Source organism: Microchirus variegatus (genome assembly GCF_963457635.1).
Source record: "Microchirus variegatus genome assembly, chromosome: 12".
Taxonomy (NCBI): Eukaryota; Metazoa; Chordata; class Actinopteri; order Pleuronectiformes; family Soleidae; genus Microchirus; species Microchirus variegatus.
This window is the reverse complement of record NC_139813.1, coordinates 8,150,799-8,439,156: the sequence shown is the minus strand read 5'-3', so window position 1 is coordinate 8,439,156 and position 288,358 is coordinate 8,150,799.

Below are 288,358 nucleotides of genomic sequence, written 5' to 3'. Positions count from 1 at the left end.
AGATATGCAAATATATTCAACGGATTCTTGTTCAGGGCATGCTTGACTATGACTGTGTACAATTTCAAGACATTCCAAGATACTTTTGGGGTCTTTTTTGACGAAAAAGTTAAGTCACTGCCTTAGTGCATGGATCGCTTTCCTGATTTTCAAAAATTCATTAAAAATATTCCTTAAGCGATATGCAAATATTTTCAACGGATTCTTGTTCAGGGCGTCGTTGACTATGACCGAGTACAATTTCAAGACATTCCAACATACTTTGAATGTCCAAGTACATGGATCGCTTTCCTGATTTTCAAAAGTTCATTAAAAATATTCTTCAAGAGATATGCAAATATATTCAACGGATTCTTGTTCAGGGCATGCTTGACTATGACTGTGTACAATTTCAAGACATTCCAAGATACTTTTGGGGTCTTTTTTGACAAAAAAGTTAAGTCACTGCCTAAGTGCATGGATTGCTTTCCTGATTTTCAAAAATTCATTAAAAATATTCCTTAAGAGATATGCGAATATTTTCAATTGATTCTTGTTCAGGGCGTCGTTGACTATGACTGAGTACAATTTCAAAACATTCCAACATACTTGGAATGTCCAAGTGCATGGATCGCTTTTCGGATTTTCAAAAATTAATTAAAAATATTCTTCAAGAGATATGCAAATATATTCAACGGTTTCTTGTTCAGGGCATGCTTGACTATGACTGTGTACAATTTCAAGACATTCCAAGATACTTTTGGGGTCTTTTTTGACAAAAAAGTTAAGTCACTGCCTAAGTGCATGGATTGCTTTCCTGATTTTCAAAAATTCATTAAAAATATTTCTTAAGCGATATGCAAATATTTTCAACGGATTCTTGTTCAGGGCGTCGTTGACTATGACTGAGTACAATTTCAAGACATTCCAACATACTTGGAATGTCCAAGTGCATGGATCGCTTTCCGGATTTTCAAAAATTCATTAAAAATATTCTTCAAGAGATATGCAAATATATTCAACGGATTCTTGTTCAGGGCATGCTTGACTATGACTGTGTACAATTTCAAGACATTCCAAGATACTTTTGGGGTCTTTTTTGACGAAAAAGTTAAGTCACTGCCTAAGTGCATGGATCGCTTTCCTGATTTTCAAAAATTCATTAAAAATATTCCTTAAGCGATATGCAAATATTTTCAACCGATTCTCGTTCAGGGCGTCGTTGACTATGACTGAGTACAATTTCAAGACATTCCAACATACTTGGAATGTCCAAGTGCATGGATCGCTTTCCGGATTTTCAAAAATTCATTAAAAATATTTTTCAAGAGATATGCAAATATATTCAACGGATTCTTGTTCAGGGCATGCTTGACTATGACTGTGTACAATTTCAAGACATTCCAAGATACTTTTGGGGTCTTTTTTGAATAAAAAGTTAAGTCACTGCCTAAGTGCACAGACTTTCCTCATTTCCAAAAATTCATTAAAAATATTCCTTAAGAGATATGCAAATATTTTCAATGGATTCTTGTTCAGGGCTTCGTTGACTATGACTGAGTACAATTTCAACACATTCCAACATACTTGGAATGTCCAAGTGCATGGATCGCTTTTCGGATTTTCAAAAATTAATTAAAAATATTCTTCAAGAGATATGCAAATATATTCAACGGTTTCTTGTTCAGGGCATGCTTGACTATGACTGTGTACAATTTCAAGACATTCCAAGATACTTTTGGGGTCTTTTTTGACGAAAAAGTTAAGTCACTGCCTAAGTGCATGGATCGCTTTCCTGATTTTCAAAAATTCATTAAAAATATTCCTTAAGCGATATGCAAATATTTTCAACGGATTCTTGTTCAGGGCGTCGTTGACTATGACTGAGTACAATTTCAAGACATTCCAACATACTTGGAATGTCCAAGTGCATGGATCGCTTTCCGGATTTTCAAAAATTCATTAAAAATATTCTTCAAGAGATATGCAAATATATTCAACGGATTCTTGTTCAGGGCATGCTTGACTATGACTGTGTACAATTTCAAGACATTCCAATTTACTTTTGGGGTTTTTTTTGAAAAAAAAGTCAAGTCACTAAGTGCATCAGGGCAAATGGATCGTTTCCTTCGTCTCACCTGATATCCTGCTGTGTGATCCACGGTGTCCAAACGTTTGTTTCCAGCGACTGGACGACATGGATGAACTCCTGCAGCTTTAATTCTTTAAAAACAACCCAAAAACATCAAAAGTTAAGTCACTGCCTAAGTGCATGGATCGCTTTCCTGATTTTCAAAAATTCATTAAAAATATTCCTCAAGAGATATGCAAATATATTCAACGGATTCTTGTTCAGGGCATGCTTGACTATGACTGTGTACAATTTCAAGACATTCCAAGATACTTTTGGGGTCTTTTTTGAAAAAAAAGTCAAGTCACTAAGTGCATCAGGGCAAATGGATCGTTTCCTCCGTCTCACCTTATTTCCTGCTGTGTGATCCATGGTGTCCAAACGTTTGTTTCCAGCGACTGGGCGACATGGATGAACTCCTGCAGCTTTAATGCTTTAAAAACAAACCAAAAACATCAAAAGTTAAGTCACTGCCTAAGTGCATGGATCGCTTTCCTAATTTTCAAAAATTCATTTAAAATATTCCTTAAGCGATATGCAAATATTTTCAACGGATTCTTGTTCAGGGCGTCGTTGACTATGACTGAGTACAATTTCAAGACATTCCAACATACTTGGAATGTCCAAGTGCATGGATCGCTTTTCGGATTTTCAAAAATTCATTAAAAATATTCTTCAAGAGATATGCAAATATATTCAACGGATTCTTGTTCAGGGCATGCTTGACTATGACTGTGTACAATTTCAAGACATTCCAATTTACTTTTGGGGTTTTTTTTGAAAAAAAAGTCAAGTCACTAAGTGCATCAGGGCAAATGGATCGTTTCCTTCGTCTCACCTGATATCCTGCTGTGTGATCCACGGTGTCCAAACGTTTGTTTCCAGCGACTGGACGACATGGATGAACTCCTGCAGCTTTAATTCTTTAAAAACAACCCAAAAACATCAAAAGTTAAGTCACTGCCTAAGTGCATGGATCGCTTTCCTGATTTTCAAAAATTCATTAAAAATATTCCTTAAGCGATATGCAAATATTTTCAACGGATTCTTGTTCAGGGCGTCGTTGACTATGACTGAGTACAATTTCAAGACATTCCAACATACTTGGAATGTCCAAGTGCATGGATCGCTTTCCGGATTTTCAAAAATTCATTAAAAATATTCTTCAAGAGATATGCAAATATATTCAACGGATTCTTGTTCAGGGCATGCTTGACTATGACTGTGTACAATTTCAAGACATTCCAATTTACTTTTGGGGTTTTTTTTGAAAAAAAAGTCAAGTCACTAAGTGCATCAGGGCAAATGGATCGTTTCCTTCGTCTCACCTGATATCCTGCTGTGTGATCCACGGTGTCCAAACGTTTGTTTCCAGCGACTGGACGACATGGATGAACTCCTGCAGCTTTAATTCTTTAAAAACAACCCAAAAACATCAAAAGTTAAGTCACTGCCTAAGTGCATGGATCGCTTTCCTGATTTTCAAAAATTCATTAAAAATATTCCTCAAGAGATATGCAAATATATTCAACGGATTCTTGTTCAGGGCATGCTTGACTATGACTGTGTACAATTTCAAGACATTCCAAGATACTTTTGGGGTCTTTTTTGAAAAAAAAGTCAAGTCACTAAGTGCATCAGGGCAAATGGATCGTTTCCTCCGTCTCACCTTATTTCCTGCTGTGTGATCCATGGTGTCCAAACGTTTGTTTCCAGCGACTGGGCGACATGGATGAACTCCTGCAGCTTTAATGCTTTAAAAACAAACCAAAAACATCAAAAGTTAGGTCACTGCCTAAGTGCATGGATCGCTTTCCTAATTTTCAAAAATTCATTAAAAATATTCCTTAAGAGATATGCAAATATTTTCAATTGATTCTTGTTCAGGGCGTCGTTGACTATGACTGAGTACAATTTCAAGACATTCCAACATACTTGGAATGTCCAAGTGCATGGATCGCTTTTCGGATTTTCAAAAATTCATTAAAAATATTCTTCAAGAGATATGCAAATATATTCAACGGATTCTTGTTCAGGGCATGCTTGACTATGACTGTGTACAATTTCAAGACATTCCAAGATACTTTTGGGGTCTTTTTTGAATAAAAAGTTAAGTCACTGCCTAAGTGCATGGATCGCTTTCCTGATTTTCAAAAATTCATTAAAAATATTCCTTAAGCGATATGCAAATATTTTCAACGGATTCTTGTTCAGGGCGTCGTTGACTATGACTGAGTACAATTTCAAAACATTCCAACATACTTGGAATGTCCAAGTGCATGGATCGCTTTCCTGATTTTCAAAAGTTCATTAAAAATATTCTTCAAGAGATATGCAAATATATTCAACGGATTCTTGTTCAGGGCATGCTTGACTATGACTGTGTACAATTTCAAGACATTCCAAGATACCTTTGGGGTCTTTTTTGGATAAAAAGTTAAGTCACTGCCTAAGTGCACAGACTTTCATCATTTTCAAAAATTCATTAAAAATATTCCTTAAGAGATATGCAAATATTTTCAATGGATTCTTGTTCAGGGCGTCGTTGACTATGACCGAGTACAATTTCAAGACATTCCAACATACTTGGAATGTCCAAGTGCATGGATCGCTTTCCGGATTTTCAAAAATTCATTAAAAATATTCTTCAAGAGATATGCAAATATATTCAACGGATTCTTGTTCAGGGCATGCTTGACTATGACTGTGTACAATTTCAAGACATTCCAAGATACTTTTGGGGTCTTTTTTGAATAAAAAGTTAAGTCACTGCCTAAGTGCACAGACTTTCCTCATTTTCAAAAATTCATTAAAAATATTCCTTAAGAGATATGCAAATATTTTCAATTGATTCTTGTTCAGGGCGTCGTTGACTATGACTGAGTACAATTTCAAGACATTCCAACATACTTGGAATGTCCAAGTGCATGGATCGCTTTCCGGATTTTCAAAAATTCATTCAAAATATTCTTCAAGAGAAATGCAAATATATTCAACGGATTCTTGTTCAGGGCATGCTTGACTATGACTGTGTACAATTTCAAGACATTCCAAGATACTTTTGGGGTCTTTTTTGACGAAAAAGTTAAGTCACTGCCTAAGTGCATGGATCGCTTTCCTGATTTTCAGAAATTCTTTAAAAATATTCCTTAAACGATATGCAAATATTTTCAACGGATTCTTGTTCAGGGCGTCGTTGACTATGACTGAGTACAATTTCAAGACATTCCAACATACTTGGAATGTCCAAGTGCATGGATCGCTTTTCGGATTTTCAAAAATTCATTAAAAATATTCTTCAAGAGATATGCAAATATATTCAACGGATTCTTGTTCAGGGCATGCTTGACTATAACTGTGTACAATTTCAAGACATTCCAAGATACTTTTGGGGTCTTTTTTGACGAAAAAGTTAAGTCACTGCCTAAGTGCATGGATCGCTTTCCTGATTTTCAAAAATTCATTAGAAATATTCCTTAAGCGATATGCAAATATTTTCAACGGATTCTTGTTCAGGGCGTCGTTGACTATGACTGAGTACAATTTCAAGACATTCCAACATACTTGGAATGTCCAAGTGCATGGATCGCTTTCCTGATTTTCAAAAGTTCATTAAAAATATTCTTCAAGAGATATGCAAATATATTCAACGGATTCTTGTTCAGGGCATGCTTGACTATTACTGTGTACAATTTCAAGACATTCCAAGATACCTTTGGGGTCTTTTTTGAATAAAAAGTTAAGTCACTGCCTAAGTGCACAGACTTTCATCATTTTCAAAAATTCATTAAAAATATTCCTTAAGAGATATGCAAATATTTTCAATGGATTCTTGTTCAGGGCGTCGTTGACTATGACCGAGTACAATTTCAAGACATTCCAACATACTTGGAATGTCCAAGTGCATGGATCGCTTTACGGATTTTCAAAAATTCATTAAAAATATTCTACAAGAGATATGCAAATATATTCAACGGATTCTTGTTCAGGGCATTCTTGACTATGACTGTGTACAATTTCAAGACATTCCAAGATACTTTTGGGGTCTTTTTTGACGAAAAAGTTAAGTCACTGCCTAAGTGCATGGATCGCTTTCCTGATTTTCAGAAATTCTTTAAAAATATTCCTTAAACGATATGCAAATATTTTCAACGGATTCTTGTTCAGGGCGTCGTTAACTATGACTGAGTACAATTTCAAGACATTCCAACATACTTGGAATGTCCAAGTGCATGGATCGCTTTCCTGATTTTCAAAAGTTCATTAAAAATATTCTTCAAGAGATATGCAAATATATTCAACGGATTCTTGTTCAGGGCATGCTTGACTATGACTGTGTACAATTTCAAGACATTCCAAGATACCTTTGGGGTCTTTTTTGAATAAAAAGTTAAGTCACTGCCTAAGTGCACAGACTTTCATCATTTTCAAAAATTCATTAAAAATATTCCTTAAGAGATATGCAAATATTTTCAATGGATTCTTGTTCAGGGCATCGTTGACTATGACCGAGTACAATTTCAAGACATTCCAACATACTTGGAATGTCCAAGTGCATGGATCGCTTTCCTGATTTTCAAAAGTTCATTAAAAATATTCTTCAAGAGATATGCAAATATATTCAACGGATTCTTGTTCAGGGCATGCTTGACTATGACTGTGTACAATTTCAAGACATTCCAAGATACCTTTGGGGTCTTTTTTGAATAAAAAGTTAAGTCACTGCCTAAGTGCACAGACTTTCATCATTTTCAAAAATTCATTAAAAATATTCCTTAAGAGATATGCAAATATTTCTAATGGATTCTTGTTCAGGGCGTCGTTGACTATGACCGAGAACAATTTCAAGACATTCCAACATACTTGGAATGTCCAAGTGCATGGATCGCTTTCCGGATTTTCAAAAATTCATTAAAAATATTCTTCAAGAGATATGCAAATATATTCAACGGATTCTTGTTCAGGGCATTCTTGACTATGACTGTGTACAATTTCAAGACATTCCAAGATACTTTTGGGGTCTTTTTTGACGAAAAAGTTAAGTCACTGCCTAAGTGCATGGATCGCTTTCCTGATTTTCAGAAATTCTTTAAAAATATTCCTTAAACGATATGCAAATATTTTCAACGGATTCTTGTTCAGGGCGTCGTTGACTATGACTGAGTACAATTTCAAGACATTCCAACATACTTGGAATGTCCAAGTGCATGGATCGCTTTCCTGATTTTCAAAAGTTCATTAAAAATATTCTTCAAGAGATATGCAAATATATTCAACGGATTCTTGTTCAGGGCATGCTTGACTATGACTGTGTACAATTTCAAGACATTCCAAGATACTTTTGGGGTCTTTTTTGAATAAAAAGTTAAGTCACTGCCGAAGTGCACAGACTTTCCTCATTTTCAAAAATTCATTAAAAATATTCCTTAAGAGATATGCAAATATTTTCAATTGATTCTTGTTCAGGGCGTCGTTGACTATGACTGAGTACAATTTCAAGACATTCCAACATACTTGGAATGTCCAAGTGCATGGATCGCTTTTCGGATTTTCAAAAATTCATTTAAAATATTCTTCAAGAGATATGCAAATATATTCAACATATTCTTGTTCAGGGCATGCTTGACTATGACTGTGTACAATTTCAAGACATTCCAAGATACTTTTGGGGTCTTTTTTGACAAAAAAGTTTAGTCACTGCCTAAGTGCATGGATCGCTTTCCTGATTTTCAGAAATTCTTTAAAAATATTCCTTAAACGATATGCAAATATTTTCAACGGATTCTTGTTCAAGGCGTCGTTGACTATGACTGAGTACAATTTCAAGACATTCCAACATACTTGGAATGTCCAAGTGCATGGATCGCTTTCCTGATTTTCAAAAGTTCATTAAAAATATTCTTCAAGAGATATGCAAATATATTCAACGGATTCTTGTTCAGGGCATGCTTGACTATGACTGTGTACAATTTCAAGACATTCCAAGATACCTTTGGGGTCTTTTTTGAATAAAAAGTTAAGTCACTGCCTAAGTGCACAGACTTTCATCATTTTCAAAAATTCATTAAAAATATTCCTTAAGAGATGTGCAAATATTTTCAATGGATTCTTGTTCAGGGCGTCGTTGACTATGACCGAGTACAATTTCAAGACATTCCAACATACTTGGAATGTCCAAGTGCATGGATCGCTTTCCGGATTTTCAAAAATTCATTAAAAATATTCTTCAAGAGATATGCAAATATATTCAACGGATTCTTGTTCAGGGCATGCTTGACTATGACTGTGTACAATTTCAAGACATTCCAAGATACTTTTGGGGTCTTTTTTGACGAAAAAGTTAAGTCACTGCCTAAGTGCATGGATCGCTTTCCTGATTTTCAAAAATTCATTAAAAATATTCTTTAAGAGATATGCAAATATTTTCAACGGATTCTTGTTCAGGGCGTCGTTGACTATGACCGAGTACAATTTCAAGACATTCCAACATACTTTGAATGTCCAAGTACATGGATCGCTTTCCTGATTTTCAAAAGTTCATTAAAAATATTCTTCAAGAGATATGCAAATATATTCAACGGATTCTTGTTCAGGGCATGCTTGGCTATGACTGTGTACAATTTCAAGACATTCCAAGATACTTTTGGGGTCTTTTTTGAATAAAAAGTTAAGTCACTGCCTAAGTGCACAGAAATTCCTCATTTTCAAAAATTCATTAAAAATATTCCTTAAGAGATATGCAAATATTTTCAATAGATTCTTGTTCAGGGCGTCGTTGACTATGACTGAGTACAATTTCAAGACATTCCAACTTACTTGGAATGTCCAAGTGCATGGATAGCTTTCCGGATTTTCAAAAATTCATTAAAAATATTCTTCAAGAGATATGCAAATATATTCAACGGATTCTTGTTCAGGGCATGCTTGACTATGACTGTGTACAATTTCAAGACATTCCAAGATACTTTTGGGGTCTTTTTTGACGAAAAAGTTAAGTCACTGCCTAAGTGCATGGATCGCTTTCCTGATTTTCAAAAATTCATTAAAAATATTCCTTTAGCGATATGCAAATATTTTCAACAGATTCTTGTTCAGGGCGTCGTTGACTATGACTGAGTACAATTTCAAGACATTCCAACATACTTTGAATGTCCAAGTGCATGGATCGCTTTCCTGATTTTCAAAAGTTCATTAAAAATATTCTTCAAGAGATATGCAAATATATTCAACGGATTCTTGTTCAGGGCATGCTTGACTATGACTGTGTACAATTTCAAGACATTCCAAGATACTTTTGGGGTCTTTTTTGAATAAAAAGTTAAGTCACTGCCTAAGTGCACAGACTTTCCTCATTTTCAAAAATTCATTAAAAATATTCCTTAAGAGATATGCAAATATTCTCAATTGATTCTTGTTCAGGGCGTCGTTGACTATGACTGAGTACAATTTCAAGACATTCCAACATACTTGGAATGTCCAAGTGCATGGATCGCTTTTCGGATTTTCAAAAATTCATTAAAAATATTCTTCAAGAGATATGCAAATATATTCAACGGTTTCTTGTTCAGGGCATGCTTGACTATGACTGTGTACAATTTCAAGACATTCCAAGATACTTTTGGGGTCTTTTTTGACGAAAAAGTTAAGTCACTGCCTCAGTGCATGGATCGCTTTCCTGATTTTCAAAAATTCATTAAAAATATTCCTTAAGCGATATGCAAATATTTTTAACGGATTCTCGTTCAGGGCGTCGTTGACTATGACTGAGTACAATTTCAAGACATTCCAACATACTTGGAATGTCCAAGTGCATGGATCGCTTTCCGGATTTTCAAAAATTCATTAAAAATATTCTTCAAGAGATATGCAAATATATTCAACGGATTCTTGTTCAGGGCATGCTTGACTATGACTGTGTACAATTTCAAGACATTCCAAGATACTTTTGGGGTCTTTTTTGAATAAAAAGTTAAGTCACTGCCTAAGTGCACAGACTTTCCTCATTTCCAAAAATTTATTAAAAATATTCCTTAAGAGATATGCAAATATTTTCAATGGATTCTTGTTCAGGGCGTTGTTGACTATGACTGAGTACAATTTCAAGACATTCCAACATACTTGGAATGTCCAAGTGCATGGATCGCTTTCCGGATTTTCAAAAATTCATTAAAAATATTCTTCAAGAGATATGCAAATATATTCAACGGATTCTTGTTCAGGGCATTCTTGACTATGACTGTGTACAATTTCAAGACATTCCAAGATACTTTTGGGGTCTTTTTTGACAAAAAAGTTAAGTCACTGCCTAAGTGCATGGATCGCTTTCCTGATTTTCAGAAATTCTTTAAAAATATTCCTTAAACGATATGCAAATATTTTCAACGGATTCTTGTTCAGGGCGTCGTTGACTATGACTGAGTACAATTTCAAGACATTCCAACATACTTGGAATGTCCAAGTGCATGGATCGCTTTCCTGATTTTAAAAAGTTCATTAAAAATATTCTTCAAGAGATATGCAAATATATTCAACGGATTCTTGTTCAGGGCATGCTTGACTATGACTGTGTACAATTTCAAGACATTCCAAGATACCTTTGGGGTCTTTTTTGAATAAAAAGTTAAGTCACTGCCTCAGTGCACAGACTTTCATCATTTTCAAAAATTCATTAAAAATATTCCTTAAGAGATATGCAAATATTTTCAATGGATTCTTGTTCAGGGCGTCGTTGACTTTGACCGAGTACAATTTCAAGACATTCCAACATACTTGGAATGTCCAAGTGCATGGATCGCTTTCCTGATTTTCAAAAGTTCATTAAAAATATTCTTCAAGAGATATGCAAATATATTCAACGGATTCTTGTTCAGGGCATGCTTGACTATGACTGTGTACAATTTCAAGACATTCCAAGATACCTTTGGGGTCTTTTTTGAATAAAAAGTTAAGTCACTGCCTAAGTGCACAGACTTTCATCATTTTCAAAAATTCATTAAAAATATTCCTTAAACGATATGCAAATATTTTCAATGCATTCTTGTTCAGGGCGTCGTTGACTATGACCGAGTCCAATTTCAAGACATTCCAACATACTTGGAATGTCCAAGTGCATGGATCGCTTTTCGGATTTTCAAAAATTAATTAAAAATATTCTTCAAGAGATATGCAAATATATTCAACGGATTCTTGTTCAGGGCATGCTTGACTATGACTGTGTACAATTTCAAGACATTCCAAGATACTTTTGGGGTCTTTTTTGACAAAAAAGTTAAGTCACTGCCTAAGTGCATGGATCGCTTTCCTGATTTTCAAAAATTCATTAAAAATATTCCTTAAGCGATATGCAAATATTTTCAACGGATTCTTGTTCAGGGCGTCGTTGACTATGACTGAGTACAATTTCAAGACATTCCAACATACTTGGAATGTCCAAGTGCATGGATCGCTTTCCTGATTTTCAAAAATTCATTAAAAATATTCCTTAAGCGATATGCAAATATTTTCAACGGATTCTTGTTCAGGGCGTCGTTGACTATGACTGTGTACAATTTCAAGACATTCCAACATACTTGGAATGTCCAAGTGCATGGATCGCTTTTCGGATTTTCAAAAATTCATTAAAAATATTCTTCAAGAGATATGCAAATATATTCAACGGATTCTTGTTCAGGGCATGCTTGACTATGACTGTGTACAATTTCAAGACATTCCAAGATACCTTTGGGGTCTTTTTTGGATAAAAAGTTAAGTCACTGCCTAAGTGCACAGACTTTCATCATTTTCAAAAATTCATTAAAAATATTCCTTAAGAGATATGCAAATATTTTCAATGGATTCTTGTTCAGGGCGTCGTTGACTATGACCGAGTACAATTTCAAGACATTCCAACATACTTGGAATGTCCAAGTGCATGGATCGCTTTCCGGATTTTCAAAAATTCATTAAAAATATTCTTCAAGAGATATGCAAATATATTCAACGGATTCTTGTTCAGGGCATGCTTGACTATGACTGTGTACAATTTCAAGACATTCCAAGATACTTTTGGGGTCTTTTTTGAATAAAAAGTTAAGTCACTGCCTAAGTGCACAGACTTTCCTCATTTTCAAAAATTCATTAAAAATATTCCTTAAGAGATATGCAAATATTTTCAATTGATTCTTGTTCAGGGCGTCGTTGACTATGACTGAGTACAATTTCAAGACATTCCAACATACTTGGAATGTCCAAGTGCATGGATCGCTTTCCGGATTTTCAAAAATTCATTCAAAATATTCTTCAAGAGAAATGCAAATATATTCAACGGATTCTTGTTCAGGGCATGCTTGACTATGACTGTGTACAATTTCAAGACATTCCAAGATACTTTTGGGGTCTTTTTTGACGAAAAAGTTAAGTCACTGCCTAAGTGCATGGATCGCTTTCCTGATTTTCAGAAATTCTTTAAAAATATTCCTTAAACGATATGCAAATATTTTCAACGGATTCTTGTTCAGGGCGTCGTTGACTATGACTGAGTACAATTTCAAGACATTCCAACATACTTGGAATGTCCAAGTGCATGGATCGCTTTTCGGATTTTCAAAAATTCATTAAAAATATTCTTCAAGAGATATGCAAATATATTCAACGGATTCTTGTTCAGGGCATGCTTGACTATAACTGTGTACAATTTCAAGACATTCCAAGATACTTTTGGGGTCTTTTTTGACGAAAAAGTTAAGTCACTGCCTAAGTGCATGGATCGCTTTCCTGATTTTCAAAAATTCATTAGAAATATTCCTTAAGCGATATGCAAATATTTTCAACGGATTCTTGTTCAGGGCGTCGTTGACTATGACTGAGTACAATTTCAAGACATTCCAACATACTTGGAATGTCCAAGTGCATGGATCGCTTTCCTGATTTTCAAAAGTTCATTAAAAATATTCTTCAAGAGATATGCAAATATATTCAACGGATTCTTGTTCAGGGCATGCTTGACTATTACTGTGTACAATTTCAAGACATTCCAAGATACCTTTGGGGTCTTTTTTGAATAAAAAGTTAAGTCACTGCCTAAGTGCACAGACTTTCATCATTTTCAAAAATTCATTAAAAATATTCCTTAAGAGATATGCAAATATTTTCAATGGATTCTTGTTCAGGGCGTCGTTGACTATGACCGAGTACAATTTCAAGACATTCCAACATACTTGGAATGTCCAAGTGCATGGATCGCTTTACGGATTTTCAAAAATTCATTAAAAATATTCTACAAGAGATATGCAAATATATTCAACGGATTCTTGTTCAGGGCATTCTTGACTATGACTGTGTACAATTTCAAGACATTCCAAGATACTTTTGGGGTCTTTTTTGACGAAAAAGTTAAGTCACTGCCTAAGTGCATGGATCGCTTTCCTGATTTTCAGAAATTCTTTAAAAATATTCCTTAAACGATATGCAAATATTTTCAACGGATTCTTGTTCAGGGCGTCGTTAACTATGACTGAGTACAATTTCAAGACATTCCAACATACTTGGAATGTCCAAGTGCATGGATCGCTTTCCTGATTTTCAAAAGTTCATTAAAAATATTCTTCAAGAGATATGCAAATATATTCAACGGATTCTTGTTCAGGGCATGCTTGACTATGACTGTGTACAATTTCAAGACATTCCAAGATACCTTTGGGGTCTTTTTTGAATAAAAAGTTAAGTCACTGCCTAAGTGCACAGACTTTCATCATTTTCAAAAATTCATTAAAAATATTCCTTAAGAGATATGCAAATATTTTCAATGGATTCTTGTTCAGGGCATCGTTGACTATGACCGAGTACAATTTCAAGACATTCCAACATACTTGGAATGTCCAAGTGCATGGATCGCTTTCCTGATTTTCAAAAGTTCATTAAAAATATTCTTCAAGAGATATGCAAATATATTCAACGGATTCTTGTTCAGGGCATGCTTGACTATGACTGTGTACAATTTCAAGACATTCCAAGATACCTTTGGGGTCTTTTTTGAATAAAAAGTTAAGTCACTGCCTAAGTGCACAGACTTTCATCATTTTCAAAAATTCATTAAAAATATTCCTTAAGAGATATGCAAATATTTCTAATGGATTCTTGTTCAGGGCGTCGTTGACTATGACCGAGAACAATTTCAAGACATTCCAACATACTTGGAATGTCCAAGTGCATGGATCGCTTTCCGGATTTTCAAAAATTCATTAAAAATATTCTTCAAGAGATATGCAAATATATTCAACGGATTCTTGTTCAGGGCATTCTTGACTATGACTGTGTACAATTTCAAGACATTCCAACATACTTGGAATGTCCAAGTGCATGGATCGCTTTTCGGATTTTCAAAAATTCATTTAAAATATTCTTCAAGAGATATGCAAATATATTCAACATATTCTTGTTCAGGGCATGCTTGACTATGACTGTGTACAATTTCAAGACATTCCAAGATACTTTTGGGGTCTTTTTTGACAAAAAAGTTTAGTCACTGCCTAAGTGCATGGATCGCTTTCCTGAAAAATATTCCTTAAACGATATGCAAATATTTTCAACGGATTCTTGTTCAAGGCGTCGTTGACTATGACTGAGTACAATTTCAAGACATTCCAACATACTTGGAATGTCCAAGTGCATGGATCGCTTTCCTGATTTTCAAAAGTTCATTAAAAATATTCTTCAAGAGATATGCAAATATATTCAACGGATTCTTGTTCAGGGCATGCTTGACTATGACTGTGTACAATTTCAAGATACTTTTGGGGTCTTTTTTGACGAAAAAGTTAAGTCACTGCCTAAGTGCATGGATCGCTTTCCTGATTTTCAAAAATTCATTAAAAATATTCTTTAAGCGATATGCAAATATTTTCAACGGATTCTTGTTCAGGGCGTCGTTGACTATGACCGAGTACAATTTCAAGACATTCCAACATACTTTGAATGTCCAAGTACATGGATCGCTTTCCTGATTTTCAAAAGTTCATTAAAAATATTCTTCAAGAGATATGCAAATATATTCAACGGATTCTTGTTCAGGGCATGCTTGGCTATGACTGTGTACAATTTCAAGACATTCCAAGATACTTTTGGGGTCTTTTTTGAATAAAAAGTTAAGTCACTGCCTAAGTGCACAGAAATTCCTCATTTTCAAAAATTCATTAAAAATATTCCTTAAGAGATATGCAAATATTTTCAATAGATTCTTGTTCAGGGCGTCGTTGACTATGACTGAGTACAATTTCAAGACATTCCAACTTACTTGGAATGTCCAAGTGCATGGATAGCTTTCCGGATTTTCAAAAATTCATTAAAAATATTCTTCAAGAGATATGCAAATATATTCAACGGATTCTTGTTCAGGGCATGCTTGACTATGACTGTGTACAATTTCAAGACATTCCAAGATACTTTTGGGGTCTTTTTTGACGAAAAAGTTAAGTCACTGCCTAAGTGCATGGATCGCTTTCCTGATTTTCAAAAATTCATTAAAAATATTCCTTTAGCGATATGCAAATATTTTCAACAGATTCTTGTTCAGGGCGTCGTTGACTATGACTGAGTACAATTTCAAGACATTCCAACATACTTTGAATGTCCAAGTGCATGGATCGCTTTCCTGATTTTCAAAAGTTCATTAAAAATATTCTTCAAGAGATATGCAAATATATTCAACGGATTCTTGTTCAGGGCATGCTTGACTATGACTGTGTACAATTTCAAGACATTCCAAGATACTTTTGGGGTCTTTTTTGAATAAAAAGTTAAGTCACTGCCTAAGTGCACAGACTTTCCTCATTTTCAAAAATTCATTAAAAATATTCCTTAAGAGATATGCAAATATTCTCAATTGATTCTTGTTCAGGGCGTCGTTGACTATGACTGAGTACAATTTCAAGACATTCCAACATACTTGGAATGTCCAAGTGCATGGATCGCTTTTCGGATTTTCAAAAATTCATTAAAAATATTCTTCAAGAGATATGCAAATATATTCAACGGTTTCTTGTTCAGGGCATGCTTGACTATGACTGTGTACAATTTCAAGACATTCCAAGATACTTTTGGGGTCTTTTTTGACGAAAAAGTTAAGTCACTGCCTCAGTGCATGGATCGCTTTCCTGATTTTCAAAAATTCATTAAAAATATTCCTTAAGCGATATGCAAATATTTTTAACGGATTCTCGTTCAGGGCGTCGTTGACTATGACTGAGTACAATTTCAAGACATTCCAACATACTTGGAATGTCCAAGTGCATGGATCGCTTTCCGGATTTTCAAAAATTCATTAAAAATATTCTTCAAGAGATATGCAAATATATTCAACGGATTCTTGTTCAGGGCATGCTTGACTATGACTGTGTACAATTTCAAGACATTCCAAGATACTTTTGGGGTCTTTTTTGAATAAAAAGTTAAGTCACTGCCTAAGTGCACAGACTTTCCTCATTTCCAAAAATTTATTAAAAATATTCCTTAAGAGATATGCAAATATTTTCAATGGATTCTTGTTCAGGGCGTTGTTGACTATGACTGAGTACAATTTCAAGACATTCCAACATACTTGGAATGTCCAAGTGCATGGATCGCTTTCCGGATTTTCAAAAATTCATTAAAAATATTCTTCAAGAGATATGCAAATATATTCAACGGATTCTTGTTCAGGGCATTCTTGACTATGACTGTGTACAATTTCAAGACATTCCAAGATACTTTTGGGGTCTTTTTTGACAAAAAAGTTAAGTCACTGCCTAAGTGCATGGATCGCTTTCCTGATTTTCAGAAATTCTTTAAAAATATTCCTTAAACGATATGCAAATATTTTCAACGGATTCTTGTTCAGGGCGTCGTTGACTATGACTGAGTACAATTTCAAGACATTCCAACATACTTGGAATGTCCAAGTGCATGGATCGCTTTCCTGATTTTAAAAAGTTCATTAAAAATATTCTTCAAGAGATATGCAAATATATTCAACGGATTCTTGTTCAGGGCATGCTTGACTATGACTGTGTACAATTTCAAGACATTCCAAGATACCTTTGGGGTCTTTTTTGAATAAAAAGTTAAGTCACTGCCTCAGTGCACAGACTTTCATCATTTTCAAAAATTCATTAAAAATATTCCTTAAGAGATATGCAAATATTTTCAATGGATTCTTGTTCAGGGCGTCGTTGACTTTGACCGAGTACAATTTCAAGACATTCCAACATACTTGGAATGTCCAAGTGCATGGATCGCTTTCCTGATTTTCAAAAGTTCATTAAAAATATTCTTCAAGAGATATGCAAATATATTCAACGGATTCTTGTTCAGGGCATGCTTGACTATGACTGTGTACAATTTCAAGACATTCCAAGATACCTTTGGGGTCTTTTTTGAATAAAAAGTTAAGTCACTGCCTAAGTGCACAGACTTTCATCATTTTCAAAAATTCATTAAAAATATTCCTTAAACGATATGCAAATATTTTCAATGCATTCTTGTTCAGGGCGTCGTTGACTATGACCGAGTACAATTTCAAGACATTCCAACATACTTGGAATGTCCAAGTGCATGGATCGCTTTTCGGATTTTCAAAAATTAATTAAAAATATTCTTCAAGAGATATGCAAATATATTCAACGGATTCTTGTTCAGGGCATGCTTGACTATGACTGTGTACAATTTCAAGACATTCCAAGATACTTTTGGGGTCTTTTTTGACAAAAAAGTTAAGTCACTGCCTAAGTGCATGGATCGCTTTCCTGATTTTCAAAAATTCATTAAAAATATTCCTTAAGCGATATGCAAATATTTTCAACGGATTCTTGTTCAGGGCGTCGTTGACTATGACTGAGTACAATTTCAAGACATTCCAACATACTTGGAATGTCCAAGTGCATGGATCGCTTTCCTGATTTTCAAAAATTCATTAAAAATATTCCTTAAGCGATATGCAAATATTTTCAACTGATTCTTGTTCAGGGCGTCGTTGACTATGACTGTGTACAATTTCAAGACATTCCAACATACTTGGAATGTCCAAGTGCATGGATCTCTTTCCGGATTTTCAAAAATTCATTAAAAATATTCTTCAAGAGATATGCAAATATATTCAACGGATTCTTGTTCAGGGCATGCTTGACTATGACTGTGTACAATTTCAAGACATTCCAAGATACTTTTGGGGTCTTTTTTGACGAAAAAGTTAAGTCACTGCCGAAGTGCATGGATCGCTTTCCTGATTTTCAAAAATTCATTAAAAATATTCCTTAAGCGATATGCAAATATTTTCAACGGATTCTTGTTCAGGGCGTCGTTGACTATGACTGAGTACAATTTCAAGACATTCCAACATACTTGGAATGTCCAAGTGCATGGATCGCTTTCCTGATTTTCAAAAGTTCATTAAAAATATTCTTCAAGAGATATGCAAATATATTCAACGGATTCTTGTTCAGGGCATGCTTGACTATGACTGTTTACAATTTCAAGACATTCCAAGATACTTTTGGGGTCTTTTTTGAATAAAAAGTTAAGTCACTGCCAAAGTGCACAGACTTTCCTGATTTTCAAAAATTCATTAAAAATATTCCTTAAGAGATATGCAAATATTTTCAATTGATTCTTGTTCAGGGCGTCGTTGACTATGACTGAGTACAATTTCAAGACATTCCAACATACTTGGAATGTCCAAGTACATGGATCGCTTTTCGGATTTTCAAAAATTCATTAAAAATATTCTTCAAGAGATATGCAAATATATTCAACGGATTCTTGTTCAGGGCATGCTTGACTATGACTGTGTACAATTTCAAGACATTCCAAGATACTTTTGGGGTCTTTTTTGAATAAAAAGTTAAGTCACTGCCTAAGTGCATGGATCGCTTTCCTGATTTTCAAAAATTCATTAAAAATATTCCTTAAGCGATATGCAAATATTTTCAACGGATTCTTGTTCAGGGCGTCGTTGACTATGACTGAGTACAATTTCAAAACATTCCAACATACTTGGAATGTCCAAGTGCATGGATCGCTTTCCTGATTTTCAAAAGTTCATTAAAAATATTCTTCAAGAGATATGCAAATATATTCAACGGATTCTTGTTCAGGGCATGCTTGACTATGACTGTGTACAATTTCAAGACATTCCAAGATACTTTTGGGGTCTTTTTTGAATAAAAAGTTAAGTCACTGCCTAAGTGCACAGACTTTCCTCATTTTCAAAAATTCATTAAAAATATTCCTTAAACGACATGCAAATATTTTCAATGGATCCTTGTTCAGGGCGTTGTTGACTATGACTGAGTACAATTTCAAGACATTCCAACATACTTGGAATGTCCAAGTGCATGGATCGCTTTCCGGATTTTCAAAAATTCATTAAAAATATTCTTCAAGAGATATGCAAATATATTCAACGGATTCTTGTTCAGGGCATGCTTGACTATGACTGTGTACAATTTCAAGACATTCCAAGATACTTTTGGGGTCTTTTTTGACGAAAAAGTTAAGTCACTGCCTAAGTGCATGGATCGCTTTCCTGATTTTCAGAAATTCTTTAAAAATATTCCTTAAACGATATGCAAATATTTTCAACGGATTCTTGTTCAGGGCGTCGTTGACTATGACTGAGTACAATTTCAAGACATTCCAACATACTTGGAATGTCCAAGTGCATGGATCGCTTTCCTGATTTTCAAAAGTTCATTAAAAATATTCTTCAAGAGATATGCAAATATATTCAACGGATTCTTGTTCAGGGCATGCTTGACTATGACTGTGTACAATTTCAAGACATTCCAAGATACTTTTGGGGTCTTTTTTGAATAAAAAGTTAAGTCACTGCCTAAGTGCACAGACTTTCCTCATTTTCAAAAATTCATTAAAAATATTCCTTAAGAGATATGCAAATATTTTCAATTGATTCTTGTTCAGGGCGTCGTTGACTATGACTGAGTACAATTTCAAGACATTCCAACATACTTGGAATGTCCAAGTGCATGGATCGCTTTTCGGATTTTCAAAAATTCATTAAAAATATTCTTCAAGAGATATGCAAATATATTCAACGGATTCTTGTTCAGGGCATGCTTGACTATGACTGTGTACAATTTCAAGACATTCCAAGATACTTTTGGGGTCTTTTTTGACAAAAAAGTTAAGTCACTGCCTAAGTGCATGGATTGCTTTCCTGATTTTCAAAAATTCATTAAAAATATTCCTTAAGCGATATGCAAATATTTTCAACGGATTCTTGTTCAGGGCGTCGTTGACTATGACTGAGTACAATTTCAAGACATTCCAACATACTTGGAATGTCCAAGTGCATGGATCGCTTTCCTGATTTTCAAAAGTTCATTAAAAATATTCTTCAAGAGATATGCAAATATATTCAACGGATTCTTGTTCAGGGCATGCTTGACTATGACTGTGTACAATTTCAAGACATTCCAAGATACCTTTGGGGTCTTTTTTGAATAAAAAGTTAAGTCACTGCCTAAGTGCACAGACTTTCATCATTTTCAAAAATTCATTAAAAATATTCCTTAAGAGATATGCAAATATTTTCAATGGATTCTTGTTCAGGGCGTCATTGACTATGACCGAGTACAATCTCAAGACATTCCAACATACTTGGAATGTCCAAGTGCATGGATCGCTTTCCGGATTTTCAAAAATTCATTAAAAATATTCTTCAAGAGATATGCAAATATATTCAACGGATTCTTGTTCAGGGCATGCTTGACTATGACTGTGTACAATTTCAAGACATTCCAAGATACTTTTGGGGTCTTTTTTGACGAAAAAGTTAAGTCACTGCCTAAGTGCACAGACTTTCCTCATTTTCAAAAATTCATTAAAAATATTCCTTAAGAGATATGCAAATATTTTCAATTGATTCTTGTTCAGGGCGTCGTTGACTATGACTGAGTACAATTTCAAGACATTCCAACATACTTGGAATGTCCAAGTGCATGGATCGCTTTTCGGATTTTCAAAAATTCATTAAAAATATTCTTCAAGAGATATGCAAATATATTCAACGGATTCTTGTTCAGGGCATGCTTGACTATGACTGTGTACAATTTCAAGACATTCCAAGATACCTTTGGGGTCTTTTTTGAATAAAAAGTTAAGTCACTGCCTAAGTGCACAGACTTTCATCATTTTCAAAAATTCATTAAAAATATTCCTTAAGAGATATGCAAATATTTTCAATGGATTCTTGTTCAGGGCGTCGTTGACTATGACCGAGTACAATTTCAAGACATTCCAACATACTTGGAATGTCCAAGTGCATGGATCGCTTTCCGGATTTTCAAAAATTCATTAAAAATATTCTTCAAGAGATATGCAAATATATTCAACGGATTCTTGTTCAGGGCATGCTTGACTATGACTGTGTACAATTTCAAGACATTCCAAGATACTTTTGGGGTCTTTTTTGACGAAAAAGTTAAGTCACTGCCTAAGTGCATGGATCGCTTTCCTGATTTTCAGAAATTCTTTAAAAATATTCCTTAAACGATATGCAAATATTTTCAACGGATTCTTGTTCAGGGCGTCGTTGACTATGACTGAGTACAATTTCAAGACATTCCAACATACTTGGAATGTCCAAGTGCATGGATCGCTTTCCTGATTTTCAAAAGTTCATTAAAAATATTCTTCAAGAGATATGCAAATATATTCAACGGATTCTTGTTCAGGGCATGCTTGACTATGACTGTGTACAATTTCAAGACATTCCAAGATACTTTTGGGGTCTTTTTTGAATAAAAAGTTAAGTCACTGCCTAAGTGCACAGACTTTCCTCATTTTCAAAAATTCATTAAAAATATTCCTTAAGAGATATGCAAATATTTTCAATTGATTCTTGTTCAGGGCGTCGTTGACTATGACTGAGTACAATTTCAAGACATTCCAACATACTTGGAATGTCCAAGTGCATGGATCGCTTTTCGGATTTTCAAAAATTCATTAAAAATATTCTTCAAGAGATATGCAAATATATTCAACGGATTCTTGTTCAGGGCATGCTTGACAATGACTGTGTACAATTTCAAGACATTCCAAGATACTTTTGGGGTCTTTTTTGACAAAAAAGTTAAGTCACTGCCTAAGTGCATGGATCGCTTTCCTGATTTTCAGAAATTCTTTAAAAATATTCCTTAAACGATATGCAAATATTTTCAACGGATTCTTGTTCAGGGCGTCGTTGACTATGACTGAGTACAATTTCAAGACATTCCAACATACTTGGAATGTCCAAGTGCATGGATCGCTTTTCGGATTTTCAAAAATTCATTAAAAATATTCTTCAAGAGATATGCAAATATATTCAACGGATTCTTGTTCAGGGCATGCTTGACTATGACTGTGTACAATTTCAAGACATTCCAAGATACTTTTGGGGTCTTTTTTGACGAAAAAGTTAAGTCACTGCCTAAGTGCATGGATCGCTTTCCTGATTTTCAAAAATTCATTAAAAATATTCCTTAAGCGATATGCAAATATTTTCAACGGATTCTTGTTCAGGGCGTCGTTGACTATGACTGAGTACAATTTCAAGACATTCCAACATACTTGGAATGTCCAAGTGCATGGATCGCTTTCCTGATTTTCAAAAGTTCATTAAAAATATTCTTCAAGAGATATGCAAATATATTCAACGGATTCTTGTTCAGGGCATGCTTGACTATGACTGTTTACAATTTCAAGACATTCCAAGATACTTTTGGGGTCTTTTTTGAATAAAAAGTTAAGTCACTGCCGAAGTGCACAGACTTTCCTGATTTTCAAAAATTCATTAAAAATATTCCTTAAGAGATATGCAAATATTTTCAATTGATTCTTGTTCAGGGCGTCGTTGACTATGACTGAGTACAATTTCAAGACATTCCAACATACTTGGAATGTCCAAGTGCATGGATCGCTTTTCGGATTTTCAAAAATTCATTAAAAATATTCTTCAAGAGATATGCAAATATATTCAACGGATTCTTGTTCAGGGCATGCTTGACTATGACTGTTTACAATTTCAAGACATTCCAAGATACTTTTGGGGTCTTTTTTGAATAAAAAGTTAAGTCACTGCCGAAGTGCACAGACTTTCCTGATTTTCAAAAATTCATTAAAAATATTCCTTAAGAGATATGCAAATATTTTCAATTGATTCTTGTTCAGGGCGTCGTTGACTATGACTGAGTATAATTTCAAGACATTCCAACATACTTGGAATGTCCAAGTGCATGGATCGCTTTTCGGATTTTCAAAAATTCATTAAAAATATTCTTCAAGAGATATGCAAATATATTCAACGGATTCTTGTTCAGGGCATGCTTGACTATGACTGTGTACAATTTCAAGACATTCCAAGATACTTTTGGGGTCTTTTTTGAATAAAAAGTTAAGTCACTGCCTAAGTGCATGGATCGCTTTCCTGATTTTCAAAAATTCATTAAAAATATTCCTTAAGCGATATGCAAATATTTTCAACGGATTCTTGTTCAGGGCGTCGTTGACTATGACTGAGTACAATTTCAAAACATTCCAACATACTTGGAATGTCCAAGTGCATGGATCGCTTTCCTGATTTTCAAAAGTTCATTAAAAATATTCTTCAAGAGATATGCAAATATATTCAACGGATTCTTGTTCAGGGCATGCTTGACTATGACTGTGTACAATTTCAAGACATTCCAAGATACTTTTGGGGTCTTTTTTGACGAAAAAGTTAAGTCACTGCCTAAGTGCATGGATCGCTTTCCTGATTTTCAAAAATTCATTAAAAATATTCCTTAAGCGATATGCAAATATTTTCAACGGATTCTTGTTCAGGGCGTCGTTGACTATGACTGAGTACAATTTCAAGACATTCCAACATACTTGGAATGTCCAAGTGCATGGATCGCTTTCCTGATTTTCAAAAGTTCATTAAAAATATTCTTCAAGAGATATGCAAATATATTCAACGGATTCTTGTTCAGGGCATGCTTGACTATGACTGTTTACAATTTCAAGACATTCCAAGATACTTTTGGGGTCTTTTTTGAATAAAAAGTTAAGTCACTGCCGAAGTGCACAGACTTTCCTGATTTTCAAAAATTCATTAAAAATATTCCTTAAGAGATATGCAAATATTTTCAATTGATTCTTGTTCAGGGCGTCGTTGACTATGACTGAGTACAATTTCAAGACATTCCAACATACTTGGAATGTCCAAGTGCATGGATCGCTTTTCGGATTTTCAAAAATTCATTAAAAATATTCTTCAAGAGATATGCAAATATATTCAACGGATTCTTGTTCAGGGCATGCTTGACTATGACTGTTTACAATTTCAAGACATTCCAAGATACTTTTGGGGTCTTTTTTGAATAAAAAGTTAAGTCACTGCCGAAGTGCACAGACTTTCCTGATTTTCAAAAATTCATTAAAAATATTCCTTAAGAGATATGCAAATATTTTCAATTGATTCTTGTTCAGGGCGTCGTTGACTATGACTGAGTACAATTTCAAGACATTCCAAGATACTTTTGGGGTCTTTTTTGACGAAAAAGTTAAGTCACTGCCTAAGTGCATGGATCGCTTTCCTGATTTTCAGAAATTCTTTAAAAATATTCCTTAAACGATATGCAAATATTTTCAACGGATTCTTGTTCAGGGCGTCGTTGACTATGACTGAGTACAATTTCAAGACATTCCAACATACTTGGAATGTCCAAGTGCATGGATCGCTTTCCTGATTTTCAAAAGTTCATTAAAAATATTCTTCAAGAGATATGCAAATATATTCAACGGATTCTTGTTCAGGGCATGCTTGACTATGACTGTGTACAATTTCAAGTCATTCCAAGATACTTTTGGGGTCTTTTTTGAATAAAAAGTTAAGTCACTGCCTAAGTGCACAGACTTTCCTCATTTTCAAAAATTCATTAAAAATATTCCTTAAGAGATATGCAAATATTTTCAATTGATTCTTGTTCAGGGCGTCGTTGACTATGACTGAGTACAATTTCAAGACATTCCAACATACTTGGAATGTCCAAGTGCATGGATCGCTTTTCGGATTTTCAAAAATTCATTAAAAATATTCTTCAAGAGATATGCAAATATATTCAACGGATTCTTGTTCAGGGCATGCTTGACTATGACTGTGTACAATTTCAAGACATTCCAAGATACTTTTGGGGTCTTTTTTGACAAAAAAGTTAAGTCACTGCCTAAGTGCATGGATTGCTTTCCTGATTTTCAAAAATTCATTAAAAATATTCCTTAAGCGATATGCAAATATTTTCAACGGATTCTTGTTCAGGGCGTCGTTGACTATGACTGAGTACAATTTCAAGACATTCCAACATACTTGGAATGTCCAAGTGCATGGATCGCTTTCCTGATTTTCAAAAGTTCATTAAAAATATTCTTCAAGAGATATGCAAATATATTCAACGGATTCTTGTTCAGGGCATGCTTGACTATGACTGTGTACAATTTCAAGACATTCCAAGATACCTTTGGGGTCTTTTTTGAATAAAAAGTTAAGTCACTGCCTAAGTGCACAGACTTTCATCATTTTCAAAAATTCATTAAAAATATTCCTTAAGAGATATGCAAATATTTTCAATGGATTCTTGTTCAGGGCGTCATTGACTATGACCGAGTACAATTTCAAGACATTCCAACATACTTGGAATGTCCAAGTGCATGGATCGCTTTCCGGATTTTCAAAAATTCATTAAAAATATTCTTCAAGAGATATGCAAATATATTCAACGGATTCTTGTTCAGGGCATGCTTGACTATGACTGTGTACAATTTCAAGACATTCCAAGATACTTTTGGGGTCTTTTTTGACGAAAAAGTTAAGTCACTGCCTAAGTGCACAGACTTTCCTCATTTTCAAAAATTCATTAAAAATATTCCTTAAGAGATATGCAAATATTTTCAATTGATTCTTGTTCAGGGCGTCGTTGACTATGACTGAGTACAATTTCAAGACATTCCAACATACTTGGAATGTCCAAGTGCATGGATCGCTTTTCAGATTTTCAAAAATTCATTAAAAATATTCTTCAAGAGATATGCAAATATATTCAACGGATTCTTGTTCAGGGCATGCTTGACTATGACTGTGTACAATTTCAAGACATTCCAAGATACCTTTGGGGTCTTTTTTGAATAAAAAGTTAAGTCACTGCCTAAGTGCACAGACTTTCATCATTTTCAAAAATTCATTAAAAATATTCCTTAAGAGATATGCAAATATTTTCAATGGATTCTTGTTCAGGGCGTCGTTGACTATGACCGAGTACAATTTCAAGACATTCCAACATACTTGGAATGTCCAAGTGCATGGATCGCTTTCCGGATTTTCAAAAATTCATTAAAAATATTCTTCAAGAGATATGCAAATATATTCAACGGATTCTTGTTCAGGGCATGCTTGACTATGACTGTGTACAATTTCAAGACATTCCAAGATACTTTTGGGGTCTTTTTTGACGAAAAAGTTAAGTCACTGCCTAAGTGCATGGATCGCTTTCCTGATTTTCAGAAATTCTTTAAAAATATTCCTTAAACGATATGCAAATATTTTCAACGGATTCTTGTTCAGGGCGTCGTTGACTATGACTGAGTACAATTTCAAGACATTCCAACATACTTGGAATGTCCAAGTGCATGGATCGCTTTCCTGATTTTCAAAAGTTCATTAAAAATATTCTTCAAGAGATATGCAAATATATTCAACGGATTCTTGTTCAGGGCATGCTTGACTATGACTGTGTACAATTTCAAGACATTCCAAGATACTTTTGGGGTCTTTTTTGAATAAAAAGTTAAGTCACTGCCTAAGTGCACAGACTTTCCTCATTTTCAAAAATTCATTAAAAATATTCCTTAAGAGATATGCAAATATTTTCAATTGATTCTTGTTCAGGGCGTCGTTGACTATGACTGAGTACAATTTCAAGACATTCCAACATACTTGGAATGTCCAAGTGCATGGATCGCTTTTCGGATTTTCAAAAATTCATTAAAAATATTCTTCAAGAGATATGCAAATATATTCAACGGATTCTTGTTCAGGGCATGCTTGACAATGACTGTGTACAATTTCAAGACATTCCAAGATACTTTTGGGGTCTTTTTTGACAAAAAAGTTAAGTCACTGCCTAAGTGCATGGATCGCTTTCCTGATTTTCAGAAATTCTTTAAAAATATTCCTTAAACGATATGCAAATATTTTCAACGGATTCTTGTTCAGGGCGTCGTTGACTATGACTGAGTACAATTTCAAGACATTCCAACATACTTGGAATGTCCAAGTGCATGGATCGCTTTCCTGATTTTCAAAAGTTCATTAAAAATATTCTTCAAGAGATATGCAAATATATTCAACGGATTCTTGTTCAGGGCATGCTTGACTATGACTGTGTACAATTTCAAGACATTCCAAGATACTTTTGGGGTCTTTTTTGAATAAAAAGTTAAGTCACTGCCTAAGTGCACAGACTTTCCTCATTTTCAAAAATTCATTAAAAATATTCCTTAAGAGATATGCAAATATTTTCAATTGATTCTTGTTCAGGGCATCGTTGACTATGACCGAGTACAATTTCAAGACATTCCAACATACTTGGAATGTCCAAGTGCATGGATCGCTTTCCGGATTTTCAAAAATTCATTAAAAATATTCTTCAAGAGATATGCAAATATATTCAACGGATTCTTGTTCAGGGCATTCTTGACTATGACTGTGTACAATTTCAAGACATTCCAAGATACTTTTGGGGTCTTTTTTGACGAAAAGGTTAAGTCACTGCCTAAGTGCATGGATCGCTTTCCTGATTTTCAGAAATTCTTTAAAAATATTCCTTAAACGATATGCAAATATTTTCAACGGATTCTTGTTCAGGGCGTCGTTGACTATGACTGAGTACAATTTCAAGACATTCCAACATACTTGGAATGTCCAAGTGCATGGATCGCTTTCCGGATTTTCAAAAATTCATTAAAAATATTCTTCAAGAGATATGCAAATATATTCAACGGATTCTTGTTCAGGGCATGCTTGACTATGACTGTGTACAATTTCAAGACATTCCAAGATACTTTTGGGGTCTTTTTTGAATAAAAAGTTAAGTCACTGCCTAAGTGCACAGACTTTCCTCATTTTCAAAAATTCATTAAAAATATTCCTTAAGCGATATGCAAATATTTTCAACGGATTCTTGTTCAGGGCGTCGTTGACTATGACTGAGTACAATTTCAAGACATTCCAACATACTTGGAATGTCCAAGTGCATGGATCGCTTTCCTGATTTTCAAAAGTTCATTAAAAATATTCTTCAAGAGATATGCAAATATATTCAACGGATTCTTGTTCAGGGCATGCTTGACTATGACTGTGTACAATTTCAAGACATTCCAAGATACCTTTGGGGTCTTTTTTGAATAAAAAGTTAAGTCACTGCCTAAGTGCACAGACTTTCATCATTTTCAAAAATTCATTAAAAATATTCCTTAAGAGATATGCAAATATTTTCAATGGATTCTTGTTCAGGGCGTCGTTGACTATGACCAAGTACAATTTCAAGACATTCCAACATACTTGGAATGTCCAAGTGCATGGATCGCTTTCCGGATTTTCAAAAATTCATTAAAAATATTCTTCAAGAGATATGCAAATATATTCAACGGATTCTTGTTCAGGGCATTCTTGACTATGACTGTGTACAATTTCAAGACATTCCAAGATACTTTTGGGGTCTTTTTTGACGAAAAAGTTAAGTCACTGCCTAAGTGCATGGATCGCTTTCCTGATTTTCAAAAATTCATTAAAAATATTCTTCAAGAGATATGCAAATATATTCAACGGATTCTTGTTCAGGGCATGCTTGACTATGACTGTGTACAATTTCAAGACATTCCAAGATACTTTTGGGGTCTTTTTTGAATAAAAAGTTAAGTCACTGCCTAAGTGCACAGACTTTCCTCATTTTCAAAAATTCATTAAAAATATTCCTTAAGAGATATGCAAATATTTTCAACGGATTCTTGTTCAGGGCGTCGTTGACTATGACTGAGTACAATTTCAAGACATTCCAACATACTTGGAATGTCCAAGTGCATGGATCGCTTTCCTGATTTTCAAAAGTTCATTAAAAATATTCTTCAAGAGATATGCAAATATATTCAACGGATTCTTGTTCAGGGCATGCTTGACTATGACTGTGTACAATTTCAAGACATTCCAAGATACTTTTGGGGTCTTTTTTGAATAAAAAGTTAAGTCACTGCCTCAGTGCACAGACTTTCCTCATTTTCAAAAATTCATTAAAAATATTCCTTAAGAGATATGCAAATATTTTCAATTGATTCTTGTTCAGGGCGTCGTTGACTATGACCGAGTACAATTTCAAGACATTCCAACATACTTGGAATGTCCAAGTGCATGGATCGCTTTCCGGATTTTCAAAAATTCATTAAAAATATTCTTCAAGAGATATGCAAATATATTCAACGGATTCTTGTTCAGGGCATTCTTGACTATGACTGTGTACAATTTCAAGACATTCCAAGATACTTTTGGGGTCTTTTTTGACGAAAAGGTTAAGTCACTGCCTAAGTGCATGGATCGCTTTCCTGATTTTCAGAAATTCTTTAAAAATATTCCTTAAACGATATGCAAATATTTTCAACGGATTCTTGTTCAGGGCGTCGTTGACTATGACTGAGTACAATTTCAAGACATTCCAACATACTTGGAATGTCTAAGTGCATGGATCGCTTTCCGGATTTTCAAAAATTCATTAAAAATATTCTTCAAGAGATATGCAAATATATTCAACGGATTCTTGTTCAGGGCATGCTTGACTATGACTGTGTACAATTTCAAGACATTCCAAGATACTTTTGGGGTCTTTTTTGAATAAAAAGTTAAGTCACTGCCTAAGTGCACAGACTTTCCTCATTTTCAAAAATTCATTAAAAATATTCCTTAAGCGATATGCAAATATTTTCAACGGATTCTTGTTCAGGGCGTCGTTGACTATGACTGAGTACAATTTCAAGACATTCCAACATACTTGGAATGTCCAAGTGCATGGATCGCTTTCCTGATTTTCAAAAGTTCATTAAAAATATTCTTCAAGAGATATGCAAATATATTCAACGGATTCTTGTTCAGGGCATGCTTGACTATGACTGTGTACAATTTCAAGACATTCCAAGATACCTTTGGGGTCTTTTTTGAATAAAAAGTTAAGTCACTGCCTAAGTGCACAGACTTTCATCATTTTCAAAAATTCATTAAAAATATTCCTTAAGAGATATGCAAATATTTTCAATGGATTCTTGTTCAGGGCGTCATTGACTATGACCGAGTACAATTTCAAGACATTCCAACATACTTGGAATGTCCAAGTGCATGGATCGCTTTCCGGATTTTCAAAAATTCATTAAAAATATTCTTCAAGAGATATGCAAATATATTCAACGGATTCTTGTTCAGGGCATGCTTGACTATGACTGTGTACAATTTCAAGACATTCCAAGATACTTTTGGGGTCTTTTTTGACGAAAAAGTTAAGTCACTGCCTAAGTGCACAGACTTTCCTCATTTTCAAAAATTCATTAAAAATATTCCTTAAGAGATATGCAAATATTTTCAATTGATTCTTGTTCAGGGCGTCGTTGACTATGACTGAGTACAATTTCAAGACATTCCAACATACTTGGAATGTCCAAGTGCATGGATCGCTTTTCGGATTTTCAAAAATTCATTAAAAATATTCTTCAAGAGATATGCAAATATATTCAACGGATTCTTGTTCAGGGCATGCTTGACTATGACTGTGTACAATTTCAAGACATTCCAAGATACCTTTGGGGTCTTTTTTGAATAAAAAGTTAAGTCACTGCCTAAGTGCACAGACTTTCATCATTTTCAAAAATTCATTAAAAATATTCCTTAAGAGATATGCAAATATTTTCAATGGATTCTTGTTCAGGGCGTCGTTGACTATGACCGAGTACAATTTCAAGACATTCCAACATACTTGGAATGTCCAAGTGCATGGATCGCTTTCCGGATTTTCAAAAATTCATTAAAAATATTCTTCAAGAGATATGCAAATATATTCAACGGATTCTTGTTCAGGGCATGCTTGACTATGACTGTGTACAATTTCAAGACATTCCAAGATACTTTTGGGGTCTTTTTTGACGAAAAAGTTAAGTCACTGCCTAAGTGCATGGATCGCTTTCCTGATTTTCAGAAATTCTTTAAAAATATTCCTTAAACGATATGCAAATATTTTCAACGGATTCTTGTTCAGGGCGTCGTTGACTATGACTGAGTACAATTTCAAGACATTCCAACATACTTGGAATGTCCAAGTGCATGGATCGCTTTCCTGATTTTCAAAAGTTCATTAAAAATATTCTTCAAGAGATATGCAAATATATTCAACGGATTCTTGTTCAGGGCATGCTTGACTATGACTGTGTACAATTTCAAGACATTCCAAGATACTTTTGGGGTCTTTTTTGAATAAAAAGTTAAGTCACTGCCTAAGTGCACAGACTTTCCTCATTTTCAAAAATTCATTAAAAATATTCCTTAAGAGATATGCAAATATTTTCAATTGATTCTTGTTCAGGGCGTCGTTGACTATGACTGAGTACAATTTCAAGACATTCCAACATACTTGGAATGTCCAAGTGCATGGATCGCTTTTCGGATTTTCAAAAATTCATTAAAAATATTCTTCAAGAGATATGCAAATATATTCAACGGATTCTTGTTCAGGGCATGCTTGACAATGACTGTGTACAATTTCAAGACATTCCAAGATACTTTTGGGGTCTTTTTTGACAAAAAAGTTAAGTCACTGCCTAAGTGCATGGATCGCTTTCCTGATTTTCAGAAATTCTTTAAAAATATTCCTTAAACGATATGCAAATATTTTCAACGGATTCTTGTTCAGGGCGTCGTTGACTATGACTGAGTACAATTTCAAGACATTCCAACATACTTGGAATGTCCAAGTGCATGGATCGCTTTTCGGATTTTCAAAAATTCATTAAAAATATTCTTCAAGAGATATGCAAATATATTCAACGGATTCTTGTTCAGGGCATGCTTGACTATGACTGTGTACAATTTCAAGACATTCCAAGATACTTTTGGGGTCTTTTTTGACGAAAAAGTTAAGTCACTGCCTAAGTGCATGGATCGCTTTCCTGATTTTCAAAAATTCATTAAAAATATTCCTTAAGCGATATGCAAATATTTTCAACGGATTCTTGTTCAGGGCGTCGTTGACTATGACTGAGTACAATTTCAAGACATTCCAACATACTTGGAATGTCCAAGTGCATGGATCGCTTTCCTGATTTTCAAAAGTTCATTAAAAATATTCTTCAAGAGATATGCAAATATATTCAACGGATTCTTGTTCAGGGCATGCTTGACTATGACTGTTTACAATTTCAAGACATTCCAAGATACTTTTGGGGTCTTTTTTGAATAAAAAGTTAAGTCACTGCCGAAGTGCACAGACTTTCCTGATTTTCAAAAATTCATTAAAAATATTCCTTAAGAGATATGCAAATATTTTCAATTGATTCTTGTTCAGGGCGTCGTTGACTATGACTGAGTACAATTTCAAGACATTCCAACATACTTGGAATGTCCAAGTGCATGGATCGCTTTTCGGATTTTCAAAAATTCATTAAAAATATTCTTCAAGAGATATGCAAATATATTCAACGGATTCTTGTTCAGGGCATGCTTGACTATGACTGTGTACAATTTCAAGACATTCCAAGATACTTTTGGGGTCTTTTTTGAATAAAAAGTTAAGTCACTGCCTAAGTGCATGGATCGCTTTCCTGATTTTCAAAAATTCATTAAAAATATTCCTTAAGCGATATGCAAATATTTTCAACCGATTCTTGTTCAGGGCGTCGTTGACTATGACTGAGTACAATTTCAAAACATTCCAACATACTTGGAATGTCCAAGTGCATGGATCGCTTTCCTGATTTTCAAAAGTTCATTAAAAATATTCTTCAAGAGATATGCAAATATATTCAACGGATTCTTGTTCAGGGCATGCTTGACTATGACTGTGTACAATTTCAAGACATTCCAAGATACTTTTGGGGTCTTTTTTGAATAAAAAGTTAAGTCACTGCCTAAGTGCACAGACTTTCCTCATTTTCAAAAATTCATTAAAAATATTCCTTAAACGACATGCAAATATTTTCAATGGATCCTTGTTCAGGGCGTTGTTGACTATGACTGAGTACAATTTCAAGACATTCCAACATACTTGGAATGTCCAAGTGCATGGATCGCTTTCCGGATTTTCAAAAATTCATTAAAAATATTCTTCAAGAGATATGCAAATATATTCAACGGATTCTTGTTCAGGGCATGCTTGACTATGACTGTGTACAATTTCAAGACATTCCAAGATACTTTTGGGGTCTTTTTTGACGAAAAAGTTAAGTCACTGCCTAAGTGCATGGATCGCTTTCCTGATTTTCAGAAATTCTTTAAAAATATTCCTTAAACGATATGCAAATATTTTCAACGGATTCTTGTTCAGGGCGTCGTTGACTATGACTGAGTACAATTTCAAGACATTCCAACATACTTGGAATGTCCAAGTGCATGGATCGCTTTCCTGATTTTCAAAAGTTCATTAAAAATATTCTTCAAGAGATATGCAAATATATTCAACGGATTCTTGTTCAGGGCATGCTTGACTATGACTGTGTACAATTTCAAGACATTCCAAGATACTTTTGGGGTCTTTTTTGAATAAAAAGTTAAGTCACTGCCTAAGTGCACAGACTTTCCTCATTTTCAAAAATTCATTAAAAATATTCCTTAAGAGATATGCAAATATTTTCAATTGATTCTTGTTCAGGGCGTCGTTGACTATGACTGAGTACAATTTCAAGACATTCCAACATACTTGGAATGTCCAAGTGCATGGATCGCTTTTCGGATTTTCAAAAATTCATTAAAAATATTCTTCAAGAGATATGCAAATATATTCAACGGATTCTTGTTCAGGGCATGCTTGACTATGACTGTGTACAATTTCAAGACATTCCAAGATACTTTTGGGGTCTTTTTTGACAAAAAAGTTAAGTCACTGCCTAAGTGCATGGATTGCTTTCCTGATTTTCAAAAATTCATTAAAAATATTCCTTAAGCGATATGCAAATATTTTCAACGGATTCTTGTTCAGGGCGTCGTTGACTATGACTGAGTACAATTTCAAGACATTCCAACATACTTGGAATGTCCAAGTGCATGGATCGCTTTCCTGATTTTCAAAAGTTCATTAAAAATATTCTTCAAGAGATATGCAAATATATTCAACGGATTCTTGTTCAGGGCATGCTTGACTATGACTGTGTACAATTTCAAGACATTCCAAGATACCTTTGGGGTCTTTTTTGAATAAAAAGTTAAGTCACTGCCTAAGTGCACAGACTTTCATCATTTTCAAAAATTCATTAAAAATATTCCTTAAGAGATATGCAAATATTTTCAATGGATTCTTGTTCAGGGCGTCATTGACTATGACCGAGTACAATTTCAAGACATTCCAACATACTTGGAATGTCCAAGTGCATGGATCGCTTTCCGGATTTTCAAAAATTCATTAAAAATATTCTTCAAGAGATATGCAAATATATTCAACGGATTCTTGTTCAGGGCATGCTTGACTATGACTGTGTACAATTTCAAGACATTCCAAGATACTTTTGGGGTCTTTTTTGACGAAAAAGTTAAGTCACTGCCTAAGTGCACAGACTTTCCTCATTTTCAAAAATTCATTAAAAATATTCCTTAAGAGATATGCAAATATTTTCAATTGATTCTTGTTCAGGGCGTCGTTGACTATGACTGAGTACAATTTCAAGACATTCCAACATACTTGGAATGTCCAAGTGCATGGATCGCTTTTCGGATTTTCAAAAATTCATTAAAAATATTCTTCAAGAGATATGCAAATATATTCAACGGATTCTTGTTCAGGGCATGCTTGACTATGACTGTGTACAATTTCAAGACATTCCAAGATACCTTTGGGGTCTTTTTTGAATAAAAAGTTAAGTCACTGCCTAAGTGCACAGACTTTCATCATTTTCAGAAATTCATTAAAAATATTCCTTAAGAGATATGCAAATATTTTCAATGGATTCTTGTTCAGGGCGTCGTTGACTATGACCGAGTACAATTTCAAGACATTCCAACATACTTGGAATGTCCAAGTGCATGGATCGCTTTCCGGATTTTCAAAAATTCATTAAAAATATTCTTCAAGAGATATGCAAATATATTCAACGGATTCTTGTTCAGGGCATGCTTGACTATGACTGTGTACAATTTCAAGACATTCCAAGATACTTTTGGGGTCTTTTTTGACGAAAAAGTTAAGTCACTGCCTAAGTGCATGGATCGCTTTCCTGATTTTCAGAAATTCTTTAAAAATATTCCTTAAACGATATGCAAATATTTTCAACGGATTCTTGTTCAGGGCGTCGTTGACTATGACTGAGTACAATTTCAAGACATTCCAACATACTTGGAATGTCCAAGTGCATGGATCGCTTTCCTGATTTTCAAAAGTTCATTAAAAATATTCTTCAAGAGATATGCAAATATATTCAACGGATTCTTGTTCAGGGCATGCTTGACTATGACTGTGTACAATTTCAAGACATTCCAAGATACTTTTGGGGTCTTTTTTGAATAAAAAGTTAAGTCACTGCCTAAGTGCACAGACTTTCCTCATTTTCAAAAATTCATTAAAAATATTCCTTAAGAGATATGCAAATATTTTCAATTGATTCTTGTTCAGGGCGTCGTTGACTATGACTGAGTACAATTTCAAGACATTCCAACATACTTGGAATGTCCAAGTGCATGGATCGCTTTTCGGATTTTCAAAAATTCATTAAAAATATTCTTCAAGAGATATGCAAATATATTCAACGGATTCTTGTTCAGGGCATGCTTGACAATGACTGTGTACAATTTCAAGACATTCCAAGATACTTTTGGGGTCTTTTTTGACAAAAAAGTTAAGTCACTGCCTAAGTGCATGGATCGCTTTCCTGATTTTCAGAAATTCTTTAAAAATATTCCTTAAACGATATGCAAATATTTTCAACGGATTCTTGTTCAGGGCGTCGTTGACTATGACTGAGTACAATTTCAAGACATTCCAACATACTTGGAATGTCCAAGTGCATGGATCGCTTTCCTGATTTTCAAAAGTTCATTAAAAATATTCTTCAAGAGATATGCAAATATATTCAACGGATTCTTGTTCAGGGCATGCTTGACTATGACTGTGTACAATTTCAAGACATTCCAAGATACTTTTGGGGTCTTTTTTGAATAAAAAGTTAAGTCACTGCCTAAGTGCACAGACTTTCCTCATATTCAAAAATTCATTAAAAATATTCCTTAAGAGATATGCAAATATTTTCAATTGATTCTTGTTCAGGGCGTCGTTGACTATGACCGAGTACAATTTCAAGACATTCCAACATACTTGGAATGTCCAAGTGCATGGATCGCTTTCCGGATTTTCAAAAATTCATTAAAAATATTCTTCAAGAGATATGCAAATATATTCAACGGATTCTTGTTCAGGGCATTCTTGACTATGACTGTGTACAATTTCAAGACATTCCAAGATACTTTTGGGGTCTTTTTTGACGAAAAGGTTAAGTCACTGCCTAAGTGCATGGATCGCTTTCCTGATTTTCAGAAATTCTTTAAAAATATTCCTTAAACGATATGCAAATATTTTCAACGGATTCTTGTTCAGGGCGTCGTTGACTATGACTGAGTACAATTTCAAGACATTCCAACATACTTGGAATGTCCAAGTGCATGGATCGCTTTCCGGATTTTCAAAAATTCATTAAAAATATTCTTCAAGAGATATGCAAATATATTCAACGGATTCTTGTTCAGGGCATGCTTGACTATGACTGTGTACAATTTCAAGACATTCCAAGATACTTTTGGGGTCTTTTTTGAATAAAAAGTTAAGTCACTGCCTAAGTGCACAGACTTTCCTCATTTTCAAAAATTCATTAAAAATATTCCTTAAGCGATATGCAAATATTTTCAACGGATTCTTGTTCAGGGCGTCGTTGACTATGACTGAGTACAATTTCAAGACATTCCAACATACTTGGAATGTCCAAGTGCATGGATCGCTTCCCTGATTTTCAAAAGTTCATTAAAAATATTCTTCAAGAGATATGCAAATATATTCAACGGATTCTTGTTCAGGGCATGCTTGACTATGACTGTGTACAATTTCAAGACATTCCAAGATACCTTTGGGGTCTTTTTTGAATAAAAAGTTAAGTCACTGCCTAAGTGCACAGACTTTCATCATTTTCAAAAATTCATTAAAAATATTCCTTAAGAGATATGCAAATATTTTCAATGGATTCTTGTTCAGGGCGTCGTTGACTATGACCAAGTACAATTTCAAGACATTCCAACATACTTGGAATGTCCAAGTGCATGGATCGCTTTCCGGATTTTCAAAAATTCATTAAAAATATTCTTCAAGAGATATGCAAATATATTCAACGGATTCTTGTTCAGGGCATTCTTGACTATGACTGTGTACAATTTCAAGACATTCCAAGATACTTTTGGGGTCTTTTTTGACGAAAAAGTTAAGTCACTGCCTAAGTGCATGGATCGCTTTCCTGATTTTCAAAAATTCATTAAAAATATTCTTCAAGAGATATGCAAATATATTCAACGGATTCTTGTTCAGGGCATGCTTGACTATGACTGTGTACAATTTCAAGACATTCCAAGATACTTTTGGGGTCTTTTTTGAATAAAAAGTTAAGTCACTGCCTAAGTGCACAGACTTTCCTCATTTTCAAAAATTCATTAAAAATATTCCTTAAGAGATATGCAAATATTTTCAACGGATTCTTGTTCAGGGCGTCGTTGACTATGACTGAGTACAATTTCAAGACATTCCAACATACTTGGAATGTCCAAGTGCATGGATCGCTTTCCTGATTTTCAAAAGTTCATTAAAAATATTCTTCAAGAGATATGCAAATATATTCAACGGATTCTTGTTCAGGGCATGCTTGACTATGACTGTGTACAATTTCAAGACATTCCAAGATACTTTTGGGGTCTTTTTTGAATAAAAAGTTAAGTCACTGCCTAAGTGCACAGACTTTCCTCATTTTCAAAAATTCATTAAAAATATTCCTTAAGCGATATGCAAATATTTTCAACGGATTCTTGTTCAGGGCGTCGTTGACTATGTCTGAGTACAATTTCAAGACATTCCAACATACTTGGAATGTCCAAGTGCATGGATCGCTTTCCGGATTTTCAAAAATTCATTAAAAATATTCTTCAAGAGATATGCAAATATATTCAACGGATTCTTGTTCAGGGCATTCTTGACTATGACTGTGTACAATTTCAAGACATTCCAAGATACTTTTGGGGTCTTTTTTGACGAAAAAGTTAAGTCACTGCCTAAGTGCATGGATCGCTTTCCTGATTTTCAAAAATTCATTAAAAATATTCCTTAAGAGATATGCAAATATTTTCAACGGATTCTTGTTCAGGGCGTCCTTGACTATGACTGAGTACAATTTCAAGACATTCCAACATACTTGGAATGTCCAAGTGCATGGATCGCTTTCCTGATTTTCAAAAGTTCATTAAAAATATTCTTCAAGAGATATGCAAATATATTCAACGGATTCTTGTTCAGGGCATGCTTGACTATGACTGTGTACAATTTCAAGACATTCCAAGATACTTTTGGGGTCTTTTTTGAATAAAAAGTTAAGTCACTGCCTAAGTGCACAGACTTTCCTCATTTTCAAAAATTCATTAAAAATATTCCTTAAGAGATATGCAAATATTTTCAATTGATTCTTGTTCAGGGCGTCGTTGACTATGACCGAGTACAATTTCAAGACATTCCAACATACTTGGAATGTCCAAGTGCATGGATCGCTTTCCGGATTTTCAAAAATTCATTAAAAATATTCTTCAAGAGATATGCAAATATATTCAACGGATTCTTGTTCAGGGCATTCTTGACTATGACTGTGTACAATTTCAAGACATTCCAAGATACTTTTGGGGTCTTTTTTGACGAAAAAGTTAAGTCACTGCCTAAGTGCATGGATCGCTTTCCTGATTTTCGGAAATTCTTTAAAAATATTCCTTAAACGATATGCAAATATTTTCAACGGATTCTTGTTCAGGGCGTCGTTGACTATGACTGAGTACAATTTCAAGACATTCCAACATACTTGGAATGTCCAAGTGCATGGATCGCTTTCCTGATTTTCAAAAGTTCATTAAAAATATTCTTCAAGAGATATGCAAATATATTCAACGGATTCTTGTTCAGGGCATGCTTGACTATGACTGTGTACAATTTCAAGACATTCCAAGATACCTTTGGGGTCTTTTTTGAATAAAAAGTTAAGTCACTGCCTAAGTGCACAGACTTTCATCATTTTCAAAAATTCATTAAAAATATTCCTTAAGAGATATGCAAATATTTTCAATGGATTCTTGTTCAGGGCGTCGTTGACTATGACCAAGTACAATTTCAAGACATTCCAACATACTTGGAATGTCCAAGTGCATGGATCGCTTTCCGGATTTTCAAAAATTCATTAAAAATATTCTTCAAGAGATATGCAAATATATTCAACGGATTCTTGTTCAGGGCATTCTTGACTATGACTGTGTACAATTTCAAGACATTCCAAGATACTTTTGGGGTCTTTTTTGACGAAAAAGTTAAGTCACTGCCTAAGTGCATGGATCGCTTTCCTGATTTTCAGAAATTCTTTAAAAATATTCCTTAAACGATATGCAAATATTTTCAACGGATTCTTGTTCAGGGCGTCGTTGACTATGACTGAGTACAATTTCAAGACATTCCAACATACTTGGAATGTCCAAGTGCATGGATCACTTTCCTGATTTTCAAAAGTTCATTAAAAATATTCTTCAAGAGATATGCAAATATATTCAACGGATTCTTGTTCAGGGCATTCTTGACTATGACTGTGTACAATTTCAAGACATTCCAAGATACTTTTGGGGTCTTTTTTGAATAAAAAGTTAAGTCACTGCCTAAGTGCACAGACTTTCCTCATTTTCAAAAATTCATTCAAAATATTCCTTAAGAGATATGCAAATATTTTCAATTGATTCTTGTTCAGGGCGTCGTTGACTATGACTGAGTACAATTTCAAGACATTCCAACATACTTGGAATGTCCAAGTGCATGGATCGCTTTTCGGATTTTCAAAAATTCATTAAAAATATTCTTCAAGAGATATGCAAATATATTCAACATATTCTTGTTCAGGGCATGCTTGACTATGACTGTGTACAATTTCAAGACATTCCAAGATACTTTTGGGGTCTTTTTTGACAAAAAAGTTTAGTCACTGCCTAAGTGCATGGATCGCTTTCCTGATTTTCAAAAATTCATTAAAAATATTCCTTAAGAGATATGCAAATATTTTCAACGGATTCTTGTTCAGGGCGTCCTTGACTATGACTGAGTACAATTTCAAGACATTCCAACATACTTGGAATGTCCAAGTGCATGGATCGCTTTCCTGATTTTCAAAAGTTCATTAAAAATATTCTTCAAGAGATATGCAAATATATTCAACGGATTCTTGTTCAGGGCATGCTTGACTATGACTGTGTACAATTTCAAGACATTCCAAGATACTTTTGGGGTCTTTTTTGAATAAAAAGTTAAGTCACTGCCTAAGTGCACAGACTTTCCTCATTTTCAAAAATTCATTAAAAATATTCCTTAAGAGATATGCAAATATTTTCAATTGATTCTTGTTCAGGGCGTCGTTGACTATGACCGAGTACAATTTCAAGACATTCCAACATACTTGGAATGTCCAAGTGCATGGATCGCTTTCCGGATTTTCAAAAATTCATTAAAAATATTCTTCAAGAGATATGCAAATATATTCAACGGATTCTTGTTCAGGGCATTCTTGACTATGACTGTGTACAATTTCAAGACATTCCAAGATACTTTTGGGGTCTTTTTTGACGAAAAAGTTAAGTCACTGCCTAAGTGCATGGATCGCTTTCCTGATTTTCAGAAATTCTTTAAAAATATTCCTTAAACGATATGCAAATATTTTCAACGGATTCTTGTTCAGGGCGTCGTTGACTATGACTGAGTACAATTTCAAGACATTCCAACATACTTGGAATGTCCAAGTGCATGGATCGCTTTCCTGATTTTCAAAAGTTCATTAAAAATATTCTTCAAGAGATATGCAAATATATTCAACGGATTCTTGTTCAGGGCATGCTTGACTATGACTGTGTACAATTTCAAGACATTCCAAGATACCTTTGGGGTCTTTTTTGAATAAAAAGTTAAGTCACTGCCTAAGTGCACAGACTTTCATCATTTTCAAAAATTCATTAAAAATATTCCTTAAGAGATATGCAAATATTTTCAATGGATTCTTGTTCAGGGCGTCGTTGACTATGACCAAGTACAATTTCAAGACATTCCAACATACTTGGAATGTCCAAGTGCATGGATCGCTTTCCGGATTTTCAAAAATTCATTAAAAATATTCTTCAAGAGATATGCAAATATATTCAACGGATTCTTGTTCAGGGCATTCTTGACTATGACTGTGTACAATTTCAAGACATTCCAAGATACTTTTGGGGTCTTTTTTGACGAAAAAGTTAAGTCACTGCCTAAGTGCATGGATCGCTTTCCTGATTTTCAGAAATTCTTTAAAAATATTCCTTAAACGATATGCAAATATTTTCAACGGATTCTTGTTCAGGGCGTCGTTGACTATGACTGAGTACAATTTCAAGACATTCCAACATACTTGGAATGTCCAAGTGCATGGATCACTTTCCTGATTTTCAAAAGTTCATTAAAAATATTCTTCAAGAGATATGCAAATATATTCAACGGATTCTTGTTCAGGGCATGCTTGACTATGACTGTGTACAATTTCAAGACATTCCAAGATACTTTTGGGGTCTTTTTTGAATAAAAAGTTAAGTCACTGCCTAAGTGCACAGACTTTCCTCATTTTCAAAAATTCATTAAAAATATTCCTTAAGAGATATGCAAATATTTTCAATTGATTCTTGTTCAGGGCGTCGTTGACTATGACTGAGTACAATTTCAAGACATTCCAACATACTTGGAATGTCCAAGTGCATGGATCGCTTTTCGGATTTTCAAAAATTCATTAAAAATATTCTTCAAGAGATATGCAAATATATTCAACATATTCTTGTTCAGGGCATGCTTGACTATGACTGTGTACAATTTCAAGACATTCCAAGATACTTTTGGGGTCTTTTTTGACAAAAAAGTTTAGTCACTGCCTAAGTGCATGGATCGCTTTCCTGATTTTCAGAAATTCTTTAAAAATATTCCTTAAACGATATGCAAATATTTTCAACGGATTCTTGTTCAGGGCGTCGTTGACTATGACTGAGTACAATTTCAAGACATTCCAACATACTTGGAATGTCCAAGTGCATGGATCGCTTTCCTGATTTTCAAAAGTTCATTAAAAATATTCTTCAAGAGATATGCAAATATATTCAACGGATTCTTGTTCAGGGCATGCTTGACTATGACTGTGTACAATTTCAAGACATTCCAAGATACCTTTGGGGTCTTTTTTGAATAAAAAGTAAAGTCACTGCCTAAGTGCACAGACTTTCATCATTTTCAAAAATTCATTAAAAATATTCTTCAAGAGATATGCAAATATATTCAACATATTCTTGTTCAGGGCATGCTTGACTATGACTGTGTACAATTTCAAGACATTCCAAGATACTTTTGGGGTCTTTTTTGACAAAAAAGTTTAGTCACTGCCTAAGTGCATGGATCGCTTTCCTGATTTTCAGAAATTCTTTAAAAATATTCCTTAAACGATATGCAAATATTTTCAACGGATTCTTGTTCAGGGCGTCGTTGACTATGACTGAGTACAATTTCAAGACATTCCAACATACTTGGAATGTCCAAGTGCATGGATCGCTTTCCTGATTTTCAAAAGTTCATTAAAAATATTCTTCAAGAGATATGCAAATATATTCAACGGATTCTTGTTCAGGGCATGCTTGACTATGACTGTGTACAATTTCAAGACATTCCAAGATACCTTTGGGGTCTTTTTTGAATAAAAAGTTAAGTCACTGCCTAAGTGCACAGACTTTCATCATTTTCAAAAATTCATTAAAAATATTCCTTAAGAGATATGCAAATATTTTCAATGGATTCTTGTTCAGGGCGTCGTTGACTATGACTGAGTACAATTTCAAGACATTCCAATATACTTGGAATGTCCAAGTGCAAGGATCGCTTTCCGGATTTTCAAAAATTCATTAAAAATATTCTTCAAGAGATATGCAAATATATTCAACGGATTCTTGTTCAGGGCATGCTTGACTATGACTGTGTACAATTTCAAGACATTCCAAGATACTTTTGGGGTCTTTTTTGACGAAAAAGTTAAGTCACTGCCTAAGTACATGGATCGCTTTCCTGATTTTCAAAAATTCATTAAAAATATTCCTTAAGCGATATGCAAATATTTTCAACGGATTCTTGTTCAGGGCGTCGTTGACTATGACCGAGTACAATTTCAAGACATTCCAACATACTTTGAATGTCCAAGTACATGGATCGCTTTCCTGATTTTCAAAAGTTCATTAAAAATATTCTTCAAGAGATATGCAAATATATTCAACGGATTCTTGTTCAGGGCATGCTTGACTATGACTGTGTACAATTTCAAGACATTCCAAGATACTTTTGGGGTCTTTTTTGACGAAAAAGTTAAGTCACTGCCTAAGTGCATGGATTGCTTTCCTGATTTTCAAAAATTCATTAAAAATATTCCTTAAGCGATATGCAAATATTTTCAACGGATTCTTGTTCAGGGCGTCGTTGACTATGACTGAGTACAATTTCAAGACATTCCAACATACTTGGAATGTCCAAGTGCATGGATCGCTTTCCGGATTTTCAAAAATTCATTAAAAATATTCTTCAAGAGATATGCAAATATATTCAACGGATTCTTGTTCAGGGCATGCTTGACTATGACTGTGTACAATTTCAAGACATTCCAAGATACTTTTGGGGTCTTTTTTGACGAAAAAGTTAAGTCACTGCCTAAGTGCATGGATCGCTTTCCTGATTTTCAAAAATTAATTAAAAATATTCCTTAAGCGATATGCAAATATTTTCAACGGATTCTCGTTCAGGGCGTCGTTGACTATGACTGAGTACAATTTCAAGACATTCCAACATACTTGGAATGTCCAAGTGCATGGATCGCTTTCCGGATTTTCAAAAATTCATTTAAAATATTCTTCAAGAGATATGCAAATATATTCAACGGATTCTTGTTCAGGGCATGCTTGACTATGACTGTGTACAATTTCAAGACATTCCAAGATACTTTTGGGGTCTTTTTTGACGAAAAAGTTAAGTCACTGCCTAAGTGCATGGATCGCTTTCCTGATTTTCAAAAATTCATTAAAAATATTCCTTAAGCGATATGCAAATATTTTCAACGGATTCTTGTTCAGGGCGTCGTTGACTATGACCGAGTACAATTTCAAGACATTCCAACATACTTTGAATGTCCAAGTACATGGATCGCTTTCCTGATTTTCAAAAGTTCATTAAAAATATTCTTCAAGAGATATGCAAATATATTCAACGGATTCTTGTTCAGGGCATGCTTGACTATGACTGTGTACAATTTCAAGACATTCCAAGATACTTTTGGGGTCTTTTTTGACAAAAAAGTTAAGTCACTGCCTAAGTGCATGGATTGCTTTCCTGATTTTCAAAAATTCATTAAAAATATTCCTTAAGAGATATGCGAATATTTTCAATTGATTCTTGTTCAGGGCGTCGTTGACTATGACTGAGTACAATTTCAAAACATTCCAACATACTTGGAATGTCCAAGTGCATGGATCGCTTTTCGGATTTTCAAAAATTAATTAAAAATATTCTTCAAGAGATATGCAAATATATTCAACGGTTTCTTGTTCAGGGCATGCTTGACTATGACTGTGTACAATTTCAAGACATTCCAAGATACTTTTGGGGTCTTTTTTGACAAAAAAGTTAAGTCACTGCCTAAGTGCATGGATTGCTTTCCTGATTTTCAAAAATTCATTAAAAATATTTCTTAAGCGATATGCAAATATTTTCAACGGATTCTTGTTCAGGGCGTCGTTGACTATGACTGAGTACAATTTCAAGACATTCCAACATACTTGGAATGTCCAAGTGCATGGATCGCTTTCCGGATTTTCAAAAATTCATTAAAAATATTCTTCAAGAGATATGCAAATATATTCAACGGATTCTTGTTCAGGGCATGCTTGACTATGACTGTGTACAATTTCAAGACATTCCAAGATACTTTTGGGGTCTTTTTTGACGAAAAAGTTAAGTCACTGCCTAAGTGCATGGATCGCTTTCCTGATTTTCAAAAATTCATTAAAAATATTCCTTAAGCGATATGCAAATATTTTCAACCGATTCTCGTTCAGGGCGTCGTTGACTATGACTGAGTACAATTTCAAGACATTCCAACATACTTGGAATGTCCAAGTGCATGGATCGCTTTCCGGATTTTCAAAAATTCATTAAAAATATTCTTTAAGAGATATGCAAATATATTCAACGGATTCTTGTTCAGGGCATGCTTGACTATGACTGTGTACAATTTCAAGACATTCCAAGATACTTTTGGGGTCTTTTTTGAATAAAAAGTTAAGTCACTGCCTAAGTGCACAGACTTTCCTCATTTCCAAAAATTCATTAAAAATATTCCTTAAGAGATATGCAAATATTTTCAATGGATTCTTGTTCAGGGCTTCGTTGACTATGACTGAGTACAATTTCAACACATTCCAACATACTTGGAATGTCCAAGTGCATGGATCGCTTTTCCGATTTTCAAAAATTAATTAAAAATATTCTTCAAGAGATATGCAAATATATTCAACGGTTTCTTGTTCAGGGCATGCTTGACTATGACTGTGTACAATTTCAAGACATTCCAAGATACTTTTGGGGTCTTTTTTGACAAAAAAGTTAAGTCACTGCCTAAGTGCATGGATTGCTTTCCTGATTTTCAAAAATTCATTAAAAATATTCCTCAAGAGATATGCAAATATTTTCAACGGATTCTTGTTCAGGGCGTCGTTGACTATGACTGAGTACAATTTCAAGACATTCCAACATACTTGGAATGTCCAAGTGCATGGATCGCTTTCCGGATTTTCAAAAATTCATTAAAAATATTCTTCAAGAGATATGCAAATATATTCAACGGATCCTTGTTCAGGGCATGCTTGACTATGACTGTGTACAATTTCAAGACATTCCAAGATACTTTTGGGGTCTTTTTTGACGAAAAAGTTAAGTCACTGCCTAAGTGCATGGATCGCTTTCCTGATTTTCAAAAATTCATTAAAAATATTCCTTAAGCGATATGCAAATATTTTCAACCGATTCTCGTTCAGGGCGTCGTTGACTATGACTGAGTACAATTTCAAGACATTCCAACATACTTGGAATGTCCAAGTGCATGGATCGCTTTCCGGATTTTCAAAAATTCATTAAAAATATTCTTTAAGAGATATGCAAATATATTCAACGGATTCTTGTTCAGGGCATGCTTGACTATGACTGTGTACAATTTCAAGACATTTCAAGATACTTTTGGGGTCTTTTTTGAATAAAAAGTTAAGTCACTGCCTAAGTGCACAGACTTTCCTCATTTCCAAAAATTCATTAAAAATATTCCTTAAGAGATATGCAAATATTTTCAATGGATTCTTGTTCAGGGCTTCGTTGACTATGACTGAGTACAATTTCAACACATTCCAACATACTTGGAATGTCCAAGTGCATGGATCGCTTTTCCGATTTTCAAAAATTAATTAAAAATATTCTTCAAGAGATATGCAAATATATTCAACGGTTTCTTGTTCAGGGCATGCTTGACTATGACTGTGTACAATTTCAAGACATTCCAAGATACTTTTGGGGTCTTTTTTGACAAAAAAGTTAAGTCACTGCCTAAGTGCATGGATCGCTTTCCTGATTTTCAAAAATTCATTAAAAATATTCCTCAAGAGATATGCAAATATATTCAACGGATTCTTGTTCACGGCATGCTTGACTATGACTGTGTACAATTTCAAGACATTCCAAGATACTTTTGGGGTCTTTTTTGAAAAAAAAGTCAAGTCACTAAGTGCATCAGGGCAAATGGATCGTTTCCTCCGTCTCACCTTATTTCCTGCTGTGTGATCCATGGTGTCCAAACGTTTGTTTCCAGCGACTGGGCGACATGGATGAACTCCTGCAGCTTTAATGCTTTAAAAACAAACCAAAAACATCAAAAGTTAAGTCACTGCCTAAGTGCATGGATCGCTTTCCTAATTTTCAAAAATTCATTTAAAATATTCCTTAAGCGATATGCAAATATTTTCAACGGATTCTTGTTCAGGGCGTCGTTGACTATGACTGAGTACAATTTCAAGACATTCCAACATACTTGGAATGTCCAAGTGCATGGATCGCTTTTCGGATTTTCAAAAATTCATTAAAAATATTCTTCAAGAGATATGCAAATATATTCAACGGATTCTTGTTCAGGGCATGCTTGACTATGACTGTGTACAATTTCAAGACATTCCAAGATACTTTTGGGGTCTTTTTTGAATAAAAAGTTAAGTCACTGCCTAAGTGCACAGACTTTCCTCATTTTCAAAAATTCATTAAAAATATTCCTTAAGAGATATGCAAATATTTTCAATTGATTCTTGTTCAGGGCGTCGTTGACTATGACCGAGTACAATTTCAAGACATTCCAACATACTTGGAATGTCCAAGTGCATGGATCGCTTTCCGGATTTTCAAAAATTCATTAAAAATATTCTTCAAGAGATATGCAAATATATTCAACGGATTCTTGTTCAGGGCATTCTTGACTATGACTGTGTACAATTTCAAGACATTCCAAGATACTTTTGGGGTCTTTTTTGACGAAAAAGTTAAGTCACTGCCTAAGTGCATGGATCGCTTTCCTGATTTTCAGAAATTCTTTAAAAATATTCCTTAAACGATATGCAAATATTTTCAACGGATTCTTGTTCAGGGCGTCGTTGACTATGACTGAGTACAATTTCAAGACATTCCAACATACTTGGAATGTCCAAGTGCATGGATCGCTTTCCTGATTTTCAAAAGTTCATTAAAAATATTCCTTAAGAGATATGCAAATATTTTCAATGGATTCTTGTTCAGGGCGTCGTTGACTATGACCGAGTACAATTTCAAGACATTCCAACATACTTGGAATGTCCAAGTGCATGGATCGCTTTCCTGATTTTCAAAAGTTCATTAAAAATATTCTTCAAGAGATATGCAAATATATTCAACGGATTCTTGTTCAGGGCATGCTTGACTATGACTGTGTACAATTTCAAGACATTCCAAGATACCTTTGGGGTCTTTTTTGAATAAAAAGTTAAGTCACTGCCTAAGTGCACAGACTTTCATCATTTTCAAAAATTCATTAAAAATATTCCTTAAGAGATATGCAAATATTTTCAATGGATTCTTGTTCAGGGCGTCGTTGACTATGACCGAGAACAATTTCAAGACATTCCAACATATTCGAATGTCCAAGTGCATGGATCGCTTTCCGGATTTTCAAAAATTCATTAAAAATATTCTTCAAGAGATATGCAAATATATTCAACGGATTCTTGTTCAGGGCATTCTTGACTATGACTGTGTACAATTTCAAGACATTCCAAGATACTTTTGAAGTCTTTTTTGACGAAAAAGTTAAGTCACTGCCTAAGTGCATGGATCGCTTTCCTGATTTTCAGAAATTCTTTAAAAATATTCCTTAAACGATATGCAAATATTTTCAACGGATTCTTGTTCAGGGCGTCGTTGACTATGACTGAGTACAATTTCAAGACATTCCAACATACTTGGAATGTCCAAGTGCATGGATCGCTTTCCTGATTTTCAAAAGTTCATTAAAAATATTCTTCAAGAGATATGCAAATATATTCAACGGATTCTTGTTCAGGGCATGCTTGACTATGACTGTGTACAATTTCAAGACATTCCAAGATACTTTTGGGGTCTTTTTTGAATAAAAAGTTAAGTCACTGCCTAAGTGCACAGACTTTCCTCATTTTCAAAAATTCATTAAAAATATTCCTTAAGAGATATGCAAATATTTTCAATTGATTCTTGTTCAGGGCGTCGTTGACTATGACTGAGTACAATTTCAAGACATTCCAACATACTTGGAATGTCCAAGTGCATGGATCGCTTTTCGGATTTTCAAAAATTCATTAAAAATATTCTTCAAGAGATATGCAAATATATTCAACATATTCTTGTTCAGGGCATGCTTGACTATGACTGTGTACAATTTCAAGACATTCCAAGATACTTTTGGGGTCTTTTTTGACAAAAAAGTTTAGTCACTGCCTAAGTGCATGGATCGCTTTCCTGATTTTCAGAAATTCTTTAAAAATATTCCTTAAACGATATGCAAATATTTTCAACGGATTCTTGTTCAGGGCGTCGTTGACTATGACTGAGTACAATTTCAAGACATTCCAACATACTTGGAATGTCCAAGTGCATGGATCGCTTTCCTGATTTTCAAAAGTTCATTAAAAATATTCTTCAAGAGATATGCAAATATATTCAACGGATTCTTGTTCAGGGCATGCTTGACTATGACTGTGTACAATTTCAAGACATTCCAAGATACCTTTGGGGTCTTTTTTGAATAAAAAGTTAAGTCACTGCCTAAGTGCACAGACTTTCATCATTTTCAAAAATTCATTAAAAATATTCCTTAAGAGATATGCAAATATTTTCAATGGATTCTTGTTCAGGGCGTCGTTGACTATGACTGAGTACAATTTCAAGACATTCCAACATACTTGGAATGTCCAAGTGCATGGATCGCTTTCCGGATTTTCAAAAATTCATTAAAAATATTCTTCAAGAGATATGCAAATATATTCAAGTGATTCTTGTTCAGGGCATGCTTGACTATGACTGTGTACAATTTCAAGACATTCCAAGATACTTTTGGGGTCTTTTTTGAATAAAAAGTTAAGTCACTGCCTAAGTGCACAGACTTTCCTCATTTTCAAAAATTCATTAAAAATATTCCTTAAGCGATATGCAAATATTTTCAACGGATTCTTGTTCAGGGCGTCGTTGACTATGACTGAGTACAATTTCAAGACATTCCAACATACTTGGAATGTCCAAGTGCATGGATCGCTTTCCGGATTTTCAAAAATTCATTAAAAATATTCTTCAAGAGATATGCAAATATATTCAACTGATTCTTGTTCAGGGCATGCTTGACTATGACTGTGTACAATTTCAAGACATTCCAAGATACTTTTGGGGTCTTTTTTGACGAAAAAGTTAAGTCACTGCCTAAGTGCATGGATCGCTTTCCTGATTTTCAAAAATTCATTAAAAATATTCCTTAAGCGATATGCAAATATTTTCAACGGATTCTCGTTCAGGGCGTCGTTGACTATGACTGAGTACAATTTCAAGACATTCCAACATACTTGGAATGTCCAAGTGCATGGATCGCTTTCCAAATTTTCAAAAATTCATTAAAAATATTCTTCAAGAGATATGCAAATATATTCAACGGATTCTTGTTCAGGGCATGCTTGACTATGACTGTGTACAATTTCAAGACATTCCAAGATACTTTTGGGGTCTTTTTTGAATAAAAAGTTAAGTCACTGCCTAAGTGCACAGACTTTCCTCATTTCCAAAAATTCATTAAAAATATTCCTTAAGAGATATGCAAATATTTTCAATGGATTCTTGTTCAGGGCGTCGTTGACTATGACCGAGTACAATTTCAAGACATTCCAACATACTTGGAATGTCCAAGTGCATGGATCGCTTTCCGGATTTTCAAAAATTCATTAAAAATATTCTTCAAGAGATATGCAAATATATTCAACGGATTCTTGTTCAGGGCATGCTTGACTATGACTGTGTACAATTTCAAGACATTCCAAGATACTTTTGGGGTCTTTTTTGACGAAAAAGTTAAGTCACTGCCTGAGTGCATGGATCGCTTTCCTGATTTTCAAAAATTCATTAAAAATATTCCTTAAGCGATATGCAAATATTTTCAACGGATTCTTGTTCAGGGCGTCGTTGACTATGACCGAGTACAATTTCAAGACATTCCAACATACTTTGAATGTCCAAGTACATGGATCGCTTTCCTGATTTTCAAAAGTTCATTAAAAATATTCTTCAAGAGATATGCAAATATATTCAACGGATTCTTGTTCAGGGCATGCTTGACTATGACTGTGTACAATTTCAAGACATTCCAAGATACTTTTGGGGTCTTTTTTGACAAAAAAGTTAAGTCACTGCCTAAGTGCATGGATTGCTTTCCTGATTTTCAAAAATTCATTAAAAATATTCCTTAAGAGATATGCGAATATTTTCAATTGATTCTTGTTCAGGGCGTCGTTGACTATGACTGAGTACAATTTCAAAACATTCCAACATACTTGGAATGTCCAAGTGCATGGATCGCTTTTCGGATTTTCAAAAATTAATTAAAAATATTCTTCAAGAGATATGCAAATATATTCAACGGTTTCTTGTTCAGGGCATGCTTGACTATGACTGTGTACAATTTCAAGACATTCCAAGATACTTTTGGGGTCTTTTTTGACAAAAAAGTTAAGTCACTGCCTAAGTGCATGGATTGCTTTCCTGATTTTCAAAAATTCATTAAAAATATTTCTTAAGCGATATGCAAATATTTTCAACGGATTCTTGTTCAGGGCGTCGTTGACTATGACTGAGTACAATTTCAAGACATTCCAACATACTTGGAATGTCCAAGTGCATGGATCGCTTTCCGGATTTTCAAAAATTCATTAAAAATATTCTTCAAGAGATATGCAAATATATTCAACGGATTCTTGTTCAGGGCATGCTTGACGATGACTGTGTACAATTTCAAGACATTCCAAGATACTTTTGGTGTCTTTTTTGACGAAAAAGTTAAGTCACTGCCTAAGTGCATGGATCGCTTTCCTGATTTTCAAAAATTCATTAAAAATATTCCTTAAGCGATATGCAAATATTTTCAACCGATTCTCGTTCAGGGCGTCGTTGACTATGACTGAGTACAATTTCAAGACATTCCAACATACTTGGAATGTCCAAGTGCATGGATCGCTTTCCGGATTTTCAAAAATTCATTAAAAATATTCTTCAAGAGATATGCAAATATATTCAACGGATTCTTGTTCAGGGCATGCTTGACTATGACTGTGTACAATTTCAAGACATTCCAAGATACTTTTGGGGTCTTTTTTGAATAAAAAGTTAAGTCACTGCCTAAGTGCACAGACTTTCCTCATTTCCAAAAATTCATTAAAAATATTCCTTAAGAGATATGCAAATATTTTCAATGGATTCTTGTTCAGGGCTTCGTTGACTATGACTGAGTACAATTTCAACACATTCCAACATACTTGGAATGTCCAAGTGCATGGATCGCTTTTCGGATTTTCAAAAATTAATTAAAAATATTCTTCAAGAGATATGCAAATATATTCAACGGTTTCTTGTTCAGGGCATGCTTGACTATGACTGTGTACAATTTCAAGACATTCCAAGATACTTTTGGGGTCTTTTTTGACAAAAAAGTTAAGTCACTGCCTAAGTGCATGGATCGCTTTCCTGATTTTCAAAAATTCATTAAAAATATTCCTTAAGCGATATGCAAATATTTTCAACGGATTCTTGTTCAGGGCGTCGTTGACTATGACTGAGTACAATTTCAAGACATTCCAACATACTTGGAATGTCCAAGTGCATGGATCGCTTTCCGGATTTTCAAAAATTCATTAAAAATATTCTTCAAGAGATATGCAAATATATTCAACGGATTCTTGTTCAGGGCATGCTTGACTATGACTGTGTACAATTTCAAGACATTCCAATTTACTTTTGGGGTTTTTTTTGAAAAAAAAGTCAAGTCACTAAGTGCATCAGGGCAAATGGATCGTTTCCTTCGTCTCACCTGATATCCTGCTGTGTGATCCACGGTGTCCAAACGTTTGTTTCCAGCGACTGGACGACATGGATGAACTCCTGCAGCTTTAATTCTTTAAAAACAACCCAAAAACATCAAAAGTTAAGTCACTGCCTAAGTGCATGGATCGCTTTCCTGATTTTCAAAAATTCATTAAAAATATTCCTCAAGAGATATGCAAATATATTCAACGGATTCTTGTTCAGGGCATGCTTGACTATGACTGTGTACAATTTCAAGACATTCCAAGATACTTTTGGGGTCTTTTTTGAAAAAAAAGTCAAGTCACTAAGTGCATCAGGGCAAATGGATCGTTTCCTCCGTCTCACCTTATTTCCTGCTGTGTGATCCATGGTGTCCAAACGTTTGTTTCCAGCGACTGGGCGACATGGATGAACTCCTGCAGCTTTAATGCTTTAAAAACAAACCAAAAACATCAAAAGTTAAGTCACTGCCTAAGTGCATGGATCGCTTTCCTAATTTTCAAAAATTCATTAAAAATATTCCTTAAGAGATATGCAAATATTTTCAATTGATTCTTGTTCAGGGCGTCGTTGACTATGACTGAGTACAATTTCAAGACATTCCAACATACTTGGAATGTCCAAGTGCATGGATCGCTTTTCGGATTTTCAAAAATTCATTAAAAATATTCTTCAAGAGATATGCAAATATATTCAACGGATTCTTGTTCAGGGCATGCTTGACTATTACTGTGTACAATTTCAAGACATTCCAAGATACTTTTGGGGTCTTTTTTGAATAAAAAGTTAAGTCACTGCCTAAGTGCACAGACTTTCATCATTTTCAAAAATTCATTAAAAATATTCCTTAAGAGATATGCAAATATTTTCAATGGATTCTTGTTCAGGGCGTCGTTGACTATGACCGAGTACAATTTCAAGACATTCCAACATACTTGGAATGTCCAAGTGCATGGATCGCTTTCCTGATTTTCAAAAGTTCATTAAAAATATTCTTCAAGAGATATGCAAATGTATTCAACGGATTCTTGTTCAGGGCATGCTTGACTATGACTGTGTACAATTTCAAGACATTCCAAGATACTTTTGGGGTCTTTTTTGAATAAAAAGTTAAGTCACTGCCTAAGTGCACAGACTTTCCTCATTTTCAAAAATTCATAAAAAATATTCCTTAAGAGATATGCAAATATTTTCAATTGATTCTTGTTCAGGGCGTCGTTGACTATGACTGAGTACAATTTCAAGACATTCCAACATACTTGGAATGTCCAAGTGCATGGATCGCTTTTCGGATTTTCAAAAATTCATTAAAAATATTCTTCAAGAGATATGCAAATATATTCAACGGTTTCTTGTTCAGGGCATGCTTGACTATGACTGTGTACAATTTCAAGACATTCCAAGATACTTTTGGGGTCTTTTTTGACAAAAAAGTTAAGTCACTGCCTAAGTGCATGGATTGCTTTCCTGATTTTCAAAAATTCATTAAAAATATTCCTTAAGCGATATGCAAATATTTTCAACGGATTCTTGTTCAGGGCGTCGTTGACTATGACTGAGTACAATTTCAAGACATTCCAACATACTTGGAATGTCCAAGTGCATGGATCGCTTTCCGGATTTTCAAAAATTCATTAAAAATATTCTTCAAGAGATATGCAAATATATTCAACGGATTCTTGTTCAGGGCATGCTTGACTATGACTGTGTACAATTTCAAGACATTCCAAGATACTTTTGGGGTCTTTTTTGACGAAAAAGTTAAGTCACTGCCTCAGTGCATGGATCGCTTTCCTGATTTTCAAAAATTCATTAAAAATATTCCTTAAGCGATATGCAAATATTTTCAACGGATTCTCGTTCAGGGCGTCGTTGACTATGACTGAGTACAATTTCAAGACATTCCAACATACTTGGAATGTCCAAGTGCATGGATCGCTTTCCGGATTTTCAAAAATTCATTAAAAATATTCTTCAAGAGATATGCAAATATATTCAACGGATTCTTGTTCAGGGCATGCTTGACTATGACTGTGTACAATTTCAAGACATTCCAAGATACTTTTGGGGTCTTTTTTGAATAAAAAGTTAAGTCACTGCCTAAGTGCACAGACTTTCCTCATTTCCAAAAATTCATTAAAAATATTCCTTAAGAGATATGCAAATATTTTCAATGGATTCTTGTTCAGGGCGTCGTTGACTATGACCGAGTACAATTTCAAGACATTCCAACATACTTGGAATGTCCAAGTGCATGGATCGCTTTCCGGATTTTCAAAAATTCATTAAAAATATTCTTCAAGAGATATGCAAATATATTCAACGGATTCTTGTTCAGGGCATGCTTGACTATGACTGTGTACAATTTCAAGACATTCCAAGATACTTTTGGGGTCTTTTTTGACGAAAAAGTTAAGTCACTGCCTAAGTGCATGGATCGCTTTCCTGATTTTCAAAAATTCATTAAAAATATTCCTTAAGCGATATGCAAATATTTTCAATGGATTCTTGTTCAGGGCGTCGTTGACTATGACCGAGTACAATTTCAAGACATTCCAACATACTTTGAATGTCCAAGTACATGGATTGCTTTCCTGATTTTCAAAAGTTCATTAAAAATATTCTTCAAGAGATATGCAAATATATTCAACGGATTCTTGTTCAGGGCATGCTTGACTATGACTGTGTACAATTTCAAGACATTCCAAGATACTTTTGGGGTTTTTTTTGAAAAAAAAGTCAAGTCACTAAGTGCATCAGGGCAAATGGATCGTTTCCTCCGTCTCACCTTATTTCCTGCTGTGTGATCCATGGTGTCCAAACGTTTGTTTCCAGCGACTGGGCGACATGGATGAACTCCTGCAGCTTTAATGCTTTAAAAACAAACCAAAAACATCAAAAGTTAAGTCACTGCCTAAGTGCATGGATCGCTTTCCTAATTTTCAAAAATTCATTAAAAATATTCCTTAAGAGATATGCAAATATTTTCAATTGATTCTTGTTCAGGGCGTCGTTGACTATGACTGAGTACAATTTCAAGACATTCCAACATACTTGGAATGTCCAAGTGCATGGATCGCTTTTCGGATTTTCAAAAATTCATTAAAAATATTCTTCAAGAGATATGCAAATATATTCAACGGATTCTTGTTCAGGGCATGCTTGACTATGACTGTGTACAATTTCAAGACATTCCAAGATACTTTTGGGGTCTTTTTTGAATAAAAAGTTAAGTCACTGCCTCAGTGCATGGATCGCTTTCCTGATTTTCAAAAATTCATTAAAAATATTCCTTAAGCGATATGCAAATATTTTCAACGGATTCTCGTTCAGGGCGTCGTTGACTATGACTGAGTACAATTTCAAGACATTCCAACATACTTGGAATGTCCAAGTGCATGGATCGCTTTCCGGATTTTCAAAAATTCATTAAAAATATTCTTCAAGAGATATGCAAATATATTCAACGGATTCTTGTTCAGGGCATGCTTGACTATGACTGTGTACAATTTCAAGACATTCCAAGATACTTTTGGGGTCTTTTTTGAATAAAAAGTTAAGTCACTGCCTAAGTGCACAGACTTTCCTCATTTCCAAAAATTCATTAAAAATATTCCTTAAGAGATATGCAAATATTTTCAATGGATTCTTGTTCAGGGCGTCGTTGACTATGACCGAGTACAATTTCAAGACATTCCAACATACTTGGAATGTCCAAGTGCATGGATCGCTTTCCGGATTTTCAAAAATTCATTAAAAATATTCTTCAAGAGATATGCAAATATATTCAACGGATTCTTGTTCAGGGCATGCTTGACTATGACTGTGTACAATTTCAAGACATTCCAAGATACTTTTGGGGTCTTTTTTGACGAAAAAGTTAAGTCACTGCCTAAGTGCATGGATCGCTTTCCTGATTTTGAAAAATTCATTAAAAATAATCCTTAAGCGATATGCAAATATTTTCAACGGATTCTTGTTCAGGGCGTCGTTGACTATGACCGAGTACAATTTCAAGACATTCCAACATACTTTGAATGTCCAAGTACATGGATCGCTTTCCTGATTTTCAAAAGTTCATTAAAAATATTCTTCAAGAGATATGCAAATATATTCAACGGATTCTTGTTCAGGGCATGCTTGACTATGACTGTGTACAATTTCAAGACATTCCAAGATACTTTTGGGGTCTTTTTTGACGAAAAAGTTAAGTCACTGCCTAAGTGCATGGATCGCTTTCCTGATTTTCAGAAATTCTTTAAAAATATTCCTTAAGCGATATGCAAATATTTTCAACGGATTCTTGTTCAGGGCGTCGTTGACTATGACTGGGTACAATTTCAAGACATTCCAACATACTTGGAATGTCCAAGTGCATGGATCGCTTTCCGGATTTTCAAAAGTTCATTAAAAATATTCTTCAAGAGATATGCAAATATATTCAACGGATTCTTGTTCAGGGCATGCTTGACTATGACTGTGTACAATTTCAAGACATTCCAAGATACCTTTGGGGTCTTTTTTGAATAAAAAGTTAAGTCACTGCCTAAGTGCACAGACTTTCATCATTTTCAAAAATTCATTAAAAATATTCCTTAAGAGATATGCAAATATTTTCAATGGATTCTTGTTCAGGGCGTCGTTGACTATGACTGAGTACAATTTCAAGACATTCCAACATACTTGGAATGTCCAAGTGCATGGATCGCTTTCCGGATTTTCAAAAATTCATTAAAAATATTCTTCAAGAGATATGCAAATATATTCAACGGATTCTTGTTCAGGGCATGCTTGACTATGACTGTGTACAATTTCAAGACATTCCAAGATACTTTTGGGGTCTTTTTTGACAAAAAAGTTAAGTCACTGCCTAAGTGCATGGATCGCTTTCCTGATTTTCAAAAATTCATTAAAAATATTCCTTAAGCGATATGCAAATATTTTCAACGGATTCTTGTTCAGGGCGTCGTTGACTATGACTGAGTACAATTTCAAGACATTCCAACATACTTGGAATGTCCAAGTGCATGGATCGCTTTCCTGATTTTCAAAAGTTCATTAAAAATATTCTTCAAGAGATATGCAAATATATTCAACGGATTCTTGTTCAGGGCATGCTTGACTATGACTGTGTACAATTTCAAGACATTCCAAGATACCTTTGGGGTCTTTTTTGAATAAAAAGTTAAGTCACTGCCTAAGTGCACAGACTTTCATCATTTTCAAAAATTCATTAAAAATATTCCTTAAGAGATATGCAAATATTTTCAATGGATTCTTGTTCAGGGCGTCGTTGACTATGACCGAGTACAATTTCAAGACATTCCAACATACTTGGAATGTCCAAGTGCATGGATCGCTTTCCGGATTTTCAAAAATTCATTAAAAATATTCTTCAAGAGATATGCAAATATATTCAACGGATTCTTGTTCAGGGCATTCTTGACTATGACTGTGTACAATTTCAAGACATTCCAAGATACTTTTGGGGTCTTTTTTGACGAAAAAGTTAAGTCACTGCCTAAGTGCATGGATCGCTTTCCTGATTTTCAGAAATTCTTTAAAAATATTCCTTAAACGATATGCAAATATTTTCAACGGATTCTTGTTCAGGGCGTCGTTGACTATGACTGAGTACAATTTCAAGACATTCCAACATACTTGGAATGTCCAAGTGCATGGATCGCTTTCCTGATTTTCAAAAGTTCATTAAAAATATTCTTCAAGAGATATGCAAATATATTCAACGGATTCTTGTTCAGGGCATGCTTGACTATGACTGTGTACAATTTCAAGACATTCCAAGATACTTTTGGGGTCTTTTTTGAATAAAAAGTTAAGTCACTGCCTAAGTGCACAGACTTTCCTCATTTTCAAAAATTCATTAAAAATATTCCTTAAGAGATATGCAAATATTTTCAATTGATTCTTGTTCAGGGCGTCGTTGACTATGACTGAGTACAATTTCAAGACATTCCAACATACTTGGAATGTCCAAGTGCATGGATCGCTTTTCGGATTTTCAAAAATTCATTAAAAATATTCTTCAAGAGATATGCAAATATATTCAACGGATTCTTGTTCAGGGCATGCTTGACTATGACTGTGTACAATTTCAAGACATTCCAAGATACTTTTGGGGTCTTTTTTGACAAAAAAGTTAAGTCACTGCCTAAGTGCATGGATCGCTTTCCTGATTTTCAAAAATTCATTAAAAATATTCCTTAAGCGATATGCAAATATTTTCAACGGATTCTTGTTCAGGGCGTCGTTGACTATGACTGAGTACAATTTCAAGACATTCCAACATACTTGGAATGTCCAAGTGCATGGATCGCTTTCCTGATTTTCAAAAGTTCATTAAAAATATTCTTCAAGAGATATGCAAATATATTCAACGGATTCTTGTTCAGGGCATGCTTGACTATGACTGTGTACAATTTCAAGACATTCCATGATACCTTTGGGGTCTTTTTTGAATAAAAAGTTAAGTCACTGCCTAAGTGCACAGACTTTCATCATTTTCAAAAATTCATTAAAAATATTCCTTAAGAGATATGCAAATATTTTCAATGGATTCTTGTTCAGGGCGTCGTTGACTATGACCGAGTACAATTTCAAGACATTCCAACATACTTGGAATGTCCAAGTGCATGGATCGCTTTCCGGATTTTCAAAAACTCATTAAAAATATTCTTCAAGAGATATGCAAATATATTCAACGGATTCTTGTTCAGGGCATTCTTGACTATGACTGTGTACAATTTCAAGACATTCCAAGATACTTTTGGGGTCTTTTTTGACGAAAAAGTTAAGTCACTGCCTAAGTGCATGGATCGCTTTCCTGATTTTCAAAAATTCATTAAAAATATTCCTTAAGCGATATGCAAATATTTTCAACGGATTCTTGTTCAGGGCGTCGTTGAATATGACTGAGTACAATTTCAAGACATTCCAACATACTTGGAATGTCCAAGTGCATGGATCGCTTTCCTGATTTTCAAAAGTTCATTAAAAATATTCTTCAAGAGATATGCAAATATATTCAACGGATTCTTGTTCAGGGCATGCTTGACTATGACTGTGTACAATTTCAAGACATTCCAAGATACCTTTGGGGTCTTTTTTGAATAAAAAGTTAAGTCACTGCCTAAGTGCACAGACTTTCATCATTTTCAAAAATTCATTTAAAATATTCCTTAAGAGATATGCAAATATTTTCAATGGATTCTTGTTCAGGGCGTCGTTGACTATGACCGAGTACAATTTCAAGACATTCCAACATACTTGGAATGTCCAAGTGCATGGATCGCTTTCCGGATTTTCAAAAATTCATTAAAAATATTCTTCAAGAGATATGCAAATATATTCAACGGATTCTTGTTCAGGGCATTCTTGACTATGACTGTGTACAATTTCAAGACATTCCAAGATACTTTTGGGGTCTTTTTTGACGAAAAAGTTAAGTCACTGCCTAAGTGCATGGATCGCTTTCCTGATTTTCAGAAATACTTTAAAAATATTCCTTAAACGATATGCAAATATTTTCAACGGATTCTTGTTCAGGGCGTCGTTGACTATGACTGAGTACAATTTCAAGACATTCCAACATACTTGGAATGTCCAAGTGCATGGATCGCTTTCCTGATTTTCAAAAGTTCATTAAAAATATTCTTCAAGAGATATGCAAATATATTCAACGGATTCTTGTTCAGGGCATGCTTGACTATGACTGTGTACAATTTCAAGACATTCCAAGATACTTTTGTGGTCTTTTTTGAATAAAAAGTTAAGTCACTGCCTAAGTGCACAGACTTTCCTCATTTTCAAAAATTCATTAAAAATATTCCTTAAGAGATATGCAAATATTTTCAATTGATTCTTGTTCAGGGCGTCGTTGACTATGACTGAGTACAATTTCAAGACATTCCAACATACTTGGAATGTCCAAGTGCATGGATCGCTTTTCGGATTTTCAAAAATTCATTAAAAATATTCTTCAAGAGATATGCAAATATATTCAACGGATTCTTGTTCAGGGCATGCTTGACTATGACTGTGTACAATTTCAAGACATTCCAAGATACTTTTGGGGTCTTTTTTGACAAAAAAGTTAAGTCACTGCCTAAGTGCATGGATCGCTTTCCTGATTTTCAAAAATTCATTAAAAATATTCCTTAAGCGATATGCAAATATTTTCAACGGATTCTTGTTCAGGGCGTCGTTGACTATGACTGAGTACAATTTCAAGACATTCCAACATACTTGGAATGTCCAAGTGCATGGATCGCTTTCCTGATTTTCAAAAGTTCATTAAAAATATTCTTCAAGAGATATGCAAATATATTCAACGGATTCTTGTTCAGGGCATGCTTGACTATGACTGTGTACAATTTCAAGACATTCCATGATACCTTTGGGGTCTTTTTTGAATAAAAAGTTAAGTCACTGCCTAAGTGCACAGACTTTCATCATTTTCAAAAATTCATTAAAAATATTCCTTAAGAGATATGCAAATATTTTCAATGGATTCTTGTTCAGGGCGTCGTTGACTATGACCGAGTACAATTTCAAGACATTCCAACATACTTGGAATGTCCAAGTGCATGGATCGCTTTCCGGATTTTCAAAAACTCATTAAAAATATTCTTCAAGAGATATGCAAATATATTCAACGGATTCTTGTTCAGGGCATTCTTGACTATGACTGTGTACAATTTCAAGACATTCCAAGATACTTTTGGGGTCTTTTTTGACGAAAAAGTTAAGTCACTGCCTAAGTGCATGGATCGCTTTCCTGATTTTCAAAAATTCATTAAAAATATTCCTTAAGAGATATGCAAATATTTTCAACGGATTCTTGTTCAGGGCGTCGTTGAATATGACTGAGTACAATTTCAAGACATTCCAACATACTTGGAATGTCCAAGTGCATGGATCGCTTTCCTGATTTTCAAAAGTTCATTAAAAATATTCTTCAAGAGATATGCAAATATATTCAACGGATTCTTGTTCAGGGCATGCTTGACTATGACTGTGTACAATTTCAAGACATTCCAAGATACCTTTGGGGTCTTTTTTGAATAAAAAGTTAAGTCACTGCCTAAGTGCACAGACTTTCATCATTTTCAAAAATTCATTTAAAATATTCCTTAAGAGATATGCAAATATTTTCAATGGATTCTTGTTCAGGGCGTCGTTGACTATGACCGAGTACAATTTCAAGACATTCCAACATACTTGGAATGTCCAAGTGCATGGATCGCTTTCCGGATTTTCAAAAATTCATTAAAAATATTCTTCAAGAGATATGCAAATATATTCAACGGATTCTTGTTCAGGGCATTCTTGACTATGACTGTGTACAATTTCAAGACATTCCAAGATACTTTTGGGGTCTTTTTTGACGAAAAAGTTAAGTCACTGCCTAAGTGCATGGATCGCTTTCCTGATTTTCAGAAATTCTTTAAAAATATTCCTTAAACGATATGCAAATATTTTCAACGGATTCTTGTTCAGGGCGTCGTTGACTATGACTGAGTACAATTTCAAGACATTCCAACATACTTGGAATGTCCAAGTGCATGGATCGCTTTCCTGATTTTCAAAAGTTCATTAAAAATATTCTTCAAGAGATATGCAAATATATTCAACGGATTCTTGTTCAGGGCATGCTTGACTATGACTGTGTACAATTTCAAGACATTCCAAGATACTTTTGTGGTCTTTTTTGAATAAAAAGTTAAGTCACTGCCTAAGTGCACAGACTTTCCTCATTTTCAAAAATTCATTAAAAATATTCCTTAAGAGATATGCAAATATTTTCAATTGATTCTTGTTCAGGGCGTCGTTGACTATGACTGAGTACAATTTCAAGACATTCCAACATACTTGGAATGTCCAAGTGCATGGATCGCTTTTCGGATTTTCAAAAATTCATTAAAAATATTCTTCAAGAGATATGCAAATATATTCAACGGATTCTTGTTCAGGGCATGCTTGACTATGACTGTGTACAATTTCAAGACATTCCAAGATACTTTTGGGGTCTTTTTTGACAAAAAAGTTAAGTCACTGCCTAAGTGCATGGATCGCTTTCCTGATTTTCAAAAATTCATTAAAAATATTCCTTAAGCGATATGCAAATATTTTCAACGGATTCTTGTTCAGGGCGTCGTTGACTATGACTGAGTACAATTTCAAGACATTCCAACATACTTGGAATGTCCAAGTGCATGGATCGCTTTCCTGATTTTCAAAAGTTCATTAAAAATATTCTTCAAGAGATATGCAAATATATTCAACGGATTCTTGTTCAGGGCATGCTTGACTATGACTGTGTACAATTTCAAGACATTCCATGATACCTTTGGGGTCTTTTTTGAATAAAAAGTTAAGTCACTGCCTAAGTGCACAGACTTTCATCATTTTCAAAAATTCATTAAAAATATTCCTTAAGAGATATGCAAATATTTTCAATGGATTCTTGTTCAGGGCGTCGTTGACTATGACCGAGTACAATTTCAAGACATTCCAACATACTTGGAATGTCCAAGTGCATGGATCGCTTTCCTGATTTTCAAAAGTTCATTAAAAATATTCTTCAAGAGATATGCAAATATATTCAACGGATTCTTGTTCAGGGCATGCTTGACTATGACTGTGTACAATTTCAAGACATTCCAAGATACCTTTGGGGTCTTTTTTGAATAAAAAGTTAAGTCACTGCCTAAGTGCACAGACTTTCATCATTTTCAAAAATTCATTTAAAATATTCCTTAAGAGATATGCAAATATTTTCAATGGATTCTTGTTCAGGGCGTCGTTGACTATGACCGAGTACAATTTCAAGACATTCCAACATACTTGGAATGTCCAAGTGCATGGATCGCTTTCCGGATTTTCAAAAATTCATTAAAAATATTCTTCAAGAGATATGCAAATATATTCAACGGATTCTTGTTCAGGGCATTCTTGACTATGACTGTGTACAATTTCAAGACATTCCAAGATACTTTTGGGGTCTTTTTTGACGAAAAAGTTAAGTCACTGCCTAAGTGCATGGATCGCTTTCCTGATTTTCAAAAATTCATTAAAAATATTCCTTAAGCGATATGCAAATATTTTCAACGGATTCTTGTTCAGGGCGTCGTTGACTATGACTGAGTACAATTTCAAGACATTCCAACATACTTGGAATGTCCAAGTGCATGGATCGCTTTCCTGATTTTCAAAAGTTCATTAAAAATATTCTTCAAGAGATATGCAAATATATTCAACGGATTCTTGTTCAGGGCATGCTTGACTATGACTGTGTACAATTTCAAGACATTCCAAGATACCTTTGGGGTCTTTTTTGAATAAAAAGTTAAGTCACTGCCTAAGTGCACAGACTTTCATCATTTTCAAAAATTCATTTAAAATATTCCTTAAGAGATATGCAAATATTTTCAATGGATTCTTGTTCAGGGCGTCGTTGACTATGACCGATTTCAATTTCAAGACATTCCAACATACTTGGAATGTCCAAGTGCATGGATCGCTTTCCGGATTTTCAAAAATTCATTAAAAATATTCTTCAAGAGATATGCAAATATATTCAACGGATTCTTGTTCAGGGCATTCTTGACTATGACTGTGTACAATTTCAAGACATTCCAAGATACTTTTGGGGTCTTTTTTGACGAAAAAGTTAAGTCACTGCCTAAGTGCATGGATCGCTTTCCTGATTTTCAGAAATTCTTTAAAAATATTCCTTAAACGATATGCAAATATTTTCAACGGATTCTTGTTCAGGGCGTCGTTGACTATGACTGAGTACAATTTCAAGACATTCCAACATACTTGGAATGTCCAAGTGCATGGATCGCTTTCCTGATTTTCAAAAGTTCATTAAAAATATTCTTCAAGAGATATGCAAATATATTCAACGGATTCTTGTTCAGGGCATGCTTGACTATGACTGTGTACAATTTCAAGACATTCCAAGATACTTTTGGGGTCTTTTTTGAATAAAAAGTTAAGTCACTGCCTAAGTGCACAGACTTTCCTCATTTTCAAAAATTCATTAAAAATATTCCTTAAGAGATATGCAAATATTTTCAATTGATTCTTGTTCAGGGCGTCGTTGACTATGACTGAGTACAATTTCAAGACATTCCAACATACTTGGAATGTCCAAGTGCATGGATCGCTTTTCGGATTTTCAAAAATTCATTAAAAATATTCTTCAAGAGATATGCAAATATATTCAACGGATTCTTGTTCAGGGCATGCTTGACTATGACTGTGTACAATTTCAAGACATTCCAAGATACTTTTGGGGTCTTTTTTGACGAAAAAGTTAAGTCACTGCCTAAGTGCATGGATCGCTTTCCTGATTTTCAAAAATTCATTAAAAATATTCCTTAAGCGATATGCAAATATTTTCAACGGATTCTTGTTCAGGGCGTCGTTGAATATGACTGAGTACAATTTCAAGACATTCCAACATACTTGGAATGTCCAAGTGCATGGATCGCTTTCCTGATTTTCAAAAGTTCATTAAAAATATTCTTCAAGAGATATGCAAATATATTCAACGGATTCTTGTTCAGGGCATGCTTGACTATGACTGTGTACAATTTCAAGACATTCCAAGATACCTTTGGGGTCTTTTTTGAATAAAAAGTTAAGTCACTGCCTAAGTGCACAGACTTTCATCATTTTCAAAAATTCATTTAAAATATTCCTTAAGAGATATGCAAATATTTTCAATGGATTCTTGTTCAGGGCGTCGTTGACTATGACCGAGTACAATTTCAAGACATTCCAACATACTTGGAATGTCCAAGTGCATGGATCGCTTTCCGGATTTTCAAAAATTCATTAAAAATATTCTTCAAGAGATATGCAAATATATTCAACGGATTCTTGTTCAGGGCATTCTTGACTATGACTGTGTACAATTTCAAGACATTCCAAGATACTTTTGGGGTCTTTTTTGACGAAAAAGTTAAGTCACTGCCTAAGTGCATGGATCGCTTTCCTGATTTTCAGAAATTCTTTAAAAATATTCCTTAAACGATATGCAAATATTTTCAACGGATTCTTGTTCAGGGCGTCGTTGACTATGACTGAGTACAATTTCAAGACATTCCAACATACTTGGAATGTCCAAGTGCATGGATCGCTTTCCTGATTTTCAAAAGTTCATTAAAAATATTCTTCAAGAGATATGCAAATATATTCAACGGATTCTTGTTCAGGGCATGCTTGACTATGACTGTGTACAATTTCAAGACATTCCAAGATACTTTTGGGGTCTTTTTTGAATAAAAAGTTAAGTCACTGCCTAAGTGCACAGACTTTCCTCATTTTCAAAAATTCATTAAAAATATTCCTTAAGAGATATGCAAATATTTTCAATTGATTCTTGTTCAGGGCGTCGTTGACTATGACTGAGTACAATTTCAAGACATTCCAACATACTTGGAATGTCCAAGTGCATGGATCGCTTTTCGGATTTTCAAAAATTCATTAAAAATATTCTTCAAGAGATATGCAAATATATTCAACGGATTCTTGTTCAGGGCATGCTTGACTATGACTGTGTACAATTTCAAGACATTCCAAGATACTTTTGGGGTCTTTTTTGACAAAAAAGTTAAGTCACTGCCTAAGTGCATGGATCGCTTTCCTGATTTTCAAAAATTCATTAAAAATATTCCTTAAGCGATATGCAAATATTTTCAACGGATTCTTGTTCAGGGCGTCGTTGACTATGACTGAGTACAATTTCAAGACATTCCAACATACTTGGAATGTCCAAGTGCATGGATCGCTTTCCTGATTTTCAAAAGTTCATTAAAAATATTCTTCAAGAGATATGCAAATATATTCAACGGATTCTTGTTCAGGGCATGCTTGACTATGACTGTGTACAATTTCAAGACATTCCATGATACCTTTGGGGTCTTTTTTGAATAAAAAGTTAAGTCACTGCCTAAGTGCACAGACTTTCATCATTTTCAAAAATTCATTGAAAATATTCCTTAAGAGATATGCAAATATTTTCAATGGATTCTTGTTCAGGGCGTCGTTGACTATGACCGAGTACAATTTCAAGACATTCCAACATACTTGGAATGTCCAAGTGCATGGATCGCTTTCCTGATTTTCAAAAGTTCATTAAAAATATTCTTCAAGAGATATGCAAATATATTCAACGGATTCTTGTTCAGGGCATGCTTGACTATGACTGTGTACAATTTCAAGACATTCCAAGATACCTTTGGGGTCTTTTTTGAATAAAAAGTTAAGTCACTGCCTAAGTGCACAGACTTTCATCATTTTCAAAAATTCATTTAAAATATTCCTTAAGAGATATGCAAATATTTTCAATGGATTCTTGTTCAGGGCGTCGTTGATTATGATCGAGTACAATTTCAAGACATTCCAACATACTTGGAATGTCCAAGTGCATGGATCGCTTTCCGGATTTTCAAAAATTCATTAAAAATATTCTTCAAGAGATATGCAAATATATTCAACGGATTCTTGTTCAGGGCATTCTTGACTATGACTGTGTACAATTTCAAGACATTCCAAGATACTTTTGGGGTCTTTTTTGACGAAAAAGTTAAGTCACTGCCTAAGTGCATGGATCGCTTTCCTGATTTTCAGAAATTCTTTAAAAATATTCCTTAAACGATATGCAAATATTTTCAACGGATTCTTGTTCAGGGCGTCGTTGACTATGACTGAGTACAATTTCAAGACATTCCAACATACTTGGAATGTCCAAGTGCATGGATCGCTTTCCTGATTTTCAAAAGTTCATTAAAAATATTCTTCAAGAGATATGCAAATATATTCAACGGATTCTTGTTCAGGGCATGCTTGACTATGACTGTGTACAATTTCAAGACATTCCAAGGTACTTTTGGGGTCTTTTTTGAATAAAAAGTTAAGTCACTGCCTAAGTGCACAGACTTTCCTCATTTTCAAAAATTCATTAAAAATATTCCTTAAGAGATATGCAAATATTTTCAATTGATTCTTGTTCAGGGCGTCGTCGACTATGACTGAGTACAATTTCAAGACATTCCAACATACTTGGAATGTCCAAGTGCATGGATCGCTTTTCGGATTTTCAAAAATTCATTAAAAATATTCTTCAAGAGATATGCAAATATATTCAACGGATTCTTGTTCAGGGCATGCTTGACTATGACTGTGTACAATTTCAAGACATTCCAAGATACTTTTGGGGTCTTTTTTGACAAAAAAGTTAAGTCACTGCCTAAGTGCATGGATCGCTTTCCTGATTTTCAAAAATTCATTAAAAATATTCCTTAAGCGATATGCAAATATTTTCAACGGATTCTTGTTCAGGGCGTCGTTGACTATGACTGAGTACAATTTCAAGACATTCCAACATACTTGGAATGTCCAAGTGCATGGATCGCTTTCCTGATTTTCAAAAGTTCATTAAAAATATTCTTCAAGAGATATGCAAATATATTCAACGGATTCTTGTTCAGGGCATGCTTGACTATGACTGTGTACAATTTCAAGACATTCCATGATACCTTTGGGGTCTTTTTTTGAATAAAAAGTTAAGTCACTGCCTAAGTGCACAGACTTTCATCATTTTCAAAAATTCATTTAAAATATTCCTTAAGAGATATGCAAATATTTTCAATGGATTCTTGTTCAGGGCGTCGTTGACTATGACCGAGTACAATTTCAAGACATTCCAACATACTTGGAATGTCCAAGTGCATGGATCGCTTTCCTGATTTTCAAAAATTCATTAAAAATATTCTTCAAGAGATATGCAAATATATTCAACGGATTCTTGTTCAGGGCATTCTTGACTATGACTGTGTACAATTTCAAGACATTCCAAGATACTTTTGGGGTCTTTTTTGACGAAAAAGTTAAGTCACTGCCTAAGTGCATGGATCGCTTTCCTGATTTTCAGAAATTCTTTAAAAATATTCCTTAAACGATATGCAAATATTTTCAACGGATTCTTGTTCAGGGCGTCGTTGACTATGACTGAGTACAATTTCAAGACATTCCAACATACTTGGAATGTCCAAGTGCATGGATCGCTTTCCTGATTTTCAAAAGTTCATTAAAAATATTCTTCAAGAGATATGCAAATATATTCAACGGATTCTTGTTCAGGGCATGCTTGACTATGACTGTGTACAATTTCAAGACATTCCAAGATACTTTTGGGGTCTTTTTTGAATAAAAAGTTAAGTCACTGCCTAAGTGCACAGACTTTCCTCATTTTCAAAAATTCATTAAAAATATTCCTTAAGAGATATGCAAATATTTTCAATTGATTCTTGTTCAGGGCGTCGTTGACTATGACTGAGTACAATTTCAAGACATTCCAACATACTTGGAATGTCCAAGTGCATGGATCGCTTTTCGGATTTTCAAAAATTCATTAAAAATATTCTTCAAGAGATATGCAAATATATTCAACGGATTCTTGTTCAGGGCATGCTTGACTATGACTGTGTACAATTTCAAGACATTCCAAGATACTTTTGGGGTCTTTTTTGACAAAAAAGTTAAGTCACTGCCTAAGTGCATGGATCGCTTTCCTGATTTTCAAAAATTCATTAAAAATATTCCTTAAGCGATATGCAAATATTTTCAACGGATTCTTGTTCAGGGCGTCGTTGACTATGACTGAGTACAATTTCAAGACATTCCAACATACTTGGAATGTCCAAGTGCATGGATCGCTTTCCTGATTTTCAAAAGTTCATTAAAAATATTCTTCAAGAGATATGCAAATATATTCAACGGATTCTTGTTCAGGGCATGCTTGACTATGACTGTGTACAATTTCAAGACATTCCATGATACCTTTGGGGTCTTTTTTGAATAAAAAGTTAAGTCACTGCCTAAGTGCACAGACTTTCATCATTTTCAAAAATTCATTAAAAATATTCCTTAAGAGATATGCAAATATTTTCAATGGATTCTTGTTCAGGGCGTCGTTGACTATGACCGAGTACAATTTCAAGACATTCCAACATACTTGGAATGTCCAAGTGCATGGATCGCTTTCCGGATTTTCAAAAATTCATTAAAAATATTCTTCAAGAGATATGCAAATATATTCAACAGATTCTTGTTCAGGGCATTCTTGACTATGACTGTGTACAATTTCAAGACATTCCAAGATACTTTTGGGGTCTTTTTTGACGAAAAAGTTTAGTTACTGCCTAAGTGCATGGATCGCTTTCCTGATTTTCAAAAATTCATTAAAAATATTCCTTAAGCGATATGCAAATATTTTCAACGGATTCTTGTTCAGGGCGTCGTTGACTATGACTGAGTACAATTTCAAGACATTCCAACATACTTGGAATGTCCAAGTGCATGGATCGCTTTCCTGATTTTCAAAAGTTCATTAAAAATATTCTTCAAGAGATATGCAAATATATTCAACGGATTCTTGTTCAGGGCATGCTTGACTATGACTGTGTACAATTTCAAGACATTCCAAGATACCTTTGGGGTCTTTTTTGAATAAAAAGTTAAGTCACTGCCGAAGTGCACAGACTTTCATCATTTTCAAAAATTCATTAAAAATATTCCTTAAGAGATATGCAAATATTTTCAATGGATTCTTGTTCAGGGCGTCGTTGACTATGACCGAGTACAATTTCAAGACATTCCAACATACTTGGAATGTCCAAGTGCATGGATCGCTTTCCTGATTTTCAAAAGTTCATTAAAAATATTCTTCAAGAGATATGCAAATATATTCAACGGATTCTTGTTCAGGGCATTCTTGACTATGACTGTGTACAATTTCAAGACATTCCAAGATACTTTTGGGGTCTTTTTTGACGAAAAAGTTAAGTCACTGCCTAAGTGCATGGATCGCTTTCCGGATTTTCAAAAATTCATTAAAAATATTATTCAAGAGATATGCAAATATATTCAACAGGTTCTTGTTCAGGGCATGCTTGACTATGACTGTGTACAATTTCAATACATTCCAAGATACTTTTGGGGTCTTTTTTGACGAAAAAGTTAAGTCACTGCCTAAGTGCACAGAAATTCCTCATTTTCAAAAATTCATTAAAAATATTCCTTAAGAGATATGCAAATATTTTCAATAGATTCTTGTTCAGGGCGTCGTTGACTATGACTGAGTACAATTTCAAGACATTCCAACTTACTTGGAATGTCCAAGTGCATGGATAGCTTTCTGGAATTTTAAAAATTCATTAAAAATATTCTTCAAGAGATATGCAAATATATTCAACGGATTCTTGTTCAGGGCATGCTTGACTATGACTGTGTACAATTTCAAGACATTCCAAGATACTTTTGGGGTCTTTTTTGACGAAAAAGTTAAGTCACTGCCTAAGTGCATGGATCGCTTTCCTGATTTTCAAAAATTCATTAAAAATATTCTTCAAGAGATATGCAAATATATTCAACGGATTCTTGTTCAGGGCATGCTTGACTATGACTGTGTACAATTTCAAGACATTCCAAGATACTTTTGGGGTCTTTTTTGACAAAAAAGTTAAGTCACTGCCTAAGTGCATGGATCGCTTTCCTGATTTTCAAAAATTCATTTAAAATATTCCTGAAGCGATATGCAAATATTTTCAACGGATTCTTGTTCAGGGCGTCGTTGACTATGACTGAGTACAATTTCAAGACATTCCAACATACTTGGAATGTCCAAGTGCATGGATCGCTTTCCTGATTTTCAAAAATTCATTAAAAATATTCCTTAAGCGATATGCAAATATATTCAACGGATTCTTGTTCAGGGCATGCTTGACTATGACTGTGTACAATTTCAAGACATTCCAAGATACTTTTGGGGTCTTTTTTGAATAAAAAGTTAAGTCACTGCCTAAGTGCACAGAAATTCCTCATTTTCAAAAATTCATTAAAAATATTCCTTAAGAGATATGCATTTATTTTCAACGGATTCTTCTTCAGGGCGTCGTTGACTATGACTGAGTACAATTTCAAGACATTCCAACATACTTGGAATGTCCAAGTGCATGGATCGCTTTCCTGATTTTCAAAAGTTCATTAAAAATATTCTTCAAGAGATATGCAAATATATTCAACGGATTCTTGTTCAGGGCATGCTTGACTATGACTGTGTACAATTTCAAGACATTCCAAGATACCTTTGGGGTCTTTTTTGAATAAAAAGTTAAGTCACTGCCTAAGTGCACAGACTTTCATCATTTTCAAAAATTCATTAAAAATATTCCTTAAGAGATATGCAAATATTTTCAATGGATTCTTGTTCAGGGCGTCGTTGACTATGACCGAGTACAATTTCAAGACATTCCAACATACTTGGAATGTCCAAGTGCATGGATCGCTTTCCTGATTTTCAAAAGTTCATTAAAAATATTCTTCAAGAGATATGCAAATATATTCAACGGATTCTTGTTCAGGGCATGCTTGACTATGACTGTGTACAATTTCAAGACATTCCAAGATACTTTTGGGGTCTTTTTTGACAAAAAAGTTAAGTCACTGCCTAAGTGCATGGATCGCTTTCCTGATTTTCAAAAATTCATTTAAAATATTCCTGAAGCGATATGCAAATATTTTCAACGGATTCTTGTTCAGGGCGTCGTTGACTATGACTGAGTACAATTTCAAGACATTCCAACATACTTGGAATGTCCAAGTGCATGGATCGCTTTCCTGATTTTCAAAAATTCATTAAAAATATTCCTTAAGCGATATGCAAATATATTCAACGGATTCTTGTTCAGGGCATGCTTGACTATGACTGTGTACAATTTCAAGACATTCCAAGATACTTTTGGGGTCTTTTTTGAATAAAAAGTTAAGTCACTGCCTAAGTGCACAGAAATTCCTCATTTTCAAAAATTCATTAAAAATATTCCTTAAGAGATATGCAAATATTTTCAACTGATTCTTGTTCAGGGCGTCGTTGACTATGACTGAGTACAATTTCAAGACATTCCAACATACTTGGAATGTCCAAGTGCATGGATCGCTTTCCTGATTTTCAAAAGTTCATTAAAAATATTCTTCAAGAGATATGCAAATATATTCAACGGATTCTTGTTCAGGGCATGCTTGACTATGACTGTGTACAATTTCAAGACATTCCAAGATACCTTTGGGGTCTTTTTTGAATAAAAAGTTAAGTCACTGCCTAAGTGCACAGACTTTCATCATTTTCAAAAATTCATTAAAAATATTCCTTAAGAGATATGCAAATATTTTCAATGGATTCTTGTTCAGGGCGTCGTTGACTATGACCGAGTACAATTTCAAGACATTCCAACATACTTGGAATGTCCAAGTGCATGGATCGCTTTCCTGATTTTCAAAAGTTCATTAAAAATATTCTTCAAGAGATATGCAAATATATTCAACGGATTCTTGTTCAGGGCATGCTTGACTATGACTGTGTACAATTTCAAGACATTCCAAGATACTTTTGGGGTCTTTTTTGAATAAAAAGTTAAGTCACTGCCTAAGTGCACAGACTTTCATCATTTTCAAAAATTCATTAAAAATATTCCTTAAGAGATATGCAAATATTTTGAATTGATTCTTGTTCAGGGCGTCGTTGACTATGACTGAGTACAATTTCAAGACATTCCAACATACTTGGAATGTCCAAGTGCATGGATCGCTTTTCGGATTTTCAAAAATTCATTAAAAATATTCTTCAAGAGATATGCAAATATATTCAACGGATTCTTGTTCAGGGCATTCTTGACTATGACTGTGTACAATTTCAAGACATTCCAAGATACTTTTGGGGTCTTTTTTGACGAAAAAGTTAAGTCACTGCCTAAGTGCATGGATCGCTTTCCTGATTTTCAAAAATTCATTAAAAATATTCCTTAAGCGATATGCAAATATTTTCAACGGATTCTTGTTCAGGGCGTCGTTGACTATGACTGAGTACAATTTCAAGACATTCCAACATACTTGGAATGTCCAAGTGCATGGATCGCTTTCCTGATTTTCAAAAGTTAATTAAAAATATTCTTCAAGAGATATGCAAATATATTCAACGGATTCTTGTTCAGGGCATGCTTGACTATGACTGTGTACAATTTCAAGACATTCCAAGATACCTTTGGGGTCTTTTTTGAATAAAAAGTTAAGTCACTGCCTAAGTGCACAGACTTTCATCATTTTCAAAAATTCATTAAAAATATTCCTTAAGAGATATGCAAATATTTTCAATGGATTCTTGTTCAGGGCGTCGTTGACTATGACCGAGTACAATTTCAAGACATAACAACATACTTGGAATGTCCAAGTGCATGGATCGCTTTCCTGATTTTCAAAAGTTCATTAAAAATATTCTTCAAGAGATATGCAAATATATTCAACGGATTCTTGTTCAGGGCATGCTTGACTATGACTGTGTACAATTTCAAGACATTCCAAGATACCTTTGGGGTCTTTTTTGAATAAAAAGTTAAGTCACTGCCTAAGTGCACAGACTTTCATCATTTTCAAAAATTCATTTAAAATATTCCTTAAGAGATATGCAAATATTTTCAATGGATTCTTGTTCAGGGCGTCGTTGACTATGACCGAGTACAATTTCAAGACATTCCAACATACTTGGAATGTCCAAGTGCATGGATCGCTTTCCGGATTTTCAAAAATTCATTAAAAATATTCTTCAAGAGATATGCAAATATATTCAACGGATTCTTGTTCAGGGCATTCTTGACTATGACTGTGTACAATTTCAAGACATTCCAAGATACTTTTTGGGTCTTTTTTGACGAAAAAGTTAAGTCACTGCCTAAGTGCATGGATCGCTTTCCTGATTTTCAGAAATTCTTTAAAAATATTCCTTAAACGATATGCAAATATTTTCAACGGATTCTTGTTCAGGGCGTCGTTGACTATGACTGAGTACAATTTCAAGACATTCCAACATACTTGGAATGTCCAAGTGCATGGATCGCTTTCCTGATTTTCAAAAGTTCATTAAAAATATTCTTCAAGAGATATGCAAATATATTCAACGGATTCTTGTTCAGGGCATGCTTGACTATGACTGTGTACAATTTCAAGACATTCCAAGATACTTTTGGGGTCTTTTTTGAATAAAAAGTTAAGTCACTGCCTAAGTGCACAGACTTTCATCATTTTCAAAAATTCATTAAAAATATTCCTTAAGAGATATGCAAATATTTTCAATGGATTCTTGTTCAGGGCGTCGTTGACTATGACCGAGTACAATTTCAAGACATTCCAACATACTTGGAATGTCCAAGTGGATGGATCGCTTTCCGGATTTTCAAAAATTCATTAAAAATATTCTTCAAGAGATATGCAAATATATTCAACGGATACTTGTTCAGGGCATGCTTGACTATGACTGTGTACAATTTCAAGACATTCCAAGATACTTTTGGGGTCTTTTTTGACGAAAAAGTTAAGTCACTGCCTAAGTGCATGGATCGCTTTCCTGATTTTCAAAAATTCATTAAAAATATTCCTTAAGCGATATGCAAATATTTTCAACGGATTCTTGTTCAGGGCGTCGTTGACTATGACCGAGTACAATTTCAAGACATTCCAACATACTTTGAATGTCCAAGTACATGGATCGCTTTCCTGATTTTCAAAAGTTCATTAAAAATATTCTTCAAGAGATATGCAAATATATTCAACGGATTCTTGTTCAGGGCATGCTTGACTATGACTGTGTACAATTTCAAGACATTCCAAGATACTTTTGGGGTCTTTTTTGACAAAAAAGTTAAGTCACTGCCTAAGTGCATGGATTGCTTTCCTGATTTTCAAAAATTCATTAAAAATATTCCTTAAGAGATATGCAAATATTTTCAATTGATTCTTGTTCAGGGCGTCGTTGACTATGACTGAGTACAATTTCAAGACATTCCAACATACTTGGAATGTCCAAGTGCATGGATCGCTTTCCGGATTTTCAAAAATTCATTAAAAATATTCTTCAAGAGATATGCAAATATATTCAACGGATTCTTGTTCAGGGCATGCTTGACTATGACTGTGTACAATTTCAAGACATTCCAAGATACTTTTGGGGTCTTTTTTGAATAAAAAGTTAAGTCACTGCCTAAGTGCACAGACTTTCCTCATTTCCAAAAATTCATTAAAAATATTCCTTAAGAGATATGCAAATATTTTCAACGGATTCTTGTTCAGGGCGTCGTTGACTATGACCGAGTACAATTTCAAGACATTCCAAGATACTTTTGGGGTCTTTTTTGACGAAAAAGTTAAGTCACTGCCTAAGTGCATGGATCGCTTTCCTGATTTTCAAAAATTCATTAAAAATATTCCTTAAGCGATATGCAAATATTTTCAACGGATTCTTGTTCAGGGCGTCGTTGACTATGACCGAGTACAATTTCAAGACATTCCAACATACTTTAAATGTCCAAGTACATGGATCGCTTTCCTGATTTTCAAAAGTTCATTAAAAATATTCCTTAAACGATATGCAAATATTTTCAACGGATTCTTGTTCAGGGCGTCGTTGACTATGACTGAGTACAATTTCAAGACATTCCAACATACTTGGAATGTCCAAGTGCATGGATCGCTTTCCTGATTTTCAAAAGTTCATTAAAAATATTCTTCAAGAGATATGCAAATATATTCAACAGATTCTTGTTCAGGGCATGCTTGACTATGACTGTGTACAATTTCAAGACATTCCAAGATACTTTTGGGGTCTTTTTTGACAAAAAAGTTAAGTCACTGCCTAAGTGCATGGATTGCTTTCCTGATTTTCAAAAATTCATAAAAAATATTCCTTAAGAGATATGCAAATATTTTCAATTGATTCTTGTTCAGGGCGTCGTTGACTATGACTGAGTACAATTTCAAAACATTCCAACATACTTGGAATGTCCAAGTGCATGGATCGCTTTTCGGATTTTCAAAAATTAATTAAAAATATTCTTCAAGAGATATGCAAATATATTCAACGGTTTCTTGTTCAGGGCATGCTTGACTATGACTGTGTACAATTTCAAGACATTCCAAGATACTTTTGGGGTCTTTTTTGACAAAAAAGTTAAGTCACTGCCTAAGTGCATGGATTGCTTTCCTGATTTTCAAAAATTCATTAAAAATATTCCTTAAGCGATATGCAAATATTTTCAACGGATTCTTGTTCAGGGCGTCGTTGACTATGACTGAGTACAATTTCAAGACATTCCAACATACTTGGAATGTCCAAGTGCATGGATCGCTTTCCGGATTTTCAAAAATTCATTAAAAATATTCTTCAAGAGATATGCAAATATATTCAACGGATTCTTGTTCAGGGCATGCTTGACTATGACTGTGTACAATTTCAAGACATTCCAAGATACTTTTGGGGTCTTTTTTGACGAAAAAGTTAAGTCACTGCCTAAGTGCATGGATCGCTTTCCTGATTTTCAAAAATTCATTAAAAATATTCCTTAAGCGATATGCAAATATTTTCAACGGATTCTCGTTCAGGGCGTCGTTGACTATGACTGAGTACAATTTCAAGACATTCCAACATACTTGGAATGTCCAAGTGCATGGATCGCTTTCCGGATTTTCAAAAATTCATTAAAAATATTCTTCAAGAGATATGCAAATATATTCAACGGATTCTTGTTCAGGGCATGCTTGACTATGACTGTGTACAATTTCAAGACATTCCAAGATACTTTTGGGGTCTTTTTTGAATAAAAAGTTAAGTCACTGCCTAAGTGCACAGACTTTCCTCATTTCCAAAAATTCATTAAAAATATTCCTTAAGAGATATGCAAATATTTTCAACGGATTCTTGTTCAGGGCTTCGTTGACTATGACTGAGTACAATTTCAACACATTCCAACATACTTGGAATGTCCAAGTGCATGGATCGCTTTTCGGATTTTCAAAAATTAATTAAAAATATTCTTCAAGAGATATGCAAATATATTCAACGGTTTCTTGTTCAGGGCATGCTTGACTATGACTGTGTACAATTTCAAGACATTCCAAGATACTTTTGGGGTCTTTTTTGACGAAAAAGTTAAGTCACTGCCTAAGTGCATGGATCGCTTTCCTGATTTTCAAAAATTCATTAAAAATATTCCTTAAGCGATATGCAAATATATTCAATGGATTCTTGTTCAGGGCATGCTTGACTATGACTGTGTACAATTTCAAGACATTCCAAGATACTTTTGGGGTCTTTTTTGACAAAAAAGTTAAGTCACTTACCTAAGTGCATGGATCGCTTTCCTGATTTTCAAAAATTCATTAAAAATATTCCTTAAGAGATATGCAAATATTTTCAAAGGATTCTTCTTCAGGGCGTCGTTGACTATGACTGAGTACAATTTCAGGACATTCCAACATACTTGGAATGTCCAAGTGCATGGATCGCTTTCCTGATTTTCAAAAGTTCATTAAAAATATTCTTCAAGAGATATGCAAATATATTCAACAGATTCTTGTTCAGGGCATGCTTGACTATGACTGTGTACAATTTCAAGACATTCCAATTTACTTTTGGGGTTTTTTTTGAAAAAAAAGTCAAGTCACTAAGTGCATCAGGGCAAATGGATCGTTTCCTACGTCTCACCTGATATCCTGCTGTGTGATCCACGGTGTCCAAACGTTTGTTTCCAGCGACTGGACGACATGGATGAACTCCTGCAGCTTTAATTCTTTAAAAACAACCCAAAAACATCAAAAGTTAAGTCACTGCCTCAGTGCATGTATCGCTTTCCTGATTTTCAAAAATTCATTAAAAATATTCCTCAAGAGATATGCAAATATATTCAACGGATTCTTGTTCATGGCATGCTTGACTATGACTGTGTACAATTTCAAGACATTCCAAGATACTTTTGGGGTCTTTTTTGAAAAAAAAGTCAAGTCACTAAGTGCATCAGGGCAAATGGATCGTTTCCTCCCTCTCACCTTATTTCCTGCTGTGTGATCCATGGTGTCCAAACGTTTGTTTCCAGCGACTGGGCGACATGGATGAACTCCTGCAGCTTTAATGCTTTAAAAACAAACCAAAAACATCAAAAGTTAAGTCACTGCCTAAGTGCATGGATCGCTTTCCTAATTTTCAAAAATTCATTAAAAATATTCCTTAAGAGACATGCAAATATTTTCAACGGATTCTTGTTCAGGGTGTCGTTGACTATGACTGTGTACAATTTCAAGACATTCCAAGATACTTTTGGTTTTTTTCTGTTAAATCAATCAATCAATCAATCATTTTTTGTATAGCCCACAGTTTACAAAACATAGTTTGTCTCAGGGACTTCACAGGGTTGGTAACATCCTCTGTCCTTAGACCTTCGACCAGGGTAAGGAAAAACTACCAGCGAAAAAACTCTTCTAACAGGGAAAAGGGTAGAAACCTTAAGGAGAACCACAGTTGAGGGATCCACTCCCTGGACGGACAGACGTGCAGTAGATGTTACCAAAAACATACAATACACAATGACAAAGAATAAAAAGTGAAAAGTCTTTAAATGCCAGGATCATCTGTCACAGCCTGTCGTGAAGGCTGTTGTGGTCAGAGACTTGAAGATGACGGAGTCCTCTTTCCTGTCCTGACCTCATGTCGTTCACTGGTGTCAGCAGAACTGTAAGAGATTAAACCTAAACGGTTGAGAAATTGAGGACGGGGTAGAGAAAGTGCGGCTCGTGCAAAGTCTGTGTGCTCATTCTAAGTGCATGATGGGAAATTCCTCCAGCAGTCTAAGCCTATGGCAGCATAAGATAGACTATTCTAATCAGGACATACCTGATCTAGCTTCGACTATAGTCTATGTTAAAAAGGTAGGTTTTCAGTCTCACCTTAAAGGCAGAGACAGAGTCAGACTGTCTGACTGAAAGCAGAAGTTGGTTCCACAGGAGAGGAGCCTGGTAGATAAATGTTCTACCACCGATTCTACTTCTAGTTATTTTAGGAATAACCAGTAGACCTGAGTTCAGGGTCTATTGGGTTGATATAAAGTGATTAAGTCACAAATATAAGAAGGTGCCTGATTATTCAGGGCCTTGTATGTGAGTAGAAGTATTTTAAAATCTATTCTACTTTTCACTGGGAGCCAGTGAAGAGAAGCCAAGACAGGAGTTGTATAATCACGTCGTCTGGTTCCAGTCAGTATCCGTGCTGCTGCGTTCTGGACAAGTTGAAGGCTTCTCAAGGACTTACTAGGACATCCAGACAGTAAGGAGTTACAGTAATCCAGCCTAGAGGTTATAAAGGCGTGGATAAGTTTCTCAGAGTCTTGTCGTGATATAATATTTCTAATTGTCTTAATGTTGCGAAGGTGGAAGAAGGCTGTTCTACATATATGCTTAATATGTTCATCCAGTGATAAATCCTGGTCAAACAGGACTCCTAGGTTCCTTACTGTAGTGCAAGGGACTGAAGTGTTACTGCCTCGGTTTAGAGCTCCACTTAAAAGTGCTGCTCTTATATCTTTTGGCCCAAGGACCATGACCTCAGTTTTTTCTGTGTTAAGCATCAGAAAGTTCAGAGTCATCCACGTCTGTATGTCTATGAGACAATCCTGGAGTTTTATAGATGGGTTTGGGTCATCCGGTCGTACAGATACATATAGCTGGGTGTCGTCTGCATAACAATGGAAATCTATGTTGTGTTTCCTGATAATGTTGCCTAATGGCAGCATGTACAGGGTAAAAAGAATAGGTCCGAGCACGGAACCCTGAGGAACTCCGTAGTTGACCTTAGTGAATATGGAGTAGTCCTCGTTAACACTAACAAACTGAAATCTGTCCCATAAATAGGACTTGAACCAGACAAGTGCAGATCCTCTAATCACAACATCTTGTTCTAGTCTATGTAGCAGGATCTCATGATCTATCGTATCAAATGCTGCACTGAGATCCAGCAGGACCGATCTGGCGTTGTCTGGTAAACCAGCAGATGGCAGCAACTTTCAAGAGACCAGCTTCTCCATCTCTGAGCCCAGTAATGTTCAGGTAAGGCATTGGATATTTGAGATATTATTCAATAGAATCTTCCTCTTACTTCTAATCTTACTCTACGTATGTAGAAGATGTTTCTCCTGCTTTGATCTATTCTCTCTCATGCTCTGCTTCATCAATGAAGAACGAATTCATCGGCAACATCCTTTCAGCTAATGTTCTACCTTAAAAACATCCCTACAGTTTCTTCCTTTCATCACAGTGACTCAATAATGATGGATTGTCATGAGTGAAAGTGGCTTCAGCTGCTTTTCCTTGTGTTTCAGGTCCGTGGAGATTTGAGGCCGAGGAGAAGCGAGCCTGGTGATGAGTCCAGAATCCCTCAAGGCTCCATCACACTTCCCTCCTCTATCACAAAAGTCACTTTACATGTAGAGGGAAAAAAAAGAAAACAAAGTCACACACTCATCCAACAAAGCAGCCTTTCAGCACCACGGACAGCGCCCGAAGCTCCACAGTTACCGTAGCGACCCGCCCTCACCTATTCCATTCTTACTCACACACACAGGGATTGGATTGGAACAGAATGGCTACTTGAACTTTTTAAATGTTAAACTTCAAAAAAACATATATCTATATTATATATTTTATAAAATCTAAAATAAAATGCTTGAGGGGCTTAACTGGGGCTACACAGATGTTTGACGGTGTAGCGTGTTCGGTGTGAGTGAATGGGGCGATGGAGGAGGTCTGAAGGTAAGAAGGATTTGTAGGTGGTGAAGAGGATCTTGAAATGTGTTTACATGTTGAAACTGCCCTCTGGTGGACACGTTTGACATTACATGTAAGGTCACATGAGATTTAGAGCTGCTAAACTGGTGAAATAAATAGTAACTTTTGTGAGGGAAACAGTTTTTTTATGTTTAAGACCCTGCCAGGCCATAAATAATTCATCATAAAACAGAACTGCAAAAACCTGACCTCCAGTGGACAAAGGTGACATTACGTGTAGATGAAAAATGTATTCAAAGCTGCTGAATTTAAGTCACTGCCAGCCCATAAATAACTTGAGAAAACATTCAGGGTTCAGGCCATACAGAGTTTCACCGAGGGCCAGACTGTGGCACACATTTGTTCAGCCAGTTCAGCAGAGTGAGTGTGAGTGAAAGAGCGAGAGACTTCAAATAAGTGACTTATTTATTTATTTAACACAAAAGATTCAAGATGGAAAAAACATCAACACAAAGCAGAAAAGAAACAAAACGGCATCAAAGAAACATATAGAGGTTAAGTAGAAATTAAAGTCAAACAATCACAGGCTCTTTTCTTCAACGCAATAAAACAATACAGAGAAGAAAATACAGTTAGCTTTAAATAACAATAAAAACAAGAACTTATTCTTCATAAACCCTGTTGGCTTTAAACCCCACTTACACTGTGAATTAGAAATGGAAAAGAAAAAAGACTCAGCTTCACCCACTGAGGCTGAAGTGGCTGTGACGCCCCCTGCTGGTTGGACTAAAACCTCATTTAATCAGAAAAAGGAAGGAAGCAATAAAGTCCATTAGAGAAGGAGAGAACACAGGGATGGAGGAAATGGCAAAAAGAAAGGGCTGAAAGACATGAAAAAGAATGGAAGGAAAGAGAAAAGGAAAGCAATAAAAGGACAGCAAGGAAATAAATGAGTTTGTCGACTCACAGGGAAACCACATCAAGTCCAGTCGGTGAAATCCAGTCCATGTTTTGCTGCCGTTTCTGGACACATGAAAACACATGAAGTGAAAATTAACTTGACTATCGTCACAACAATGACAAACATTCAAACACATTCTACACATTAACATTTACTCAAAAAGATCAACTTTTCAAATAAGTCACAAATGTCCGGGTAAACTTATCGTTTGCCGCCGTCGTTAGCGTTACCCAGAGTGCACCACGTGGAGGTGACAGTCGGACTTGCACTCCTTTTTTTTTTTTTTTTTTTTAAATCATTCATAATATTAGAGAGAAGAGAAACCCAACAATTCACACAATGAGCAAGCAATCGTGGCAACAGTGGAGAGAAAAAACTCCCTTTTAACAGGAAGAAATCTCTGGCAGAACCAGACTCAAAGTGTGCGGCCGTCTGCCTCGACCGGTTGGGGAGAATGGGAGGGGAACAGAAAGGACAAGAGGTGGTAACTTTTGTTAGTCAGTGGTTTTGGTTGGACGACCACAAGGAGGCCATTTTGTGCAGTTCATGTTGGGTTTTTTTCAGATTCTTGTGTTCCGTTCCTCCAGGTTTTGAATCCACTGATCCCATTTCCTCAAAGATCATCATGCAGATCCATCCATTTTCCAAGAGTAGATTCACTGAGGTGAATGAATTCCTCCATTTGCTGCATCATCGTGTTGACAAAGTTGTCCAGAAAGTTACTTTTGCATTTCCAAGCCATGATTCCAGTTTGTCCATCCTTGTGAGCAGATTTTTGTTTTGCTGTCACGTATGGAGAGTTCCGTCCAATCAGAGTTATCAATCCTCCGACACCTGCACCCGTTTACTGTCAACTAAGTTTTGCTAAGTGTACACATTTGTGTAACAACGACAACACAGGAAGATGAAACGACAGACCAAAGTAGAAGTGCATATTGACACAAACAAAAAAACACTCATCTTGTTTTGACAGCCGGTGTTCAGAGTTCGTCTAAGTTGTCCAGGACGTAAGAAGTCCACCAAGTGTTAGGGTCTCAATTCTGGAACAGATTAGGAAAAACAAAACTGAAAAGCAGTAGCAAAGTGTCATTGATGTCAAAAGGAGTCTAATATACTCACCACTGTAGGTTCTTGTGTAGTGGAAGTGGTTAACGAGCTCTGCAGAACTCTGATAACCTGTGCACCTGAACCAGGTGTTTTGGGGATAACTAACTAAGGTTAGCTAACCCTAACCCCCTCATTTGTTCCTTGTTGCAGAAAACGGCCCCTTGCCAAAAACTGCTGTAAAAATATCTTAATATTTATTTCCACTTTAAATGAGTCAGTCTTTTGAAGCTACTTCATCCTGAAATATGCATATCAAATATTAATATTTTTAAAAGGTGAACCTTTTAAAAATATTATTTTTAAAAGGTTCACCTTTTAAAGGCCATATTGTTTACGCAACTACACTGTTTTTATTGGGAAAAAAAAACTACAATAACTTTTGATTCTGATGCATTCTTATTTTTTGCAATGTCAGATTTTTCTAAAAACAGTCTCCTACAAAAATATTGTTCATATTTTTTTCAACTTTAAATTGTCACTCTTTTAACGCTACTTCAGACTGAGATATACTCATCAAATTATATTTTTAAAAATTCTAACCCTTTAAAGGCTATAATGTTTATGCAACTCTTTAAATCAACAAAAAAACTACAATCCTTTCCAATCAATCATAAAATACCTTTCAAGGACTATTTATTATTATCAGGCCCTGAGATGGTCAGTGATTGGAAGAAACATTGATTTTGATGCATTGTTAGTTTCTGTAGTGGCAGATGCAATTTAATAATCTTGTGATATGATGGATTTTGAACCGTCTCCTTCTATAAGCAAACTTTTTTCCAACTAAATAATTATTACCCTGTTTTGTTTAAAGATAAATAAACAAGAATAGGTTCAACCTGAACAAATATTTATTTTGCAAAGACGACCCTGAATGATGAAGACTGAAATATAAACATTGAATATGAAACATGGGGCAGTTGGGTGTGTTGTTGGAGATGGGGAGAAAGGAAAAGAGCGATGGTGAGTGAGTGCATCATGTGTGACTGAGTGAGGGAGTGAGGGAGTGAGGGAGCGAGTGAGCGAGCGAGCGAGCGAGAGTGAGTGAGTGACTGTGAGTGAGTGAGCGAGCGAGAGTGAGCGAGCGAGCGTGACTGCGAGTGAACGAGCGAGATTTGGAGTCTCTGCTCCACCTGAGCTGAACTCTCACATTCACACATGATGAACTCACTCACCATCTCCATCTTTTCCCTTCTCCCCATCGCCAACAACACACCAAACTGCCCCATGTTTCATATTCAATGTTCATATTTAAGTGTTCATCATTCAGTGTCCTTTGCAAAATAAATGTTTTTCAGGTTCAAACTATTATTGTATGTTTATTCATCTTAAAACAAAACCAGGCTATAATTGGGTTAGTAGGAAAAAAATGTTTTACTTGTAGTCGGAGACCGATTCAAAATCCATCATATATCACAAAATAAGATTACATTGGATCTGCTACTACAAACAACTAATGCATCAAAATCAATGTTTCTCCTAGTCACTGACCCATCTCAGGGTCTAATAACAACCAAATATTCCTTAAACCACACCAAACATTTCATTTCAAAAATGAAATAAACTTGAACCCTGAGTCTGTTTATATATCAAATAACAACCTGTGTTTGAATCGTATTCAGTGCTTTGTGACTAAAGGGATTTTTGTACACTTCAAAAATAATGGAAAAACTAAATAATGAAAAGGGACGAGAGCAGCAGCAAACAAGTAACAATACTCATCTTCTTCTGACAGTTGGTGTTCAGATGTTCAAAGTTGTGCTGGACGTCAGAAATCCACCAAGCCTTGGGTCTCCATCCTGGAACAGATTAGGAAAAACGAAACTAAAAAGCAGCATCAAACAGTCACTGATGTCCAAAGGAATCTGATATACTCACCACTGCAGATTCTTCTTGTGCAGTAGGAGTCACCGATGAGATCAGGGAAGACGCGACTGTAGGGTAGAACGTCAACCAAGCACCACCTCGAGGTCGATCATGTTGGGTCTCCCTTCTGGAACAGATTAGGAAAAACAAACAGATAAAAGTGACAAAAGCAGCAGCAAAAACAACAATTAACAATACTCATCCTCTTCCGACAGCTGGGGTTCAGAGTTCTTCAAAGTTGTCCAGGACATAGGAAGTCCACCAAGCGTAGGGTCTCCATTCTGAAACAGATTAGGAAAAACAAAACTGAAAAGCAGTATCAAACTGTCACTGATGTCCAAAGGAATCTGATATACTCACCACTGCAGATTCTTCTTGTGCAGTAGGAGTCACCGATGAGATCAGGGAAGACGCGACTGTAGGGTAGAACGTCCACCAAGCACCACCTCGAGGTCGACCATGTTGGGTCACCCTTCTGGAACAGATTAGGAAAAACAAACAAATTAACAGAGACAAAAGCAGCAGCAAACAATTAACAATACTCATCCTCTTCCGACCGCTGGGGTTCAGAGTTCTTCAAAGTTGTCCAGAACGTAGGAAGTCCACCAAGCGTAGGGTCTCCATTCTGAAACAGATTAGGAAAAACGAAACTAAAAAGCAGCATCAAACAGTCACTGATGTCCAAAGGAATCTGATATACTCACCACTGCAGGTTCTTCTTGTGCAGTGGGAGTCACCGACCAGATCAGGGAAGAGGCGACTGTAGTGTAGAACGTCCACCAAGCACCACCTCGAGGTCGATCATGTTGGGTCTCCCTTCTGGAACAGATTAGGAAAAACAAACAGATAAAAGTGACAAAAGCAGCAGCAAAAACAACAATTAACAATACTCATCCTCTTCCGACAGCTGGGGTTCAGAGTTCTTCAAAGTTGTCCAGGACATAGGAAGTCCACCAAGCGTAGGGTCTCCATTCTGAAACAGATTAGGAAAAACAAAACTGAAAAGCAGTATCAAACTGTCACTGATGTCCAAAGGAATCTGATATACTCACCACTGCAGATTCTTCTTGTGCAGTAGGAGTCACCGATGAGATCAGGGAAGACGCGACTGTAGGGTAGAACGTCCACCAAGCACCACCTCGAGGTCGACCATGTTGGGTCACCCTTCTGGAACAGATTAGGAAAAACAAACAAATTAACAGAGACAAAAGCAGCAGCAAACAATTAACAATACTCATCCTCTTCCGACCGCTGGGGTTCAGAGTTCTTCAAAGTTGTCCAGAACGTAGGAAGTCCACCAAGCGTAGGGTCTCCATTCTGAAACAGATTAGGAAAAACAAAACTGAAAAGCAGTATCAAACTGTCACTGATGCCCAAAGGAATCTGATATACTCACAACTGGAGGTTCTTGTGTTGTAGGAGTCACCGATGAGATCAGGGAAGAGGCGACTGTAGACGAAAGTAGAGGTCAACAACGATGAAGCAAACACAAATAAGAAATATCACCATACTCCTCCTCTTCCGACAGTCTGTGTTCAGTCAATATGCATATCAAATATTAATATTTTTTAAAATGTTAACCTTTTAAAGGCCATATTGTTTATGCAACTACAATAACTTTTGATTCTGATGCATTCTTATTTTTTGCAATGTCAGATTTTTCTAAAAACAGTCTCCTACAAAAATATTGTTCATATTTTTTTCAACTTTAAATTGTCACTCTTTTAACGCTACTTCAGACTGAGATATACTCATCAAATTATATTTTTAAAAATTCTAACCCTTTGAAGGCTATAATGTTTATGCAACTCTTTAAATCAACAAAAAAACTACAATCCTTTCCAATCAATCATAAAATACCTTTCAAGGACTATTTATTATTATCAGGCCCTGAGATGGTCAGTGATTGGAAGAAACATTGATTTTGATGCATTGTTAGTTTCTGTAGTGGCAGATGCAATTTAATAATCTTGTGATATGATGGATTTTGAATCGTCTCCTTATATAAGCAAACTTTTTTTCCTACTAAATAATTATTACCCTGTTTTGTTTTAAGATAAATAAACAAGAATAGGTTCAACCTGAACAAATATTTATTTTGCAAAGACGACCCTGAATGATGAAGACTGAAATATAAACATTGAATATGAAACATGGGGCAGTTGGGTGTGTTGTTGGAGATGGGGAGAAAGGAAAAGAGCGATGGTGAGTGAGTGCATCATGTGTGACTGAGTGAGGGAGTGAGGGAGCGAGTGAGCGAGTGAGCGAGCGAGCGAGAGTGAGTGAGTGACTGTGAGTGAGTGAGTGAGCGAGCGAGAGTGAGCGAGCGTGACTGCGAGTGAACGAGCGAGATTTGGAGTCTCTGCTCCACCTGAGCTGAACTCTCACATTCACACATGATGAACTCACTCACCATCTCCATCTTTTCCCTTCTCCCCATCGCCAACAACACACCAAACTGCCCCATGTTTCATATTCAATGTTCATATTGGGTTAGGGTGTCCTTTGCAAAATAAATGTTTTTTTAGGTTCAAACTATTATTGTATGTTTATTTATCTTAAAACAAAACCAGGTTATAATTGGGTTAGTAGGGAAAAAATGTTTTACTTGTAGTCGGAGACCGATTCAAAATCCATCATATATCACAAAATAAGATTACATTGGATCTGCTACTACAAAAAAGTAATAATGCATCAAAATCAATGTTTTTCCTAGTCACTGACCCATCTCAGGGTCTAATAACAACCAAATATTCCTTAAACCACACCAAACATTTCATTTCAAAAATGAAACAAACTTGAACCCTGAGTCTGTTTATATATCAAAAAACAACCTGTGTTTGAATCGTATTCAGTGCTTTGTGACTATAGTGATTTTTGTACACTTAAAAAATAATGGAAAAAACTAAATAATGAAAAGGGACGAGAGCAGCAGAAAACAACAATACTCATCTTCTTCTGACAGTTGGTGTTCAGATGTTCAAAGTTGTCCTGGACGTCAGAAATCCACCAAGCCTTGGGTCTCCATTCTGAAACAGATTAGGAAAAACGAAACTGAAAAGCAGCATCAAACTTTCATTGATGTTCAAAGGAATCTGATATACTCACCACTGTAGGTTCTTCTTGTGCAGTGGGAGTCACCGATGAGATCAGGGAAGAGGCGACTGTAGACAAAAGTAGAGGTCAGTTTTCCGGCCAGTTTTCTGCTGCCTTTAACCAGCTCTGTGTCCCCTCTGAATTATTACCAAACACGGAGGTGCTCAGTTCTTCGTTTCACTCCTCCTGCCGAACCATATTGGACTCTGTGGCTCCATTTAAAACCGTGCAGCCCAAAGCTAAACCTGAGCCCTGGTTCAATGCGAGAACTCGCGCAGCCAGACAGGATTGCCGCAAAGCTGAACGCAGGTGGAAAAAGGACAAGCTGCAGGTTTCTCGCCAAATCCTAAAAGACAGCTGGCGCTGCTACCAGAGCACTGTCAAAGAGTCCAGAAGAGAGCACCTGTCAAATATTATTGAATCAAACTCTCACAACCCACGTGTGTTATTTAAAACCATAGAGTCTGTTCTTGGCTCACCTCAGCCTGTGTGCACAGAGGAATCCCCTGAAATGTGCAATAGCTTCCTGCAGTTCTTCATTGATAAGGTTGCTACCACAAGGGCTCTAATCACCACACCTGTGTCTGACCCCTCTGACAGTGTGCTTTTCTCAGCTGTGCTTGATTCGTTTGAGCCCGTGTCTCTGATTGCCTTAGAAAAAGTGGTTGCCCAGATGAAGCCATCAGGCTCTCCCTGTGACACTGTCCCGCCTCACTTTTTTAAAGAGGTATTTCCTTGTATAGGGCAGTCAGTCCTGGCCATTATTAACAGCAGTCTGTCTTCTGGTGTTGTCCCCCAATGTTTTAAACATGCTGTTGTACAACCCCTGCTTAAGAAACCTGGCCTTGATCGTGTTATGCTAGCCAATTATAGACCTATCTCCAAGCTGCCTTTTATTTCAAAGATCCTGGAAAAAGTTGTCCACGCCCAGTTGCAGTCGTTCCTGGACGAGCATGATATTCTGGAGATTTTCCAGTCTGGCTTTAAAACAAGGCATAGTACAGAGTCAGCTTTATTAAGAGTGTTCAATGACATCCTCCTGACGGTTGATTCTGGAGACTCTGTGATCCTTGTCCTGCTGGACCTAACTGCAGCGTTTGACACTGTGGACCACAATATTTTAGTGGCACGCTTGCAGCACCTAGTGGGCATTAGTGGTAGCGCCCTTAATTGGTTTAGATCGTATCTTGAGGGAAAATCTATGTGTGTACGCCTCGGTGGCTCTGAGTCCCGCTCTGCTCCACTGTCATATGGGGTTCCACAGGGCTCAATTTTAGGGCCCCTGCTCTTCTCCCTGTATCTGCTTCCCCTGGGCTCCATCTTGAGAAAACATGGCATCTCATTTCATTTTTATGCAGACGACAGTCAGATTTATGTCCCACTGAGTAAGAAAAATGCCTGTCTGCAACCACTTCTATTATGTCTTGATGACATAAAAGCATGGATGTCACTGAACTTTTTAAAATTTAATGAAAAGAAGACGGAAGTCATAATGTTTGGTCCTAGCGGCTCTAGTGAACCCCCCCCTGCTGATTTGGGCCCTTTGGCATCGTATGTGAAGCCTTTAGTGACAAACTTAGGTTTTATTATGGACAGTGATTTTAAATTGGACCGGCAAATTGGGGCAACAGTAAAGTCCAGCTTTTTTCACCTCAGGCAGCTGGCAAAGGTGAGGCCCTTTCTCTCACAAAAGCACTTTGAAACAGTAATCCATGCCTTTGTTACATCTCGGCTGGATTACTGTAACGCTCTTTATCTTGGAGTCAGCCAGTCCTCCCTCTCACGTCTCCAGTTGGTCCAGAACGCTGCTGCTCGCCTCTTAACTGGAGCACGTAAGAGGGAGCACATTACTCCCATTTTGGCCTCCCTTCACTGGCTGCCTGTGCATTTTAGAGTCCATTTTAAGATTCTTTTATTTGTTTTTAAATCTTTAAATGGTCTTGCCCCGCCTTACCTCTCTGAGCTTCTCCATCCTTACACTCCTGCTCGGTGCCTCAGGTCAGCTGACCAGCTGCTCCTGGAGGTACCGAGGTCTAAACGGAAGCTCAGAGGGGAAAGAGCTTTCTCCATTGCCGGTCCCAAACTTTGGAACGCCCTCCCGCTTCATATTAGACAGGCCCACTCACTGTCCATTTTTAAAACTCATCTTAAAACACATTTTTATTCTTCTGCGTTCAACTCAGCATGAGACTCTGCTCTTGTTTAAGTGTTTTATTGTTTAAACATTTTTATAGTTTTATTGTTTTTTTTATTATTTAAACATTGTTACTGTTTTATAGTTTTATTGTTTTTATTTTGTCTCCTATGTTTTATGTGCCATGTTTTATTTATTGTACTGTTAAGCACTTTGTACCAGCTTTAGCTGCCTAAAGCGCTCTATAAATAAAGTTGAGTTGAGTTGAGTTGAGTCAACAACAATGACGCAAAGAAAAATAAATATCACCATTCTCCTCCTCTTCCGACAATCTGTGTTCAGAGTTCGTCGAAGTTGTCCAGAACGTCCACCAAGCACCGCCTCGAGGTCGACCATGTTGGGTCTCCATTCTGGAACAGATTAGGAAAAACAAAACTGAAAAGCAGTATCAAACTGTCATTGATGTCCAAAGGAATCTGATATACTCACCACTGCAGGTTCTTCTTGTGCAGTAGGAGTCACCGATGAGATCAGGGAAGATGCGACTGTAGGGTAGAACGTCCAACAAGCACCACCTTGAGGTCGACCATGTTGGGTCACCCTTCTGGAACAGATTAGGAAAAACAAACAAATTAACAGAGACAAAAGCAGCAGCAAACACAACTACTAACAATACTCATCCTCTTCCGACAGCTAGTGTTTAGAGTTTGAAGTTGTCAAGGACCTAGGAAGTCCACCAAGCCTTGGGTCTCCATTCTGAAACAGATTAGGAAAAACAAAACTGAAAAGCAGTATCAAACTGTCATTGATGTCATAAGGAATCTGATATACTCACCACTGTAGGTTCTTCTTGTGCAGTGGGAGTCACCGACCAGATCAGGGAAGAGGCGACTGTAGACGAAAGTAGAGGTCAACAATAACTCAAACAAAAATATCACCATACTCATCCTCTTCCAACAGTCTGTGTTCAGAGTTCGTCGAAGTTGTCCAGAACGTCCACCAAGCCCCGGCTCGAGGTCGACCATGTTGGGTCTCCATTCTGGAACAGATTAGGAACAACAAACAAATTAACAGAGACAAACGCAGCAAACACAACAACTTACAATACTCATCCTCTTCTGACAGCTGGTGTTCAGAGTTCGTCAATGTTGTCCTGGACATACACCAGGCGTGACCGTTCCATCACAAGGTCCATGTCGGGTCTCGATTCTGGAACAGAAAATTTGTGTCCAGCCATGGCAAAAGGGTTCACATGTCTACTTCGGGACATTTGGAGTTATTTACAGATTCCGAAAGTGTGATATCTAAGCTTTCCAACAATGTCAAACCCATGTCCATCTGATAATTTTTGAAGAAGATGTGGTCATTTGAATGTAGACACTCCTCAAACTGCTTTAGGGAGAAATTCAGCCTGAAAGATTTCGACCCTCTTGAGGAGCCAGGCCAATAGCTGCTCATTTGCATGACATTAACATGGTCACAACCCCCCACCCAGTCTAGCTGTCAGTGACATCTGATGTCTGTTAGCCCACAGGACAGTAACAGTGTAGCAGTTTGGAAAAAAAAAGGAATGAATGTAGTTCATGTCAATGTAAGGCAAGGCAAGGCAAGTTTATTTGTATAGCACATTTCAACAACAAGGTAATTCAAAGTGCTTTACATAAAGCATTAAAAAGCATAGAAAAGAGACATTTATAAAATCAGATATAACATCAAAATAAAAACAAGCAGGTAAAATTTAAAGATTAAGATTAAAAAATAAAATAGATACAAATAAAATAAAAAGATAACAAATAAAATCAAGAGTATATATAAGGAATAAAGGTTACAGTGCAGTATTGGAAATGACTGAAATGCAGCGGCAAACAGAAAAGTCTTCACTCTTGATTTAAAAGAGGTGAGAGTTTCAGCAGACCTACAGTTTTCTGGGAGTTTGTTCCAGATATATGGTGCATAGAACTAAAATAAAGAAATAAAATATATCTAAGTGTGTGAAGGAATATTTTCCAGACCATGGACTATATTATCATCTTCAATACCAGTTCCTCCCCCACAATGTGGCTGTACCCACTCTGTCCATCACAGTTCATATGCGGACTAAATGATGACATCACAAACGCACCCTCTTCTGTGCTGTAACCTTTGGTGCTGGGCATGTGAAGAATTTTGCCTCATCAGAACAGAAAGGCCGGATTTTTTCAAAAAGATACGTCTGCCTGTCCATGGTCAGTCCAGGTGGGGCCAGGACGGGGAGACTGTCAACAGGGGGCAGAACTCCTGGGTTGCGCAGTAGCTGAAACTCGATAGGCTCTGCATCACTGTGAGTTTGAGCAAGCACCACACCTGGTCTGTTGGCATCAAAGCTGTGACAGAATAGAAGCACACAACAGGATATTTAAAACATGGCTCACTGTTCACATGGAACACTATTATGTTCATTCGTGATTTTTTTATTCATAAAATGCAGAATTTTGAATATAAATACCTAAAGTTCTGATAACTCTTGATCTGTGGGAGCTTTTGAAAGTAGGGACTCAGATGTGTTTGCCAGTCGATGGTCTTTACTATCACTCTGCCATCTGCCGTTCCAACAAGCTGCGGAATATTGAGGCGACTTTCAGCAGAGCTGTGTTCCACTACCTGTTGACAGCAAGAACCACAATGAAAATAATTATTTTATTTTTCCAAAAAAATCACATTTTACACATTACATATTGCAGTCTATATAAGCATTTGGCTATTGTATAGAAATCAATTTATACACATACCAAGAGCCTTAGCCGACCTCATGTATTGACGCCACACTGAGGCCTTGGACATATGGGTTGGCAGCAACTTCACATGCCAATCCTTATGCCCAGGATTCTGAAAAAAAAATAAAAAATACTTATTTCAGATCATGGTTCATGTTAAAAGGCATTTAATCACTGAATCAGTATAGATTGATCAGTAGTATTGCTTGAATTATGTGTGAATGCCACACCTTTATGTGCATGAATTGCACGTGTAATTAACACGTTCATCACACATTGTGTTAATCATGTGTGATTCATGCATGCAAAGGTGTGGCATTCACACATCATTCAATGCAATGTTAGGTTTCGAACACGGGAGTTTCGTCTCAAAGCATTTGAATTATCAAACTGAACCTGCGGGTGTACAAAATCTCAAAGAGGGCCGTGACATGCTCCTCTTACGGCTTATAATACGCTCATCTGACCGAACAAAAGTTTCGATGTGCGCATCATTCTCATTGTAATAATACAGTACCGAGCTAGCGAGCTAAGCTAGCGAGCTAAGCAAGCATGGCTAATAACAATGTAGCCAAACGGCGTTATGAAACGCACAGTGGATTATTAAAAGACAGCTTCCCTATGTGCGTCTGTATGTGACTTTGAATGAACACTAACATAACATCGATTAACAACGTTAAGGAAAACTCACCCCATAAGAACATGAGTTCCTCTGATCATGAGGTCCGGGCTTGCTTCCTTTTCGTTGCAGTTTTACGTCTGTTCGCCTCCAAAAGTCCAATTCGATAGGAGATAGAGCGGTGCTGGCGTCATGTCATCATCTCAGACAACTACCGTGTGTGTCCTGCTCTCTTTCAGCCGCGGAATAATCCTCTGTTTGTTGTTTTTGTGACGATGAAGTCTGCTAACACGTTAGCATAAAGATCGCTAGCTTAAAATGCTAACAGTCCACACACAGCAGTCTCTGTACGTTCGCTGTCCTTGTCCGTGAAGAAGCTGCTCAGCCACAGACTTATTGTCCTTTTCTCTTTGTCTTCCTTTGTCAAACAAAGCTTTGATGATGACTGCTTTGATGATATTCACGCTTTAATTTCGCACTGCACACACACACACTGCACACATACGCTGGACATTCGACACACTCTCTCTCCCTCTCCCTGTCTCTCTCTCTCTCCGTATAATTAGCCATGTGTATTCTCTGTGATCGTCAGCTGATTGGCTGAAAAAGCCGATTGGCTGACACTGTTTTCTTCACTTTTAAGTTTTCACAAAGCATTATGGGTAATGGATTGGTTCACATGGTGTAACAGCTTCCTGGTGAACCAATGTGTTTTTACAAGGAGGGTCACATTTGATTTATGGCTGCTGAATTATTCAGACTGCTCTCTGGTGGACAAAGTTGTTATTACATGTAAGGTCAAATCTGATTTATGGCTGCTGGGTTCTTCAAATTGCCCTCTAGTGGATAAAGGTGTCATTACATGTAAGCTCAAATTTGATGTATGGATACTTAATTATTTCAACTGCCCTCTATTGGACAAGTTTGACATTACAAGTAAGGTCAAATCTGATTCATGGCTGCTGGGTTCTTCAAACAGGCCTCAAGTGGACAAACATGTCATTACATGTAAGCTCAAATTTGATGTATGGATACTTAATTATTTCAACTGCCCTCTAGTGGACAAGTTTGACATTACAAGTAAGGTCAAATCTGATTCATGGCTGCTGGGTTCTTCAAACTGCCCTCTAGTGGACAAACATGTCGTTACATGTAAGCTCAAATTTGATGTATGGATACTTAATTATTTCAACTGCCCTCTAGTGGACAAGTTTGACATTACAAGTAAGTTCAAATCTGATTTATGGGTGCTGGATTGGTCAGACTGCCCTCTGGTGGACAAATGTGTTATTACATGTAAGGTCAAATCTGATTTATGGCTGCTAAATTCTTCAGACTGCCCTCTAGTGGAAAAAGATGTCATTACATGTAAGGTCAAATTTGACTTTTGGCTGCTGGATTCTTCAGACTGCCCTCTGGTGGATAAACATGTCATTACATGCACGCTCAAATTTGATTTATAGCTGATAAATTATTTCAACTGCCCTCTAGTGGACAAGTTTGACATTACAAGTAAGGTCAAATCTGATTTATGGCTGCTGGATTGGTCAGACTGCCCTCTGGTGGACAAATGTGTCATTACATGTAAGCTCAAATCTGATTTATGGCTGTTAAATTCTTCAGACTGCCCTCTAGTGGATAAAGGTGTCATTACATGTAAGGTCAAATTTGACTTTTGGCTGCTGGATTCTTCAGACTGCCCTCTGGTGGATAAACATGTCATTACATGCACGCTCAAATTTGATTTATAGCTGCTTAATTATTTCAACTGCCCTCTAGTGGACAAGTTTGACATCACAAGTAAGGTCAAATCTGATTTATGGCTGCTGGATTGGTCAGACTGCCCTCTGGTGGACAAATGTGTCATTACATGTAAGCTCAAATCTGATTTATGGCATGCTAAATTCTTCGGACTGCCCTCTAGTGGATAAAGGTGTCATTACATGTAAGCTCAAATTTGATGTATGGATACCTAATTATTTCAACTTCCCTCTAGTGGACAAGTTTGACATTACAAGTAAGGTCAAATCTGATTTATGGCTGCTGGATTGGTCAGACTGCCCTCTGGTGGACAAAGGTGTTATTACATGTAAGGTCAAATCTGATTTATGGCTGCTAAATTCTTCAGACTGCCCTCTAGTGGAAAAAGATGTCATTACATGTAAGGTCAAATTTGACTTTTGGCTGCTGGATTCTTCAGACTGCCCTCTGGTGGATAAACATGTCATTACATGCACGCTCAAATTTGATTTATAGCTGATAAATTATTTCAACTGCCCTCTAGTGGACAAGTTTGACATTACAAGTAAGGTCAAATCTGATTTATGGCTGCTGGATTGGTCAGACTGCCCTCTGGTGGACAAATGTGTCATTACATGTAAGCTCAAATCTGATTTATGGCTGTTAAATTCTTCAGACTGCCCTCTAGTGGATAAAGGTGTCATTACATGTAAGGTCAAATTTGACTTTTGGCTGCTGGATTCTTCAGACTGCCCTCTGGTGGATAAACATGTCATTACATGCACGCTCAAATTTGATTTATGGATACTAAATTATTTCAACTGCCCTCTGGTGGACAAACATGTCATTATATGTTATGTCAAATCTGATTTATAGCTGCTTAATTATTTCAACTGCCATCTAGTGGACAAGTTTGACATTACAAATAAGGTCAAATCTGATTTATGGCTGCTGGATTGGTCAGACTGCCCTCTGGTGGACAAATGTGTCACTACATGTAAGCTCAAATCTGATTTATGGCATGCTAAATTCTTCAGACTGCTCTCTAGTGGATAAAGGTGTCATTACATGTAAGCTCAAATCTGATTTATGGCATGCTAAATTCTTCAGACTGCTCTCTAGTGGATAAAGGTGTCATTACATGTAAGCTCAAATTTGATGTATGGATACCTAATTATTTCAACTGCCCTCTAGTGGACAAGTTTGACATTGCAAGTAAGGTCAAATCTGATTTATGGCTGCTGGATTGGTCAGACTGCCCTCTGGTGGGCAAATGTGTCATTACATGTAAGCTCAAATCTGATTTATGGCATGCTAAATTCTTGGAACTGCCCTTTAGTGGATAAAGGTGTCATTACATGTAAGCTCAAATTTAATGTATGGATACTTAATTATTTCAACTGCCCTCTAGTGGACAAGTTTGACATTACAAGTAAGGTCAAATCTGATTCATGGCTGCTTGGTTCTTCAAACTGCCCTCTAGTGGACAAACATGTCATGTTTGTCATGACATGGGTTAACCCATGCCAAACTATGTCATGTTCAAAAGTTCATTAAAAATATTCTTTAAGAGATATGCAAATATATTCAACGGATTCTTGTTCAGGGCATGCTTGACTATGACTGTGTACAATTTCAAGACATTCCAAGATACTTTTGGGGTCTTTTTTGACAAAAAAGTTAAGTCACTGCGTAAGTGCATGGTTCGCTTTCCTGATTTTCAAAAATTCATTTAAAATATTTGTTAGGCGATATGCAAATATTTTCAACGGATTCTTGTTCAGGGTGTCGTTGACTATGACTGAGTACAATTTCAAGACATTCCAACATACTTGGAATGTCCAAGTGCATGGATCGCTTTCCGGATTTTCAAAAATTCATTAAAAATATTCCTTAAGGCAGAACAGGTCTTTGAAAATAGCATCATTTAATATAAATGGAGTACTCAACCCAGTTAAGAGGGGGAAAATCCTATCAAAATTGAAGAAAGATAAAATCCAAGTAGCTTTCTTACAGGAGACACACCTCAATGACTCTGAACATGCTAAATTGAATAAATCAGGTTTCAAACATGTTTTCTTTAGTTCCCATGGATCGGGGAAGCGGAGAGGAGTGGCGACTTTGATATCCAGTGCTGTAAATTACGAACACATATCAGAACATAAGGATAACGAAGGCAGATTTGTCATGGTTACAGGTAAAATAGAAGGGATTGTGATAACTTTCCTTAACGTGTATGTGCCTCCGGGAAGCGGCTGGTCCTTCTACAAACATATAGTTGATCTAATGACAACAAAAAGTCAAGGGATGTTAATATGTGGCGGAGATTTCAACATACGTTTAAATCCGAAAGTTGACTCATCGAACGGGAGATCTGACGCAAAAGCCAATACTAGAAGATTAAACACTTGGATGCGTGAAGTGGGGATTGTGGATGTGTGGAGAGAGATGAACCCGACGAGTCGAGACTATTCACATTACTCGCACGCCCACAATGTCTACTCACGCATCGATTACTTTTTTATGCTTAAAGGAGATCTTTCTCGAGTTGATAATTGTGAAATAAGACCCATTACTATTTCGGACCATGGTCCCATTTACATGTCAGTTCATCTGATTAACAGAAAGAATAAGTCCACTCTCTGGAGACTGAATTCAAACATTCTCAATAACCCAATTATCAAAGATAAATTGAAAGGTGAAATTCAGTTGTATTTGGAAAATAACGATAATGAAGAAGTAACTCCACCTATTCTCTGGGATGCATTAAAAGCGGTGATTAGAGGTAAAATAATAGCCATCTCCTCATATGAAAAGAAAATGAAGGAACAAAAACTCAAACAATTAGAAGAGGACTTGAAGGGACTACAGAAAGAACACGCAAAATCTCCCAAAATTGACAATAGAAGTAAGATTAAAAAACTAAAAAAGGAAATAGATGAAATAAATACTCAGGAAATTCAAAAAAAGCTCCTTTTTACAAAGCAACAATACTATGAGGTCGGCGGAAAATCCCTAAAACTTCTATCATATAGGTTAAGAAAACAGCAAGCAGATAGAACTATTCATAAAATAAAAAATTCCACAACAAATGAAATAGAAACTAATCTGGAGAAAATCAAGCAGTGCTTTAGAGAATACTACAAAACATTATATTCCCAACCACAGACAAGCAACGATGATCAGATTGATACTTTCCTAGCTCAGATAAATCTCCCAAAAATCAATGATGATCAAAATGAAAAATTAATATCTAAATTAACAAAGGAAGAAATTCAATCGGCAATCGGGAGAATGAAAGGGGGGAAGTCTCCAGGGACAGATGGCTTTACCACAGAATGGTACAAAACAATGCAAGATCAACTAATTCCAACATTATTAAAAACGTTCAATTGGGTTTTGGAAAACAAAATCATCCCCCCTTCTTGGAAAGAAGCAATGATCTCAGTCATACCTAAGGAGGGTAAAGATAAATTAGAATGTGGGAGCTACCGTCCTGTGAGTCTTCTTAATAATGATTATAAACTATTCACATCCATATTAGCCAAAAGAATTGAACTGATATTACCTGTATTAATACATAAGGACCAGACTGGCTTTGTCAGACAAAGACAGACCCAAGATAACATCAGAAGAACACTACACGTTATGAGACAAGTCACACAACAAAAACTGGAGACATTGATATTGAGCTTAGATGCAGAGAAAGCATTCGATTCAGTGAGGTGGTCATTCTTATATAAAGTACTTTCAAAATTTGGCTTCCATACAACTATAATTGACACATTTGCAGCATTATACAACAAACCAACAGCTAGAATTAAAATCAATGGAGATCTAACCACTTCATTCACTCTGGAAAGAGGAACAAGACAAGGGTGTTGTGCGTCGCCACTCCTCTTTGCTCTGTTTATAGAACCCATGAGTCAACTGATTAGGCAGAGATCAGATTTTAAGGGAGTAACATTGGATTCAGGGGAACAAAAACTGGCCTTATTTGCTGACGATTTAATGATTAGTATAACACAACCTACACAGACACTCCCGAAACTGATGAAATTGTTAGAGGAATTCGGTTTCATTTCTGGTTATAAAATTAATATTAACAAAACTCAAGTATTAACGTTTAATTATGATCCTCCATCTTCAATTAAGACCATTTATAATTGGAAATGGGATGCTGAGTCCATCAAATATTTGGGGGTTTCACTACCAAGAGACTTCTCGAGATTGTATGATATTAATTATGGCCCATTAAACTCAAAAATTAAGTCTGATATACATAGATGGAATGTTATTCCCTTTCTAAGTTTAAGCTCCCGGATAGAATCAGTTAGGATGAATATTCTTCCACGGATGCTGTACCTTTTTCAGTGTTTGCCAATCAAAATACCATCCAAACAGTTCTTAGAATGGGACAGATTGATAGCGAGGTATTTATGGCAAGGGAAAAAGGCTAGAATTAAATTTAAGACGCTACAATTAAGAAAAGGAAAAGGTGGAATGGGCCTTCCCTGCTTGCAGGACTACTACCTTGCAGCCCAGCTGAGGCCTTTAGTCTGTCTGTGTTCACCATCATACACTGCAGCATGGAAGGAAATAGAAGGCACAACGATAAAGGGAATCCCAATAACAGCCCTATTGTGTGATAACAAACTACAAGTAAAACAGGAAATCCCAGAAGACTCTATAACAGGCAGCTTTTTGAAGTCCTGGCAGGAAATAGTTAAAATTTGCAGATTAGGAGAAGCATCTAAAATGATGAGATGGTGTGCCTATGATGCAGACTTTGCACCAAATAGAACTGATACCAGATTTAAGATATGGATCTCAAAAGGTTTAACTACATATTATTCGTTTATCCACAAAGGGACATTTCAGAGTTTTGAAACCCTACAGAAGAATCATGGTCTGGAAAGAGAGGATTTCTTCAGATACCTGCAAGTGAGAGATTATTTTAATAAGAATCTTAAAGAGGAGTTAGGAAAAGGTGAATCAGGGTTCATAGAGGTATTTTTATCATTATCTAAATCCAGATCAGGTAACAAAATTATCTCCAAATTATATAATGCCATACAATTATCTAAACAAGAGAATACAGAATACATAAAGAAGAAATGGGAAAAAGAAGCAAAGGTGTTGATCACACAGGAGAGCTGGGAGAAAATATGCCAGCTACAATGGTTCTCAACTGGCTCAAACACATGGCGGGAGTTCTGTTGGAAAAACATTGCAAGATTTTTCATTACACCTATTCAGAAAAGACATCAGGGTACCGGGGACGCTTGTTGGAGACTCTGTGGGTTGAATGGAGCCAACCATTTTCATATTTTTTGGGAATGTGAAGAAATAAGACCTTACTGGGAAAAGATCCACGAACATATACAAAACGTATTTAATGTAAAGATTCCGTTTAAATGTGAAACTTTGTATCTGGGAGATCTATTACTTGACACATGGAACAACAACGACAAAAAACTGCTTGCTATACTGTTGGCAGCCAGTAAGAAATCCATCACAAGGAAATGGTTAAAAGTAGAACCACCCACCATTGATGAATGGATTGAAATTGTCTATGAGATTTATGTTATGGAGAAGATATCTTTTTCCCTCAGAGTCGAAAAAGGGAAATTTTACAAGATGTGGTCCAAATGGACTGAGTATGTGAAACCAATTAGATCAGATTTCATTTGACTGTACTGGTGCTATGTGTGAAACTACCCTCCTTATTTTCTTCATGCGATGGTTTGTTTATTTGAGATGGTGCGCCCCCCAGTTTTGTTATATTTTGTTTCATTATTGAAGTAGTGATCTATGGAATAATTCCAGAAGGGCAATATGGATAAAGTCATCAGAACTTACTGTCTCCATCCTTTAACAAGATCTGAAATGACGAAGTGTTTGATTATTGTATGTGATGGAAATCTGCTTTTCTAAATAAAAAGATAATTACAAAAAAAAAAAAAATATTCCTTAAGAGATATGCAAATATTTTCAACGGATTCTTGTTCAGGGTGTCGTTGACTATGACTGAGTACAATTTCAAGACATTCCAACATACTTGGAATGTCCAAGTGCATGGATCGCTTTCCGGATTTTCAAAAATTCATTAAAAATATTCTTCAAGAGATGTGCAAATATATTCAACGGATTATTGTTCAGGGCATGCTTGACTATGACTGTGTACAATTTCAAGACATTCCAAGATGCTTTTGGGGTCTTTTTTGACAAAAAAGTTAAGTCACTGCCTAAGTGCATCGATTGCTTTCCTGATTTTCAAAAATTCATTAAAAATATTCCTTAAGCGATATGAAAATATTTACAACGGATTCTTGTTCAGGGCGTCGTTGACTATGACTGAGTACAATTTCAAGACATTCCAACATACTTGGAATGTCCAAATGCATGGATCGCTTTCCTGATTTTCAAAAGTTCATTAAAAATATTCTTCAAGAGATATGCAAATATATTCAACGGATTCTTGTTCAGGACATGCTTGACTATGACTGTGTACAATTTCAAGACATTCCAAGATACTTTTGGGGTCTTTTTTGAATAAAAAGTTAAGTCACTGCCTAAGTGCATGGATCGCTTTCCTGATTTTCAAAAATTCATTAAAAATATTCCTTAAGAGATATGCAAATATTTTCAATTGATTCTTGTTCAGGGCGTCGTTGACTATGACTGAGTACAATTTCAAGACATTCCAACATACTTGGAATGTCCAAGTGCATGGATCGCTTTTCGGATTTTCAAAAATTCATTAAAAATATTCTTCAAGAGATATGCAAATATATTCAACGGATTCTTGTTCAGGGCATGCTTGACTATGACTGTGTACAATTTCAAGACATTTCAAGATACTTTTGGGGTCTTTTTTGACGAAAAAGTTAAGTCACTGCCTAAGTGCATGGATCGCTTTCCTGATTTTCAAAAATTCATTCAAAATATTCCTTAAGCGATATGCAAATATTTTCAACGGATTCTTGTTCAGGGCGTCGTTGACTATGACTGAGTACAATTTCAAGACATTCCAACATACTTGGAATGTCCAAGTGCATGGATCGCTTTCCTGATTTTCAAAAGTTCATTAAAAATATTCTTCAAGAGATATGCAAATATATTCAACGGATTCTTGTTCAGGGCATGCTTGACTATGACTGTGTACAATTTCAAGACATTCCAAGATACTTTTGGGGTCTTTTTTGAATAAAAAGTTAAGTCACTGCCGAAGTGCACAGACTTTCCTCATTTTCAAAAATTCATTAAAAATATTCCTTAAGAGATATGCAAATATTTTCAATTGATTCTTGTTCAGGGCGTCGTTGACTATGACTGAGTACAATTTCAAGACATTCCAACATACTTGGAATGTCCAAGTGCATGGATCACTTTTCGGATTTTCAAAAATTCATTTAAAATATTCTTCAAGAGATATGCAAATATATTCAACGGATTCTTGTTCAGGGCATGCTTGACTATGACTGTGTACAATTTCAAGACATTCAAAGATACTTTTGGGGTCTTTTTTGAATAAAAAGTTAAGTCACTGCCTAAGTGCATGGATCGCTTTCCTGATTTTCAAAAATTCATTAAAAATATTCCTTAAGCGATATGCAAATATTTTCAACGGATTCTTGTTCAGGGCGTCGTTGACTATGACTGAGTACAATTTCAAAACATTCCAACATACTTGGAATGTCCAAGTGCATGGATCGCTTTCCTGATTTTCAAAAGTTCATTAAAAATATTCTTCAAGAGATATGCAAATATATTCAACGGATTCTTGTTCAGGGCATGCTTGACTATGACTGTGTACAATTTCAAGACATTCCAAGATACTTTTGGGGTCTTTTTTGAATAAAAAGTTAAGTCACTGCCTAAGTGCACAGACTTTCCTCATTTTCAAAAATTCATTAAAAATATTCCTTAAGAGATATGCAAATATTTTCAATTGATTCTTGTTCAGGGCGTCGTTGACTATGACTGAGTACAATTTCAAGACATTCCAACATACTTGGAATGTCCAAGTGCATGGATCGCTTTTCGGATTTTCAAAAATTCATTAAAAATATTCTTCAAGAGATATGCAAATATATTCAACGGATTCTTGTTCAGGGCATGCTTGACTATGACTGTGTACAATTTCAAGACATTCCAAGATACTTTTGGGGTCTTTTTTGACGAAAAAGTTAAGTCACTGCCTAAGTGCATGGATCGCTTTCCTGATTTTCAAAAATTCATTAAAAATATTCCTTAAGCGATATGCAAATATTTTCAACGGATTCTTGTTCAGGGCGTCGTTGACTATGACCGAGTACAATTTCAAGACATTCCAACATACTTTGAATGTCCAAGTACATGGATCGCTTTCCTGATTTTCAAAAGTTCATTAAAAATATTCTTCAAGAGATATGCAAATATATTCAACTGATTCTTGTTCAGGGCATGCTTGACTATGACTGTGTACAATTTCAAGACATTCCAAGATACCTTTGGGGTCTTTTTTGAATAAAAAGTTAAGTCACTGCCTGAGTGCACAGACTTTCATCATTTTCAAAAATTCATTAAAAATATTCCTTAAGAGATATGCAAATATTTTCAATGGATTCTTGTTCAGGGCGTCGTTGACTATGACCGAGTACAATTTCAAGACATTCCAACATACTTGGAATGTCCAAGTGCATGGATCACTTTCCTGATTTTCTAAAGTTCATTAAAAATATTCTTCAAGAGATATGCAAATATATTCAACGGATTCTTGTTCAGGGCGTCGTTGACTATGACTGAGTACAATTTCAAGACATTCCAACATACTTGGAATGTCAAAGTGCATGGATCGCTTTCCTGATTTTCTAAAGTTCATTAAAAATATTCTTCAAGAGATATGCAAATATATTCAACGGATTCTTGTTCAGGGCATGCTTGACTATGACTGTGTACAATTTCAAGACATTCCAAGATACCTTTGGGGTCTTTTTTGAATAAAAAGTTAAGTCACTGCCTAAGTGCACAGACTTTCATCATTTTCAAAAATTCATTAAAAATATTCCTTAAGAGATATGCAAATATTTTCAATGGATTCTTGTTCAGGGCGTCGTTGACTATGACCGAGTACAATTTCAAGACATTCCAACATACTTGGAATGTCCAAGTGCATGGATCGCTTTCCGGATTTTCAAAAATTCATTAAAAATATTCTTCAAGAGATATGCAAATATATTCAACGGATTCTTGTTCAGGGCATGCTTGACTATGACTGTGTACAATTTCAAGACATTCCAAGATACTTTTGGGGTCTTTTTTGACGAAAAAGTTAAGTCACTGCCTAAGTGCATGGATCGCTTTCCTGATTTTCAGAAATTCTTTAAAAATATTCCTTAAACGATATGCAAATATTTTCAACGGATTCTTGTTCAGGGCGTCGTTGACTATGACTGAATACAATTTCAAGACATTCCAACATACTTGGAATGTCCAAGTACATGGATCGCTTTCCTGATTTTCAAAAGTTCATTAAAAATTTTCTTCAACAAGAGATATGCAAATATATTCAACGGATTCTTGTTCAGGGCATGCTTGACTATGACTGTGTACAATTTCAAGACATTCCAAGATACTTTTGGGGTCTTTTTTGAATAAAAAGTTAAGTCACTGCCTAAGTGCACAGACTTTCCTCATTTTCAAAAATTCATTAAAAATATTCCTTAAGAGATATGCAAATATTTTCAATGGATTCTTGTTCAGGGCGTCGTTGACTATGACCGAGTACAATTTCAAGACATTCCAACATACTTGGAATGTCCAAGTGCATGGATCGCTTTCCGGATTTTCAAAAATTCATTAAAAATATTCTTCAAGAGATATGCAAATATATTCAACGGATTCTTGTTCAGGGCATGCTTGACTATGACTGTGTACAATTTCAAGACATTCCAAGATACTTTTGGGGTCTTTTTTGACGAAAAAGTTAAGTCACTGCCTAAGTGCATGGATCGCTTTCCTGATTTTCAAAAATTCATTAAAAATATTCCTTAAGCGATATGCAAATATTTTCAACGGATTCTTGTTCAGGGCGTCGTTGACTATGACTGAGTACAATTTCAAGACATTCCAACATACTTGGAATGTCCAAGTGCATGGATCGCTTTCCTGATTTTCAAAAGTTCATTAAAAATATTCTTCAAGAGATATGCAAATATATTCAACGGATTCTTGTTCAGGGCATGCTTGACTATGACTGTGTACAATTTCAAGACATTCCAAGATACTTTTGGGGTCTTTTTTGAATAAAAAGTTAAGTCACTGCCGAAGTGCACAGACTTTCCTCATTTTCAAAAATTCATTAAAAATATTCCTTAAGAGATATGCAAATATTTTCAATTGATTCTTGTTCAGGGCGTCGTTGACTATGACTGAGTACAATTTCAAGACATTCCAACATACTTGGAATGTCCAAGTGCATGGATCGCTTTTCGGATTTTCAAAAATTCATTAAAAATATTCTTCAAGAGATATGCAAATATATTCAATGGATTCTTGTTCAGGGCATGCTTGACTATGACTGTGTACAATTTCAAGACATTCCAAGATACTTTTGGGGTCTTTTTTGAATAAAAAGTTAAGTCACTGCCTAAGTGCATGAATCGCTTTCCTGATTTTCAAAAATTCATTAAAAATATTCCTTAAGCGATATGCAAATATTTTCAACGGATTCTTGTTCAGGGCGTCGTTGACTATGACTGAGTACAATTTCAAAACATTCCAACATACTTGGAATGTCCAAGTGCATGGATCGCTTTCCGGATTTTCAAAAGTTCATTAAAAATATTCTTCAAGAGATATGCAAATATATTCAACGGATTCTTGTTCAGGGCATGCTTGACTATGACTGTGTACAATTTCAAGACATTCCAAGATACTTTTGGGGTCTTTTTTGAATAAAAAGTTAAGTCACTGCCTAAGTGCACAGACTTTCCTCATTTTCAAAAATTCATTAAAAATATTCCTTAAGAGATATGCAAATATTTTCAATGGATTCTTGTTCAGGGCGTTGTTGACTATGACTGAGTACAATTTCAAGACATTCCAACATACTTGGAATGTCCAAGTGCATGGATCGCTTTCCGGATTTTCAAAAATTCATTAAAAATATTCTTCAAGAGATATGCAAATATATTCAACGGATTCTTGTTCAGGGCATGCTTGACTATGACTGTGTACAATTTCAAGACATTCCAAGATACTTTTGGGGTCTTTTTTGACGAAAAAGTTAAGTCACTGCCTAAGTGCATGGATCGCTTTCCTGATTTTCAGAAATTCTTTAAAAATATTCCTTAAACGATATGCAAATATTTTCAACGGATTCTTGTTCAGGGCGTCGTTGACTATGACTGAGTACAATTTCAAGACATTCCAACATACTTGGAATGTCCAAGTGCATGGATCGCTTTCCTGATTTTCAAAAGTTCATTAAAAATATTCTTCAAGAGATATGCAAATATATTCAACGGATTCTTGTTCAGGGCATGCTTGACTATGACTGTGTACAATTTCAAGACATTCCAAGATACTTTTGGGGTCTTTTTTGAATAAAAAGTTAAGTCACTGCCTAAGTGCACAGACTTTCCTCATTTTCAGAAATTCTTTAAAAATATTCCTTAAACGATATGCAAATATTTTCAACGGATTCTTGTTCAGGGCGTCGTTGACTATGACTGAGTACAATTTCAAGACATTCCAACATACTTGGAATGTCCAAGTGCATGGATCGCTTTCCTGATTTTCAAAAGTTCATTAAAAATATTTCTCAAGAGATATGCAAATATATTCAACGGATTCTTGTTCAGGGCATGCTTGACTATGACTGTGTACAATTTCAAGACATTCCAAGATACTTTTGGGGTCTTTTTTGAATAAAAAGTTAAGTCACTGCCTAAGTGCACAGACTTTCCTCATTTTCAAAAATTCATTAAAAATATTCCTTAAGAGATATGCAAATATTTTCAATTGATTCTTGTTCAGGGCGTCGTTGACTATGACTGAGTACAATTTCAAGACATTCCAACATACTTGGAATGTCCAAGTGCATGGATCGCTTTTCGGATTTTCAAAAATTCATTAAAAATATTCTTCAAGAGATATGCAAATATATTCAATGGATTCTTGTTCAGGGCATGCTTGACTATGACTGTGTACAATTTCAAGACATTCCAAGATACTTTTGGGGTCTTTTTTGACAAAAAAGTTAAGTCACTGCCTAAGTGCATGGATCGCTTTCCTGATTTTCAGAAATTCTTTAAAAATATTCCTTAAACGATATGCAAATATTTTCAACGGATTCTTGTTCAGGGCGACGTTGACTATGACTGAGTACAATTTCAAGACATTCCAACATACTTGGAATGTCCAAGTGCATGGATCGCTTTCCTGATTTTCAAAAGTTCATTAAAAATATTCTTCAAGAGATATGCAAATATATTCAACGGATTCTTGTTCAGGGCATGCTTGACTATGACTGTGTACAATTTCAAGACATTCCAAGATACTTTTGGGGTCTTTTTTGAATAAAAAGTTAAGTCACTGCCTGAGTGCACAGACTTTCCTCATTTTCAAAAATTCATTTAAAATATTCCTTAAGAGATATGCAAATATTTTCAATTGATTCTTGTTCAGGGCGTCGTTGACTATGACTGAGTACAATTTCAAGACATTCCAACATATTTGGAATGTCCAAGTGCATGGATCGCTTTTCGGATTTTCAAAAATTCATTAAAAATATTCTTCAAGAGATATGCAAATATATTCAACGGATTCTTGTTCAGGGCATGCTTGACTATGACTGTGTACAATTTCAAGACATTCCAAGATACCTTTGGGGTCTTTTTTGAATAAAAAGTTAAGTCACTGCATAAGTGCACAGACTTTCATCATTTTCAAAAATTCATTAAAAATATTCCTTAAGAGATATGCAAATATTTTCAATTGATTCTTGTTCAGGGCGTCGTTGACTATGACCGAGTACAATTTCAAGACATTCCAACATACTTGGAATGTCCAAGTGCATGGATCGCTTTCCCGATTTTCAAAAATTCATTAAAAATATTCTTCAAGAGATATGCAAATATATTCAACGGATTCTTGTTCAGGGCATGCTTGACTATGACTGTGTACAATTTCAAGACATTCCAAGATACTTTTGGGGTCTTTTTTGACGAAAAAGTTAAGTCACTGCCTAAGTGCATGGATCGCTTTCCTGATTTTCAAAAATTCATTAAAAATATTCCTTAAGCGATATGCAAATATTTTCAATTGATTCTTGTTCAGGGCGTCGTTGACTATGACTGAGTACAATTTCAAGACATTCCAACATATTTGGAATGTCCAAGTGCATGGATCGCTTTTCGGATTTTCAAAAATTCATTAAAAATATTCTTCAAGAGATATGCAAATATATTCAACGGATTCTTGTTCAGGGCATGCTTGACTATGACTGTGTACAATTTCAAGACATTCCAAGATACTTTTGGGGTCTTTTTTGACAAAAAAGTTAAGTCACTGCCTAAGTGCATGGATTGCTTTCCTGATTTTCAAAAATTCATTAAAAATATTCCTTAAGCGATATGCAAATATTTTCAACGGATTCTTGTTCAGGGCGACGTTGACTATGACTGAGTACAATTTCAAGACATTCCAACATACTTGGAATGTCCAAGTGCATGGATCGCTTTCCTGATTTTCAAAAGTTCATTAAAAATATTCTTCAAGAGATATGCAAATATATTCAACGGATTCTTGTTCAGGGCATGCTTGACTATGACTGTGTACAATTTCAAGACATTCCAAGATACCTTTGGGGTCTTTTTTGAATAAAAAGTTAAGTCACTGCCTAAGTGCACAGACTTTCATCATTTTCAAAAATTCATTAAAAATATTCCTTAAGAGATATGCAAATATTTTCAATTGATTCTTGTTCAGGGCGTCGTTGACTATGACTGAGTACAATTTCAAGACATTCCAACATACTTGGAATGTCCAAGTGCATGGATCGCTTTTCGGATTTTCAAAAATTCATTAAAAATATTCTTCAAGAGATATGCAAATATATTCAACGGATTCTTGTTCAGGGCATGCTTGACTATGACTGTGTACAATTTCAAGACATTCCAAGATACTTTTGGGGTCTTTTTTGACAAAAAAGTTAAGTCACTGCCTAAGTGCATGGATTGCTTTCCTGATTTTCAAAAATTCATTAAAAATATTCCTTAAGCGATATGCAAATATTTTCAACGGATTCTTGTTCAGGGCGTCGTTGACTATGACTGAGTACAATTTCAAGACATTCCAACATACTTGGAATGTCCAAGTGCATGGATCGCTTTCCTGATTTTCAAAAGTTCATTAAAAATATTCTTCAAGAGATATGCAAATATATTCAACGGATTCTTGTTCAGGGCATGCTTGACTATGACTGTGTACAATTTCAAGACATTCCAAGATACCTTTGGGGTCTTTTTTGAATAAAAAGTTAAGTCACTGCCTAAGTGCACAGACTTTCATCATTTTCAAAAATTCATTAAAAATATTCCTTAAGAGATATGCAAATATTTTCAATTGATTCTTGTTCAGGGCGTCGTTGACTATGACCGAGTACAATTTCAAGACATTCCAACATACTTGGAATGTCCAAGTGCATGGATCGCTTTCCCGATTTTCAAAAATTCATTAAAAATATTCTTCAAGAGATATGCAAATATATTCAACGGATTCTTGTTCAGGGCATGCTTGACTATGACTGTGTACAATTTCAAGACATTCCAAGATACTTTTGGGGTCTTTTTTGACGAAAAAGTTAAGTCACTGCCTAAGTGCATGGATTGCTTTCCTGATTTTCAAAAATTCATTAAAAATATTCCTTAAGCGATATGCAAATATTTTCAACGGATTCTTGTTCAGGGCGTCGTTGACTATGACTGAGTACAATTTAAAGACATTCCAACATACTTGGAATGTCCAAGTGCATGGATCGCTTTCCTGATTTTCAAAAGTTCATTAAAAATATTCTTCAAGAGATATGCAAATATATTCAACGGATTCTTGTTCAGGGCATGCTTGACTATGACTGTGTACAATTTCAAGACATTCCAAGATACCTTTGGGGTCTTTTTTGAATAAAAAGTTAAGTCACTGCCTAAGTGCACAGACTTTCATCATTTTCAAAAATTCATTAAAAATATTCCTTAAGAGATATGCAAATATTTTCAATTGATTCTTGTTCAGGGCGTCGTTGACTATGACCGAGTACAATTTCAAGACATTCCAACATACTTGGAATGTCCAAGTGCATGGATCGCTTTCCCGATTTTCAAAAATTCATTAAAAATATTCTTCAAGAGATATGCAAATATATTCAACGGATTCTTGTTCAGGGCATGCTTGACTATGACTGTGTACAATTTCAAGACATTCCAAGATACTTTTGGGGTCTTTTTTGACGAAAAAGTTAAGTCACTGCCTAAGTGCATGGATCGCTTTCCTGATTTTCAAAAATTCATTAAAAATATTCCTTAAGCGATATGCAAATATTTTCAATTGATTCTTGTTCAGGGCGTCGTTGACTATGACTGAGTACAATTTCAAGACATTCCAACATACTTGGAATGTCCAAGTGCATGGATCGCTTTTCGGATTCTCAAAAATTCATTAAAAATATTCTTCAAGAGATATGCAAATATATTCAACGGATTCTTGTTCAGGGCATGCTTGACTATGACTGTGTACAATTTCAAGACATTCCAAGATACTTTTGGGGTCTTTTTTGAATAAAAAGTTAAATCACTGCCGAAGTGCACAGACTTTCCTCATTTTCAAAAATTCATTAAAAATATTCCTTAAGAGATATGCAAATATTTTCAATTGATTCTTGTTCAGGGCGTCGTTGACTATGACTGAGTACAATTTCAAGACATTCCAACATACTTGGAATGTCCAAGTGCATGGATCGCTTTTCGGATTTTCAAAAATTCATTAAAAATATTCTTCAAGAGATATGCAAATATATTCAACGGATTCTTGTTCAGGGCATGCTTGACTATGACTGTGTACAATTTCAAGACATTCCAAGATACTTTTGGGGTCTTTTTTGAATAAAAAGTTAAGTCACTGCCTAAGTGCACAGACTTTCCTCATTTTCAAAAATTCATTAAAAATATTCCTTAAGAGATATGCAAATATTTTCAACGGATTCTTGTTCAGGGCGTTGTTGACTATGACTGAGTACAATTTCAAGACATTCCAACATACTTGGAATGTCCAAGTGCATGGATCGCTTTCCGGATTTTCAAAAATTCATTAAAAATATTCTTCAAGAGATATGCAAATATATTCAACGGATTCTTGTTCAGGGCATGCTTGACTATGACTGTGTACAATTTCAAGACATTCCAAGATACTTTTGGGGTCTTTTTTGACGAAAAAGTTAAGTCACTGCCTAAGTGCATGGATCGCTTTCCTGATTTTCAGAAATTCTTTAAAAATATTCCTTAAACGATATGCAAATATTTTCAACGGATTCTTGTTCAGGGCGTCGTTGACTATGACTGAGTACAATTTCAAGACATTCCAACATACTTGGAATGTCCAAGTGCATGGATCGCTTTCCTGATTTTCAAAAGTTAATTAAAAATATTCTTCAAGAGATATGCAAATATTTTCAACGGATTCTTGTTCAGGGCGTTGTTGACTATGACTGTGTACAATTTCAAGACATTCCAAGATACTTTTGGGGTCTTTTTTGACGAAAAAGTTAAGTCACTGCCTAAGTGCATGGATCGCTTTCCTGATTTTCAGAAATTCTTTAAATATATTCCTTAAACGATATGCAAATATTTTCAACGGATTCTTGTTCAGGGCGTTGTTGACTATGACTGAGTACAATTTCAAGACATTCCAACATACTTGGAATGTCCAAGTGCATGGATCGCTTTCCTGATTTTCAAAAGTTCATTAAAAATATTCTTCAAGAGATATGCAAATATATTCAACGGATTCTTGTTCAGGGCATGCTTGACTATGACTGTGTACAATTTCAAGACATTCCAAGATACTTTTGGGGTCTTTTTTGAATAAAAAGTTAAGTCACTGCCGAAGTGCACAGACTTTCCTCATTTTCAAAAATTCATTAAAAATATTCCTTAAGAGATATGCAAATATTTTCAATTGATTCTTGTTCAGGGCGTCGTTGACTATGACTGAGTACAATTTCAAGACATTCCAACATACTTGGAATGTCCAAGTGCATGGATCGCTTTTCGGATTTTCAAAAATTCATTAAAAATATTCTTCAAGAGATATGCAAATATATTCAACGGATTCTTGTTCAGGGCATGCTTGACTATGACTGTGTACAATTTCAAGACATTCCAAGATACTTTTGGGGTCTTTTTTGACAAAAAAGTTAAGTCACTGCCTAAGTGCATGGATCGCTTTCCTGATTTTCAAAAATTCATTAAAAATATTCCTTAAGCGATATGCAAATATTTTCTACGGATTCTTGTTCAGGGCGTCGTTGACTATGATTGAGTACAATTTCAAGACATTCCAACATACTTGGAATGTCCAAGTGCATGGATCGCTTTCCTGATTTTCAAAAGTTCATTAAAAATATTCTTCAAGAGATATGCAAATATATTCAACGGATTCTTGTTCAGGGCATGCTTGACTATGACTGTGTACAATTTCAAGACATTCCAAGATACCTTTGGGGTCTTTTTTGAATAAAAAGTTAAGTCACTGCCTAAGTGCACAGACTTTCATCATTTTCAAAAATTCATTAAAAATATTCCTTAAGAGATATGCAAATATTTTCAATTGATTCTTGTTCAGGGCGTCGTTGACTATGACTGAGTACAATTTCAAGACATTCCAACATACTTGGAATGTCCAAGTGCATGGATCGCTTTTCGGATTTTCAAAAATTCATTAAAAATATTCTTCAAGAGATATGCAAATATATTCAACATATTCTTGTTCAGGGCATGCTTGACTATGACTGTGTACAATTTCAAGACATTCCAAGATACTTTTGGGGTCTTTTTTGACAAAAAAGTTTAGTCACTGCCTAAGTGCATGGATCGCTTTCCTGATTTTCAGAAATTCTTTAAAAATATTCCTTAAACGATATGCAAATATTTTCAACGGATTCTTGTTCAGGGCGTCGTTGACTATGACTGAGTACAATTTCAAGACATTCCAACATACTTGGAATGTCCAAGTGCATGGATCGCTTTCCTGATTTTCAAAAGTTCATTAAAAATATTCTTCAAGAGATATGCAAATATATTCAACGGTTTCTTGTTCAGGGCATGCTTGACTATGATTGTGTACAATTTCAAGACATTCCAAGATACTTTTGGGGTCTTTTTTGACAAAAAAGTTAAGTCACTGCCTAAGTGCATGGATTGCTTTCCTGATTTTCAAAAATTCATTAAAAATATTCCTTAAGCGATATGCAAATATTTTCAACGGATTCTTGTTCAGGGCGTCGTTGACTATGACTGAGTACAATTTCAAGACATTCCAACATACTTGGAATGTCCAAGTGCATGGATCGCTTTCCGGATTTTCAAAAATTCATTAAAAATATTCTTCAAGAGATATGCAAATATATTCAACGGATTCTTGTTCAGGGCATGCTTGACTATGACTGTGTACAATTTCAAGACATTCCAAGATACTTTTGGGGTCTTTTTTGAATAAAAAGTTAAGTCACTGCCTAAGTGCACAGACTTTCCTCATTTCCAAAAATTCATTAAAAATATTCCTTAAGAGATATGCAAATATTTGCAATGGATTCTTGTTCAGGGCGTCGTTGACTATGACCGAGTACAATTTCAAGACATTCCAACATACTTGGAATGTCCAAGTGCATGGATCGCTTTTCGGATTTTCAAAAATTCATTAAAAATATTCTTCAAGAGATATGCAAATATATTCAACATATTCTTGTTCAGGGCATGCTTGACTATGACTGTGTACAATTTCAAGACATTCCAAGATACTTTTGGGGTCTTTTTTGACAAAAAAGTTTAGTCACTGCCTAAGTGCATGGATCGCTTTCCTGATTTTCAGAAATTCTTTAAAAATATTCCTTAAACGATATGCAAATATTTTCAACGGATTCTTGTTCAGGGCGTCGTTGACTATGACTGAGTACAATTTCAAGACATTCCAACATACTTGGAATGTCCAAGTGCATGGATCGCTTTCCTGATTTTCAAAAGTTCATTAAAAATATTCTTCAAGAGATATGCAAATATATTCAACGGTTTCTTGTTCAGGGCATGCTTGACTATGACTGTGTACAATTTCAAGACATTCCAAGATACTTTTGGGGTCTTTTTTGACAAAAAAGTTAAGTCACTGCCTAAGTGCATGGATTGCTTTCCTGATTTTCAAAAATTCATTAAAAATATTCCTTAAGCGATATGCAAATATTTTCAACGGATTCTTGTTCAGGGCGTCGTTGACTATGACTGAGTACAATTTCAAGACATTCCAACATACTTGGAATGTCCAAGTGCATGGATCGCTTTCCGGATTTTCAAAAATTCATTAAAAATATTCTTCAAGAGATATGCAAATATATTCAACGGATTCTTGTTCAGGGCATGCTTGACTATGACTGTGTACAATTTCAAGACATTCCAAGATACTTTTGGGGTCTTTTTTGAATAAAAAGTTAAGTCACTGCCTAAGTGCACAGACTTTCCTCATTTCCAAAAATTCATTAAAAATATTCCTTAAGCGATATGCAAATATTTTCAATGGATTCTTGTTCAGGGCGTCGTTGACTATGACCGAGTACAATTTCAAGACATTCCAACATACTTGGAATGTCCAAGTGCATGGATCGCTTTCCGGATTTTCAAAAATTCATTAAAAATATTCTTCAAGAGATATGCAAATATATTCAACGGATTCTTGTTCAGGGCATGCTTGACTATGACTGTGTACAATTTCAAGACATTCCAAGATACTTTTGGGGTCTTTTTTGACGAAAAAGTTAAGTCACTGCCTAAGTGCATGGATCGCTTTCCTGATTTTCAAAAATTCATTAAAAATATTCTTTAAGCGATATGCAAATATTTTCAACGGATTCTTGTTCAGGGCGTCGTTGACTATGACCGAGTACAATTTCAAGACATTCCAACATACTTTGAATGTCCAAGTACATGGATCGCTTTCCTGATTTTCAAAAGTTCATTAAAAATATTCTTCAAGAGATATGCAAATATATTCAACGGTTTCTTGTTCAGGGCATGCTTGACTATGACTGTGTACAATTTCAAGACATTCCAAGATACTTTTGGGGTCTTTTTTGACAAAAAAGTTAAGTCACTGCCTAAGTGCATGGATCGCTTTCCTGATTTTCAAAAATTCATTAAAAATATTCCTTAAGAGATATGCAAATATTTTCAATTGATTCTTGTTCAGGGCGTCGTTGACTATGACTGAGTACAATTTCAAGACATTCCAACATACTTGGAATGTCCAAGTGCATGGATCGCTTTCCTGATTTTCAAAAGTTCATTAAAAATATTCTTCAAGAGATATGCAAATATATTCAACGGATTCTTGTTCAGGGCATGCTTGACTATGACTGTGTACAATTTCAAGACATTCCAAGATACTTTTGGGGTCTTTTTTGAATAAAAAGTTAAATCACTGCCTAAGTGCACAGACTTTCCTCATTTTCAAAAATTCATTAAAAATATTCCTTAAGAGATATGCAAATATTTTCAATTGATTCTTGTTCAGGGCGTCGTTGACTATGACTGAGTACAATTTCAAGACATTCCAACATACTTGGAATGTCCAAGTGCATGGATCGCTTTTCGGATTTTCAAAAATTCATTAAAAATATTCTTCAAGAGATATGCAAATATATTCAACATATTCTTGTTCAGGGCATGCTTGACTATGACTGTGTACAATTTCAAGACATTCCAAGATACTTTTGGGGTCTTTTTTGACAAAAAAGTTTAGTCACTGCCTAAGTGCATGGATCGCTTTCCTGATTTTCAGAAATTCTTTAAAAATATTCCTTAAACGATATGCAAATATTTTCAACGGATTCTTGTTCAGGGCGTCGTTGACTATGACTGAGTACAATTTCAAGACATTCCAACATACTTGGAATGTCCAAGTGCATGGATCGCTTTCCTGATTTTCAAAAGTTAATTAAAAATATTCTTCAAGAGATATGCAAATATTTTCAACGGATTCTTGTTCAGGGCGTTGTTGACTATGACTGTGTACAATTTCAAGACATTCCAAGATACTTTTGGGGTCTTTTTTGACGAAAAAGTTAAGTCACTGCCTAAGTGCATGGATCGCTTTCCTGATTTTCAGAAATTCTTTAAATATATTCCTTAAACGATATGCAAATATTTTCAACGGATTCTTGTTCAGGGCGTTGTTGACTATGACTGAGTACAATTTCAAGACATTCCAACATACTTGGAATGTCCAAGTGCATGGATCGCTTTCCTGATTTTCAAAAGTTCATTAAAAATATTCTTCAAGAGATATGCAAATATATTCAACGGATTCTTGTTCAGGGCATGCTTGACTATGACTGTGTACAATTTCAAGACATTCCAAGATACTTTTGGGGTCTTTTTTGAATAAAAAGTTAAGTCACTGCCGAAGTGCACAGACTTTCCTCATTTTCAAAAATTCATTAAAAATATTCCTTAAGAGATATGCAAATATTTTCAATTGATTCTTGTTCAGGGCGTCGTTGACTATGACTGAGTACAATTTCAAGACATTCCAACATACTTGGAATGTCCAAGTGCATGGATCGCTTTTCGGATTTTCAAAAATTCATTAAAAATATTCTTCAAGAGATATGCAAATATATTCAACGGATTCTTGTTCAGGGCATGCTTGACTATGACTGTGTACAATTTCAAGACATTCCAAGATACTTTTGGGGTCTTTTTTGACAAAAAAGTTAAGTCACTGCCTAAGTGCATGGATCGCTTTCCTGATTTTCAAAAATTCATTAAAAATATTCCTTAAGCGATATGCAAATATTTTCTACGGATTCTTGTTCAGGGCGTCGTTGACTATGATTGAGTACAATTTCAAGACATTCCAACATACTTGGAATGTCCAAGTGCATGGATCGCTTTCCTGATTTTCAAAAGTTCATTAAAAATATTCTTCAAGAGATATGCAAATATATTCAACGGATTCTTGTTCAGGGCATGCTTGACTATGACTGTGTACAATTTCAAGACATTCCAAGATACTTTTGGGGTCTTTTTTGAATAAAAAGTTAAGTCACTGCCTAAGTGCACAGACTTTCCTCATTTCCAAAAATTCATTAAAAATATTCCTTAAGAGATATGCAAATATTTGCAATGGATTCTTGTTCAGGGCGTCGTTGACTATGACCGAGTACAATTTCAAGACATTCCAACATACTTGGAATGTCCAAGTGCATGGATCGCTTTTCGGATTTTCAAAAATTCATTAAAAATATTCTTCAAGAGATATGCAAATATATTCAACATATTCTTGTTCAGGGCATGCTTGACTATGACTGTGTACAATTTCAAGACATTCCAAGATACTTTTGGGGTCTTTTTTGACAAAAAAGTTTAGTCACTGCCTAAGTGCATGGATCGCTTTCCTGATTTTCAGAAATTCTTTAAAAATATTCCTTAAACGATATGCAAATATTTTCAACGGATTCTTGTTCAGGGCGTCGTTGACTATGACTGAGTACAATTTCAAGACATTCCAACATACTTGGAATGTCCAAGTGCATGGATCGCTTTCCTGATTTTCAAAAGTTCATTAAAAATATTCTTCAAGAGATATGCAAATATATTCAACGGTTTCTTGTTCAGGGCATGCTTGACTATGACTGTGTACAATTTCAAGACATTCCAAGATACTTTTGGGGTCTTTTTTGACAAAAAAGTTAAGTCACTGCCTAAGTGCATGGATTGCTTTCCTGATTTTCAAAAATTCATTAAAAATATTCCTTAAGCGATATGCAAATATTTTCAACGGATTCTTGTTCAGGGCGTCGTTGACTATGACTGAGTACAATTTCAAGACATTCCAACATACTTGGAATGTCCAAGTGCATGGATCGCTTTCCGGATTTTCAAAAATTCATTAAAAATATTCTTCAAGAGATATGCAAATATATTCAACGGATTCTTGTTCAGGGCATGCTTGACTATGACTGTGTACAATTTCAAGACATTCCAAGATACTTTTGGGGTCTTTTTTGAATAAAAAGTTAAGTCACTGCCTAAGTGCACAGACTTTCCTCATTTCCAAAAATTCATTAAAAATATTCCTTAAGCGATATGCAAATATTTTCAATGGATTCTTGTTCAGGGCGTCGTTGACTATGACCGAGTACAATTTCAAGACATTCCAACATACTTGGAATGTCCAAGTGCATGGATCGCTTTCCGGATTTTCAAAAATTCATTAAAAATATTCTTCAAGAGATATGCAAATATATTCAACGGATTCTTGTTCAGGGCATGCTTGACTATGACTGTGTACAATTTCAAGACATTCCAAGATACTTTTGGGGTCTTTTTTGACGAAAAAGTTAAGTCACTGCCTAAGTGCATGGATCGCTTTCCTGATTTTCAAAAATTCATTAAAAATATTCTTTAAGCGATATGCAAATATTTTCAACGGATTCTTGTTCAGGGCGTCGTTGACTATGACCGAGTACAATTTCAAGACATTCCAACATACTTTGAATGTCCAAGTACATGGATCGCTTTCCTGATTTTCAAAAGTTCATTAAAAATATTCTTCAAGAGATATGCAAATATATTCAACGGTTTCTTGTTCAGGGCATGCTTGACTATGACTGTGTACAATTTCAAGACATTCCAAGATACTTTTGGGGTCTTTTTTGACAAAAAAGTTAAGTCACTGCCTAAGTGCATGGATTGCTTTCCTGATTTTCAAAAATTCATTAAAAATATTCCTTAAGCGATATGCAAATATTTTCAATGGATTCTTGTTCAGGGCGTCGTTGACTATGACTGAGTACAATTTCAAGACATTCCAACATACTTGGAATGTCCAAGTGCATGGATCGCTTTCCGGATTTTCAAAAATTCATTAAAAATATTCTTCAAGAGATATGCAAATATATTCAACGGATTCTTGTTCAGGGCATGCTTGACTATGACTGTGTACAATTTCAAGACATTCCAAGATACTTTTGGGGTCTTTTTTGACGAAAAAGTTAAGTCACTGCCTAAGTGCATGGATCGCTTTCCTGATTTTCAAAAATTCATTAAAAATATTCCTTAAGCGATATGCAAATATTTTCAACGGATTCTCGTTCAGGGCGTCGTTGACTATGACTGAGTACAATTTCAAGACATTCCAACATACTTGGAATGTCCAAGTGCATGGATCGCTTTCCGGATTTTCAAAAATTCATTAAAAATATTCTTCAAGAGATATGCAAATATATTCAACGGATTCTTGTTCAGGGCATGCTTGACTATGACTGTGTACAATTTCAAGACATTCCAAGATACTTTTGGGGTCTTTTTTGAACAAAAAGTTAAGTCACTGCCTAAGTGCACAGACTTTCCTCATTTCCAAAAATTCATTCAAAATATTCCTTAAGAGATATGCAAATATTTTCAATGGATTCTTGTTCAGGGCTTCGTTGACTATGACTGAGTACAATTTCAACACATTCCAACATACTTGGAATGTCCAAGTGCATGGATCGCTTTTCGGATTTTCAAAAATTAATTAAAAATATTCTTCAAGAGATATGCAAATATATTCAACGGTTTCTTGTTCAGGGCATGCTTGACTATGACTGTGTACAATTTCAAGACATTCCAAGATAATTTTGGGGTCTTTTTTGACGAAAAAGTTAAGTCACTGCCTAAGTGCATGGATCGCTTTCCTGATTTTCAAAAATTCATTAAAAATATTCCTTAAGCGATATGCAAATATTTTCAACGGATTCTTGTTCAGGGCGTCGTTGACTATGACTGAGTACAATTTCAAGACATTCCAACATACTTGGAATGTCCAAGTGCATGGATCGCTTTCCGGATTTTCAAAAATTCATTAAAAATATTCTTCAAGAGATATGCAAATATATTCAACGGATTCTTGTTCAGGGCATGCTTGACTATGACTGTGTACAATTTCAAGACATTCCAATTTACTTTTGGGTTTTTTTTTGAAAAAAAAGTCAAGTCACTAAGTGCATCAGGGCAAATGGATCGTTTCCTTCGTCTCACCTGATATCCTGCTGTGTGATCCACGGTGTCCAAACGTTTGTTTCCAGCGACTGGACGACATGGATGAACTCCTGCAGCTTTAATTCTTTAAAAACAACCCAAAAACATCAAAAGTTAAGTCACTGCCTAAGTGCATGGATCGCTTTCCTGATTTTCAAAAATTCATTAAAAATATTCCTCAAGAGATATGCAAATATATTCAACGGATTCTTGTTCAGGGCATGCTTGACTATGACTGTGTACAATTTCAAGACATTCCAAGATACTTTTGGGGTCTTTTTTGAATAAAAAGTTAAGTCACTGCCTAAGTGCATGGATCGCTTTCCTGATTTTCAAAAATTCATTAAAAATATTCCTTAAGCGATATGCAAATATTTTCAACGGATTCTTGTTCAGGGCGTCGTTGACTATGACTGAGTACAATTTCAAAACATTCCAACATACTTGGAATGTCCAAGTGCATGGATCGCTTTCCTGATTTTCAAAAGTTCATTAAAAATATTCTTCAAGAGATATGCAAATATATTCAACGGATTCTTGTTCAGGGCATGCTTGACTATGACTGTGTACAATTTCAAGACATTCCAAGATACTTTTGGGGTCTTTTTTGAATAAAAAGTTAAGTCACTGCCGAAGTGCACAGACTTTCCTCATTTTCAAAAATTCATTAAAAATATTCCTTAAGAGATATGCAAATATTTTCAATTGATTCTTGTTCAGGGCGTCGTTGACTATGACTGAGTACAATTTCAAGACATTCCAACATACTTGGAATGTCCAAGTGCATGGATCGCTTTTCGGATTTTCAAAAATTCATTAAAAATATTCTTCAAGAGATATGCAAATATATTCAACGGATTCTTGTTCAGGGCATGCTTGACTATGACTGTGTACAATTTCAAGACATTCCAAGATACTTTTGGGGTCTTTTTTGACAAAAAAGTTAAGTCACTGCCTAAGTGCATGGATCGCTTTCCTGATTTTCAAAAATTCATTAAAAATATTCCTTAAGCGATATGCAAATATTTTCAACGGATTCTTGTTCAGGGCGTCGTTGACTATGACTGAGTACAATTTCAAGACATTCCAAAATACTTGGAATGTCCAAGTGCATGGATCGCTTTCCTGATTTTCAAAAGTTCATTAAAAATATTCTTCAAGAGATATGCAAATATATTCAACGGATTCTTGTTCAGGGCATGCTTGACTATGACTGTGTACAATTTCAAGACATTCCAAGATACCTTTGGGGTCTTTTTTGAATAAAAAGTTAAGTCACTGCCTAAGTGCACAGACTTTCATCATTTTCAAAAATTCATTAAAAATATTCCTTAAGAGATATGCAAATATTTTCAATTGATTCTTGTTCAGGGCGTCGTTGACTATGACTGAGTACAATTTCAAGACATTCCAACATACTTGGAATGTCCAAGTGCATGGATCGCTTTTCGGATTTTCAAAAATTCATTAAAAATATTCTTCAAGAGATATGCAAATATATTCAACGGATTCTTGTTCAGGGCATGCTTGACTATGACTGTGTACAATTTCAAGACATTCCAAGATACTTTTGGGGTCTTTTTTGACAAAAAAGTTAAGTCACTGCCTAAGTGCATGGATCGCTTTCCTGATTTTCAAAAATTCATTAAAAATATTCCTTAAGCGATATGCAAATATTTTCAACGGATTCTTGTTCAGGGCGTCGTTGACTATGACTGAGTACAATTTCAAGACATTCCAAAATACTTGGAATGTCCAAGTGCATGGATCGCTTTCCTGATTTTCAAAAGTTCATTAAAAATATTCTTCAAGAGATATGCAAATATATTCAACGGATTCTTGTTCAGGGCATGCTTGACTATGACTGTGTACAATTTCAAGACATTCCAAGATACCTTTGGGGTCTTTTTTGAATAAAAAGTTAAGTCACTGCCTAAGTGCACAGACTTTCATCATTTTCAAAAATTCATTAAAAATATTCCTTAAGAGATATGCAAATATTTTCAATGGATTCTTGTTCAGGGCGTCGTTGACTATGACCGAGTACAATTTCAAGACATTCCAACATACTTGGAATGTCCAAGTGCATGGATCGCTTTTCCGGATTTTCAAAAATTCATTAAAAATATTCTTCAAGAGATATGCAAATATATTCAACGGATTCTTGTTCAGGGCATGCTTGACTATGACTGTGTACAATTTCAAGACATTCCAAGATACTTTTGGGGTCTTTTTTGACGAAAAAGTTAAGTCACTGCCTAAGTGCATGGATCGCTTTCCTGATTTTCAGAAATTCTTTAAAAATATTCCTTAAACGATATGCAAATATTTTCAACGGATTCTTGTTCAGGGCGTCGTTGACTATGACTGAGTACAATTTCAAGACATTCCAACATACTTGGAATGTCCAAGTGCATGGATCGCTTTCCTGATTTTCAAAAGTTCATTAAAAATATTCTTCAAGAGATATGCAAATATATTCAACGGATTCTTGTTCAGGGCATGCTTGACTATGACTGTGTACAATTTCAAGACATTCCAAGATACTTTTGGGGTCTTTTTTGACAAAAAAGTCAAGTCACTGCCTGAGTGCATGGATCGCTTTCCTGATTTTCAAAAATTCATTAAAAATATTCCTTAAGAGATATGCAAATATTTTCAACGGATTCTTGTTCAGGGCGTCGTTGACTATGACTGAGTACAATTTCAAGACATTCCAAGATACCTTTGGGGTCTTTTTTGAATAAAAAGTTAAGTCACTGCCTAAGTGCACAGACTTTCATCATTTTCAAAAATTCATTAAAAATATTCCTTAAGAGATATGCAAATATTTTCAATGGATTCTTGTTCAGGGCGTCGTTGACTATGACCGAGTACAATTTCAAGACATTCCAACATACTTGGAATGTCCAAGTGCATGGATCGCTTTCCGGATTTTCAAAAATTCATTTAAAATATTCTTCAAGAGATATGCAAATATATTCAACGGATTCTTGTTCAGGGCATGCTTGACTATGACTGTGTACAATTTCAAGACATTCCAAGATACTTTTGGGGTCTTTTTTGACGAAAAAGTTAAGTCACTGCCTAAGTGCATGGATCGCTTTCCTGATTTTCAAAAATTCATTAAAAATATTCCTTAAGCGATATGCAAATATTTTCAACGGATTCTTGTTCAGGGCGTCGTTGACTATGACCGAGTACAATTTCAAGACATTCCAACATACTTTGAATGTCCAAGTACATGGATCGCTTTCCTGATTTTCAAAAGTTCATTAAAAATATTCTTCAAGAGATATGCAAATATATTCAACGGATTCTTGTTCAGGGCATGCTTGACTATGACTGTGTACAATTTCAAGACATTCCAAGATACTTTTGGGGTCTTTTTTGAATAAAAAGTTAAGTCACTGCCTAAGTGCACAGACTTTCCTCATTTTCAAAAATTCATTAAAAATATTCCTTAAGAGATATGCAAATATTTTCAATTGATTCTTGTTCAGATCGTCGTTGACTATGACTGAGTACAATTTCAAGACATTCCAACATACTTGGAATGTCCAAGTGCATGGATCACTTTTCGGATTTTCAAAAATCCATTAAAAATATTCTTCAAGAGATATGCAAATATATTCAACGGATTCTTGTTCAGGGCATGCTTGACTATGACTGTGTACAATTTCAAGACATTCCAAGATACTTTTGGGGTCTTTTTTGACGAAAAAGTTAAGTCACTGCCTAAGTGCATGGATCGCTTTCCTGATTTTCAAAAATTCATTAAAAATATTCCTTAAGCGATATGCAAATATTTTCAACGGATTCTTGTTCAGGGCGTCGTTGACTATGACTGAGTACAATTTCAAGACATTCCAACATACTTGGAATGTCCAAGTGCATGGATCGCTTTTCCGGATTTTCAAAAATTCATTAAAAATATTCTTCAAGAGATATGCAAATATATTCAACGGATTCTTGTTCAGGGCATGCTTGACTATGACTGTGTACAATTTCAAGACATTCCAAGATACTTTTGGGGTCTTTTTTGAATAAAAAGTTAAGTCACTGCCTAAGTGCACAGACTTTCCTCATTTTCAAAAATTCATTAAAAATATTCCTTAAGAGACATGCAAATATTTTCAATTGATTCTTGTTCAGGGCGTCGTTGACTATGACTGAGTACAATTTAAAGACATTCCAACATACTTGGAATGTCCAAGTGCATGGATCGCTTTTCGGATTTTCAAAAATTCATTAAAAATATTCTTCAAGAGATATGCAAATATATTCAACGGATTCTTGTTCAGGGCATGCTTGACTATGACTGTGTACAATTTCAAGACATTCCAAGATACTTTTGGGGTCTTTTTTGAATAAAAAGTTAAGTCACTGCCTAAGTGCACAGAAATTCCTCATTTTCAAAAATTCATTAAAAATATTCCTTAAGAGATATGCAAATATTTTCAATAGATTCTTGTTCAGGGAGTTGTTGACTATGACTGAGTACAATTTCAAGACATTCCAACTTACTTGGAATGTCCAAGTGCATGGATAGCTTTCCGGATTTTCAAAAATTCATTAAAAATATTCTTCAAGAGATATGCAAATATATTCAACAGGTTCTTGTTCAGGGCATGCTTGACTATGACTGTGTACAATTTCAAGACATTCCAAGATACTTTTGGGGTCTTTTTTGACGAAAAAGTTAAGTCACTGCCTAAGTGCATGGATCGCTTTCCTGATTTTCAGAAATTCTTTAAAAATATTCCTTAAACGATATGCAAATATTTTCAACGGATTCTTGTTCAGGGCGTCGTTGACTATGACTGAGTACAATTTCAAGACATTCCAACATACTTGGAATGTCCAAGTGCATGGATCAATTTCCTGATTTTCAAAAGTTCATTAAAATATTCTTCAAGAGATATGCAAATATATTCAACGGATTCTTGTTCAGGGCATGCTTGACTATGACTGTGTACAATTTCAAGACATTCCAAGATACTTTTGGGGTCTTTTTTGAATAAAAAGTTAAGTCACTGCCTAAGTGCATGGATCGCTTTCCTGATTTTCAGAAATTCTTTAAAAATATTCCTTAAACGATATGCAAATATTTTCAACGGATTCTTGTTCAGGGCGTCGTTGACAATGACTGAGTACAATTTCAAGACATTCCAACATACTTGGAATGTCCAAGTGCATGGATCGCTTTCCTGATTTTCAAAAGTTCATTAAAAATATTCTTCAAGAGATATGCAAATATATTCAACGGATTCTTGTTCAGGGCATGCTTGACTATGACTGTGTACAATTTCAAGACATTCCAAGATACTTTTGGGGTCTTTTTTGAATAAAAAGTTAAGTCACTGCCGAAGTGCACAGACTTTCCTCATTTTCAAAAATTCATTAAAAATATTCCTTAAGAGATATGCAAATATTTTCAATTGATTCTTGTTCAGGGCGTCGTTGACTATGACTGAGTACAATTTCAAGACATTCCAACATACTTGGAATGTCCAAGTGCATGGATCGCTTTTCGGATTTTCAAAAATTCATTAAAAATATTCTTCAAGAGATATGCAAATATATTCAACGGATTCTTGTTCAGGGCAGGCTTGACTATGACTGTGTACAATTTCAAGACATTCCAAGATACTTTTGGGGTCTTTTTTGACAAAAAAGTCAAGTCACTGCCTGAGTGCATGGATCGCTTTCCTGATTTTCAAAAATTCATTAAAAATATTCCTTAAGAGATATGCAAATATTTTCAACGGATTCTTGTTCAGGGCGTCGTTGACTATGACTGAGTACAATTTCAAGACATTCCAACATACTTGGAATGTCCAAGTGCATGGATCGCTTTCCTGATTTTCAAAAGTTCATTAAAAATATTCTTCAAGAGATATGCAAATATATTCAACGGATTCTTGTTCAGGGCATGCTTGACTATGACTGTGTACAATTTCAAGACATTCCAAGATACCTTTGGGGTCTTTTTTGAATAAAAAGTTAAGTCACTGCCTAAGTGCACAGACTTTCATCATTTTCAAAAATTCATTAAAAATATTCCTTAAGAGATATGCAAATATTTTCAACGGATTCTTGTTCAGGGCGTCGTTGACTATGACCGAGTACAATTTCAAGACATTCCAACATACTTGGAATGTCCAAGTGCATGGATCGCTTTCCGGATTTTCAAAAATTCATTAAAAATATTCTTCAAGAGATATGCAAATATATTCAACGGATTCTTATTCAGGGCATGCTTGACTATGACTGTGTACAATTTCAAGACATTCCAAGATACTTTTGGGGTCTTTTTTGACGAAAAAGTTAAGTCACTGCCTAAGTGCATGGATCGCTTTCCTGATTTTCAAAAATTCATTAAAAATATTCCTTAAGCGATATGCAAATATTTTCAACGGATTCCTGTTCAGGGCGTCGTTGACTATGACCGAGTACAATTTCAAGACATTCCAACATACTTTGAATGTCCAAGTACATGGATCGCTTTCCTGATTTTCAAAAGTTCATTAAAAATATTCTTCAAGAGATATGCAAATATATTCAACGGATTCTTGTTCAGGGCATGCTTGACTATGACTGTGTACAATTTCAAGACATTCCAAGATACTTTTGGGGTCTTTTTTGAATAAAAAGTTAAGTCACTGCCTAAGTGCACAGACTTTCCTCATTTTCAAAAATTCATTAAAAATATTCCTTAAGAGATATGCAAATATTTTCAATTGATTCTTGTTCAGGGCGTCGTTGACTATGACTGAGTACAATTTCAAGACATTCCAACATACTTGGCATGTCCAAGTGCATGGATCGCTTTCTGGATTTTCCAAAATTCATTAAAAATATTCTTCAAGAGATATGCAAATATATTCAACGGATTCTTGTTCAGGGCATGCTTGACTATGACTGTGTACAATTTCAAGACATTCCAAGATACTTTTGGGGTCTTTTTTGATGAAAAAGTTAAGTCACTGCCTAAGTGCATGGATCGCTTTCCTGATTTTCAAAAATTCATTAAAAATATTCCTTAAGCGATATGCAAATATTTTCAACGGATTCTTGTTCAGGGCGTCGTTGACTATGACTGAGTACAATTTCAAGACATTCCAACATACTTGGAATGTCCAAGTGCATGGATCAATTTCCTGATTTTCAAAAGTTCATTAAAAATATTCTTCAAGAGATATGCAAATATATTCAACGGATTCTTGTTCAGGGCATGCTTGACTATGACTGTGTACAATTTCAAGACATTCCAAGATACTTTTGGGGTCTTTTTTGAATAAAAAGTTAAGTCACTGCCTAAGTGCACAGACTTTCCTCATTTTCAAAAATTCATTAAAAATATTCCTTAAGAGATATGCAAATATTTTCAATTGATTCTTGTTCAGGGCGTCGTTGACTATGACTGAGTACAATTTCAAGACATTCCAACATACTTGGCATGTCCAAGTGCATGGATCGCTTTCTGGATTTTCCAAAATTCATTAAAAATATTCTTCAAGAGATATGCAAATATATTCAACGGATTCTTGTTCAGGGCATGCTTGACTATGACTGTGTACAATTTCAAGACATTCCAAGATACTTTTGGGGTCTTTTTTGATGAAAAAGTTAAGTCACTGCCTAAGTGCATGGATCGCTTTCCTGATTTTCAAAAATTCATTAAAAATATTCCTTAAGCGATATGCAAATATTTTCAACGGATTCTTGTTCAGGGCGTCGTTGACTATGACTGAGTACAATTTCAAGACATTCCAACATACTTGGAATGTCCAAGTGCATGGATCAATTTCCTGATTTTCAAAAGTTCATTAAAAATATTCTTCAAGAGATATGCAAATATATTCAACGGATTCTTGTTCAGGGCATGCTTGACTATGACTGTGTACAATTTCAAGACATTCCAAGATACTTTTGGGGTCTTTTTTGAATAAAAAGTTAAGTCACTGCCTAAGTGCATGGATCGCTTTCCTGATTTTCAGAAATTCTTTAAAAATATTCCTTAAACGATATGCAAATATTTTCAACGGATTCTTGTTCAGGGCGTCGTTGACAATGACTGAGTACAATTTCAAGACATTCCAATATACTTGGAATGTCCAAGTGCATGGATCGCTTTCCTGATTTTCAAAAGTTCATTAAAAATATTCTTCAAGAGATATGCAAATATATTCAACGGATTCTTGTTCAGGGCATGCTTGACTATGACTGTGTACAATTTCAAGACATTCCAAGATACTTTTGGGGTCTTTTTTGATGAAAAAGTTAAGTCACTGCCTAAGTGCATGGATCGCTTTCCTGATTTTCAAAAATTCATTAAAAATATTCCTTAAGCGATATGCAAATATTTTCAACGGATTCTTGTTCAGGGCGTCGTTGACTATGACCGAGTACAATTTCAAGACATTCCAACATACTTTGAATGTCCAAGTACATGGATCGCTTTCCTGATTTTCAAAAGTTCATTAAAAATATTCTTCAAGAGATATGCAAATATATTCAACGGATTCTTGTTCAGGGCATGCTTGACTATGACTGTGTACAATTTCAAGACATTCCAAGATACTTTTGGGGTCTTTTTTGAATAAAAAGTTAAGTCACTGCCTAAGTGCACAGACTTTCCTCATTTTCAAAAATTCATTAAAAATATTCCTTAAGAGATATGCAAATATTTTCAATTGATTCTTGTTCAGGGCGTCGTTGACTATGACTGAGTACAATTTCAAGACATTCCAACATACTTGGCATGTCCAAGTGCATGGATCGCTTTCTGGATTTTCCAAAATTCATTTAAAATATTCTTCAAGAGATATGCAAATATATTCAACGGATTCTTGTTCAGGGCATGCTTGACTATGACTGTGTACAATTTCAAGACATTCCAAGATACTTTTGGGGTCTTTTTTGATGAAAAAGTTAAGTCACTGCCTAAGTGCATGGATCGCTTTCCTGATTTTCAAAAATTCATTAAAAATATTCCTTAAGCGATATGCAAATATTTTCAACGGATTCTTGTTCAGGGCGTCGTTGACTATGACTGAGTACAATTTCAAGACATTCCAACATACTTGGAATGTCCAAGTGCATGGATCAATTTCCTGATTTTCAAAAGTTCATTACAAATATTCTTCAAGAGATATGCAAATATATTCAACGGATTCTTGTTCAGGGCATGCTTGACTATGACTGTGTACAATTTCAAGACATTCCAAGATACTTTTGGGGTCTTTTTTGAATAAAAAGTTAAGTCACTGCCTAAGTGCATGGATCGCTTTCCTGATTTTCAGAAATTCTTTAAAAATATTCCTTAAACGATATGCAAATATTTTCAACGGATTCTTGTTCAGGGCGTCGTTGACAATGACTGAGTACAATTTCAAGACATTCCAATATACTTGGAATGTCCAAGTGCATGGATCGCTTTCCTGATTTTCAAAAGTTCATTAAAAATATTCTTCAAGAGATATGCAAATATATTCAACGGATTCTTGTTCAGGGCATGCTTGACTATGACTGTGTACAATTTCAAGACATTCCAAGATACTTTTGGGGTCTTTTTTGATGAAAAAGTTAAGTCACTGCCTAAGTGCATGGATCGCTTTCCTGATTTTCAAAAATTCATTAAAAATATTCCTTAAGCGATATGCAAATATTTTCAACGGATTCTTGTTCAGGGCGTCGTTGACTATGACCGAGTACAATTTCAAGACATTCCAACATACTTTGAATGTCCAAGTACATGGATCGCTTTCCTGATTTTCAAAAGTTCATTAAAAATATTCTTCAAGAGATATGCAAATATATTCAACGGATTCTTGTTCAGGGCATGCTTGACTATGACTGTGTACAATTTCAAGACATTCCAAGATACTTTTGGGGTCTTTTTTGAATAAAAAGTTAAGTCACTGCCTAAGTGCACAGACTTTCCTCATTTTCAAAAATTCATTAAAAATATTCCTTAAGAGATATGCAAATATTTTCAATTGATTCTTGTTCAGGGCGTCGTTGACTATGACTGAGTACAATTTCAAGACATTCCAACATACTTGGCATGTCCAAGTGCATGGATCGCTTTCTGGATTTTCCAAAATTCATTTAAAATATTCTTCAAGAGATATGCAAATATATTCAACGGATTCTTGTTCAGGGCATGCTTGACTATGACTGTGTACAATTTCAAGACATTCCAAGATACTTTTGGGGTCTTTTTTGATGAAAAAGTTAAGTCACTGCCTAAGTGCATGGATCGCTTTCCTGATTTTCAAAAATTCATTAAAAATATTCCTTAAGCGATATGCAAATATTTTCAACGGATTCTTGTTCAGGGCGTCGTTGACTATGACTGAGTACAATTTCAAGACATTCCAACATACTTGGAATGTCCAAGTGCATGGATCAATTTCCTGATTTTCAAAAGTTCATTAAAAATATTCTTCAAGAGATATGCAAATATATTCAACGGATTCTTGTTCAGGGCATGCTTGACTATGACTGTGTACAATTTCAAGACATTCCAAGATACTTTTGGGGTCTTTTTTGAATAAAAAGTTAAGTCACTGCCTAAGTGCATGGATCGCTTTCCTGATTTTCAGAAATTCTTTAAAAATATTCCTTAAACGATATGCAAATATTTTCAACGGATTCTTGTTCAGGGCGTCGTTGACAATGACTGAGTACAATTTCAAGACATTCCAATATACTTGGAATGTCCAAGTGCATGGATCGCTTTCCTGATTTTCAAAAGTTCATTAAAAATATTCTTCAAGAGATATGCAAATATATTCAACGGATTCTTGTTCAGGGCATGCTTGACTATGACTGTGTACAATTTCAAGACATTCCAAGATACTTTTGGGGTCTTTTTTGAATAAAAAGTTAAGTCACTGCCGAAGTGCACAGACTTTCCTCATTTTCAAAAATTCATTAAAAATATTCCTTAAGAGATATGCAAATATTTTCAATTGATTCTTGTTCAGGGCGTCGTTGACTATGACTGAGTACAATTTCAAGACATTCCAACATACTTGGAATGTCCAAGTGCATGGATCGCTTTTCGGATTTTCAAAAATTCATTAAAAATATTCTTCAAGAGATATGCAAATATATTCAACGGATTCTTGTTCAGGGCATGCTTGACTATGACTGTGTACAATTTCAAGACATTCCAAGATACTTTTGGGGTCTTTTTTGACAAAAAAGTTAAGTCACTGCCTAAGTGCATGGATCGCTTTCCTGATTTTCAAAAATTCATTAAAAATATTCCTTAAGCGATATGCAAATATTTTCAACGGATTCTTGTTCAGGGCGTCGTTGACAATGACTGAGTACAATTTCAAGACATTCCAATATACTTGGAATGTCCAAGTGCATGGATCGCTTTCCTGATTTTCAAAAGTTCATTAAAAATATTCTTCAAGAGATATGCAAATATATTCAACGGATTCTTGTTCAGGGCATGCTTGACTATGACTGTGTACAATTTCAAGACATTCCAAGATACTTTTGGGGTCTTTTTTGACAAAAAAGTTAAGTCACTGCCTAAGTGCATGGATCGCTTTCCTGATTTTCAAAAATTCATTTAAAATATTCCTGAAGCGATATGCAAATATTTTCAACGGATTCTTGTTCAGGGCGTCGTTGACTATGACTGAGTACAATTTCAAGACATTCCAACATACTTGGAATGTCCAAGTGCATGGATCGCTTTCCTGATTTTCAAAAATTCATTAAAAATATTCCTTAAGCGATATGCAAATATATTCAACGGATTCTTGTTCAGGGCATGCTTGACTATGACTGTGTACAATTTCAAGACATTCAAAGATACTTTTGGGGTCTTTTTTGACGAAAAAGTTAAGTCACTGCCTAAGTGCATGGATCGCTTTCCTGATTTTCAGAAATCCTTAAAAAATATTCCTTAAACGATATGCAAATATTTTCAACGGATTCTTGTTCAGGGCATCGTTGACTATGACTGAGTACAATTTCAAGACATTCCAACATACTTGGAATGTCCAAGTGCATGGATCGCTTTCCTGATTTTCAAAAGTTCATTAAAAATATTCTTCAAGAGATATGCAAATATATTCAACGGATTCTTGTTCAGGGCATGCTTGACTATGACTGTGTACAATTTCAAGACATTCCAAGATACTTTTGGGGTCTTTTTTGAATAAAAAGTTAAGTCACTGCCTAAGTGCACAGACTTTCCTCATTTTCAAAAATTCATTAAAATTATTCCTTAAGAGATATGCAAATATTTTCAATTGATTCTTGTTCAGGGCGTCGTTGACTATGACTGAGTACAATTTCAAGACATTCCAACATACTTGGAATGTCCAAGTGCATGGATCGCTTTCCTGATTTTCAAAAGTTCATTAAAAATATTCTTCAAGAGATATGCAAATATATTCAACGGATTCTTGTTCAGGGCATGCTTGACTATGACTGTGTACAATTTCAAGACATTCCAAGATACTTTTGGGGTCTTTTTTGAATAAAAAGTAAAGTCACTGCCTAAGTGCACAGACTTTCCTCATTTTCAAAAATTCATTAAAAATATTCCTTAAGAGATATGCAAATATTTTCAATGGATTCTTGTTCAGGGCATGCTTGACTATGACTGTGTACAATTTCAAGGCATTCCAAGATACTTTTGGGGTCTTTTTTGACGAAAAAGTTAAGTCACTGCCTAAGTGCATGGATCGCTTTCCTGATTTTCAGAAATTCTTTAAAAATATTCCTTAAACGATATGCAAATATTTTCAACGGATTCTTGTTCAGGGCGTCGTTGACTATGACTGAGTACAATTTCAAGACATTCCAACATACTTGGAATGTCCAAGTGCATGGATCGCTTTCCGGATTTTCAAAAATTCATTAAAAATATTCTTCAAGAGATATGCAAATATATTCAACGGATTCTTGTTCAGGGCATGCTTGACTATGACTGTGTACAATTTCAAGACATTCCAAGATACTTTTGGGGTCTTTTTTGACGAAAAAGTTAAGTCACTGCCTAAGTGCATGGATCGCTTTCCTGATTTTCAAAAATTCATTAAAAATATTCCTTAAGCGATATGCAAATATTTTCAACGGATTCTTGTTCAGGGCGTCGTTGACTATGACTGAGTACAATTTCAAGACATTCCAACATACTTGGAATGTCCAAGTGCATGGATCGCTTTCCTGATTTTCAAAAGTTCATTAAAAATATTCTTCAAGAGATATGCAAATATATTCAACGGATTCTTGTTCAGGGCATGCTTGACTATGACTGTGTACAATTTCAAGACATTCCAAGATACTTTTGGGGTCTTTTTTGAATAAAAAGTTAAGTCACTGCCGAAGTGCACAGACTTTCCTCATTTTCAAAAATTCATTAAAAATATTCCTTAAGAGATATGCAAATATTTTCAATTGATTCTTGTTCAGGGCGTCGTTGACTATGACTGAGTACAATTTCAAGACATTCCAACATACTTGGAATGTCCAAGTGCATGGATCGCTTTTCGGATTTTCAAAAATTCATTAAAAATATTCTTCAAGAGATATGCAAATATATTCAACGGATTCTTGTTCAGGGCATGCTTGACTATGACTGTGTACAATTTCAAGACATTCCAAGATACTTTTGGGGTCTTTTTTGAATAAAAAGTTAAGTCACTGCCTAAGTGCATGGATCGCTTTCCTGATTTTCAAAAATTCATTAAAAATATTCCTTAAGCGATATGCAAATATTTTCAACGGATTCTTGTTCAGGGCGTCGTTGACTATGACTGAGTACAATTTCAAAACATTCCAACATACTTGGAATGTCCAAGTGCATGGCTCGCTTTCCTGATTTTCAAAAGTTCATTAAAAATATTCTTTAAGAGATATGCAAATATATTCAACGGATTCTTGTTCAGGGCATGCTTGACTATGACTGTGTACAATTTCAAGACATTCCAAGATACTTTTGGGGTCTTTTTTGAATAAAAAGTTAAGTCACTGCCTAAGTGCACAGACTTTCCTCATTTTCAAAAATTCATTAAAAATATTCCTTAAGCGATATGCAAATATTTTCAACGGATTCTTGTTCAGGGCGTCGTTGACTATGACTGAGTACAATTTCAAGACATTCCAACATACTTGGAATGTCCAAGTGCATGGATCGCTTTCCTGATTTTCAAAAGTTCATTAAAAATATTCTTCAAGAGATATGCAAATATATTCAACGGATTCTTGTTCAGGGCATGCTTGACTATGACTGTGTACAATTTCAAGACATTCCAAGATACTTTTGGGGTCTTTTTTGAATAAAAAGTTAAGTCACTGCCTAAGTGCACAGACTTTCCTCATTTTCAAAAATTCATTAAAAATATTCCTTAAGAGATATGCAAATATTTTCAATGGATTCTTGTTCAGGGCGTTGTTGACTATGACCGAGTACAATTTCAAGACATTCCAACATACTTGGAATGTCCAAGTGCATGGATCGCTTTTCGGATTTTCAAAAATTCATTAAAAATATTCTTCAAGAGATATGCAAATATATTCAACGGATTCTTGTTCAGGGCATGCTTGACTATGACTGTGTACAATTTCAAGACATTCCAAGATACTTTTGGGGTCTTTTTTGAATAAAAAGTTAAGTCACTGCCTAAGTGCATGGATCGCTTTCCTGATTTTCAAAAATTCATTAAAAATATTCCTTAAGCGATATGCAAATATTTTCAACGGATTCTTGTTCAGGGCGTCGTTGACTATGACTGAGTACAATTTCAAAACATTCCAACATACTTGGAATGTCCAAGTGCATGGCTCGCTTTCCTGATTTTCAAAAGTTCATTAAAAATATTCTTTAAGAGATATGCAAATATATTCAACGGATTCTTGTTCAGGGCATGCTTGACTATGACTGTGTACAATTTCAAGACATTCCAAGATACTTTTGGGGTCTTTTTTGAATAAAAAGTTAAGTCACTGCCTAAGTGCACAGACTTTCCTCATTTTCAAAAATTCATTAAAAATATTCCTTAAGCGATATGCAAATATTTTCAACGGATTCTTGTTCAGGGCGTCGTTGACTATGACTGAGTACAATTTCAAGACATTCCAACATACTTGGAATGTCCAAGTGCATGGATCGCTTTCCTGATTTTCAAAAGTTCATTAAAAATATTCTTCAAGAGATATGCAAATATATTCAACGGATTCTTGTTCAGGGCATGCTTGACTATGACTGTGTACAATTTCAAGACATTCCAAGATACTTTTGGGGTCTTTTTTGAATAAAAAGTTAAGTCACTGCCTAAGTGCACAGACTTTCCTCATTTTCAAAAATTCATTAAAAATATTCCTTAAGAGATATGCAAATATTTTCAATGGATTCTTGTTCAGGGCGTTGTTGACTATGACCGAGTACAATTTCAAGACATTCCAACATACTTGGAATGTCCAAGTGCATGGATCGCTTTTCGGATTTTCAAAAATTCATTAAAAATATTCTTCAAGAGATATGCAAATATATTCAACGGATTCTTGTTCAGGGCATGCTTGACTATGACTGTGTACAATTTCAAGACATTCCAAGATACTTTTGGGGTCTTTTTTGACAAAAAAGTTAAGTCACTGCCTAAGTGCATGGATCGCTTTCCTGATTTTCAAAAATTCATTAAAAATATTCCTTAAGTGATATGCAAATATTTTCAACGGATTCTTGTTCAGGGCGTCGTTGACTATGACTGAGTACAATTTCAAGACATTCCAACATACTTGGAATGTCCAAGTGCATGGATCGCTTTCCTGATTTTCAAAAGTTCATTAAAAATATTCTTCAAGAGATATGCAAATATATTCAACGGATTCTTGTTCAGGGCATGCTTGACTATGACTGTGTACAATTTCAAGACATTCCAAGATACTTTTGGGGTCTTTTTTGAATAAAAAGTTAAGTCACTGCCTAAGTGCACAGACTTTCCTCATTTTCAAAAATTCATTAAAAATATTCCTTAAGAGATATGCTAATATTTTCAATGGATTCTTGTTCAGGGCGTTGTTGACTATGACTGAGTACAATTTCAAGACATTCCAAGATACTTTTGGGGTCTTTTTTGACAAAAAAGTTAAGTCACTGCCTAAGTGCATGGATCGCTTTCCTGATTTTCAAAAGTTCATTAAAAATATTCTTCAAGAGATATGCAAATATATTCAACGGATTCTTGTTCAGGGCATGCTTGACTATGACTGTGTACAATTTCAAGACATTCCAAGATACCTTTGGGGTCTTTTTTGAATAAAAAGTTAAGTCACTGCCTAAGTGCACAGACTTTCATCATTTTCAAAAATTCATTAAAAATATTCCTTAAGAGATATGCAAATATTTTCAATGGATTCTTGTTCAGGGCGTCGTTGACTATGACCGAGTACAATTTCAAGACATTCCAACATACTTGGAATGTCCAAGTGCATGGATCGCTTTCCGGATTTTCAAAAATTCATTAAAAATATTCTTCAAGAGATATGCAAATATATTCAACGGATTCTTGTTCAGGGCATGCTTGACTATGACTGTGTACAATTTCAAGACATTCCAAGATACTTTTGGGGTCTTTTTTGACGAAAAAGTTAAGTCACTGCCTAAGTGCATGGATCGCTTTCCTGATTTTCAGAAATTCTTTAAAAATATTCCTTAAACGATATGCAAATATTTTCAATGGATTCTTGTTCAGGGCGTCGTTGACTATGACCGAGTACAATTTCAAGACATTCCAACATACTTGGAATGTCCAAGTGCATGGATCGCTTTCCGGATTTTCAAAAATTCATTTAAAATATTCTTCAAGAGATATGCAAATATATTCAACGGATTCTTGTTCAGGGCATGCTTGACTATGACTGTGTACAATTTCAAGACATTCCAAGATACTTTTGGGGTCTTTTTTGACGAAAAAATTAAGTCACTGCCTAAGTGCATGGATCGCTTTCCTGATTTTCAAAAATTCATTAAAAATATTCCTTAAGCGATATGCAAATATTTTCAACGGATTCTTGTTCAGGGCGTCGTTGACTATGACTGAGTAAAATTTCAAGACATTCCAACATACTTGGAATGTCCAAGTGCATGGATCGCTTTCCTGATTTTCAAAAGTTCATTAAAAATATTCTTCAAGAGATATGCAAATATATTCAACAGATTCTTGTTCAGGGCATGCTTGACTATGACTGTGTACAATTTCAAGACATTCCAAGATACTTTTGGGGTCTTTTTTGAATAAAAAGTTAAGTCACTGCCAAAGTGCACAGACTTTCCTCATTTTCAAAAATTCATTAAAAATATTCCTTAAGAGATATGCAAATATTTTCAATTGATTCTTGTTCAGGGCGTCGTTGACTATGACTGAGTACAATTTCAAGACATTCCAACATACTTGGAATGTCCAAGTGCATGGATCGCTTTTCGGATTTTCAAAAATTCATTAAAAATATTCTTCAAGAGATATGCAAATATATTCAACGGATACTTGTTCAGGGCATGCTTGACTATGACTGTGTACAATTTCAAGACATTCCAAGATACTTTTGGGGTCTTTTTTGAATAAAAAGTTAAGTCACTGCCTAAGTGCATGGATCGCTTTCCTGATTTTCAAAAATTCATTAAAAATATTCCTTAAGCGATATGCAAATATTTTCAACGGGTTCTTGTTCAGGGCGTCGTTGACTATGACTGAGTACAATTTCAAAACATTCCAACATACTTGGAATGTCCAAGTGCATGGATCGCTTTCCTGATTTTCAAAAGTTCATTAAAAATATTCTTCAAGAGATATGCAAATATATTCAACGGATTCTTGTTCAGGGCATGCTTGACTATGACTGTGTACAATTTCAAGACATTCCAAGATACTTTTGGGGTCTTTTTTGAATAAAAAGTTAAGTCACTGCCTAAGTGCACAGACTTTCCTCATTTTCAAAAATTCATTAAAAATATTCCTTAAGAGATATGCAAATATTTTCAATGGATTCTTGTTCAGGGCGTTGTTGACTATGACTGAGTACAATTTCAAGACATTCCAACATACTTGGAATGTCCAAGTGCATGGATCGCTTTCCGGATTTTCAAAAATTCATTAAAAATATTCTTCAAGAGATATGCAAATATATTCAACGGATTCTTGTTCAGGGCATGCTTGACTATGACTGTGTACAATTTCAAGACATTCCAAGATACTTTTGGGGTCTTTTTTGACGAAAAAGTTAAGTCACTGCCTAAGTGCATGGATCGCTTTCCTGATTTTCAGAAATTCTTTAAAAATATTCCTTAAACGATATGCAAATATTTTCAATGGATTCTTGTTCAGGGCGTCGTTGACTATGACCGAGTACAATTTCAAGACATTCCAACATACTTGGAATGTCCAAGTGCATGGATCGCTTTCCGGATTTTCAAAAATTCATTTAAAATATTCTTCAAGAGATATGCAAATATATTCAACGGATTCTTGTTCAGGGCATGCTTGACTATGACTGTGTACAATTTCAAGACATTCCAAGATACTTTTGGGGTCTTTTTTGACGAAAAAATTAAGTCACTGCCTAAGTGCATGGATCGCTTTCCTGATTTTCAAAAATTCATTAAAAATATTCCTTAAGCGATATGCAAATATTTTCAACGGATTCTTGTTCAGGGCGTCGTTGACTATGACCGAGTACAATTTCAAGACATTCCAACATACTTGGAATGTCCAAGTGCATGGATCGCTTTCCGGATTTTCAAAAATTCATTTAAAATATTCTTCAAGAGATATGCAAATATATTCAACGGATTCTTGTTCAGGGCATGCTTGACTATGACTGTGTACAATTTCAAGACATTCCAAGATACTTTTGGGGTCTTTTTTGAATAAAAAGTTAAGTCACTGCCTAAGTGCACAGACTTTCCTCATTTTCAAAAATTCATTAAAAATATTCCTTAAGAGATATGCAAATATTTTCAATGGATTCTTGTTCAGGGCGTTGTTGACTATGACTGAGTACAATTTCAAGACATTCCAACATACTTGGAATGTCCAAGTGCATGGATCGCTTTCCGGATTTTCAAAAATTCATTAAAAATATTCTTCAAGAGATATGCAAATATATTCAACGGATTCTTGTTCAGGGCATGCTTGACTATGACTGTGTACAATTTCAAGACATTCCAAGATACTTTTGGGGTCTTTTTTGACGAAAAAGTTAAGTCACTGCCTAAGTGCATGGATCGCTTTCCTGATTTTCAGAAATTCTTTAAAAATATTCCTTAAACGATATGCAAATATTTTTAACGGATTCTTGTTCAGGGCGTCGTTGACAATGACTGAGTACAATTTCAAGACATTCCAACATACTTGGAATGTCCAAGTGCATGGATCGCTTTCCTGATTTTCAAAAGTTCATTAAAAATATTCTTCAAGAGATATGCAAATATATTCAACGGATTCTTGTTCAGGGCATGCTTGACTATGACTGTGTACAATTTCAAGACATTCCAAGATACTTTTGGGGTCTTTTTTGAATAAAAAGTTAAGTCACTGCCTAAGTGCATGGATCGCTTTCCTGATTTTCAAAAGTTCATTAAAAATATTCTTCAAGAGATATGCAAATATATTCAACGGATTCTTGTTCAGGGCATGCTTGACTATGACTGTGTACAATTTCAAGACATTCCAAGATACCTTTGGGGTCTTTTTTGAATAAAAAGTTAAGTCACTGCCTAAGTGCACAGACTTTCATCATTTTCAAAAATTCATTAAAAATATTCCTTAAGAGATATGCAAATATTTTCAATGGATTCTTGTTCAGGGCGTCGTTGACTATGACCGAGTACAATTTCAAGACATTCCAACATACTTGGAATGTCCAAGTGCATGGATCGCTTTCCGGATTTTCAAAAATTCATTAAAAATATTCTTCAAGAGATATGCAAATATATTCAACGGATTCTTGTTCAGGGCATGCCTGACTATGACTGTGTACAATTTCAAGACATTCCAAGATACTTTTGGGGTCTTTTTTGACAAAAAAGTTAAGTCACTGCCTAAGTGCATGGATCGCTTTCCTGATTTTCAGAAATTCTTTAAAAATATTCCTTAAACGATATGCAAATATTTTCAACGGATTCTTGTTCAGGGCGTCGTTGACTATGACTGAGTAAAATTTCAAGACATTCCAACATACTTGGAATGTCCAAGTGCATGGATCGCTTTCCTGATTTTCAAAAGTTCATTAAAAATATTCTTCAAGAGATATGCAAATATATTCAACGGATTCTTGTTCAGGGCATGCTTGACTATGACTGTGTACAATTTCAAGACATTCCAAGATACTTTTGGGGTCTTTTTTGAATAAAAAGTTAAGTCACTGCCTAAGTGCACAGACTTTCCTCATTTTCAAAAATTCATTAAAAATATTCCTTAAGAGATATGCAAATATTTTCAATTGATTCTTGTTCAGGGCGTCGTTGACTATGACTGAGTACAATTTCAAGACATTCCAACATACTTGGAATGTCCAAGTGCATGGATCGCTTTTCGGATTTTCAAAAATTCATTAAAAATATTCTTCAAGAGATATGCAAATATATTCAACGGATTCTTGTTCAGGGCATGCTTGACTATGACTGTGTACAATTTCAAGACATTCCAAGATACTTTTGGGGTCTTTTTTGACAAAAAAGTTATGTCACTGCCTAAGTGCATGGATCGCTTTCCTGATTTTCAGAAATTCTTTAAAAATATTCCTTAAACGATATGCAAATATTTTCAACGGATTCTTGTTCAGGGCGTCGTTGACTATGACTGAGTACAATTTCAAGACATTCCAACATACTTGGAATGTCCAAGTGCATGGATCGCTTTCCTGATTTTCAAAAGTTCATTAAAAATATTCTTCAAGAGATATGCAAATATATTCAACGGATTCTTGTTCAGGACATGCTTGACTATGACTGTGTACAATTTCAAGACATTCCAAGATACCTTTGGGGTCTTTTTTGAATAAAAAGTTAAGTCACTGCCTAAGTGCACAGACTTTCATCATTTTCAAAAATTCATTTAAAATATTCCTTAAGAGATATGCAAATATTTTCAATGGATTCTTGTTCAGGGCGTCGTTGACTATGACCGAGTACAATTTCAAGACATTCCAACATACTTGGAATGTCCAAGTGCATGGATCGCTTTCCGGATTTTCAAAAATTCATTAAAAATATTCTACAAGAGATATGCAAATATATTCAACGGATTCTTGTTCAGGGCATTCTTGACTATGACTGTGTACAATTTCAAGACATTCCAAGATACTTTTGGGGTCTTTTTTGACGAAAAAGTTAAGTCACTGCCTAAGTGCATGGATCGCTTTCCTGATTTTCAGAAATTCTTTAAAAATATTCCTTAAACGATATGCAAATATTTTCAACGGATTCTTGTTCAGGGCGTCGTTGACTATGACTGAGTACAATTTCAAGACATTCCAACATACTTGGAATGTCCAAGTGCATGGATCGCTTTCCTGATTTTCAAAAGTTCATTAAAAATATTCTTCAAGAGATATGCAAATATATTCAACGGATTCTTGTTCAGGGCATGCTTGACTATGACTGTGTACAATTTCAAGACATTCCAAGATACTTTTGGGGTCTTTTTTGACAAAAAAGTTAAGTCACTGCCTAAGTGCATGGATCGCTTTCCTGATTTTCAGAAATTCTTTAAAAATATTCCTTAAACGATATGCAAATATTTTCAACGGATTCTTGTTCAGGGCGTCGTTGACTATGACTGAGTACAATTTCAAGACATTCCAACATACTTGGAATGTCCAAGTGCATGGATCGCTTTCCTGATTTTCAAAAGTTCATTAAAAATATTCTTCAAGAGATATGCAAATATATTCAACGGATTCTTGTTCAGGGCATGCTTGACTATGACTGTGTACAATTTCAAGACATTCCAAGATACTTTTGGGGTCTTTTTTGAATAAAAAGTTAAGTCACTGCCTAAGTGCACAGACTTTCCTCATTTTCAAAAATTCATTAAAAATATTCCTTAAGAGATTTGCAAATATTTTCAATTGATTCTTGTTCAGGGCGTCGTTGACTATGACTGAGTACAATTTCAAGACATTCCAACATACTTGGAATGTCCAAGTGCATGGATCGCTTTTCGGATTTTCAAAAATTCATTAAAAATATTCTTCAAGAGATATGCAAATATATTCAACGGATTCTTGTTCAGGGCATGCTTGACTATGACTGTGTACAATTTCAAGACATTCCAAGATACTTTTGGGGTCTTTTTTGACAAAAAAGTTAAGTCACTGCCTAAGTGCATGGATCGCTTTCCTGATTTTCAAAAATTCATTAGAAATATTCCTTAAGCGATATGCAAATATTTTCAACGGATTCTTGTTCAGGGCGTCGTTGACTATGACTGAGTACAATTTCAAGACATTCCAACATACTTGGAATGTCCAAGTGCATGGATCGCTTTCCTGATTTTCAAAAGTTCATTAAAAATATTCTTCAAGAGATATGCAAATATATTCAACGGATTCTTGTTCAGGGCATGCTTGACTATGACTGTGTACAATTTCAAGACATTCCAAGATACTTTTGGGGTCTTTTTTGAATAAAAAGTTAAGTCACTGCCTAAGTGCACAGACTTTCCTCATTTTCAAAAATTCATTAAAAATATTCCTTAAGAGATATGCAAATATTTTCAATTGATTCTTGTTCAGGGTGTCGTTGACTATGACTGAGTACAATTTCAAGACATTCCAACATACTTGGAATGTCCAAGTGCATGGATCGCTTTTCGGATTTTCAAAAATTCATTAAAAATATTCTTCAAGAGATATGCAAATATATTCAACGGATTCTTGTTCAGGGCATGCTTGACTATGACTGTGTACAATTTCAAGACATTCCAAGATACTTTTGGGGTCTTTTTTGACAAAAAAGTTAAGTCACTGCCTAAGTGCATGGATCGCTTTCCTGATTTTCAAAAATTCATTAGAAATATTCCTTAAGCGATATGCAAATATTTTCAACGGATTCTTGTTCAGGGCGTCGTTGACTATGACTGAGTACAATTTCAAGACATTCCAACATACTTGGAATGTCCAAGTGCATGGATCGCTTTCCTGATTTTCAAAAGTTCATTAAAAATATTCTTCAAGAGATATGCAAATATATTCAACGGATTCTTGTTCAGGGCATGCTTGACTATGACTGTGTACAATTTCAAGACATTCCAAGATACCTTTGGGGTCTTTTTTGAATAAAAAGTTAAGTCACTGCCTAAGTGCACAGACTTTCATAATTTTCAAAAATTCATTAAAAATATTCCTTAAGAGATATGCAAATATTTTCAATGGATTCTTGTTCAGGGCGTCGTTGACTATGACCGAGAACAATTTCAAGACATTCCAACATACTTGGAATGTCCAAGTGCATGGATCGCTTTCCGGATTTTCAAAAATTCATTAAAAATATTCTTCAAGAGATATGCAAATATATTCAACGGATTCTTGTTCAGGGCATTCTTGACTATGACTGTGTACAATTTCAAGACATTCCAAGATACTTTTGGGGTCTTTTTTGACGAAAAAGTTAAGTCACTGCCTAAGTGCATGGATCGCTTTCCTGATTTTCAGAAATTCTTTAAAAATATTCCTTAAACGATATGCAAATATTTTCAACGGATTCTTGTTCAGGGCGTCGTTGACTATGACTGAGTACAATTTCAAGACATTCCAACATACTTGGAATGTCCAAGTGCATGGATCGCTTTCCTGATTTTCAAAAGTTCATTAAAAATATTCTTCAAGAGATATGCAAATATATTCAACGGATTCTTGTTCAGGGCATGCTTGACTATGACTGTGTACAATTTCAAGACATTCCAAGATACTTTTGGGGTCTTTTTTGAATAAAAAGTTAAGTCACTGCCTAAGTGCACAGACTTTCCTCATTTTCAAAAATTCATTAAAAATATTCCTTAAGAGATATGCAAATATTTTCAATTAATTCTTGTTCAGGGCGTCGTTGACTATGACTGAGTACAATTTCAAGACATTCCAACATACTTGGAATGTCCAAGTGCATGGATCGCTTTTCGGATTTTCAAAAATTCATTAAAAATATTCTTCAAGAGATATGCAAATATATTCAACATATTCTTGTTCAGGGCATGCTTGACTATGACTGTGTACAATTTCAAGACATTCCAAGATACTTTTGGGGTCTTTTTTGACAAAAAAGTTTAGTCACTGCCTAAGTGCATGGATCGCTTTCCTGATTTTCAGAAATTCTTTAAAAATATTCCTTAAACGATATGCAAATATTTTCAAAGGATTCTTGTTCAGGGCGTCGTTGACTATGACTGAGTACAATTTCAAGACATTCCAACATACTTGGAATGTCCAAGTGCATGGATCGCTTTCCTGATTTTCAAAAGTTCATTAAAAATATTCTTCAAGAGATATGCAAATATATTCAACGGATTCTTGTTCAGGGCATGCTTGACTATGACTGTGTACAATTTCAAGACATTCCAAGATACCTTTGGGGTCTTTTTTGAATAAAAAGTTAAGTCACTGCCTAAGTGCACAGACTTTCATCATTTTCAAAAATTCATTAAAAATATTCCTTAAGAGATATGCAAATATTTTCAATTGATTCTTGTTCAGGGCGTCGTTGACTATGACTGAGTACAATTTCAAGACATTCCAACATACTTGGAATGTCCAAGTGCATGGATCGCTTTTAGGATTTTCAAAAATTCATTAAAAATATTCTTCAAGAGATATGCAAATATATTCAACGGATTCTTGTTCAGGGCATGCTTGACTATGACTGTGTACAATTTCAAGACATTCCAAGATACTTTTGGGGTCTTTTTTGACGAAAAAGTTAAGTCACTGCCTAAGTGCATGGATCGCTTTCCTGATTTTCAGAAATTCTTTAAAAATATTCCTTAAACGATATGCAAATATTTTCAACGGATTCTTGTTCAGGGCGTCGTTGACTATGACTGAGTACAATTTCAAGACATTCCAACATACTTGGAATGTCCAAGTGCATGGATCGCTTTCCTGATTTTCAAAAGTTCATTAAAAATATTCTTCAAGAGATATGCAAATATATTCAACGGATTCTTGTTCAGGGCATGCTTGACTATGACTGTGTACAATTTCAAGACATTCCAAGATACTTTTGGGGTCTTTTTTGAATAAAAAGTTAAGTCACTGCCTAAGTGCACAGACTTTCCTCATTTTCAAAAATTCATTAAAAATATTCTTCAAGAGATATGCAAATATATTCAACGGTTTCTTGTTCAGGGCATGCTTGACTATGACTGTGTACAATTTCAAGACATTCCAAGATACTTTTGGGGTCTTTTTTGACAAAAAAGTTAAGTCACTGCCTAAGTGCATGGATCGCTTTCCTGATTTTCAAAAATTCATTAAAAATATTCCTTAAGCGATATGCAAATATTTTCAACGGATTCTCGTTCAGGGCGTCGTTGACTATGACTGAGTACAATTTCAAGACATTCCAACATACTTGGAATGTCCAAGTGCATGGATCGCTTTTCGGATTTTCAAAAATTCATTAAAAATATTCTTCAAGAGATATGCAAATATATTCAACGGATTCTTGTTCAGGGCATGCTTGACTATGACTGTGTACAATTTCAAGACATTCCAAGATACTTTTGGGGTCTTTTTTGACGAAAAAGTTAAGTCACTGCCTAAGTGCATGGATCGCTTTCCTGATTTTCAAAAATTCATTAAAAATATTCCTTAAGCGATATGCAAATATTTTCAACGGATTCTTGTTCAGGGCGTCGTTGACTATGACCGAGTACAATTTCAAGACATTCCAACATACTTTGAATGTCCAAATACATGGATCGCTTTCCTGATTTTCAAAAGTTCATTAAAAATATTCTTCAAGAGATATGCAAATATATTCAACGGATTCTTGTTCAGGGCATGCTTGACTATGACTGTGTACAATTTCAAGACATTCCAAGATACTTTTGGGGTCTTTTTTGAATAAAAAGTTAAGTCACTGCCTAAGTGCACAGACTTTCCTCATTTTCAAAAATTCATTAAAAATATTCCTTAAGAGATATGCAAATATTTTCAATTGATTCTTGTTCAGGGCGTCGTTGACTATGACTGAGTACAATTTCAAGACATTCCAACATACTTGGAATGTCCAAGTGCATGGATCGCTTTTCGGATTTTCAAAAATTCATTAAAAATATTCTTCAAGAGATATGCAAATATATTCAACGGATTCTTGTTCAGGGCATGCTTGACTATGACTGTGTACAATTTCAAGACATTCCAAGATACTTTTGGGGTCTTTTTTGAATAAAAAGTTAAGTCACTGCCTAAGTGCATGGATCGCTTTCCTGATTTTCAAAAATTCATTAAAAATATTCCTTAAGCGATATGCAAATATTTTCAACGGATTCTTGTTCAGGGCGTCGTTGACTATGACTGAGTACAATTTCAAAACATTCCAACATACTTGGAATGTCCAAGTGCATGGATCGCTTTCCTGATTTTCAAAAGTTCATTAAAAATATTCTTCAAGAGATATGCAAATATATTCAACGGATTCTTGTTCAGGGCATGCTTGACTATGACTGTGTACAATTTCAAGACATTCCAAGATACTTTTGGGGTCTTTTTTGAATAAAAAGTTAAGTCACTGCCTAAGTGCACAGACTTTCCTCATTTTCAAAAATTCATTAAAAATATTCCTTAAGAGATATGCAAATATTTTCAATTGATTTTTGTTCAGGGCGTTGTTGACTATGACTGAGTACAATTTAAAGACATTCCAACATACTTGGAATGTCCAAGTGCATGGATCGCTTTTCGGATTTTCAAAAATTCATTAAAAATATTCTTCAAGAGATATGCAAATATATTCAACGGATTCTTGTTCAGGGCATGCTTGACTATGACTGTGTACAATTCCAAGACATTCCAAGATACTTTTGGGGTCTTTTTTGACAAAAAAGTTAAGTCACTGCCTAAGAGCATGGATCGCTTTCCTGATTTTCAAAAATTCATTAAAAATATTCCTTAAGCGATATGCAAATATTTTCAACGGATTCTTGTTCAGGGCGTCGTTGACTATGACTGAGTACAATTTCAAAACATTCCAACATACTTGGAATGTCCAAGTGCATGGATCGCTTTCCTGATTTTCAAAAGTTCATTAAAAATATTCTTCAAGAGATATGCAAATATATTCAACGGATTCTTGTTCAGGGCATGCTTGACTATGACTGTGTACAATTTCAAGACATTCCAAGATACTTTTGGGGTCTTTTTTGAATAAAAAGTTAAGTCACTGCCTAAGTGCACAGACTTTCCTCATTTTCAAAAATTCATTAAAAATATTCCTTAAGAGATATGCAAATATTTTCAATTGATTCTTGTTCAGGGCGTCGTTGACTATGACTGAGTACAATTTTATGACATTCCAACATACTTGGAATGTCCAAGTGCATGGATCGCTTTTCGGATTTTCAAAAATTCATTAAAAATATTCTTCAAGAGATATGCAAATATATTCAACGGATTCTTGTTTAGGGCATGCTTGACTATGACTGTGTACAATTTCAAGACATTCCAAGATACTTTTGGGGTCTTTTTTGACAAAAAAGTTAAGTCACTGCCTAAGTGCATGGATCGCTTTCCTGATTTTCAAAAATTCATTAAAAATATTCCTTAAGCGATATGCAAATATTTTCAACGGATTCTTGTTCAGGGCGTCATTGACTATGACTGAGTACAATTTCAAGACATTCCAACATACTTGGAATGTCCAAGTGCATGGATCGCTTTCCTGATTTTCAAAAGTTCATTAAAAATATTCTTCAAGAGATATGCAAATATATTCAACGGATTCTTGTTCAGGGCATGCTTGACTATGACTGTGTACAATTTCAAGACATTCCAAGATACCTTTGGGGTCTTTTTTGGATAAAAAGTTAAGTCACTGCCTAAGTGCACAGACTTTCCTCATTTTCAAAAATTCATTAAAATTTTCCTTAAGAGATATGCAAATATTTTCAATTGATTCTTGTTCAGGGCGTCGTTGACTATGACTGAGTACAATTTCAAGACATTCCAACATACTTGGAATGTCCAAGTGCATGGATCGCTTTTCGGATTTTCAAAAATTCATTAAAAATATTCTTCAAGAGATATGCAAATATATTCAACGGATTCTTGTTCAGGGCATGCTTGACTATGACTGTGTACAATTTCAAGACATTCCAAGATACTTTTGGGGTCTTTTTTGACAAAAAAGTTAAGTCACTGCCTAAGTGCATGGATCGCTTTCCTGATTTTCAAAAATTCATTAAAAATATTCCTTAAGAGATATGCAAATATTTTCAACGGATTCTTGTTCAGGGCGTCGTTGACTATGACTGAGTACAATTTCAAGACATTCCAACATACTTGGAATGTCCAAGTGCATGGATCGCTTTCCTGATTTTCAAAAGTTCATTAAAAATATTCTTCAAGAATTATGCAAATATATTCAACGGATTCTTGTTCAGGGCATGCTTGAATATGACTGTGTACAATTTCAAGACATTCCAAGATACTTTTGGGGTCTTTTTTGAATAAAAAGTTAAGTCACTGCCTTAGTGCACAGACTTTCCTCATTTTCAAAAATTCATTAAAAATATTCCTTAAGAGATATGCAAATATTTTCAATTGATTCTTGTTCAGGGCGTCGTTGACTATGACTGAGTACAATTTCAAGACATTCCAACATACTTGTAATGTCCAAGTGCATGGATCGCTTTTCGGATTTTCAAAAATTCATTAAAAATATTCTTCAAGAGATATGCAAATATATTCAACGGATTCTTGTTCAGGGCATGCTTGACTATGACTGTGTACAATTTCAAGACATTCCAAGATACTTTTGGGGTCTTTTTTGACAAAAAAGTTAAGTCACTGCCTAAGTGCATGGATCGCTTTCCTGATTTTTAAAAATTCATTAGAAATATTCCTTAAGCGATATGCAAATATTTTCAACAGATTCTTGTTCAGGGCGTCGTTGACTATGACTGAGTACAATTTCAAGACATTCCAACATACTTGGAATGTCCAAGTGCATGGATCGCTTTCCTGATTTTCAAAAGTTCATTAAAAATATTCTTCAAGAGATATGCAAATATATTCAACGGATTCTTGTTCAGGGCATGCTTGAGTATGACTGTGTACAATTTCAAGACATTCCAAGATACCTTTGGGGTCTTTTTTGAATAAAAAGTTAAGTCACTGACTAAGTGCACAGACTTTCATCATTTTCAAAAATTCATTAAAAATATTCCTTAAGAGATATGCAAATATTTTCAATGGATTCTTGTTCAGGGCGTCGTTGACTATGACCGAGTACAATTTCAAGACATTCCAACATACTTGGAATGTCCAAGTGCATGGATCGCTTTCCGGATTTTCAAAAATTCATTAAAAATATTCTTCAAGAGATATGCAAATATATTCAACGGATTCTTGTTCAGGGCATTCTTGACTATGACTGTGTACAATTTCAAGACATTCCAAGATACTTTTGGGGTCTTTTTTGACAAAAAAGTTAAGTCACTGCCTAAGTGCATGGATCGCTTTCCTGATTTTCAGAAATTCTTTAAAAATATTCCTTAAACGATATGCAAATATTTTCAACGGATTCTTGTTCAGGGCGTCGTTGACTATGACTGAGTACAATTTCAAGACATTCCAACATACTTGGAATGTCCAAGTGCATGGATCGCTTTCCTGATTTTCAAAAGTTCATTTAAAATATTCTTCAAGAGATATGCAAATATATTCAACGGATTCTTGTTCAGGGCATGCTTGACTATGACTGTGTACAATTTCAAGACATTCCAAGATACCTTTGGGGTCTTTTTTGAATAAAAAGTTAAGTCACTGCCTCAGTGCACAGACTTTCATCATTTTCAAAAATTCATTAAAAATATTCCTTAAGAGATATGCAAATATTTTCAATGGATTCTTGTTCAGGGCGTCGTTGACTTTGACCGAGTACAATTTCAAGACATTCCAACATACTTGGAATGTCCAAGTGCATGGATCGCTTTCCTGTTTTTCAAAAGTTCATTAAAAATATTCTTCAAGAGATATGCAAATATATTCAACGGATTCTTGTTCAGGGCATGCTTGACTATGACTGTGTACAATTTCAAGACATTCCAAGATACCTTTGGGGTCTTTTTTGAATAAAAAGTTAAGTCACTGCCTCAGTGCACAGACTTTCATCATTTTCAAAAATTCATTAAAAATATTCCTTAAGAGATATGCAAATATTTTCAATGGATTCTTGTTCAGGGCGTCGTTGACTATGACTGAGTACAATTTCAAGACATTCCAACATACTTGGAATGTCCAAGTGCATGGATCGCTTTCCTGATTTTCAAAAGTTCATTAAAAATATTCTTCAAGAGATATGCAAATATATTCAACGGATTCTTGTTCAGGGCATGCTTGACTATGACTGTGTACAATTTCAAGACATTCCAAGATACTTTTGGGGTCTTTTTTGAATAAAAAGTTAAGTCACTGCCTAAGTGCACAGACTTTCCTCATTTTCAAAAATTCATTAAAAATATTCCTTAAGAGATATGCAAATATTTTCAATTGATTCTTGTTCAGGGCGTCGTTGACTATGACTGAGTACAATTTCAAGACATTCCAACATACTTGGAATGTCCAAGTGCATGGATCGCTTTTCGGATTTTCAAAAATTCATTAAAAATATTCTTCAAGAGATATGCAAATATATTCAACGGATTCTTGTTCAGGGCATGCTTGACTATGACTGTGTACAATTTCAAGACATTCCAAGATACTTTTGGGGTCTTTTTTGACAAAAAAGTTAAGTCACTGCCTAAGTGCATGGATCGCTTTCCTGATTTTCAAAAATTCATTAAAAATATTCCTTAAGCGATATGCAAATATTTTCAACGGATTCTTGTTCAGGGCGTCGTTGACTATGACTGTGTACAATTTCAAGACATTCCAACATACTTGGAATGTCCAAGTGCATGGATCGCTTTCCGGATTTTCAAAAATTCATTAAAAATATTCTTCAAGAGATATGCAAATATATTCAACGGATTCTTGTTCAGGGCATGCTTGACTATGACTGTGTACAATTTCAAGACATTCCAAGATACTTTTGGGGTCTTTTTTGACGAAAAAGTTAAGTCACTGCCTAAGTGCATGGATCGCTTTCCTGATTTTCAAAAATTCATTAAAAATATTCCTTAAGCGATATGCAAATATTTTCAACGGATTCTTGTTCAGGGCGTCGTTGACTATGACTGAGTACAATTTCAAGACATTCCAACATACTTGGAATGTCCAAGTGCATGGATCGCTTTCCTGATTTTCAAAAGTTCATTAAAAATATTCTTCAAGAGATATGCAAATATATTCAACGGATTCTTGTTCAGGGCATGCTTGACTATGACTGTGTACAATTTCAAGACATTCCAAGATACCTTTGGGGTCTTTTTTGAATAAAAAGTTAAGTCACTGCCTAAGTGCACAGACTTTCATCATTTTCAAAAATTCATTAAAAATATTCCTTAAGAGATATGCAAATATTTTCAATGGATTCTTGTTCAGGGCGTCGTTGACTATGACCGAGTACAATTTCAAGACATTCCAACATACTTGGAATGTCCAAGTGCATGGAAGGCTTCCGGATTTTCAAAAATTCATTAAAAATATTCTTCAAGAGATATGCAAATATATTCAACGGATTCTTGTTCAGGGCATTCTTGACTATGACTGTGTACAATTTCAAGACATTCCAAGATACTTTTGGGGTCTTTTTTGACGAAAAAGTTAAGTCACTGCCTAAGTGCATGGATCGCTTTCCTGATTTTCAGAAATTCTTTAAAAATATTCCTTAAACGATATGCAAATATTTTCAACGGATTCTTGTTCAGGGCGTCGTTGACTATGACTGAGTACAATTTCAAGACATTCCAACATACTTGGAATGTCCAAGTGCATGGATCGCTTTCCTGATTTTCAAAAGTTCATTAAAAATATTCTTCAAGAGATATGCAAATATATTCAACGGATTCTTGTTCAGGGCATGCTTGACTATGACTGTGTACAATTTCAAGACATTCCAAGATACTTTTGGGGTCTTTTTTGAATAAAAAGTTAAGTCACTGCCTAAGTGCACAGACTTTCCTCATTTTCAAAAATTCATTAAAAATATTCCTTAAGAGATATGCAAATATTTTCAATTGATTCTTGTTCAGGGCGTCGTTGACTATGACTGAGTACAATTTCAAGACATTCCAACATACTTGGAATGTCCAAGTGCATGGATCGCTTTCCTGATTTTCAAAAGTTCATTAAAAATATTCTTCAAGAGATATGCAAATATATTCAACGGATTCTTGTTCAGGGCATGCCTGACTATGACTGTGTACAATTTCAAGACATTCCAAGATACTTTTGGGGTCTTTTTTGAATAAAAAGTTAAGTCACTGCCTAAGTGCACAGACTTTCCTCATTTTCAAAAATTCATTAAAAATATTCCTTAAGAGATATGCAAATATTTTCAATTGATTCTTGTTCAGGGCGTCGTTGACTATGACTGAGTACAATTTCAAGACATTCCAACATACTTGGAATGTCCAAGTGCATGGATCGCTTTTCGGATTTTCAAAAATTAATTAAAAATATTCTTCAAGAGATATGCAAATATATTCAACGGATTCTTGTTCAGGGCATGCTTGACTATGACTGTGTACAATTTCAAGACATTCCAAGATACTTTTGGGGTCTTTTTTGACAAAAAAGTTAAGTCACTGCCTAAGTGCATGGATCGCTTTCCTGATTTTCAAAAATTCATTAAAAGTATTCCTTAAGCGATATGCAAATATTTTCAACGGATTCTTGTTCAGGGCGTCGTTGACTATGACTGAGTACAATTTCAAGACATTCCAACATACTTGGAATGTCCAAGTGCATGGATCGCTTTCCTGATTTTCAAAAATTCATTAAAAATATTCCTTAAGCGATATGCAAATATTTTCAACGGATTCTTGTTCAGGGCGTCGTTGACTATGACTGTGTACAATTTCAAGACATTCCAACATACTTGGAATGTCCAAGTGCATGGATCGCTTTCCGGATTTTCAAAAATTCATTAAAAATATTCTTCAAAGGATATGCAAATATATTCAACGGATTCTTGTTCAGGGCATGCTTGACTATGACTGTGTACAATTTCAAGACATTCCAAGATACTTTTGGGGTCTTTTTTGACGAAAAAGTTAAGTCACTGCCTAAGTGCATGGATCGCTTTCCTGATTTTCAAAAATTCATTAAAAATATTCCTTAAGCGATATGCAAATATTTTCAACGGATTCTTGTTCAGGGCGTCGTTGACTATGACTGAGTACAATTTCAAAACATTCCAACATACTTGGAATGTCCAAGTGCATGGATCGCTTTCCTGATTTTCAAAAGTTCATTAAAAATATTCTTCAAGAGATATGCAAATATATTCAACGGATTCTTGTTCAGGGCATGCTTGACTATGACTGTGTACAATTTCAAGACATTCCAAGATACTTTTGGGGTCTTTTTTGAATAAAAAGTTAAGTCACTGCCTAAGTGCACAGACTTTCCTCATTTTCAAAAATTCATTAAAAATATTCCTTAAGAGATATGCAAATATTTTCAATTGATTCTTGTTCATGGCGTCGTTGACTATGACTGAGTACAATTTCAAGACATTCCAACATACTTGGAATGTCCAAGTGCATGGATCGCTTTTCGGATTTTCAAAAATTAATTAAAAATATTCTTCAAGAGATATGCAAATATATTCAACGGATTCTTGTTCAGGGCATGCTTGACTATGACTGTGTACAATTTCAAGACATTCCAAGATACTTTTGGGGTCTTTTTTGACAAAAAAGTTAAGTCACTGCCTAAGTGCATGGATCGCTTTCCTGATTTTCAAAAATTCATTAAAAATATTCCTTAAGCGATATGCAAATATTTTCAACGGATTCTTGTTCAGGGCGTCGTTGACTATGACTGAGTACAATTTCAAGACATTCCAACATACTTGGAATGTCCAAGTGCATGGATCGCTTTCCTGATTTTCAAAAATTCATTAAAAATATTCCTTAAGCGATATGCAAATATTTTCAACGGATTCTTGTTCAGGGCGTCGTTGACTATGACTGTGTACAATTTCAAGACATTCCAACATACTTGGAATGTCCAAGTGCATGGATCGCTTTCCGGATTTTCAAAAATTCATTAAAAATATTCTTCAAAGGATATGCAAATATATTCAACGGATTCTTGTTCAGGGCATGCTTGACTATGACTGTGTACAATTTCAAGACATTCCAAGATACTTTTGGGGTCTTTTTTGACGAAAAAGTTAAGTCACTGCCTAAGTGCATGGATCGCTTTCCTGATTTTCAAAAATTCATTAAAAATATTCCTTAAGCGATATGCAAATATTTTCAACGGATTCTTGTTCAGGGCGTCGTTGACTATGACTGAGTACAATTTCAAAACATTCCAACATACTTGGAATGTCCAAGTGCATGGATCGCTTTCCTGATTTTCAAAAGTTCATTAAAAATATTCTTCAAGAGATATGCAAATATATTCAACGGATTCTTGTTCAGGGCATGCTTGACTATGACTGTGTACAATTTCAAGACATTCCAAGATACTTTTGGGGTCTTTTTTGAATAAAAAGTTAAGTCACTGCCTAAGTGCACAGACTTTCCTCATTTTCAAAAATTCATTAAAAATATTCCTTAAACGATATGCAAATATTTTCAATGGATCCTTGTTCAGGGCGTTGTTGACTATGACTGAGTACAATTTCAAGACATTCCAACATACTTGGAATGTCCAAGTGCATGGATCGCTTTCCGGATTTTCAAAAATTCATTAAAAATATTCTTCAAGAGATATGCAAATATATTCAACGGATTCTTGTTCAGGGCATGCTTGACTATGACTGTGTACAATTTCAAGACATTCCAAGATACTTTTGGGGTCTTTTTTGACGAAAAAGTTAAGTCACTGCCTAAGTGCATGGATCGCTTTCCTGATTTTCAGAAATTCTTTAAAAATATTCCTTAAACGATATGCAAATATTTTCAACGGATTCTTGTTCAGGGCGTCGTTGACTATGACTGAGTACAATTTCAAGACATTCCAACATACTTGGAATGTCCAAGTGCATGGATCGCTTTCCTGATTTTCAAAAGTTCATTAAAAATATTCTTCAAGAGATATGCAAATATATTCAACGGATTCTTGTTCAGGGCATGCTTGACTATGACTGTGTACAATTTCAAGACATTCCAAGATACTTTTGGGGTCTTTTTTGAATAAAAAGTTAAGTCACTGCCTAAGTGCACAGACTTTCCTCATTTTCAAAAATTCATTAAAAATATTCCTTAAGAGATATGCAAATATTTTCAATTGATTCTTGTTCAGGGCGTCGTTGACTATGACTGAGTACAATTTCAAGACATTCCAACATACTTGGAATGTCCAAGTGCATGAATCGCTTTTCGGATTTTCAAAATTCATTAAAAATATTCTTCAAGAGATATGCAAATATATTCAACGGATTCTTGTTCAGGGCATGCTTGACTATGACTGTGTACAATTTCAAGACATTCCAAGATACTTTTGGGGTCTTTTTTGACAAAAAAGTTAAGTCACTGCCTAAGTGCATGGATCGCTTTCCTGATTTTCAAAAATTCATTAAAAATATTCCTTAAGCGATATGCAAATATTTTCAACGGATTCTTGTTCAGGGCGTCGTTGACTATGACTGAGTACAATTTCAAGACATTCCAACATACTTGGAATGTCCAAGTGCATGGATCGCTTTCCTGATTTTCAAAAGTTCATTAAAAATATTCTTCAAGAGATATGCAAATATATTCAACGGATTCTTGTTCAGGGCATGCTTGACTATGACTGTGTACAATTTCAAGACATTCCAAGATACCTTTGGGTCTTTTTTGAATAAAAAGTTAAGTCACTGCCTAAGTGCACAGACTTTCATCATTTTCAAAAATTCATTAAAAATATTCCTTAAGCGATATGCAAATATTTTCAACGGATTCTTGTTCAGGGCGTCGTTGACTATGACTGAGTACAATTTCAAGACATTCCAACATACTTGGAATGTCCAAGTGCATGGATCGCTGTCCTGATTTTCAAAAGTTCATTAAAAATATTCTTCAAGAGATATGCAAATATATTCAACGGATTCTTGTTCAGGGCATGCTTGACTATGACTGTGTACAATTTCAAGACATTCCAAGATACTTTTGGGGTCTTTTTTGAATAAAAAGTTAAGTCACTGCCTAAGTGCACAGACTTTCCTCATTTTCAAAAATTCATTAAAAATATTCCTTAAGAGATATGCAAATATTTTCAATTGATTCTTGTTCAGGGCGTCGTTGACTATGACTGAGTACAATTTCAAGACATTCCAACATACTTGGAATGTCCAAGTGCATGGATCGCTTTCCGGATTTTCAAAAATTCATTAAAAATATTCTTCAAGAGATATGCAAATATATTCAACGGATTCTTGTTCAGGGCATGCTTGACTATGACTGTGTACAATTTCAAGACATTCCAAGATACTTTTGGGGTCTTTTTTGACGAAAAAGTTAAGTCACTGCCTAAGTGCATGGATCGCTTTCCTGATTTTCAGAAATTCTTTAAAAATATTCCTTAAACGATATGCAAATATTTTCAACGGATTCTTGTTCAGGGCGTCGTTGACTATGACTGAGTACAATTTCAAGACATTCCAACATACTTGGAATGTCCAAGTGCATGGATCGCTTTCCTGATTTTCAAAAGTTCATTAAAAATATTCTTCAAGAGATATGCAAATATATTCAACGGATTCTTGTTCAGGGCATGCTTGACTATGACTGTGTACAATTTCAAGACATTCCAAGATACTTTTGGGGTCTTTTTTGAATAAAAAGTTAATCACTGCCTAAGTGCACAGACTTTCATCATTTTCAAAAATTCATTAAAAATATTCCTTAAGAGATATGCAAATATTTTCAATGGATTCTTGTTCAGGGCGTCGTTGACTATGACCGAGTACAATTTCAAGACATTCCAACATACTTGGAATGTCCAAGTGCATGGATCGCTTTCCGGATTTTCAAAAATTCATTAAAAATATTCTTCAAGAGATATGCAAATATATTCAACGGATTCTTGTTCAGGGCATGCTTGACTATGACTGTGTACAATTTCAAGACATTCCAAGATACTTTTGGGGTCTTTTTTGACGAAAAAGTTAAGTCACTGCCTAAGTGCATGGATCGCTTTCCTGATTTTCAGAAATTCTTTAAAAATATTCCTTAAACGATATGCAAATATTTTCAACGGATTCTTGTTCAGGGCGTCGTTGACTATGACTGAGTACAATTTCAAGACATTCCAACATACTTGGAATGTCCAAGTGCATGGATCGCTTTCCTGATTTTCAAAAGTTCATTAAAAATATTCTTCAAGAGATATGCAAATATATTCAACGGATTCTTGTTCAGGGCATGCTTGACTATGACTGTGTACAATTTCAAGACATTCCAAGATACTTTTGGGGTCTTTTTTGAATAAAAAGTTAAGTCACTGCCTAAGTGCACAGACTTTCCTCATTTTCAAAAATTCATTAAAAATATTCCTTAAGAGATATGCAAATATTTTCAATTGATTCTTGTTCAGGGCGTCGTTGACTATGACTGAGTACAATTTCAAGACATTCCAACATACTTGGAATGTCCAAGTGCATGGATCGCTTTTCGGATTTTCAAAAATTCATTAAAAATATTCTTCAAGAGATATGCAAATATATTCAACGGATTCTTGTTCAGGGCATGCTTGACTATGACTGTGTACAATTTCAAGACATTCCAAGATACTTTTGGGGTCTTTTTTGACAAAAAAGTTAAGTCACTGCCTAAGTGCATGGATCGCTTTCCTGATTTTCAAAAATTCATTAAAAATATTCCTTAAGCGATATGCAAATATTTTCAACGGATTCTTGTTCAGGGCGTCGTTGACTATGACTGAGTACAATTTCAAGACATTCCAACATACTTGGAATGTCCAAGTGCATGGATCGCTTTCCTGATTTTCAAAAGTTCATTAAAAATATTCTTCAAGAGATATGCAAATATATTCAACGGATTCTTGTTCAGGGCATGCTTGACTATGACTGTGTACAATTTCAAGACATTCCAAGATACCTTTGGGGTCTTTTTTGAATAAAAAGTTAAGTCACTGCCTAAGTGCACAGACTTTCATCATTTTCAAAAATTCATTAAAAATATTCCTTAAGAGATATGCAAATATTTTCAATGGATTCTTGTTCAGGGCGTCGTTGACTATGACCGAGTACAATTTCAAGACATTCCAACATACTTGGAATGTCCAAGTGCATGGATCGCTTTCCGGATTTTCAAAAATTCATTTAAAATATTCTTCAAGAGATATGCAAATATATTCAACGGATTCTTGTTCAGGGCATGCTTGACTATGACTGTGTACAATTTCAAGACATTCCAAGATACTTTTGGGGTCTTTTTTGACGAAAAAGTTAAGTCACTGCCTAAGTGCATGGATCGCTTTCCTGATTTTCAGAAATTCTTTAAAAATATTCCTTAAACGATATGCAAATATTTTCAACGGATTCTTGTTCAGGGCGTCGTTGACTATGACTGAGTACAATTTCAAGACATTCCAACATACTTGGAATGTCCAAGTGCATGGATCGCTTAACTGATTTTCAAAAGTTCATTAAAAATATTCTTCAAGAGATATGCAAATATATTCAACGGATTCTTGTTCAGGGCATGCTTGACTATGACTGTGTACAATTTCAAGACATTCCAAGATACTTTTGGGGTCTTTTTTGAATAAAAAGTTAAGTCACTGCCTAAGTGCACAGACTTTCCTCATTTTCAAAAATTCATTAAAAATATTCCTTAAGATATGCAAATATTTTCAATTGATTCTTGTTCAGGGCGTCGTTGACTATGACTGAGTACAATTTCAAGACATTCCAACATACTTGGAATGTCCAAGTGCATGGATCGCTTTTCGGATTTTCAAAAATTCATTAAAAATATTCTTCAAGAGATATGCAAATATATTCAACGGATTCTTGTTCAGGGCATGCTTGACTATGACTGTGTACAATTTCAAGACATTCCAAGATACTTTTGGGGTCTTTTTTGACAAAAAAGTTAAGTCACTGCCTAAGTGCATGGATCGCTTTCCTGATTTTCAGAAATTCTTTAAAAATATTCCTTAAACGATATGCAAATATTTTCAACGGATTCTTGTTCAGGGCGTCGTTGACTATGACTGAGTACAATTTCAAGACATTCCAACATACTTGGAATGTCCAAGTGCATGGATCGCTTTCCTGATTTTCAAAAGTTCATTAAAAATATTCTTCAAGAGATATGCAAATATATTCAACGGATTCTTGTTCAGGGCATGCTTGACTATGACTGTGTACAATTTCAAGACATTCCAAGATACTTTTGGGGTCTTTTTTGAATAAAAGTTAAGTCACTGCCTAAGTGCACAGACTTTCCTCATTTTCAAAAATTCATTAAAAATATTCCTTAAGAGATATGCAAATATTTTCAATTGATTCTTGTTCAGGGCGTCGTTGACTATGACTGAGTACAATTTCAAGACATTCCAACATACTTGGAATGTCCAAGTGCATGGATCGCTTTTCGGATTTTCAAAAATTCATTAAAAATATTCTTCAAGAGATATGCAAATATATTCAACGGATTCTTGTTCAGGGCATGCTTGACTATGACTGTGTACAATTTCAAGACATTCCAAGATACTTTTGGGGTCTTTTTTGAATAAAAAGTTAAGTCACTGCCTAAGTGCATGGATCGCTTTCCTGATTTTCAAAAATTCATTAAAAATATTCCTTAAGCGATATGCAAATATTTTCAACGGATTCTTGTTCAGGGCGTCGTTGACTATGACTGAGTACAATTTCAAGACATTCCAACATACTTGAAATGTCCAAGTGCATGGATCGCTTTCCTGATTTTCAAAAGTTCATTAAAAATATTCTTCAAGAGATATGCAAATATATTCAACGGATTTTTGTTCAGGGCATGCTTGACTATGACTGTGTACAATTTCAAGACATTCCAAGATACCTTTGGGGTCTTTTTTGAATAAAAAGTTAAGTCACTGCCTAAGTGCACAGACTTTCATCATTTTCAAAAATTCATTAAAAATATTCCTTAAGAGATATGCAAATATTTTCAATTAATTCTTGTTCAGGGCGTCGTTGACTATGACCGAGTACAATTTCAAGACATTCCAACATACTTGGAATGTCCAAGTGCATGGATCGCTTTCCGGATTTTCAAAAATTCATTAAAAATATTCTTCAAGAGATATGCAAATATATTCAACGGATTCTTGTTCAGGGCATTCTTGACTATGACTGTGTACAATTTCAAGACATTCCAAGATACTTTTGGGGTCTTTTTTGACGAAAAAGTTAAGTCACTGCCTAAGTGCATGGATCGCTTTCCTGATTTTCAGAAATTCTTTAAAAATATTCCTTAAACGATATGCAAATATTTTCAACGGATTCTTGTTCAGGGCGTTGTTGACTATGACTGAGTACAATCTCAAGACATTCCAACATACTTGGAATGTCCAAGTGCATGGATCGCTTTCCTGATTTTCAAAAGTTCATTAAAAATATTCTTCAAGAGATATGCAAATATATTCAACGGATTCTTGTTCAGGGCATGCTTGACTATGACTGTGTACAATTTCAAGACATTCCAAGATACTTTTGGGGTCTTTTTTGAATAAAAAGTTAAGTCACTGCCTAAGTGCACAGACTTTCCTCATTTTCAAAAATTCATTAAAAATATTCCTTAAGAGATATGCAAATATTTTCAATTGATTCTTGTTCAGGGCGTCGTTGACTATGACTGAGTACAATTTCAAGACATTCCAACATACTTGGAATGTCCAAGTGCATGGATCGCTTTTCGGATTTTCAAAAATTCATTAAAAATATTCTTCAAGAGATATGCAAATATATTCAACGGATTCTTGTTCAGGGCATGCTTGACTATGACTGTGTACAATTTCAAGACATTCCAAGATACTTTTGGGGTCTTTTTTGAATAAAAAGTTAAGTCACTGCCTAAGTGCATGGATCGCTTTCCTGATTTTCAAAAATTCATTAAAAATATTCCTTAAGCGATATGCAAATATTTTCAACAGATTCTTGTTCAGGGCGTCGTTGACTATGACTGAGTACAGTTTCAAGACATTCCAACATACTTGGAATGTCCAAGTGCATGGATCGCTTTCCTGATTTTCAAAAGTTCATTAAAAATATTCTTCAAGAGATATGCAAATATATTCAACGGATTCTTGTTCAGGGCATGCTTGACTATGACTGTGTACAATTTCAAGACATTCCAAGATACCTTTGGGGTCTTTTTTGAATAAAAAGTTAAGTCACTGCCTAAGTGCACAGACTTTCATCATTTTCAAAAATTCATTAAAAATATTCCTTAAGAGATATGCAAATATTTTCAATGGATTCTTGTTCAGGGCGTTGTTGACTATGACCGAGTACAATTTCAAGACATTCCAACATACTTGGAATGTCCAAGTGCATGGATCGCTTTCCGGATTTTCAAAAATTCATTAAAAATATTCTTCAAGAGATATGCAAATATATTCAACGGATTCTTGTTCAGGGCATTCTTGACTATGACTGTGTACAATTTCAAGACATTCCAAGATACTTTTGGGGTCTTTTTTGACGAAAAAGTTAAGTCACTGCCTAAGTGCATGGATCGCTTTCCTGATTTTCAAAAATTCATTAAAAATATTCCTTAAGAGATATGCAAATATTTTCAACGGATTCTTGTTCAGGGCGTCGTTGACTATGACTGAGTACAATTTCAAGACATTCCAACATACTTGGAATGTCCAAGTGCATGGATCGCTTTCCGGATTTTCAAAAATTCATTAAAAATATTCTTCAAGAGATATGCAAATATATTCAACGGATTCTTGTTCAGGGCATGCTTGACTATGACTGTGTACAATTTCAAGACATTCCAAGATACTTTTGGGGTCTTTTTTGAATAAAAAGTTAAGTCACTGCCTAAGTGCACAGACTTTCCTCATTTTCAAAAATTCATTAAAAATATTCCTTAAGAGATATGCAAATATTTTCAACGGATTCTTGTTCAGGGCGTCGTTGACTATGACTGAGTACAATTTCAAGACATTCCAACATACTTGGAATGTCCAAGTGCATGGATCGCTTTCCTGATTTTCAAAAGTTCATTAAAAATATTCTTCAAGAGATATGCAAATATATTCAACGGATTCTTGTTCAGGGCATGCTTGACTATGACTGTGTACAATTTCAAGACATTCCAAGATACTTTTGGGGTCTTTTTTGAATAAAAAGTTAAGTCACTGCCTAAGTGCACAGACTTTCCTCATTTTCAAAAATTCATTAAAAATATTCCTTAAGAGATATGCAAATATTTTCAATTGATTCTTGTTCAGGGCGTCGTTGACTATGACCGAGTACAATTTCAAGACATTCCAACATACTTGGAATGTCCAAGTGCATGGATCGCTTTCCGGATTTTCAAAAATTCATTAAAAATATTCTTCAAGAGATATGCAAATATATTCAACGGATTCTTGTTCAGGGCATTCTTGACTATGACTGTGTACAATTTCAAGACATTCCAAGATACTTTTGGGGTCTTTTTTGACGAAAAAGTTAAGTCACTGCCTAAGTGCATGGATCGCTTTCCTGATTTTCAGAAATTCTTTAAAAATATTCCTTAAACGATATGCAAATATTTTCAACGGATTCTTGTTCAGGGCGTCGTTGACTATGACTGAGTACAATTTCAAGACATTCCAACATACTTGGAATGTCCAAGTGCATGGATCGCTTTCCTGATTTTCAAAAGTTCATTAAAAATATTCTTCAAGAGATATGCAAATATATTCAACGGATTCTTGTTCAGGGCATGCTTGACTATGACTGTGTACAATTTCAAGACATTCCAAGATACCTTTGGGGTCTTTTTTGAATAAAAAGTTAAGTCACTGCCTAAGTGCACAGACTTTCCTCATTTTCAAAAATTCATTAAAAATATTCCTTAAGAGATATGCAAATATTTTCAATGGATTCTTGTTCAGGGCGTCGTTGACTATGACCGAGTACAATTTTCAAGACATTCCAACATACTTGGAATGTCCAAGTGCATGGATCGCTTTCCTGATTTTCAGAAATTCTTTAAAAATATTCCTTAAACGATATGCAAATATTTTCAACGGATTCTTGTTCAGGGCGTCGTTGACTATGACTGAGTACAATTTCAAGACATTCCAACATACTTGGAATGTCCAAGTGCATGGATCGCTTTTCGGATTTTCAAAAATTCATTAAAAATATTCTTCAAGAGATATGCAAATATATTCAACATATTCTTGTTCAGGGCATGCTTGACTATGACTGTGTACAATTTCAAGACATTCCAAGATACTTTTGGGGTCTTTTTTGACAAAAAAGTTTAGTCACTGCCTAAGTGCATGGATCGCTTTCCTGATTTTCAGAAATTCTTTAAAAATATTCCTTAAACGATATGCAAATATTTTCAACGGATTCTTGTTCAGGGCGTCGTTGACTATGACTGAGTACAATTTCAAGACATTCCAACATACTTGGAATGTCCAAGTGCATGGATCGCTTTCCTGATTTTCAAAAGTTCATTAAAAATATTCTTCAAGAGATATGCAAATATATTCAACGGATTCTTGTTCAGGGCATGCTTGACTATGACTGTGTACAATTTCAAGACATTCCAAGATACCTTTGGGGTCTTTTTTGAATAAAAAGTTAAGTCACTGCCTAAGTGCACATACTTTCATCATTTTCAAAAATTCATTAAAAATATTCCTTAAGAGATATGCAAATATTTTCAATGGATTCTTGTTCAGGGCGTCGTTGACTATGACTGAGTACAATTTCAAGACATTCCAACATACTTGGAATGTCCAAGTGCATGGATCGCTTTCCGGATTTTCAAAAATTCATTAAAAATATTCTTCAACGGATATGCAAATATATTCAACGGATTCTTGTTCAGGGCATGCTTGACTATGACTGTGTACAATTTCAAGACATTCCAAGATACTTTTGGGGTCTTTTTTGACGAAAAAGTTAAGTCACTGCCTAAGTGCATGGATCGCTTTCCTGATTTTCAAAAATTCATTAAAAATATTCCTTAAGCGATATGCAAATATTTTCAACGGATTCTTGTTCAGGGCGTCGTTGACTATGACCGAGTACAATTTCAAGACATTCCAACATACTTTGAATGTCCAAGTACATGGATCGCTTTCCTGATTTTCAAAAGTTCATTAAAAATATTCTTCAAGAGATATGCAAATATTTTCAACGGATTCTTGTTCAGGGCGTCGTTGACTATGACTGAGTACAATTTCAAGACATTCCAACATACTTGGAATGTCCAAGTGCATGGATCGCTTTCCGGATTTTCAAAAATTCATTAAAAATATTCTTCAAGAGATATGCAAATATATTCAACGGATTCTTGTTCAGGGCATGCTTGACTATGACTGTGTACAATTTCAAGACATTCCAAGATACTTTTGGGGTCTTTTTTGACGAAAAAGTTAAGTCACTGCCTAAGTGCATGGATCGCTTTCCTGATTTTCAAAAATTAATTAAAAATATTCCTTAAGCGATATGCCAATATTTTCAACGGATTCTCGTTCAGGGCGTCGTTGACTATGACTGAGTACAATTTCAAGACATTCCAACATACTTGGAATGTCCAAGTGCATGGATCGCTTTCCTGATTTTCAAAAGTTCATTAAAAATATTCTTCAAGAGATATGCAAATATATTCAACGGATTCTTGTTCAGGGCATGCTTGACTATGACTGTGTACAATTTCAAGACATTCCAAGATACTTTTGGGGTCTTTTTTGAATAAAAAGTTAAGTCACTGCCTAAGTGCACAGACTTTCCTCATTTTCAAAAATTCATTAAAAATATTCCTTAAGAGATATGCAAATATTTTCAATTGATTCTTGTTCAGGGCGTCGTTGACTATGACTGAGTACAATTTCAAGACATTCCAACATACTTGGAATGTCCAAGTGCATGGATCGCTTTTCGGATTTTCAAAAATTCATTAAAAATATTCTTCAAGAGATATGCAAATATATTCAACATATTCTTGTTCAGGGCATGCTTGACTATGACTGTGTACAATTTCAAGACATTCCAAGATACTTTTGGGGTCTTTTTTGACAAAAAAGTTGAGTCACTGCCTAAGTGCATGGATCGCTTTCCTGATTTTCAAAAATTCATTAAAAATATTCCTTAAGCGATATGCAAATATTTTCAACGGATTCTTGTTCAGGGCGTCGTTGACTATGACCGAGTACAATTTCAAGACATTCCAACATACTTTGAATGTCCAAGTACATGGATCGCTTTCCTGATTTTCAAAAATTCATTAAAAATATTCCTTAAGCGATATGCAAATATTTTCAACGGATTCTTGTTCAGGGCGTCGTTGACTATGACTGAGTACAATTTCAAGACATTCCAACATACTTGGAATGTCCAAGTGCATGGATCGCTTTACGGATTTTCAAAAATTCATTAAAAATATTCTTCAAGAGATATGCAAATATATTCAACGGATTCTTGTTCAGGGCATGCTTGACTATGACTGTGTACAATTTCAAGACATTCCAAGATACTTTTGCGGTCTTTTTTGAATAAAAAGTTAAGTCACTGCCTCAGTGCACAGACTTTCCTCATTTCCAAAAATTCATTAAAAATATTCCTTAAGAGATATGCAAATATTTTCAATGGATTCTTGTTCAGGGCGTCGTTGACTATGACTGAGTACAATTTCAAGACATTCCAACATACTTGGAATGTCCAAGTGCATGGATCGCTTTCCGGATTTTCAAAAATTCATTAAAAATATTCTTCAAGAGATATGCAAATATATTCAACGGATTCTTGTTCAGGGCATGCTTGACTATGACTGTGTACAATTTCAAGACATTCCAAGATACTTTTGGGGTCTTTTTTGACGAAAAAGTTAAGTCACTGCCTAAGTGCATGGATCGCTTTCCTGATTTTCAAAAATTCATTAAAAATATTCCTTAAGCGATATGCAAATATTTTCAACGGATTCTTGTTCAGGGCGTCGTTGACTATGACCGAGTACAATTTCAAGACATTCCAACATACTTTGAATGTCCAAGTACATGGATCGCTTTCCTGATTTTCAAAAGTTCATTAAAAATATTCTTCAAGAGATATGCAAATATATTCAACGGATTCTTGTTCAGGGCATGCTTGACTATGACTGTGTACAATTTCAAGACATTCCAAGATACTTTTGGGGTCTTTTTTGACAAAAAAGTTAAGTCACTGCCTAAGTGCATGGATTGCTTTCCTGATTTTCAAAAATTCATTAAAAATATTCCTTAAGAGATATGCGAATATTTTCAATTGATTCTTGTTCAGGGCGTCGTTGACTATGACTGAGTACAATTTCAAAACATTCCAACATACTTGGAATGTCCAAGTGCATGGATTGCTTTTCGGATTTTCAAAAATTAATTAAAAATATTCTTCAAGAGATATGCAAATATATTCAACGGTTTCTTGTTCAGGGCATGCTTGACTATGACTGTGTACAATTTCAAGACATTCCAAGATACTTTTGGGGTCTTTTTTGACAAAAAAGTTAAGTCACTGCCTAAGTGCATGGATTGCTTTCCTGATTTTCAAAAATTCATTAAAAATATTCCTTAAGCGATATGCAAATATTTTCAACGGATTCTTGTTCAGGGCGTCGTTGACTATGACCGAGTACAATTTCAAGACATTCCAACATACTTGGAATGTCCAAGTGCATGGATCGCTTTCCGGATTTTCAAAAATTCATTAAAAATATTCTTCAAGAGATATGCAAATATATTCAACGGATTCTTGTTCAGGGCATGCTTGACTATGACTGTGTACAATTTCAAGACATTCCAAGATACTTTTGGGGTCTTTTTTGACGAAAAAGTTAAGTCACTGCCTAAGTGCATGGATCGCTTTCCTGATTTTCAAAAATTCATTTAAAATATTCCTTAAGCGATATGCAAATATTTTCAACCGATTCTCGTTCAGGGCGTCGTTGACTATGACTGAGTACAATTTCAAGACATTCCAACATACTTGGAATGTCCAAGTGCATGGATCGCTTTCCGGATTTTCAAAAATTCATTAAAAATATTCTTCAAGAGATATGCAAATATATTCAACGGATTCTTGTTCAGGGCATGCTTGACTATGACTGTGTACAATTTCAAGACATTCCAAGATACTTTTGGGGTCTTTTTTGAATAAAAAGTTAAGTCACTGCCTAAGTGCACAGACTTTCCTCATTTCCAAAAATTCATTAAAAATATTCCTTAAGAGATATGCAAATATTTTCAATGGATTCTTGTTCAGGGCTTCGTTGACTATGACTGAGTACAATTTCAACACATTCCAACATACTTGGAATGTCCAAGTGCATGGATCGCTTTTCGGATTTTCAAAAATTAATTAAAAATATTCTTCAAGAGATATGCAAATATATTCAACGGTTTCTTGTTCAGGGCATGCTTGACTATGACTGTGTACAATTTCAAGACATTCCAATTTACTTTTGGGTTTTTTTTTGAAAAAAAAGTCAAGTCACTAAGTGCATCAGGGCAAATGGATCGTTTCCTTCGTCTCACCTGATATCCTGCTGTGTGATCCACGGTGTCCAAACGTTTGTTTCCAGCGACTGGACGACATGGATGAACTCCTGCAGCTTTAATTCTTTAAAAACAACCCAAAAACATCAAAAGTTAAGTCACTGCCTAAGTGCATGGATCGCTTTCCTGATTTTCAAAAATTCATTAAAAATATTCCTCAAGAGATATGCAAATATATTCAACGGATTCTTGTTCAGGGCATGCTTGACTATGACTGTGTACAATTTCAAGACATTCCAAGATACTTTTGGGGTCTTTTTTGCAAAAAAGTCAAGTCACTAAGTGCATCAGGGCAAATGGATCGTTTCCTCCGTCTCACCTTATTTCCTGCTGTGTGATCCATGGTGTCCAAACGTTTGTTTCCAGCGACTGGGCGACATGGATGAACTCCTGCAGCTTTAATGCTTTAAAAACAAACCAAAAACATCAAAAGTTAAGTCACTGCCTAAGTGCATGGATCGCTTTCCTAATTTTCAAAAATTCATTTAAAATATTCCTTAAGCGATATGCAAATATTTTCAACGGATTCTTGTTCAGGGCGTCGTTGACTATGACCGAGTACAATTTCAAGACATTCCAACATACTTGGAATGTCCAAGTGCATGGATCGCTTTCCGGATTTTCAAAAATTCATTAAAAATATTCTTCAAGAGATATGCAAATATATTCAACGGATTCTTGTTCAGGGCATGCTTGACTATGACTCTGTACAATTTCAAGACATTCCAAGATACTTTTGGGGTCTTTTTTGACGAAAAAGTTAAGTCACTGCCTAAGTGCATGGATTGCTTTCCTGATTTTCAAAAATTCATTAAAAATATTCCTTAAGCGATATGCAAATATTTTCAACGGATTCTTGTTCAGGGCGTCGTTGACTATGACTGAGTACAATTTCAAGACATTCCAACATACTTGGAATGTCCAAGTGCATGGATCGCTTTCCGGATTTTCAAAAATTCATTAAAAATATTCTTCAAGAGATATGCAAATATATTCAACGGATTCTTGTTCAGGGCATGCTTCACTATGACTGTGTACAATTTCAAGACATTCCAAGATACTTTTGGGGTCTTTTTTGACGAAAAAGTTAAGTCACTGCCTAAGTGCATGGATCGCTTTCCTGATTTTCAAAAATTAATTTAAAATATTCCTTAAGCGATATGCAAATATTTTCAACGGATTCTCGTTCAGGGCGTCGTTGACTATGACTGAGTACAATTTCAAGACATTCCAACATACTTGGAATGTCCAAGTGCATGGATCGCTTTCCTGATTTTCAAAAGTTCATTAAAAATATTCTTCAAGAGATATGCAAATATATTCAACGGATTCTTGTTCAGGGCATGCTTGACTATGACTGTGTACAATTTCAAGACATTCCAAGATACTTTTGGGGTCTTTTTTGAATAAAAAGTTAAGTCACTGCCTAAGTGCACAGACTTTCCTCATTTTCAAAAATTCATTAAAAATATTCCTTAAGAGATATGCAAATATTTTCAATTGATTCTTGTTCAGGGCGTCGTTGACTATGACTGAGTACAATTTCAAGACATTCCAACATACTTGGAATGTCCAAGTGCATGGATCGCTTTTCGGATTTTCAAAAATTCATTAAAAATATTCTTCAAGAGATATGCAAATATATTCAACATATTCTTGTTCAGGGCATGCTTGACTATGACTGTGTACAATTTCAAGACATTCCAAGATACTTTTGGGGTCTTTTTTGACAAAAAAGTTTAGTCACTGCCTAAGTGCATGGATCGCTTTCCTGATTTTCAGAAATTCTTTAAAAATATTCCTTAAACGATATGCAAATATTTTCAACGGATTCTTGTTCAGGGCGTCGTTGACTATGACTGAGTACAATTTCAAGACATTCCAACATACTTGGAATGTCCAAGTGCATGGATCGCTTTCCTGATTTTCAAAAGTTCATTAAAAATATTCTTCAAGAGATATGCAAATATATTCAACGGATTCTTGTTCAGGGCATGCTTGACTATGACTGTGTACAATTTCAAGACATTCCAAGATACCTTTGGGGTCTTTTTTGAATAAAAAGTTAAGTCACTGCCTAAGTGCTCAGACTTTCATCATTTTCAAAAATTCATTAAAAATATTCCTTAAGAGATATGCAAATATTTTCAATGGATTCTTGTTCAGGGCGTCGTTGACTATGACTGAGTACAATTTCAAGACATTCCAACATACTTGGAATGTCCAAGTGCATGGATCGCTTTCCGGATTTTCAAAAATTCATTAAAAATATTCTTCAAGAGATATGCAAATATATTCAACGGATTCTTGTTCAGGGCATGCTTGACTATGACTGTGTACAATTTCAAGACATTCCAAGATACTTTTGGGGTCTTTTTTGACGAAAAAGTTAAGTCACTGCCTAAGTGCATGGATCGCTTTCCTGATTTTCAAAAATTCATTAAAAATATTCCTTAAGCGATATGCAAATATTTTCAACGGATTCTTGTTCAGGGCGTCGTTGACTATGACCGAGTACAATTTCAAGACATTCCAACATACTTTGAATGTCCAAGTACATGGATCGCTTTCCTGATTTTCAAAAGTTCATTAAAAATATTCTTCAAGAGATATGCAAATATATTCAACGGATTCTTGTTCAGGGCATGCTTGACTATGACTGTGTACAATTTCAAGACATTCCAAGATACTTTTGGGGTCTTTTTTGACGAAAAAGTTAAGTCACTGCCTAAGTGCATGGATTGCTTTCCTGATTTTCAAAAATTCATTAAAAATATTCCTTAAGCGATATGCAAATATTTTCAACGGATTCTTGTTCAGGGCGTCGTTGACTATGACTGAGTACAATTTCAAGACATTCCAACATACTTGGAATGTCCAAGTGCATGGATCGCTTTACGGATTTTCAAAAATTCATTAAAAATATTCTTCAAGAGATATGCAAATATATTCAACGGATTCTTGTTCAGGGCATGCTTGACTATGACTGTGTACAATTTCAAGACATTCCAAGATACTTTTGGGTTCTTTTTTGACGAAAAAGTTAAGTCACTGCCTAAGTGCATGGATCGCTTTCCTGATTTTCAAAAATTAATTAAAAATATTCCTTAAGCGATATGCAAATATTTTCAACGGATTCTCGTTCAGGGCGTCGTTGACTATGACTGAGTACAATTTCAAGACATTCCAACATACTTGGAATGTCCAAGTGCATGGATCGCTTTCCGGATTTTCAAAAATTCATTAAAAATATTCTTCAAGAGATATGCAAATATATTCAACGGATTCTTGTTCAGGGCATGCTTGACTATGACTGTGTACAATTTCAAGACATTCCAAGATACTTTTGGGGTCTTTTTTGAATAAAAAGTTAAGTCACTGCCTAAGTGCACAGACTTTCCTCATTTCCAAAAATTCATTAAAAATATTCCTTAAGAGATATGCAAATATTTTCAATGGATTCTTGTTCAGGGCTTCGTTGACTATGACTGAGTACAATTTCAACACATTCCAACATACTTGGAATGTCCAAGTGCATGGATCGCTTTTCGGATTTTCAAAAATTAATTAAAAATATTCTTCAAAAGATATGCAAATATATTCAACGGTTTCTTGTTCAGGGCATGCTTGACTATGACTGTGTACAATTTCAAGACATTCCAAGATACTTTTGGGGTCTTTTTTGACGAAAAAGTTAAGTCACTGCCTAAGTGCATGGATCGCTTTCCTGATTTTCAAAAATTCATTAAAAATATTCCTTAAGCGATATGCAAATATTTTCAACCGATTCTCGTTCAGGGCGTCGTTGACTATGACTGAGTACAATTTCAAGACATTCCAACATACTTGGAATGTCCAAGTGCATGGATCGCTTTCCGGATTTTCAAAAATTCATTAAAAATATTCTTCAAGAGATATGCAAATATATTCAACGGATTCTTGTTCAGGGCATGCTTGACTATGACTGTGTACAATTTCAAGACATTCCAAGATACTTTTGGGGTCTTTTTTGAATAAAAAGTTAAGTCACTGCCTAAGTGCACAGACTTTCCTCATTTCCAAAAATTCATTAAAAATATTCCTTAAGAGATATGCAAATATTTTCAATGGATTCTTGTTCAGGGCTTCGTTGACTATGACTGAGTACAATTTCAACACATTCCAACATACTTGGAATGTCCAAGTGCATGGATCGCTTTCCGGATTTTCAAAAATTCATTAAAAATATTCTTCAAGAGATATGCAAATATATTCAACGGTTTCTTGTTCAGGGCATGCTTGACTATGACTGTGTACAATTTCAAGACATTCCAAGATACTTTTGGGGTCTTTTTTGACGAAAAAAGTTAAGTCACTGCCTAAGTGCATGGATCGCTTTCCTGATTTTCAAAAATTCATTAAAAATATTCCTTAAGCGATATGCAAATATTTTCAACGGATTCTTGTTCAGGGCGTCGTTGACTATGACTGAGTACAATTTCAAGACATTCCAACATACTTGGAATGTCCAAGTGCATGGATCGCTTTCCGGATTTTCAAAAATTCATTAAAAATATTCTTCAAGAGATATGCAAATATATTCAACGGATTCTTGTTCAGGGCATGCTTGACTATGACTGTGTACAATTTCAAGACATTCCAATTTACTTTTGGGGTTTTTTTTGAAAAAAAAGTCAAGTCACTAAGTGCATCAGGGCAAATGGATCGTTTCCTTCGTCTCACCTGATATCCTGCTGTGTGATCCACGGTGTCCAAACGTTTGTTTCCAGCGACTGGACGACATGGATGAACTCCTGCAGCTTTAATTCTTTAAAAACAACCCAAAAACATCAAAAGTTAAGTCACTGCCTAAGTGCATGGATCGCTTTCCTGATTTTCAAAAATTCATTAAAAATATTCCTCAAGAGATATGCAAATATATTCAACGGATTCTTGTTCAGGGCATGCTTGACTATGACTGTGTACAATTTCAAGACATTCCAAGATACTTTTGGGGTCTTTTTTGAAAAAAAAGTCAAGTCACTAAGTGCATCAGGGCAAATGGATCGTTTCCTCCGTCTCACCTTATTTCCTGCTGTGTGATCCATGGTGTCCAAACGTTTGTTTCCAGCGACTGGGCGACATGGATGAACTCCTGCAGCTTTAATGCTTTAAAAACAAACCAAAAACATCAAAAGTTAAGTCACTGCCTAAGTGCATGGATCGCTTTCCTAATTTTCAAAAATTCATTTAAAATATTCCTTAAGCGATATGCAAATATTTTCAACGGATTCTTGTTCAGGGCGTCGTTGACTATGACTGAGTACAATTTCAAGACATTCCAACATACTTGGAATGTCCAAGTGCATGGATCGCTTTTCGGATTTTCAAAAATTCATTAAAAATATTCTTCAAGAGATATGCAAATATATTCAACGGATTCTTGTTCAGGGCATGCTTGACTATGACTGTGTACAATTTCAAGACATTCCAAGATACTTTTGGGGTCTTTTTTGAATAAAAAGTTAAGTCACTGCCTAAGTGCACAGACTTTCCTCATTTTCAAAAATTCATTAAAAATATTCCTTAAGAGATATGCAAATATTTTCAATTGATTCTTGTTCAGGGCGTCGTTGACTATGACCGAGTACAATTTCAAGACATTCCAACATACTTGGAATGTCCAAGTGCATGGATCGCTTTCCGGATTTTCAAAAATTCAGTAAAAATATTCTTCAAGAGATATGAAAATATATTCAACGGATTCTTGTTCAGGGCATTCTTGACTATGACTGTGTACAATTTCAAGACATTCCAAGATACTTTTGGGGTCTTTTTTGACGAAAAAGTTAAGTCACTGCCTAAGTGCATGGATCGCTTTCCTGATTTTCAGAAATTCTTTAAAAATATTCCTTAAACGATATGCAAATATTTTCAACGGATTCTTGTTCAGGGCGTCGTTGACTATGACTGAGTACAATTTCAAGACATTCCAACATACTTGGAATGTCCAAGTGCATGGATCGCTTTCCTGATTTTCAAAAGTTCATTAAAAATATTCTTCAAGAGATATGCAAATATATTCAACGGATTCTTGTTCAGGGCATGCTTGACTATGACTGTGTACAATTTCAAGACATTCCAAGATACCTTTGGGGTCTTTTTTGAATAAAAAGTTAAGTCACTGCCTAAGTGCACAGACTTTCCTCATTTTCAAAAATTCATTAAAAATATTCCTTAAGAGATATGCAAATATTTTCAATGGATTCTTGTTCAGGGCGTCGTTGACTATGACCGAGTACAATTTCAAGACATTCCAACATACTTGGAATGTCCAAGTGCATGGATCGCTTTCCTGATTTTCAAAAGTTCATTAAAAATATTCTTCAAGAGATATGCAAATATATTCAACGGATTCTTGTTCAGGGCATGCTTGACTATGACTGTGTACAATTTCAAGACATTCCAAGATACCTTTGGGGTCTTTTTTGAATAAAAAGTTAAGTCACTGCCAAAGTGCACAGACTTTCATCATTTTCAAAAATTCATTAAAAATATTCCTTAAGAGATATGCAAATATTTTCAATGGATTCTTGTTCAGGGCGTCGTTGACTATGACCGAGTACAATTTCAAGACATTCCAACATACTTGGAATGTCCAAGTGCATGGATCGCTTTCCTGATTTTCAAAAGTTCATTAAAAATATTCTTCAAGAGATATGCAAATATATTCAACGGATTCTTGTTCAGGGCATGCTTGACTATGACTGTGTACAATTTCAAGACATTCCAAGATACCTTTGGGGTCTTTTTTGAATAAAAAGTTAAGTCACTGCCTAAGTGCACAGACTTTCATCATTTTCAAAAATTCATTAAAAATATTCCTTAAGAGATATGCAAATATTTTCAATGGATTCTTGTTCAGGGCGTCGTTGACTATGACTGAGTACAATTTCAAGACATTCCAACATACTTGGAATGTCCAAGTGCATGGATCGCTTTCCGGATTTTCAAAAATTCATTAAAAATATTCTTCAAGAGATATGCAAATATATTCAACGGATTCTTGTTCAGGGCATTCTTGACTATGACTGTGTACAATTTCAAGACATTCCAAGATACTTTTGGGGTCTTTTTTGACGAAAAAGTTAAGTCACTGCCTAAGTGCATGGATCGCTTTCCTGATTTTCAGAAATTCTTTAAAAATATTCCTTAAACGATATGCAAATATTTTCAACGGATTCTTGTTCAGGGCGTCGTTGACTATGACTGAGTACAATTTCAAGACATTCCAACATACTTGGAATGTCCAAGTGCATGGATCGCTTTCCTGATTTTCAAAAGTTCATTAAAAATATTCTTCAAGAGATATGCAAATATATTCAACGGATTCTTGTTCAGGGCATGCTTGACTATGACTGTGTACAATTTCAAGACATTCCAAGATACCTTTGGGGTCTTTTTTGAATAAAAAGTTAAGTCACTGCCTAAGTGCACAGACTTTCCTCATTTTCAAAAATTCATTAAAAATATTCCTTAAGAGATATGCAAATATTTTCAATGGATTCTTGTTCAGGGCGTCGTTGACTATGACCGAGTACAATTTCAAGACATTCCAACATACTTGGAATGTCCAAGTGCATGGATCGCTTTCCTGATTTTCAAAAGTTCATTAAAAATATTCTTCAAGAGATATGCAAATATATTCAACGGATTCTTGTTCAGGGCATGCTTGACTATGACTGTGTACAATTTCAAGACATTCCAAGATACCTTTGGGGTCTTTTTTGAATAAAAAGTTAAGTCACTGCCAAAGTGCACAGACTTTCATCATTTTCAAAAATTCATTAAAAATATTCCTTAAGAGATATGCAAATATTTTCAATGGATTCTTGTTCAGGGCGTCGTTGACTATGACCGAGTACAATTTCAAGACATTCCAACATACTTGGAATGTCCAAGTGCATGGATCGCTTTCCTGATTTTCAAAAGTTCATTAAAAATATTCTTCAAGAGATATGCAAATATATTCAACGGATTCTTGTTCAGGGCATGCTTGACTATGACTGTGTACAATTTCAAGACATTCCAAGATACCTTTGGGGTCTTTTTTGAATAAAAAGTTAAGTCACTGCCTAAGTGCACAGACTTTCATCATTTTCAAAAATTCATTAAAAATATTCCTTAAGAGATATGCAAATATTTTCAATGGATATTTGTTCAGGGCGTCGTTGACTATGACTGAGTACAATTTCAAGACATTCCAACATACTTGGAATGTCCAAGTGCATGGATCGCTTTCCGGATTTTCAAAAATTCATTAAAAATATTCTTCAAGAGATATGCAAATATATTCAACGGATTCTTGTTCAGGGCATGCTTGACTATGACTGTGTACAATTTCAAGACATTCCAAGATACTTTTGGGGTCTTTTTTGACGAAAAAGTTAAGTCACTGCCTAAGTGCATGGATCGCTTTCCTGATTTTCAAAAATTCATTAAAAATATTCCTTAAGCGATATGCAAATATTTTCAACGGATTCTTGTTCAGGGCGTCGTTGACTATGACCGAGTACAATTTCAAGACATTCCAACATACTTTGAATGTCCAAGTACATGGATCGCTTTCCTGATTTTCAAAAGTTCATTAAAAATATTCTTCAAGAGATATGCAAATATATTCAACGGATTCTTGTTCAGGGCATGCTTGACTATGACTGTGTACAATTTCAAGACATTCCAAGATACTTTTGGGGTCTTTTTTGACGAAAAAGTTAAGTCACTGCCTAAGTGCATGGATTGCTTTCCTGATTTTCAAAAATTCATTAAAAATATTCCTTAAGCGATATGCAAATATTTTCAACGGATTCTTGTTCAGGGCGTCGTTGACTATGACTGAGTACAATTTCAAGACATTCCAACATACTTGGAATGTCCAAGTGCATGGATCGCTTTCCGGATTTTCAAAAATTCATTAAAAATATTCTTCAAGAGATATGCAAATATATTCAACGGATTCTTGTTCAGGGCATGCTTGACTATGACTGTGTACAATTTCAAGACATTCCAAGATACTTTTGGGGTCTTTTTTGACGAAAAAGTTAAGTCACTGCCTAAGTGCATGGATCGCTTTCCTGATTTTCAAAAATTAATTAAAAATATTCCTTAAGCGATATGCAAATATTTTCAACGGATTCTCGTTCAGGGCGTCGTTGACTATGACTGAGTACAATTTCAAGACATTCCAACATACTTGGAATGTCCAAGTGCATGGATCGCTTTCCGGATTTTCAAAAATTCATTAAAAATATTCTTCAAGAGATATGCAAATATATTCAACGGATTCTTGTTCAGGGCATGCTTGACTATGACTGTGTACAATTTCAAGACATTCCAAGATACTTTTGCGGTCTTTTTTGAATAAAAAGTTAAGTCACTGCCTCAGTGCACAGACTTTCCTCATTTCCAAAAATTCATTAAAAATATTCCTTAAGAGATATGCAAATATTTTCAATGGATTCTTGTTCAGGGCGTCGTTGACTATGACCGAGTACAATTTCAAGACATTCCAACATACTTGGAATGTCCAAGTGCATGGATCGCTTTCCGGATTTTCAAAAATTCATTAAAAATATTCTTCAAGAGATATGCAAATATATTCAACGGATTCTTGTTCAGGGCATGCTTGACTATGACTGTGTACAATTTCAAGACATTCCAAGATACTTTTGGGGTCTTTTTTGACGAAAAAGTTAAGTCACTGCCTAAGTGCATGGATCGCTTTCCTGATTTTCAAAAATTCATTAAAAATATTCCTTAAGCGATATGCAAATATTTTCAACGGATTCTTGTTCAGGGCGTCGTTGACTATGACTGAGTACAATTTCAAGACATTCCAACATACTTTGAATGTCCAAGTACATGGATCGCTTTCCTGATTTTCAAAAGTTCATTAAAAATATTCTTCAAGAGATATGCAAATATATTCAACGGATTCTTGTTCAGGGCATGCTTGACTATGACTGTGTACAATTTCAAGACATTCCAAGATACTTTTGGGGTCTTTTTTGACAAAAAAGTTAAGTCACTGCCTAAGTGCATGGATTGCTTTCCTGATTTTCAAAAATTTATTAAAAATATTCCTTAAGAGATATGCGAATATTTTCAATTGATTCTTGTTCAGGGCGTCGTTGACTATGACTGAGTACAATTTCAAAACATTCCAACATACTTGGAATGTCCAAGTGCATGGATTGCTTTTCGGATTTTCAAAAATTAATTAAAAATATTCTTCAAGAGATATGCAAATATATTCAACGGTTTCTTGTTCAGGGCATGCTTGACTATGACTGTGTACAATTTCAAGACATTCCAAGATACTTTTGGGGTCTTTTTTGACAAAAAAGTTAAGTCACTGCCTAAGTGCATGGATTGCTTTCCTGATTTTCAAAAATTCATTAAAAATATTTCTTAAGCGATATGCAAATATTTTCAACGGATTCTTGTTCAGGGCGTCGTTGACTATGACTGAGTACAATTTCAAGACATTCCAACATACTTGGAATGTCCAAGTGCATGGATCGCTTTCCGGATTTTCAAAAATTCATTAAAAATATTCTTCAAGAGATATGCAAATATATTCAACGGATTCTTGTTCAGGGCATGCTTGACTATGACTGTGTACAATTTCAAGACATTCCAAGATACTTTTGGGGTCTTTTTTGACGAAAAAGTTAAGTCACTGCCTAAGTGCATGGATCGCTTTCCTGATTTTCAAAAATTCATTAAAAATATTCCTTAAGCGATATGCAAATATTTTCAACCGATTCTCGTTCAGGGCGTCGTTGACTATGACTGAGTACAATTTCAAGACATTCCAACATACTTGGAATGTCCAAGTGCATGGATCGCTTTCCGGATTTTCAAAAATTCATTAAAAATATTCTTCAAGAGATATGCAAATATATTCAACGGATTCTTGTTCAGGGCATGCTTGACTATGACTGTGTACAATTTCAAGACATTCCAAGATACTTTTGGGGTCTTTTTTGAATAAAAAGTTAAGTCACTGCCTAAGTGCACAGACTTTCCTCATTTTCAAAAATTCATTAAAAATATTCCTTAAGAGATATGCAAATATTTTCAATTGATTCTTGTTCAGGGCGTCGTTGACTATGACCGAGTACAATTTCAAGACATTCCAACAAACTTGGAATGTCCAAGTGCATGGATCGCTTTCCGGATTTTCAAAAATTCAGTAAAAATATTCTTCAAGAGATATGCAAATATATTCAACGGATTCTTGTTCAGGGCATTCTTGACTATGACTGTGTACAATTTCAAGACATTCCAAGATACTTTTGGGGTCTTTTTTGACGAAAAAGTTAAGTCACTGCCTAAGTGCATGGATCGCTTTCCTGATTTTCAGAAATTCTTTAAAAATATTCCTTAAACGATATGCAAATATTTTCAACGGATTCTTGTTCAGGGCGTCGTTGACTATGACTGAGTACAATTTCAAGACATTCCAACATACTTGGAATGTCCAAGTGCATGGATCGCTTTCCTGATTTTCAAAAGTTCATTAAAAATATTCTTCAAGAGATATGCAAATATATTCAACGGATTCTTGTTCAGGGCATGCTTGACTATGACTGTGTACAATTTCAAGACATTCCAAGATACCTTTGGGGTCTTTTTTGAATAAAAAGTTAAGTCACTGCCAAAGTGCACAGACTTTCATCATTTTCAAAAATTCATTAAAAATATTCCTTAAGAGATATGCAAATATTTTCAATGGATTCTTGTTCAGGGCGTCGTTGACTATGACCGAGTACAATTTCAAGACATTCCAACATACTTGGAATGTCCAAGTGCATGGATCGCTTTCCTGATTTTCAAAAGTTCATTAAAAATATTCTTCAAGAGATATGCAAATATATTCAACGGATTCTTGTTCAGGGCATGCTTGACTATGACTGTGTACAATTTCAAGACATTCCAAGATACCTTTGGGGTCTTTTTTGAATAAAAAGTTAAGTCACTGCCTAAGTGCACAGACTTTCATCATTTTCAAAAATTCATTAAAAATATTCCTTAAGAGATATGCAAATATTTTCAATGGATTCTTGTTCAGGGCGTCGTTGACTATGACTGAGTACAATTTCAAGACATTCCAACATACTTGGAATGTCCAAGTGCATGGATCGCTTTCCGGATTTTCAAAAATTCATTAAAAATATTCTTCAAGAGATATGCAAATATATTCAACGGATTCTTGTTCAGGGCATGCTTGACTATGACTGTGTACAATTTCAAGACATTCCAAGATACTTTTGGGGTCTTTTTTGACGAAAAAGTTAAGTCACTGCCTAAGTGCATGGATCGCTTTCCTGATTTTCAAAAATTCATTAAAAATATTCCTTAAGCGATATGCAAATATTTTCAACCGATTCTCGTTCAGGGCGTCGTTGACTATGACTGAGTACAATTTCAAGACATTCCAACATACTTGGAATGTCCAAGTGCATGGATCGCTTTCCGGATTTTCAAAAATTCATTAAAAATATTCTTCAAGAGATATGCAAATATATTCAACGGATTCTTGTTCAGGGCATGCTTGACTATGACTGTGTACAATTTCAAGACATTCCAAGATACTTTTGGGGTCTTTTTTGAATAAAAAGTTAAGTCACTGCCTAAGTGCACAGACTTTCCTCATTTCCAAAAATTCATTAAAAATATTCCTTAAGAGATATGCAAATATTTTCAATGGATTCTTGTTCAGGGCTTCGTTGACTATGACTGAGTACAATTTCAACACATTCCAACATACTTGGAATGTCCAAGTGCATGGATCGCTTTTCGGATTTTCAAAAATTAATTAAAAATATTCTTCAAGAGATATGCAAATATATTCAACGGTTTCTTGTTCAGGGCATGCTTGACTATGACTGTGTACAATTTCAAGACATTCCAAGATACTTTTGGGGTCTTTTTTGACGAAAAAAGTTAAGTCACTGCCTAAGTGCATGGATCGCTTTCCTGATTTTCAAAAATTCATTAAAAATATTCCTTAAGCGATATGCAAATATTTTCAACGGATTCTTGTTCAGGGCGTCGTTGACTATGACTGAGTACAATTTCAAGACATTCCAACATACTTGGAATGTCCAAGTGCATGGATCGCTTTCCGGATTTTCAAAAATTCATTAAAAATATTCTTCAAGAGATATGCAAATATATTCAACGGATTCTTGTTCAGGGCATGCTTGACTATGACTGTGTACAATTTCAAGACATTCCAATTTACTTTTGGGGTTTTTTTTGAAAAAAAAGTCAAGTCACTAAGTGCATCAGGGCAAATGGATCGTTTCCTTCGTCTCACCTGATATCCTGCTGTGTGATCCACGGTGTCCAAACGTTTGTTTCCAGCGACTGGACGACATGGATGAACTCCTGCAGCTTTAATTCTTTAAAAACAACCCAAAAACATCAAAAGTTAAGTCACTGCCTAAGTGCATGGATCGCTTTCCTGATTTTCAAAAATTCATTAAAAATATTCCTCAAGAGATATGCAAATATATTCAACGGATTCTTGTTCAGGGCATGCTTGACTATGACTGTGTACAATTTCAAGACATTCCAAGATACTTTTGGGGTCTTTTTTGAAAAAAAAGTCAAGTCACTAAGTGCATCAAGGCAAATGGATCGTTTCCTCCGTCTCACCTTATTTCCTGCTGTGTGATCCATGGTGTCCAAACGTTTGTTTCCAGCGACTGGGCGACATGGATGAACTCCTGCAGCTTTAATGCTTTAAAAACAAACCAAAAACATCAAAAGTTAAGTCACTGCCTAAGTGCATGGATCGCTTTCCTAATTTTCAAAAATTCATTTAAAATATTCCTTAAGCGATATGCAAATATTTTCAACGGATTCTTGTTCAGGGCGTCGTTGACTATGACTGAGTACAATTTCAAGACATTCCAACATACTTGGAATGTCCAAGTGCATGGATCGCTTTTCGGATTTTCAAAAATTCATTAAAAATATTCTTCAAGAGATATGCAAATATATTCAACGGATTCTTGTTCAGGGCATGCTTGACTATGACTGTGTACAATTTCAAGACATTCCAAGATACTTTTGGGGTCTTTTTTGAATAAAAAGTTAAGTCACTGCCTAAGTGCACAGACTTTCCTCATTTTCAAAAATTCATTAAAAATATTCCTTAAGAGATATGCAAATATTTTCAATTGATTCTTGTTCAGGGCGTCGTTGACTATGACCGAGTACAATTTCAAGACATTCCAACATACTTGGAATGTCCAAGTGCATGGATAGCTTTCCGGATTTTCAAAAATTCATTAAAAATATTCTTCAAGAGATATGCAAATATATTCAACGGATTCTTGTTCAGGGCATTCTTGACTATGACTGTGTACAATTTCAAGACATTCCAAGATACTTTTGGGGTCTTTTTTGACGAAAAAGTTAAGTCACTGCCTAAGTGCATGGATCGCTTTCCTGATTTTCAGAAATTCTTTAAAAATATTCCTTAAACGATATGCAAATATTTTCAACGGATTCTTGTTCAGGGCGTCGTTGACTATGACTGAGTACAATTTCAAGACATTCCAACATACTTGGAATGTCCAAGTGCATGGATCGCTTTCCTGATTTTCAAAAGTTCATTAAAAATATTCTTCAAGAGATATGCAAATATATTCAACGGATTCTTGTTCAGGGCATGCTTGACTATGACTGTGTACAATTTCAAGACATTCCAAGATACCTTTGGGGTCTTTTTTGAATAAAAAGTTAAGTCACTGCCTAAGTGCACAGACTTTCCTCATTTTCAAAAATTCATTAAAAATATTCCTTAAGAGATATGCAAATATTTTCAATGGATTCTTGTTCAGGGCGTCGTTGACTATGACCGAGTACAATTTCAAGACATTCCAACATACTTGGAATGTCCAAGTGCATGGATCGCTTTCCTGATTTTCAAAAGTTCATTAAAAATATTCTTCAAGAGATATGCAAATATATTCAACGGATTCTTGTTCAGGGCATGCTTGACTATGACTGTGTACAATTTCAAGACATTCCAAGATACCTTTGGGGTCTTTTTTGAATAAAAAGTTAAGTCACTGCCAAAGTGCACAGACTTTCCTCATTTTCAAAAATTCATTAAAAATATTCCTTAAGAGATATGCAAATATTTTCAATGGATTCTTGTTCAGGGCGTCGTTGACTATGACCGAGTACAATTTCAAGACATTCCAACATACTTGGAATGTCCAAGTGCATGGATCGCTTTTCGGATTTTCAAAAATTCATTAAAAATATTCTTCAAGAGATATGCAAATATATTCAACGGTTTCTTGTTCAGGGCATGCTTGACTATGACTGTGTACAATTTCAAGACATTCCAAGATACTTTTGGGGTCTTTTTTGACAAAAAAGTTAAGTCACTGCCTAAGTGCATGGATTGCTTTCCTGATTTTCAAAAATTCATTAAAAATATTCCTTAAGCGATATGCAAATATTTTCAACGGATTCTTGTTCAGGGCGTCGTTGACTATGACTGAGTACAATTTCAAGACATTCCAACATACTTGGAATGTCCAAGTGCATGGATCGCTTTTCGGATTTTCAAAAATTCATTAAAAATATTCTTCAAGAGATATGCAAATATATTCAACGGATTCTTGTTCAGGGCATGCTTGACTATGACTGTGTACAATTTCAAGACATTCCAAGATACTTTTGGGGTCTTTTTTGAATAAAAAGTTAAGTCACTGCCTAAGTGCATGGATCGCTTTCCTGATTTTCAAAAATTCATTAAAAATATTCCTTAAGCGATATGCAAATATTTTCAACGGATTCTTGTTCAGGGCGTCGTTGACTATGACTGAGTACAATTTCAAAACATTCCAACATACTTGGAATGTCCAAGTGCATGGATCGCTTTCCTGATTTTCAAAAGTTCATTAAAAATATTCTTCAAGAGATATGCAAATATATTCAACGGATTCTTGTTCAGGGCATGCTTGACTATGACTGTGTACAATTTCAAGACATTCCAAGATACTTTTGGGGTCTTTTTTGACGAAAAAGTTAAGTCACTGCCTCAGTGCATGGATCGCTTTCCTGATTTTCAAAAATTCATTAAAAATATTCCTTAAGCGATATGCAAATATTTTCAACGGATTCTCGTTCAGGGCGTCGTTGACTATGACTGAGTACAATTTCAAGACATTCCAACATACTTGGAATGTCCAAGTGCATGGATCGCTTTCCGGATTTTCAAAAATTCATTAAAAATATTCTTCAAGAGATATGCAAATATATTCAACGGATTCTTGTTCAGGGCATGCTTGACTATGACTGTGTACAATTTCAAGACATTCCAAGATACTTTTGGGGTCTTTTTTGAATAAAAAGTTAAGTCACTGCCTAAGTGCACAGACTTTCCTCATTTCCAAAAATTCATTAAAAATATTCCTTAAGAGATATGCAAATATTTTCAATGGATTCTTGTTCAGGGCGTCGTTGACTATGACCGAGTACAATTTCAAGACATTCCAACATACTTGGAATGTCCAAGTGCATGGATCGCTTTCCGGATTTTCAAAAATTCATTAAAAATATTCTTCAAGAGATATGCAAATATATTCAACGGATTCTTGTTCAGGGCATGCTTGACTATGACTGTGTACAATTTCAAGACATTCCAAGATACTTTTGGGGTCTTTTTTGACGAAAAAGTTAAGTCACTGCCTAAGTGCATGGATCGCTTTCCTGATTTTCAAAAATTCATTAAAAATATTCCTTAAGCGATATGCAAATATTTTCAACGGATTCTTGTTCAGGGCGTCGTTGACTATGACTGAGTACAATTTCAAGACATTCCAACATACTTGGAATGTCCAAGTGCATGGATCGCTTTCCTGATTTTCAAAAGTTCATTAAAAATATTCTTCAAGAGATATGCTAATATATTCAACGGATTCTTGTTCAGGGCATGCTTGACTATGACTGTGTACAATTTCAAGACATTCCAAGATACTTTTGGGGTCTTTTTTGAATAAAAAGTTAAGTCACTGCCTAAGTGCACAGACTTTCCTCATTTTCAAAAATTCATTAAAAATATTCCTTAAGAGATATGCAAATATTTTCAATTGATTCTTGTTCAGGGCGTCGTTGACTATGACTGAGTACAATTTCAAGACATTCCAACATACTTGGAATGTCCAAGTGCATGGATCGCTTTTCGGATTTTCAAAAATTCATTAAAAATATTCTTCAAGAGATATGCAAATATATTCAACGGTTTCTTGTTCAGGGCATGCTTGACTATGACTGTGTACAATTTCAAGACATTCCAAGATACTTTTGGGGTCTTTTTTGACAAAAAAGTTAAGTCACTGCCTAAGTGCATGGATTGCTTTCCTGATTTTCAAAAATTCATTAAAAATATTCCTTAAGCGATATGCAAATATTTTCAACGGATTCTTGTTCAGGGCGTCGTTGACTATGACTGAGTACAATTTCAAGACATTCCAACATACTTGGAATGTCCAAGTGCATGGATTGCTTTTCGGATTTTCAAAAATTCATTAAAAATATTCTTCAAGAGATATGCAAATATATTCAACGGATTCTTGTTCAGGGCATGCTTGACTATGACTGTGTACAATTTCAAGACATTCCAAGATACTTTTGGGGTCTTTTTTGAATAAAAAGTTAAGTCACTGCCTAAGTGAATGGATCGCTTTCCTGATTTTCAAAAATTCATTAAAAATATTCCTTAAGCGATATGCAAATATTTTCAACGGATTCTTGTTCAGGGCGTCGTTGACTATGACTGAGTACAATTTCAAAACATTCCAACATACTTGGAATGTCCAAGTGCATGGATCGCTTTCCTGATTTTCAAAAGTTCATTAAAAATATTCTTCAAGAGATATGCAAATATATTCAACGGATTCTTGTTCAGGGCATGCTTGACTATGACTGTGTACAATTTCAAGACATTCCAAGATACTTTTGGGGTCTTTTTTGACGAAAAAGTTAAGTCACTGCCTCAGTGCATGGATCGCTTTCCTGATTTTCAAAAATTCATTAAAAATATTCCTTAAGCGATATGCAAATATTTTCAACGGATTCTCGTTCAGGGCGTCGTTGACTATGACTGAGTACAATTTCAAGACATTCCAACATACTTGGAATGTCCAAGTGCATGGATCGCTTTCCGGATTTTCAAAAATTCATTAAAAATATTCTTCAAGAGATATGCAAATATATTCAACGGATTCTTGTTCAGGGCATGCTTGACTATGACTGTGTACAATTTCAAGACATTCCAAGATACTTTTGGGGTCTTTTTTGAATAAAAAGTTAAGTCACTGCCTAAGTGCACAGACTTTCCTCATTTCCAAAAATTCATTAAAAATATTCCTTAAGAGATATGCAAATATTTTCAATGGATTCTTGTTCAGGGCGTCGTTGACTATGACCGAGTACAATTTCAAGACATTCCAACATACTTGGAATGTCCAAGTGCATGGATCGCTTTCCGGATTTTCAAAAATTCATTAAAAATATTCTTCAAGAGATATGCAAATATATTCAACGGATTCTTGTTCAGGGCATGCTTGACTATGACTGTGTACAATTTCAAGACATTCCAAGATACTTTTGGGGTCTTTTTTGACGAAAAAGTTAAGTCACTGCCTAAGTGCATGGATCGCTTTCCTGATTTTCAAAAATTCATTAAAAATATTCCTTAAGCGATATGCAAATATTTTCAACGGATTCTTGTTCAGGGCGTCGTTGACTATGACCGAGTACAATTTCAAGACATTCCAACATACTTTGAATGTCCAAGTACATGGATCGCTTTCCTGATTTTCAAAAGTTCATTAAAAATATTCTTCAAGAGATATGCAAATATATTCAACGGATTCTTGTTCAGGGCATGCTTGACTATGACTGTGTACAATTTCAAGACATTCCAAGATACTTTTGGGGTCTTTTTTGAAAAAAAAGTCAAGTCACTAAGTGCATCAGGGCAAATGGATCGTTTCCTCCGTCTCACCTTATTTCCTGCTGTGTGATCCATGGTGTCCAAACGTTTGTTTCCAGCGACTGGGCGACATGGATGAACTCCTGCAGCTTTAATGCTTTAAAAACAAACCAAAAACATCAAAAGTTAAGTCACTGCCTAAGTGCATGGATCGCTTTCCTAATTTTCAAAAATTCATTAAAAATATTCCTTAAGAGATATGCAAATATTTTCAATTGATTCTTGTTCAGGGCGTCGTTGACTATGACTGAGTACAATTTCAAGACATTCCAACATACTTGGAATGTCCAAGTGCATGGATCGCTTTTCGGATTTTCAAAAATTCATTAAAAATATTCTTCAAGAGATATGCAAATATATTCAACGGATTCTTGTTCAGGGCATGCTTGACTATGACTGTGTACAATTTCAAGACATTCCAAGATACTTTTGGGGTCTTTTTTGAATAAAAAGTTAAGTCACTGCCTAAGTGCATGGATCGCTTTCCTGATTTTCAAAAATTCATTAAAAATATTCCTTAAGCGATATGCAAATATTTTCAACGGATTCTTGTTCAGGGCGTCGTTGACTATGACTGAGTACAATTTCAAAACATTCCAACATACTTGGAATGTCCAAGTGCATGGATCGCTTTCCTGATTTTCAAAAATTCATTAAAAATATTCCTTAAGCAATATGCAAATATATTCAACGGATTCTTGTTCAGGGCATGCTTGACTATGACTGTGTACAATTTCAAGACATTCCAAGATACTTTTGGGGTCTTTTTTGAATAAAAAGTTAAGTCACTGCCTAAGTGCACAGACTTTCCTCATTTCCAAAAATTCATTAAAAATATTCCTTAAGAGATATGCAAATATTTTAAATGGATTCTTGTTCAGGGCGTCGTTGACTATGACCGAGTACAATTTCAAGACATTCCAACATACTTGGAATGTCCAAGTGCATGGATCGCTTTCCGGATTTTCAAAAATTCATTAAAAATATTCTTCAAGAGATATGCAAATATATTCAACGGATTCTTGTTCAGGGCATGCTTGACTATGACTGTGTACAATTTCAAGACATTCCAAGATACTTTTGGGGTCTTTTTTGACGAAAAAGTTAAGTCACTGCCTAAGTGCATGGATCGCTTTCCTGATTTTCAAAAATTCATTAAAAATATTCCTTAAGCGATATGCAAATATTTTCAACGGATTCTTGTTCAGGGCGTCGTTGACTATGACCGAGTACAATTTCAAGACATTCCAACATACTTTGAATGTCCAAGTACATGGATCGCTTTCCTGATTTTCAAAAGTTCATTAAAAATATTCTTCAAGAGATATGCAAATATATTCAACGGATTCTTGTTCAGGGCATGCTTGACTATGACTGTGTACAATTTCAAGACATTCCAAGATACTTTTGGGGTCTTTTTTGAATAAAAAGTTAAGTCACTGCCTAAGTGCACAGACTTTCCTCATTTTCAAAAATTCATTAAAAATATTCCTTAAGAGATATGCAAATATTTTCAATTGATTCTTGTTCAGGGCGTCGTTGACTATGACTGAGTACAATTTCAAGACATTCCAACATACTTGGAATGTCCAAGTGCATGGATCGCTTTTAGGATTTTCAAAAATTCATTAAAAATATTCTTCAAGAGATATGCAAATATATTCAACAGATTCTTGTTCAGGGCATGCTTGACTATGACTGTGTACAATTTCAAGACATTCCAAGATACTTTTGGGGTCTTTTTTGACAAAAAAGTTAAGTCACTGCCTAAGTGCATGGATCGCTTTCCTGATTTTCAAAAATTCATTAAAAATATTCCTTAAACGATATGCAAATATTTTCAACGGATTCTTGTTCAGGGCGTCGTTGACTATGACTGAGTACAATTTCAAGACATTCCAACATACTTGGAATGTCCAAGTGCATGGATCGCTTTCCTGATTTTCAAAAGTTAATTAAAAATATTCTTCAAGAGATATGCAAATATATTCAACGGATTCTTGTTCAGGGCATGCTTGACTATGACTGTGTACAATTTCAAGACATTCCAAGATACTTTTGGGGTCTTTTTTGAATAAAAAGTTAAGTCACTGCCTAAGTGCACAGACTTTCCTCATTTTCAAAAATTCATTAAAAATATTCCTTAAGAGATATGCAAATATTTTCAATTGATTCTTGTTCAGGGCGTCGTTGACTATGACTGAGTACAATTTCAAGACATTCCAACATACTTGGAATGTCCAAGTGCATGGATCGCTTTCCTGATTTTCAAAAGTTCATTAAAAATATTCTTCAAGAGATATGCAAATATATTCAACGGATTCTTGTTCAGGGCATGCTTGACTATGACTGTGTACAATTTCAAGACATTCCAAGATACTTTTGGGGTCTTTTTTGAATAAAAAGTTAAGTCACTGCCTAAGTGCACAGACTTTCCTCATTTTCAAAAATTCATTAAAAATATTCCTTAAGAGATATGCAAATATTTTCAATTGATTCTTGTTCAGGGCGTCGTTGACTATGACTGAGTACAATTTCAAGACATTCCAACATACTTGGAATGTCCAAGTGCATGGATCGCTTTTAGGATTTTCAAAAATTCATTAAAAATATTCTTCAAGAGATATGCAAATATATTCAACAGATTCTTGTTCAGGGCATGCTTGACTATGACTGTGTACAATTTCAAGACATTCCAAGATACTTTTGGGGTCTTTTTTGACAAAAAAGTTAAGTCACTGCCTAAGTGCATGGATCGCTTTCCTGATTTTCAAAAATTCATTAAAAATATTCCTTAAGCGATATGCAAATATTTTCAACGGATTCTTGTTCAGGGCGTCGTTGACTATGACTGAGTACAATTTCAAGACATTCCAACATACTTGGAATGTCCAAGTGCATGGATCGCTTTCCTGATTTTCAAAAGTTCATTAAAAATATTCTTCAAGAGATATGCAAATATATTCAACGGATTCTTGTTCAGGGCATGCTTGACTATGACTGTGTACAATTTCAAGACATTCCAAGATACCTTTGGGGTCTTTTTTGAATAAAAAGTTAAGTCACTGCCTAAGTGCACAGACTTTCATCATTTTCAAAAATTCATTAAAAATATTCCTTAAGAGATATGCAAATATTTTCAATGGATTCTTGTTCAGGGCGTCGTTGACTATGACCGAGTACAATTTCAAGACATTCCAACATACTTGGAATGTCCAAGTGCATGGATCGCTTTTCGGATTTTCAAAAATTCATTAAAAATATTCTTCAAGAGATATGCAAATATATTCAACGGATTCTTGTTCAGGGCATGCTTGACTATGACTGTGTACAATTTCAAGACATTCCAAGATACTTTTGGGGTCTTTTTTGACGAAAAAGTTAAGTCACTGCCTAAGTGCATGGATCGCTTTCCTGATTTTCAGAAATTCTTTAAAAATATTCCTTAAGCGATATGCAAATATTTTCAACGGATTCTTGTTCAGGGCGTCGTTGACTATGACTGAGTACAATTTCAAGACATTCCAACATACTTGGAATGTCCAAGTGCATGGATCGCTTTCCTGATTTTCAAAAGTTCATTAAAAATATTCTTCAAGAGATATGCAAATATATTCAACGGATTCTTGTTCAGGGCATGCTTGACTATGACTGTGTACAATTTCAAGACATTCCAAGATACCTTTGGGGTCTTTTTTGAATAAAAAGTTAAGTCACTGCCTAAGTGCACAGACTTTCATCATTTTCAAAAATTCATTAAAAATATTCCTTAAGAGATATGCAAATATTTTCAATGGATTCTTGTTCAGGGCGTCGTTGACTATGACCGAGTACAATTTCAAGACATTCCAACATACTTGGAATGTCCAAGTGCATGGATCGCTTTCCGGATTTTCAAAAATTCATTAAAAATATTCTTCAAGAGATATGCAAATATATTCAACGGATTCTTGTTCAGGGCATTCTTGACTATGACTGTGTACAATTTCAAGACATTCCAAGATACTTTTGGGGTCTTTTTTGACGAAAAAGTTAAGTCACTGCCTAAGTGCATGGATCGCTTTCCTGATTTTCAAAAATTCATTAAAAATATTCCTTAAGCGATATGCAAATATTTTCAACGGATTCTTGTTCAGGGCGTCGTTGACTATGACTGAGTACAATTTCAAGACATTCCAACATACTTGGAATGTCCAAGTGCATGGATCGCTTTCCTGATTTTCAAAAGTTCATTAAAAATATTCTTCAAGAGATATGCAAATATATTCAACGGATTCTTCTTCAGGGCATGCTTGACTATGACTGTGTACAATTTCAAGACATTCCAAGATACCTTTGGGGTCTTTTTTGAATAAAAAGTTAAGTCACTGCTTAAGTGCACAGACTTTCATCATTTTCAAAAATTCATTAAAAATATTCCTTAAGAGATATGCAAATATTTTCAATGGATTCTTGTTCAGGGCGTCGTTGACTATGACCGAGTACAATTTCAAGACATTCCAACATACTTGGAATGTCCAAGTGCATGGATCGCTTTCCGGATTTTCAAAAATTCATTAAAAATATTCTTCAAGAGATATGCAAATATGTTCAACGGATTCTTGTTCAGGGCATGCTTGACTATGACTGTGTACAATTTCAAGACATTCCAAGATACTTTTGGGGTCTTTTTTGACGAAAAAGTGAAGTCACTGCCTAAGTGCATGGATCGCTTTCCTGATTTTCAGAAATTCTTTAAAAATATTCCTTAAACGATATGCAAATATTTTCAACGGATTCTTGTTCAGGGCGTCGTTGACTATGACTGAGTACAATTTCAAGACATTCCAACATACTTGGAATGTCCAAGTGCATGGATCGCTTTCCTGACTTTCAAAAGTTCATTAAAAATATTCTTCAAGAGATATGCAAATATATTCAACGGATTCTTGTTCAGGGCATGCTTGACTATGACTGTGTACAATTTTAAGACATTCCAAGATACTTTTGGGGTCTTTTTTGAATAAAAAGTTAAGTCACTGCCTAAGTGCACAGACTTTCCTCATTTTCAAAAATTCATTAAAAATATTCCTTAAGAGATATGCAAATATTTTCAATTGATTCTTGTTCAGGGCGTCGTTGACTATGACTGAGTACAATTTCAAGACATTCCAACATACTTGGAATGTCCAAGTGCATGGATCGCTTTTCGGATTTTCAAAAATTCATTAAAAATATTCTTCAAGAGATATGCAAATATATTCAACGGATTCTTGTTCAGGGCATGCTTGACTATGACTGTGTACAATTTCAAGACATTCCAAGATACCTTTGGGGTCTTTTTTGAATAAAAAGTTAAGTCACTGCCTAAGTGCACAGACTTTCATCATTTTCAAAAATTCATTAAAAATATTCCTTAAGAGATATGCAAATATTTTCAATGGATTCTTGTTCAGGGCGTCGTTGACTATGACCGAGTACAATTTCAAGACATTCCAACATACTTGGAATGTCCAAGTGCATGGATCGCTTTTCGGATTTTCAAAAATTCATTAAAAATATTCTTCAAGAGATATGCAAATATATTCAACGGATTCTTGTTCAGGGCATGCTTGACTATGACTGTGTACAATTTCAAGACATTCCAAGATACTTTTGGGGTCTTTTTTGACGAAAAAGTTAAGTCACTGCCTAAGTGCATGGATCGCTTTCCTGATTTTCAGAAATTCTTTAAAAATATTCCTTAAGCGATATGCAAATATTTTCAACGGATTCTTGTTCAGGGCGTCGTTGACTATGACTGAGTACAATTTCAAGACATTCCAACATACTTGGAATGTCCAAGTGCATGGATCGCTTTCCTGATTTTCAAAAGTTCATTAAAAATATTCTTCAAGAGATATGCAAATATATTCAACGGATTCTTGTTCAGGGCATGCTTGACTATGACTGTGTACAATTTCAAGACATTCCAAGATACCTTTGGGGTCTTTTTTGAATAAAAAGTTAAGTCACTGCCTAAGTGCACAGACTTTCATCATTTTCAAAAATTCATTAAAAATATTCCTTAAGAGATATGCAAATATTTTCAATGGATTCTTGTTCAGGGCGTCGTTGACTATGACCGAGTACAATTTCAAGACATTCCAACATACTTGGAATGTCCAAGTGCATGGATCGCTTTCCGGATTTTCAAAAATTCATTAAAAATATTCTTCAAGAGATATGCAAATATATTCAACGGATTCTTGTTCAGGGCATTCTTGACTATGACTGTGTACAATTTCAAGACATTCCAAGATACTTTTGGGGTCTTTTTTGACGAAAAAGTTAAGTCACTGCCTAAGTGCATGGATCGCTTTCCTGATTTTCAAAAATTCATTAAAAATATTCCTTAAGCGATATGCAAATATTTTCAACGGATTCTTGTTCAGGGCGTCGTTGACTATGACTGAGTACAATTTCAAGACATTCCAACATACTTGGAATGTCCAAGTGCATGGATCGCTTTCCTGATTTTCAAAAGTTCATTAAAAATATTCTTCAAGAGATATGCAAATATATTCAACGGATTCTTCTTCAGGGCATGCTTGACTATGACTGTGTACAATTTCAAGACATTCCAAGATACCTTTGGGGTCTTTTTTGAATAAAAAGTTAAGTCACTGCTTAAGTGCACAGACTTTCATCATTTTCAAAAATTCATTAAAAATATTCCTTAAGAGATATGCAAATATTTTCAATGGATTCTTGTTCAGGGCGTCGTTGACTATGACCGAGTACAATTTCAAGACATTCCAACATACTTGGAATGTCCAAGTGCATGGATCGCTTTCCGGATTTTCAAAAATTCATTAAAAATATTCTTCAAGAGATATGCAAATATGTTCAACGGATTCTTGTTCAGGGCATGCTTGACTATGACTGTGTACAATTTCAAGACATTCCAAGATACTTTTGGGGTCTTTTTTGACGAAAAAGTGAAGTCACTGCCTAAGTGCATGGATCGCTTTCCTGATTTTCAGAAATTCTTTAAAAATATTCCTTAAACGATATGCAAATATTTTCAACGGATTCTTGTTCAGGGCGTCGTTGACTATGACTGAGTACAATTTCAAGACATTCCAACATACTTGGAATGTCCAAGTGCGTGGATCGCTTTCCTGACTTTCAAAAGTTCATTAAAAATATTCTTCAAGAGATATGCAAATATATTCAACGGATTCTTGTTCAGGGCATGCTTGACTATGACTGTGTACAATTTTAAGACATTCCAAGATACTTTTGGGGTCTTTTTTGAATAAAAAGTTAAGTCACTGCCTAAGTGCACAGACTTTCCTCATTTTCAAAAATTCATTAAAAATATTCCTTAAGAGATATGCAAATATTTTCAATTGATTCTTGTTCAGGGCGTCGTTGACTATGACTGAGTACAATTTCAAGACATTCCAACATACTTGGAATGTCCAAGTGCATGGATCGCTTTTCGGATTTTCAAAAATTCATTAAAAATATTCTTCAAGAGATATGCAAATATATTCAACGGATTCTTGTTCAGGGCATGCTTGACTATGACTGTGTACAATTTCAAGACATTCCAAGATACCTTTGGGGTCTTTTTTGAATAAAAAGTTAAGTCACTGCCTAAGTGCACAGACTTTCATCATTTTCAAAAATTCATTAAAAATATTCCTTAAGAGATATGCAAATATTTTCAATGGATTCTTGTTCAGGGCGTCGTTGACTATGACCGAGTACAATTTCAAGACATTCCAACATACTTGGAATGTCCAAGTGCATGGATCGCTTTTCGGATTTTCAAAAATTCATTAAAAATATTCTTCAAGAGATATGCAAATATATTCAACGGATTCTTGTTCAGGGCATGCTTGACTATGACTGTGTACAATTTCAAGACATTCCAAGATACTTTTGGGGTCTTTTTTGACGAAAAAGTTAAGTCACTGCCTAAGTGCATGGATCGCTTTCCTGATTTTCAGAAATTCTTTAAAAATATTCCTTAAGCGATATGCAAATATTTTCAACGGATTCTTGTTCAGGGCGTCGTTGACTATGACTGAGTACAATTTCAAGACATTCCAACATACTTGGAATGTCCAAGTGCATGGATCGCTTTCCTGATTTTCAAAAGTTCATTAAAAATATTCTTCAAGAGATATGCAAATATATTCAACGGATTCTTGTTCAGGGCATGCTTGACTATGACTGTGTACAATTTCAAGACATTCCAAGATACCTTTGGGGTCTTTTTTGAATAAAAAGTTAAGTCACTGCCTAAGTGCACAGACTTTCATCATTTTCAAAAATTCATTAAAAATATTCCTTAAGAGATATGCAAATATTTTCAATGGATTCTTGTTCAGGGCGTCGTTGACTATGACCGAGTACAATTTCAAGACATTCCAACATACTTGGAATGTCCAAGTGCATGGATCGCTTTTCGGATTTTCAAAAATTCATTAAAAATATTCTTCAAGAGATATGCAAATATATTCAACGGATTCTTGTTCAGGGCATGCTTGACTATGACTGTGTACAATTTCAAGACATTCCAAGATACTTTTGGGGTCTTTTTTGACGAAAAAGTTAAGTCACTGCCTAAGTGCATGGATCGCTTTCCTGATTTTCAGAAATTCTTTAAAAATATTCCTTAAGCGATATGCAAATATTTTCAACGGATTCTTGTTCAGGGCGTCGTTGACTATGACTGAGTACAATTTCAAGACATTCCAACATACTTGGAATGTCCAAGTGCATGGATCGCTTTCCTGATTTTCAAAAGTTCATTAAAAATATTCTTCAAGAGATATGCAAATATATTCAACGGATTCTTGTTCAGGGCATGCTTGACTATGACTGTGTACAATTTCAAGACATTCCAAGATACCTTTGGGGTCTTTTTTGAATAAAAAGTTAAGTCACTGCCTAAGTGCACAGACTTTCATCATTTTCAAAAATTCATTAAAAATATTCCTTAAGAGATATGCAAATATTTTCAATGGATTCTTGTTCAGGGCCTCGTTGACTATGACCGAGTACAATTTCAAGACATTCCAACATACTTGGAATGTCCAAGTGCATGGATCGCTTTCCGGATTTTCAAAAATTCATTAAAAATATTCTTCAAGAGATATGCAAATATATTCAACGGATTCTTGTTCAGGGCATTCTTGACTATGACTGTGTACAATTTCAAGACATTCCAAGATACTTTTGGGGTCTTTTTTGACGAAAAAGTTAAGTCACTGCCTAAGTGCATGGATCGCTTTCCTGATTTTCAAAAATTCATTAAAAATATTCCTTAAGCGATATGCAAATATTTTCAACGGATTCTTGTTCAGGGCGTCGTTGACTATGACTGAGTACAATTTCAAGACATTCCAACATACTTGGAATGTCCAAGTGCATGGATCGCTTTCCTGATTTTCAAAAGTTCATTAAAAATATTCTTCAAGAGATATGCAAATATATTCAACGGATTCTTCTTCAGGGCATGCTTGACTATGACTGTGTACAATTTCAAGACATTCCAAGATACCTTTGGGGTCTTTTTTGAATAAAAAGTTAAGTCACTGCTTAAGTGCACAGACTTTCATCATTTTCAAAAATTCATTAAAAATATTCCTTAAGAGATATGCAAATATTTTCAATGGATTCTTGTTCAGGGCGTCGTTGACTATGACCGAGTACAATTTCAAGACATTCCAACATACTTGGAATGTCCAAGTGCATGGATCGCTTTCCGGATTTTCAAAAATTCATTAAAAATATTCTTCAAGAGATATGCAAATATGTTCAACGGATTCTTGTTCAGGGCATGCTTGACTATGACTGTGTACAATTTCAAGACATTCCAAGATACTTTTGGGGTCTTTTTTGACGAAAAAGTGAAGTCACTGCCTAAGTGCATGGATCGCTTTCCTGATTTTCAGAAATTCTTTAAAAATATTCCTTAAACGATATGCAAATATTTTCAACGGATTCTTGTTCAGGGCGTCGTTGACTATGACTGAGTACAATTTCAAGACATTCCAACATACTTGGAATGTCCAAGTGCATGGATCGCTTTCCTGACTTTCAAAAGTTCATTAAAAATATTCTTCAAGAGATATGCAAATATATTCAACGGATTCTTGTTCAGGGCATGCTTGACTATGACTGTGTACAATTTTAAGACATTCCAAGATACTTTTGGGGTCTTTTTTGAATAAAAAGTTAAGTCACTGCCTAAGTGCACAGACTTTCCTCATTTTCAAAAATTCATTAAAAATATTCCTTAAGAGATATGCAAATATTTTCAATTGATTCTTGTTCAGGGCGTCGTTGACTATGACTGAGTACAATTTCAAGACATTCCAACATACTTGGAATGTCCAAGTGCATGGATCGCTTTTCGGATTTTCAAAAATTCATTAAAAATATTCTTCAAGAGATATGCAAATATATTCAACGGATTCTTGTTCAGGGCATGCTTGACTATGACTGTGTACAATTTCAAGACATTCCAAGATACCTTTGGGGTCTTTTTTGAATAAAAAGTTAAGTCACTGCCTAAGTGCACAGACTTTCATCATTTTCAAAAATTCATTAAAAATATTCCTTAAGAGATATGCAAATATTTTCAATGGATTCTTGTTCAGGGCGTCGTTGACTATGACCGAGTACAATTTCAAGACATTCCAACATACTTGGAATGTCCAAGTGCATGGATCGCTTTCCGGATTTTCAAAAATTCATTAAAAATATTCTTCAAGAGATATGCAAATATATTCAACGGATTCTTGTTCAGGGCATTCTTGACTATGACTGTGTACAATTTCAAGACATTCCAAGATACTTTTGGGGTCTTTTTTGACGAAAAAGTTAAGTCACTGCCTAAGTGCATGGATCGCTTTCCTGATTTTCAAAAATTCATTAAAAATATTCCTTAAGCGATATGCAAATATTTTCAACGGATTCTTGTTCAGGGCGTCGTTGACTATGACTGAGTACAATTTCAAGACATTCCAACATACTTGGAATGTCCAAGTGCATGGATCGCTTTCCTGATTTTCAAAAGTTCATTAAAAATATTCTTCAAGAGATATGCAAATATATTCAACGGATTCTTGTTCAGGGCATGCTTGACTATGACTGTGTACAATTTCAAGACATTCCAAGATACCTTTGGGGTCTTTTTTGAATAAAAAGTTAAGTCACTGCTTCAGTGCACAGACTTTCATCATTTTCAAAAATTCATTAAAAATATTCCTTAAGAGATATGCAAATATTTTCAATGGATTCTTGTTCAGGGCGTTGTTGACTATGACTGAGTACAATTTCAAGACATTCCAACATACTTGGAATGTCCAAGTGCATGGATCGCTTTCCGGATTTTCAAAAATTCATTAAAAATATTCTTCAAGAGATATGCAAATATATTCAAGTGATTCTTGTTCAGGGCATGCTTGACTATGACTGTGTACAATTTCAAGACATTCCAAGATACTTTTGGGGTCTTTTTTGACGAAAAAGTTAAGTCACTGCCTAAGTGCATGGATCGCTTTCCTGATTTTCAAAAATTCATTAAAAATATTCCTTAAGCGATATGCAAATATTTTCAACGGATTCTTGTTCAGGGCGTCGTTGACTATGACCGAGTACAATTTCAAGACATTCCAACATACTTTGAATGTCCAAGTACATGGATCGCTTTCCTGATTTTCAAAAGTTCATTAAAAATATTCTTCAAGAGATATGCAAATATATTCAACGGATTCTTGTTCAGGGCATGCTTGACTATGACTGTGTACAATTTCAAGACATTCCAAGATACTTTTGGGGTCTTTTTTGACGAAAAAGTTAAGTCACTGCCTAAGTGCATGGATTGCTTTCCTGATTTTCAAAAATTCATTAAAAATATTCCTTAAGCGATATGCAAATATTTTCAACGGATTCTTGTTCAGGGCGTCGTTGACTATGACTGAGTACAATTTCAAGACATTCCAACATACTTGGAATGTCCAAGTGCATGGATCGCTTTCCAGATTTTCAAAAATTCATTAAAAATATTCTTCAAGAGATATGCAAATATATTCAACGGATTCTTGTTCAGGGCATGCTTGACTATGACTGTGTACAATTTCAAGACATTCCAAGATACTTTTGGGGTCTTTTTTGACAAAAAAGTTAAGTCACTGCCTAAGTGCATGGATCGCTTTCCTGATTTTCAAAAATTCATTAAAAATATTCCTTAAGCGATATGCAAATATTTTCAACGGATTCTTGTTCAGGGCGTCGTTGACTATGACTGAGTACAATTTCAAGACATTCCAACATACTTGGAATGTCCAAGTGCATGGATCGCTTTCCTGATTTTCAAAAGTTAATTAAAAATATTCTTCAAGAGATATGCAAATATATTCAACGGATTCTTGTTCAGGGCATGCTTGACTATGACTGTGTACAATTTCAAGACATTCCAAGATACTTTTGGGGTCTTTTTTGAATAAAAAGTTAAGTCACTGCCTAAGTGCACAGACTTTCCTCATTTTCAAAAATTCATTAAAAATATTCCTTAAGAGATATGCAAATATTTTCAACGGATTCTTGTTCAGGGCGTCGTTGACTATGACTGAGTACAATTTCAAGACATTCCAACATACTTGGAATGTCCAAGTGCATGGATCGCTTTCCTGATTTTCAAAAGTTCATTAAAAATATTCTTCAAGAGATATGCAAATATATTCAACGGATTCTTGTTCAGGGCATGCTTGACTATGACTGTGTACAATTTCAAGACATTCCAAGATACTTTTGGGGTCTTTTTTGAATAAAAAGTTAAGTCACTGCCTAAGTGCACAGACTTTCCTCATTTTCAAAAATTCATTAAAAATATTCCTTAAGAGATATGCAAATATTTTCAATTGATTCTTGTTCAGGGCGTCGTTGACTATGACTGAGTACAATTTCAAGACATTCCAACATACTTGGAATGTCCAAGTGCATGGATCGCTTTTAGGATTTTCAAAAATTCATTAAAAATATTCTTCAAGAGATATGCAAATATATTCAACAGATTCTTGTTCAGGGCATGCTTGACTATGACTGTGTACAATTTCAAGACATTCCAAGATACTTTTGGGGTCTTTTTTGACAAAATAGTTAAGTCACTGCCTAAGTGCATGGATCGCTTTCCTGATTTTCAAAAATTCATTAAAAATATTCCTTAAGCGATATGCAAATATTTTCAACGGATTCTTGTTCAGGGCGTCGTTGACTATGACTGAGTACAATTTCAAGACATTCCAACATACTTGGAATGTCCAAGTGCATGGATCGCTTTCCGGATTTTCAAAAGTTCATTAAAAATATTCTTCAAGAGATATGCAAATATATTCAACGGATTCTTGTTCAGGGCATGCTTGACTATGACTGTGTACAATTTCAAGACATTCCAAGATACCTTTGGGGTCTTTTTTGAATAAAAAGTTAAGTCACTGCCTAAGTGCACAGACTTTCATCATTTTCAAAAATTCATTAAAAATATTCCTTAAGAGATATGCAAATATTTTCAATGGATTCTTGTTCAGGGCGTCGTTGACTATGACCGAGTACAATTTCAAGACATTCCAACATACTTGGAATGTCCAAGTGCATGGATCGCTTTTCGGATTTTCAAAAATTCATTAAAAATATTCTTCAAGAGATATGCAAATATATTCAACGGATTCTTGTTCAGGGCATGCTTGACTATGACTGTGTACAATTTCAAGACATTCCAAGATACTTTTGGGGTCTTTTTTGACGAAAAAGTTAAGTCACTGCCTAAGTGCATGGATCGCTTTCCTGATTTTCAGAAATTCTTTAAAAATATTCCTTAAGCGATATGCAAATATTTTCAACGGATTCTTGTTCAGGGCGTCGTTGACTATGACTGAGTACAATTTCAAGACATTCCAACATACTTGGAATGTCCAAGTGCATGGATCGCTTTCCTGATTTTCAAAAGTTCATTAAAAATATTCTTCAAGAGATATGCAAATATATTCAACGGATTCTTGTTCAGGGCATGCTTGACTATGACTGTGTACAATTTCAAGACATTCCAAGATACCTTTGGGGTCTTTTTTGAATAAAAAGTTAAGTCACTGCCTAAGTGCACAGACTTTCATCATTTTCAAAAATTCATTAAAAATATTCCTTAAGAGATATGCAAATATTTTCAATGGATTCTTGTTCAGGGCGTCGTTGACTATGACCGAGTACAATTTCAAGACATTCCAACATACTTGGAATGTCCAAGTGCATGGATCGCTTTCCGGATTTTCAAAAATTCATTAAAAATATTCTTCAAGAGATATGCAAATATATTCAACGGATTCTTGTTCAGGGCATTCTTGACTATGACTGTGTACAATTTCAAGACATTCCAAGATACTTTTGGGGTCTTTTTTGACGAAAAAGTTAAGTCACTGCCTAAGTGCATGGATCGCTTTCCTGATTTTCAAAAATTCATTAAAAATATTCCTTAAGCGATATGCAAATATTTTCAACGGATTCTTGTTCAGGGCGTCGTTGACTATGACTGAGTACAATTTCAAGACATTCCAACATACTTGGAATGTCCAAGTGCATGGATCGCTTTCCTGATTTTCAAAAGTTCATTAAAAATATTCTTCAAGAGATATGCAAATATATTCAACGGATTCTTCTTCAGGGCATGCTTGACTATGACTGTGTACAATTTCAAGACATTCCAAGATACCTTTGGGGTCTTTTTTGAATAAAAAGTTAAGTCACTGCTTAAGTGCACAGACTTTCATCATTTTCAAAAATTCATTAAAAATATTCCTTAAGAGATATGCAAATATTTTCAATGGATTCTTGTTCAGGGCGTCGTTGACTATGACCGAGTACAATTTCAAGACATTCCAACATACTTGGAATGTCCAAGTGCATGGATCGCTTTTCGGATTTTCAAAAATTCATTAAAAATATTCTTCAAGAGATATGCAAATATGTTCAACGGATTCTTGTTCAGGGCATGCTTGACTATGACTGTGTACAATTTCAAGACATTCCAAGATACTTTTGGGGTCTTTTTTGACGAAAAAGTGAAGTCACTGCCTAAGTGCCTGGATCGCTTTCCTGATTTTCAGAAATTCTTTAAAAATATTCCTTAAACGATATGCAAATATTTTCAACGGATTCTTGTTCAGGGCGTCGTTGACTATGACTGAGTACAATTTCAAGACATTCCAACATACTTGGAATGTCCAAGTGCATGGATCGCTTTCCTGACTTTCAAAAGTTCATTTAAAATATTCTTCAAGAGATATGCAAATATATTCAACGGATTCTTGTTCAGGGCATGCTTGACTATGACTGTGTACAATTTCAAGACATTCCAAGATACTTTTGGGGTCTTTTTTGAATAAAAAGTTAAGTCACTGCCTAAGTGCACAGACTTTCCTCATTTTCAAAAATTCATTAAAAATATTCCTTAAGAGATATGCAAATATTTTCAATTGATTCTTGTTCAGGGCGTCGTTGACTATGACTGAGTACAATTTCAAGACATTCCAACATACTTGGAATGTCCAAGTGCATGGATCGCTTTTCGGATTTTCAAAAATTCATTAAAAATATTCTTCAAGAGATATGCAAATATATTCAACGGATTCTTGTTCAGGGCATGCTTGACTATGACTGTGTACAATTTCAAGACATTCCAAGATACCTTTGGGGTCTTTTTTGAATAAAAAGTTAAGTCACTGCCTAAGTGCACAGACTTTCATCATTTTCAAAAATTCATTAAAAATATTCCTTAAGAGATATGCAAATATTTTCAATGGATTCTTGTTCAGGGCGTCGTTGACTATGACCGAGTACAATTTCAAGACATTCCAACATACTTGGAATGTCCAAGTGCATGGATCGCTTTCCGGATTTTCAAAAATTCATTAAAAATATTCTTCAAGAGATATGCAAATATATTCAACGGATTCTTGTTCAGGGCATTCTTGACTATGACTGTGTACAATTTCAAGACATTCCAAGATACTTTTGGGGTCTTTTTTGACGAAAAAGTTAAGTCACTGCCTAAGTGCATGGATCGCTTTCCTGATTTTCAAAAATTCATTAAAAATATTCCTTAAGCGATATGCAAATATTTTCAACGGATTCTTGTTCAGGGCGTCGTTGACTATGACTGAGTACAATTTCAAGACATTCCAACATACTTGGAATGTCCAAGTGCATGGATCGCTTTCCTGATTTTCAAAAGTTCATTAAAAATATTCTTCAAGAGATATGCAAATATATTCAACGGATTCTTGTTCAGGGCATGCTTGACTATGACTGTGTACAATTTCAAGACATTCCAAGATACTTTTGGGGTCTTTTTTGACGAAAAAGTTAAGTCACTGCCTAAGTGCATGGATCGCTTTCCTGATTTTCAAAAATTCATTAAAAATATTCCTTAAGCGATATGCAAATATTTTCAACGGATTCTTGTTCAGGGCGTCGTTGACTATGACCGAGTACAATTTCAAGACATTCCAACATACTTTGAATGTCCAAGTACATGGATCGCTTTCCTGATTTTCAAAAGTTCATTAAAAATATTCTTCAAGAGATATGCAAATATATTCAACGGATTCTTGTTCAGGGCATGCTTGACTATGACTGTGTACAATTTCAAGACATTCCAAGATACTTTTGGGGTCTTTTTTGACGAAAAAGTTAAGTCACTGCCTAAGTGCATGGATCGCTTTCCTGATTTTCAAAAATTCATTAAAAATATTCCTTAAGCGATATGCAAATATTTTCAACGGATTCTCGTTCAGGGCGTCGTTGACTATGACTGAGTACAATTTCAAGACATTCCAACATACTTGGAATGTCCAAGTGCATGGATCGCTTTCCGGATTTTCAAAAATTCATTAAAAATATTCTTCAAGAGATATGCAAATATATTCAACGGATTCTTGTTCAGGGCATGCTTGACTATGACTGTGTACAATTTCAAGACATTCCAAGATACTTTTGGGGTCTTTTTTGAATAAAAAGTTAAGTCACTGCCTAAGTGCACAGACTTTCCTCATTTCCAAAAATTCATTAAAAATATTCCTTAAGAGATATGCAAATATTTTCAATGGATTCTTGTTCAGGGCGTCGTTGACTATGACCGAGTACAATTTCAAGACATTCCAACATACTTGGAATGTCCAAGTGCATGGATCGCTTTCCGGATTTTCAAAAATTCATTAAAAATATTCTTCAAGAGATATGCAAATATATTCAACAGATTCTTGTTCAGGGCATGCTTGACTATGACTGTGTACAATTTCAAGACATTCCAAGATACTTTTGGGGTCTTTTTTGACGAAAAAGTTAAGTCACTGCCTAAGTGCATGGATCGCTTTCCTGATTTTCAAAAATTCATTAAAAATATTCCTTAAGCGATATGCAAATATTTTCAACGGATTCTTGTTCAGGGCGTCGTTGACTATGACCGAGTACAATTTCAAAACATTCCAACATACTTTGAATGTCCAAGTACATGGATCGCTTTCCTGATTTTCAAAAGTTCATTAAAAATATTCTTCAAGAGATATGCAAATATATTCAACGGATTCTTGTTCAGGGCATGCTTGACTATGACTGTGTACAATTTCAAGACATTCCAAGATACTTTTGGGGTCTTTTTTGACAAAAAAGTTAAGTCACTGCCTAAGTGCATGGATTGCTTTCCTGATTTTCAAAAATTCATTAAAAATATTCCTTAAGAGATATGCGAATATTTTCAATTGATTCTTGTTCAGGGCGTCGTTGACTATGACTGAGTACAATTTCAAAACATTCCAACATACTTGGAATGTCCAAGTGCATGGATCGCTTTTCGGATTTTCAAAAATTAATTAAAAATATTCTTCAAGAGATATGCAAATATATTCAACGGTTTCTTGTTCAGGGCATGCTTGACTATGACTGTGTACAATTTCAAGACATTCCAAGATACCTTTGGGGTCTTTTTTGAATAAAAAGTTAAGTCACTGCTTAAGTGCACAGACTTTCATCATTTTCAAAAATTCATTAAAAATATTCCTTAAGAGATATGCAAATATTTTCAATGGATTCTTGTTCAGGGCGTTGTTGACTATGACTGAGTACAATTTCAAGACATTCCAACATACTTGGAATGTCCAAGTGCATGGATCGCTTTCCGGATTTTCAAAAATTCATTAAAAATATTCTTCAAGAGATATGCAAATATATTCAAGTGATTCTTGTTCAGGGCATGCTTGACTATGACTGTGTACAATTTCAAGACATTCCAAGATACTTTTGGGGTCTTTTTTGACGAAAAAGTTAAGTCACTGCCTAAGTGCATGGATCGCTTTCCTGATTTTCAAAAATTCATTAAAAATATTCCTTAAGCGATATGCAAATATTTTCAACGGATTCTTGTTCAGGGCGTCGTTGACTATGACCGAGTACAATTTCAAGACATTCCAACATACTTTGAATGTCCAAGTACATGGATCGCTTTCCTGATTTTCAAAAGTTCATTAAAAATATTCTTCAAGAGATATGCAAATATATTCAACGGATTCTTGTTCAAGGCATGCTTGACTATGACTGTGTACAATTTCAAGACATTCCAAGATACTTTTGGGGTCTTTTTTGACGAAAAAGTTAAGTCACTGCCTAAGTGCATGGATTGCTTTCCTGATTTTCAAAAATTCATTAAAAATATTCCTTAAGCGATATGCAAATATTTTCAACGGATTCTTGTTCAGGGCGTCGTTGACTATGACTGAGTACAATTTCAAGACATTCCAACATACTTGGAATGTCCAAGTGCATGGATCGCTTTCCGGATTTTCAAAAATTCATTAAAAATATTCTTCAAGAGATATGCAAATATATTCAACGGATTCTTGTTCAGGGCATGCTTGACTATGACTGTGTACAATTTCAAGACATTCCAAGATACTTTTGGGGTCTTTTTTGACGAAAAAGTTAAGTCACTGCCTAAGTGCATGGATCGCTTTCCTGATTTTCAAAAATTCATTAAAAATATTCCTTAAGCGATATGCAAATATTTTCAACGGATTCTTGTTCAGGGCGTCGTTGACTATGACTGAGTACAATTTCAAGACATTCCAACATACTTGGAATGTCCAAGTGCATGGATCGCTTTCCGGATTTTCAAAAATTCATTAAAAATATTCTTCAAGAGATATGCAAATATATTCAACGGATTCTTGTTCAGGGCATGCTTGACTATGACTGTGTACAATTTCAAGACATTCCAAGATACTTTTGGGGTCTTTTTTGACGAAAAAGTTAAGTCACTGCCTAAGTGCATGGATCGCTTTCCTGATTTTCAAAAATTCATTAAAAATATTCCTTAAGCGATATGCAAATATTTTCAACGGATTCTCGTTCAGGGCGTCGTTGACTATGACTGAGTACAATTTCAAGACATTCCAACATACTTGGAATGTCCAAGTGCATGGATCGCTTTCCGGATTTTCAAAAATTCATTAAAAATATTCTTCAAGAGATATGCAAATATATTCAACGGATTCTTGTTCAGGGCATGCTTGACTATGACTGTGTACAATTTCAAGACATTCCAAGATACTTTTGGGGTCTTTTTTGAATAAAAAGTTAAGTCACTGCCTAAGTGCACAGACTTTCCTCATTTCCAAAAATTCATTAAAAATATTCCTTAAGAGATATGCAAATATTTTCAATGGATTCTTGTTCAGGGCGTCGTTGACTATGACCGAGTACAATTTCAAGACATTCCAACATACTTGGAATGTCCAAGTGCATGGATCGCTTTCCGGATTTTCAAAAATTCATTAAAAATATTCTTCAAGAGATATGCAAATATATTCAACGGATTCTTGTTCAGGGCATGCTTGACTATGACTGTGTACAATTTCAAGACATTCCAAGATACTTTTGGGGTCTTTTTTGACGAAAAAGTTAAGTCACTGCCTAAGTGCATGGATCGCTTTCCTGATTTTCAAAAATTCATTAAAAATATTCCTTAAGCGATATGCAAATATTTTCAACGGATTCTTGTTCAGGGCGTCGTTGACTATGACCGAGTACAATTTCAAAACATTCCAACATACTTTGAATGTCCAAGTACATGGATCGCTTTCCTGATTTTCAAAAGTTCATTAAAAATATTCTTCAAGAGATATGCAAATATATTCAACGGATTCTTGTTCAGGGCATGCTTGACTATGACTGTGTACAATTTCAAGACATTCCAAGATACTTTTGGGGTCTTTTTTGACGAAAAAGTTAAGTCACTGCCTAAGTGCATGGATCGCTTTCCTGATTTTCAAAAATTCATTAAAAATATTCCTTAAGCGATATGCAAATATTTTCAACGGATTCTCGTTCAGGGCGTCGTTGACTATGACTGAGTACAATTTCAAGACATTCCAACATACTTGGAATGTCCAAGTGCATGGATCGCTTTCCGGATTTTCAAAAATTCATTAAAAATATTCTTCAAGAGATATGCAAATATATTCAACGGATTCTTGTTCAGGGCATGCTTGACTATGACTGTGTACAATTTCAAGACATTCCAAGATACTTTTGGGGTCTTTTTTGAATAAAAAGTTAAGTCACTGCCTAAGTGCACAGACTTTCCTCATTTCCAAAAATTCATTAAAAATATTCCTTAAGAGATATGCAAATATTTTCAATGGATTCTTGTTCAGGGCGTCGTTGACTATGACCGAGTACAATTTCAAGACATTCCAACATACTTGGAATGTCCAAGTGCATGGATCGCTTTCCGGATTTTCAAAAATTCATTAAAAATATTCTTCAAGAGATATGCAAATATATTCAACAGATTCTTGTTCAGGGCATGCTTGACTATGACTGTGTACAATTTCAAGACATTCCAAGATACTTTTGGGGTCTTTTTTGACGAAAAAGTTAAGTCACTGCCTAAGTGCATGGATCGCTTTCCTGATTTTCAAAAATTCATTAAAAATATTCCTTAAGCGATATGCAAATATTTTCAACGGATTCTTGTTCAGGGCGTCGTTGACTATGACCGAGTACAATTTCAAAACATTCCAACATACTTTGAATGTCCAAGTACATGGATCGCTTTCCTGATTTTCAAAAGTTCATTAAAAATATTCTTCAAGAGATATGCAAATATATTCAACGGATTCTTGTTCAGGGCATGCTTGACTATGACTGTGTACAATTTCAAGACATTCCAAGATACTTTTGGGGTCTTTTTTGACAAAAAAGTTAAGTCACTGCCTAAGTGCATGGATTGCTTTCCTGATTTTCAAAAATTCATTAAAAATATTCCTTAAGAGATATGCGAATATTTTCAATTGATTCTTGTTCAGGGCGTCGTTGACTATGACTGAGTACAATTTCAAAACATTCCAACATACTTGGAATGTCCAAGTGCATGGATCGCTTTTCGGATTTTCAAAAATTAATTAAAAATATTCTTCAAGAGATATGCAAATATATTCAACGGTTTCTTGTTCAGGGCATGCTTGACTATGACTGTGTACAATTTCAAGACATTCCAAGATACCTTTGGGGTCTTTTTTGAATAAAAAGTTAAGTCACTGCTTAAGTGCACAGACTTTCATCATTTTCAAAAATTCATTAAAAATATTCCTTAAGAGATATGCAAATATTTTCAATGGATTCTTGTTCAGGGCGTTGTTGACTATGACTGAGTACAATTTCAAGACATTCCAACATACTTGGAATGTCCAAGTGCATGGATCGCTTTCCGGATTTTCAAAAATTCATTAAAAATATTCTTCAAGAGATATGCAAATATATTCAAGTGATTCTTGTTCAGGGCATGCTTGACTATGACTGTGTACAATTTCAAGACATTCCAAGATACTTTTGGGGTCTTTTTTGACGAAAAAGTTAAGTCACTGCCTAAGTGCATGGATCGCTTTCCTGATTTTCAAAAATTCATTAAAAATATTCCTTAAGCGATATGCAAATATTTTCAACGGATTCTTGTTCAGGGCGTCGTTGACTATGACCGAGTACAATTTCAAGACATTCCAACATACTTTGAATGTCCAAGTACATGGATCGCTTTCCTGATTTTCAAAAGTTCATTAAAAATATTCTTCAAGAGATATGCAAATATATTCAACGGATTCTTGTTCAAGGCATGCTTGACTATGACTGTGTACAATTTCAAGACATTCCAAGATACTTTTGGGGTCTTTTTTGACGAAAAAGTTAAGTCACTGCCTAAGTGCATGGATTGCTTTCCTGATTTTCAAAAATTCATTAAAAATATTCCTTAAGCGATATGCAAATATTTTCAACGGATTCTTGTTCAGGGCGTCGTTGACTATGACTGAGTACAATTTCAAGACATTCCAACATACTTGGAATGTCCAAGTGCATGGATCGCTTTCCGGATTTTCAAAAATTCATTAAAAATATTCTTCAAGAGATATGCAAATATATTCAACGGATTCTTGTTCAGGGCATGCTTGACTATGACTGTGTACAATTTCAAGACATTCCAAGATACTTTTGGGGTCTTTTTTGACGAAAAAGTTAAGTCACTGCCTAAGTGCATGGATCGCTTTCCTGATTTTCAAAAATTCATTAAAAATATTCCTTAAGCGATATGCAAATATTTTCAACGGATTCTTGTTCAGGGCGTCGTTGACTATGACTGAGTACAATTTCAAGACATTCCAACATACTTGGAATGTCCAAGTGCATGGATCGCTTTCCGGATTTTCAAAAATTCATTAAAAATATTCTTCAAGAGATATGCAAATATATTCAACGGATTCTTGTTCAGGGCATGCTTGACTATGACTGTGTACAATTTCAAGACATTCCAAGATACTTTTGGGGTCTTTTTTGACGAAAAAGTTAAGTCACTGCCTAAGTGCATGGATCGCTTTCCTGATTTTCAAAAATTCATTAAAAATATTCCTTAAGCGATATGCAAATATTTTCAACGGATTCTCGTTCAGGGCGTCGTTGACTATGACTGAGTACAATTTCAAGACATTCCAACATACTTGGAATGTCCAAGTGCATGGATCGCTTTCCGGATTTTCAAAAATTCATTAAAAATATTCTTCAAGAGATATGCAAATATATTCAACGGATTCTTGTTCAGGGCATGCTTGACTATGACTGTGTACAATTTCAAGACATTCCAAGATACTTTTGGGGTCTTTTTTGAATAAAAAGTTAAGTCACTGCCTAAGTGCACAGACTTTCCTCATTTCCAAAAATTCATTAAAAATATTCCTTAAGAGATATGCAAATATTTTCAATGGATTCTTGTTCAGGGCGTCGTTGACTATGACCGAGTACAATTTCAAGACATTCCAACATACTTGGAATGTCCAAGTGCATGGATCGCTTTCCGGATTTTCAAAAATTCATTAAAAATATTCTTCAAGAGATATGCAAATATATTCAACGGATTCTTGTTCAGGGCATGCTTGACTATGACTGTGTACAATTTCAAGACATTCCAAGATACTTTTGGGGTCTTTTTTGACGAAAAAGTTAAGTCACTGCCTAAGTGCATGGATCGCTTTCCTGATTTTCAAAAATTCATTAAAAATATTCCTTAAGCGATATGCAAATATTTTCAACGGATTCTTGTTCAGGGCGTCGTTGACTATGACCGAGTACAATTTCAAAACATTCCAACATACTTTGAATGTCCAAGTACATGGATCGCTTTCCTGATTTTCAAAAGTTCATTAAAAATATTCTTCAAGAGATATGCAAATATATTCAACGGATTCTTGTTCAGGGCATGCTTGACTATGACTGTGTACAATTTCAAGACATTCCAAGATACTTTTGGGGTCTTTTTTGACAAAAAAGTTAAGTCACTGCCTAAGTGCATGGATTGCTTTCCTGATTTTCAAAAATTCATTAAAAATATTCCTTAAGAGATATGCGAATATTTTCAATTGATTCTTGTTCAGGGCGTCGTTGACTATGACTGAGTACAATTTCAAAACATTCCAACATACTTGGAATGTCCAAGTGCATGGATCGCTTTTCGGATTTTCAAAAATTAATTAAAAATATTCTTCAAGAGATATGCAAATATATTCAACGGTTTCTTGTTCAGGGCATGCTTGACTATGACTGTGTACAATTTCAAGACATTCCAAGATACCTTTGGGGTCTTTTTTGAATAAAAAGTTAAGTCACTGCTTAAGTGCACAGACTTTCATCATTTTCAAAAATTCATTAAAAATATTCCTTAAGAGATATGCAAATATTTTCAATGGATTCTTGTTCAGGGCGTTGTTGACTATGACTGAGTACAATTTCAAGACATTCCAACATACTTGGAATGTCCAAGTGCATGGATCGCTTTCCGGATTTTCAAAAATTCATTAAAAATATTCTTCAAGAGATATGCAAATATATTCAAGTGATTCTTGTTCAGGGCATGCTTGACTATGACTGTGTACAATTTCAAGACATTCCAAGATACTTTTGGGGTCTTTTTTGACGAAAAAGTTAAGTCACTGCCTAAGTGCATGGATCGCTTTCCTGATTTTCAAAAATTCATTAAAAATATTCCTTAAGCGATATGCAAATATTTTCAACGGATTCTTGTTCAGGGCGTCGTTGACTATGACCGAGTACAATTTCAAGACATTCCAACATACTTTGAATGTCCAAGTACATGGATCGCTTTCCTGATTTTCAAAAGTTCATTAAAAATATTCTTCAAGAGATATGCAAATATATTCAACGGATTCTTGTTCAGGGCATGCTTGACTATGACTGTGTACAATTTCAAGACATTCCAAGATACTTTTGGGGTCTTTTTTGACGAAAAAGTTAAGTCACTGCCTAAGTGCATGGATTGCTTTCCTGATTTTCAAAAATTCATTAAAAATATTCCTTAAGCGATATGCAAATATTTTCAACGGATTCTTGTTCAGGGCGTCGTTGACTATGACTGAGTACAATTTCAAGACATTCCAACATACTTGGAATGTCCAAGTGCATGGATCGCTTTCCGGATTTTCAAAAATTCATTAAAAATATTCTTCAAGAGATATGCAAATATATTCAACGGATTCTTGTTCAGGGCATGCTTGACTATGACTGTGTACAATTTCAAGACATTCCAAGATACTTTTGGGGTCTTTTTTGACGAAAAAGTTAAGTCACTGCCTAAGTGCATGGATCGCTTTCCTGATTTTCAAAAATTCATTAAAAATATTCCTTAAGCGATATGCAAATATTTTCAACGGATTCTCGTTCAGGGCGTCGTTGACTATGACTGAGTACAATTTCAAGACATTCCAACATACTTGGAATGTCCAAGTGCATGGATCGCTTTCCGGATTTTCAAAAATTCATTAAAAATATTCTTCAAGAGATATGCAAATATATTCAACGGATTCTTGTTCAGGGCATGCTTGACTATGACTGTGTACAATTTCAAGACATTCCAAGATACTTTTGGGGTCTTTTTTGAATAAAAAGTTAAGTCACTGCCTAAGTGCACAGACTTTCCTCATTTCCAAAAATTCATTAAAAATATTCCTTAAGAGATATGCAAATATTTTCAATGGATTCTTGTTCAGGGCGTCGTTGACTATGACCGAGTACAATTTCAAGACATTCCAACATACTTGGAATGTCCAAGTGCATGGATCGCTTTCCGGATTTTCAAAAATTCATTAAAAATATTCTTCAAGAGATATGCAAATATATTCAACGGATTCTTGTTCAGGGCATGCTTGACTATGACTGTGTACAATTTCAAGACATTCCAAGATACTTTTGGGGTCTTTTTTGACGAAAAAGTTAAGTCACTGCCTAAGTGCATGGATCGCTTTCCTGATTTTCAAAAATTCATTAAAAATATTCCTTAAGCGATATGCAAATATTTTCAACGGATTCTTGTTCAGGGCGTCGTTGACTATGACCGAGTACAATTTCAAAACATTCCAACATACTTTGAATGTCCAAGTACATGGATCGCTTTCCTGATTTTCAAAAGTTCATTAAAAATATTCTTCAAGAGATATGCAAATATATTCAACGGATTCTTGTTCAGGGCATGCTTGACTATGACTGTGTACAATTTCAAGACATTCCAAGATACTTTTGGGGTCTTTTTTGACAAAAAAGTTAAGTCACTGCCTAAGTGCATGGATTGCTTTCCTGATTTTCAAAAATTCATTAAAAATATTCCTTAAGAGATATGCGAATATTTTCAATTGATTCTTGTTCAGGGCGTCGTTGACTATGACTGAGTACAATTTCAAAACATTCCAACATACTTGGAATGTCCAAGTGCATGGATCGCTTTTCGGATTTTCAAAAATTAATTAAAAATATTCTTCAAGAGATATGCAAATATATTCAACGGTTTCTTGTTCAGGGCATGCTTGACTATGACTGTGTACAATTTCAAGACATTCCAAGATACTTTTGGGGTCTTTTTTGACAAAAAAGTTAAGTCACTGCCTAAGTGCATGGATTGCTTTCCTGATTTTCAAAAATTCATTAAAAATATTTCTTAAGCGATATGCAAATATTTTCAACGGATTCTTGTTCAGGGCGTCGTTGACTATGACTGAGTACAATTTCAAGACATTCCAACATACTTGGAATGTCCAAGTGCATGGATCGCTTTCCGGATTTTCAAAAATTCATTAAAAATATTCTTCAAGAGATATGCAAATATATTCAACGGATTCTTGTTCAGGGCATGCTTGACTATGACTGTGTACAATTTCAAGACATTCCAAGATACCTTTGGGGTCTTTTTTGAATAAAAAGTTAAGTCACTGCCTAAGTGCACAGACTTTCATCATTTTCAAAAATTCATTTAAAATATTCCTTAAGAGATATGCAAATATTTTCAACGGATTCTTGTTCAGGGCGTCGTTGACTATGACCGAGTACAATTTCAAGACATTCCAACATACTTGGAATGTCCAAGTGCATGGATCGCTTTTCGGATTTTCAAAAATTCATTAAAAATATTCTTCAAGAGATATGCAAATATATTCAACGGATTCTTGTTCAGGGCATGCTTGACTATGACTGTGTACAATTTCAAGACATTCCAAGATACTTTTGGGGTCTTTTTTGACGAAAAAGTTAAGTCACTGCCTAAGTGCATGGATCGCTTTCCTGATTTTCAAAAATTCATTAAAAATATTCCTTAAGCGATATGCAAATATTTTCAACGGATTCTTGTTCAGGGCGTCGTTGACTATGACCGAGTACAATTTCAAGACATTCCAACATACTTTGAATGTCCAAGTACATGGATCGCTTTCCTGATTTTCAAAAGTTCATTAAAAATATTCTTCAAGAGATATGCAAATATATTCAACGGATTCTTGTTCAGGGCATGCTTGACTATGACTGTGTACAATTTCAAGACATTCCAAGATACTTTTGGGGTCTTTTTTGAAAAAAAAGTCAAGTCACTAAGTGCATCAGGGCAAATGGATCGTTTCCTCCGTCTCACCTTATTTCCTGCTGTGTGATCCATGGTGTCCAAACGTTTGTTTCCAGCGACTGGGCGACATGGATGAACTCCTGCAGCTTTAATGCTTTAAAAACAAACCAAAAACATCAAAAGTTAAGTCACTGCCTAAGTGCATGGATCGCTTTCCTAATTTTCAAAAATTCATTAAAAATATTCCTTAAGAGATATGCAAATATTTTCAATTGATTCTTGTTCAGGGCGTCGTTGACTATGACTGAGTACAATTTCAAGACATTCCAACATACTTGGAATGTCCAAGTGCATGGATCGCTTTTCGGATTTTCAAAAATTCATTAAAAATATTCTTCAAGAGTTATGCAAATATATTCAACGGATTCTTGTTCAGGGCATGCTTGACTATGACTGTGTACAATTTCAAGACATTCCAAGATACTTTTGGGGTCTTTTTTGAATAAAAAGTTAAGTCACTGCCTAAGTGCATGGATCGCTTTCCTGATTTTCAAAAATTCATTAAAAATATTCCTTAAGCGATATGCAAATATTTTCAACGGATTCTTGTTCAGGGCGTCGTTGACTATGACTGAGTACAATTTCAAGACATTCCAACATACTTGGAATGTCCAAGTGCATGGATCGCTTTCCTGATTTTCAAAAGTTCATTAAAAATATTCTTCAAGAGATATGCAAATATATTCAACGGATTCTTGTTCAGGGCATGCTTGACTATGACTGTGTACAATTTCAAGACATTCCAAGATACTTTTGGGGTCTTTTTTGAATAAAAAGTTAAGTCACTGCCTAAGTGCACAGACTTTCCTCATTTTCAAAAATTCATTAAAAATATTCCTTAAGAGATATGCAAATATTTTCAATTGATTCTTGTTCAGGGCGTCGTTGACTATGACTGAGTACAATTTCAAGACATTCCAACATACTTGGAATGTCCAAGTGCATGGATCGCTTTTAGGATTTTCAAAAATTCATTAAAAATATTCTTCAAGAGATATGCAAATATATTCAACAGATTCTTGTTCAGGGCATGCTTGACTATGACTGTGTACAATTTCAAGACATTCCAAGATACTTTTGGGGTCTTTTTTGACAAAAAAGTTAAGTCACTGCCTAAGTGCATGGATCGCTTTCCTGATTTTCAAAAATTCATTAAAAATATTCCTTAAGCGATATGCAAATATTTTCAACGGATTCTTGTTCAGGGCGTCGTTGACTATGACTGAGTACAACTTCAAGACATTCCAACATACTTGGAATGTCCAAGTGCATGGATCGCTTTCCTGATTTTCAAAAGTTCATTAAAAATATTCTTCAAGAGATATGCAAATATATTCAACGGATTCTTGTTCAGGGCATGCTTGACTATGACTGTGTACAATTTCAAGACATTCCAAGATACTTTTGGGGTCTTTTTTGACGAAAAAGTTAAGTCACTGCCTAAGTGCATGGATCGCTTTCCTGATTTTCAGAAATTCTTTAAAAATATTCCTTAAGCGATATGCAAATATTTTCAACGGATTCTTGTTCAGGGCGTCGTTGACTATGACTGAGTACAATTTCAAGACATTCCAACATACTTGGAATGTCCAAGTGCATGGATCGCTTTCCTGATTTTCAAAAGTTCATTAAAAATATTCTTCAAGAGATATGCAAATATATTCAACGGATTCTTGTTCAGGGCATGCTTGACTATGACTGTGTACAATTTCAAGACATTCCAAGATACCTTTGGGGTCTTTTTTGAATAAAAAGTTAAGTCACTGCCTAAGTGCACAGACTTTCATCATTTTCAAAAATTCATTAAAAATATTCCTTAAGAGATATGCAAATATTTTCAATGGATTCTTGTTCAGGGCGTCGTTGACTATGACCGAGTACAATTTCAAGACATTCCAACATACTTGGAATGTCCAAGTGCATGGATCGCTTTCCGGATTTTCAAAAATTCATTAAAAATATTCTTCAAGAGATATGCAAATATATTCAACGGATTCTTGTTCAGGGCATTCTTGACTATGACTGTGTACAATTTCAAGACATTCCAAGATACTTTTGGGGTCTTTTTTGACGAAAAAGTTAAGTCACTGCCTAAGTGCATGGATCGCTTTCCTGATTTTCAAAAATTCATTAAAAATATTCCTTAAGCGATATGCAAATATTTTCAACGGATTCTTGTTCAGGGCGTCGTTGACTATGACTGAGTACAATTTCAAGACATTCCAACATACTTGGAATGTCCAAGTGCATGGATCGCTTTCCTGATTTTCAAAAGTTCATTAAAAATATTCTTCAAGAGATATGCAAATATATTCAACGGATTCTTCTTCAGGGCATGCTTGACTATGACTGTGTACAATTTCAAGACATTCCAAGATACCTTTGGGGTCTTTTTTGAATAAAAAGTTAAGTCACTGCTTAAGTGCACAGACTTTCATCATTTTCAAAAATTCATTAAAAATATTCCTTAAGAGATATGCAAATATTTTCAATGGATTCTTGTTCAGGGCGTCGTTGACTATGACCGAGTACAATTTCAAGACATTCCAACATACTTGGAATGTCCAAGTGCATGGATCGCTTTCCGGATTTTCAAAAATTCATTAAAAATATTCTTCAAGAGATATGCAAATATGTTCAACGGATTCTTGTTCAGGGCATGCTTGACTATGACTGTGTACAATTTCAAGACATTCCAAGATACTTTTGGGGTCTTTTTTGACGAAAAAGTTAAGTCACTGCCTAAGTGCATGGATCGCTTTCCTGATTTTCAGAAATTCTTTAAAAATATTCCTTAAACGATATGCAAATATTTTCAACGGATTCTTGTTCAGGGCGTCGTTGACTATGACTGAGTACAATTTCAAGACATTCCAACATACTTGGAATGTCCAAGTGCATGGATCGCTTTCCTGACTTTCAAAAGTTCATTAAAAATATTCTTCAAGAGATATGCAAATATATTCAACGGATTCTTGTTCAGGGCATGCTTGACTATGACTGTGTACAATTTCAAGACATTCCAAGATACTTTTGGGGTCTTTTTTGAATAAAAAGTTAAGTCACTGCCTAAGTGCACAGACTTTCCTCATTTTCAAAAATTCATTAAAAATATTCCTTAAGAGATATGCAAATATTTTCAATTGATTCTTGTTCAGGGCGTCGTTGACTATGACTGAGTACAATTTCAAGACATTCCAACATACTTGGAATGTCCAAGTGCATGGATCGCTTTTCGGATTTTCAAAAATTCATTAAAAATATTCTTCAAGAGATATGCAAATATATTCAACGGATTCTTGTTCAGGGCATGCTTGACTATGACTGTGTACAATTTCAAGACATTCCAAGATACTTTTGGGGTCTTTTTTGACGAAAAAGTTAAGTCACTGCCTAAGTGCATGGATCGCTTTCCTGATTTTCAAAAATTCATTAAAAATATTCCTTAAGCGATATGCAAATATTTTCAACGGATTCTTGTTCAGGGCGTCGTTGACGATGACTGAGTACAATTTCAAGACATTCCAACATACTTGGAATGTCCAAGTGCATGGATCGCTTTCCGGATTTTCAAAAGTTCATTAAAAATATTCTTCAAGAGATATGCAAATATATTCAACGGATTCTTGTTCAGGGCATGCTTGACTATGACTGTGTACAATTTCAAGACATTCCAAGATACCTTTGGGGTCTTTTTTGAATAAAAAGTTAAGTCACTGCCTAAGTGCACAGACTTTCATCATTTTCAAAAATTCATTTAAAATATTCCTTAAGAGATATGCAAATATTTTCAATGGATTCTTGTTCAAGGCGTCGTTGACTATGACCGAGTACAATTTCAAGACATTCCAACATACTTGGAATGTCCAAGTGCATGGATCGCTTTCCGGATTTTCAAAAATTCATTAAAAATATTCTTCAAGAGATATGCAAATATATTCAACGGATTCTTGTTCAGGGCATTCTTGACTATGACTGTGTACAATTTCAAGACATTCCAAGATACTTTTGGGGTCTTTTTTGACGAAAAAGTTAAGTCACTGCCTAAGTGCATGGATCACTTTCCTGATTTTCAGAAATTCTTTAAAAATATTCCTTAAACGATATGCAAATATTTTCAACGGATTCTTGTTCAGGGCGTCGTTGACTATGACTGAGTACAATTTCAAGACATTCCAACATACTTGGAATGTCCAAGTGCATGGATCGCTTTCCTGATTTTCAAAAGTTCATTAAAAATATTCTTCAAGAGATATGCAAATATATTCAACGGATTCTTGTTCAGGGCATGCTTGACTATGACTGTGTACAATTTCAAGACATTCCAAGATACTTTTGGGGTCTTTTTTGAATAAAAAGTTAAGTCACTGCCTAAGTGCACAGACTTTCCTCATTTTCAAAAATTCATTAAAAATATTCCTTAAGAGATATGCAAATATTTTCAATTGATTCTTGTTCAGGGCGTCGTTGACTATGACTGAGTACAATTTCAAGACATTCCAACATACTTGGAATGTCCAAGTGCATGGATCGCTTTTCGGATTTTCAAAAATTCATTAAAAATATTCTTCAAGAGATATGCAAATATATTCAACGAATTCTTGTTCAGGGCATGCTTGACTATGACTGTGTACAATTTCAAGACATTCCAAGATACTTTTGGGGTCTTTTTTGACAAAAAAGATAAGTCACTGCCTAAGTGCATGGATCGCTTTCCTGATTTTCAAAAATTCATTAAAAATATTCCTTAAGCGATATGCAAATATTTTCAACGGATTCTTGTTCAGGGCGTCGTTGACTATGACTGAGTACAATTTCAAGACATTCCAACATACTTGGAATGTCCAAGTGCATGGATCGCTTTCCTGATTTTCAAAAGTTCATTAAAAATATTCTTCAAGAGATATGCAAATATATTCAACGGATTCTTGTTCAGGGCATGCTTGACTATGACTGTGTACAATTTCAAGACATTCCAAGATACCTTTGGGGTCTTTTTTGAATAAAAAGTTAAGTCACTGCCTAAGTGCACAGACTTTCATCATTTTCAAAAATTCATTAAAAATATTCCTTAAGAGATATGCAAATATTTTCAATGGATTCTTGTTCAGGGCGTCGTTGACTATGACCGAGTACAATTTCAAGACATTCCAACATACTTGGAATGTCCAAGTGCATGGATCGCTTTCCGGATTTTGAAAAATTCATTTAAAATATTCTTCAAGAGATATGCAAATATATTCAACGGATTCTTGTTCAGGGCATTCTTGACTATGACTGTGTACAATTTCAAGACATTCCAAGATACTTTTGGGGTCTTTTTTGACAAAAAAGTTAAGTCACTGCCTAAGTGCATGGATCGCTTTCCTGATTTTCAAAAATTCATTAAAAATATTCCTTAAGCGATATGCAAATATTTTCAACGGATTCTTGTTCAGGGCGTCGTTGACTATGACTGAGTACAATTTCAAGACATTTCAACATACTTGGAATGTCCAAGTGCATGGATCGCTTTCCTGATTTTCAAAAGTTCATTAAAAATATTCTTCAAGAGATATGCAAATATATTCAACGGATTCTTGTTCAGGGCATGCTTGACAATGACTGTGTACAATTTCAAGACATTCCAAGATACCTTTGGGGTCTTTTTTGAATAAAAAGTTAAGTCACTGCCTAAGTGCACAGACTTTCATCATTTTCAAAAATTCATTAAAAATATTCCTTAAGAGATATGCAAATATTTTCAATGGATTCTTGTTCAGGGCGTCGTTGACTATGACCGAGTACAATTTCAAGACATTCCAACATACTTGGAATGTCCAAGTGCATAGATCGCTTTCCTGATTTTCAAAAGTTCATTAAAAATATTCTTCAAGAGATATGCAAATATATTCAACGGATTCTTGTTCAGGGCATGCTTGACTATGACTGTGTACAATTTCAAGACATTCCAAGATACTTTTGGGGTCTTTTTTGAATAAAAAGTTAAGTCACTGCCTAAGTGCACAGACTTTCCTCATTTTCAAAAATTCATTAAAAATATTCCTTAAGAGATATGCAAATATTTTCAATTGATTCTTGTTCAGGGCGTCGTTGACTATGACTGAGTACAATTTCAAGACATTCCAACATACTTGGAATGTCCAAGTGCATGGATCGCTTTCCGGATTTTCAAAAATTCATTAAAAATATTCTTCAAGAGATATGCAAATATATTCAACGGATTCTTGTTCAGGGCATTCTTGACTATGACTGTGTACAATTTCAAGACATTCCAAGATACTTTTGGGGTCTTTTTTGACGAAAAAGTTAAGTCACTGCCTAAGTGCATGGATCGCTTTCCTGATTTTCAGAAATTCTTTAAAAATATTCCTTAAACGATATGCAAATATTTTCAACGGATTCTTGTTCAGGGCGTCGTTGACTATGACTGAGTACAATTTCAAGACATTCCAACATACTTGGAATGTCCAAGTGCATGGATCGCTTTCCTGATTTTCAAAAGTTCATTAAAAATATTCTTCAAGAGATATGCAAATATATTCAACGGATTCTTGTTCAGGGCATGCTTGACTATGACTGTGTACAATTTCAAGACATTCCAAGATACTTTTGGGGTCTTTTTTGAATAAAAAGTTAAGTCACTGCCTAAGTGCACAGACTTTCCTCATTTTCAAAAATTCATTAAAAATATTCCTTAAGAGATATGCAAATATTTTCAATTGATTCTTGTTCAGGGCGTCGTTGACTATGACTGAGTACAATTTCAAGACATTCCAACATACTTGGAATGTCCAAGTGCATGGATCGCTTTTCGGATTTTCAAAAATTCATTAAAAATATTCTTCAAGAGATATGCAAATATATTCAACGAATTCTTGTTCAGGGCATGCTTGACTATGACTGTGTACAATTTCAAGACATTCCAAGATACTTTTGGGGTCTTTTTTGACAAAAAAGATAAGTCACTGCCTAAGTGCATGGATCGCTTTCCTGATTTTCAAAAATTCATTAAAAATATTCCTTAAGCGATATGCAAATATTTTCAACGGATTCTTGTTCAGGGCGTCGTTGACTATGACTGAGTACAATTTCAAGACATTCCAACATACTTGGAATGTCCAAGTGCATGGATCGCTTTCCTGATTTTCAAAAGTTCATTAAAAATATTCTTCAAGAGATATGCAAATATATTCAACGGATTCTTGTTCAGGGCATGCTTGACTATGACTGTGTACAATTTCAAGACATTCCAAGATACCTTTGGGGTCTTTTTTGAATAAAAAGTTAAGTCACTGCCTAAGTGCACAGACTTTCATCATTTTCAAAAATTCATTAAAAATATTCCTTAAGAGATATGCAAATATTTTCAATGGATTCTTGTTCAGGGCGTCGTTGACTATGACCGAGTACAATTTCAAGACATTCCAACATACTTGGAATGTCCAAGTGCATGGATCGCTTTCCGGATTTTGAAAAATTCATTAAAAATATTCTTCAAGAGATATGCAAATATATTCAACGGATTCTTGTTCAGGGCATTCTTGACTACGACTGTGTACAATTTCAAGACATTCCAAGATACTTTTGGGGTCTTTTTTGACAAAAAAGTTAAGTCACTGCCTAAGTGCATGGATCGCTTTCCTGATTTTCAAAAATTCATTAAAAATATTCCTTAAGCGATATGCAAATATTTTCAACGGATTCTTGTTCAGGGCGTCGTTGACTATGACTGAGTACAATTTCAAGACATTCCAACATACTTGGAATGTCCAAGTGCATGGATCGCTTTCCTGATTTTCAAAAGTTCATTAAAAATATTCTTCAAGAGATATGCAAATATATTCAACGGATTCTTGTTCAGGGCATGCTTGACTATGACTGTGTACAATTTCAAGACATTCCAAGATACTTTTGGGGTCTTTTTTGAATAAAAAGTTAAGTCACTGCCTAAGTGCACAGACTTTCCTCATTTTCAAAAATTCATTAAAAATATTCCTTAAGAGATATGCAAATATTTTCAATTGATTCTTGTTCAGGGCGTCGTTGACTATGACTGAGTACAATTTCAAGACATTCCAACATACTTGGAATGTCCAAGTGCATGGATCGCTTTCCGGATTTTCAAAAATTCATTAAAAATATTCTTCAAGAGATATGCAAATATATTCAACGGATTCTTGTTCAGGGCATTCTTGACTATGACTGTGTACAATTTCAAGACATTCCAAGATACTTTTGGGGTCTTTTTTGACGAAAAAGTTAAGTCACTGCCTAAGTGCATGGATCGCTTTCCTGATTTTCAAAAATTCATTAAAAATATTCCTTAAGCGATATGCAAATATTTTCAACGGATTCTTGTTCAGGGCGTCGTTGACTATGACTGAGTACAATTTCAAGACATTCCAACATACTTGGAATGTCCAAGTGCATGGATCGCTTTCCTGATTTTCAAAAGTTCATTAAAAATATTCTTCAAGAGATATGCAAATATATTCAACGGATTCTTGTTCAGGGCATGCTTGACTATGACTGTGTACAATTTCAAGACATTCCAAGATACCTTTGGGGTCTTTTTTGAATAAAAAGTTAAGTCACTGCTGAAGTGCACAGACTTTCATCATTTTCAAAAATTCATTAAAAATATTCCTTAAGAGATATGCAAATATTTTCAATGGATTCTTGTTCAGGGCGTCGTTGACTATGACCGAGTACAATTTCAAGACATTCCAACATACTTGGAATGTCCAAGTGCATGGATCGCTTTCCGGATTTTCAAAAATTCATTAAAAATATTCTTCAAGAGATATGCAAATATGTTCAACGGATTCTTGTTCAGGGCATGCTTGACTATGACTGTGTACAATTTCAAGACATTCCAAGATACTTTTGGGGTCTTTTTTGACAAAAAAGTTAAGTCACTGCCTAAGTGCATGGATCGCTTTCCTGATTTTCAAAAATTCATTAAAAAATATTCCTTAAGCGATATGCAAATATTTTCAACGGATTCTTGTTCAGGGCGTCGTTGACTATGACTGAGTACAATTTCAAGACATTCCAACATACTTGGAATGTCCAAGTGCATGGATCACTTTACGGATTTTCAAAAATTCATTAAAAATATTCTTCAAGAGATATGCAAATATATTCAACGGATTCTTGTTCAGGGCATTCTTGACTATGACTGTGTACAATTTCAAGACATTCCAAGATACCTTTGGGGTCTTTTTTGAATAAAAAGTTAAGTCACTGCCTAAGTGCACAGACTTTCATCATTTTCAAAAATTCATTAAAAATATTCCTTAAGAGATATGCAAATATTTTCAATGGATTCTTGTTCAGGGCGTCGTTGACTATGACCGAGTACAATTTCAAGACATTCCAACATACTTGGAATGTCCAAGTGCATGGATCACTTTACGGATTTTCAAAAATTCATTAAAAATATTCTTCAAGAGATATGCAAATATATTCAACGGATTCTTGTTCAGGGCATTCTTGACTATGACTGTGTACAATTTCAAGACATTCCAAGATACTTTTGGGGTCTTTTTTGACGAAAAAGTTAAGTCACTGCCTAAGTGCATGGATCGCTTTCCTGATTTTCAGAAATTCTTTAAAAATATTCCTTAAACGATATGCAAATATTTTCAACGGATTCTTGTTCAGGGCGTCGTTGACTATGACTGAGTACAATTTCAAGACATTCCAACATACTTGGAATGTCCAAGTGCATGGATCGCTTTCCTGATTTTCAAAAGTTCATTAAAAATATTCTTCAAGAGATATGCAAATATATTCAACGGATTCTTGTTCAGGGCATGCTTGACTATGACTGTGTACAATTTCAAGACATTCCAAGATACTTTTGGGGTCTTTTTTGAATAAAAAGTTAAGTCACTGCCTAAGTGCACAGACTTTCCTCATTTTCAAAAATTCATTAAAAATATTCCTTAAGAGATATGCAAATATTTTCAATTGATTCTTGTTCAGGGCGTCGTTGACTATGACTGAGTACAATTTCAAGACATTCCAACATACTTGGAATGTCCAAGTGCATGGATCGCTTTTCGGATTTTCAAAAATTCATTAAAAATATTCTTCAAGAGATATGCAAATATATTCAACGAATTCTTGTTCAGGGCATGCTTGACTATGACTGTGTACAATTTCAAGACATTCCAAGATACTTTTGGGGTCTTTTTTGACAAAAAAGATAAGTCACTGCCTAAGTGCATGGATCGCTTTCCTGATTTTCAAAAATTCATTAAAAATATTCCTTAAGCGATATGCAAATATTTTCAACGGATTCTTGTTCAGGGCGTCGTTGACTATGACTGAGTACAATTTCAAGACATTCCAACATACTTGGAATGTCCAAGTGCATGGATCGCTTTCCTGATTTTCAAAAGTTCATTAAAAATATTCTTCAAGAGATATGCAAATATATTCAACGGATTCTTGTTCAGGGCATGCTTGACTATGACTGTGTACAATTTCAAGACATTCCAAGATACCTTTGGGGTCTTTTTTGAATAAAAAGTTAAGTCACTGCCTAAGTGCACAGACTTTCATCATTTTCAAAAATTCATTAAAAATATTCCTTAAGAGATATGCAAATATTTTCAATGGATTCTTGTTCAGGGCGTCGTTGACTATGACCGAGTACAATTTCAAGACATTCCAACATACTTGGAATGTCCAAGTGCATGGATCGCTTTCCTGATTTTCAAAAGTTCATTAAAAATATTCTTCAAGAGATATGCAAATATATTCAACGGATTCTTGTTCAGGGCATGCTTGACTATGACTGTGTACAATTTCAAGACATTCCAAGATACTTTTGGGGTCTTTTTTGAATAAAAAGTTAAGTCACTGCCTAAGTGCACAGATTTTCCTCATTTTCAAAAATTCATTAAAAATATTCCTTAAGAGATATGCAAATATTTTCAATTGATTCTTGTTCAGGGCGTCGTTGACTATGACTGAGTACAATTTCAAGACATTCCAACATACTTGGAATGTCCAAGTGCATGGATCGCTTTCCGGATTTTCAAAAATTCATTAAAAATATTCTTCAAGAGATATGCAAATATATTCAACGGATTCTTGTTCAGGGCATTCTTGACTATGACTGTGTACAATTTCAAGACATTCCAAGATACTTTTGGGGTCTTTTTTGACGAAAAAGTTAAGTCACTGCCTAAGTGCATGGATCGCTTTCCTGATTTTCAAAAATTCATTAAAAATATTCCTTAAGCGATATGCAAATATTTTCAACGGATTCTTGTTCAGGGCGTCGTTGACTATGACTGAGTACAATTTCAAGACATTCCAACATACTTGGAATGTCCAAGTGCATGGATCGCTTTCCTGATTTTCAAAAGTTCATTAAAAATATTCTTCAAGAGATATGCAAATATATTCAACGGATTCTTGTTCAGGGCATGCTTGACTATGACTGTGTACAATTTCAAGACATTCCAAGATACCTTTGGGGTCTTTTTTGAATAAAAAGTTAAGTCACTGCTTAAGTGCACAGACTTTCATCATTTTCAAAAATTCATTAAAAATATTCCTTAAGAGATATGCAAATATTTTCAATGGATTCTTGTTCAGGGCGTCGTTGACTATGACCGAGTACAATTTCAAGACATTCCAACATACTTGGAATGTCCAAGTGCATGGATCGCTTTCCGGATTTTCAAAAATTCATTAAAAATATTCTTCAAGAGATATGCAAATATGTTCAACGGATTCTTGTTCAGGGCATGCTTGACTATGACTGTGTACAATTTCAAGACATTCCAAGATACTTTTGGGGTCTTTTTTGACGAAAAAGTTAAGTCACTGCCTAAGTGCATGGATCGCTTTCCTGATTTTCAGAAATTCTTTAAAAATATTCCTTAAACGATATGCAAATATTTTCAACGGATTCTTGTTCAGGGCGTCGTTGACTATGACTGAGTACAATTTCAAGACATTCCAACATACTTGGAATGTCCAAGTTCATGGATCGCTTTCCTGACTTTCAAAAGTTCATTAAAAATATTCTTCAAGAGATATGCAAATATATTCAACGGATTCTTGTTCAGGGCATGCTTGACTATGACTGTGTACAATTTCAAGACATTCCAAGATACTTTTGGGGTCTTTTTTGAATAAAAAGTTAAGTCACTGCCTAAGTGCACAGACTTTCCTCATTTTCAAAAATTCATTAAAAATATTCCTTAAGAGATATGCAAATATTTTCAATTGATTCTTGTTCAGGGCGTCGTTGACTATGACTGAGTACAATTTCAAGACATTCCAACATACTTGGAATGTCCAAGTGCATGGATCGCTTTTCGGATTTTCAAAAATTCATTAAAAATATTCTTCAAGAGATATGCAAATATATTCAACGGATTCTTGTTCAGGGCATGCTTGACTATGACTGTGTACAATTTCAAGACATTCCAAGATACTTTTGGGGTCTTTTTTGACGAAAAAGTTAAGTCACTGCCTAAGTGCATGGATCGCTTTCCTGATTTTCAAAAATTCATTAAAAATATTCCTTAAGCGATATGCAAATATTTTCAACGGATTCTTGTTCAGGGCGTCGTTGACTATGACTGAGTACAATTTCAAGACATTCCAACATACTTGGAATGTCCAAGTGCATGGATCGCTTTCCGGATTTTCAAAAGTTCATTAAAAATATTCTTCAAGAGATATGCAAATATATTCAACGGATTCTTGTTCAGGGCATGCTTGACTATGACTGTGTACAATTTCAAGACATTCCAAGATACCTTTGGGGTCTTTTTTGAATAAAAAGTTAAGTCACTGCCTAAGTGCACAGACTTTCATCATTTTCAAAAATTCATTTAAAATATTCCTTAAGAGATATGCAAATATTTTCAATGGATTCTTGTTCAGGGCGTCGTTGACTATGACCGAGTACAATTTCAAGACATTCCAACATACTTGGAATGTCCAAGTGCATGGATCGCTTTCCGGATTTTCAAAAATTCATTAAAAATATTCTTCAAGAGATATGCAAATATATTCAACGGATTCTTGTTCAGGGCATTCTTGACTATGACTGTGTACAATTTCAAGACATTCCAAGATACTTTTGGGGTCTTTTTTGACGAAAAAGTTAAGTCACTGCCTAAGTGCATGGATCGCTTTCCTGATTTTCAGAAATTCTTTAAAAATATTCCTTAAACGATATGCAAATATTTTCAACGGATTCTTGTTCAGGGCGTCGTTGACTATGACTGAGTACAATTTCAAGACATTCCAACATACTTGGAATGTCCAAGTGCATGGATCGCTTTCCTGATTTTCAAAAGTTCATTAAAAATATTCTTCAAGAGATATGCAAATATATTCAACGGATTCTTGTTCAGGGCATGCTTGACTATGACTGTGTACAATTTCAAGACATTCCAAGATACTTTTGGGGTCTTTTTTGAATAAAAAGTTAAGTCACTGCCTAAGTGCACAGACTTTCCTCATTTTCAAAAATTCATTAAAAATATTCCTTAAGAGATATGCAAATATTTTCAATTGATTCTTGTTCAGGGCGTCGTTGACTATGACTGAGTACAATTTCAAGACATTCCAACATACTTGGAATGTCCAAGTGCATGGATCGCTTTCCGGATTTTGAAAAATTCATTAAAAATATTCTTCAAGAGATATGCAAATATATTCAACGGATTCTTGTTCAGGGCATTCTTGACTATGACTGTGTACAATTTCAAGACATTCCAAGATACTTTTGGGGTCTTTTTTGACAAAAAAGTTAAGTCACTGCCTAAGTGCATGGATCGCTTTCCTGATTTTCAAAAATTCATTAAAAATATTCCTTAAGCGATATGCAAATATTTTCAACGGATTCTTGTTCAGGGCGTCGTTGACTATGACTGAGTACAATTTCAAGACATTCCAACATACTTGGAATGTCCAAGTGCATGGATCGCTTTCCTGATTTTCAAAAGTTCATTAAAAATATTCTTCAAGAGATATGCAAATATATTCAACGGATTCTTGTTCAGGGCATGCTTGACAATGACTGTGTACAATTTCAAGACATTCCAAGATACCTTTGGGGTCTTTTTTGAATAAAAAGTTAAGTCACTGCCTAAGTGCACAGACTTTCATCATTTTCAAAAATTCATTAAAAATATTCCTTAAGAGATATGCAAATATTTTCAATGGATTCTTGTTCAGGGCGTCGTTGACTATGACCGAGTACAATTTCAAGACATTCCAACATACTTGGAATGTCCAAGTGCATGGATCGCTTTCCTGATTTTCAAAAGTTCATTAAAAATATTCTTCAAGAGATATGCAAATATATTCAACGGATTCTTGTTCAGGGCATGCTTGACTATGACTGTGTACAATTTCAAGACATTCCAAGATACTTTTGGGGTCTTTTTTGAATAAAAAGTTAAGTCACTGCCTAAGTGCACAGACTTTCCTCATTTTCAAAAATTCATTAAAAATATTCCTTAAGAGATATGCAAATATTTTCAATTGATTCTTGTTCAGGGCGTCGTTGACTATGACTGAGTACAATTTCAAGACATTCCAACATACTTGGAATGTCCAAGTGCATGGATCGCTTTCCGGATTTTCAAAAATTCATTAAAAATATTCTTCAAGAGATATGCAAATATATTCAACGGATTCTTGTTCAGGGCATTCTTGACTATGACTGTGTACAATTTCAAGACATTCCAAGATACTTTTGGGGTCTTTTTTGACGAAAAAGTTAAGTCACTGCCTAAGTGCATGGATCGCTTTCCTGATTTTCAAAAATTCATTAAAAATATTCCTTAAGCGATATGCAAATATTTTCAACGGATTCTTGTTCAGGGCGTCGTTGACTATGACTGAGTACAATTTCAAGACATTCCAACATACTTGGAATGTCCAAGTGCATGGATCGCTTTCCTGATTTTCAAAAGTTCATTAAAAATATTCTTCAAGAGATATGCAAATATATTCAACGGATTCTTGTTCAGGGCATGCTTGACTATGACTGTGTACAATTTCAAGACATTCCAAGATACCTTTGGGGTCTTTTTTGAATAAAAAGTTAAGTCACTGCTTAAGTGCACAGACTTTCATCATTTTCAAAAATTCATTAAAAATATTCCTTAAGAGATATGCAAATATTTTCAATGGATTCTTGTTCAGGGCGTCGTTGACTATGACCGAGTACAATTTCAAGACATTCCAACATACTTGGAATGTCCAAGTGCATGGATCGCTTTCCGGATTTTCAAAAATTCATTAAAAATATTCTTCAAGAGATATGCAAATATGTTCAACGGATTCTTGTTCAGGGCATGCTTGACTATGACTGTGTACAATTTCAAGACATTCCAAGATACTTTTGGGGTCTTTTTTGACGAAAAAGTTAAGTCACTGCCTAAGTGCATGGATCGCTTTCCTGATTTTCAGAAATTCTTTAAAAATATTCCTTAAACGATATGCAAATATTTTCAACGGATTCTTGTTCAGGGCGTCGTTGACTATGACTGAGTACAATTTCAAGACATTCCAACATACTTGGAATGTCCAAGTGCATGGATCGCTTTCCTGACTTTCAAAAGTTCATTAAAAATATTCTTCAAGAGATATGCAAATATATTCAACGGATTCTTGTTCAGGGCATGCTTGACTATGACTGTGTACAATTTCAAGACATTCCAAGATACTTTTGGGGTCTTTTTTGAATAAAAAGTTAAGTCACTGCCTAAGTGCACAGACTTTCCTCATTTTCAAAAATTCATTAAAAATATTCCTTAAGAGATATGCAAATATTTTCAATTGATTCTTGTTCAGGGCGTCGTTGACTATGACTGAGTACAATTTCAAGACATTCCAACATACTTGGAATGTCCAAGTGCATGGATCGCTTTTCGGATTTTCAAAAATTCATTAAAAATATTCTTCAAGAGATATGCAAATATATTCAACGGATTCTTGTTCAGGGCATGCTTGACTATGACTGTGTACAATTTCAAGACATTCCAAGATACTTTTGGGGTCTTTTTTGACGAAAAAGTTAAGTCACTGCCTAAGTGCATGGATCGCTTTCCTGATTTTCAAAAATTCATTAAAAATATTCCTTAAGCGATATGCAAATATTTTCAACGGATTCTTGTTCAGGGCGTCGTTGACTATGACTGAGTACAATTTCAAGACATTCCAACATACTTGGAATGTCCAAGTGCATGGATCGCTTTTTGGATTTTCAAAAATTCATTAAAAATATTCTTCAAGAGATATGCAAATATATTCAACAAATTCTTGTTCAGGGCATGCTTGACTATGACTGTGTACAATTTCAAGACATTCCAAGATACTTTTGGGGTCTTTTTTGACAAAAAAGTTAAGTCACTGCCTAAGTGCATGGATCGCTTTCCTGATTTTCAAAAATTCATTAAAAATATTCCTTAAGCGATATGCAAATATTTTCAACGGATTCTTGTTCAGGGCGTCGTTGACTATGACTGAGTACAATTTCAAGACATTCCAACATACTTGGAATGTCCAAGTGCATGGATCGCTTTCCTGATTTTCAAAAATTAATTAAAAATATTCTTCAAGAGATATGCAAATATATTCAACGGATTCTTGTTCAGGGCATGCTTGACAATGACTGTGTACAATTTCAAGACATTCCAAGATACCTTTGGGGTCTTTTTTGAATAAAAAGTTAAGTCACTGCCTAAGTGCACAGACTTTCATCATTTTCAAAAATTCATTAAAAATATTCCTTAAGAGATATGCAAATATTTTCAATGGATTCTTGTTCAGGGCGTCGTTGACTATGACCGAGTACAATTTCAAGACATTCCAACATACTTGGAATGTCCAAGTGCATGGATCGCTTTCCTGATTTTCAAAAGTTCATTAAAAATATTCTTCAAGAGATATGCAAATATATTCAACGGATTCTTGTTCAGGGCATGCTTGACTATGACTGTGTACAATTTCAAGACATTCCAAGATACCTTTGGGGTCTTTTTTGAATAAAAAGTTAAGTCACTGCCTAAGTGCACAGACTTTCATCATTTTCAAAAATTCATTTAAAATATTCCTTAAGAGATATGCAAATATTTTCAATGGATTCTTGTTCAGGGCGTCGTTGACTATGACCGAGTACAATTTCAAGACATTCCAACATACTTGGAATGTCCAAGTGCATGGATCGCTTTCCGGATTTTCAAAAATTCATTAAAAATATTCTTCAAGAGATATGCAAATATATTCAACGGATTCTTGTTCAGGGCATTCTTGACTATGACTGTGTACAATTTCAAGACATTCCAAGATACTTTTGGGGTCTTTTTTGACGAAAAAGTTAAGTCACTGCCTAAGTGCATGGATCGCTTTCCTGATTTTCAGAAATTCTTTAAAAATATTCCTTAAACGATATGCAAATATTTTCAACGGATTCTTGTTCAGGGCGTCGTTGACTATGACTGAGTACAATTTCAAGACATTCCAACATACTTGGAATGTCCAAGTGCATGGATCGCTTTCCTGATTTTCAAAAGTTCATTAAAAATATTCTTCAAGAGATATGCAAATATATTCAACGGATTCTTGTTCAGGGCATGCTTGACTATGACTGTGTACAATTTCAAGACATTCCAAGATACTTTTGGGGTCTTTTTTGAATAAAAAGTTAAGTCACTGCCTAAGTGCACAGACTTTCCTCATTTTCAAAAATTCATTAAAAATATTCCTTAAGAGATATGCAAATATTTTCAATTGATTCTTGTTCAGGGCGTCGTTGACTATGACTGAGTACAATTTCAAGACATTCCAACATACTTGGAATGTCCAAGTGCATGGATCGCTTTTCGGATTTTCAAAAATTCATTAAAAATATTCTTCAAGAGATATGCAAATATATTCAACAAATTCTTGTTCAGGGCATGCTTGACTATGACTGTGTACAATTTCAAGACATTCCAAGATACTTTTGGGGTCTTTTTTGACGAAAAAGTTAAGTCACTGCCTAAGTGCATGGATCGCTTTCCTGATTTTCAAAAATTCATTAAAAATATTCCTTAAGCGATATGCAAATATTTTCAACGGATTCTTGTTCAGGGCGTCGTTGACTATGACTGAGTACAATTTCAAGACATTCCAACATACTTGGAATGTCCAAGTGCATGGATCGCTTTCCTGATTTTCAAAAGTTCATTAAAAATATTCTTCAAGAGATATGCAAATATATTCAACGGATTCTTGTTCAGGGCATGCTTGACTATGACTGTGTACAATTTCAAGACATTCCAAGATACCTTTGGGGTCTTTTTTGAATAAAAAGTTAAGTCACTGCGTAAGTGCACAGACTTTCATCATTTTCAAAAATTCATTAAAAATATTCCTTAAGAGATATGCAAATATTTTCAATGGATTCTTGTTCAGGGCGTCGTTGACTATGACCGAGTACAATTTCAAGACATTCCAACATACTTGGAATGTCCAAGTGCATGGATCGCTTTCCTGATTTTCAAAAGTTCATTAAAAATATTCTTCAAGAGATATGCAAATATATTCAACGGATTCTTGTTCAGGGCATGCTTGACTATGACTGTGTACAATTTCAAGACATTCCAAGATACCTTTGGGGTCTTTTTTGAATAAAAAGTTAAGTCACTGCCTGAGTGCACAGACTTTCATCATTTTCAAAAATTCATTGAAAATATTCCTTAAGAGATATGCAAATATTTTCAATGGATTCTTGTTCAGGGCGTCGTTGACTATGACCGAGTACAATTTCAAGACATTCCAACATACTTGGAATGTCCAAGTGCATGGATCGCTTTTCGGATTTTCAAAAATTCATTAAAAATATTCTTCAAGAGATATGCAAATATATTCAACAAATTCTTGTTCAGGGCATGCTTGACTATGACTGTGTACAATTTCAAGACATTCCAAGATACTTTTGGGGTCTTTTTTGACAAAAAAGTTAAGTCACTGCCTAAGTGCATGGATCGCTTTCCTGATTTTCAAAAATTCATTAAAAATATTCCTTAAGCGATATGCAAATATTTTCAACGGATTCTTGTTCAGGGCGTCGTTGACTATGACTGAGTACAATTTCAAGACATTCCAACATACTTGGAATGTCCAAGTGCATGGATCGCTTTCCTGATTTTCAAAAGTTCATTAAAAATATTCTTCAAGAGATATGCAAATATATTCAACGGATTCTTGTTCAGGGCATGCTTGACTATGACTGTGTACAATTTCAAGACATTCCAAGATACCTTTGGGGTCTTTTTTGAATAAAAAGTTAAGTCACTGCCTAAGTGCACAGACTTTCATCATTTTCAAAAATTCATTAAAAATATTCCTTAAGAGATATGCAAATATTTTCAATGGATTCTTGTTCAGGGCGTCGTTGACTATGACTGAGTACAATTTCAAGACATTCCAACATACTTGGAATATCCAAGTGCATGGATCGCTTTCCGGATTTTCAAAAATTCATTAAAAATATTCTTCAAGAGATATGCAAATATATTCAACGGATTCTTGTTCAGGGCATTCTTGACTATGACTGTGTACAATTTCAAGACATTCCAAGATACTTTTGGGGTCTTTTTTGACGAAAAAGTTAAGTCACTGCCTAAGTGCATGGATCGCTTTCCTGATTTTCAAAAATTCATTAAAAATATTCCTTAAGCGATATGCAAATATTTTCAACGGATTCTTGTTCAGGGCGTCGTTGACTATGACTGAGTACAATTTCAAGACATTCCAACATACTTGGAATGTCCAAGTGCATGGATCGCTTTCCTGATTTTCAAAAGTTCATTAAAAATATTCTTCAAGAGATATGCAAATATATTCAACGGATTCTTGTTCAGGGCATGCTTGACTATGACTGTGTACAATTTCAAGACATTCCAAGATACCTTTGGGGTCTTTTTTGAATAAAAAGTTAAGTCACTGCCTAAGTGCACAGACTTTCATCATTTTCAAAAATTCATTAAAAATATTCCTTAAGAGATATGCAAATATTTTCAATGGATTCTTGTTCAGGGCGTCGTTGACTATGACCGAGTACAATTTCAAGACATTCCAACATACTTGGAATGTCCAAGTGCATGGATCGCTTTCCTGATTTTCAAAAGTTCATTAAAAATATTCTTCAAGAGATATGCAAATATATTCAACGGATTCTTGTTCAGGGCATGCTTGACTATGACTGTGTACAATTTCAAGACATTCCAAGATACCTTTGGGGTCTTTTTTGAATAAAAAGTTAAGTCACTGCCTGAGTGCACAGACTTTCATCATTTTCAAAAATTCATTGAAAATATTCCTTAAGAGATATGCAAATATTTTCAATGGATTCTTGTTCAGGGCGTCGTTGACTATGACCGAGTACAATTTCAAGACATTCCAACATACTTGGAATGTCCAAGTGCATGGATCGCTTTCCGGATTTTCAAAAATTCATTAAAAATATTCTTCAAGAGATATGCAAATATATTCAACGGATTCTTGTTCAGGGCATTCTTGACTATGACTGTGTACAATTTCAAGACATTCCAAGATACTTTTGGGGTCTTTTTTGACGAAAAAGTTAAGTCACTGCCTAAGTGCATGGATCGCTTTCCTGATTTTCAGAAATTCTTTAAAAATATTCCTTAAACGATATGCAAATATTTTCAACGGATTCTTGTTCAGGGCGTCGTTGACTATGACTGAGTACAATTTCAAGACATTCCAACATACTTGGAATGTCCAAGTGCATGGATCGCTTTCCTGATTTTCAAAAGTTCATAAAAATATTCTTCAAGAGATATGCAAATATATTCAACGGATTCTTGTTCAGGGCATGCTTGACTATGACTGTGTACAATTTCAAGACATTCCAAGATACTTTTGGGGTCTTTTTTGAATAAAAAGTTAAGTCACTGCCTAAGTGCACAGACTTTCCTCATTTTCAAAAATTCATTAAAAATATTCCTTAAGAGATATGCAAATATTTTCAATTGATTCTTGTTCAGAGCGTCGTTGACTATGACTGAGTACAATTTCAAGACATTCCAACATACTTGGAATGTCCAAGTGCATGGATCGCTTTTCGGATTTTCAAAAATTCATTAAAAATATTCTTCAAGAGATATGCAAATATATTCAACGGATTCTTGTTCAGGGCATGCTTGACTATGACTGTGTACAATTTCAAGACATTCCAAGATACTTTTGGGGTCTTTTTTGACGAAAAAGTTAAGTCACTGCCTAAGTGCATGGATCGCTTTCCTGATTTTTAAAAAATTCATTAAAAATATTCCTTAAGCGATATGCAAATATTTTCAACGGATTCTTGTTCAGGGCGTCGTTGACTATGACTGAGTACAATTTCAAGACATTCCAACATACTTGGAATGTCCAAGTGCATGGATCGCTTTCCGGATTTTCAAAAGTTCATTAAAAATATTCTTCAAGAGATATGCAAATATATTCAACGGTTTCTTGTTCAGGGCATGCTTGACTATGACTGTGTACAATTTCAATACATTCCAAGATACTTTTGGGGTCTTTTTTGACGAAAAAGTTAAGTCACTGCCTAAGTGCACAGAAATTCCTCATTTTCAAAAATTCATTAAAAATATTCCTTAAGAGATATGCAAATATTTTCAATAGATTCTTGTTCAGGGCGTCGTTGACTATGACTGAGTACAATTTCAAGACATTCCAACATACTTGGACTGTCCAAGTGCATGGATAGCTTTCTGGAATTTTAAAAATTCATTAAAAATATTCTTCAAGAGATATGCAAATATATTCAACGGATTCTTGTTCAGGGCATGCTTGACTATGACTGTGTACAATTTCAAGACATTCCAAGATACTTTTGGGGTCTTTTTTGACAAAAAAGTTAAGTCACTGCCTAAGTGCACAGATTTTCCTCATTTTCAAAAATTCATTAAAAATATTCCTTAAGAGATATGCAAATATTTTCAATAGATTCTTGTTCAGGGCGTCGTTGACTATGACTGAGTACAATTTCAAGACATTCCAACTTACTTGGAATGTCCAAGTGCATGGATAGCTTTCCGGAATTTTAAAAATTCATTAAAAATATTCTTCAAGAGATATGCAAATATATTCAACGGATACTTGTTCATGGCATGCTTGACTATGACTGTGTACAATTTCAAGACATTCCAAGATACTTTTGGGGTCTTTTTTGACGAAAAAGTTAAGTCACTGCCTAAGTGCATGGATCGCTTTCCTGATTTTCAAAAATTCATTAAAAATATTCTTCAAGAGATATGCAAATATATTCAACGGATTCTTGTTCAGGGCATGCTTGACTATGACTGTGTACAATTTCAAGACATTCCAAGATACTTTTGGGGTCTTTTTTGACAAAAAAGTTAAGTCACTGCCTAAGTGCATGGATCGCTTTCCTGATTTTCAAAAATTCATTTAAAATATTCCTGAAGCGATATGCAAATATTTTCAACGGATTCTTGTTCAGGGCGTCGTTGACTATGACTGAGTACAATTTCAAGACATTCCAACATACTTGGAATGTCCAAGTGCATGGATCGCTTTCCTGATTTTCAAAAATTCATTAAAAATATTCCTTAAGCGATATGCAAATATATTCAACGGATTCTTGTTCAGGGCATGCTTGACTATGACTGTGTACAATTTCAAGACATTCCAAGATACTTTTGGGGTCTTTTTTGAATAAAAAGTTAAGTCACTGCCTAAGTGCACAGAAATTCCTCATTTTCAAAAATTCATTAAAAATATTCCTTAAGAGATATGCAAATATTTTCAACGGATTCTTGTTCAGGGCGTCGTTGACTATGACTGAGTACAATTTCAAGACATTCCAACATACTTGGAATGTCCAAGTGCATGGATCGCTTTCCTGATTTTCAAAAGTTCATTAAAAATATTCTTCAAGAGATATGCAAATATATTCAACGGATTCTTGTTCAGGGCATGCTTGACTATGACTGTGTACAATTTCAAGACATTCCAAGATACCTTTGGGGTCTTTTTTGAATAAAAAGTTAAGTCACTGCCTAAGTGCACAGACTTTCATCATTTTCAAAAATTCATTAAAAATATTCCTTAAGAGATATGCAAATATTTTCAATGGATTCTTGTTCAGGGCGTCGTTGACTATGACCGAGTACAATTTCAAGACATTCCAACATACTTGGAATGTCCAAGTGCATGGATCGCTTTCCTGATTTTCAAAAGTTCATTAAAAATATTCTTCAAGAGATATGCAAATATATTCAACGGATTCTTGTTCAGGGCATGCTTGACTATGACTGTGTACAATTTCAAGACATTCCAAGATACCTTTGGGGTCTTTTTTGAATAAAAAGTTAAGTCACTGCCTAAGTGCACAGACTTTCATCATTTTCAAAAATTCATTTAAAATATTCCTTAAGAGATATGCAAATATTTTCAATGGATTCTTGTTCAGGGCGTCGTTGACTATGACCGAGTACAATTTCAAGACATTCCAACATACTTGGAATGTCCAAGTGCATGGATCGCTTTCCGGATTTTCAAAAATTCATTAAAAATATTCTTCAAGAGATATGCAAATATATTCAACGGATTCTTGTTCAGGGCATTCTTGACTATGACTGTGTACAATTTCAAGACATTCCAAGATACTTTTGGGGTCTTTTTTGACGAAAAAGTTAAGTCACTGCCTAAGTGCATGGATCGCTTTCCTGATTTTCAGAAATTCTTTAAAAATATTCCTTAAACGATATGCAAATATTTTCAACGGATTCTTGTTCAGGGCGTCGTTGACTATGACTGAGTACAATTTCAAGACATTCCAACATACTTGAAATGTCCAAGTGCATGGATCGCTTTCCTGATTTTCAAAAGTTCATTAAAAATATTCTTCAAGAGATATGCAAATATATTCAACGGATTCTTGTTCAGGGCATGCTTGACTATGACTGTGTACAATTTCAAGACATTCCAAGATACTTTTGGGGTCTTTTTTGAATAAAAAGTTAAGTCACTGCCTAAGTGCACAGACTTTCCTCATTTTCAAAAATTCATTAAAAATATTCCTTAAGAGATATGCAAATATTTTCAATTGATTCTTGTTCAGGGCGTCGTTGACTATGACTGAGTACAATTTCAAGACATTCCAACATACTTGGAATGTCCAAGTGCATGGATCGCTTTTCGGATTTTCAAAAATTCATTAAAAATATTCTTCAAGAGATATGCAAATATATTCAACGGATTCTTGTTCAGGGCATTCTTGACTATGACTGTGTACAATTTCAAGACATTCCAAGATACTTTTGGGGTCTTTTTTGACGAAAAAATTAAGTCACTGCCTAAGTGCATGGATCGCTTTCCTGATTTTCAAAAATTCATTAAAAATATTCCTTAAGCGATATGCAAATATTTTCAACGGATTCTTGTTCAGGGCGTCGTTGACTATGACTGAGTACAATTTCAAGACATTCCAACATACTTGGAATGTCCAAGTGCATGGATCGCTTTCCTGATTTTCAAAAGTTCATTAAAAATATTCTTCAAGAGATATGCAAATATATTCAACGGATTCTTGTTCAGGGCATGCTTGACTATGACTGTGTACAATTTCAAGACATTCCAAGATACCTTTGGGGTCTTTTTTGAATAAAAAGTTAAGTCACTGCCAAAGTGCACAGACTTTCATCATTTTCAAAAATTCTTTAAAAATATTCCTTAAGAGATATGCAAATATTTTCAATTGATTCTTGTTCAGGGCGTCGTTGACTATGACCGAGTACAATTTCAAGACATAACAACATACTTGGAATGTCCAAGTGCATGGATCGCTTTGCTGATTTTCAAAAGTTCATTAAAAATATTCTTCAAGAGATATGCAAATATATTCAACGGATTCTTGTTCAGGGCATGCTTGACTTTGACTGTGTACAATTTCAAGACATTCCAAGATACCTTTGGGGTCTTTTTTGAATAAAAAGTTAAGTCACTGCCTAAGTGCACAGACTTTCATCATTTTCAAAAATTCATTTAAAATATTCCTTAAGAGATATGCAAATATTTTCAATGGAGTCTTGTTCAGGGCGTTGTTGACTATGACCGAGTACAATTTCAAGACATTCCAACATACTTGGAATGTCCAAGTGCATGGATCGCTTTCCGGATTTTCAAAAATTCATTAAAAATATTCTTCAAGAGATATGCAAATATATTCAACGGATTCTTGTTCAGGGCATTCTTGACTATGACTGTGTACAATTTCAAGACATTCCAAGATACTTTTGGGGTCTTTTTTGACGAAAAAGTTAAGTCACTGCCTAAGTGCATGGATCGCTTTCCTGATTTTCAGAAATTCTTTAAAAATATTCCTTAAACGATATGCAAATATTTTCAACGGATTCTTGTTCAGGGCGTCGTTGACTATGACTGAGTACAATTTCAAGACATTCCAACATACTTGAAATGTCCAAGTGCATGGATCGCTTTCCTGATTTTCAAAAGTTCATTAAAAATATTCTTCAAGAGATATGCAAATATATTCAACGGATTCTTGTTCAGGGCATGCTTGACTATGACTGTGTACAATTTCAAGACATTCCAAGATACTTTTGGGGTCTTTTTTGAATAAAAAGTTAAGTCACTGCCTAAGTGCACAGACTTTCATCATTTTCAAAAATTCATTAAAAATATTCCTTAAGAGATATGCAAATATTTTCAATGGATTCTTGTTCAGGGCGTCGTTGACTATGACCGAGTACAATTTCAAGACATTCCAACTTACTTGGAATGTCCAAGTGCATGGATCGCTTTCCGGATTTTCAAAAATTCATTAAAAATATTCTTCAAGAGATATGCAAATATATTCAACGGATTCTTGTTCAGGGCATGCTTGACTATGACTGTGTACAATTTCAAGACATTCCAAGATACCTTTGGGGTCTTTTTTGAATAAAAAGTTAAGTCACTGCCGAAGTGCACAGACTTTCCTCATTTTCAAAAATTCATTAAAAATATTCCTGAAGCGATATGCAAATATTATGGATTCTTGTTCAGGGCGTCATTGACTATGACTGAGTACAATTTCAAGACATTCCAACATACTTGGAATGTCCAAGTGCATGGATCGCTTTCCTGATTTTCAAAAGTTCATTAAAAATATTCTTCAAGAGATATGCAAATATATTCAACGGATTCTTGTTCAGGGCATGCTTGACTATGACTGTGTACAATTTCAAGACATTCCAAGATACCTTTGGGGTCTTTTTTGAATAAAAAGTTAAGTCACTGCCAAAGTGCACAGACTTTCATCATTTTCAAAAATTCATTAAAAATATTCCTTAAGAGATATGCAAATATTTTCAATGGATTCTTGTTCAGGGCGTCGTTGACTATGACCGAGTACAATTTCAAGACATAACAACATACTTGGAATGTCCAAGTGCATGGATCGCTTTCCTGATTTTCAAAAGTTCATTAAAAATATTCTTCAAGAGATATGCAAATATATTCAACGGATTCTTGTTCAGGGCATGCTTGACTATGACTGTGTACAATTTCAAGACATTCCAAGATACCTTTGGGGTCTTTTTTGACGAAAAAGTTAAGTCACTGCCTAAGTGCATGGATCGCTTTCCTGATTTTCAAAAATTCATTAAAAATATTCCTTAAGCGATATGCAAATATATTCAATGGATTCTTGTTCAGGGCATGCTTGACTATGACTGTGTACAATTTCAAGACATTCCAAGATACTTTTGGGGTCTTTTTTGACAAAAAAGTTAAGTCACTTACCTAAGTGCATGGATCGCTTTCCTGATTTTCAAAAATTCATTAAAAATATTCCTTAAGAGATATGCAAATATTTTCAAAGGATTCTTCTTCAGGGCGTCGTTGACTATGACTGAGTACAATTTCAGGACATTCCAACATACTTGGAATGTCCAAGTGCATGGATCGCTTTCCTGATTTTCAAAAGTTCATTAAAAATATTCTTCAAGAGATATGCAAATATATTCAAAAGATTCTTGTTCAGGGCATGCTTGACTATGACTGTGTACAATTTCAAGACATTCCAATTTACTTTTGGGGTTTTTTTTGAAAAAAAAGTCAAGTCACTAAGTGCATCAGGGCAAATGGATCGTTTCCTACGTCTCACCTGATATCCTGCTGTGTGATCCACGGTGTCCAAACGTTTGTTTCCAGCGACTGGACGACATGGATGAACTCCTGCAGCTTTAATTCTTTAAAAACAACCCAAAAACATCAAAAGTTAAGTCACTGCCTCAGTGCATGTATCGCTTTCCTGATTTTCAAAAATTCATTAAAAATATTCCTCAAGAGATATGCAAATATATTCAACGGATTCTTGTTCAGGGCATGCTTGACTATGACTGTGTACAATTTCAAGACATTCCAAGATACTTTTGGGGTCTTTTTTGAAAAAAAAGTCAAGTCACTAAGTGCATCAGGGCAAATGGATCGTTTCCTCCCTCTCACCTTATTTTCTGCTGTGTGATCCATGGTGTCCAAACGTTTGTTTCCAGCGACTGGGCGACATGGATGAACTCCTGCAGCTTTAATGCTTTAAAAACAAACCAAAAACATCAAAAGTTAAGTCACTGCCTAAGTGCATGGATCGCTTTCCTAATTTTCAAAAATTCATTAAAAATATTCCTTAAGAGATATGCAAATATTTTCAATAGATTCTTGTTCAGGGCGTCGTTGACTATGACTGAGTACAATTTCAAGACATTCCAACATACTTGGAATGTCCAAGTGCATGGATCGCTTTCCTGATTTTCAAAAGTTCATTAAAAATATTCTTCAAGAGATATGCAAATATATTCAACGGATTCTTGTTCAGGGCATGCTTGACTATGACTGTGTACAATTTCAAGACATTCCAAGATACTTTTGGGGTCTTTTTTGACGAAAAAGTTAAGTCACTGCCTAAGTGCATGGATCGCTTTCCTGATTTTCAAAAATTCATTAAAAATATTCCTTAAGCGATATGCAAATATTTTCAACGGATTCTCGTTCAGGGCGTCGTTGACTATGACTGAGTACAATTTCAAGACATTCCAACATACTTTGAATGTCCAAGTGCATGGATCGCTTTCCTGATTTTCAAAAGTTCATTAAAAATATTCTTCAAGAGATATGCAAATATATTCAACGGATTCTTGTTCAGGGCATGCTTGACTATGACTGTGTACAATTTCAAGACATTCCAAGATACTTTTGGGGTCTTTTTTGAATAAAAAGTTAAGTCACTGCCTAAGTGCACAGACTTTCCTCATTTCCAAAAATTCATTAAAAATATTCCTTAAGAGATATGCAAATATTTTCAATGGATTCTTGTTCAGGGCTTCGTTGATTATGACTGAGTACAATTTCAACACATTCCAACATACTTGGAATGTCCAAGTGCATGGATCGCTTTTCGGATTTTCAAAAATTAATTAAAAATATTCTTCAAGAGATATGCAAATATATTCAACGGTTTCTTGTTCAGGGCATGCTTGACTATGACTGTGTACAATTTCAAGACATTCCAAGATACTTTTGGGGTCTTTTTTGACGAAAAAGTTAAGTCACTGCCTAAGTGCATGGATCGCTTTCCTGATTTTCAAAAATTCATTAAAAATATTCCTTAAGCGATATGCAAATATATTCAATGGATTCTTGTTCAGGGCATGCTTGACTATGACTGTGTACAATTTCAAGACATTCCAAGATACTTTTGGGGTCTTTTTTGACAAAAAAGTTAAGTCACTTACCTAAGTGCATGGATCGCTTTCCTGATTTTCAAAAATTCATTAAAAATATTCCTTAAGAGATATGCAAATATTTTCAAAGGATTCTTCTTCAGGGCGTCGTTGACTATGACTGAGTACAATTTCAGGACATTCCAACATACTTGGAATGTCCAAGTGCATGGATCGCTTTCCTGATTTTCAAAAGTTCATTAAAAATATTCTTCAAGAGATATGCAAATATATTCAAAAGATTCTTGTTCAGGGCATGCTTGACTATGACTGTGTACAATTTCAAGACATTCCAATTTACTTTTGGGGTTTTTTTTGAAAAAAAAGTCAAGTCACTAAGTGCATCAGGGCAAATGGATCGTTTCCTACGTCTCACCTGATATCCTGCTGTGTGATCCACGGTGTCCAAACGTTTGTTTCCAGCGACTGGACGACATGGATGAACTCCTGCAGCTTTAATTCTTTAAAAACAACCCAAAAACATCAAAAGTTAAGTCACTGCCTCAGTGCATGTATCGCTTTCCTGATTTTCAAAAATTCATTAAAAATATTCCTCAAGAGATATGCAAATATATTCAACGGATTCTTGTTCAGGGCATGCTTGACTATGACTGTGTACAATTTCAAGACATTCCAAGATACTTTTGGGGTCTTTTTTGAAAAAAAAGTCAAGTCACTAAGTGCATCAGGGCAAATGGATCGTTTCCTCCCTCTCACCTTATTTTCTGCTGTGTGATCCATGGTGTCCAAACGTTTGTTTCCAGCGACTGGGCGACATGGATGAACTCCTGCAGCTTTAATGCTTTAAAAACAAACCAAAAACATCAAAAGTTAAGTCACTGCCTAAGTGCATGGATCGCTTTCCTAATTTTCAAAAATTCATTAAAAATATTCCTTAAGAGACATGCAAATATTTTCAACGGATTCTTGTTCAGGGTGTCGTTGACTATGACTGTGTACAATTTCAAGACATTCCAAGATACTTTTGGTTTTTTTCTGTTAAATCAATCAATCAATCAATCATTTTTTGTATAGCCCACAGTTTACAAAACATAGTTTGTCTCAGGGACTTCACAGGGTTGGTAACATCCTCTGTCCTTAGACCTTCGACCAGGGTAAGGAAAAACTACCAGCGAAAAAACTCTTCTAACAGGGAAAAGGGTAGAAACCTTAAGGAGAACCACAGTTGAGGGATCCACTCCCTGGACGGACAGACGTGCAGTAGATGTTACCAAAAACATACAATACACAATGACAAAGAATAAAAAGTGAAAAGTCTTTAAATGCCAGGATCATCTGTCACAGCCTGTCGTGAAGGCTGTTGTGGTCAGAGACTTGAAGATGACGGAGTCCTCTTTCCTGTCCTGACCTCATGTCGTTCACTGGTGTCAGCAGAACTGTAAGAGATTAAACATCAGTTAGAGAAGGTCTACATGTGAATTTATGGTCTACATGTGGATTTATGTGCTACATGTGGATTTATGGTCTACATGTGGATTTATGGTGTACATGTGGATGTATGGTGTACATGTGGATTTATGTGCTACATGTGGATTTATGGTCTAAATGTGGATTTATGGTCTACATGTCATGGGGGACATCGGGTAAGTGGTGAGGGTTGAGAAATTGAGGACGGGGTAGAGAAAGTGCGGCTCGTGCAAAGTCTGTGTGCTCATTCTAAGTGCATGATGGGAAATTCCTCCAGCAGTCTAAGCCTATGGCAGCATAAGATAGACTATTCTAATCAGGACATACCTGATCTAGCTTCGACTATAGTCTATGTTAAAAAGGTAGGTTTTCAGTCTCACCTTAAAGGCAGAGACAGAGTCAGACTGTCTGACTGAAAGCAGAAGTTGGTTCCACAGGAGAGGAGCCTGGTAGATAAATGTTCTACCACCGATTCTACTTCTAGTTATTTTAGGAATAACCAGTAGACCTGAGTTCAGGGTCTATTGGGTTGATATAAAGTGATTAAGTCACAAATATAAGAAGGTGCCTGATTATTCAGGGCCTTGTATGTGAGTAGAAGTATTTTAAAATCTATTCTACTTTTCACTGGGAGCCAGTGAAGAGAAGCCAAGACAGGAGTTGTATAATCACGTCGTCTGGTTCCAGTCAGTATCCGTGCTGCTGCGTTCTGGACAAGTTGAAGGCTTCTCAAGGACTTACTAGGACATCCAGACAGTAAGGAGTTACAGTAATCCAGCCTAGAGGTTATAAAGGCGTGGATAAGTTTCTCAGAGTCTTGTCGTGATATAATATTTCTAATTGTCTTAATGTTGCGAAGGTGGAAGAAGGCTGTTCTACATATATGCTTAATATGTTCATCCAGTGATAAATCCTGGTCAAACAGGACTCCTAGGTTCCTTACTGTAGTGCAAGGGACTGAAGTGTTACTGCCTCGGTTTAGAGCTCCACTTAAAAGTGCTGCTCTTATATCTTTTGGCCCAAGGACCATGACCTCAGTTTTTCCTGTGTTAAGCATCAGAAAGTTCAGAGTCATCCACGTCTGTATGTCTATGAGACAATCCTGGAGTTTTATAGATGGGTTTGGGTCATCCGGTCGTACAGATACATATAGCTGGGTGTCGTCTGCATAACAATGGAAATCTATGTTGTGTTTCCTGATAATGTTGCCTAATGGCAGCATGTACAGGGTAAAAAGAATAGGTCCGAGCACGGAACCCTGAGGAACTCCGTAGTTGACCTTAGTGAATATGGAGTAGTCCTCGTTAACACTAACAAACTGAAATCTGTCCCATAAATAGGACTTGAACCAGACAAGTGCAGATCCTCTAATCACAACATCTTGTTCTAGTCTATGTAGCAGGATCTCATGATCGATCGTATCAAATGCTGCACTGAGATCCAGCAGGACCGATCTGGCGTTGTCTGGTAAACCAGCAGATGGCAGCAACTTTCAAGAGACCAGCTTCTCCATCTCTGAGCCCAGTAATGTTCAGGTAAGGCATTGGATATTTGAGATATTATTCAATAGAATCTTCCTCTTACTTCTAATCTTACTCTACGTATGTAGAAGATGTTTCTCCTGCTTTGATCTATTCTCTCTCATGCTCTGCTTCATCAATGAAGAACGAATTCATCGGCAACATCCTTTCAGCTAATGTTCTACCTTAAAAACATCCCTACAGTTTCTTCCTTTCATCACAGTGACTCAATAATGATGGATTGTCATGAGTGAAAGTGGCTTCAGCTGCTTTTCCTTGTGTTTCAGGTCCGTGGAGATTTGAGGCCGAGGAGAAGCGAGCCTGGTGATGAGTCCAGAATCCCTCAAGGCTCCATCACACTTCCCTCCTCTATCACAAAAGTCACTTTACATGTAGAGGGAAAAAAAAGAAAACAAAGTCACACACTCATCCAACAAAGCAGCCTTTCAGCACCACGGACAGCGCCCGAAGCTCCACAGTTACCGTAGCGACCCGCCCTCACCTATTCCATTCTTACTCACACACACAGGGATTGGATTGGAACAGAATGGCTACTTGAACTTTTTAAATGTTAAACTTCAAAAAAACATATATCTATATTATATATTTTATAAAATCTAAAAAAAATGCTTGAGGGGCTTAACTGGGGCTACACAGATGTTTGACGGTGTAGCGTGTTCGGTGTGAGTGAATGGGGCGATGGAGGAGGTCTGAAGGTAAGAAGGATTTGTAGGTGGTGAAGAGGATCTTGAAATGTGTTTACATGTTGAAACTGCCCTCTGGTGGACACGTTTGACATTACATGTAAGGTCACATGAGATTTAGAGCTGCTAAACTGGTGAAATAAATAGTAACTTTTGTGAGGGAAACAGTTTTTTTATGTTTAAGACCCTGCCAGGCCATAAATAATTCATCATAAAACAGAACTGCAAAAACCTGACCTCCAGTGGACAAAGGTGACATTACGTGTAGATGAAAAATGTATTCAAAGCTGCTGAATTTAAGTCACTGCCAGCCCATAAATAACTTGAGAAAACATTCAGGGTTCAGGCCATACAGAGTTTCACCGAGGGCCAGACTGTGGCACACATTTGTTCAGCCAGTTCAGCAGAGTGAGTGTGAGTGAAAGAGCGAGAGACTTCAAATAAGTGACTTATTTATTTATTTAACACAAAAGATTCAAGATGGAAAAAACATCAACACAAAGCAGAAAAGAAACAAAACGGCATCAAAGAAACATATAAAGGTTAAGTAGAAATTAAAGTCAAACAATCACAGGCTCTTTTCTTCAACGCAATAAAACAATACAGAGAAGAAAATACAGTTAGCTTTAAATAACAATAAAAACAAGAACTTATTCTTCATAAACCCTGTTGGCTTTAAACCCCACTTACACTGTGAATTAGAAATGGAAAAGAAAAAAGACTCAGCTTCACCCACTGAGGCTGAAGTGGCTGTGACGCCCCCTGCTGGTTGGACTAAAACCTCATTTAATCAGAAAAAGGAAGGAAGCAATAAAGTCCATTAGAGAAGGAGAGAACACAGGGATGGAGGAAATGGCAAAAAGAAAGGGCTGAAAGACATGAAAAAGAATGGAAGGAAAGAGAAAAGGAAAGCAATAAAAGGACAGCAAGGAAATAAATGAGTTTGTCGACTCACAGGGAAACCACATCAAGTCCAGTCGGTGAAATCCAGTCCATGTTTTGCTGCCGTTTCTGGACACATGAAAACACATGAAGTGAAAATTAACTTGACTATCGTCACAACAATGACAAACATTCAAACACATTCTACACATTAACATTTACTCAAAAAGATCAACTTTTCAAATAAGTCACAAATGTCCGGGTAAACTTATCGTTTGCCGCCGTCGTTAGCGTTACCCAGAGTGCACCACGTGGAGGTGACAGTCGGACTTGCACTCCTTTTTTTTTTTTTTTTTTTAAATCATTCATAATATTAGAGAGAAGAGAAACCCAACAATTCACACAATGAGCAAGCAATCGTGGCAACAGTGGAGAGAAAAAACTCCCTTTTAACAGGAAGAAATCTCTGGCAGAACCAGACTCAAAGTGTGCGGCCGTCTGCCTCGACCGGTTGGGGGGAATGGGAGGGGAACAGAAAGGACAAGAGGTGGTAACTTTTGTTAGTCAGTGGTTTTGGTTGGACGACCACAAGGAGGCCATTTTGTGCAGTTCATGTTGGGTTTTTTTCAGATTCTTGTGTTCCGTTCCTCCAGGTTTTGAATCCACTGATCCCATTTCCTCAAAGATCATCATGCAGATCCATCCATTTTCCAAGAGTAGATTCACTGAGGTGAATGAATTCCTCCATTTGCTGCATCATCGTGTTGACAAAGTTGTCCAGAAAGTTACTTTTGCATTTCCAAGCCATGATTCCAGTTTGTCCATCCTTGTGAGCAGATTTTTGTTTTGCTGTCACGTATGGAGAGTTCCGTCCAATCAGAGTTATCAATCCTCCGACACCTGCACCCGTTTACTGTCAACTAAGTTTTGCTAAGTGTACACATTTGTGTAACAACGACAACACAGGAAGATGAAACGACAGACCAAAGTAGAAGTGCATATTGACACAAACAAAAAAACACTCATCTTGTTTTGACAGCCGGTGTTCAGAGTTCGTCTAAGTTGTCCAGGACGTAAGAAGTCCACCAAGTGTTAGGGTCTCAATTCTGGAACAGATTAGGAAAAACAAAACTGAAAAGCAGTAGCAAAGTGTCATTGATGTCAAAAGGAGTCTAATATACTCACCACTGTAGGTTCTTGTGTAGTGGAAGTGGTTAACGAGCTCTGCAGAACTCTGATAACCTGTGCACCTGAACCAGGTGTTTTGGGGATAACTAACTAAGGTTAGCTAACCCTAACCCCCTCATTTGTTCCTTGTTGCAGAAAACGGCCCCTTGCCAAAAACTGCTGTAAAAATATCTTAATATTTATTTCCACTTTAAATGAGTCAGTCTTTTGAAGCTACTTCATCCTGAAATATGCATATCAAATATTAATATTTTTAAAAGGTGAACCTTTTAAAAATATTATTTTTAAAAGGTTCACCTTTTAAAGGCCATATTGTTTACGCAACTACACTGTTTTTATTGGGAAAAAAAAACTACAATAACTTTTGATTCTGATGCATTCTTATTTTTTGCAATGTCAGATTTTTCTAAAAACAGTCTCCTACAAAAATATTGTTCATATTTTTTTCAACTTTAAATTGTCACTCTTTTAACGCTACTTCAGACTGAGATATACTCATCAAATTATATTTTTAAAAATTCTAACCCTTTAAAGGCCATAATGTTTATGCAACTCTTTAAATCAACAAAAAAACTACAATCCTTTCCAATCAATCATAAAATACCTTTCAAGGACTATTTATTATTATCAGGCCCTGAGATGGTCAGTGATTGGAAGAAACATTGATTTTGATGCATTGTTAGTTTCTGTAGTGGCAGATGCAATTTAATAATCTTGTGATATGATGGATTTTGAACCGTCTCCTTCTATAAGCAAACTTTTTTCCAACTAAATAATTATTACCCTGTTTTGTTTAAAGATAAATAAACAAGAATAGGTTCAACCTGAACAAATATTTATTTTGCAAAGACGACCCTGAATGATGAAGACTGAAATATAAACATTGAATATGAAACATGGGGCAGTTGGGTGTGTTGTTGGAGATGGGGAGAAAGGAAAAGAGCGATGGTGAGTGAGTGCATCATGTGTGACTGAGTGAGGGAGTGAGGGAGTGAGGGAGCGAGTGAGAGTGAGTGAGTGACTGTGAGTGAGTGAGCGAGCGAGAGTGAGCGAGCGAGCGTGACTGCGAGTGAACGAGCGAGATTTGGAGTCTCTGCTCCACCTGAGCTGAACTCTCACATTCACACATGATGAACTCACTCACCATCTCCATCTTTTCCCTTCTCCCCATCGCCAACAACACACCAAACTGCCCCATGTTTCATATTCAATGTTCATATTTAAGTGTTCATCATTCAGTGTCCTTTGCAAAATAAATGTTTTTCAGGTTCAAACTATTATTGTATGTTTATTCATCTTAAAACAAAACCAGGCTATAATTGGGTTAGTAGGAAAAAAATGTTTTACTTGTAGTCGGAGACCGATTCAAAATCCATCATATATCACAAAATAAGATTACATTGGATCTGCTACTACAAACAACTAATGCATCAAAATCAATGTTTCTCCTAGTCACTGACCCATCTCAGGGTCTAATAACAACCAAATATTCCTTAAACCACACCAAACATTTCATTTCAAAAATGAAATAAACTTGAACCCTGAGTCTGTTTATATATCAAATAACAACCTGTGTTTGAATCGTATTCAGTGCTTTGTGACTAAAGGGATTTTTGTACACTTCAAAAATAATGGAAAAACTAAATAATGAAAAGGGACGAGAGCAGCAGCAAACAAGTAACAATACTCATCTTCTTCTGACAGTTGGTGTTCAGATGTTCAAAGTTGTGCTGGACGTCAGAAATCCACCAAGCCTTGGGTCTCCATCCTGGAACAGATTAGGAAAAACGAAACTAAAAAGCAGCATCAAACAGTCACTGATGTCCAAAGGAATCTGATATACTCACCACTGCAGATTCTTCTTGTGCAGTAGGAGTCACCGATGAGATCAGGGAAGACGCGACTGTAGGGTAGAACGTCCACCAAGCACCACCTCGAGGTCGACCATGTTGGGTCACCCTTCTGGAACAGATTAGGAAAAACAAACAAATTAACAGAGACAAAAGCAGCAGCAAACAATTAACAATACTCATCCTCTTCCGACCGCTGGGGTTCAGAGTTCTTCAAAGTTGTCCAGAACGTAGGAAGTCCACCAAGCGTAGGGTCTCCATTCTGAAACAGATTAGGAAAAACGAAACTAAAAAGCAGCATCAAACAGTCACTGATGTCCAAAGGAATCTGATATACTCACCACTGCAGGTTCTTCTTGTGCAGTGGGAGTCACCGACCAGATCAGGGAAGAGGCGACTGTAGTGTAGAACGTCCACCAAGCACCACCTCGAGGTCGATCATGTTGGGTCTCCCTTCTGGAACAGATTAGGAAAAACAAACAGATAAAAGTGACAAAAGCAGCAGCAAAAACAACAATTAACAATACTCATCCTCTTCCGACAGCTGGGGTTCAGAGTTCTTCAAAGTTGTCCAGGACATAGGAAGTCCACCAAGCGTAGGGTCTCCATTCTGAAACAGATTAGGAAAAACAAAACTGAAAAGCAGTATCAAACTGTCATTGATGTCCAAAGGAATCTGATATACTCACCACTGCAGATTCTTCTTGTGCAGTAGGAGTCACCGATGAGATCAGGGAAGACGCGACTGTAGGGTAGAACGTCCACCAAGCACCACCTCGAGGTCGACCATGTTGGGTCACCCTTCTGGAACAGATTAGGAAAAACAAACAAATTAACAGAGACAAAAGCAGCAGCAAACAATTAACAATACTCATCCTCTTCCGACCGCTGGGGTTCAGAGTTCTTCAAAGTTGTCCAGAACGTAGGAAGTCCACCAAGCGTAGGGTCTCCATTCTGAAACAGATTAGGAAAAACAAAACTGAAAAGCAGTATCAAACTGTCACTGATGCCCAAAGGAATCTGATATACTCACAACTGGAGGTTCTTGTGTTGTAGGAGTCACCGATGAGATCAGGGAAGAGGCGACTGTAGACGAAAGTAGAGGTCAACAACGATGAAGCAAACACAAATAAGAAATATCACCATACTCCTCCTCTTCCGACAGTCTGTGTTCAGTCAATATGCATATCAAATATTAATATTTTTTAAAATGTTAACCTTTTAAAGGCCATATTGTTTATGCAACTACAATAACTTTTGATTCTGATGCATTCTTATTTTTTGCAATGTCAGATTTTTCTAAAAACAGTCTCCTACAAAAATATTGTTCATATTTTTTTCAACTTTAAATTGTCACTCTTTTAACGCTACTTCAGACTGAGATATACTCATCAAATTATATTTTTAAAAATTCTAACCCTTTGAAGGCTATAATGTTTATGCAACTCTTTAAATCAACAAAAAAACTACAATCCTTTCCAATCAATCATAAAATACCTTTCAAGGACTATTTATTATTATCAGGCCCTGAGATGGTCAGTGATTGGAAGAAACATTGATTTTGATGCATTGTTAGTTTCTGTAGTGGCAGATGCAATTTAATAATCTTGTGATATGATGGATTTTGAATCGTCTCCTTATATAAGCAAACTTTTTTTCCTACTAAATAATTATTACCCTGTTTTGTTTTAAGATAAATAAACAAGAATAGGTTCAACCTGAACAAATATTTATTTTGCAAAGACGACCCTGAATGATGAAGACTGAAATATAAACATTGAATATGAAACATGGGGCAGTTGGGTGTGTTGTTGGAGATGGGGAGAAAGGAAAAGAGCGATGGTGAGTGAGTGCATCATGTGTGACTGAGTGAGGGAGTGAGGGAGCGAGTGAGCGAGTGAGCGAGCGAGCGAGAGTGAGTGAGTGACTGTGAGTGAGTGAGTGAGCGAGCGAGAGTGAGCGAGCGTGACTGCGAGTGAACGAGCGAGATTTGGAGTCTCTGCTCCACCTGAGCTGAACTCTCACATTCACACATGATGAACTCACTCACCATCTCCATCTTTTCCCTTCTCCCCATCGCCAACAACACACCAAACTGCCCCATGTTTCATATTCAATGTTCATATTGGGTTAGGGTGTCCTTTGCAAAATAAATGTTTTTTTAGGTTCAAACTATTATTGTATGTTTATTTATCTTAAAACAAAACCAGGTTATAATTGGGTTAGTAGGGAAAAAATGTTTTACTTGTAGTCGGAGACCGATTCAAAATCCATCATATATCACAAAATAAGATTACATTGGATCTGCTACTACAAAAAAGTAATAATGCATCAAAATCAATGTTTTTCCTAGTCACTGACCCATCTCAGGGTCTAATAACAACCAAATATTCCTTAAACCACACCAAACATTTCATTTCAAAAATGAAACAAACTTGAACCCTGAGTCTGTTTATATATCAAAAAACAACCTGTGTTTGAATCGTATTCAGTGCTTTGTGACTATAGTGATTTTTGTACACTTAAAAAATAATGGAAAAAACTAAATAATGAAAAGGGACGAGAGCAGCAGAAAACAACAATACTCATCTTCTTCTGACAGTTGGTGTTCAGATGTTCAAAGTTGTCCTGGACGTCAGAAATCCACCAAGCCTTGGGTCTCCATTCTGAAACAGATTAGGAAAAACGAAACTGAAAAGCAGCATCAAACTTTCATTGATGTTCAAAGGAATCTGATATACTCACCACTGTAGGTTCTTCTTGTGCAGTGGGAGTCACCGATGAGATCAGGGAAGAGGCGACTGTAGACAAAAGTAGAGGTCAGTTTTCCGGCCAGTTTTCTGCTGCCTTTAACCAGCTCTGTGTCCCCTCTGAATTATTACCAAACACGGAGGTGCTCAGTTCTTCGTTTCACTCCTCCTGCCGAACCATATTGGACTCTGTGGCTCCATTTAAAACCGTGCAGCCCAAAGCTAAACCTGAGCCCTGGTTCAATGCGAGAACTCGCGCAGCCAGACAGGATTGCCGCAAAGCTGAACGCAGGTGGAAAAAGGACAAGCTGCAGGTTTCTCGCCAAATCCTAAAAGACAGCTGGCGCTGCTACCAGAGCACTGTCAAAGAGTCCAGAAGAGAGCACCTGTCAAATATTATTGAATCAAACTCTCACAACCCACGTGTGTTATTTAAAACCATAGAGTCTGTTCTTGGCTCACCTCAGCCTGTGTGCACAGAGGAATCCCCTGAAATGTGCAATAGCTTCCTGCAGTTCTTCATTGATAAGGTTGCTACCACAAGGGCTCTAATCACCACACCTGTGTCTGACCCCTCTGACAGTGTGCTTTTCTCAGCTGTGCTTGATTCGTTTGAGCCCGTGTCTCTGATTGCCTTAGAAAAAGTGGTTGCCCAGATGAAGCCATCAGGCTCTCCCTGTGACACTGTCCCGCCTCACTTTTTTAAAGAGGTATTTCCTTGTATAGGGCAGTCAGTCCTGGCCATTATTAACAGCAGTCTGTCTTCTGGTGTTGTCCCCCAATGTTTTAAACATGCTGTTGTACAACCCCTGCTTAAGAAACCTGGCCTTGATCGTGTTATGCTAGCCAATTAAAGACCTATCTCCAAGCTGCCTTTTATTTCAAAGATCCTGGAAAAAGTTGTCCACGCCCAGTTGCAGTCGTTCCTGGACGAGCATGATATTCTGGAGATTTTCCAGTCTGGCTTTAAAACAAGGCATAGTACAGAGTCAGCTTTATTAAGAGTGTTCAATGACATCCTCCTGACGGTTGATTCTGGAGACTCTGTGATCCTTGTCCTGCTGGACCTAACTGCAGCGTTTGACACTGTGGACCACAATATTTTAGTGGCACGCTTGCAGCACCTAGTGGGCATTAGTGGTAGCGCCCTTAATTGGTTTAGATCGTATCTTGAGGGAAGATCTATGTGTGTACGCCTCGGTGGCTCTGAGTCCCGCTCTGCTCCACTGTCATATGGGGTTCCACAGGGCTCAATTTTAGGGCCCCTGCTCTTCTCCCTGTATCTGCTTCCCCTGGGCTCCATCTTGAGAAAACATGGCATCTCATTTCATTTTTATGCAGACGACAGTCAGATTTATGTCCCACTGAGTAAGAAAAATGCCTGTCTGCAACCACTTCTATTATGTCTTGATGACATAAAAGCATGGATGTCACTGAACTTTTTAAAATTTAATGAAAAGAAGACGGAAGTCATAATGTTTGGTCCTAGCGGCTCTAGTGAACCCCCCCCTGCTGATTTGGGCCCTTTGGCATCGTATGTGAAGCCTTTAGTGACAAACTTAGGTTTTATTATGGACAGTGATTTTAAATTGGACCGGCAAATTGGGGCAACAGTAAAGTCCAGCTTTTTTCACCTCAGGCAGCTGGCAAAGGTGAGGCCCTTTCTCTCACAAAAGCACTTTGAAACAGTAATCCATGCCTTTGTTACATCTCGGCTGGATTACTGTAACGCTCTTTATCTTGGAGTCAGCCAGTCCTCCCTCTCACGTCTCCAGTTGGTCCAGAACGCTGCTGCTCGCCTCTTAACTGGAGCACGTAAGAGGGAGCACATTACTCCCATTTTGGCCTCCCTTCACTGGCTGCCTGTGCATTTTAGAGTCCATTTTAAGATTCTTTTATTTGTTTTTAAATCTTTAAATGGTCTTGCCCCGCCTTACCTCTCTGAGCTTCTCCATCCTTACACTCCTGCTCGGTGCCTCAGGTCAGCTGACCAGCTGCTCCTGGAGGTACCGAGGTCTAAACGGAAGCTCAGAGGGGAAAGAGCTTTCTCCATTGCCGGTCCCAAACTTTGGAACGCCCTCCCGCTTCATATTAGACAGGACCCCTCACTTTCCATTTTTAAAACTCATCTTAAAACACATTTTTATTCTTCTGCGTTCAACTCAGCATGAGACTCTGCTCTTGTTTTAGTGTTTTATTGTTTAAACATTTTTATTGTTTTATAGTTTTTTTTATTATTTAAACATTGTTACTGTTTTATAGTTTTATTGTTTTTATTTTGTCTCCTATGTTTTATGTGCCATGTTTTATTTATTGTACTGTTAAGCACTTTGTACCAGCTTTAGCTGCCTAAAGCGCTCTATAAATAAAGTTGAGTTGAGTTGAGTTGAGTCAACAACAATGACGCAAAGAAAAATAAATATCACCATTCTCCTCCTCTTCCGACAATCTGTGTTCAGAGTTCGTCGAAGTTGTCCAGAACGTCCACCAAGCACCGCCTCGAGGTCGACCATGTTGGGTCTCCATTCTGGAACAGATTAGGAAAAACAAAACTGAAAAGCAGTATCAAACTGTCATTGATGTCCAAAGGAATCTGATATACTCACCACTGCAGGTTCTTCTTGTGCAGTAGGAGTCACCGATGAGATCAGGGAAGATGCGACTGTAGGGTAGAACGTCCAACAAGCACCACCTTGAGGTCGACCATGTTGGGTCACCCTTCTGGAACAGATTAGGAAAAACAAACAAATTAACAGAGACAAAAGCAGCAGCAAACACAACTACTAACAATACTCATCCTCTTCCGACAGCTAGTGTTTAGAGTTTGAAGTTGTCAAGGACCTAGGAAGTCCACCAAGCCTTGGGTCTCCATTCTGAAACAGATTAGGAAAAACAAAACTGAAAAGCAGTATCAAACTGTCATTGATGTCATAAGGAATCTGATATACTCACCACTGTAGGTTCTTCTTGTGCAGTGGGAGTCACCGACCAGATCAGGGAAGAGGCGACTGTAGACGAAAGTAGAGGTCAACAATAACTCAAACAAAAATATCACCATACTCATCCTCTTCCAACAGTCTGTGTTCAGAGTTCGTCGAAGTTGTCCAGAACGTCCACCAAGCCCCGGCTCGAGGTCGACCATGTTGGGTCTCCATTCTGGAACAGATTAGGAACAACAAACAAATTAACAGAGACAAACGCAGCAAACACAACAACTTACAATACTCATCCTCTTCTGACAGCTGGTGTTCAGAGTTCGTCAATGTTGTCCTGGACATACACCAGGCGTGACCGTTCCATCACAAGGTCCATGTCGGGTCTCGATTCTGGAACAGAAAATTTGTGTCCAGCCATGGCAAAAGGGTTCACATGTCTACTTCGGGACATTTGGAGTTATTTACAGATTCCAAAAGTGTGATATCTAAGCTTTCCAACAATGTCAAACCCATGTCCATCTGATAATTTTTGAAGAAGATGTGGTCATTTGAATGTAGACACTCCTCAAACTGCTTTAGGGAGAAATTCAGCCTGAAAGATTTCGACCCTCTTGAGGAGCCAGGCCAATAGCTGCTTATTTGCATGACATTAACATGGTCACAACCCCCCACCCAGTCTAGCTGTCAGTGACATCTGATGTCTGTTAGCCCACAGGACAGTAACAGTGTAGCAGTTTGGAAAAAAAAAGGAATGAATGTAGTTCATGTCAATGTAAGGCAAGGCAAGGCAAGTTTATTTGTATAGCACATTTCAACAACAAGGTAATTCAAAGTGCTTTACATAAAGCATTAAAAAGCATAGAAAAGAGACATTTATAAAATCAGATATAACATCAAAATAAAAACAAGCAGGTAAAATTTAAAGATTAAGATTAAAAAATAAAATAGATACAAATAAAATAAAAAGATAACAAATAAAATCAAGAGTATATATAAGGAATAAAGGTTACAGTGCAGTGTTGGAAATGACTGAAATGCAGCGGCAAACAGAAAAGTCTTCACTCTTGATTTAAAAGAGGTGAGAGTTTCAGCAGACCTACAGTTTTCTGGGAGTTTGTTCCAGATATATGGTGCATAGAACTAAAATAAAGAAATAAAATATATCTAAGTGTGTGAAGGAATATTTTCCAGACCATGGACTATATTATCATCTTCAATACCAGTTCCTCCCCCACAATGTGGCTGTACCCACTCTGTCCATCACAGTTGATATGCGGACTAAATGATGACATCACAAACGCACCCTCTTCTGTGCTGTAACCTTTGGTGCTGGGCATGTGAAGAATTTTGCCTCATCAGAACAGAAAGGCCGGATTTTTTCAAAAAGATACGTCTGCCTGTCCATGGTCAGTCCAGGTGGGGCCAGGACGGGGAGACTGTCAACAGGGGGCAGAACTCCTGGGTTGCGCAGTAGCTGAAACTCGATAGGCTCTGCATCACTGTGAGTTTGAGCAAGCACCACACCTGGTCTGTTGGCATCAAAGCTGTGACAGAATAGAAGCACACAACAGGATATTTAAAACATGGCTCACTGTTCACATGGAACACTATTATGTTCATTCGTGATTTTTTTATTCATAAAATGCAGAATTTTGAATATAAATACCTAAAGTTCTGATAACTCTTGATCTGTGGGAGCTTTTGAAAGTAGGGACTCAGATGTGTCTGCCAGTCGATGGTCTTTACTATCACTCTGCCATCTGCCGTTCCAACAAGCTGCGGAATATTGAGGCGACTTTCAGCAGAGCTGTGTTCCACTACCTGTTGACAGCAAGAACCACAATGAAAATAATTATTTTATTTTTCCAAAAAAATCACATTTTACACATTACATATTGCAGTCTATATAAGCATTTGGCTATTGTATAGAAATCAATTTATACACATACCAAGAGCCTTAGCCGACCTCATGTATTGACGCCACACTGAGGCCTTGGACATATGGGTTGGCAGCAACTTCACATGCCAATCCTTATGCCCAGGATTCTGAAAAAAAAATAAAAAATACTTATTTCAGATCATGGTTCATGTTAAAAGGCATTTAATCACTGAATCAGTATAGATTGATCAGTAGTATTGCTTGAATTATGTGTGAATGCCACACCTTTATGTGCATGAATTGCACGTGTAATTAACACGTTCATCACACATTGTGTTAATCATGTGTGATTCATGCATGCAAAGGTGTGGCATTCACACATCATTCAATGCAATGTTAGGTTTCGAACACGGGAGTTTCGTCTCAAAGCATTTGAATTATCAAACTGAACCTGCGGGTGTACAAAATCTCAAAGAGGGCCGTGACATGCTCCTCTTACGGCTTATAATACGCTCATCTGACCGAACAAAAGTTTCGATGTGCGCATCATTCTCATTGTAATAATACAGTACCGAGCTAGCGAGCTAAGCTAGCGAGCTAAGCAAGCATGGCTAATAACAATGTAGCCAAACGGCGTTATGAAACGCACAGTGGATTATTAAAAGACAGCTTCCCTATGTGCGTCTGTATGTGACTTTGAATGAACACTAACATAACATCGATTAACAACGTTAAGGAAAACTCACCCCATAAGAACATGAGTTCCTCTGATCATGAGGTCCGGGCTTGCTTCCTTTTCGTTGCAGTTTTACGTCTGTTCGCCTCCAAAAGTCCAATTCGATAGGAGATAGAGCGGTGCTGGCGTCATGTCATCATCTCAGACAACTACCGTGTGTGTCCTGCTCTCTTTCAGCCGCGGAATAATCATCTGTTTGTTGTTTTTGTGACGATGAAGTCTGCTAACACGTTAGCATAAAGATCGCTAGCTTAAAATGCTAACAGTCCACACACAGCAGTCTCTGTACGTTCGCTGTCCTTGTCCGTGAAGAAGCTGCTCAGCCACAGACTTATTGTCCTTTTCTCTTTGTCTTCCTTTGTCAAACAAAGCTTTGATGATGACTGCTTTGATGATATTCACGCTTTAATTTCGCACTGCACACACACACACTGCACACATACGCTGGACATTCGACACACTCTCTCTCCCTCTCCCTGTCTCTCTCTCTCTCCGTATAATTAGCCATGTGTATTCTCTGTGATAGTCAGCTGATTGGCTGAAAAAGCCGATTGGCTGACACTGTTTTCTTCACTTTTAAGTTTTCACAAAGCATTATGGGTAATGGATTGGTTCACATGGTGTAACAGCTTCCTGGTGAACCAATGTGTTTTTACAAGGAGGGTCACATTTGATTTATGGCTGCTGAATTATTCAGACTGCTCTCTGGTGGACAAAGTTGTTATTACATGTAAGGTCAAATCTGATTTATGGCTGCTGGGTTCTTCAAATTGCCCTCTAGTGGATAAAGGTGTCATTACATGTAAGCTCAAATTTGATGTATGGATACTTAATTATTTCAACTGCCCTCTATTGGACAAGTTTGACATTACAAGTAAGGTCAAATCTGATTCATGGCTGCTGGGTTCTTCAAACAGGCCTCAAGTGGACAAACATGTCATTACATGTAAGCTCAAATTTGATGTATGGATACTTAATTATTTCAACTGCCCTCTAGTGGACAAGTTTGACATTACAAGTAAGGTCAAATCTGATTCATGGCTGCTGGGTTCTTCAAACTGCCCTCTAGTGGACAAACATGTCGTTACATGTAAGCTCAAATTTGATGTATGGATACTTAATTATTTCAACTGCCCTCTAGTGGACAAGTTTGACATTACAAGTAAGTTCAAATCTGATTTATGGGTGCTGGATTGGTCAGACTGCCCTCTGGTGGACAAATGTGTTATTACATGTAAGGTCAAATCTGATTTATGGCTGCTAAATTCTTCAGACTGCCCTCTAGTGGAAAAAGATGTCATTACATGTAAGGTCAAATTTGACTTTTGGCTGCTGGATTCTTCAGACTGCCCTCTGGTGGATAAACATGTCATTACATGCACGCTCAAATTTGATTTATAGCTGATAAATTATTTCAACTGCCCTCTAGTGGACAAGTTTGACATTACAAGAAAGGTCAAATCTGATTTATGGCTGCTGGATTGGTCAGACTGCCCTCTGGTGGACAAATGTGTCATTACATGTAAGCTCAAATCTGATTTATGGCTGTTAAATTCTTCAGACTGCCCTCTAGTGGATAAAGGTGTCATTACATGTAAGGTCAAATTTGACTTTTGGCTGCTGGATTCTTCAGACTGCCCTCTGGTGGATAAACATGTCATTACATGCACGCTCAAATTTGATTTATAGCTGCTTAATTATTTCAACTGCCCTCTAGTGGACAAGTTTGACATCACAAGTAAGGTCAAATCTGATTTATGGCTGCTGGATTGGTCAGACTGCCCTCTGGTGGACAAATGTGTCATTACATGTAAGCTCAAATCTGATTTATGGCATGCTAAATTCTTCGGACTGCCCTCTAGTGGATAAAGGTGTCATTACATGTAAGCTCAAATTTGATGTATGGATACCTAATTATTTCAACTTCCCTCTAGTGGACAAGTTTGACATTACAAGTAAGGTCAAATCTGATTTATGGCTGCTGGATTGGTCAGACTGCCCTCTGGTGGACAAAGGTGTTATTACATGTAAGGTCAAATCTGATTTATGGCTGCTAAATTCTTCAGACTGCCCTCTAGTGGAAAAAGATGTCATTACATGTAAGGTCAAATTTGACTTTTGGCTGCTGGATTCTTCAGACTGCCCTCTGGTGGATAAACATGTCATTACATGCACGCTCAAATTTGATTTATAGCTGATAAATTATTTCAACTGCCCTCTAGTGGACAAGTTTGACATTACAAGTAAGGTCAAATCTGATTTATGGCTGCTGGATTGGTCAGACTGCCCTCTGGTGGACAAATGTGTCATTACATGTAAGCTCAAATCTGATTTATGGCTGTTAAATTCTTCAGACTGCCCTCTAGTGGATAAAGGTGTCATTACATGTAAGGTCAAATTTGACTTTTGGCTGCTGGATTCTTCAGACTGCCCTCTGGTGGATAAACATGTCATTACATGCACGCTCAAATTTGATTTATGGATACTAAATTATTTCAACTGCCCTCTGGTGGACAAACATGTCATTATATGTTATGTCAAATCTGATTTATAGCTGCTTAATTATTTCAACTGCCATCTAGTGGACAAGTTTGACATTACAAATAAGGTCAAATCTGATTTATGGCTGCTGGATTGGTCAGACTGCCCTCTGGTGGACAAATGTGTCACTACATGTAAGCTCAAATCTGATTTATGGCATGCTAAATTCTTCAGACTGCTCTCTAGTGGATAAAGGTGTCATTACATGTAAGCTCAAATCTGATTTATGGCATGCTAAATTCTTCAGACTGCTCTCTAGTGGATAAAGGTGTCATTACATGTAAGCTCAAATTTGATGTATGGATACCTAATTATTTCAACTGCCCTCTAGTGGACAAGTTTGACATTGCAAGTAAGGTCAAATCTGATTTATGGCTGCTGGATTGGTCAGACTGCCCTCTGGTGGGCAAATGTGTCATTACATGTAAGCTCAAATCTGATTTATGGCATGCTAAATTCTTGGAACTGCCCTTTAGTGGATAAAGGTGTCATTACATGTAAGCTCAAATTTAATGTATGGATACTTAATTATTTCAACTGCCCTCTAGTGGACAAGTTTGACATTACAAGTAAGGTCAAATCTGATTCATGGCTGCTTGGTTCTTCAAACTGCCCTCTAGTGGACAAACATGTCATGTTTGTCATGACATGGGTTAACCCATGCCAAACTATGTCATGTTCAAAAGTTCATTAAAAATATTCTTTAAGAGATATGCAAATATATTCAACGGATTCTTGTTCAGGGCATGCTTGACTATGACTGTGTACAATTTCAAGACATTCCAAGATACTTTTGGGGTCTTTTTTGACAAAAAAGTTAAGTCACTGCGTAAGTGCATGGTTCGCTTTCCTGATTTTCAAAAATTCATTTAAAATATTTGTTAGGCGATATGCAAATATTTTCAACGGATTCTTGTTCAGGGTGTCGTTGACTATGACTGAGTACAATTTCAAGACATTCCAACATACTTGGAATGTCCAAGTGCATGGATCGCTTTCCGGATTTTCAAAAATTCATTAAAAATATTCCTTAAGAGATATGCAAATATTTTCAACGGATTCTTGTTCAGGGTGTCGTTGACTATGACTGAGTACAATTTCAAGACATTCCAACATACTTGGAATGTCCAAGTGCATGGATCGCTTTCCGGATTTTCAAAAATTCATTAAAAATATTCTTCAAGAGATGTGCAAATATATTCAACGGATTCTTGTTCAGGGCATGCTTGACTATGACTGTGTACAATTTCAAGACATTCCAAGATGCTTTTGGTGTCTTTTTTGACAAAAAAGTTAAGTCACTGCCTAAGTGCATGGATCGCTTTCCTGATTTTCAAAAATTCATTAAAAATATTCCTTAAGCGATATGCAAATATTTACAACGGATTCTTGTTCAGGGCGTCGTTGACTATGACTGTGTACAATTTCAAGACATTCCAAGATACTTTTGGGGTCTTTTTTGAATAAAAAGTTAAGTCACTGCCTAAGTGCACAGACTTTCCTCCTTTTCAAAAATTCATTAAAAATATTCCTTAAGAGATTTGCAAATATTTTTAATGGATTCTTGTTCAGGGCGTCGTTGACTATGACCGAGTACAATTTCAAGACATTCCAACATACTTGGAATGTCCAAGTGCATGGATCGCTTTCCGGATTTTCAAAAATTCTATAAAAATATTCTTCAAGAGATATGCAAATATTTTCAACGGATTCTTGTTCAGGGCATGCTTGACTATGACTGTGTACAATTTCAAGACATTCCAAGATACTTTTGGGGTCTTTTTTGAATAAAAAGTTAAGTCTGCCTGAGTGCACAGACTTTCCTCCTTTTCAAAAATTCATTAAAAATATTCCTTAAGAGATATGCAAATATTTTCAATGGATTCTTGTTCAGGGCGTCGTTGACTATGACTGAGTACAATTTCAAGACATTCCAACATACTTGGAATGTTCAAGTGCATGGATCGCTTTCCGGATTTTCAAAAATTCATTAAAAATATTCTTCAAGAGATATGCAAATATATTCAACGGATTCTTGTTCAGGGCATGCTTGACTATGACTGTGTACAATTTCAAGACATTCCAAGATACTTTTGGGGTCTTTTTTGAATAAAAAGTTAAGTCACTGCCTCAGTGCACAGACTTTCCTCATTTTCAGAAATTCATTAAAAATATTCCTTAAGAGATATGCAAATATATTCAACGGATTCTTGTTCAGGGCATGCTTGACTATGACTGTGTACAATTTCAAGACATTCAAAGATACTTTTGGGGTCTTTTTTGAATAAAAAGTTAAGTCACTGCCTAAGTGCACAGACTTTCCTCATTTTCAAAAATTCATTAAAAATATTCCTTAAGAGATATGCAAATATTTTCAATGGATTCTTGTTCAGGGCGTCGTTGACTATGACTGAGTACAATTTCAAGACATTCCAACATACTTTTGGGGTCTTTTTTGAATAAAAAGTTAAGTCACTGCCTAAGTGAACAGACTTTCCTCATTTTCAAAAATTCATTTAAAATATTCCTTAAGAGATATGCAAATATTTTCAACAGATTCTTGTTCAGGGCGTCGTTGACTATGACTGAGTACAATTTCAAGACATTCCAACATACTTGGAATGTCCAAGTGCATGGATCGCTTTTCGGATTTTCAAAAATTCATTAAAAATATTCTTCAAGAGATATGCAAATATATTCAACGGTTTCTTGTTCAGGGCATGCTTGACTATGACTGTGTACAATTTCAAGACATTCCAAGATACTTTTGGGGTCTTTTTTGACGAAAAAGTTAAGTCACTGCCTAAGTGCATGGATCGCTTTCCGGATTTTCAAAAATTCATTAAAAATATTCTTCAAGAGATATGCAAATATATTCAACGGATTCTTGTTCAGGGCATGCTTGACTATGACTGTGTACAATTTCAAGACATTCCAAGATACTTTTGGGGTCTTTTTTGACGAAAAAGTTAAGTCACTGCCTAAGTGCATGGATCGCTTTCCTGATTTTCAGAAATTCTTTAAAAATATTCCTTAAACGATATGCAAATATTTTCAATGGATTCTTGTTCAGGGCGTCGTTGACTATGACTGAGTACAATTTCAAGACATTCCAACATACTTGGAATGTCCAAGTGCATGGATCTCTTTCCTGATTTTCAAAAGTTCATTAAAAATATTCTTCAAGAGATATGCAAATATATTCAACGGATTCTTGTTCAGGGCATGCTTGACTATGACTGTGTACAATTTCAAGACATTCCAAGATACTTTTGGGGTCTTTTTTGAATAAAAAGTTAAGTCACTGCCGAAGTGCATCGATCGCTTTCCTGATTTTCAAAAATTCATTAAAAATATTCCTTAAGCGATATGCAAATATTTACAACGGATTCTTGTTCAGGGCGTCGTTGACTATGACTGAGTACAATTTCAAGACATTCCAACATACTTGGAATGTCCAAATGCATGGATCGCTTTCCTGATTTTCAAAAGTTCATTAAAAATATTCTTCAAGAGATGTGCAAATATATTCAACGGATTCTTGTTCAGGGCATGCTTGACTATGACTGTGTACAATTTCAAGACATTCCAAGATGCTTTTGGGGTCTTTTTTGACAAAAAAGTTAAGTCACTGCCGAAGTGCATCGATCGCTTTCCTGATTTTCAAAAATTCATTAAAAATATTCCTTAAGCGATATGCAAATATTTACAACGGATTCTTGTTCAGGGCGTCGTTGACTATGACTGAGTACAATTTCAAGACATTCCAACATACTTGGAATGTCCAAATGCATGGATCGCTTTTCTGATTTTCAAAAGTTCTATAAAAATATTCTTCAAGAGATATGCAAATATATTCAACGGATTCTTGTTCAGGACATGCTTGACTATGACTGTGTACAATTTCAAGACATTCCAAGATACTTTTGGGGTCTTTTTTGAATAAAAAGTTAAGTCACTGCCTAAGTGCACAGACTTTCCTCCTTTTCAAAAATTCATTAAAAATATTCCTTAAGAGATTGGCAAATATTTTTAATGGATTCTTGTTCAGGGCGTCGTTGACTATGACCGAGTACAATTTCAAGACATTCCAACATACTTGGAATGTCCAAGTGCATGGATCGCTTTCCGGATTTTCAAAAATTCTATAAAAATATTCTTCAAGAGATATGCAAATATTTTCAACGGATTCTTGTTCAGGGCATGCTTGACTATGACTGTGTACAATTTCAAGACATTCCAAGATACTTTTGGGGTCTTTTTTGAATAAAAAGTTAAGTCTGCCTGAGTGCACAGACTTTCCTCCTTTTCAAAAATTCATTAAAAATATTCCTTAAGAGATATGCAAATATTTTCAATGGATTCTTGTTCAGGGCGTCGTTGACTATGACTGAGTACAATTTCAAGACATTCCAACATACTTGGAATGTTCAAGTGCATGGATCGCTTTCCGGATTTTCAAAAATTCATTAAAAATATTCTTCAAGAGATATGCAAATATATTCAACGGATTCTTGTTCAGGGCATGCTTGACTATGACTGTGTACAATTTCAAGACATTCCAAGATACTTTTGGGGTCTTTTTTGAATAAAAAGTTAAGTCACTGCCTCAGTGCACAGACTTTCCTCATTTTCAGAAATTCATTAAAAATATTCCTTAAGAGATATGCAAATATATTCAACGGATTCTTGTTCAGGGCATGCTTGACTATGACTGTGTACAATTTCAAGACATTCAAAGATACTTTTGGGGTCTTTTTTGAATAAAAAGTTAAGTCACTGCCTAAGTGCACAGACTTTCCTCATTTTCAAAAATTCATTAAAAATTTTCCTTAAGAGATATGCAAATATTTTCAATGGATTCTTGTTCAGGGCGTCGTTGACTATGACTGAGTACAATTTCAAGACATTCCAACATACTTGGAATGTCCAAGTGCATGGATCGCTTTTCGGATTTTCAAAAATTCATTAAAAATATTCTTCAAGAGATATGCAAATATATTCAACGGTTTCTTGTTCAGGGCATGCTTGACTATGACTGTGTACAATTTCAAGACATTCCAAGATACTTTTGGGGTCTTTTTTGACGAAAAAGTTAAGTCACTGCCTAAGTGCATGGATCGCTTTCCTGATTTTTAAAAAAATTCATTAAAAATATTCCTTAAGCGATATGCAAATATTTTCAACGGATTCTTGTTCAGGGCGTCGTTGACTATGACTGAGTACAATTTCAAGACATTCCAACATACTTGGAATGTCCAAGTGCATGGATCGCTTTCCGGATTTTCAAAAGTTCATTAAAAATATTCTTCAAGAGATATGCAAATATATTCAACGGTTTCTTGTTCAGGGCATGCTTGACTATGACTGTGTACAATTTCAAGACATTCCAAGATACTTTTGGGGTCTTTTTTGACGAAAAAGTTAAGTCACTGCCTAAGTGCATGGATCGCTTTCCGGATTTTCAAAAATTCATTAAAAATATTCTTCAAGAGATATGCAAATATATTCAACGGATTCTTGTTCAGGGCATGCTTGACTATGACTGTGTACAATTTCAAGACATTCCAAGATACTTTTGGGGTCTTTTTTGACGAAAAAGTTAAGTCACTGCCTAAGTGCATGGATCGCTTTCCTGATTTTCAGAAATTCTTTAAAAATATTCCTTAAACGATATGCAAATATTTTCAATGGATTCTTGTTCAGGGCGTCGTTGACTATGACTGAGTACAATTTCAAGACATTCCAACATACTTGGAATGTCCAAGTGCATGGATCTCTTTCCTGATTTTCAAAAGTTCATTAAAAATATTCTTCAAGAGATATGCAAATATATTCAACGGATTCTTGTTCAGGGCATGCTTGACTATGACTGTGTACAATTTCAAGACATTCCAAGATACTTTTGGGGTCTTTTTTGAATAAAAAGTTAAGTCACTGCCGAAGTGCACAGACTTTCCTCATTTTCAAAAATTCATTAAAAATATTCCTTAAGAGATATGCAAATATTTTCAATTGATTCTTGTTCAGGGCGTCGTTGACTATGACTGAGTACAATTTCAAGACATTCCAACATACTTGGAATGTCCAAGTGCATGGATCGCTTTTCGGATTTTCAAAAATTCATTAAAAATATTCTTCAAGAGATATGCAAATATATTCAACGGATTCTTGTTCAGGGCATGCTTGACTATGACTGTGTACAATTTCAAGACATTCCAAGATACTTTTGGGGTCTTTTTTGACGAGAAAGTTAAGTCACTGCCTAAGTGCATGGATCGCTTTCCTGATTTTCAGAAATTCTTTGAAAATATTCCTTAAACGATATGCAAATATTTTCAACGGATTCTTGTTCAGGGCGTCGTTGACTATGACTGAGTACAAATTCAAGACATTCCAACATACTTGGAATGTCCAAGTGCATGGATCGCTTTCCTGATTTTCAAAAGTTCATTAAAAATATTCTTCAAGAGATATGCAAATATATTCAACAGATTCTTGTTCAGGGCATGCTTGACTATGACTGTGTACAATTTCAAGACATTCCAAGATACTTTTGGGGTCTTTTTTTGAATAAAAAGTTAAGTCACTGCCGAAGTGCACAGACTTTCCTCATTTTCAAAAATTCATTAAAAATATTCCTTAAGAGATATGCAAATATTTTCAATTGATTCTTGTTCAGGGCGTCGTTGACTATGACTGAGTACAATTTCAAGACATTCCAACATACTTGGAATGTCCAAGTGCATGGATCGCTTTCCTGATTTTCAAAAGTTCATTAAAAATATTCTTCAAGAGATATGCAAATATATTCAACGGATTCTTGTTCAGGGCATGCTTGACTATGACTGTGTACAATTTCAAGACATTCCAAGATACTTTTGGGGTCTTTTTTGAATAAAAAGTTAAGTCACTGCCTAAGTGCACAGACTTTCCTCATTTTCAAAAATTCATTAAAAATATTACTTAAGAGATATGCAAATATTTTCAATTGATGCTTGTTCAGATCGTCGTTGACTATGACTGAGTACAATTTCAAGACATTCCAACATACTTGGAATGTCTAAGTGCATGGATCACTTTTCGGATTTTCAAAAATTCATTAAAAATATTCTTCAAGAGATATGCAAATATATTCAACGGATTCTTGTTCAGGGCATGCTTGACTATGACTGTGTACAATTTCAAGACATTCCAAGATACTTTTGGGGTCTTTTTTGACGAAAAAGTTAAGTCACTGCCTAAGTGCATGGATCGCTTTCCTGATTTTCAAAAATTCATTAAAAATATTCCTTAAGCAATATGCAAATATTTTCAACGGATTCTTGTTCAGGGCGTCGTTGACTATGACTGAGTACAATTTCAAGACATTCCAACATACTTGGAATGTCCAAGTGCATGGATCGCTTTCCTGATTTTCAAAAGTTCATTAAAAATATTCTTCAAGAGATATGCAAATATATTCAACGGATTCTTGTTCAGGGCATGCTTGACTATGACTGTGTACAATTTCAAGACATTCCAAGATACTTTTGGGGTCTTTTTTGACAAAAAAGTTAAGTCACTGCCTAAGTGCATGGATCGCTTTCCTGATTTTCAAAAATTCATTTAAAATATTTCTGAAGCGATATGCAAATATTTTCAACGGATTCTTGTTCAGGGCGTCGTTGACTATGACTGAGTACAATTTCAAGACATTCCAACATACTTGGAATGTCCAAGTGCATGGATCGCTTTCCTGATTTTCAAAAATTCATTAAAAATATTCCTTAAGCGATATGCAAATATATTCAACGGATTCTTGTTCAGGGCATGCTTGACTATGACTGTGTACAATTTCAAGACATTCCAAGATACTTTTGGGGTCTTTTTTGAATAAAAAGTTAAGTCACTGCCTAAGTGCACAGAAATTCCTCATTTTCAAAAATTCATTAAAAATATTCCTTAAGAGATATGCAAATATTTTCAATAGATTCTTGTTCAGGGCGTCGTTGACTATGACTGAGTACAATTTCAAGACATTCCAACATACTTGGAATGTCCAAGTGCATGGATAGCTTTCCGGATTTTCAAAAATTCATTAAAAATATTCTTCAAGAGATATGCAAATATATTCAACGGATTCTTGTTCAGGGCACTCTTGACTATGACTGTGTACAATTTCAAGACATTCCAAGATACTTTTGGGGTCTTTTTTGACGAAAAAGTTAAGTCACTGCCTAAGTGCATGGATCGCTTTCCTGATTTTCAGAAATTCTTTAAAAATATTCCTTAAACGATATGCAAATATTTTCAACGGATTCTTGTTCAGGGCGTCGTTGACTATGACTGAGTACAATTTCAAGACATTCCAACATACTTGGAATGTCCAAGTGCATGGATCGCTTTCCTGATTTTCAAAAGTTCATTAAAAATATTCTTCAAGAGATATGCAAATATATTCAACGGATTCTTGTTCAGGGCATGCTTGACTATGACTGTGTACAATTTCAAGACATTCCAAGATACTTTTGGGGTCTTTTTTGAATAAAAAGTTAAGTCACTGCCTAAGTGCATGGATCGCTTTCCTGATTTTCAAAAATTCATTAAAAATATTCCTTAAGAGATATGCAAATATTTTCAATTGATTCTTGTTCAGGGCGTCGTTGACTATGACTGAGTACAATTTCAAGACATTCCAACATACTTGGAATGTCCAAGTGCATGGATCGCTTTTCGGATTTTCAAAAATTCATTTAAAATATTCTTCAAGAGATATGCAAATATATTCAACGGATTCTTGTTCAGGGCATGCTTGACTATGACTGTGTACAATTTCAAGACATTCCAAGATACTTTTGGGGTCTTTTTTGAATAAAATGTTAAGTCACTGCCTAAGTGCATGGATCGCTTTCCTGATTTTCAAAAATTCATTAAAAATATTCCTTAAGCGATATGCAAATATTTTCAACGGATTCTTGTTCAGGGCGTCGTTGACTATGACTGAGTACAATTTCAAAACATTCCAACATACTTGGAATGTCCAAGTGCATGGATCGCTTTCCTGATTTTCAAAAGTTCATTAAAAATATTCTTCAAGAGATATGCAAATATATTCAACGGATTCTTGTTCAGGGCATGCTTGACTATGACTGTGTACAATTTCAAGACATTCCAAAATACTTTTGGGGTCTTTTTTGAATAAAAAGTTAAGTCACTGCCTAAGTGCACAGACTTTCCTCATTTTCAAAAATTCATTAAAAATATTCCTTAAGAGATATGCAAATATTTTCAATTGATTCTTGTTCAGGGCGTCGTTGACTATGACTGAGTACAATTTAAAGACATTCCAACATACTTGGAATGTCCAAGTGCATGGATCGCTTTTCGGATTTTCAAAAATTCATTAAAAATATTCTTCAAGAGATATGCAAATATATTCAACGGATTCTTGTTCAGGGCATGCTTGACTATGACTGTGTACAATTTCAAGACATTCCAAGATACTTTTGGGGTCTTTTTTGACAAAAAAGTTAAGTCACTGCCTAAGTGCATGGATCGCTTTCCTGATTTTCAAAAATTCATTAAAAATATTCCTTAAGCGATATGCAAATATTTTCAACGGATTCTTGTTCAGGGCGTCGTTGACTATGACCGAGTACAATTTCAAGACATTCCAACAAACTTTGAATGTCCAAGTACATGGATCGCTTTCCTGATTTTCAAAAGTTCATTAAAAATATTCTTCAAGAGATATGCAAATATATTCAACGGATTCTTGTTCAGGGCATGCTTGACTATGACTGTGTACAATTTCAAGACATTCCAAGATACCTTTGGGGTCTTTTTTGAATAAAAAGTTAAGTCACTGCCTGAGTGCACAGACTTTCATCATTTTCAAAAATTCATTAAAAATATTCCTTAAGAGATATGCAAATATTTTCAATGGATTCTTGTTCAGGGCGTCGTTGACTATGACCGAGTACAATTTCAAGACATTCCAACATACTTGGAATGTCCAAGTGCATGGATCGCTTTCCGGATTTTCAAAAATTCATTAAAAATATTCTTCAAGAGATATGCAAATATATTCAACGGATTCTTGTTCAGGGCATTCTTGACTATGACTGTGTACAATTTCAAGACATTCCAAGATACTTTTGGGGTCTTTTTTGACGAAAAAGTTAAGTCACTGCCTAAGTGCATGGATCGCTTTCCTGATTTTCAGAAATTCTTTAAAAATATTCCTTAAACGATATGCAAATATTTTCAATGGATTCTTGTTCAGGGCGTCGTTGACTATGACTGAGTACAATTTCAAGACATTCCAACATACTTGGAATGTCCAAGTGCATGGATCGCTTTCCTGATTTTCAAAAGTTCATTAAAAATATTCTTCAAGAGATATGCAAATATATTCAACGGATTCTTGTTCAGGGCATGCTTGACTATGACTGTGTACAATTTCAAGACATTCCAAGATACTTTTGGGGTCTTTTTTGAATAAAAAGTTAAGTCACTACCTAAGTGCACAGACTTTCCTCATTTTCAAAAATTCATTAAAAATATTCCTTAAGAGATATGCAAATATTTTCAATTGATTCTTGTTCAGGGCGTCGTTGACTATGACTGAGTACAATTTCAAGACATTCCAACACACTTGGAATGTCCAAGTGCATGGATCGCTTTTCGGATTTTCAAAAATTCATTAAAAATATTCTTCAAGAGATATGCAAATATATTCAACGGATTCTTGTTCAGGGCATGCTTGACTATGACTGTGTACAATTTCAAGACATTCCAAGATACTTTTGGGGTCTTTTTTGACAAAAAAGTTAAGTCACTGCCTAAGTGCATGGATCGCTTTCCTGATTTTCAAAAATTCATTAAAAATATTCCTTAAGCGATATGCAAATATTTTCAACGGATTCTTGTTCAGGGCGTCGTTGACTATGACTGAGTACAATTTCAAGACATTCCAACATACTTGGAATGTCAAAGTGCATGGATCGCTTTCCTGATTTTCTAAAGTTCATTAAAAATATTCTTCAAGAGATATGCAAATATATTCAACGGATTCTTGTTCAGGGCATGCTTGACTATGACTGTGTACAATTTCAAGACATTCCAAGATACCTTTGGGGTCTTTTTTGAATAAAAAGTTAAGTCACTGCCTAAGTGCACAGACTTTCATCATTTTCAAAAATTCATTAAAAATATTCCTTAAGAGATATGCAAATATTTTCAATGGATTCTTGTTCAGGGCGTCGTTGACTATGACCGAGTACAATTTCTAGACATTCCAACATACTTGGAATGTCCAAGTGCATGGATCGCTTTCCGGATTTTCAAAAATTCATTAAAAATATTCTTCAAGAGATATGCAAATATATTCAACGGATTCTTGTTCAGGGCATGCTTGACTATGACTGTGTACAATTTCAAGACATTCCAAGATACTTTTGGGGTCTTTTTTGACGAAAAAGTTAAGTCACTGCCTAAGTGCATGGATCGCTTTCCTGATTTTCAGAAATTCTTTAAAAATATTCCTTAAACGATATGCAAATATTTTCAACGGATTCTTGTTCAGGGCGTCGTTGACTATGACTGAGTACAATTTCAAGACATTCCAACATACTTGGAATGTCCAAGTGCATGGATCGCTTTCCGGATTTTCAAAAGTTCATTAAAAATATTCTTCAAGAGATATGCAAATATATTCAACGGATTCTTGTTCAGGGCATGCTTGACTATGACTGTGTACAATTTCAAGACATTCCAAGATACTTTTGGGGTCTTTTTTGAATAAAAAGTTAAGTCACTGCCTAAGTGCACAGACTTTCCTCATTTTCAAAAATTCATTAAAAATATTCCTTAAGAGATATGCAAATATTTTCAATTGATTCTTGTTCAGGGCGTCGTTGACTATGACTGAGTACAATTTCAAGACATTCCAACATACTTGGAATGTCCAAGTGCATGGATCGCTTTTCGGATTTTCAAAAATTCATTAAAAATATTCTTCAAGAGATATGCAAATATATTCAACGGATTCTTGTTCAGGGCATGCTTGACTATGACTGTGTACAATTTCAAGACATTCCAAGATACTTTTGGGGTCTTTTTTGACAAAAAAGTTAAGTCACTGCCTAAGTGCATGGATCGCTTTCCTGATTTTCAAAAATTCATTTAAAATATTCCTTAAGCGATATGCAAATATTTTCAACGGATTCTTGTTCAGGGCGTCGTTGACTATGACTGAGTACAATTTCAAGACATTCCAACATACTTGGAATGTCCAAGTGCATGGATCGCTTTCCTGATTTTCAAAAGTTCATTAAAAATATTCTTCAAGAGATATGCAAATATATTCAACGGATTCTTGTTCAGGGCATTCTTCACTATGACTGTGTACAATTTCAAGACATTCCAAGATACTTTTGGGGTCTTTTTTGACGAAAAAGTTAAGCCACTGCCTAAGTGCATGGATCGCTTTCCTGATTTTCAGAAATTCTTTAAAAATATTCCTTAAACGATATGCAAATATATTCAACGGATTCTTGTTCAGGGCATGCTTGACTATGACTGTGTACAATTTCAAGACATTCCAAGATACTTTTGGGGTCTTTTTTGACGAAAAAGTTAAGTCACTGCCTAAGTGCATGGATCGCTTTCCTGATTTACAAAAATTCATTAAAAATATTCCTTAAGCGATATGCAAATATTTTCAACGGATTCTTGTTCAGGGCGTCGTTGACTATGACTGAGTACAATTTCAAGACATTCCAACATACTTGGAATGTCCAAGTGCATGGATCGCTTTCCTGATTTTCAAAAGTTCATTAAAAATATTCTTCAAGAGATATGCAAATATATTCAACGGATTCTTGTTCAGGGCATGCTTGACTATGACTGTTTACAATTTCAAGACATTCCAAGATACTTTTGGGGTCTTTTTTGAATAAAAAGTTAAGTCACTGCCGAAGTGCACAGACTTTACTCATTTTCAAAAATTCATTAAAAATATTCCTTAAGAGATATGCAAATATTTCCAATTGATTCTTTTTCAGGGCGTCGTTGACTATGACTGAGTACAATTTCAAGACATTCCAACATACTTGGAATGTCCAAGTGCATGGATCGCTTTTCGGATTTTCAAAAATTCATTAAAAATATTCTTCAAGAGATATGCAAATATATTCAACGGATTCTTGTTCAGGGCATGCTTGACTATGACTGTGTACAATTTCAAGACATTCCAAGATACTTTTGGGGTCTTTTTTGAATAAAAAGTTAAGTCACTGCCGAAGTGCACAGACTTTACTCATTTTCAAAAATTCATTAAAAATATTCCTTAAGAGATATGCAAATATTTCCAATTGATTCTTTTTCAGGGCGTCGTTGACTATGACTGAGTACAATTTCAAAACATTCCAACATACTTGGAATGTCCAAGTGCATGGATCGCTTTCCTGATTTTCAAAAGTTCATTAAAAATATTCTTCAAGAGATATGCAAATATATTCAACGGATTCTTGTTCAGGGCATGTGTCTTGGCAAAATAACATTTTCTCTTTAGCAAACACACACAGATATACATTTTTATCTTTAGCACACACATACATACACATTCCTTCACACAGGTACCCCATTCATACATGCACACCTCCCTAACACTTAAATCTTAATACACATAATCCTCTTGGCACATTTTATTACACCTATACAGCTCTTACACAGAACAGACCAGTCTGGGGTCCAAGGTCAACCAGCTGCACACAGCATAGAGCCACAACAATATATCTGCAGGTTTTTCTCTCATCCTTTTCAGAGCCATCTTAGACTTGCCTCAGAACGGTTGTCTTCTGTTGTCTCTCTCTTTGCAAAGAATAAACCGACGCTACAGCCCAGTTGCTTTTTCATCCAACTTTATTTCCACATCAGACATCTCAGACAAACAATTGCCACAACAATTTGGGGGCTCGTCCGGGATCCCTCGAGTGATCGTCTGGGAAGGAACGGACGGTGACTGATCATCTTGAGACGAAAATCATCTCAACCTCCAACCTCACTGCTTGAGACGAAGGAGGGCCGACCGTGAAGTTCCCTGATCGTCACCGAAGGGATCCTGCGAACGCAAAGGGGGGCATTTCCCTGAGACTGTCTGGTGAGATAAATTTTTTTCTAAAAAATTAAGGTTGTAAAACTAAAACAAAAAGAAATTTAGATTAAATCATAATTATAATTTTAATTAAAATTAGCGATTTTCTGTGCCCCAGAGTAATCTCAATATCAACGGAGAAATTTCCACTTGCGACAGGCAAGGTTCTGAATATATACTTCAGAGGGTTTTTGGTCCTTTTAACTGGGATAAAGGATCGTACAGCACAGAGACGTCTGTGGGTGTGAAAAGGGAGGTAAAAGTGATCACTGCCTAGCTCAGGAAGATGGGGAACAGATTGAGTTCTCAGCCTGAGGGGCCGATGGTAGATTTGATGAGAAGGAAATGGGGACAGAGAAGCGTTAATCCATTGCACGGCTGGAGCACGGAATATGGGTTCCCAGAGAATGGTTCATTGAATTTAACAATAATTGGGGTTCTACAAAAGGAGTTGGAAGAAAAACGGGAAGATCTCCTAAGAAAGAGATGGTTAAGGGGAAACAAAGTGGTGAAAATAAGTGACCAATTGGAAGAATTGTCAAAATGGAAATTTGAAGCTGCATTAAAAGCTCAATATGAGGAGGACAAAAAGGGAAAATGGATAGAGGAAAAATTTGAGGAAAAATTTTCTGAGAGAATGGGATCTGTGACAAAGAAAATGCCTGATATGTTACATGAAAACACGCACTCGCAGCCTGTCTCTTCTGCACTTTATCCACAGCTCACACTGCTGGCGCGTCACCCGCTGGATCCCGACCTCGACGCCTGTCCACCCCGACGACAACAACAACCACCAGTGGCTCAGCAGCAGATTGGGCATGTGATTCTACAACCACAGGGCGCGCACGTGATTCCTGTCATGATTCCACATCCACCAGCGTACGGAGAAGAACCACAGGGGGCATATGGACCCATTCCTCCACAAATTGTCGGAAAAGAGGAACCATCGGTCACGAGAGGAGGCTGTACCTATAAAACCATGGTAATGCCTAATGAAGCAGCAAATCAATTCCCGATGATAGAAGTGGCTGGACAGGACGATAGACACCCTGTGCTGGTTTATCGTCCATGGGGGCAGAGAGAAATTTTATCAGCAGCTGAGCGTCTGCCTGATCCAGCTGAAGGAGGGGGTGCTGCCTTCAACACAGAGTTCTTGGCGTTCTGTGCTGAGTTCAGGCCTGCAATGCCTGAAATCAGACGCATGTTGGAGGCACGGCTGAGCACTTCGTTGTTTCACAAAGTGTTGCCACATCTAGTGGGCAGAGAAAGATGTGAGAACAGCGACTGGGAAAATAACGCCAACGAACCATATGTCGATAAAATAACGGAAATCGGCAAGATCGTAATGGATGCATGTCCACATGTGGTTGACATGGTTAAATTAATGGAATGTGTACAAGGAAAGAACGAAAATGTTGACACGTATTTTACTCGTCTCAGACAGGCATTCAAAATGTACAGTAATATGACCTGTCCGTTAAATTACGAAGAAGACCAAGTAAAAGGAACGTGGGAAGGGTATGTCTGTGGTACCTTCCTGCATGGACTTCGACTAGACCTAGAAAATGCAGTGAAAACCTCATGTGTGCAATTCAGACAAGCACGCCTGAAAGACCTGCTGATTCATGCGAAACACGCGGAGGAGCTGGCCGAGGAGAAAAAGGTAAAGATGCTGGAGCAGAAAGAAGAAAAGAAAGAAGAAAAAAGAGACAAAAAGATGCAAGAGATCATCACATCTTTGTTTCAATCTGAACCACCCCATCATCAGAACAGACAGGGGGGGTTTCAGAACCAACAGGTCAAGAGAAGGCCTTACAACAATTACAAAAGAGACAGAGACAATCAAAATCAGCGTCAGTCATTTCAACCTGACGTTGGCCGCGACATCTGCTTTGTCTGTGGGGGAAAAGGCCATTGGGCCAAAGACTGTGGAAATCGGAGACGAGGAGGTGCGACAGTGGATCAAAGGAGAGGTGACTACCGTCACAACCAGGGCTCGTTTCCTGCATTGCCACAACAATTTCATTCACATTCACAATGACTGGAGGTGGTGGACGGCGGAGAGGGAGGCCCAGTGGATGACAAGCCTGCAGACACACCGGAGACAGGTCATGCACCCACACACACACTTGCACGCTCATGCGGTGAAGAAAAGCTTGCTACAGATACTGATGATGATACACATACACTGATGACACACGTAGCTGCTAAACCTCTGACTGATCCTGACATAGGTGTTTATGCTCTGTACGCCAAAGGTAACGCAAGAAAATTTCCTGCGTGTACACTGAATGTCGATGGTAAAGATATTGAGTTTTTGGTTGATTCTGGTGCAACACACTCGTGTTTGAAGATAACTGAATTTGAAAATGACACCCCTAGACTAAGCGGCAAACACACTTTCATTCAATCAGCAACTGGTGGATGTGTGAAAGAAGATTTCACCATTCCACTTGAATGCATCAGTGACAAAAATTCATGTTTTCATCCATTTTTGTTGTCAGCTATTTGTCCGGTAAATTTATTGGCCAGAGATTTGATGTGTGATTTGGGCATTTCACTCCTCTCAACGCCGGCTGGTGTTGAAGTCCACTCTACCACAGATTTAAGTAACAACTTAAGTCTAAATGCTGTCAGTCTGCAAGCTTGTGAACCATGGTTCGAGTATGAATGGAAACTCACAGATGAATCTGCATGCAAAGCTATGATTGGTAATGCATGTGCATGTGTTTCACCCACACACACAGTGTTTGCAGATCCCCAGGATTTACGTTGCATTGCTTATGTCACAGAGACTAATGACATCAACCTGGAAGAGAGTTTAAATGAACACACTGCTGATATAATTGGAACACACACATTGTGCTGGGACTCTCATAACAGCTTCCTGCTTGTTGATCCTACGACATCACAAATGGCTTTGTTTTGTGACCCTACTGTAACACCACACATTTCTCTCTCTCGACATGAGAACAGTGATTGGAAAGATGTGGACATCAAAGCTTCCACATGTAAACAGGCATGTGATTGGCAGCCTGTGAATGAACATGGTGTACAGTATTCTGCGTCATGTGACTTTTTCAGAGCTGCATACACAGTTACGACTGAGGCAAAACGCAGACTGAAGCTCGTTCCAAGTGAAATGACGTCATTCTCTCGTCAATTTCTCTCAATGGAAGAGGCTGATGCAATTCCTGAATTGGCAAAAGTCCCACAATCACTGTGGGCAAAACACAAATATGATGTTGGCTTAATCAAAAATTGTGACCCTGTCACTATCATTCCTAAATCACACTACAGACCATGCCAACAGCAATATCCTCTCAAACAAGAGGCTATTGAAGGAATTAAACCAGTATTTGAATCTTTACTGGAGGCAGGAATAATAATTCCATGTGACAAATCTCCTGTACGCACACCAATTTTTCCTGTAAAAAAAATCAGAGACGAAGGACAACCCACAGAATGGCGTTTTGTGCAGGATTTGCAGGCTGTGAATGCTGCAGTGCAACCACGAGCTCCATACGTCCCAAATCCTTACACAATTTTGTCACAGATTCCTCAGAATTCATCAGTGTTTTCTGTTGTTGATCTGTCAAACGCATTCTTCAGTGTCCCTGTTCACAAAGACAGTCAATTCTGGTTTGCTTTTAACTTTGAGGGTCAAAGTTACACTTTCACACGTTTGTGTCAGGGTTATTGTGAGAGTCCAACCATCTACAACAGCAGTCTGAAGAGAAGTCTTGATTCACTCACTCTCAGTCCTGGCTCTGCTCTCCTGCAGTATGTTGATGATTTACTGATCTGCAGCCCCACACACGAACAGTGTCTAACAGATACCATCGCTCTGCTACAGCACTTAGCAGCAGAAGGCCACAAAGCAAGCCTGTCTAAACTTCAGTTCTGTCAACCGGAAGTTTCATTCTTAGGTCACGTGATCACTGCCCAAGGAAAAACATTGTCTGCAAAACGCATTGAGGCAATTCAGAAAATTCCAAAACCACAAACAAAAAAACAAATGATGTCATTTTTAGGGATGAGCTCATATTGCAGGACTTTTATTCCTAATTATGCTGTTTTGGACAAACCACTGCGTGACCTCACAACTGTCACCAAAATGCATGCGCATGCCAGATTGACCTGGAATCCTGAAGCTGAGGAGGCATTTCTTAATATGAAATTAGCTCTCCAAACTTCTCCCACTTTGGGATTGCCTGATCCGAGCAAGCCATTCACGCAAACTGTGGATGTCAAGGACAGTTGCATGACTTCTGTCCTTATGCAAACACATGGGGGAAAACTACGGCCTGTAGCATATTTCTCATCAAAACTTGATCCTGTTGCTGCTGCACTTCCCAGATGTCTCAAAGCAGTAGCTGCAGCTGAGAAAGCTGTACTGGCTTCAAGGGACATTGTGGGTTATTCTGATTTAACACTTCTTGTTCCCCATGCTGTGTCTCTCCTGCTCCTGGAACAGAAAACCTCACATCTATCCACAGCTCGCTGGCTCAGATATTCAACTGTGTTGCTTGACCTGCCTAACATTACAGTTAAAAGATGTACTGTACTTAATCCTGCTACACTTCTTCCTGTCCCAGGTGATGGAGAAGAACATGACTGTGTTTCTGCTGTTTCACAGGTGTGCACTCCTCGACCAGATTTAAAGGACGTTCCTTTTTGTAGATGGTTCAGCATCACGTGATGACGTTGGACAGAACAGAGTTGGATTCTCTGTCTGTTCACAATCTGAAGTGTTGACATCTGCAGCTTTGCCCTCTCATCTGTCAGCTCAAGCAGCAGAACTGATTGCTTTAACTGAAGCATGTAAAATAGCTGATGGAAGAACTGTCACTATTTACACTGATTCACGTTATGCTTTTGGCGTTGTACATGACTTCGGTGCTCTTTGGAAAGAAAGACATTTTTTAACCTCCTCAGGGTCACCGATTCGTAACCATGTGCTTGTTTCCGACCTACTGGCAGCCATTTTGTTGCCCTTGCTCATTGCTGTCTGCCATTGTTCCGCTCACACAGGTGGCAAGGATCCTGTGTCTCTTGGGAATGCGACTGCAGACGCGGCAGCCAAGGCCGCGGCTCTGCTCCCAATTCACGAAAACAATCGTTTTGTTTGTATTCCAGTCGACACTCACACAGATTCACTGTCTGAAATGCAATCTTTTGCCACACCTGCTGAAAAGACTTTGTGGGAATCTAACGATGCTTCCGTTCACAGCGACGGTGTGTGGAGGGGGCCCCATGATAAGCCTTGTCTCCCAAAACATTTCTTCCCATATTTTGCAAAACTGACACATGGATTGGATCATGTGTCAAAGGGAGGGATGGCTTCAATGCTAAACGAGCATTGGTTTTCAAAGGGTTTTTCCAGCTATGCTGATAAGTTTTGCCGTTCCTGCATCATCTGTGCCACTAACAATCCAGGCAGGGTCCCTAAACAACAACAGGTTGCACACCCACCACCAGAACGACCATTTGATCACCTTATGATGGATTTCATTGAACTAAATCCAGCAGAGGGAAAGAAATACTGCCTGGTCATGGTGGACATGTGGTCAAAATGGGTTGAGGTTTTTCCATCTAAACATGCAAGTGGTGCTGCAGTGGCTAAAGCCCTGCTAACTGAGATAATTCCAAGATGGGGAATTCCCACAAGGATCAGTAGCGACAATGGTACACATTTTGCAAATGTAATGCTGGATGAGCTGTGTAAATTCCTAGGCACAGACGTCAGAAAGCACTGTGCCTATCATCCAGCCAGTGGAGGGGCAGTGGAAAGAGAAAATGGCACTCTCAAACGCAAACTGACTAAGTGTTGTGAAGACACAGGGCTTACTTGGATAAAAGCACTCCCTCTCGTCCTCACTTACATGAGAATGAGGAAGAGGAGCAGAACAAATTTGAGTCCATTTGAAATTCTTTTCGGCCGACCGCCCTCCTTAGGAGTGGCTCCACCAAAACGACCTCTGCCCTCCACTGACCAATGTGAAGATGCAATGTTGAACTATTGCAAAAACTTGTCCTCTGTATTATCTCAAGTTTCTCAACAGGTGAAAACTGCTCTGCCAAAGCCAGCATCAACTCCACTGCACAACATCGAACCTGGAGACTGGATTCTCATCAGAGAACTTCGACGAAAGCACTGGAAGCAAAGGCGGTGGCAAGGACCATTTCAGGTATTACTGACTACGCACACAGCAGTGAAAATAGCTGAAAGAGCTACCTGGATCCACGCCACGCACTGCAAGAAGATTGATTCATGCCCTTTCAGTGCTAACACCACACCGCACTGCGACGTCCCTCTCACCGAAACCCCAAAAGACAAGGGTACTGTCAGCGCCGTTGAATAACACAGAGTGAGTGTACGCCGAACGCTGCTCACACTGACACAGGTACGAGAGAATACACAATACTGACGAGTTACACCTACACACACACGGTGTAACCAACGTTGCTTCACCGATGGAACCACAACAGCATCCCTGGCAGCGCAGACAGTCGCCATGGCGTCGCTTCAAGCAATTTTGCGGCCTGGGAGAGATTTTGGTTTGTGTAGCGATTCTGTTTTTGATGTGTGTACTTCCTATACTGTGGATGGAAAACCATCATGTTGTTGAAGATTCAAATTATGTTGATGTTGATGTTGATGTTGATGTTCCTGACCATGTGACTACTTTTGACACTCACCCCCGACATGTTAATCGCACCAAGAGAGCCTCTACTTTTCCAGCTTCTGCTACTGAGCAGCGTAAACGCATACGGAAGCTGGAGAGAGAACCTGATTATGATGATTATCATCACTATCGTACACCTACCGAATCAATCAGAGAACCAATTGTTGACCAACCGACTGACCTTCTATTTAGCTCACTTTCATCTGACGGACTAACGGATGACTTTTTACCTTATGATCCACCTCATGTTGAAGCTAGAGTTGCCTTAGCTCAATGTCATGATAACACTGCATGTGCCCTATCTCTACTGCAAGCTAAGACATTAGACGTAACAAATTGCTGGATCTGTCAACATGTTGGAGCCAGAATGCACATGACCCCGCTCACACATAGCATGTATGAGTCAAGTCTGCTAAATGTTCCCTATTCTGGAGAGTGTTCTATCCCTACAGCCATGGCGTCACTGCTCTATTTAGGACATGTTATGATAGATGATCACAAATTGCCAGTATTTTTTTCTACACACCCAAATTGGACATGCACTGACCCTAAATCAACCACTTCATTCATGTCATTGTCTGTTCCCCGCAAACGGGGCGACACATGCCTCTGCTCAAAAGTGGGCTCAGTTTCTCTTGGTTGGAGTGCATGTAACACTTCTGTTTTGATAAGCACTACTGATAAAGGTACACTTTGTGCCCTAGGAAACAGCACTTCTGTTTTTCCCTGTCCTTTTACTCCACCATTTGGTTCATTTGGAGCGATGATGTGGATTTGTGGCAGGAAAGCGTATCATACTCTGCCCAAGTCTTGGACAGGATGTTGTTATCCTGCTATGGTTACTTCTGGAGTCACTATACATCCACATCCACACCCAGAGGAAGAAATACCTCCCAATAATCGCCAAAAACGATCTCTCAACTCAGTATGGTACAACGGCTACAAAGCAACTGACCCTTGGTCAACCCCTGGGGAAGCTGTGGGTTTATCTTTCATAGCTTCTTTCGGTGTAGCGGTTGCCCTGACAAAAATTAATGGTGTAGCACATCAAGTAGTAGCGCTGGCTAACGAAACTGAGGATGCAGTTACTATGCTTAATGAGGAACAGTCACATATTCGTGAAGCCGTCGTCCAGCACAGGCTTGTGTTGGATATCCTCACAGCAGTTAGAGGGGGGGTTTGTAAGATGTTAGACTCACAGTGTTGTTTCTACATTCCTGACAACTACCATAATCTGACATCTGTTGTTACCCAGATGCGCTATTTCGTTAAACCACCTCAGCCTGTCCCCGACTCCTTCCTGGCCTGGTTGACCTGTTTTTTTATGATGTTTGAGTTTGCATTGGACAATGCATTGATCATGATCATGATTTCTATTATTATGTTTAGATAATGAGTTTCATTATTTCATTATTATGTTTGATTCATTTCAATACGATGATAATTTTTAATCAATATGAAGACGATTTTTTATTGTGGTGTTTCATTGATTTGCTTGTGTAATCATGGTAAGTTTATAATTGTAATATGTTTATGAAAATGTTATTTTTCATTAGCTTATTGATTATATATAATCAAAAGGGAGGAATTGTCTTGGCAAAATAACATTTTCTCTTTAGCAAACACACACAGATATACATTTTTATCTTTAGCACACACATACATACACATTCCTTCACACAGGTACCCCATTCATACATGCACACCTCCCTAACACTTAAATCTTAATACACATAATCCTCTTGGCACATTTTATTACACCTATACAGCTCTTACACAGAACAGACCAGTCTGGGGTCCAAGGTCAACCAGCTGCACACAGCATAGAGCCACAACAATATATCTGCAGGTTTTTCTCTCATCCTTTTCAGAGCCATCTTAGACTTGCCTCAGAACGGTTGTCTTCTGTTGTCTCTCTCTTTGCAAAGAATAAACCGACGCTACAGCCCAGTTGCTTTTTCATCCAACTTTATTTCCACATCAGACATCTCAGACAAACAATTGCCACAACAGCATGCTTGACTATGACTGTGTACAATTTCAAGACATTCCAAGATACTTTTGGGGTCTTTTTTGAATAAAAAGTTAAGTCACTGCCTAAGTGCACAGACTTTCCTCATTTTCAAAAATTCATTAAAAATATTCCTTAAGAGATATGCAAATATTTTCAATGGATTCTTGTTCAGAGCGTTGTTGACTATGACTGAGTACAATTTCAAGACATTCCAACATACTTGGAATGTCCAAGTGCATGGATCGCTTTCCGGATTTTCAAAAATTCATTAAAAATATTCTTCAAGAGATATGCAAATATATTCAACGGATTCTTGTTCAGGGCATGCTTGACTATGACTGTGTACAATTTCAAGACATTCCAAGATACTTTTGGGGTCTTTTTTGACGAAAAAGTTAAGTCACTGCCTAAGTGCATGGATCGCTTTCCTGATTTTCAGAAATTCTTTAAAAATATTCCTTAAACGATATGCAAATATTTTCAACGGATTCTTGTTCAGGGCGTCGTTGACTATGACTGAGTACAATTTCAAGACATTCCAACATACTTGGAATGTCCAAGTGCATGGATCGCTTTCCTGATTTTCAAAAGTTCATTAAAAATATTCTTCAAGAGATATGCAAATATATTCAACGGATTCTTGTTCAGGGCATGCTTGACTATGACTGTGTACAATTTCAAGACATTCCAAGATACTTTTGGGGTCTTTTTTGAATAAAAAGTTAAGTCACTGCCGAAGTGCACAGACTTTCCTCATTTTCAAAAATTCATTAAAAATATTCCTTAAGAGATATGCAAATATTTTCAATGGATTCTTGTTCAGGGCGTTGTTGACTATGACTGAGTACAATTTCAAGACATTCCAACATACTTGGAATGTCCAAGTGCATGGATCGCTTTTCGGATTTTCAAAAATTCATTAAAAATATTCTTCAAGAGATATGCAAATATATTCAACGGATTCTTGTTCAGGGCATGCTTGACTATGACTGTGTATAATTTCAAGACATTCCAAGATACTTTTGGGGTCTTTTTTGACGAAAAAGTTAAGTCACTGCCTAAGTGCATGGATCGCTTTCCTGATTTTCAAAAATTCATTAAAAATATTCCTTAAGCGATATGCAAATATTTTCAATTGATTCTTGTTCAGGGCGTCGTTGACTATGACTGAGTACAATTTCAAGACATTCCAACATATTTGGAATGTCCAAGTGCATGGATCGCTTTTCGGATTTTCAAAAATTCATTAAAAATATTCTTCAAGAGATATGCAAATATATTCAACGGATTCTTGTTCAGGGCATGCTTGACTATGACTGTGTACAATTTCAAGACATTCCAAGATACTTTTGGGGTCTTTTTTGACAAAAAAGTTAAGTCACTGCCTAAGTGCATGGATTGCTTTCCTGATTTTCAAAAATTCATTAAAAATATTCCTTAAGCGATATGCAAATATTTTCAACGGATTCTTGTTCAGGGCGTCGTTGACTATGACTGAGTACAATTTCAAGACATTCCAACATACTTGGAATGTCCAAGTGCATGGATCGCTTTCCTGATTTTCAAAAGTTCATTAAAAATATTCTTCAAGAGATATGCAAATATATTCAACGGATTCTTGTTCAGGGCATGCTTGACTATGACTGTGTACAATTTCAAGACATTCCAAGATACTTTTGGGGTCTTTTTTGAATAAAAAGTTAAGTCACTGCCTAAGTGCACAGACTTTCATCATTTTCAAAAATTCATTAAAAATATTCCTTAAGAGATATGCAAATATTTTCAATTGATTCTTGTTCAGGGCGTCGTTGACTATGACCGAGTACAATTTCAAGACATTCCAACATACTTGGAATGTCCTAGTGCATGGATCGCTTTCCCGATTTTCAAAAATTCATTAAAAATATTCTTCAAGAGA